The 288358-nt window shown below is 48.0% G+C and overlaps 6 protein-coding genes across 6 annotated transcripts; 3 read left to right on the forward strand and 3 right to left on the reverse strand.

The window, feature by feature from the left end:
* Positions 1-23979: 23979 nt before the first annotated feature.
* LOC128299027 (uncharacterized) lies at positions 23980-93654 on the forward strand. The gene is made up of 20 exons (XM_053034860.1): positions 23980-24043; positions 24157-24719; positions 27331-27512; positions 29035-29173; positions 30955-31106; positions 35778-36055; positions 36831-36966; positions 37029-37213; positions 37326-37497; positions 37604-37720; positions 38471-38509; positions 81870-81970; positions 82339-82591; positions 83843-83911; positions 84583-84588; positions 85364-85444; positions 87569-87670; positions 89303-89494; positions 89565-89657; positions 90066-93654. The coding sequence occupies exons 2-20, from the start codon at positions 24167-24169 to the stop codon at positions 90192-90194; spliced, it is 2979 nt and encodes a 992-aa protein (XP_052890820.1). The 5' UTR covers positions 23980-24043; positions 24157-24166; the 3' UTR covers positions 90195-93654.
* LOC128299028 (protein hunchback) lies at positions 69301-71528 on the reverse strand. Its single transcript, XM_053034861.1, has one exon. It carries the CDS (start codon positions 71524-71526, stop codon positions 69301-69303), a length of 2226 nt encoding a protein of 741 aa, XP_052890821.1. The 5' UTR covers positions 71527-71528.
* Positions 93655-99117: 5463 nt separating the features above from the next.
* Positions 99118-101407, reverse strand: LOC128297115 (tubulin-specific chaperone E). Its single transcript, XM_053032685.1, has 5 exons — positions 101263-101407; positions 101069-101169; positions 100563-100937; positions 99778-100484; positions 99118-99696 (listed from the first exon to the last, which is right to left on the reverse strand). The coding sequence occupies exons 1-5, from the start codon at positions 101341-101343 to the stop codon at positions 99401-99403; spliced, it is 1560 nt and encodes a 519-aa protein (XP_052888645.1). The 5' UTR covers positions 101344-101407; the 3' UTR covers positions 99118-99400.
* Positions 101408-101948: 541 nt separating this feature from the next.
* LOC128297861 (PSME3-interacting protein) lies at positions 101949-103137 on the forward strand. Its single transcript, XM_053033572.1, has 4 exons — positions 101949-102157; positions 102224-102322; positions 102401-102561; positions 102625-103137. Exons 1-4 carry the CDS (start codon positions 102061-102063, stop codon positions 103012-103014), a joined length of 747 nt encoding a protein of 248 aa, XP_052889532.1. The 5' UTR covers positions 101949-102060; the 3' UTR covers positions 103015-103137.
* Positions 103138-103610: 473 nt separating this feature from the next.
* LOC128298263 (uncharacterized) lies at positions 103611-181229 on the forward strand. The gene is made up of 25 exons (XM_053034008.1): positions 103611-103742; positions 110745-111377; positions 132742-133081; positions 133596-133653; positions 135037-135170; positions 136739-136915; positions 139586-140737; positions 142291-143423; positions 143517-143815; positions 143894-144025; positions 144110-144163; positions 151922-152084; positions 152155-152274; positions 158734-159167; positions 159239-159471; positions 159687-160045; positions 160118-160184; positions 160277-160396; positions 160475-160683; positions 169649-170325; positions 171293-171836; positions 171903-172104; positions 172183-172338; positions 172431-172538; positions 176758-181229. The coding sequence occupies exons 2-25, from the start codon at positions 111337-111339 to the stop codon at positions 176953-176955; spliced, it is 7110 nt and encodes a 2369-aa protein (XP_052889968.1). The 5' UTR covers positions 103611-103742; positions 110745-111336; the 3' UTR covers positions 176956-181229.
* On the reverse strand, positions 172523-174440 carry LOC128298264 (uncharacterized). The gene has a single exon (XM_053034009.1). The coding sequence runs from the start codon at positions 174438-174440 to the stop codon at positions 173154-173156; it is 1287 nt and encodes a 428-aa protein (XP_052889969.1). The 3' UTR covers positions 172523-173153.
* Positions 181230-288358: the final 107129 nt, after the last annotated feature.

Consider the following 288358-nt stretch of genomic DNA (forward strand, 5'->3'; position numbering starts at 1 on the left):
TTGTTGTTCACGAAAACTTCGGAAGCTTTCTCCTGTCAATCAATTTTCCTCGTTCTATCTCTTTCCAAGTTCGCTCACCCGATGCCATTTGACGTTTCCTCTCTTCGGCAGCAAGCGTTTTCCGCTCCGTAAGATTACCATTTTCTTTTCATTTTTACGGAACCACACTTTTCCCTGTATGCCATTCACAAGCCAACAGTCGGCTGGGAAAGCTTTTCGCTTTCAATTCTCTCCCATCCTGTTCACTAGCGCTCTCTTTCTCGCTCTCGTTCGCTAAAATGAGCAAAACTCTCACATTACTCCACGCCAGTAGCCATGATGAATTTCAGTTCGAGGTGAAACGTTCAAAGTAAAGCATACGACGGTACGGTTCGCACTACATTCGCCCTTAGCTTCTGGAGCCAGAGGATAAAATCAATTCCCTTCCCTTTTGGGCTCAGCTGAAATGGTGGACCGACTCACAACGGATCAATCGGTGGCTGTGCGGCTGGACGTGAAAAAGTGATCCAGTGCAGGCGAGAACAATTCGGGACATAAACATGGTATTGGCCACTCCACTTAACAGGCTGTTTTGCCTGCCGAGTGAACCGTGAATGAGGTGGCAATAACCTTCCATTCCTTCGTTCTTCCCCACATCGTCTTAGTGCGCACACATTCACACAAACACTCACCCACACAACAGGGAATTCGCAAGGTTGGGGTTTTCTTTTACAACGCTGGTCACCTCCAGCCGTCCTGTTTCACATTCCGATAGTGGAGTGGTCAGCTTGCTTTCGCCACCCGTAATTGGTGTGGGTAATTGGGTGGATGTGGAGTGATGAGGTGGAAAAACCAGCCCAATAAAGCAAGGAGCTAATCTAAAGTGTCTACAATCAGTACTGCTTCTTCGGCTGTGTTGCAGCTACGGTGCTGTGTAAAGTGTCAGGCAGAAAGTAGTAAACCCTGTACGAGGTTACCAAAGGTGTGATGCGCGTCTGTGTATGTGATGAATGTAACTGCTGGAACGAGAAGGCGAGCTGAGAGCGAGAGAACGGAAGGGTGGATGGCCATTTCCACGAAAGGTTACTTCAAATCGGTTTGAGATAAGGCGACACAACGACCGTACGAATCGATCCAGGATGCCGTTGCGATAACGGTGCGAAGACGCCATTCCAGTTCAGAAACAGATTAGCAGCACGAAAGGAAAAAAAGGCTGGCCCGGAAAATGGTTGAGGAACATAACAAATGTTCTTTACACTGTGCTGCACCCCCATTGCATCCTCTCGCCCGCCCGCAGTAACCCAGCGAGATGGTTTGACTTTGAAAGCAGTGTCCCTTCACTGCCTGCACAAAGGAAACGTACGCCCCCTTTGCTGCCACCTTACCGCACCCCCAAAAGGCATCTTCCCGCATCATCCGATGCGCTGCTTAAAGGGCGCCAGCTTACAGACTTCGCTCGCTGTCAAACGTGAGTGTGTGTGTGTGTGTGTGTGTATGTGAATGTGCGCTGAAAAATGTGGGTGTGAGCAGCAACCATTCTTCGGCAGCCGTGACTTTGTCCATCCAGCATAAACATCGGCCGCGCACGAATGAGGTGGAACAAAAAACCCTTGTCCCGATGTGAAAATATGCCTTGGGCCGCGCGGTGTTCCATCGACTGGAAATTGGCAGCCCGAAAAAAAGGAAAAGTGAAAAATGTGCTTTCACCCATTTGTGTGCGCGAGAACGGAATTAGGGCAAGGTGGCGAACAGCAGCAGCAGTAGCAGCAGTGCAGGAGTGTACAGCTAGTACACACAGGGTGTTCCAGGGGTGCGCGACTCCATCCATTCGTCTGTGGGTGTGTGTTTGTGTGTTTGACGTTGTAAGGGCGTACGAATGTGTTTGGTTGTGTGCGTGTGTTTTGAGGGGAGGAACATGCGATGAGCATGTGTGTGCGTGCAGAAGTGCGTGCTGTACGCTTTCTGGTGTGTGTGTGTGAGTGAATGTGTTTATGGAATAGTCTGCCGAGGAGCGTACGACGATACGTGCAGGATCTACTAAAGCATCGCCTACTACTGTGAACGGTACCGGTGGTGGTGTGTGTTGGCGCCTCCATGTCAATAGCTGCGTTGCGTTGGTGTGCGTTGTGCATTTGTTTTTTTCCTTCCGCTGTGTGTGCAATGGAATGAAGACGATCTGGCGCGCGCTGTGTGATGTGTGTTCCCGTGGAGTCTCGACACACCGACGACGTTGTCTGGTGCCGTGGGAAGGTCCCCTATTGAATAGTCGAATGTCCTGACGTGAGCGGTACCAAACAGAGCTGTGGTCTTACTATACGCTCGTGTGTGTATGTGTGTTTTGCGTGACGTACAAGCTGGTTGTGTGAGGCTCTGTCTCCGCGCTAGAGTAAATAGCGACACACCACTGTGTGAGCGCACTACCAATGCACAAAACTAAGTAACCTTTAGTAAACCAACAACAACACATCACACACACACACGCTCGCCTGCGGTAGCGCATGTTACGCAGGAGTCTCGTTTCGTGCATGATTTAATTTCTCGCTGCGACAATTAGTGCGACGGTGGATGGTGTTGGACACACGTGGCCCACGGATCCCGTGCTTCTTCCCGTTTTTCGTCGGCAAAAGAAGGCTTGTGGTAATCGAAGGAAACCCCCATTCTTCCACCAGCGGGTTTTGTTTTCTTTTTTTTTTGTTGTTCGATCTAGCACCAGGATTGGTAGTCTTGGCGTGAAAAGCCGATCACCGTGGGTGGGTGAACGATTATGGGAATGTCGTCACTCTTTCTCTTTCTTGCCCAACGGCTTTAGTTTTTCTTTTTTCGCTCCAGGTTGTTGGCCGTTTGATTGTGTGAACCATTCGTGTGTGCCGATTGTTGTGCGGGGATTTTGCGTGCGCCGAAGGAAACCCGTTTTGACGTTACTTGTGTGTCTTTCTTTTTTTTTGGAGTCTTCGAGAAATCGATTTTGTTTCGCGGTGCTTTATGAAACAGTTTGGTCTTTTTGTTCTTCGTTGGGAGGGTTTGGGTTTCTTTTGGTCAAGCTGATTGATAAGCTTTGAGAGGGTGGATTTTAGTGGGATAGTGTGGGGAAGACATTTTCGCAGGTCTTAATTGACATTGCTAATAAGCTATTTCGTTTCAAACGTTTCCACGTGCCAGAGCGTTGGTCTGGAATGGGTTCGCATTAACAGAAGGTGAACTAACTGGACACCAAGCCCTTTGTGGTTTTGGAAGTACCTTTTAGTGCTTGAATAAAGTGGAAATTGAGTTTTGAATTTGTATTTGCATCACTGAGGGAAATGTGACACGAATTGTTACTAATTTCATCAATGCCTCAGTTGAAATTTTAAAACGAGTTGTAGAGGTTTTTATCAAGCATCATAAACCGGGTAGTCTGGCATCGTTCTCGTGACGTTATCAACCCACAGAAGTATCTTCAATATGCACAGTAGTGAGATGAGATTAGTTTGTTACTTCCTGGTTGTATCCAAGAATTCTAGGGATCCATAATTTAAATATTCTGATATCATAGACGAAGATACCTCTGTATGACATAAGGTTGACTTAGAATAGAATTCCTTAAATTCTATGGAAAAGTTGCTATAGTTTCGTCATTTTTTTTATCAGATATTGAACATCTTAGAGTGTTGATTAAATATTAAACTCTACATCAACTTTAGGTACAATAAATAGCGGTTAGTTACCTGTGACATCAAGTACTTACAGGACTTTCATATGGACAATATTGTACAGTTTAATCAAAATTTGAACCTAAACCTACGTGTTTTTGACAGATACTCTACTGACTCTACAACTGGTCTTAGGGCCGCTATGACCTCTTATTTCGTACTAATATTTAGACATACAAGATTCTTTTGTAAACGCAACTAGTTAGATTTACTTGAGATCTAAATGTTTAGGAAGCATACTCTGACATTATTTGTAATTTTTCGTGTAAGTCTTTACTTATTGCATTATCAACATACTAAGGTTAAAAAAATAGAGTAAGCACCGTACTATTTGCAAAGAAGAACCCGAGCAGCAGTTTATCTGGAACACCTAAACCAATTCATAAACAAGTGTTGAGAACAACCTTGATAAATGTATAACCTCTAAAATATAAATGCCTATCATTCTGAGAGTATTAATGGTAATGTGAAAAATCTTAAACTTAGCATTCCAGACAGTTAATACTTCTTAGGACCTACTTTGGATATGAACTTGCAAGCAAACCTCAGTTGTACAGTTGGGAGTAATTCAATTAATAAATAGTCAGACGCTAAAGCAATATTGTCATTAATCAACCCTTCGATGGAATGCGAGCTCAATCCAATTCACTATGCATATATGAACAACTAAAATCACATCATCTGAAAAGCTCCCTCCTTCACACTCGCTCAATAGTCGGCGAAAAACCAATAAAATTAGCTAAAAGCTCCAAACCACCAGTACTACTTGCCAATTTCCCGAACCAGCTCCCAGAAGTGTTCCACTGCCCAAAATCGAAACCTATTTCAAAAGGAAGGCCCACCAACTGCAGTGAGACCCTTTTTGGCCCTCATACCAATACCACAAGACCTCTGTCCTCAATGATCGTAGACATGTCTCGGAACAATCAGAAACATACGACCGGAAAAAAAGGGAAATAAATTAGAAACCACGAGAGAGCTAAAAGCCCCCCAAGATGGAGCATATAAATTAGCTCTTCTTACGCGGTTTTATGCCTATCCTCAACTTCCCCAAACTCATTCGTTCAGGGGGCGAAAAAAAAAGCCATCAGAAAGTCGACGATATTGTTCGGAACTGAACGGCCCCTGAACGGGCAGATTCGATCGATTCCTGTAGCACTAGCAAATTTTGGCGCACACTACAGACCCCCTCCCTGGAAACCTTCCGATTGTTCAATGCATCTTCGAGTTGGTTTTTTTTTGGTTTCACCCAACTCGGCTACATCTATCAGCAAACGAATATTCTGACGTTCATTTTTCCGTTCTACATTAATGTTGTCGTCTTCGGTGGCGTTATTTCCGGCAACGCGTGCGGCGACGAGAATTTGCTCGGGCAAGGTCGCAACTGGAAGGAAACCGATCGTTTTTCAGTGCCCTAAAAAATATAAAACCAGCAGTCGGAGTGCCGGGATGGTGTGAGCTTGCAACGGAACGTTGAGAGCCTACTAAAGTTCAACATCATAGCCGTGCCCTGCATACGAATATTCATTTTCAGTACGACGATCCTATCTCGGTGTGTATGTCTTGGATGTTTTATTTTTCGTATGAGTACCTCTATTGCAATCCTTTTTTTTCTTCTTGGGCCTTTCCACCCAATCAACCCAATGGTGGTGGTGGTGGTTATGGGCAGCTACAACCGTATCTGTTCGCCAGAGCAACATCGCCGGCAACGAAGCAAAAGGAAACAAAACAAGAAACGGGGGCAAAATTAGGACACACAATTTTCCACCTCCCCCTTCCCAAAAAAAAAGGTTCTCTGCTGCATCCGCACAGGGCCGTCGTATGGGAGTCAACTCCCTCGGAGGTGCCGTTCTAACGCTTTCGGTTGTATATTTTTCCGCCCAAAAACCGACCCAGACTGGCCCTGAAAACAAGCCGAATGTCCGTCCGTGTGGTAGGACACCGTGCACCATTATGGAAAATGGTGCACCGCTTTCCATATGGTGCTCCCCCTGGTGCTCGAGTGCTCCGTAATGGTAGCAAAATGATGGGAACGTCGGAAAATGACTACCCATACTCGAGCATCGTTGTTCTGCCGGATGAACGTGCGTCACCGTACGTTGGACGTTACGATGTACGGTGATGATTGATCATGCGAGAGCGGAACATCCGACTGTAACGCGCAACAACAACGCCCCAAATGAGCCATCATTTTGGAAGGATTAATTCGTCCTTGTTCCCGCTTTCCGGTCGCTTTCCGACGCGGCCACCGCCACACTCACGCTAGAACGTGATGAAATTTAATCAAGGATGTGCGCTTCTCAACCGTATTCATCGTCCGCGGTTCGCTTTCTTGTTATCTTTCGGTCGGGCCGGAAATCAGCGAGCCGTGATGAACGGTTTTCGCGCCGTATTTGCATGAATTCGGATTTATTTATTCGATCGATCGGCGATGATTGGAAGATATTTTGTCTGGACATCGCGTGATGGAGCGATGGTGCAGCGGAACGTGTGGATGTGGGTGATTTCGTCGCCTCTTGACTTATCAGCGCGTAAATTGATTAGTTTCGTGCTAAGGAAATTTATGTTTGCGTATTGATCGACTTCGGGATTGAATGATTGTAGTAACGAAAAAGAGAGTGTTTACATTTCGCTATGTATACAGTAGAAATTTAATTTTTAGAATGAGCATATTGACTAAGTTGCAAGCAAATCAACTATCGAACGCATTTCGAACTTTCATGCTTTCTATCAGGTTCTGCTCAGTCTTTGTTGACTGCCGCAGGAGCACTTTAAAGCATTTTTGACCCATCACTCTATGCGCTTTATGGATGGTCAATTAAAAATGTACCACCTGGATTTTCCGTTGTTATACACGTGACATCGGCAAGCGCACCACAGCCTATCCCAATCCGGAGAACGATGGTGAGGTACAGCTCACAGAGCTTGCATTTTTAGCTGCTGTTTCATATATTTGTAGACAGCAAAAAGTTACAGACCATAGAAGAGCTAAACATATCAAAATTATATGATGGAGGCGCCTAGTACTTTTGAGCTGTGCAGTGACATGGACTAGCAAATTTTTAGTTCATAAGTAGGGAAGTCAAAAATCCCGCTGTGGATGTTCTTCTTGAACTTTAGTACGACGTATTTAGACAGCATTGAACAGGGTCCAAGTATCACAGACGAAAGGTGATGTGTCTTACCTTTTGCTACTAAGTCTATGGAGCCGCCTAGTACTTATGGAACATGCGATTTGTTAGATAATTATGCAATCCATTTCTCTGTCCTCACATGAGAGATTATTCCTTTTAAACGTAACTGCAACGCAACAGTAGTCTGCTTTGAGTACATTCCATAGCTTAAAGACGAGGTATATCAACATACCTAATTCCCTGCTAGCAACTCAATGGAGACGCCTAGTACTTATGGATCATGTAGTAAGCTGAAGAAAGTATTGATCAAATCAAGGAGAAATAACTACTCAGAAACTAACAGCAACTTTGTCAAGGAAATTTTTATAGCCATTACCTGAGCTACGTGATATCCACGGATATTTAAATTACATAGAGTTTTGCAAATAAGGGGAAAATACTAACTTTATTCGACACTGCAAATAAGGTGTGCGATCCCTGAGTAAGAAAAGCTAAAGAATATTCGTGTCAGATGGATTTCTCTGAAACCTCTCTTCCGAGTAACTCGAAAAAAGTCTGTTTTTGTTACAGCACTCACTATTTTATCGTTTCTTTGAAGAGGTCGTTAATAGTACTAGTTATTTTTAAGTACTACTTTCATATATTCAATTAATTAAGGAGTTGGCTATCTAAAATAATATTGATAAGTCGTGGAGTCGTGAATAGATGCTTTCATGTCGAACTGTTTGGTAATATTATTAACTTTGATTGCTAATTTTGCCTATGAAATATGTACAAATATTATTGAATTAATGAAACGATGTGTGCCCATTCAAAAGACTAACTTTTGTATCATATTTAAGTTCAATGTCTCAGGATTTTATTGACAAATATGTCAGGATGATTAGAAGGCTTTCTCGAAAGCATATCGATATAGCATACTGTTTTGGATAAAACATTTTTTTTTGTCTTTGCATACCGAAGTCTGCAAACTGTCAAAAAAAGTTCAAACCCTAGTTTCAGGGTTGAAACCTTTCCACCATTAGCCACCAAGACTGGATCCAGTGGGATTCATGCATCACCTATTGCTTTAATCAGCTTTAATGCGAAGAAACCTTCCGCTCGAGCATAAAGATTGGACAGGTTGCAAAAGGTTTGATTCGGTCCGTTACACCGTCCGCGTAACCGTGTATATTCCGCGATCTATCGCACCATACGACGAACGAGTAGCTTCACACGCAGATTGGTACGAGCCTTCCAGGGAGTGCGAGAGATAGTGAAAGAGAGCGGGAGCTGCACACATGCTCTGAGCAAAAGCACACTGGTCCAAGAGCACCGTGGGAAACCTGGGGATTTCCAGCACAGAGGGCACCGAGGGTGGCTGAGCATCCGAACAGGGCGCAGGCGTTCGTCGGAACAGAACGAATTTTTTGACAGTTCTCCCGACAGGGTTTGTGTTTTTTTTTTTTGTTTTGTTTCGGAAGAAAGGGAATCCTTCCAACACACGGATGACACAGTCCAAAGATACGTCCACGGTACAATGAGTGGGAGCAGATTAAGTGAGCAACAGAGAGAGTGAGAGAGAGAGAGAGCTTTGCCGTTTGGAGTAAAAGCAACTGGAAAAGTGACATGTTTAGTGTGGAAAGTTGAACGTCAGCACACGGTTGTGGATAATTCCGGACGCACCACGAGAATGACGTTGTGTTTTAGGGCACGATGATGCTGATGACGTACGCAGCTTCGCACAGCTTCGCACACACGCCACCATGAATATTTGTTCTGGCCCGACCCGAGTGAGGCAGCACCAATCCAACCGTGAACGGTCCGCGTACGTTCGGAAGTGTCCCTCGAAGGATGGTCAACATCCTTTCCGCCTTGCTAGTGATCGACTCGTTTGATGTGTTCGCTTTGATCTCCCGTTAACACCTGTGCCAGTGCTGGAACGTATAATTGGAGCAACCGGACGCACCGCACGCACTCACCTCTGGGCCCACACACACATTTGCTCACCTTGCTAAGGTCACGGGAAGTGGTCGTGGGAAGCGAGCGAGCGAAAGAATGGGGGTGTCAGGGTACCAGGAAGCACTGCGCTCAGGGTCGCTCTACCGGAAGCGAGAGATGTGCGCGGGATGATACGGTTTCCACTCTCGGACGGTGCATCTCAAGGCCAGGAAGAGCATCTCGTTCGAAACGTTTCACACGTGCAGCGGGCAGAAAGTCTTGCTGTGTATCGGTGTTCCGCGACGCGAGGAACAGCCAGTGTACGTGTGCAGTGCAGCAACTTTGTCTTGCATTTCGATTCTGTGGTGGAGGTAGCCTCATCTTTTACGCCGTATATCTGCTGAGTTCGGTGCTTTGTGTTTTTTTTGTGCGTCCAAACAAGAGGTTAGAGGACACAACACGACCGAATCTTGCAGACGACGGCAAAATCCCGGGCACCGAAAACTGTGTCAATGAGCCAGAAAGTGAAACAAACTCAACATGGTGGGGCGAGCACGATTGGCCACAAGAGAGAGAGAGAGGGAAAAAATAGAAAGGAATAGAAGGAAGGAAGTACTGATAAGGGATGGCGTTTCAACCCGCCTCTTCCTGCTACTCCTACGCTTCCGATGCATTCCATTGTACTGTTGCTATTCACCACTTCCTTTGTGCGCCAATCAGGTGATCGTCTTATTGCGCTTACCCTATCGTCACATACGTCACACGCTGGGCGATGCGCATCGTCGTGCCGGTGATAAGCACGGCAGAAACAGGATGCACACTTTATCTTCCTATCGCTTTCGCCTTCGGCATCGTTGATGCAAGTGTACCGTGGGCTAGCAACAAAAAAAAAGGCTTCCTAACTCCTTTCGCTCCTTACTCACCACCAAACACACGTAAACATGGTGGTGAAATTCTTCCAATAACTGCCTGCAGCTTCCAGGGATTTAGTTTTTCCTTCTCCCAACGGTGAAGCACTATTTTACGTCAGTTGTTACCTTTCGAGAGAGATCCTTCCTTCGCTTCGCTTTGGCATTCGTTTTAACTATTCAACCACCGTTTTGCAATCATGCTGGCGGGCGCATGTCAACTCTTCTATCGCGATTGATATTAAATCGTGAGGGTGTCCTCCGTTGCGCCGCCTCAAAACCACCCACAATGCACGCTGTAATCAACCGCTGATAAATCTCCGCTTCTGCCTTACTTCCAGTGCTGATACCGATGCCTGACGGTGGAGCGTTGAGTGTCCCAATGTGCAGATAATATAGCAAATTGCAATATTGCAAAACTAAACAAGTGGCACGCGCGCGTGAATAATTCCACGCGGAAAATGGTACCCATGGTGGGGCCGGTGGTGTAAGCGGTGGTACGGTGTGAAAATCGATGCCGTGTGTCGAAGCCAGCCAGCGGGCGGTTAATCGTGCAGTGTTGTGAATAAAATAATGTGATTCCGTGAACCCCATGCCGTCGTGCATGTAGCGGTCAGTAATGAACGTAGCAAAAGCGATCGTATAAAAGCGCCAAAAGTGTGATCTGTGTGTATCGGTTGTAAGGGCGTGCAAAACAGGTGGTGCAAAAGAGGTGCCGGTGCCGGCGAGTAAAAAATAAATATGAAGTGTCGTATCGTACGTTGTTAATTAGTTTGCTAATATGTCAGAACCTTCATAGTGCCACGGCATGGCCTGATGCGGTGAAGCGATGGATTATTCTCTACTCAGCTGTTGTGCTTCATATTTCGGATAACGTTAACAGAAAAGGTAATTATCGAAGGAAGTCAATCGATTTATAATGTAGAAATAAGGGCAATCCACCAGCAAGTATAAAACAAGCGGAATATGAAATATCGTTCCTGGCTTTACAGAAAATAAAATCTACCGTTGAGCGCTATTCGCGTTATGCATTCATCCATTACACGGGAAGAAAATTACCTGTAAAATCCCTTTTTTTTGAGCGTACAAAAGGGCATAATGAAAAATGGACGCTTCGGTTGTAATGTGCATTGTGTTCAGTTTTCCCCTTTTTATATTGTTCAATCCATTTTTAGCTCTTCAAGTTACGATCGGATCATTTGAACGTGGGTAATAACAAGCGTGTGAATAGCGCGTATTATAAGCTATAAAAATGGGGACGTTAAATATTACATCATGATGAAAAAACTCCTAAGAGATAATAAGGATTTTTCATCTCTTAAAAAGAAATGCGATTCTTAAATTCTCTCTTTTTGAATAAGCAAATCCCGAAACTTTTACGACAACCCAACAATAAACGATACATTTTCTAAACAGAGCTTTCAATCTTCAAACAAAGATACAATTCTGAAAGATACTATTTAACATTCAAAGCGTTGGAAAGACTCAACATGACTGATAACTAATATGTAAAGAATCATAAATACCAAATTAAATGGGCACTCTTTTGTAATTATTGCTCAAAAAAATATATATCGCTTCGACTTGACCTAATTGTTATTTTACTAAAAAGCACTGAATTATTGTCACTCTTTCTTAAACTCTTTCACTTCTTCGCTTTGATTACTGATGAGAAGACTACTCAATTCGAAACGAGACTCTTAAGGAGTTTTTAAAGAGGTTGAAAAGTATTTATAGGAATCCTATGTATCTTGTGCCGATAGTCTCCTCCATCTGTGGCACATCTTCAAAATTAATATGCTATTGCACCGAATATGGCTAATACGACAAGTTCTTTCACATTCCACTCATCCACATCCAGAGCCATGGATAAGAAAATCTTTCACCACTCATACTATGGGGTTCAACCCTCCAAAATTTCATTTAACAACAATATCTGGTCAAAACTTGTTCCACGAGGAGATTAGGACCCTAGTTTTAGTATTTAACCAGACCTGAACTATAATTCTTAGACACATCACGATGTTCTTTCCAAAACTATCAAAAGAAGTGGTAGTTGATTACTGATATCGAGGTTCCAATGTACTTTCCAGGCTCTAAAATACTTTAGAACAATTTTTTGACAGGTAGCATAATTTAAATCTTTTACTAGACATGATCAGTAACTATAATTTCGTATTTTCTCTTTGCACTTATTTTTTTAGCATGAACATGGAGCAAATATTGAGCAAGAAATTACAGTAAAATGGCGACCTATGCAATAAATCTGCTTTACCTACCCTTAAAATCTCAATTACAAATCCTAATGGTCGTATAATTATGGTACGCACTGTATACGAATTTGTTCGTAATCATTAATATAGCAGCAAATTAAAAAACCTTTCTCTTCCCCTTACTACAAAACTTTAAATTATTTTTCGTTTACTCTCCGTCACTTCGCTTGTTGCTTAGCACTCCTCATTAATATAACAGTTAAAGTAGTTTTAGTTTTACATATTGATTTCTGTTTTCTTTTGTAGTTTGTAAGCTGGTTTTGCTTACAAACTTTTTTTTCTAATATGTGTCTAACTTTACTACAGTTTACTATACTGTGAGCCGTTGTCGTGGCAGTTCCTTAATACAGCTTAAACTATTTTTTTAAATAACTTGGTTAACAAATTCACCACCTCTCGGTGGCCCACTGGAACTTGCGTGAACACACTTTCAAACGCATGCACGATGGGATCTGGTCACGCGTTCAGTACCGGCATCAGAAAAGCGCACGAAAAGAAGAAAAACAAACCCATCCCCGGTGCTGGAAAACGGACCCTTTACCGCACCAGCCATATTATTATCGCCCACGGTGAAATTGACGGTGACATCTGACTCGGAAACGCAAACGCCAAAATCCACCAAAACCGGTGGAAGCAACAAAAGACCATCAGCCAGCAGGCACGCTAGCGAAAGGATCACCAGTGCCTTACGCACGTCAGCGCCACCTACTGTCGGGTGCTGGGTTTTGGGTTCTCTCTCGTGCCGCTAGCGCTCTATCTTCCCACTGCTTGCGTAATGGTACGGGTTGTAATTTGCCGTCCAAAACTTCTTTGTTGATGTTGAATCAGAAGCGCACACCGTGCGGGGAACTACTAGTCGCATCGATTTTTCCATAAATATTTCGTAACACATATTCTCGCGTCTAAATTCTGTGTGTACGTTCCCTCCATTCCGCTTCCTTCCTTTCTTACTTCTATTTAGATTTTTTTTCTGTTAGTTCTATGTCGTGGCGCCACTCTCCTTTGTTGTTGGGGTAGCGATAGATGGGTGTCCTTTTTTTCCAGTGCGGTGTCGGAAACGATGGACCAAACAAGGCCCAGCTAGCAACTGGGCCGCAGTACGTTCGACACCTTTTCCAGTGCTCGTTCGCAAATAGAGGTGTTCTAATGCCATATGTCACACACGAGCGTTTGCTTTAGTTGCGTTGGGCTCACGCACGCAGCTGTGTATCACCAAATGGGGGGGGACGAGCCTTTTTTTTTTCCTCCACCCTTTATATATATGTGTGTTTTGCTCCTTTTGGGTCAACTGAAGATTCATCGGTTATGGTCGGTATGGCTTCCATAAAGGTACCACCGCCCAAAAGGGGGTACAATTAGAACCCACAATGCAATTTACGGTGCACGTAGTGATATGGCCATATACTGCAGCACATGCTGCACTGGTATGGCCATAGAAATGTATCACATGCTGATCTTGCTAAGGCCTGAAACATTGAAGAAGATGTCCCAAATTTTATAATTTTTAAATTATTTTTTATTACAATATGAAGGGATGTAATTTTAGGAACATTTTCTTAAATTAATTTATAATTATAATTGTGAGTTGAATATAATTGAAATGAAATTAATTAAAACTAGAACTATCAAGCAATTTAATAGTTTTTTCACTTTATAAATAATTTCAAACATCAAACATCTTTATTGCGTTTTAATAATTGTATGGAATTCGTACTATAAATAGAAATGTCAAAGACATACCTCAACCACAGTTCAAATTCTTAACCTCCAAAAATAATGAAACTTCATTTGTTGCAGTTAAAATGACTGGTCCGGGAGTTCTAGTATTGATGTTTACAATGATATTCATCTCAATCGCAATTAAAGTGCTACTTCAATACCACTTTTAATATCTCTAATTCTTAATTTCCTTAAAACAATAAAGTTACATAGTTGCTTTACGCAAGAAAAATGTTCAAAACTTCGAAATAATTACGAAATGTATGAACCAGTTTTGAACCAGCCGCGGTATATAATGAGTCACCGCTACCCTGCGTTCAATAGATTGCCCGGTCGATACCGGACAAACCACGGTTGACACAGATCCATCCAATGTCTGCAAATTATCTGTGCTAGATAATGTTCGGGCCCGCTGCGTCCACAAAACCCCCCAACCCAACTACACTGATTTCTCCTCTCTCATCCCCGCACGATGCATTGATGTTAGGTCATGTCATTTGGCCGACGTGTACCATAGAGTCAGCGGCGAATCCTGGCGAGTATACATTAAAATTATAAACAAAAAAAAACAAGAAAAACATAAAAATACACTCCACTGACAGGTGTGTCAACACGAGTGTCTGCAAACCGGGCATCGAACGCCACCAACAAATTTATCAAAACCCCACGGCCCCCACACCGTGTCGCGCCCGGCAAAAGTGGTGCCAAAACTGGACCGAACGAAACCACCGACAGACGCGAACGGATCGTGCTTCGGTTCCATGTTTGTGGAGCGTACGCGTGGGTATGTCGATGCACCTAAGCCACCATCGTTGAAATGACTCTTTTTTTTCGTATTGGGTGTCTCATTTTGGGTAACAGCCCACGTGAATCAGCCAAATGTTCACGTCACTAGAATGTAGACTTTAAATTTAACACGTAAAGCCGTTGCTGTTGATATTATTCCCTGTTCTTCGAATAGAAGTACATTGCAAAATGGGGTTTTTTATTTGGTTGTTGCATGGAATGAGCCCAGTTTATATTTTGTCCCTGCATAATTATAGGCAATCAAATAAAGAACAAAATATTGATCAATCCTGCTCGCAACTGTGTCGCACCGAAAGGGTTCATAAATAATCAATAGCGACTTAATTTACGATTTAAAGTTCGGATGGCAATGTGGAGCATATTTGAGTGACACAGTGCCAGGTATTAATAAATTGTATATTATAGATTTTTTTCGCTCTTGTTTCAACCATCATTATTGAAGACAGTTTGCAGAACAAACGTTTTAATTATTTTGAACATTTATGCATAAAAAAAGTATAAACAGTCTGTGTTGCTCAACGAAGAAGTCCTCCACATGTTTACTTTTCGATGTTTAAATTACAATAACACTGCAAAACTATTAAAAATTAACCACTTAACAATATTATCCTAACACTAAACTAAACACGAACGTAAGGTGTTATTCCTTTGAAATGTGTATAAAGTTTCCAAATGCCTAAAAATATGCAATCTTAATGTGTGATTCGTTTTGATTGGTCCACAGGATATTAACCTTCAAGTAGGCAACAGAAAACCCGGGTATTTTTTTAAACTTTAAACTACCAGTTTCCGAACGTATAGTACCAGGAGAGCATCCACGGAAGAGGTAGCACCTAGTACAGCAATTTTGCTCGAAAACCGCCAAAAGGTATGCAATGTTTAAACACTAACTTTCCATACAAACCAGCTGTTTTCAGATTGCCGATACCAGGAGAGCATGTTTTTCAAGAGGTAACACCTGGTACCAGGATGTTGCACAACACATGTTGCACAACACATGTTGCGCAACATATGTTGCACAGCATCTGGCATGCAACAAATGTCGCGCAACATATGTTGCGCAACACATGTTGTGCAACATCTGGCATGCAACATCTTACATGCAACAACTTGGGATTGCAACTACCGGGAAGCGCGTGATTTGTGCTTACTCGGCTGGTACCAGGTGTTACCTCTTGAAAAACATGCTCTCCTGGTATCGGCAATCTGAAAACAGCTGGTTTGTATGGAAAGTTAGTGTATAAACATTGCATACCTTTCGGCGTTTTTTGAGCAAAATTGCTGTACTAGGTGCTACCTCTTCCGTGGATGCTTTCCTGGTATCGGCAATCTGAAAACAGCTGGTTTGTACGAAATTTCGTACCAGCCGACGGAAAGTTTGAGCGAGATAAAGACTAGCGATCGCTCTCACGAGTTTGATAGTATTTGTCAGCATTTTGTGTGATATAAAAAAATGTGTATGATTTTGCTTTATAGTTCTGTATTCATTTAACATTCCGATTTATAAAGATTTGCAAGAATATGAATAGATAGAAAGCATTGTTTAGCTACGAAAACTGTTAATTCCATACGTCAAAACGAATGGAATGGCGTTTGCAGGCGTTAGCCCTCGGGACGGTTCAATATATTGTTACGCGTTGTAAAATTATTAATAAATTTGATGAATAACGTGTTACTTGTATGCCATATGTCATTTTCTAATAACAGTAATATGCATATTGCTTCAAAGCAATTCATCAGTATCCTGTCACCTGTCACATATATCAGATAGAAACCATATTCCTGTACCTTAGTTGAACCAATAGAAAAAAACATTCGCATTCGTAAAAAAATATTTAGTCATCATTAAGACGTGGCAATCGTTGAAGGTAATTTGGACGCGTTCAGTACAGTCCCATTCACACCCGTTACTGTAAGTGCCATTGAAACGCTACTACAATTTATTTACATCCACAACATGAAATTGATTGAAAGCCTCCACTACTACTTCTTCGAGTGCGAATTCAAAGCTCCAGAGCGGTCACATTCTTCGGTACAGTTCGTTGGCGCATTTCGGAGAGTTTTTGTCTGCCCCAAAACAGTGTTCAATCTTCCAACTTGGCACGATCTCAAGCCTTTTTCCTGTCAACGATCCGCCTGCCCGTTTCGTGTCGAACTCCATTTTGTTCAAATGCGAAAAAGTTATGCTTTTCACTTCATCTTCTACTTGTTTTTCTCACCCAACCGTGCGCACGGACGAAACACACCGACAAGCGTGTAGCGTGTAACGAGCTTCTCCAACTTACATGCCACAAATGAAGGACTTTCCTTCGCCCGGTGATTAGTCCATTGGAACAACGCCCCAAAACGCCAGCAGCACCTGCGGGAAAAAACAACGATGAACGCCCTCCTTGTGCGAGTGTGGGTCAACGATGTTGCGGCAAAATGTGCTGCCCTATGCAGACGCTATTAATTGAAATTTATGATGTGTGGAAATTGAAAAGGAAATTCAATAACACGCGTCCACAGGGCACTCGAGAGCGGCGTGTAGGTAGCGAAACCGCTCACTGCTGCTTCGGTACACTTGCTGTCCCGGTCCCGGTTCGGTGCTGTTACGCTGCGGTACGCAAAACGAATGCGCTGCAGTAGAAAATGGAGTGCCGCATCCCGAGCCACATCCATCCATCCGTCCAGGGGAAGAATATATGAGCACCGGCAGAAGTTGGCCAACAAGAAAGGCACCAAATAGCACATCGCTTACACGCCACGCACCCGCAAACTAATGATGGGTCCTTCTCCGGCGACTCCTTTCATGGGGCAAGTAGTAAAAATAAAATCCCTCAGCTCCCAGCACTCACAGGACGATGATTTGAAACATTCGCAAAACTGCAGCAGTACGTGGCCGGTACGGTGAAGCGTTCGGTGGCATCCAGTGGGCGGGACGTTTAGTCGATTCCATTCGCGGGAATCAAACGAAACTGCAACATCACTGCCTTTCGATAACCTGTTGTTAGCTGGGTGTGTGTGCTGGAGGCGCGTTTGGTGCCTTTTTCCAGCATTGGGTGGTGGAGATTGTTTCATTTCCGACATGAATTTCCCCCACACGTGGGAGGCGGTTTCTCTTGCTGCGTTCGGCTGTATAATTGCGTGTTCCGATGACCGGTAAAATTTGACGGCCTGCATGTCGTGCTTCGATGCGTAAGTTAATTTCTGAAATGAAACTGACACCCCTGACAGTTGAAATGTCAGGCTGGTTCGAATTGTACGCACCAAGAAACATTTCATACGTTTTTAACGTTGTTTCAACATGGTGTTTTATTTAGATTCGTTGACAAATTGTTGATTTTTGAGCGATAGACAATGTAGGATTTGTAATAGGAAGCCTCAGGTGTACCTAAAAACAAAATTTCTATAGCAGCATGAAATTGCATACATTTAGGCGTGCGCATCTTATTCTAGTGATCATATAACCAGTTTACAACAGTATATCAAATATTTTAAACAGACTAAATTTGTTATTTAGAACAATTTTCCCATAACAGCAACATTTACTTTTCTCGGGATAATGTCAAGCTTTGTATCATTCTAAAGAGTGCAAACGCCTGTTGGTAGGCAATATTTTTTCCATCTTCTGTTTTTCGATTGCTTTAGGAATATTTTCGTGGGCCAAAAATTAGGTCAAATTAAAAACTCTTATAATATTTTGCAGTAGATTAAAAGTGTCGTTGTACGAAATGCATAATTCGAAAACAATATCAAAGTATGTATTATTGTCTTACGTCTGCTGGACGAGCAGGATTTACACAAAATTGAATTTATGAAAAAAGGTGGTGGACGTTTGAAGCTACAATAAAGTAAACTTTAACTGATAGTTTGTACTAATAAACGTGAATAAATCAATTATATAAAATAATTCTGTAGTATATCAGCTTAATCAGGTTTCTTAATAAATGTCTTATTTTTTTTTGAGGAAAATTCGTTACAATATTGAACAAATCCGTTTTTACAACAAATTCATAGACTGTGACTACTCCATTCGTTGGTATATTTATTTGATGTTTTTGCTAGATATTTTTAAGAGATCTTGATTTAACTTCCGGGCGTGTTCAATCGATAATATAATGAACCATTCTATCGGCAAAATGAATACTACAAATGTAAAAAAAATACCTTTCGGGAATAGCACATGTGATTATTGACTTTAAATCATTTAATTAATGGCAGGAGATGCACGCGACCATCAGGAACTCGATTGCAGCTTGAAGCTTTAAACGAAATCCCGAACTTAAGCTTAAAGTCGTTGCAATAAAACACACACACACACAGTATCGTTTTCCCACGATCGATTGCCGCCTGAAAGCACGGAAGAATTGCTTGCATTGATCACGGAAATAAAGAAAAACCCAATAATAACCGCCTCCACGAACGGTGCAACCAATGTAATGCTCGATTTGGTCGATTCCGTCATCCATTCAGCAACGAACGCCCGGAGGAGTTGTGCTTATCGCGGCATAATCAGTTGCCCGCTTCCATTAAGGAAGCCCATCAACTCTTCCCCTCCCGGTATTTGGTTGGCCCACTACGTCCCACCTACTCCCTCTTGCAATAACTTCAAACGAAAGCCTTGTTAATGAAGGAAATGGACCGGTACAGGCAAATGCAGCATGCAGGTGAATCGGAACAAACGTTCGCTACCCACATTCGTTGGCTCGATGTCAAACGTTACCACCGCTCCGCATACGAGGGAGCGCTAATGGTTCCACTCCCGCTCTGTCGAGGAAGAAACGGAATCAGTTTCGCAACGGGCGTCAAAGTTGGTCCGGCGGGGGAAGGGAAAGTTTAAGGCACAAAAAGTGGCTCCGATATTGTGCGGCTTGATAAGCATGCACCACCACAACGGATGCAGGCGAGATGGATTGAAGATTAGCACGGTTCAGTGGGGAGGCCGAGCAGTACGGAGCAGAGCTGGGGAAAAGAGCAAATAAATTGATTTCGTTCAGGCAGAAAATTTCCACACTCATTTCCGCCATGGCTTACCATCATTTCCGGTGAAAAGTTCCCGTTTTCTTGCTGCTTTTTGTTCGGTACGCTCGATCAACGTCTACAGATTTGAAGGGTAAATGGTAGAAATTTGAATAAATGATACCAGTTGGAAGATGATTGATAAACGGGAGTGTTTTTTTTTTTCTCTCCCCTATTTGCTTATTGACTTGTTTGCTTTGATGGATGCAAAATGAATTTCGTTCCCCATTACTGAAGGTATGTTATTGACGCATGCATTACATTTTGCGCAGTCGTTTTTTGAAATCATGTTGGCAATGTTAAATGTACGTAAAAATTAGTAAATCTTGATTAAATCCTATTTTTATAGCTTTTTATGGAAGTTTAACAGCTCCAAGCAAAGTAATTGTGGCAACTTCAAAATCGCATACATCCACACACAAATTAATCCGACGCTTAACGGAGCTGGATATTGAAATGCAAAATTTAAAGAGTTTACACATAAACTGGTCTGAACTGTTTAAACTTGAAAGCCTTTAAGACCCTTGTTATGAACCCTGCTCCTGCCCTATCGTGAAATGCCTACAATCCCAAAAAGCAACAGATCTCACGATTCACCATCCCGTGCCGGAAGGACAAAAGCTTGTACGAAATGCCTCTCAGGACAGTTAAAGCTCTAGAAGGGCACTTGAGAGCGAAACGGCCGCATCTGCATGTAATTTAGTCGTCAAGCACGCGTACACTCAAACCAAAACGGTTGGTTGTTGTGAATGTGCACATTTCGACAGCAGCGAGTACGGATACTTAGCTTCCGGTCCTTTGCAAAACTCCCCTTTTCTTTTCATTGTGTTGCCAGCGTGTTGCTCTGAGCTGCTTGCTGCTTCACTAAAACCTGTTGGTCACAGCTGTGTTGTGGCCAAATTTTTGCTATATGCGTTTGTGCACTGAACACACTGAGGGAGAGACAGCAATGGTGGATGATTTCTTTATCTGTGCACAGTACTTGACGCTTAGTACAGCGGTAGCATCGCTGTATGGGTAATTTCTTTGATATTCTTGCTGTCTTTTACATAGCAATTGCGCAAACGCATGTCACCAAAATTAGCTAAATTGAGTGTGTAACATGAAAAAGGCAAGTATGCAATCCGTGTGATAAAATACGTTGGTGGTAAACTATTGCATACGTTTAGGCGTTTCAAAATTAATACACTGTTCGAGAAGAATGCAATCCTTCAAAGCCATAATGTAACAAAATTCATTATTATTATTCATTCCCGCTTAGATTAACTAATGTTCTTTTTTGTTACTATTAACGATTCGAGTCTCGCCTGGAAACTTACTATCACAATGGAAAACAAACCCATCCTAGGAACTGGCACGCTATGACAACACTTTGTATCAATGGTTAAAGCGTTTAAAGCTTCCAATATGCTAGCAGCTGATTAGATAAGATATGATAGTTTTCCTCGTCCATTCATGAACCTTAAATTCCCCAACAGGAGCTTCACCAGTGACTGCTGTGCCACTGGACCGTGTACTAGGCTTCATCGTTCCCTAGCGTACATGAATGTTCCATCGGGACCAACCCCATTGATTATGCGTGCATACATGTCATGTGCCAATTTCACATCACCGACATCAGGATCCCCGAAATTCAAACCTCCGTGGCGGGACAGTGCCATAGCAGGGACAGCGACGAAACTAGTCTTTTTTCAGCGTACGTGCCATGGATGGATGGGTACGATGAAAAATTAATTACATTCACTGTACGACATTTGGCACCCGCTCAACTGTCCGACCGGAAATGAAGCAAGGTATATTGTGTTCAATCCGTTTTAAACGAGGTGCATAGTACAGCTGATTGCTTACATGTTTGCTTATTATGGTGTTGTGTGCATTAGATACGCACCGTGCTCTGCTCTTTGTGAACAGGGTTGTCGCGACCGATGGGAAGGAAGATTTCCAGGTTAGCATAGTGAATCAATAAGTTGTAACATTATAGCATATTTTCGATCAACCCATTTTTCGATCCCAGAAGCCTTGATGGCTTACTATCTTTTAGTTACTTAAAATGCGATGTAAATTATGAGAAGAATTACTTATAATTTTATTCAGCCTGAAGGTATGCAATGCATATGTGCTGAATGTATGTATTGAAGCGTGCTTTACATCCGCCTAAATGTATGCAATGCATACGTGTTGTACAACAGCCTGAATGTATGCTATTGAAGTATACTTTACATCCGCCTGAATGTATGCAAAATTGATGAAAATTAAGGGATGCATTTGTTTTACCATTTGTAATGCTCTTGTAACGTTTAATACATACCTGTGGTCATCGAATATGAGATGTATTTGAATTCAATATTCGAACGGTGGTGTGCACTATTTACGAACCATAATTGAACTTGTTGAAAACAATGCTCAATATCGAGAAATGTTAATGAATTCGACAAACAACGAATCGACTTGTTTGTTTCTCTTCGCTGCCCCCGAACACTTGCAACATCACGCCGTGCACATAATGCATCGTGATTGTTCTACAAAATGGGATTTATTTGCGGTTGCGCGTTGGTTTACTTTTGCAAATGATTTATGAACTGTTCGGTCGCATGAAAGCTGCCGTTGCATCGTCGCTTGTTTACCCACACCGTGCGCGGAATGGTGGAATGCAGCTGGAGTGTTCAATTATATTACTCTCTTAAATGAAAGATAGCGCACATTATTGGTCCGCTTGTGCGCTGTGGTTTTCAGTGCATTTACCATTAATGAAGCGCATGAACCTGGTACGGTGGCGTCCAATTTCCCATGAAATTGCCCCGGCAGAGCTTCCTTACTAATCTAATTTCCCATTCTTCACGCAATGATTAATCGCTACGCCGATCGATTTTTACTCCGCTTGGCTCAATTTGATGCCGCTTCAATGTCGTGTACTTTTCACGTTACGCAAGAGACAACTCATTCTTCTCCCAAAAAAAAAAAGGGAAGCCACCGATTCCGTGCCAAGCGAATCACAATGTACCTCCACCGCAACAACTCACACGAAATGGGCGAAACGACACTGCAATACACACACAAAAAAAATCCCCCAATAATGTAATTGGCTTCGTTGTTCTAACTTCCGCAGCACGCATAAGGTTCATCCACTTCCTGTACCGTTTCGTACGAAGAAATTGGTCACGTTCGAGTAATCGCGAGCCATTCGCGATACGTTCTGCTGAAAAAAAAGCCACTACGTAGAATGCTGCCTTCACTGCTTTCCAAACGACTTTACGTTGACCGTGGTCGTAAAAGCGTTAGGTAATTTTAATAAAATTTCTCCACGCTTTACGCACTAGCCGTTTCTTGTACCGCGAAATGCTACTTTCTCGCTGGTGGTTGTATACAAGCTTTCCGCTCGCAATGGTATTGTGAGTGTGCTAAAGCCTAAAAAGAAACGTTACGTAAGGGCTTCTTTGACGCGCTGAAAAGACCAAATGAAGCAGCATTAGAAATATCAAGTTACAAAAAAGAAAACACAAACGATTTGTAGGTCGATATTGTATCGATGGCGTAGCGTCTTTGGTTGGAGTTGATTTTGTTGAATCAGGCTATACAAACACACTCAAACCTTCGGTAAAAGTTCAGCTCGCGAGCCCAACTGAAGAATTGTTGTTTCTTTGTTTCCAATATTTGAAGTCTCTTGCTGTCATTTGAATTAGGCCATAAATTATTATCATTAATGATTATCAATTAGTTGTTTGTTTATTATTTCGAATTACGGCTCCGTATTTCCCTATTATCGTATCATCAAGCAGTTGTTATAAGTATTAAAAATAAACTAATATTATATGACAAGACTTGAGCTGCTGAATAAATTGATATTATGAAGCGCCCTTAAGTATGCAATCAGAATAATTGCTATTAGTTTTAAGTTTAATAACTTGAAGCTTCAACTTCAACAGATTCCAGAATTGTCATAGATTGACATGCATAGAAGTTGCTATTTAGGAACCTAAATGTATCAAAAATCTATGTTTTTTGAAGGATAGAATTATCAATTTATGTTGCTTTTTGAATCTTTAAGAATTCATTAATCTTCAGCACAGAGATGCAGATTGATACATTCAATTCAACGATCTTTCACATTCCCGAATCAGAGTCAGTTCAATGTACTGTTCTAGATAGATTCGAACAGAAGATTCGGGCTTTATGAATCTCTAAGAATTCGCGAATCTTCAGGATGGAGAATCAGACACATTTATCCAATGCAAAGCATCAGGGAATTTAAACTAGATAAGCAGCCTTGCCGGTTGAACTATATAGAACCACACTAAAAGACGATATATTTTAAACAAAAAATAAGGAATGAAATAGATGAACGAATTTGCGGATTTATTTTGTTGGCTGGAATATTTACCGGAGTCGAGGTGTTGCGTAGAAAAAAGAGACCAATTTATTGTTTCGCACCAGTATTTATAACCTTCATTGAGTGCCCCTGGCACTCACTTTCCGACAGTTGACGAAACTTGACGAAACCGATCGTCAACTGTCAACTAGTCCTGTTGTGTTGTTGTTGTGCGTGAACAGTAGAATATACAAGAAAATTAAGAGTCTATCGCTATTTTTTACCATTTTTCAATAATTTGTGAAAGGTGTACCTTTTTTAATGATTTACTGAACTTTGTGGACCTTTATTGAATGATGTACTGCAACCTTATCTCATGCTCCGTCTCTCTCTCTCTCTTCTCACTATGTCCCATTGCAGGTGTTTGGAAATGCGGTTAGGGGGCGCCCCCGGTGGCGGAGACCCCCTAGCAATGGGTGCCGGGAACGACTACGCCGAGCTGTGCGATCTAGGCCCGTCCCGATGGAGCTCCCGGAGCGGCTACCAGCAAGTGGCCTCGCCGCCAGTCAACTCAATCTACCACCACACGACGGCCGGTGCGGTCGGTGGCGTGCCGAGCGTATCCGGCTCGGCGCTCGGCGTCGGGGCTGGCGTCGGTGCAACCGGCAGCGTCCACGGTGTCGGCCACGTCGGCCACGGTGGGCTGGTGGCCGGTGGGCACGTGCGCTCCAACAGCTTCGAGGCCGAGGACGTGATCGGTCCGTACGGCAGTACGCGCATCGGCAACAGCACAAGCTCGCTACGCGGACGTTCAGGTTTATATTATTCACCACCCGGTACTTCATATACAATAGTAGAAAGAGAAAGACCACACTCTCCTCATTATTATTATAACACGGCCGGTGTCCCTTCCAAAGGAGGTTCTTTGCCAAGTAGAAGTAGTTATTTAGAGTCAGCTAGCTTAGGTGTTTCAACTGGTGCAGGTAAAGCAACGTCTTCTACTTTAACACTACATCAACCCATTAATTTCCACCACGCCCTTTTGTCCACCCCGAGTACTGCCATTCCGCCCTCAAACAACCCCTTTACTATCGCTCGCCCCCTTGTCCTCAATAACTCCTCTCGTCACTATAGAGCTGTTTTTCTTACACTCGCCTGCTAGAGTTGTAGATCCGCCATTAGATGTCCTACCGCATAGTGTCCTATTAGTGCTCTAGAATGTCTCGTTTGTCTTCTGTTTGATCTGTTCCCGTATTGCAGGAAATGTCCAAGAATGTTATCCCTCTGTCTGATTTGTTCTACTCTGCTGTATCTCTTCTCTTTTTACGATATCTCTTATCAACTATCTAACATAGCTTAATACCCTGAATGTCCGAGAACTTCTCTACTTTGTTGTTGTTCACTAGCATAGGAACTTCATCTTTTTCTCTGAACTATGTCGGCATGATAAATAGAGCCATCAAGAACACGTTCTTTTAAAACATTTGTATGCTAAATCTTCAATTCCACAGCATTCTGTACTTGTATTTAACTGACATTTCTTTACTCACATTAACTGTCACAGCATGTACTCTCTTTGTATCCCTCTCTTTCTCTGCCACTCTTGTTTGTTTTCTGTCCTATAAACTATAAGACGTCTCACATCGACCATTATAGCGCTGCTCTTTTATTTAGTCTCTTTATCTACTAAGCTACTTTGTAGTGGTAGTCATTGAATCCCCGCTAGCAACATCACTTCCTCGTCCTAGTTTTCCCTGCTCGAAATGTCACAGAGTAGAGTAGTCCGAACCTCATCAACCAGTTGTTTGCCATCATCCACCTAGTCTAGTCGCTCTACTACTGCTAGCGAAGTGCTGCCTACAGCCATACCCGGTAGTAGTAACACATCTAGATAATTGTTTCACTCCCACCAAAAAAACAACAACTATATACGATGCAACTGGTCCTGGTTCTTCTGCTTGCCATTATGTCTATGAGTGAACCGGGAAGTGAAATGCGCGGAAAAAAGCATAAGCTGAGATAGCAGCGAATAATGAAAATGCGATTTCGATAATAATGGAACACATGGAACAAAATGCAAAAGAAAAGAAACGAAGTACACACTCAAACACACACTACTCTCTCTCTCTCTCTCTTCCCGGATCCACTATTTTCCCATCTGTGTTGGCAGCTTTCTACTATCTACTTGCTCATTCTCCATCTTCCTTTCTTCCTCCCCGCCCGTTCCCCCAAACGCCTGTCTGTTTCAGCTGTCATCTCTGTCTGTTCTACTGTCCATCGTCCATTTTTCGGGGCGATCGAAGGTGGTGGAAAATCGAACGTTACCTACCGGGAAACTTACAACAAAGGAACTCACAACATAACGAAGAAAAATAACAAATACACACACACACAGTCAACAATACTCATCCACACACACACACACACGGATCGTTCCGATCGTTCAACCGGTGGTGGTCTAGTGGTAGACTTTGTTGGCGTCGCCATTTCTTCGAATGTTTTCTAGCACGTTCTACACAATTCCCTCTATTTTCCCTGTGAAAATTGCACACACTTAGCGCGTTTCGATGGCTCTCGAGCAGCACGGAATCCTTCCCACTCACGTCTCGTTACTACGTTTGGTTTCTTTTTTCCCAGTTTCGGTGCGTGTATACTGTACGTTAGTCTTCCTGTGTATGCGTGTGTTAGCTGTGTTAGCCATTTTTCTAAATCGACCCGAAATGGGGAACCGTTTACTATTTCCGTTTGTCACAATGGAACCCACTCGGTGGGATAATGTTTCATGGTTGTTTTTCTTTCTACCCTCTCACCGTGGTAAATGTTTTCCGAAATTTCCATTTTCCATTTGCGTTTGAAATTATTTTCGTTCACTCCACTTCTAGTGCTCTCTAGTGAACCTTTTACATGTGATCGATTTTATCCTCAAATGTCTATTGTCATATTCGTTATTTCTAGCTCTTAATGTTGAAAAAGTGTCTGCGTATGTGTGTGTGTGTTTGTAAAAATTATGGTTTGTATTTTCCTACCTTTTTTCCCCATTTTTCTTACCATTGTCCAATTAAGTGCACATATTGTGCCATAAGTAAATATTCCAAAACCCCACTACAACCATGCAACCTTTTCTACCAGCAGCCTGACAAAATCTTCCGTCCATCCTTCTATCCTTTTTATTGAGGCGCGCATTTTGCTTACATTCGGCAAGGCGGAATGGCTGCCGTGGAAACTTTTCCAATTTCCCGCGCTAGCCGCGCTTTGCCGCGCTGGTATGCGTTCCGGTCTTTTTTTTGCCCCCGAATAGGGCATTTGGCTAATTTGGCAGCCTTGAACTCTCCCATTCATGCCACCCTGTAAGGACCGCACGCCCTTCACACTGTGCGCTTCTGCTCTCCTTGTTTCCAATGGGTTGTACCTTGTGCAAAAAAAGGAAACCACTCCCCGTCCCATTCTTTCTGTCCATACTGTCTCTCTCTCTCTCTCTCTCGCTCTCTCTTTCTTTCTTTCTACCGTCCTGGGACCTTCGCGTCCTGGTGTTATCCTTTCTCCCGTATTCTGTACTGTATGCTTGAAAACTTCCACTTCTCCTTACAAAATTAGGCACAGTTCCAAATTCTACCAGACATAATGGTAAGAAGCGGCCTATATCACCAGAGCAGGTCATAAGAATGTTTAATACAACTAGTTCGTCTTCTTCAGTTCCTACTAGTTATCATAGTAACGGTACACGTGACCGAGGCCGTCGAAGTCCCGCCAGCAGTCCGCCTTCCACCACCCATCAAGTAAGTAAACCTGTAAACCACCGTCGAAAGCTGTTCGTTGCAAAAGGGTTCTAAGCTAAAATTCGAATGGCATAACGAATTATGATAGCGGCGAGTCATGTTTCACCAGAAATGAAACATTTAATTGAAGTTAGATTACTGAGTGTGTCTGGCAGCTTGTTTATGGTAGTGTTTGTGAAACAATTTTCAACTGGAACACTGAAACTTCTATCGATTTTCTTTATTCTCAAGTGAATAATGTCTTTCAAAACGTACCCATATTTAAACTATTTTTAAAATAAGTTTTACTACTATTTAATAAAATTATGGTTGGTTGTGCATTCATTCCTACCAACGTGAGTCGGGTTTCTAACTGAAATGAGAGCGCTGGGACTATTTTTTGTGTATTTTTAAATTGAAGTAGGATATGTTCAGGTAGATATCGAATACTATTTCCTACTTTTTCAACTTCAACTTGAAAAGTATGCAGGAATGTTTTTAACATTCATTTCCTATTGAAGTTCAAGACCCTATGATGGTTTGGATATTAACTTTAACTCATGTGGAGATTCCAAGCAATTATGATGAATCTTTGATGGTCTAGAATACTACAAGTTGTGGTTTCAAATCAAACAGCAAAGTATATAACATTGAGGTTCATAGTAGATAGTGACTGTGCTCCTAGATTAACGGAAAGAAATCAGACAAACAGGACATTTTTCGGAAGTTATTAGTTGTGCATCATTAAGCATGGTCTCCACGGGAGTATTCCTTGTTCGAGACCTTTTTCTCTCTCATGCCGGTTTAGATATTAGAGTAAAATTCGCTATCTACTCCGGATTTGACTCTGGATTAATCTGAAATAATCTTCGGAATGTTCCAGAGTTCCTGATTCAACTTAAACATTTATCCACTCCGGAGTTCCCATCACTAATCCCTTTCCAGATATTAAATATCATTTCTCAAAATGTTCCTTAACTTACAACGGGTGAGGAAAATTCCACACAGGGAAATATCTCATCAATGTTTATTTGGACGATACGTCTATTACGATACGGATCATACCTTACGTGTTTGTTGTTTTGATCTATGGTTCATTGAGTGCTCAAAACATTTACTAATAAATTAAAATGGATTTTCAGTAAAAGTTTCCCTTTGATATTGTTGCTTGTATTCATGGTTTGAAACAATTTACACATTAGACAACAAAAATTTGTTGGAACCCACGTAACTTAATGATGTTTTGTCCTATGATTTATCTGTGTTCTTTTATGTATAGCAAAGAAAAGAGACGTATTTGTCAATTTCTCTTTGTATTTTAGTATACAGGTACTTTACCCTAAAATCTAGGCTTCTTGGTAACACTAATGGTTAGTGCTAACCACACAACAGAGCAACCATTTATTTGTATTGAAATTGAGGTGTTTTTCTAATTAGGAACACTCGCAACAGTATTTTCCACTTCAGCGTGAAATTAATTATTAAATTAGCCAAAATACTACGCTACCATTAAAAAGCTCTGATGCAAATTTTCCTTCCACAGATTTACCGCGATCGCGACCGAGATCGTAGCATACCGAACATACATCAGCTAACAACCCGAACCGTGAGCATGTCACGTGATCAACAATCCGACAGCAGTCATGGGTTCGGGATATGCGTCAAGGGTGGTAAAGATTCCGGTAAGTAGCCAGTACCAAACCCCAACCCCTTTCCGAGGGCGGTAAATGGGACCGAGCAGGAAGGGTAAAGTGTGGGCACCTGGGGCAAGGGAAACTACAATGAAAAATCTATCACACGGTTTTGGTATACCATTGGCACCGGTCCAAACCTGGTCCACCGCCAGACTGCACCAGTGCCTGTGTGTGCATCGTGCCATTGTTGTGGCAGCGATTTTTTCCAATTACGTGGCATGTGTTTCTTGTGGTGTAGATTTTTTTTTCATTCTGTTTTTTTGCTATGCTACCACAGTCCATCAGGAAGCATGTTTTGTGAATCTAATTTCAATTTGTCCGCATCGCACACCGGTGCGCTCGGATGAACAGCCGTGGAGAATGTGTGAAAATGATTGACAATTTAATACAGATTTGAAACTCTGCCGGTCCCCCACTGCATTGTGTGGTGGAATAAAGAGAGAATAATAACAAAAAAAAAGCTAACACCCATTGCATAAACCACTCTCCACCTCGGCCGACAGCTTCACTTGGTTAAGTGAGATGGAAAATGTCCGGTGTTTGAACAGGCAAATGGAAATCAAACAACAACGCTTTAACAAGTGCAAGATGTATTTTTTTTTTCCTTAACAGCTGCATGTTCCTCGGCACTCGAAATGTGCTTAAAACAATATTGCATACATTAAACAATTCAAATATAATATTACAATATCTATAAAATTGTTCCATTGGGCTATAAAACGTAACATCCCCAGCAACAGGCTTTTCCGAACAGGAATTACGTACATGCATCTTTGGCACGTACGGCACAAAAACAACGGACGAAGAAGTGGAACAGGTACTGCGGCACAGATCATCTTGGCAACCTTCAAACCACCGGCATCGGTACACCTTCTTTCTGCTGCCACCACTACCCCACGGCATTACCACACATGCCTGCATAATACCGCAACGGATCGTTGTTCGGATGGTCAGGGTGAATCGATAATGTGGGGTGGATAGACAAAATGCTTCCAGTCACGAAACGGTCGCAATCGCCACGACAATGCCCATTTTACTGTACAATGTCTTCGCTTGGAACCAAAAAAAATGCTTGGGTAGGAGAAAACTGGCCCGGCGGGGTTAGTTAGCCGAGCGACTGCAACGGCTCTCAAGCGTTCCCCTTTGCTTGATCAACTTGAATTCACTGACCTCGGGGCGGAAAAAAAACCCGCTCTTGTGTTTTTATTTTTTGGAGGTCACATGATTAAATTTCAGTTTCATTTGAATGTCAGCACCTGGAGACCGTAATTATCCAGGGACCCCAGTTGGGCCGGCGGTGGATTACTAGTACCGAAACACTAAAAACCCATCACAAAAAAGGGGCACGTACTACGATATCGCCATCGGGCTTCCAAACCCATCGCTAAACGTCGTGCCGGAACATTCCGGATTGCAATTGCATTTTCACGGCGCACTAGCCCGGTACGTCCATCTTTGTTTATAAGCGAAATTGGGCTGTCGTAAAATTAGTTTCTCTCCCCCCCGGGTTTGATGCCGGAGCCTGCCACGAAGACACGAACCCTCGATCACTGAACCAACCCCATTGGACTGCCCATTGAATAGCTATAAAAAGAAAAACACATGGGAGGCAGGGCACGTACACACGCCCGTACGTCCAAAGTATGGGAAATATTTTTTATTGCCTTCCGGTTCCTCCTCTCCAAACCCCCGCCCCATTGCCGCAAACCTCCGTGACTCCATCGTAACCAGCTGGCACACATGACATTCGCGAGTACCCACGTTCTCAGCTGCTCTGCTTCCTTCCGCAGGAGTTGGTGTTTACATTTCCCGAATCGAGGAAGGATCGGTCGCGGAACGTGCTGGACTGAGGCCTGGTGACACGATACTCGAGGTGAACGGTACACCGTTCACCTCCATCAACCATGAAGAAGCGCTTAAGGTAAGCAGCGGGCTTGTGTCCACCGGGGGGGTTTTTTTTTCGTTTTTCGTTCGATTTCGTTTCGTTTCGCTCTCTCACTCGCACTTCAGTTCCGCCCTACACGAACACACCATACACCTGGCTTTTATTCGGTTCCGCATTGATTGGTTTTTACTATTGGCAAAAAAAATCATGGGGGAAAGGGGGCTTCGGTCGCCTCCTTCGATTCGAACCCCATCTGGCATCTGGCATGCTGAAGCGCTGATCTTGTTAGGCAAATAGAGTACGAAACAAATCCGGGCAGAAAAAAAAGCAAGTCGAAAGCGAGTTAGAGCAAAAGGACCAATACGAACACGGTATTGAATTATGTTTAGATTGCATATGAATAGAAAAAGACTTCTTGCAAAAACCGGGCAAACTAGGCACGAGTTACATCACAGCGCTTCTGCTTTCGACTACTTACCAATGCTCCAAAGCTCACGTCGTTTCTATGTGCCTGGCATACGAGATACGCCGAAATAACAAACAAGCTAAAATTACTCAACCCATTAAAATGCAACCAAATTAACCATCAAATCCATTCACAAACCATACCACTAAATACAATGATAAAGATTTATTTAAAGAAGAAAAAAAGATTGGCAATAGAATATCTGTCACTGTCACCTGTTCTGTCACTTTCTTGCTGCCCGCTTCAATACTGCTTGTGTGCCGATTACTGTAACGCTGTACCATTAGTTGTATATGTCTTTAACTATTGTTTGTTAGAATAAGTTTATATTTTTATAGGTTTAGTAAAATAAAATAGTAAAGGAATAGTAAAGATATTTGTGTAACGTTGTATGTAGCGATGAGAATAGTAAGTCACTTGAAATCATCATCTGTAGTAGATTTTCTTTATTCTGAAGAGACGGTTAGGTCATATTGCTTAATACTAGTGGAAGCTTATAACTAGAGGGTTAATCTAATGTACGATTAATTTTTGTTAGATTTTTGAGGTATTTCCTTCTCCAAACAGTGAAATGTCAGCTTATCCCGGGTGTATACGGCCGGTGGTAGAATTTTTTTCATCAAAACATAAGTTCATGGAATTTAAGTGATCCAGTTAAAATGTATGATAAAGTAGTTCCCATGTAAAATCTCACTATTTATGAACATCTCATGTGATATATTACGTCACAAAAGTGAGATGGTTTTCACTATTAAAGTGAGATCAAAGTCACTATGCGATTTACTTATTTCTCATACTAACTCGTTCATACTGCTGTACTACTACAACGAGCTGCTAGCCAGTATGTCCATTACATAATTTTCTAACTTTAAAAAGTTCTATAAAGTAAATAAACTATTTTAGATTAGTATAGAAATTGAATTATCCCTCTCAAACAACGCTACCATTTAGTATTTTGTTGTTAAGTTTTCTTTAGTAAATGTAGTACAGGTAATTCATCAGCCATTAAACATTTTTTAGGTTCGTCACAAAAAAACAACAAGATTTATGTTACTCACGAGTGATAAAGATACACAACGCTAAATCCCAATCTAAATAATGTTCTCACTAATCTTCTCACTCATGAGATCTATCACTCACGAGCGAGTCACTTCGAGTGAGTTTCTAGTCACTACGGAGCGTTGAATTTATTAGGAATATTGAAATAATTCGTGATTTTAATAACTGACAATGAGTTAAATCCTAAAGAATTGAATTGATTCACAACGATTTTAAGTCATTCAGCCAAATTTTTATGAAGTTTACACTTCCATAGTTGTACCGAATCCTACAGTTTTTAAATAATTGGTCACTTCATTATTTTCACCTTTTTTTATGATGCTTCAGTTGCATCAACTCGAATGAGACACAAAAACTATATCCTTTATCCTGCTACAGCGAACTATTTGACCAGTAGTTTATCTGAAAAAGTGTGAACACTTGAAGCGCCTAAAGCATCTAAAGAGCAAAGCCTTTTTCATAAAGAACGGCCAAAAGTTTTAATCCTCTGCATTTCTGCAGCGCACTCGGCGATAGCCCATCCGGCAGTGTTTTCCTTTCTTTACGCTTGGTAACTTATTAGCTAACTTCGTTTGCATGACCGCAAAGTTGAATCTTCTCCACCATCGTTTGGTAACCCCGAAAAAGAGCGCATAAACCATCCGTTTTTTGCGCTAAACTACCCAACCGGCACGGAGTAGGATTTCACACCCATCAACAAAACGCCCGACTATCGCCGGCCTTCTGGATGGACGGTGGATTATTGTTTTGCATCGGGAGTGGAAAAGATAAACAGTTGCACAAAGGGCGGCCCACATTCACCCGGTTGGCCGAAGATACCGGTACACCATGGGAACGATCCGTGAAGAAGTCCACGCTGAAAAATGAGCTTGTCGAGGCTTGGCGTAAAGCTGCACTGGCAGTGTTGCCTCTCACCAGCGGATGGTTCGGTCGCGATACGCTAAGAAACCTTAAAAATATGACAAGAGCACAAACAAACCGTTCGTGTGTCTCCGCGTGCGAACCGACCACTGAAACACCTCCCGCCGTTGCGGTGTGTCATACAAATCTGTAATATTAGAGGCGGCAGTAATGACTACGGCTCAACAACAAAAAAAACCCTCCCCGTTGAGCGTAAAATACGGCAGGAAGCGATGAGTTTGCTGCATAAATTACAGCAACTTTTCTCTGTTTTGCTACACACTGTGACTAAGCGAATTATCCCATGGGATGATGGGCGATCTCTTTGCCCGCACAGGGACAAAAGGACGATAAGCGCGGAACAAAGAGTAAAAGAGTTCCCCCGAGTCTCCGTGCGCCTTCGGGACGCGGGTGGTATCGGCTGTGGTTTGTTTCGTGGGATAAGTTTGACAAATAAAACTATACCATAGTGTGAATATAAAATTCAAATCAGTGGCTTGGTAAGTTTTCATTCAGGGGCCTACACCAATCGCTCCTTCGCCCAAAGCCCTTCTGCAAAACCGTGTCGATAGACGATTGGTTTCAGCGTCACACGCCCATCGTAGATTAATGGAAGTACGTATTTTGCATTGTCTCCCTCAAAAACTGTCTCATTGCAATGGAAGAGATTTATAAAGAAGCAAGAATGCGAATTTACATAATAAGCGCATGGCAGAAACAATGCATGGTGTGACGGAATTTCATTAACAGTTTTCGAATTATTTTTGAATATGATACATGTCTTAGATAGAAGTCGCTTTTAAGTTTTAAGTTATTCCGCATATAATATTACCAGGCGAATACAATTTGTTATAAACTACTTTGCAAATCTCATCGGCAGGAGGTCATTCCAAACGTGCCGCTGTAATCTTCATATTGCATTATTCATGGAGGCGCATGGTCGATCACTCAAACGAGAATAATATAATAGAGTATTACCTTTTTTGTTTTGTTTTGAATCTTCCAGTAATTCAAGATTGTTAATAGATAGCACAAATTTGCTCTGAAATATATACGCTGAGTTGGGTTATTCTTTCGTACTTATCTAAAGCTCAAGGACGATAATGGTATTTATTGGTAATAGCCAGTAGTAGTTTAAATTTAATTAATTCACTAATTAAAAGCGTGTAAAATATTTGAAATACAACCTTTTAAGTAGCAGATAATAGCAATTGTTTTCGTAAAACATTTTAAAATTGTTTACTATTGTAACTTTTGTTGTTTTGGTTTACAAACACTTTAAAACACGAATTTACGCGTTTTCCAAGATAATTTAAATCCATTTGGAAGTGTATCTTTTTTTGAAATTTTTCACGCAAAATATTCAGGAAGCTTTTTATTAAAAAGCCTTATAAATTACTTATTTATGGAGTCTATATCTTCCGTTTAAATAGCCGTTAATATTTTAATAAGGCAATGTAGCATAAAACACTGGGCGCCTCCATTCCGTTTATAAACACCAAACAATTCTTTTATTAAAGTTCGCAGAATAGTTAGTAAATGGAGTACAATATATTGCAAAATATATTAATTTAGGGTACTTTATTTATAACTTATAATAAATGTAGAATAGCAATACTAATGCCATTCTTAAGCTATAACTTTCTATAATTTCAAAAGGTATCCTAAACCTAATTATCTTAGAACGAAGTTTTAAAAAATTCACGATATCAAGCATTCAAATACCTCCAGATTAATAATTTTGGAGTATTAAAACTGTTGCTGGTGTCCTATATATCAGGAACAAAGTTCTTTCTCTACAGTATGACTCCACTGATGCGTGTGTAATGCGCAGCATCATGCTCTTCCACTTTCCTTGTAAACCACATACAAAACTTATCGATAACCGGTGTTTTGCGTTAGGCAAATGGATTACGCCTGTCGCACAGCATGAATGCCAGACAGATTTATGATCCCGAAAGGGGTAGCTATGCAAAGCGATGGTGTTGCGTGTATTACATAAATGTTTTGCCACCGACGCTCTCGAGACGCTTGCAAAGCATCATCGGTGCACTCGGTTCCGGATGCTTCGTGTTTGTGTTGCTAACCGTTCGCACCATATCGCTAGCTTATCGATGCTTTGCCGCTTTCATTTCCCGTACACTTCCGTTTTCTTTCTTCCTACTTTCCGTGCTATGGTTTCGCTTGGTGTCCACTGTCCCCTTATCTTCCCACCCCACCCCCCCTCTAAACTAGACGTCTGTCTCTCTCCTATTGCCATACTTTTTTTCTCACCAAACCAGAGATGTGTGCAGATTCTGAAATCGTCGCGGCAAATCAGCATGACGGTACGGGCACCGCCGTCCGCCGCCTCGATGCTCAACTCGTCGGCGCCGCTGCACGGGTTTGGGCCACCCCCGGGTGTGCCCGGTAGCCGGGTGGCTGGCGATCTTGTTCCACCGCCGCCCGGCATCTATCCGCCGCCGCCGAACCGCCAAACCTGCTCCTGGATGGACCGCCAAGGACGGCCCGCCTCACCACCGTACGAGTACGGTGGTCGACGACCTGAACGACGTGATAGGTGAGTGGGGACCACACCGGCGGGGGGGGATGATCGGTGACCTACCTAGAGACAAAACATCAAATATGAATTATGATTTGGGAGAGTGCGCTTGGTGGCATGGTCTAATTGTGGGTCGTCGGTTTTGCTTAGACCGAGCCGTACCGGTGGTCGTAGAGCTGGCAAGGGATACGGTTTGAGAAGCTCCTGCTATGCATTGAGTGCGAATTTTTAATTCATGAAGCTAATCCACCAAAAAATATACGCCCTCGTTCCAATAACTAACCACAGCTAGACAAAAAAAACGATCGTTCTCCTTTATGAATTCATTCCATAAATTATCTAGCAGCAAAAATATTACATAATTTAAGCCGTTTTTATTAGGAGACTTTTTTGCCCCACAGGAAACGCTCGAGAAATTCCATAAAAAAAATACTATATTACATAAAAAAAGATTACCCATTACATAAATGCCAGCAGGAAACGATTTATTTCAGCCACGTATATGTGGGTCATGCACCAACGCCTCCCAGCCTTCGAATTATGCACAAGAAGTAATTTGCTATTCACACAGCAACACCATCCCCATGAGGTGTTGCATCGCGTCTACTGCAATCGCACCGGAATTAAAATTTATTGCTCTATCTTCTCTCTATCTTTCCCTCTCATCTCCATCCCACTATCCCCCATTGGGATGGACGGTACGATCGTAAAATAATGGTATTAATGAAAATAAAACCTGGTGCCAAAAAAAACAACAAAATCTTCCCCGAATTCCCCCGAACCTACCGTGCAGGGTGCGAAGAGTCGACCTACTGATAGAACCCGGCCAGTCCTTAGGGCTGATGATACGTGGTGGGGTAGAGTACGGGTTAGGAATTTTTATTACCGGTGTCGACAAGGACAGTGTTGCAGATCGGGCAGGACTGATGGTAGGTTTTCATGTTTGCTTCGGTGCGCAGAAAATACAAAATCCTCTTCCTCTTCGTCACAGGTCGGCGATCAAATCTTAGAAGTGAATGGTCAATCATTCATGGAGGTTACCCATGACGAGGCTGTTAGTCAATTTAAGTTCCACAAACGAATGTCGCTGCTGGTCCGTGACGTCGGGAAAGTGCCACACTCGTGTACCACCGTTGAGCCGGAACCGTGGGACGCCTACAGCCCGACCGGCGTAAGGTAAGGTCGCTCGTAATATTGGCCCCAACGGAGGTCGGTAGTTTTTGTTTTGTTTGTAGAGATAACCTAATGGCTAACGGGTAACGCACGCATCTTCGTATCATTACCACAGAACGCGCAGAAAATGTCCGGTGTCAGCGATGGTGGAAGAAAAAGCCAGATCCTTATTACCTCGTCATCATTTTGCTAACCTATCATATTATATAGCGGAATATGGTGCTAGAGGAATGACCATAGAGGCCTTCGTATCTGTTTTATTAGAAATGTTAGATACACCCGAAAAGGTAAGCGACGGGGTAGCTCCCGGTGGAGCGTGCTGTGGTGTGGGGATACAATTTTCCATCCGCTAATTGCGCCATTGTGCCATTGTTTATTGAACTCATTTCGCAGCATACGTTAGTGACAGAAATAAGGGAATTAATTTTCCCCGAGGACAGAACGCGTTACGATGAACTTGTATATAGGAGAGGTAGAGACGTCTACGGTGATCCACTAGATAGGCATAGGGTAAGTTACTATTTTTAATATTTACTATAGTAAATTTATTTTATTTATTTATTGTTTTGTTTTATTGCCTATTTATTGTTTTAACGAGTACTAAATCATTCGAATCATGAGGCAATTCTTAAATACTTAATGAAGTTTAGAATCTTTGAGGAACCCTGAATACCTGAATGAATAAAATTCTAAAGATTCATGAAACACTGAAGATCCACAAATGCTGAAAACTTATAGCAATCAAAATACTCATAAATCTTTGAAGTTGTAAGAAATTTTCTATAATCTCTGTAGGTATATGAACTTCTGAAACACGATAAATTAATAAATAAATCTTTAAAGATTCTTTATGAATCATTTCTTCGCTCTTTTAAACAATTTTTAAATTTAAAGTTTATACATCTTCATATATTAGCTAATATGTGAAAGATTGGATCTCAGAAGTTCTATGATTCTATCAGTAGTTTATAAATATAAGATTATTTTAAATCCTTAAAGATTCTTCAGTGGTTATTTCATCTTCACACATTATTTATTTGTAGAGATTCTTCTCGGCATGCAAAGAGAGATTCATGCCTCTTAATCCTTAAAAACATTGGAAATGAATCTTTATAGTTTGAATCTCATAATAGTTGAATCTTCATAATTAAGATCCAAAGCATTAGCTGCAATTAAAATCTTCGTTAGTTTGCATCAGAATTATCAACCTGTCTAATATTCCGTTTACTTCCATTTCGTCTTTCTATTTGGTTTTTGCAGAGAAAAGGAGATCATTTACCTCATTCACACGATATACCGGTAAGTCTGTACGGTGCACCAACCATCTACCTGTTAGTACTTTGGTTTCCTTCTATTTTCATCTACCTTTTTACGATCAATAATCGCGCCTCACTAAGATTTTACTGTTTCACTAATTATGCAACTTAAGCTGTGAATCGGCTTCCAAAAAAAAAACACCCTCTCATTGCTCTCGGCTCTGTCTCTCGCTTGTCTCGCCATACATGTATGAACACTGGTGCTGTTGATGAATGTATCATCCGCTTTGGAGCGTTTAGAAAAACAGATCAAAGCTGTCCAACGCGCACATTATGCTCACGTGTGATAATTGCTGAAACAGTAAAGCATATCTCTAGTACATTAAGTCACACACCCACACCCCCACACACACACACACACCCACACACACATTCCGTTTTTATAAAATTTATATAAGTATAACTACCTTTCTCTCTCTCGCTCTCGCTATTCACACGTATGTTTTGTCACAACACTTGTTCACCTTTTTCACTTTCGGCTACATCTAAACTTTTATACTCGTTACTCGAAACGGCTTGTGTCTGTATTACTTATACACTCTAACGAACCGCTAGCAAACATTTATACAACTCGTTCCCCCCGCCCAACTCGCGGAAGCGGATGCTTTCTTTCACCTTCTTTCACCATACTTGTTGCCGTGGTGGAATTTCGAGATTTTAATCGCATGCGATTACCGGGAAGGGTTGTCGAGACAAATTCCAAAATTAAATCCATGCCGCTCTCCCGCCCGGTCACACTGGGAAAAGATAAATGGTCGGTGGTGGTGCCGGAATCAACAGCATTGTTCGAAGCACGAACAGTCTAATTCCTTGCGGCGAACAGTGGCAACCCGACGGCAGCACGATTGTAAATATTCGTTTCGGCTTCCGGGGTTTGAGCGACAAATTTTGTACTATATTTGTTTTGGCCTTAATCCTTGCCTCCCCGCACACTCACTGGCCCGTTTCGCACTCCACCCAGCCGTGTCCTCGGGCTGCGAGTGAACGTCGTACCAACACGCTGGGCGGGGAGAAGGATTCAAATTCAATCCTGGTCGTTCATTAGCATTGCGATTATTTCGGCGAATTCCACACAACACACACGCTCACGGAACACACGGCCCATATCACACGAACTGCACAGTGTACACACACTCACACACACTTATACACGTAAACACCTGCAAGGAGTAATGTCACTTATGTTGGTTTTCTATTCAACTACTAGACTGGTTTGAAAGTACACGCAACACACACCTAGAAGTCGCCACACACAAACACCTAGGATAACACGCACATGATCATACTCTACGCAAGTTTAGAGACGTAACGCACTTTAACTTTGTAATATGTAGTATAATGATACAAGTTAGCTGCAGTATTTGTAGAGCCTATAGATATTTTCTTAAAATTCCTCTAATGTTTTAAGTGTCGCTTTTATGAAACTATTCACAGTATCTATCTTAAATTTTATCTCGGAATTCTATGCGACAATTCAAACGAACGTTTACGTTTTAAAAATCGTCGTAAATATTTTACATATTAAATTAATGAACTATTTTTTAAAAGCTTATCGAAGGAATCATACTGATGTTACTCATTGTCCAAAAATGGCCGTAAAATTATGTGTTAAGAAGATGTGTTCAACAATCTCTTGAACATTTGAGAGCTATTGAGTCTCATCACTGCAGCTCCTCTGATAAAAATAAAGACTTCTATAAGAGTCCAACACTGCTCTGCGACATTACCTCTGTTTCAAACTGTAGGTAATATCCTCGTAACTTCGTTTTGGACAAAGATATCCTGAAGGTAACGATGAATTCAGTTTCGTGCCATGGATTAGAATCGCCAGCCTCTAATGAGCTGATCATGTCGTTAAAATGATACCGGACGACCTTGTCCGTAAAGCCATTTTTGATGGATAGAGGACGAGATGGATAGAGTTGGATTCAAAGGACTCCTGTATTGGTAACTCGGTCGAAAAGAATGCAAGGATGACGTCATGCGAATGTCACTGAATGTAAAATCCTTTCAGATCGTCCATTAAGGTAATTGAGAGAGTGCATAGACTGGGGAATAGAACCAAGATGAAGATGTGTCACTTAGACTCTCAACCTTAAGCATATTACTGATGTTACAAGCCTACTAAAATGATTATTTCTATAATGCTAGCAATATTTTCTTCTTGATCTTAGTATCTCAACATCCTTGTTCACTCTTGGCCTTTTAAAGCGTCCTCTAAAAGATTTTCTGATGTTCTGTCAAATGCTATCAAGGATGAAATTCAAAGCAATCTTATTTCCCACGTTACACAATACCAAAATGTTATCATTATTAATTAACGTTTTAAATTAGCTTATCTTTTCTTTTGAGGTTTTCCTGACGTGACTGAAAAGCTCAGCTCACTGTTACAAGCATGTGATCATTTGTCAACATTCTAAAACCCTATTAAAGTGTCTTATTTCTGAAACATTCAGAAGACACCGATGGCAGATACACCTACAGATTAGCATCGGAATAAATCTATATCGCTCTTTAAAAGATCCTAAACACGGAAGCTGCTCTAAAATAGCATTATGCTACAATTCCCCCGGAGCAGTGTCGCAACGTCACAGCCACAGCAGGCCACCAGCCAGCAGAATGGTGCTACTTAGAGAGGTATCCTAATCTAATTATCTCGTATCGTAATAAGATTCCGGTTAGCCCCGGTACGGGCTGCTACTGATCGCATCTTGATAGCTTTTGTGGTGCAGCACCCGGAAGTGACCTGGCCCTGCGTATGGTTCTAGCTGTTCTTTAAGTAACGATGTGAGATAAAGTTTTTCCTTCGGTACTGCGCAATGCTTGTACCGTGGTGTGTCCCTGTAACTAACTACTACGATTCACGGATTCATTCTTCTCGGCAAGCTAATAATGCGGGAAGATGCTGTCCTCTTGGTTTGGAAAATCCTCTTTCCTAGCGCTGGTTTTCTTTTGCGTATTTTCTTCGCCCCACCCAGCAATATTACCTTCAGTTTTAAAACCCATCACAAATTACTCGTTTGCACGGTTTCGTGGTGTGGTAAGTGCAGCAGAAACAGAACAGCTAAATGGGGCTCCAATCGGCACAACATATCGCAAGAAACTACACGGAGGAGAGAGAGAAAAAAACGTCCTTTGGCGGTAATTGGTTTTCTTATAATCCACTCCGGTATGTTGCCACTGGCGTGTGATAGTGGTCCAGCATTTCCATTCGAAAGCGAGCTACAAAAAATTGTCTCTCTGCTCACTTTGAATAGATTAAAACCGGTACCGTGGCGCGCGGAACTGGATGGGAAGAAAAAGTTTATTGCTACGCTACGGTTCCCGTGTATGGCTTAAGTTGTTTTCGAGCAGGAAAATTCGCTTCGCCTAACTTTTTGTATGTGTGCAATGTGCAGGCCACATTTCCATGTGCATGGGGTCTATTTGTATGGTGTTAAAGACAAAATGAAGAAATCTTGAATGAAGTAGATATTTTTCTTCTCCATACCCTTTTTTTGTGAGAATGAATACTGCTGTGGAAGCTTCTGTAAATGTAAACAGCTTATTTTGGATAGCATCGCTTGGATGCAGTCGTTACGTCATATGGCTTCGAAGATTAGCCATAGATCCTTTTTTTTTGGTACTCCTCTCTTGTGTTGGGAAGTCATTTTAATGGGTTGATTTATTTGCTCCCAAACATTCACTTCGCCATGACAACTTCTTTTCACGTACAGTGTAAGCCGCACTTATCACTGCACACGGGAAGAGCATTGTAATCGGGTTTCCTCCTTCACAACACACACACTATTCAGCGCTCCAGGACACAGGCTCGCCATTGAAATACTTTAACGTTCACGAATGAAATTTCCGGCCAAAAAAAGGCGAATTGACAACATTTCCTTTCTTTTCCTTTCGCCTCCATTATGCCGAACGGTTTGAAGGAAGGGTACATTCTTTTGAGCCGGATGAAAAGAGGGCCGGGGAAAAAAATGTAGTCGGAACAACGGCATCTTTCCGACGAGTCGCAACTTTGATCAAACTTTACCGTAACTCCGTAAACCGTTCCCCGCACAACACCGCACGTTGCGCACAATCCTATTATGGTTCTTCCCTGCACGCAAGCGGGGCCATGCATCGAGCCGAAAGTTTCTCAACTTCCTGGTGCAGGAGAGTGCATTTGGCAACAGAAACGACATGCGGGTGTTTCCTCCTGTACACTGTGGGGGGAGGGAGGGAAAGCGAAACGATTTTGGGCGAAGCTTTTCTCTGTTATTCCCTTGCGCCTGCCACACACCCATTCACCGAAGAAGGCCGGGACGGTCTTCGAGATGCATAGTTGTCCCACACTGGCGGAGACAACTTGCTCGAGAAGTATTTCATTAAGCACTTGCACCGACAAGTTAGGCCGGGTTTTGGAGCGATTGCCTCTTTTTAAAATGCCATCGGAAGGTATTTTTCACGACACGCTGCTCCATGCCGGTTGCCCACGGTGGAAAGGGGGTTTGTTTAATGCACGATAATGGGTGCCGCACGTCCGTCGTAAGGTTTTGTTGTAGGAAATCCAGGTAAAACTATGAAAAACTTTCTACAAAAGCTATCACACGCTACGGCTAAGTAATGAAAAGGTTTTTAAAATGTGTTTTATGTTGCTTAAATTCCTTTGGATTTTGTTATTTCGGTAAAAAACTAGTATAGCTCCCGGTGAAATTTCATTCACCCGCATTTTCACATTGCATACATGTAGGGGCACAATTTTTTCGTCGGCAACAGTGTGAATTCCACATGACTGTAATGGTCAAATTATTTTTTTCGAATTGCGAATAAAGTTGACCGTTGGTGGGTTTATTAATTTTGGATAATTGTTTTTTTCAGCACGCAAGTGTTTCATCGTTTAATGTTTTATTACATTCCAATAATTGTATAAGGGTCTAATAAATATTCAAACGGTACATATTTATTAATTCTGCGTACAAATAATAGGAAAATCACCACAAATGGTTACAACGTGCTTTTCAAAAAAGGAAAACAATTGTAGCATTTTATGATAACAATGGAATATAAATAAATCATAAAGGTAACTGTAACTATCTACGGGCAATTCATGATCAGTTCTCTATTTACTAATCTTTATCCTTTGGAACGGTTAAAAAAATCTAGTTTCTTTATTATGCACATTTTCTTTTCGCTTTCCTGTAATGCTCGGCCAATGTAATGCAGCTTAATAGGCACAATGAAGATAGTGTGTGCGATCATGTCGCTAAACGCTTCAATAGGGAAATGAAGCAACACCATTCTTTTTTATCCAACGAATCAACACCATTTGGTTGGTAGGTAGAAAAGTCAAACAGTGGAGTTTTGTCTCCGGTTTTTGCGTTCCGGTAATAACATAAACTTGTAGCCAATACGTTTAAAATGGGAATGATTTTTTTTAATGTCTAAAAACTCTAAACAGGTTGTCGTTCTTAATAATAAACTATATACTTTTTAATAGGAACAAATTCAATACACACACAGATAGCAGATGATTGCGAGATATCTAGTGAAGAAAGTGCATATTTGTCCCACATTCCAACCAACCAGTGTGTAACATTAGAAGGTATTGTCTTGCAAGAACAAGAAACTAACAAGATGGAACACTTCACAGCCCAAATGAACGCCATGGCAAGCATGCTGGAAGCTATGCAAGTTCAACAGGATAAGCACCAAGAAACATTGAACACACTAGTGCAACGTGACACTCGCATTACGGGTCACTAATTGCCTGCACCTGCAATAGCAAGTGCGGAAGCGTTTTTCAGAATTCCTGATCCCATAAAGTCGATTCCGAATTATGACGGAAACAAGAAACAATTGTCAGCGTGGCCGAGCATAGCCAAAAATACGCCACACATTTTTAGGGATTTAGTACCAGAATCGCAATTTAATATTTTTCTAACAGCAGTTGTTAATAAAATAGAGGGAAAAGCTAAGGATATAATATGCTTAGCAGGAAACCCCCAAAATTTTGACGAAATCTAAGTAATATTAACAAACGCCTTAGGAGATCGTCAAGAAATGACTTATTACAAAAGTCGACTCTGGCAAACAAAGATGACTGAGAACATGTCCATTCATAAATATTACAGTAACATTAACGAAATACTCCAAAATATTAAATTCCAGGCGAAGCAGAAAGAAAAGGTTCGCAATAATTGGTATGCGATAAACAAATTTAGTGACGAAGATGGGCTAGCTGCCTTTTTATCCGGCTTGAAAAGCCATACTTTGGGTATGCGCATGCCGCTTGTCCAGGGGATTTGGAGGCAGCATACGCCTTCATACGCTTCCAGTTTTCGAAAAAATAAGAAACAAAACCGAAAGATAAATATCTTTGGAATTATCGTTCTAACGATAAAAATGAAAACAAACAATCGTTTCCACAACCAATGGTAGTGGAATCTACATGAAGTAAATTAACATTAAATAGAAAGCAGCTTCATAATAAAGAAGGGTGTTGCGAACGCAACAGGGCAACAAACACGCGACACGAGAAAATTCACTTTTCTTAATACGTTTATTTAATACCTTAATAGTAGGCTCACGGGGACGAATTAAAAAATCAAGCGTGTTCTTTAGCGCGGTTGGCTTGTTACTGGGGCCCAGTTCGCCTGATTGCACGCGTGTCCTCCGGTCATCGCCTTTGCCAACAGGTCATCCCTTTTCCTTCGTGTGTGAGTGAGCGCGCCGGACTTTCTCCACTCAGGGCTAGATTCACTCACGCCCGCGCTTTCTGTCAAACCGGCTGTCATCGACGTTGATGTTTGTCAACAAAGGGTGTCCCAGAAAGTGTAAGCACGATTTAAAAGTTAGATAAAAAACTCAACTCAATCGGTCTGGCTTCAGGGCAATTCGGGGGATTCATTTCCTTCGGCACGTACCTTACCTCATGTTCTTCATACTATGCGATCGTGTCTTTGGCATAGTGGACAGAGGCCAAATCTGGCCAAAACAACACTGGACCAGTATGTTTTCGTATCATGAGCAGCAAACGTCGATTCAAACACTCCCGGATGTCGGGATCGGTCCTCATCGTCTCCGTTGTCACTAAACAGTTCGGACATCATACCGCATTCGCAAATGGTTTGCCACACCATCGCCTATTTTCCGCAATTTTCGGGAAAAATAGATTTGTCGGCTTCTTCGACGTTCTGGCTTTCAGGCACGATGTAATATTGACTACCCGGAAGAGTTTTGTAGTCAAAATTTACGCACGACTCATCGTCCATCACAATGCATGAGGATTGGCGACACAGCAGTTTGTCGTACAGCTTCCGAGCCCGATATTTAACGCATGTGGCCTGTTTTGTACTCCGTTTCGGTTTCTTTTGTTTTTTATACGTTTTTAAATTCAATCTTGCCTTAGCACGTTGGATGTTACTTTTAGATATACCCAGTTTTTGAGCCGCATCGCCAATGGAATTTTCCTTTCTTTGCTTGAACGCTTTTGCTATATCCCGGTCCAACCGCTGATCGACAGTACCAGGATTTCGGCCACTTTTCGGCGTATTCTCGAAGCTGGACTCCTCCCGAAACTTTTGGATGGCGGTTTGTACGGATCCGATACTCATACCTTCCGATTTCGCTAATTGACTTAGCGAAATGTTAGGTGTCGAGCACCATCTGTGCAGAATGCTTTTGCGCTTTTCGACGGAAATGCCTCGCATTTCAACAGACGCTATTGAAAAAAATAGTGTTAATGCACTAGCTAGCAGCTCTGAATGTAAACAATCAAACATATTAAGAATCAGCTGTTTTACGCCCTCCGTTTACTAGATACGTCATTTAGAAATCGTGCTTATACTTTCGGGGACACCCTTTAACGAAGTGCATCACACTGATTAAACGTGGAAATCATAAGGAAATCGTGGAAACGTGGATTAAAATTTTCGTTGGGTACAAGAGATACACAGAATAACTTAGATTATTTGCCCTACATAAGTAACACAAATACAAAAACGAATAAGACTAATAATGTACTAATCGATTCCGGGGCAAATAAAACATAATTTCTGCAGGTATTATAGAAAATTGTATCCCTATGAGAAACAGAAGCATTAGAAATGTTTCTGGAACTTACACAGAAAAGGGAAAAGCTAACCTTATCGGGTTCAATCTTCCAGCATAAACTTATTACGTGTTAAAGTTTCACATTTTTTTCGATGGCCTAATAAGATCGGAAGAATTGGCAAAGAACCGATCAAAAATAAATTACGATACCGAAGGAATTAAAATAAGAGGTCATAAATTGCCATTCAAAAAATATTTCCCTCAGATTCTCAGAAAACAGATTATGTAAGGATGACCAGAATAAACGCATACGAATCACTTGTCAGAATTTGAGAAAGACAATCTTTTCAAAACAATTATTGTTACACGCCGAGCTTCTTCGGCAGACCACGTGAAGGACCGATCCTTTTGCTGAAGACTCAGTGCGACGGTAACGGAGTTTTCTCGGTGAAGCAGAGGTGGTGATTCGTCCCGCTTACCAGACCTTCCCGCTAGTTGCTCCTTATCCAATGCTTGAGGAGCCTATTCAGACAGAAGGGGGTAAGGTGCCGAAAACCAGAGCTCTGATACATGAAACCTTCACTGTTTGCTGTTTCTACCTCTACCGATTTACACAAACTGCTTTACAGAACAATTGCTCCCGCTTATATAGCCATTTAAAAACAAAAATCATAGCTTCCTTAAACTATTTTACTACAGTTTACAATGTTACATTTTCGAATGGTTACTTCGATTCATAATTCCAAAACGCAACAATTATGGAAAATCATATGGTTATTTTGAAAGCAGGAGAAAAATTATCAGCCGCACCAGAAATTTAACACAAAATTCCTACAATGGTATCTAAAGCCATTCAGTTAGCCCATATTCTTTTCTGATTTAGGTAGTCCCCAAGAAAGGTGACGAGTCAGACAAACGGAATATTAGGGTAGTAATAGATTATAGAAAATTGAATGTGAAAACGGTTAGAGAAAAATTTCCGATCCCACAGATCGAGGAAATATTAGTTACATTCCAGCGCGAAATGAATAACATTCTACGAGATTACATTGGAACCATCGCCTTTGTTTACCTAGATGACATCATTGTGATAGGTAACGACATGAAATTGCATTTGGACAATTTGTCAAAAATTCTCAAAAGGCTTGCCGATTTTAATCCTAAAATACAGTTAGACAAATGTGAGTTTATGAAAAGGGTAGCCGAATTTCTCGGACATGTCATCACACAAGACGGAATGAAACAAGACTCGGAAAAACTACAAAAAATATTAGATTGAAAATTAGCTAAAAATACTAAACAAATAAAGCAATTTCTTAGATTTCAGGATATTATAGGCGATTTATTAAAGATTATTCTAAGATTGTAAAACCAATAACAAAATATCTCAAGAAAAATCAAGCTGTAGACGTAACAAACGAAGAATATGAGCAAGCGTTCTCAACAAACAAGCAAATCATATCATGGGATCAAATACTAGCCTATCTAGATTTTGCTTTACCATTTATTTTAACCACAGATGCACCAGGTCAAATTATAATGGACCATGAGACAACTTTCCGATCACTTCAATTAAAACATTTTCTAAGCTAGTTAGGTACTTTTTTAGAGTACGCATCTTCATTGGAGTCCAACAGTCAAATAGAAAGAACACATTCAACAATTATAGAATTGTATAACACTAAGCACAAATTTCCACGTGCAGGAACAAAACAGCTAGTAAAAATCGCTGTAACACTGTACATCGAAACGATACATTCTGCAACTAAATTTACACCTAATGAAATAGTATTCAACCAAAATAGTGAACTAAACCGAGAACAGATCAGAAGCAATGCGCGGAAGATTTTAGAGGTCAAAAACAACTTCCTTAGGGCACCTAATAGAGTAATTAAATCTAACTCAACAAAGGCAAATCCGCCTAAGATTGATGATAATCAGGACGTATTGTACTACCAAATATAAGATCCAAAACCCAACCGAGAGCTTATAAAACTACAGCACATCAAATAACTGATAAAACATTAAAAAATATTAGAGACATAAAACAAAACAAAAGCAAGATAAAAAGCTTAAAAAAATAGCCAAAAAACGTCACTTCGAGAGAGTCATTTTACTGTGTATTATTACAGATGATTATAGTTCTAATTTCAACAATCGTGCTTTTAACTGCAAATGCAACCCCAAGCAAGCTGGATATACGTATACGTAACTTAGGAAATGATCCCTTACTTTTGATCAAAAGGAAAGAATGTAAAATTGTAACTGGAGTTATAAAAGTAGTTCATCCCATTAATCTGACAGTAATAGCAGAAAGCATAAAAAAATTCTACAATACCGCCAGAAGCTTGGATAAAACATTACCATTGACCATGATAGCTACTCGCCGAGTCGAAACATTAATGTACAATTTTTATGAAAACAAGTCACTAGAGTGAAATAAGAAATAAAACGTTGGGACACCTTGGGAGCAGCATGGAAATGGCTAGCAGGTTCACCAAACACAGGCGACCTTCGGTTAATCAATACATCAATGAATGAACTCATTGCTCCTGTGGCGAACCGGCCACAACTCCTAAACACATCAGAGCGTCTCCACAGAAACACAACAATAGTCGACAGTAGCACATAGAGAACAGTCGCAATCCCCAACAACGACTCCAATTCCTTGAATACAGTTCCCCGTCCTTGCAAGCGCAACTGCGCAAGCAGTTGCACTGAAAACAATGCAAGGGATTGTATTCACGGATACAACACACACACGCACATACACACACGTGCAGCGGAGTCTGGAACCAACAGCCAACGTGGAAAGGTCTGCTCCTTCGGCTACGAGGATTTATAAAGTTCCATAATAAAGATCAAGAAATCATTTGTCGGCCACAGCATTGGCTACAACATTTTAGCGTAGTTCCAATCCGACGCCACTAAAATGGCGCGTCTTTATTAAATCGCGTCGAGACGATTTTAACCTACATGTGAAGAGATTGCGTAAATTGGATAAACCTATCGAGCACTGGCACATTTCTTGAAGACAAACAAACTGCCTATTGTTGGTTGGCTAGCAGTGGGTGCAAAGCGAGATGAATATAACGAGCTGGTCAAGTTCGTCGAAGAGCAAGTGCCAATGTTAAAAAATGGGCAATATTGCTGAAGGTGCAGTCAGCTAACAGCATCCTCAAGGTGGCCAGCACTGAAAGTATTAGTGTCGTCTATAATCCATCTCATGATTCATCCAAGAACATGCCTCGTGCATGTTCGTGGGATTGTCCTCTCTCGTGTACCTTTCGCCATGTAAACAAATATGAGGTTTTTTACATTATAAAATGTTAAAAAGCGGCAGGAGCTAAGAAGAACAGAAGCTTTGTTGGAACTGTTTGTGTGCAGAGCATACGGTGAAAAAATGTTGGTCGCAATATCCGCCCATGGCAGGTATGTCCATCATCGGTTGTTCGACTGTGTCGGGAAATCGTACCAGTAAAACATATTTGAATAAATCGGTTAGACGATATTTTGATTGGTGCAGATAAAGTAATATCTGCAAAAATACAAAGGAATCAATCACAGCAGATGCTTAATGGAACATACAAGGAAAGGGACAAAAGGAGGCTAGACACATCAATTTCGCTAAGCAGGATCGAGGTGATAAAATTGACTTGAGCAAGAGAGCGTCTCTTTTGAAGGGTTTCAAGGCCAGGCCTGGCCTGGCCTGATTATATCTTTTGGAATGTAAAACGACTAAATGCTTTTTGCACTTGCTCAAGTCTCAGGATATGATTAGGAGAAGACGGCGACCATACAACACTAGAAAACTCTACAATTGGCCTAATAAGACTGCAATATAGCTAATATAAAGACTAAAACATATATAGACTCCAATATGCTTCAAACAGAGAGGATTGAAAAATAATACAATACGAGGCAATACGACGGAATAAGGAAAGGGAACGGTAGGATTTTTTCGAGGAGCATTGAAAAGCTAAGTCTGCGATCAAGACACCTAAATCTTTTACAAACGACACCTGATCAAGAGGAACGCAGTGACACAATAAACAAAATCAGTGCGGTTCGGGAAGCGACAAAATAAGATAACATTACATTTAGTAAGATATAAAATAAGATCATTAGCAGCACACCAGGTTGAAGAAGAGTTAAAATGGTCTTGAAGTAATAAACAATCCCTGATATTGCGAGAAGATAGGAAGAAACAGTTTGAGATCGTCAGCAAACATGATTGAGGAAGGTGAAGCATACACTGCCTTGCGGAACACCAGAAGGATAAAAGAGAATAAAGAGGGAATAAAGGACACAATCGAATGCGGCCCTAAAGTCGGTGTATACAACATCGACTTAGCGATCAGCATCCAAATGGGAAAACAACATTGCAACAGAGTACATAAGGTTAGACAAAACTGATTTTTTGGGCATAAATCCGTGGTGGTTGCGGGAAACATTATTATGCACGCAGGGACCTTACTTCGAGTGGACAATGTAATCGAGTATTGTAGATGACGCACATTGCTTTGTAATTCCTTTATAATTAAATACATTACTACGACTGCCCTTCTTCTAGGTTTTGATTAACGCCACAACGCTTAACACATACATAGGTAGCCCATCAGGACCAGACGAAAAGTACTAGTCCTATGTGAAACTAAAAGTAATAAGCCACGCACTCACATTCTCATTATCAACAGGTTCAAACAGCTTCCTTGCGGTACTGAGAATGTGAAACTGTTTGCCGTTTGTAATCGTTTATGATGTTGTAGGTTGTTAATGTACAGTGTATTTTGGTTACCCACCGATCAACATTAATGTTGATGGACAATCCGTTGAAAAATTAACACGACTTGGGAAACATGATCGCACACACTATCTTTATTGTGCCTATTAAGCTGCATTACATTGGCCGAGCATTACAGGAAAGCGAAAAGAAAATGTGCATAATAAAGAAACTAGATTTTTTTAACCGTTCCAAAGGATAAAGATTAGTAAATAGAGAACTGATCATGAATTGCCCGTAGATAGTTACAGTTACCTTTATGATTTATTTATATTCCATTGTTATCATAAAATGCTACAATTGTTTTCCTTTTTTGAAAAGCACGTTGTAACCATTTGTGGTGATTTTCCTATTATTTGTACGCAGAATTAATAAATATGTACCGTTTGAATATTTATTAGACCCTTATACAATTATTGGAATGTAATAAAACATTAAACGATGAAACACTTGCGTGCTGAAAAAAACAATTATCCAAAATTAATAAACCCACCAACGGTCAACTTTATTCGCAATTCGAAAAAAATAATTTGACCATTACAGTCATGTGGAATTCACACTGTTGCCGACGAAAAAATTGTGCCCCTACATGTATGCAATGTGAAAATGCGGGTGAATGAAATTTCACCGGGAGCTATACTAGTTTTTTACCGGTTTTTCAACGCAGTAAAGAAAGCTTAACATTAACTAAAATTTAGAATTTAATAATTTGGGATTACCATTTTGGGATATAAAAATATATTTAATATTGTTTCATCCCGTTACACTATTTAACAATAAATATAAAAAGTTATATTTAAATCGCTGAATATTTTACACCATTTCGGGTTTTGTCCTGTACCGATTCACTGTGCACATGAAATATTTCATTCGTCTAGTTTCAGTAGGCACCGCCAGGGTGCGCTCACTATCATGAAATGTTTCATCCTTTGGAAGTGGAAAATGGAAAATTCGTAACCATTTTCCGTTTCAAAACAATTTTTACAAAAAAAATCATAGTTTCTAAAGCATTAATTCATGGCTTTAGAGAACTCACAATTAAAGTGAGATTTGGGATTGTTTTTCAATTGGAAAATTGAGCGTGTTTTAAATACATAATATGATTTTGTACTAGCATAGTTCAGACATAGAGAATAAAATATTAAAGTATTTTAAAAATACGGTCAAATTCTGGCTGTAATAAAACCATAGCCTTGCGACATATTTCTCACATTCCAAAAATTAACGTCCGTCATTTTTCACTCGTCCATTTTGTCCATTGCCTATGTTTCGGCGCCAAACGAGAGCAAGACGAGGAAAACATTGCAAACGATCCAATTAAAACCAATTGCAAATATAAATTCACCATTCCGTGCATCATAAATCGTCCCGTCTTCCTCCGCCAGCCCGCCATGGCCTCTTTCCCTCGGTGTGTTTTCCAGTGTTTTCCCATCCTCTTAACTCTCCGCTTCCTCAGGGGTCAGCAATAGCCGAAAAAAAAGGTCACCAAATCCTTCGAAAGGTTGCAACCGGATTCGTCACAATTACGTACACGATCTTGCGAAACCGTTCTGCGCCCGGGGTCGGGGTTGCGCGCGCGAAAACTCACGAGGGGTCAAGCGCATTCGCTCGCCTGCCCTCGTTGACCGTTAAAAGCCTTTTTTCGGCCGGTTTTTAGAGCAGCAGCCGAAAGGGAAAAGATATCCCCCAGTGAAACCATGGGAAATGATGCAGCACAGACAAAACAGGGCTTGGTTTTAAAGTTTTTCATCCGGAGCTTGGGCGAAAGGGGCCGGAAAGAAGGGGGCAGTAAGGTCACCCAGCCGGTCACCACGCCGGCACCACGAAGGGTCGTTAGGTCAGGCCCGAAAACAATAGGCCCCGTACCGACTCGGACCATTAAACGTGTCGACCCCGGGGGAAAGGGATGCGCGTCGCTTGATCGGCCGAAGATCGGGGTGACCGAGTTCGCAATGAAAACATGCAAATAAATAACCTTTCGATGACAGTTTTGGTTTCCCTTTGAGCGGGGAAATCGGTTTGAAAAATCGGTTCAAATAATATTCGAATTTTTACAATCCGGTGCGAGCCGGAACAAAGGAAAAACCCCCCCGTCCCGGAAGGGAATCATCGGGGCAAGGTAATTGCGAAACGGGGTTACGGACATTGGAAAAACTGTGTGGAAAAGTATGTTTTCTTCGCAAAGCATTGGCTCAATGGTACCATTTATCAAACGACTGTCCATTGAATTCTGCCATTTCCGAACGGCGCGCTTTCGGTTACATCATTCGGTCCAGCGGTCGTTCCACGAAAAACGAGGGCACAGGCGAGGTTCCTTTCTGGCCCCGTAAACTGAGAGTAAAATCGTCTTGAAAAATTTTATTATTACAATTGCAATCATTCACACACGGGGTAGGACGGGATTAAAGAACCCATACCGAGCGCTAGAGCGCACAGAAAACTGTTGGTCAACTCGCATTATGGGTGCGTGTGAAATGCGATTGATTGGTCAGCGGTCCGTAACGGTTAAGGCAATGGAACGATTTCGGCGACGTGGCCGGTTCGTCGAATGGCGCCAAATGAAACGTGTGTAATGGCGCTTCCGATCGCCGAACACAATCGAAGGGTCACCTAATCCTGCACGTTAGCCGCTGTGTAATCTGATTTCGGACTCGATTTCTTTCGTAAGCTTTGTAATTACGATTGTATTCATCCGGTGGCGCGATTTGTTGTTACGCTTGTGCATTGGACGGTGCTTTCATATGGCGAGGTTGTATCGAACGGATTTTTTTTGTACGAGTAGAGTCAAAGTAGATGAAAAAGAACCGAATTTATTGAGCGATTAAAACATTTAATAAATCAACTAACATTGCTTAAAACGTGTTAAAGTCTGTATGTAACCCTATGACCATTAAAAATTATTAAAATAATTCATCTAAGGACATCTAAGGAAAAACCCCCGAATGTATGCAATTAAGCTAAATTAGTCATTTTAAGAGATTACTCGAACATTTTTTAAAATGTAATTGAGAGATAATTGTTGCGTTAAATTTTAAGTTTAGTTTTAGCTTAAATTACAGTTGTAATTATTAATTGTAATTATTGAAAAAGCATCGTGCCATAAAGGTATCTAACCAGATATATTAAATAATCTTTAAAACAATTTGAAGAGTTGCAGTAGAAACAGAATATTTCACATTCGGACAATATATGTTACCAAAACTGAAAGTTTGTGGAAAAAACTTGTAAGAAAAGTCATATCATAACATCAACCAACATTGAAATTCGGCCCAAAAAGTAATCTCAATAATTCCGTACCCGGGATTGCACGAAGATTTGTGATTAAAATATTAAAATTTGCTAATTTATATTTACACAATTTACATGAAATTGTCAAGAACTATTTTATAGATTGATCAATGAGCTGATTTTTGCAAACATAATTTACGCTGCTATGTAAGTTAAACCAATGTAATTAAATGTTAAATCCGCCATTTGTAAAATCAACTGTAGATTGTTAAATCCAGCTTTACAAGAGCTAGGTTCAAGTAACTTTTTTAAAAAAATATTTTTACTGTTTTGATGTTGAATTTAGATTTTCGTCGCATAGAATTAAAACTCGCTTTTTTTTATTCAAGCTCCTGAGAGTTTATTTCCCTTAAAATTTAATTAGTTTTAATATGTCTTTAACAGAGATATTATTCCGAAGAATATATTGTTTTAAAGCGTAAGTTCTGACCAGAAACCCCTTTGTCGCCATAGTGATAGCATATGCCCTTCGCTGAAAACGCATTTAAACACTATTTAAAAGGACTAAACCTATCCAGTTGGCCCGTACCGCAGGAACTTTTTCGGCGAGTCATTCGCTGCAAGTCATGGTTTCGATTCGCTCACCTTCGCCACGCATGACAAATATGCAACAAATAGCCGCTGTTGATTGTGGGCAACGCAGTGAACAAATGGTTCCTTTCAACCAAACAAGCCGGTCATGGATTTTCACTCTTCGAGTGCATGAAAACCGCACAAAATTCATAGTTTCAATTAGCTAAATAGAAGATGGAGTGTTATGAGAGAAGAAAAAACACGCAACTTTCTGGAAAGGAAACCGACTCCGCCTGTCTATTCATTCAACAAAACAAACACACAAACCAGCCGGCAACGATCGCGATCATTAATCATAAACGGTGGCGGCAACCGTACCTAAACAGCTCTCGAGCATAACTGAACACTATGGAAACAGGAAAAAAACTCAAAACATTACGGCAACATCGGATCGGCTATCAAAAAGTCAGCCACGAGCCACTCGCTCGATAAATTAGATCGCTATTGTGCGGCACACATTGCTCGATCAAGATCGGGAAACCGATCTCGGCTCCTCTCGGTGGCCTTGGTGGCGTTTTAAGGACGAAACCATCCATTCTTCCATCCGCAAAGGTGGGCTTTTGCGCAAAAAAAAAAACGCCAACATTACTGGCAAGATGTTTTAGGGTGACTCGTGCGCAGAATGTTTGGAAGCGGAATATAAGGAACGTTTGCGCAATTCCCTTTTCCACGTCCGAAGAGTAATGATCTTTTCGCCCATTCCCCCTGGGTGAAAGGTGACCGGGGTCATAATGTCTTTGAAATTGAGCATCTTCGGTTACTAAGCTGACCCAAACTCCTCTCCGGGTCGCTGCGGGTTGCCCGTTTGTGTTGGCTGTCTTTGCCGTTTCGTGTGTGTTTGGCTCGTGTGTTGTCCTTACGGTAAAGGTGAAGGACTCTCGTTTTTCGGAGCGTTCGGGGGCTTGCAAGACGAAATCCGACCGGAATTCTTCTTTTTTTTGTGCTATGCAAGAAGCATGAACGTCATAATAATGTACATTGTTGCATTAAAGCGCAGGCGAATGGAAGGTGAACAATTGGGGGAAAAAGACGCACAAAATTGCATGTCTGGTACAATCGTTCTTTACACTGCTTTGACGATTATTTCCGTTTTTTTTTTCGTGCCTCAAATCAATGAATTGGCATTGAAAGACGAATACTCTTGAGAGGGAGGCACCAGAACGGGAAGACATCGTAACACCGGGGATATAACAAAACCATCCATCCGTCATTATTTTGCTGGCAGCACAATTTTCCCTATCCACGCACGCAAACGTAGCAAAACAATTCTTTCCTTGCGGAAGTAAGGCAACGGAAGAGAAAATCGAAGAAAGGTTAGAAAACACCCTCGCCCGTACAGCAATGCTTTATGCATGAATGTAAAATTAAAGCCCAAAAGAAGTAAAAGCTGCAGCAGCCTGAGGTGCAGGCGCGGGCGCTCGCTCTACATTCGATGCATATTCGGCTCAAATTACGCTTCCATTTGCTACTTGAAGATGATTTCTTAGCACACGCTCACTGTCAGGAGTGGGCATGAAACCTTTCAGCCGTTTCGGTAATGTGGTGGAAAATGGTTTTGGGCCCATCTTTCAAGGAGGACGGCACAGCGGAAAACTGCTCTCCAACGCGCAACGTTGCAGTGTCCAAACAGAGGACGCGTGCTTGATCGTACAGAGTCCGTTTGGCTGCGACATGAGGTGAGTGGCTGTGGAACGGGTTGCAATCGGAGAAAGGACCGTGAAAGGATACATAAACACAGCTGGATGCGATCACATGTGTCCTTCCCGTGTTCCGGAACGGTGATGCGTTGGTGGTGGTCCAGTGGAAGTAATATTTGCTGTTGGTTGCTTTCTTTCATTCGATGGCAACACAAATGGAGGGTGATGAGTTAGAATGCAAGGGAAGATTTTTATTTTGTAAACTGTAACATTAATGACAGCAAATTCAGAGGATACTAAACGATTGGGATTGCAACTATTGAAGGATATTTTTTTAGATGATTTGATGATTTTAGATTAGATGATGATAAGAGTGAATTAGATGAGATGGTTGTTGTTTCGATTTTTTTTACATTTTCCAAACTAAATTTTACCTTAACTACTGTTACAGTGCCAGCCCATAAAATAAGACTACCCTGTATTTCAGCATTTTATGATAGGATACAAGTAGAAATATAATTGTCTACAGATTTTTGATAAACTCAATGGTTAAATTCAAATTGATCATATGAAATTAGAAAGTTTCACTAACAGTTGTCCAAAATAACTGCAACTGCTTTATTTAACTCTGAGAAATTCTTCAAAATTCAAAACTCTAGAAATTCTTTTAGAAAATTTCAATTAACAAAAAAACAATAAAGCGAAGTATGAAGACCCAAAACTTATGGAAACTTTTGCCAAGTTGTATTTTGGAAAAATTTGTATGATTTTTTCGGGATCTTTTCCAGTCATTTATTAAATCATTTAAATGAACTTGAAGTTACGCGAATAATGCGTGAACATTAAACATTAAACATTACGCGTAACTCGAATTCCGTTTATAATATCGTTAATATTCAGTATTCAGGGATCGATTTCTGCTTTCTACGTTACGAAGTACATAGATCATTGATATTTTCACAATTATTTCGAAAATTGGAGTAAATTTTTTATATTGAAATTTATGTTTATAATATTAAAATGTAGTGTTATTTTTGGAAAATTTCGTGTTGAAATTTGGCAATAAGATCTAATGAATATGATCCAATGAATTCTTATGGTCCGATTGTCAGAAATATTTGAAAAAGTAAGCTAATTACACGATTGTTTTGTTTCATTTGTCACCACTGTAATTTAGAAGATTTAATTAAGGGATTTAATAGATTTACATTATTTTTTTCACAAACTACTGAGGATGTACGAAACATGCTCTTCAATGTAGTAAATATAATTTAAAATATTACAAATAAACTGCTCTAAAGTGATGCTTTTAAAAATTAAGTACATATGACATAAATCCCCAACACAACTGTCCTCACGCAGCATTGAAGTCTTTCTCCCCGTATTGCAGCGTCCCACACGTATCCAAACCGGGCGCTAATAAACATTCAACTACACATTCAATGGAAACCTATTAGGGGCAGCTTTCCTTTCATGGTGCACTCCTTGCGCTGTACCCTGCCGTGAAACAAACTCTTTTATTTTTTGCACCCTTAAAGTCATAGTCAACGTTTTCTAAAAGTCAACAACTGGTGCAATAAAACGATGTAGCCAAGTTCAGTACCGGCCCAAAAGTCATCGCACTGTGGAGGAGTTACCACAGTTAGCACAGAATTTGCAGGTATCCGGGTTACCGTCAGTCTCAATTTTACCATTTTCCCAATAATTCGGCCAATTGATTTGATGGACATGCTCATTGCAAAAAAAAAAAACAATAGGTAGAGATCGTTTTTGGTACCCAGATTGGGAAGGGTGCCAAACGTTATTGCATACCCATAGGTAAATTTTTTTACTGCCTTCACATATTCATTACCTACAGGTTAGGTTTTGTTTGTTTTCCGACGGTGTGGAGACACCTTAACCATTCCACCGTTAACGAAGCCCGGGTGAAGCCTTCCCTACTACCGGATTCCCAACGCACAATCTGGTCAGCCCCGTAACGGCATTAGCATGCATGAAAGGAATGGCAAAAAAGAGACGTTTAATGTCGACTTTCAATGTGACACTGACGCCCACTTCGGTTAAACGAGACGGCACTGCAACCAGGAATTAACTGTTTTATTTTATTTATTTATTTTTTCTGTTTTACACCCAACCGAATTCACGTGGGTTTGGGTGTGTGTGGGGGTGATTCCGATCGGGATGAACCAGCATCCTTTTTGGATCGAGGTAAAACGAGGTGATTAGATGGGATTAGGTGGACGGAAAGGATTGGTGTGTCTCAAGGTAAGGGATCGTAAAAATCGAACATCCCCTAGGGGTAGTCCAACCAAGGGTCTCCCTTTTTTCCAGCTTCTTGCAGCAGTGGCCTTCGGTGCCGTTGTGGGTGAATATCTGAATATAATTTTTAACACACATTACGTTCCGTTTTTCCAGTAGCATCGTCGCCGTTGTCACGCGGTGACCTTGGTACGATGAAAATTACGCCCATCTGCCTGTCATGATCCTGTCGGTGCAAGGATAAAACTGTCTGCGGGAAAGGATTAGCACTGTCTGATGATTTGTTTTTTGTCTTTCACTTTCGGGATGGAACGGAAATTAGTGACACCGATCGCAGTGGCAGGCCGGAGAAAAAGCGAAAGGGGTTTTGGTTACGTTTGAGAAAGAAAGTGTAACTGTAACTGTAAAGTTTAACAGAACATGAGCTGTGCTTTGCGCAGGATTGTCCGTTTGAACTCATGCAATTGGTTGGTTTTGTCGTCCTTGTCGTGTAGACAAACAACACAAAACAGCATCCGCGCGCCAACAGTGCCAGCTGAAAAATGTGCAGTTGTGCGTTTCGTTTCGGTCCAGCTTTGGTGCGCATTGATCGATCGAAAAAGCCGGACGGTTCGGGTCCCTTTAAACGCCGTTGACAATCAATGACCGGGCGCGTGTATGATCGAGGAACGGTGTCCCGATGTCCTGTTGTGTTCTGCCGGCGGCCCATGATGATACCCGGTGCAACTGCACAGCACAACCCGGTACGAGCTCATGCGTATCTTGTCCCGTCCATGCACGAGTCCATGTTTGGATGAGCAGAAAAACCCGGATCTTCAGGGAGCGAAAACAAAACAAAAAACACAAAACTAGACAGTTGATTCAGCTTGCCATTCTGCGCAACTGCTGACCAGACGTCCAAGGACGGCTGTGGGGTCAAGCTTGTAAGCGTTGAAGATGGTCGATTATTTATAGATCATCTTTCCAGCTTACTTCCACCTAATTGTGGATTTTTTTTTCGATTCTCTTTTGCCGCTTTATTTATTGCTAAAACTGGTTTTTTGAAGAAGACACACATGCAGTGAAAAGAGTTCCGAAACAATGTCCAAACGCTTGTGCGAACAATAGGCGTAGGAGAATAGGGGGAAGAAAACATACAAAATGTGTGCCACAATCAGACCCATAATTGTTCCCGGGTGAAAGGGAAAAAAACTGCAAACCAAACACCTTCGTGTCCGTTTTTTTTGCTTACTAAAAAGCATAACAAAAGAGCAATTTTTTTTACGACACCTTTTTTTACCGGCACAAACAACCGGAATGGTAATAAAACTTATAGTTGCAACAGGATGAAATTTTTAGAGTCCTTTTCCTCGATACAAACAAATCTGTAAATGGCACGTCCTGCGAGATCGTGGAAATGGATACCGGAAATTAACACGAGAAATCCTTCGTTTTATGATCGTGATCGCGTTAAATGGGTATGGTTGTTGATACGAAATTTACAGTGATTTGAGCAGGAAAAGGTTCCCTTAATCCGCTTGTAACTGTCATTGAACAATATTTATTTGCTTAGTGTCAGAAGATATCCTAACCTATCAGCAAACCTTTTAATCAGCAGCAGACGAACAACTTTGGAGGTTAGTCGATTTGTCAACACAAACAATCGCTTTCTTGGGGAGGTACTAGACAATACTACTACTGCTTTACTACACATAACTTCAAATGATTCCCAACTTCAAGTTTCTTGATTTTTCTGGCGTATGACGTGGACCCATCATCATTGCTGGTCTCTTCAATAGTCTCAATCCTATGAACCTACGCTTCAAAAAGGGGGTTTCAAAGACGATCTTCAATGGCAACCTCCTTGTTGGTCTGATATCGGCGTCGGGTTCTTGAAAGTCTTTCGACAAACTTGGGTTTAGACACAGTCAACTATCGTGAAGATCTACTCGTAGAGTTCTGGAATAATGGGCGTGCTACGGCTTCCAGAAAGGTTCAAATTAGAATTGCTCCTTGGATTCAATTAGACCACACTTCTCCAAACAGGCCTTAAATGGTTTGATGATACTGATCTCCAGTGATTGAAGAACACTAGAAATGACTTCAAACCCACGTTGAATATTTGCACTTTGTTTTTAAAAGCAAGCTTATTAATACTAGGATTTCACAACAGGTCCTCTGTGTGATCGTAATGTGTTAGATCGTTGGATCGTTAAATCGTAATATGTAGCATCGTAAGGTAATCAAACCATCTGTAAAGACTACTCTCATTTTTGGACTCATACTTGCACTAAAAAGAGTTCTTGTAACCAGCCTGGGGTAGAATTTAACTGCTCTTCATGAAGAATCAAAATGCAATAGTTTTATTAGAAGAAAAGATGTCAGAATTATTATTTTCAATGCAGAAGTATAAGGTATCTCACACATTTCCCTAGAAGAAGACCTCAAGAATTCCCAAGAATATGCTTCTTTCTAGAATGCGCAAAAAATGGAATGCCTTAGTTTGCAAAAGAGCACCACTTGCGCAGGTTCCATTCCACCTCATTAGTGCACCTTTCCGTTGCACATGTGCATCTCAATTTTCAACCACGGTTCCAACAATTCATTTCCTCGCCACATTCCCTTTGAATAGCGATGAAGGAAAAAAAAGAGATATAACAAAGAGCATCGAGCACCCCACATAAGTTCTCATTCATAAAAAAAAACGATCCAATTTCTTCCTATAAGTTTTCAATGCTGAACATTGCAAACCACATGAAGGAGAAATACCTCTACGCGATGAAAATCCCAAACCAAAAAAAAAAATGCACGCCTATATCCGTAATCGTGAGGCGTGTGCATGTGCATCGGAAGTAAAGCGAAAAAAAGGGAACACAAAAAAAGCGACCATAACTACAACAACAACAAAAAAAACATAATCCCCTAGTTTTTAGAGCGAAAAGATCCCTCGGGCTTAACCTCAAAAACCTCATCTCGATACGCCTCGTTCGACCCCAGCGCTGTGAATACGCGTGGAGGGCTGAAAACGATGATTTGTATATAATTTTTTTCTTAAGTAAATTTTCATGCAGCACGTAGCAAGTAGTTTAAAAAAATCAACCATCTATAGGAGTGATTTTGTTGCTCCCGGTGTCATTTTACCACGTGACGTATGATCGTTCGATCAAATAGAAAGTAAAAAAAAACGTATCCAAACCCTCTATCGCACGAGCCACAGATCAAGCTGACGCAAGCACCAGATCAAGCCCAAAGTTCAAATGAGGGTTAATAAGTTCCCAGCGTACAGTTTTTTTTCTAGTTTAAGCAACCTTTTATTGGCCACGGATTGTTTGAAATGCATCCATAGAGGGGTTCGTGAGAGGGAGGTTTTTTATATATACATACACCACACCCTTCACGTGCCGAGCATAAAAAAGGGGATCGTAATTTGAGCTAACATATTGAGCAAGGGAAAAAAAAACTCCGGCTAAGTGCAGCAAGTGCAACACAGTGTGTGTTTATTTGTTATTGATTATTTAAGGTTTTTTTTATACAAGGGTAGTCTTTTTTTTTTGGAGGTCTTCCCCTAGTTTAACGAGGAGCTGACGCGTTAATTTGTTTGACTTTTGATGCTCAGTATTTGTGACGTGAGGTTTTTATTAACTTCTCGTGCCCCTGGTGTGTTTTTTTCGTGTTTTCCTATTTCTTTGGGAAAAGGGGCGTTACGGAGCACAGAAATCAACAAGTTAAATCGTGTTTTATTGTTGCACAGGGGTGTGCGAGTAGAACCTCGAGCCTGTTTACAGGTAACCCTTTCGCGTTGAAAATACGAACCCTTCCCGCAGTGGGTAAAGTTTGCAAAATGGCCACCAAAATATGATGGCGACACATTAACTTTAGCAGGAATGTTCCCGTGAGGTAGCCGTGCAGTTTAAATGATTGTGTGCAGCCTGGAGAGAACGAGTCCAAGTCCATTTCCAAGCATCCATAAAACCATAAAACCATTATGCTGCTCGCCAGACGACAGAAATCAATGTAAACAGCAAATGGGAGCATTTCAGCGATCGACTCGTGTCGATGATCGATGATATAAAAATCCAGTTTCGCTGCGCAGGGCTGAACATACGCACAAGACCGTTGGTAATTCAATCCACCGTTTGGTCCATCTGGCGTTTGGACGATCTTTCGACAAATCCTTACACTTCACCTCATTAGCCAAAGACATTCATTTTACCAGGCACCCAGCCCATACACCGGAGCTAGACGGCGACGATCTTCCACACGCGCACGTTCTAAACGAACGGAAAAAAGGGCCACAGATGAACAAATACCTCGGATACCGAAAGGATCGCGCCGGAACGGGGTTTTCTTAGAAGTGGGAAAAAAATAATAAGGAAATGTCGAAACTAATTTCACACCCACTCGCTCTCGCATGCCGCCTCGTCGCGATCGGGATCCTTTGCGCCCCTACGTCGTAGCCTGTGTCGGAACTCAAGCACCAAACGGCGCATCCTCATTGACTCCCGCTTATTGGGTTTAATGAGCGAAACAGTAGTAGCCTTCGGCATCCTGATGGCGAGGATGGTTCTTTTACCGCGCGGGCCCGGAAAAACTCCGCACCGTAAAGGGAAGCACAAGGAAGGAGATTCTTCAATTCCTTCCTTCCTTGTGCCTTGTGGCGTTCCCCGCAGTTTTCCTCCGCAGTGTTTTTCTATAAATAAAACCGATGGCACGCGGCACCACACTATTGACGGGTGCGGATCGCGATGAGCGGTGGCACATGTGCGCCGAAAACAAACACACACACACGCAGCCGTGGCAGTCATGCGATGTGTGATGTGCATACAACAAAACGGCATAAAATATGTCACCCGAGGTTTGGAGAAAACCGGGAACGACCTTTTTTTTTCGACCGTTCGGTCGAGTTTCCAGCGCAGCTTCCCGGTCCCTTGAGGGTGCGTGCGCCCCTGCATTGGTACCAGGGTGTGTGCTGGTTCGACACAAAAAAGAAGGCACTATTAACGCGCGAGTAAGATGGAAGACGCATGATCGGAAATTGAACCTTTAAAAAAAAGAGAATATATAAATTCAACCGGCTGCACTAGCGGCCGATTCTTGCCCGCCTGTGCAGAATGTGTTCGCCCCCGGTTGTTGCGGTTGTTGTTCCGTCCCCGGTTCTCCCGCGGGTGATCCTTACAACCGCTTGGCAAGACATAAAACCGTCCGGTACGGCAAGGATCATTTAGAGCGAAAAAGAGAGAGTGAGAGAGAGAGAGAAAAAAAACGATCCTGGTCACAGCCACCAGCAGCAACAACAACGACACATCCGATCGGGTGTCCGATTTTTGGTTTTCATCTTCCGTGTTATTTCTCCCTTTCTAGCCTCCCTTCTCGCATCCCCTAGCCACGGTCGGCACGGTCCTGGATCGTTCGGACAGCTGGCGGTTGGTTGGGATTTTTATAACGGCGCGCCTCGTTTGCGTCGCAAACAAACGCAAAGCCGTTTTCTGTCGCTTTTTTTTTTGCTTCTTCGCTCTCAAAATTGCTTTGACAGGGCTGTAAAATGGACACGGGAGGGAATGCACAAAGGTTGCAGAACGGATTGTGGATTGTAGGGACTGCATGGTTGACCATCGTAGTTGCATACTGTGTTTTGGACATGGTTTTGGATGTTAATTGAGTTAAAATCGAAAACGAGGTTAATTCTATCAAGAATATTTGAAAAAACATGTTTATGATAAATAATAAACAGTACTAGTTGCTATTATTGCAAGACTTATTTCAAAACTAAAAAAATAGACAAAATTAAAATAATCTTTAAAATACAAAAAACGAGGAATGCAATTGAATATACAACTGCAGTTTTTAACGATCAGAGCTTTAATTTGCACTTTAAACCACAAAATTCAAATTCAAAGACTTCTAAAAGGGATCATAAATAAAGAAGACTATACAAAACATTGAAAATCTATTCGAATATTATCTTGGTGTAAAATTATTGACTGAAAATAATATTTTTTCGATGCATTTTTTCTTTTCGGTAATGGAAAAGGACTATTTTTCATGTTGGTTATAACAACAACTACTAATCTCCACTATTCGATCAATGAATCAAAAAATATACTTCAATAAAATATATACAAAAAGTATATTTTAAAGTACTTGCTGTACTTAAAAATAAGATGGAAGTAAGCCTAAAGTATTGCGACGCACTGTAATATAACAAAGTCACTGGTTGGTTTTAACAACGTATTAAACATCTTTAAAAGTGTGAAGTTTATTTAAATACGGAGTTGTTAATAATTGTTCTTCATTAGAACGGAGTTGTTTGGGTCTTCATTAAAACAATCAAATATGTTACTATTAAGTAACTAGTCCAGGGAAAGCAATTTGTCATAAATCCCAAATTATTACCATATGCGCTTCGTTTTGTTAATTGCTACAATCAATCCTTTTCGATCGATACTCCTTATGTCCTCGCATTCAACCAGACGGAACACCTTTTTTCTGTAAATCAATATTGAAAAGAATTATTTAAGCACCAACATGACACAGAATTTTAACTGTTGCAGATGCGAACAAAAAAAAACCACGACAAAACTCCCTATTTGAACCAGAATCGAAAGGTGCAAAAACGATAGCCATTGCTCGAGTGCAATCACTTCAATCCCTTCATAAACTGCACCTTGTGTATGTGGGTTGAAACGGTTGTTCCTTTCGTTTCCTTTCTGCTCGATTTCTTACAAAACCATGAAACCTCGTTTCACGGCACCCAAAATGGTGCGATTCGTGTTGAGCAAACAGACAAAACACAACCCTTTTTCCGAACGGCCACGGCCCATGAAAGGTGTTGATTGGTTGGACCACACTCTCGACTCGCAATTCGTTCTGTCCCTTGGACAAAACATCATCATCATCCTCATCGATCATCGATCATATTTATTTATTCATGCTGGTGAGGTCACTTCAGCAGAGTTTTCCCTTGAGCAGAACGACTGACTCATACAGAAGCAGCCTAGGCTGTACAGTAAATTGTTCGTTAAAACGTGTGCAGCAGCCCACAAGCAAAGGGAAAGAGTGCAAATCGTCCTCCAGAATGGGTCCTCAACAGATGGATCGTTCGAATCGTTTCTCATTCGAGCCACGGGAATAAATGAAGCAAAGAAAAGGGGAGAAAAAAAACATCAAAAACAGAACAAAATATTCACTCACCCACGATGCAATGGTGCTGGTGCTGCACGATCCGTGTGGTGCTGGTTTTTAGGCTCTCCGTTTTCTGCACTCCGCAACCCTGCCAAGCTGCAATCCAGCGACGCATCCCGAAATTACCGCAGAAAGGTAAAGGTTCGGACCAAAGCGAAATTGATTCATTACCGAAAAAAAAGGTGGAAAGCGCCACCAAGTGTGTCAGCTGTGCGGCCTTCGGCTGTGCCGTTTTTGATCGATTTGCCCATAATGTGGTGCCACCGATCATCGGCGTTGGTCTGACTCAAGTTCCTACAAAGGGAAAATATGTTTTCTTAAAAACAAAACATTAAAACACGCGCGACGCGATAATGAATTAGTTCACGATCGACCAAAACCGGGAAAACCATTTAGCGCGAACTCGTTTGGCAAATGTAGCCAGTTCCTTTAGCTGCGTCTATTTATACGCAACGCTCACGGTTTTAATAGGATTAGGCGCACGTGTTACGTCCTTACCACGGGGCCCACGGAAAAACGCGCGAGGTAAAGATTTATCGCTCATCCAACACATTGGGTCCTTCTGCCGAAGGTCCTCCAGAGCTTCTTGTTGCTTTGCGGTGTGTTTTTGTGTGCTCTACTACCGACACACAACATAATCTTTGGGTCTCAGTGTCTTCGGACCTCATTATCCTTCCGATACGCTCGTTACATTCGGCGCAGCAAATGTGGCCCGGTAGTGTTGATCGTTGTTTTAGAGCCTTTTTTTTTTTGTTCCATTGCTACAAGACTCCGGTTCAAGGTTCAATATGCCATTCCCCACTCACCGTCAAGGGTCAGTTGCGTTGCGAGATATTGTGACCTCGCAAGGCAGACCTCAAGAACTTCGGGACCGTTTTACGCAACGATCCGGGCTGGTCGCGAAGGGCAAATCCTGCTGTTGGGTAAAGAGGGAAAAAGAGCCAAAGAGCGGCTTTCGGATCAACGGACGTGCCACCGTGGACCGGGCTGGGCTTAATCCCATTCGCAGCACTCGGCGTTAATCGTATTAGGCGTCGTTCTGCGTCACCATTTTGCACCTATTGTTGCCGTAGTCCTTAGGATTGGAGTTCCGAAATTGAGCCATACTCTTTGTTTAGGAGTTTTGACACACTTCTCGTGCCACGGACCAGCAGTGAGGGCGAAAATTTTAAATCTCAACAGCGATTCGTTACGTGTCCTTGTGGGGATCGGTAAATGAGATGTCGTCAAACTCGTCCCGGCACTTCCATCAGAAGTGGATAAGTAATGAGCGAGAAATTAAAATTTCCCTTTTTCTGTCTTGTTAGGAGAAATTTCTTTAATGAATCATTTTCAACAGTCTACGTATGCGGGGCGATATTTTCCCTTTGTAGAACATTCCAGTGAATATTAACGGCTCTCGGCTACCGGGAACTGACACAGCGCACGCGCTATAATTTACAGTTCAATTTGAATATCCCCAATATTACACGAAGAAACGAACGTTAAGGGACACACACACACACAAATCGATTGATCAATCATCCGCGTGTCGTGACCCTCGTTAGCCCGGCTGTTTGCGACCGCTCTACGCCATCATTGAAGCTAATCTACAGCCAAGGAAAACTATTTCTATCGCATATGGTTTGCTGCACCCTTAGAGACCAGGACGAAGGATACATCGCGATGTGCAGATTGGCATTTAAATTTACGGAAAAATTTCAATTAACTGCCACCAACGGGAGGGAAGCTTCTACAAAATTCCATCGCACGTGCCACGTGAACCTTGGAAGGGAGAGCAATCTCAAACGAAGAATGCTTCCGGTGCTTGTGAGACCCCGTAGCAAAGTAAGGCACCCTTCCTTCTTGGGATTTCAGAGCCTCCGAAGTCTTCACCCCTCTGAAGTCTTCAGGTTCTACGGAACCCCTAGATAATATCTTGCGGTAATATCGGGCACGTGTCGACCTTCTCAAGAGGTGCCTTAAACTGACGATATCGATTCTCCAGGAGGTCTTGAAAGGTCTTTTTTTTTTTTTTTTGTTAACGGGGAGGGAACCTTCAAAAGGTACCCACCTAGAGGGGCATATCGCGGCTAGACACCGCCCCTCGAGATGGGTTATGTGGGATTCATCATGAAGCTTGACCCGTGAAGCGAGTCAAGCAACCGATGCGACCGCACTAAACCACTCCTCGACCTGATCCGAACCCTGCCGATGCGCTGATGTGCGTAGTACTCCATGCGGGGTCGTGTGTGGGGTCTTGAAAGGTCTTGGAAGGATGAGAAGAAGATAAATAGGGAATAAAGATCCCTATCGCTTATAACGACAAAATTGACACCAAAGCCTACTACGGATGATGATCAGTAAACGCGATAATTAACTGTAAACTTCAATCACTGAAAGATCCTGGGATGTATACTAAGATCATCAACTGAAATAACTAAGCAATAGATCGTTGTATTTAATATGGTTTGCTTTATTATGTGCACCGTCAACCAGTATAAATAATCCTAATGTACTACCCTAAAGAAGTTCGTAACAATCTCTTATGTACTAGCTCCAAAAAAAAAATGCCTTACTAAACTACTCTCGCTACTACGAATATCTTTGATTCTTTGCTCATGCTGTCTGTTACCTTACCCACTATAGCAACTTTCTATCTTCTGCCCTAGTTTTTCCCCCTATTACTTCGTGCTCGTTTCGTACTCTACATCTTTTCTACTTCTGTGCTCAGTCTTTGGATTGTTTGGGCAGCTTGTTGGAACGGTAAAACATCTTACCGGAATCTTGGAATCTTACCCATCTTGCACTCTTCTACCAACGTTCTACAGCGTTCGCCGACTAGCTTCTGCCATTGCGCAACAAAAAAATATTAAAACATACACCAAAGAATTGGGATGAATCTCAAACGTCCTCCACACTTTTGCATGCATGCCCGACCATCCAATAGGCAAACGAATAAATAAATACTTATCAGGTAGAGTGTCCCGCATGGACAACGCGTCTTTGCCCTTCGACGCCACAATTCGGTACGCCACCATCGCACGATACGCTGCCCCTATTACATCAGTGAGCCTTGCGGGCAATGTGCAGGAAGAACCCGATGCGATCCTCACTCTTCTCGCCGCACATATTACATTTGAACACGTCGTCATACCCGTGGTAGCCCATGTGGATCGTGTACAGCACATCGTCCCGGAACGCAATGTCGCAGTACTTGCACTCGAGCGATCGTTCCTTTGGCGGGGCCGATGAATCTCGTACGGGTGCAACAGCGGTAGTACCCGCGGGTACCGTCACGGTCGGTTCCTCCTCGTAGTGCGTATCCATATCGGTCGAACCAGCGGAGGACGTTGCCGGTTCGCTGAGACGTTCCAGCTTGAAGGCACGACCCTTCCGGCGACTTCGCTCACCCTTACCGGTGGTCGAAGGTGTACGGGGGTTATTAGACGATACCGTAGGTGGGAAGGACTCATCGAACGAAGGTTGCAGCAGTGCGGAAGTCGTTTCCGACTCACTGTCCTCGTGGGAGGCAATGTTCCGTCCCGCAGCAGAGGCCGAACTGTCCGCGGCCGCGGCCGTGATCTGCTTGAGCAGTTCCTCCCCAAGCGAGCCACCGCTCGAGGTCGTCTTCACGGAGAGATCGTTGTCGTGGTCGGAACCACTGCTGGCACTACCGTTCAGCTTCTCCCCGGTCAGCTGGTTCATCAGGTTCTGCTGGAAGCTTCTCGGCGAAAGCTGGGACAAACCGGCCTGCTGGTCGGCAAACATCTGGAAGTTGAGGTTCAGGTACGGGAACAGTGGCAAGTTGCCGTTGGCCGCGGCACTCTTGAACATGTGCGCCAGCGGGCTCGGGAATAGCTGGTGTGGGAAGAGGTTCCGCATCAGCCCATTCGTCTGACCACCTCCGGGAGGTGTGAAAGGAGTCGTCGGGGCAGTGCTCAAACCCTGGTGGTTGAGCGGCGTTAGAGGGGCGGACTGATCACCAGCATTCCCCAAGCCACTCAACGATTCTTGCTGCTTGATTGACTGCTGATGTGACTGTTGCTGTTGATGGGTCTGGTCCTGCTTCTGGAGGAACTTATCGACATTCTTCTGAGGCTTCGCCTTTGGACCACGTCTCGTACCATAAACATCGATGATCGGCAGTGGGTTCGGCGTTCCATCCAGATTGAGCACCACGTCCGGCTTGTGGGCGTACTTCCGAAGATGCAACTTCAGCGAATGGCAGTACTTGGTGGCGTAGTTACAATCAGCACACCGGTACTGGAACACATTCGAGTGCGATTTCATGTGCGAATTCAGCATCGACTTATTGACGCAGCTGTAGCTACACTTCGGACACTGGAACGGCTTCGAGCGCTGGTGGTTCCGCAGATGGTACTCCAGATGATGCTTGTACTCCGTCACAAACGGACACTTCGGGCAGGTGAGCATCTTTTCCGGCTTAATGTGGGACCGGGTGTGCTCCCAAAAGCTCAGCTTCGTCACGGCGATGAAGTCACACTGCTTGCAACGGAACTTCTTGACCTGCCCGTGCGAGTTCACCTTGGGTTTGCGGATGCCCTCCTCATCTTCGCTGCCATCGTACGACACATCCTCACAGTCCGAGCCCGGTTCTTCCTCCTTGGTGGGTGTTTCCAGAGGTTCCTTGGGCGATTTCGGTGGCGTCACGTCCATTGGTGGGGTGTGCGTAGGTGTCAGTGAGGCAAGATCTACCTTGATCGCACTGCCATTACCTCCGTACATGCGGTTCGGTGTTGCCAGACGCTGTTGGTGCTGTTGCTGCGATGGTAGCTGATGTTGCGCTGAGTTTGGCGGTGGAATCAGCAGTCCCGAATATCCCGGAGGTGTTAGCGGGTTAAAACCGAGCGGATTGTATCCCCCGGCCATGATGCCTGGCGTTCCTTTGCCCTCGAAGAAACCACTCTTGCCGCTCAGCGAGTCCATACTGTCCACGCTCTGCGGTGACGTTGGGTTCGAGTGTGGATCACTCGATAGAAGCGTTGTGTCTTGTTGCGCCTGGTGCGGCTGCTGATGATGATGCAGGTGATGATGATGGTGGTGATGCTGCAGCGAATGATGATGCGAATGGTAGTCGAGTGGTTCCGATTTAATCGTTAAATCAAACCAACCACCGTTCGGCGTTACTGTCTGCTGCTGTTGCTGCTGTTCTGCCGATTGCTGTGGTTGCTGCGTCGCCGTCATTACGGAATCGAAGTTCTGCATTCTGTATGGAACGGAGGGAAAAAAAGCACACACAAAAAAGAAACCATCAATAAAACATGCCATGCTGTTTTGTTGTTTTCGTTTTCTTCCCCTTTCGCATAAAAGGGTGCCGAATGTGTTTGTGTGTATGTGGTACGTCTGTTAGTCAGCAATCCACCCTAGTAGCCATAGGACGATTTCGTTCACTTTCTCCCTTCGCTACAGCGTTTGACTCACTCACACATAGTGAAAAAGGGCCCCTTTTTTTTGGTACACGCACACAAACATGCGAGAAAAACCAAACGGCAGTTGCGAGGGAGAAAAATCCCCCAAAATTAAATGTCCCTCTTCCCATAGAGGGAAAACAGTAGAAAAAAAAACCATACACGCTGCTTGGTCCACCCACAGCATCTCCTTCTCCCATCATGGGTGATTATTTTTATTTTCATCATGCTTTTTATTTGCTGCTGTTTTGTTGTTTGTCATGAAGGAAGGGGTGGGGGGTAGGGGGTAGGGAAGGGCATACCCCTTCTTTCCCCCTCTCATCCAACTACACCCCCACCGATAATTGGACAGTTTTGTGTACTGTGTTTTATTTTCCGGTTTCATTCACGGTACGTGTGTGTGAGTAGGAATATTGTTCCAGTGGTAAATGTGTGTGTGTGTGTGTGTGCGTTTACTACGTGAGTAAAGTAAGGTCGAATGCTATTTTTTTTTCTTCTTTTTCCCTTCTCCTCTCTAATGGAAAACGAAACCAAAACACACGCTTGCCGCATTCTTGTGGCGTTTGAGGGAGGTGGGGGAGTTGGCATGGGTGGAAAAATGGAGGAAAATGCGTACGTCGTCCTCCTGTCCTGGATGCTTTGTCTTCTCTTTTAGCACAAACGTGGTGTGGATTGTTGCGGATTCTTATTTTTTTGCAGCATTTCGCTAACTTCTTATGTACGAGGGAGGGTTTGGGAAAATCGATACCCCCCCGGCTAGCGTTGAAAGGAAAGTTGCGTTTTGTGTGTGTGTGTGTTCTTCCCGTTCTTGGTGGTGTGGGCCAAAAAGTGTTTCCCCTTGCTTTTTGCTACTAATCCAGAATATTTCCCTCGGTGGAGTATGTTTTTTACTCCTCCCTATCCCAGCGCCATTGTTATCCGGTATGTTTCACGGGGGATGTTTATTATGTACTGCGGTAGTGAGGCACCACACATAACGATTGTGTGATTAAACAGAAGGGAAGGCATCATTTCTCTTCTTCAGCTAAAAAAAGGAAGCAATTCGGAAGATTGTACCAAAAATGTCTAACGATGTAAAAGTAATTTAATCAAGAACACAATAACACATTCCGTGTGTTGGAAGAAAAATGGCAATGGAAATAGCATTAAATAATTGTTTTCTCATATCATCCTTTGTGTTGTGAAAAGGTTCTTCCAAAGTGTCAGCTACAACAATTATTCCCAACACGTATAATTACTGCATGTTTTTCACATTAAAATTTCAACTTCACTCCTGCAAGCGAGCCCTTTTCGGTAAAAGACCCTCATTTGAGACCTTATTGTCATATGCACGCATAAGACGAAGTACGGTTTGAAAAAGGGAAGCAGTTTCATATCATAACACTCCCGGAAAAACTAAACACTTTCCTCACGGCTCGTAAATAAACATTCGACTTTACGACCCCGATCGCCGACCGAAGATCTTATGCGACGACCCTTTACCCCATCGTACACGGTTCACCATCGTGTAGGGACTCCGTAAAGGGGGTAAGCAGAGTTCCCAACGTCCCAACAGCAGTGAAACAATAGAAATGTGCGCACTTTTCTCAGCTAAATCTGTTCCCTGTTTTCGATCGGTATGTTTTTATTTTTTTATAGCTTTTTCCCTACTTTCAATCGGGTTTTCGATTTGCCGAGCTACGTACCCGGATCACACACAAGAAGGAGGCTTGACTGGTTATGCTGCCTGGCTCTTGCGCTAGGATAACTCAAAACAAGAAAAAACTTAACCCCAGAATTTGACTTTCCCACTCCATTTCCCCCAATACGCGCCAATGGTACGGTCCAATTTTGAGACCATTTTTGGAGAGTTCGCTTTGCTACCCATCAAACCGATCGAACGGGTAGCACCAGAGCGAGATCCTTTTTTTTGCCGAATTTGGCAAAGAAAGCCATAGAAAAGTCAAACTTTCTGGCCAGTTGTAAAAATTTCGGTCCAATAATTGCACCCAAGGCTGCTGTAAACATGGTCAAAATCGGGACCCCTAAATTGCCCGGTAAATCTTAAGGACAAAAGAGTTGTCCTTCGGCCAAAGGATAGGAGTAGCGTTTGGAAGAAAGGGGCGTAACTGGGTCAATCAACTTTCGGCCGTGTACTGGTACGCGTTGTAAAAGTGAAATTTTACCCACGGTGCGTAAAATTGCTTTGCTTACCTGAACGTTTTCGATGCAAATGTGTAGTTCTTGGGATTCTCGAGGTCTAAGATGTTGATGAGGGCACCCTGGTGCACGCACTACAACATTCCGGACAACCGACGGGGTTGCTGAAGCAGCAATTTGTTTCACACTTTCAGTTTCCAAATTTGTGTTTCTGGAGCACTTTTAACTAAAATCCTCAAACTTCCTGCAGGTTGTTTAGATTTGCACAAAACGCCAAAACTCACTAGCAACTGTTCACAACATCACGCGTGTCTAAGTCACCTCAGTTTCTTTATTCCATTCTTCGGAGAAAATGCACGATTCATTAGCGAATAGTTCACTTATTTGCGGTTTTTGGTTCACTTCAGCTTCGTAGCAGTGAAAACAATACCTACAACACAAAACAACGTTTACTTTTCCAAGAGAGAGCGTCTGTTTCCGGTAGGACCACACCGCACACTGGCGATTTAAAAACTGATCTGAGATTTTTTGGGACCTGCCGTTACCACCAATGTCCCTAGGGGTAGTTCCACAGCAGTGCGCGTGAGGGTGAAACGAGATGGAAGCAATAGAAAAAAGCCACCTTTTTCCAGTCTTGCTGTTTTCCGTCTCTCTTTCTCTCTGTTTGTTTCTTCCCTATTCTTGGTGTTGTTTGTGTCTCCTTTACGATCGCTCTCTCGCTCTATGATCTATTCATCTCTCGCTTCCATTACTCTCTGCGTGTCCATAGTAACCGCCGGAGCGAAACTATTAAAAGGGAAAAACGTTCGCGTAAGGTAAAGATTCGGAAAGGTAAAGTGAGACGCATCTAGAGACGAAGTGAGATGGAAGACGGGACCGAACAACGCATTCGTCTTACTCGGAAGGTCAGAAGGAAAATTGATTTTTCCTCCTTGCAAGCAGTGCGTTTGAAACTGAAAGTGAGTGCGTCTGGGCAAAGGAGTGCATTTTGGCCACCGTTACCGTTTTGTCTTTCTTCTTTTTTTCTTCTTTTTCTACGTGCTAATGTGTACCCCGTACCCTTTCGCACGCCGCAGCTAATCACCTACCACAATCGCAGTCAAGGTTCTGTTGTTCCCGCCGGCTGTGGCAAGTGGCAACTTTCTCCATCGGCAGCGGTGTGAATCGTTTCGGTGGTTTATCCGGTTCGGTTTCGTAAGAAAAATCGACGGATGAATGCGTTCAAATATGTTGAGCCGTGTAGAACATAAGCATGTTTATGCTTTTTGACCATGGACTTATGCTGCTAATGTACTTAAAAGTAAAACTATTTTATCCATAAACGTCACTATTGCACCTAACTATTCCCATTGTCTTATAACTACGGAAATCTTACTACGGAAATGCAATCTTTAAAAAACTGGTTGGCTTCTAATAACTCGTAGGAATTGTATTGAAATCAAATGGAAAAGTTTTAATTGACCGATAATGTATTCTTCACCCTCATGAATATTATTTTCTAACAGGGCAATGCCTTCAAATCATCATTTAGAGACTTTTCTTACACTCGGAAAATCAATCATCAACAGGAATTGGCGTTTTTCAAGTTTCAATTTTGATTACTTCGTAAATTTCACGATGCACTCGCGATCGTAATTACGATGTGCCTTATGTGTTCCAAGGGGACCAATTTTAAAATTGTCTTTATATTGGAAAGCGAATGGAAGATGTCTTTATCTGCAATTCAAAATTAAAACAAATACTGTTTACTATTGCATAACAATTCTATAGCAATTTAGCAATATTAACACTTTGAAAACCAAAACAAGATCAATTAAGTTGGTAACGCCATTAATTAAAAAAAATCGGTGTCGTTTCCAGGATTCAAATATTCAAATAATATTTCAAATCATTACTCAGTCTTTCGTGTATTTAAAATAATACTGTCGTTATAAGTGAGTTCATTGACAATAGGAATGTTAAGGCGCTATACAGAAATGTTCACTACCAGTTTGATTAAACAGAAAAACACAATAAAGCACTTAATTGAAACATTTTCTTATTATGTCTAGTCTTGACCTTCAATTTAACTTTCGTCTTTAACTATCATTCAAAAAAAATCTGATTTTATATGCGTGCGATCGTTAGTACGATGTCAGATTTTATCATTTTCATACAAGGTTAATTTATATTATCAGATTTTATCGTTTAATAAATGTTTTAAATGTATGAAAGCAAATTAAGATTAAAAATAGAAGGGAAATACTGCTGTAATTACAACCCAATTCAAAAGAAGTGCAATGTTTTTTTGGCTGCGTTGACTAATTTTGCATAAAATGACATAACCGGTGCCGTGACCAGGATAAAACTAAAACTCTGCAAATTAAAATACTTTCACAACTATTAAGTGAACTCATTCACAACAGGAATGTTTACGAGCTGCAGAACAATGTCCACTACCAGTTGGCTGCCAATTACCAGCAACACAATGAAGCATAATTATTAGCTAGAAAACAATTTCTCATTTCTTCTAGTCTCGCCCAAGCGCACAAATGAATCGCCAAATCGCCCAATATCACCGTCATCGAGTGCCGCGGCGCAGTGTCGGGGTCAGTTTGTTGTTTTCTCACCCAGCTGTCCACCCAGAAGTGCCTGCGGCTACCGCTTTAATTGCTTTTAAAATGCACTTTAACGACACGGCCCACTAGACCCGGATGGATTTTTAAGGCTACGGCGTGTGTGTACGTGTGTTGGTGTGGCGTAACGTAAGCGGTGTGTTGTGCATCCGCATGGCCGAAAGTCGGGGAGACAAATTGATGAAAATAAATATATTTTGTCAGCGTGGTAAAATCAACACCCCGCCATGGGTGTGTAGCCGGTAATGTAAAAATGGCCTCCATGGCGACCCGGATGGCAGGAGGGCGCGTGGCACGGTGGACCACTTTGCTGCTGAGTTCGAGTGACCGATGCTGCTTGTTCTCATGATTTCGATTGCAAGCGGGAAAGATGTATTATTTACACTCATAATTTCTACCCCTTAGCCAGTAATAGTGTTAGTGTTTCGGTGGTCAGTTTCATACTCCGTAATCAAACCCGATTAAACAACGTAGATAGCACATTGCACTGGTGGAAGGCCGTGTGGAAGCGTGTGTCGGAAAATGGTAGAAATAGGGAAAAAGCAAAGTCAAAGAAATGGATAACAAAAGTAAACAACTTTCACTTCCATTCGCACGCATGCACATATCCCTATCATCATCGGAAAATCGGAAGAAAAATTGTTGAACAAAAAAAAAAAGAAAGAACGAAAGAACCGGGTAGGTTTCGTTCCACTCCGTTTCCCGTTTGTCGTCCCCTTTTGCATCCAAAAATGGGCAGACATTTTCTTACTACGCTCCAGGGCCCATCGTTTCCATCCGGCCGAGCCGACGAATACTCCCTCGGGGCTTTTTATTTTCTTCGCACATTGTACAGCGTACGGGCGTTAAAGGGAAAAACACATGCACGTCCAATGGGTGGAAAAAGAAGTAGGAAAAAACGGAAATCTTCTCACTAAAAGCAATCAGTAAAATTAGATGGGGGAGATGAGGGGGTAAGAATATAGATTTTTTCCTCCCCCATTGTTAGATTGGTGCAAAAATGATACAAGTAAACCAAAATGTTACATTTAGCATGAAAATTTCCCTCAAATTGGAGATGTAAGCCAATAAAGCGTAATAACTTTTTGTCTAATTTTCTTCAAACTTATGAAATTCTCCATTTTGTTTTTAAAATTGTATCATTTTCATTATACTTTGGAAAATTAATTATCGTTCTACCATTAACAACTATATATTTTATTGTTATCATAAACTTTTTTATTTTATTTTTAATTTAAGTTATTAATTTTAAATTTAATTTTCAACAATTAGAAACTCTTTTCTTTATAACCTTTAACATTTATAACTTTTATTTCATATTAATTTGTTATATCATTTGTTATGTTATATTTGTAATATCTGTAATAAATCAAAGAACCATGATTCACACAACATCACAGATAGTAATATAACAAAAGTAATAAAATGCTACAACAGCCTAAAAAAATCCCCACCACACGAAACATACTAACAAAAACAGAACCAAAAACCTTTGTTCACTTCCGGTACGCAATTTTGGCTCCCCTATTTTTATGATGGAATCCTCCATGCTTTATTTATCGTGTGACGGCGCCATTTGCTATTTTCGGAGTGGGGTGCTTTCGGTGGTTCGCCCAGAAAAAAAGCTCCCCCTGTCTCTGCGGGCGGCTCGTGTACAGCCGCCATTAACGAATGGGGAGAATGCGCACGCTGGAGGGGATTGGGAATAGGAGGGGGGATGGGGGAGTTGTACAAACACACACACACGCATACTTATGTGCGAAACATTCAGGAAATGAAAGGAAATGGCGCTCGGGAATGGAAGGAGGAATAAATAAGAAGCGAACAATAAAGAAACCACAGCGCATACAACGAATGGAATGGATGAAGGCAGCAGCAGCAGCAACCAAAAAAAGAAAACCACCGTACTTCAACAACCGGCTTTCGAACGGGAAAACTCCCTACCGTGTTTTTATTCGAAGCTTCGCACTCGGCTCTCGACTTCGCTTCGATTCCCAACCGCTGGCTACGGCCCCGTATACGCACACGCCGACAGCGGTGGGTTTTGATGGGTTTTTCGGGCACAACCACCCTCCTCCTGGGAGCGGCCGGCAAAGGGAGTGAAAGAAAATCCGACAAACAGTCGAACAGTACGAACGGACAAAAAAATCCCCCAGCCCAACCGTACGAACGAATCCACATTTATTTATGGTCGCGCATTATCCCTCGATTCGTGCCGACGTGTGTGCGTGCGTTCGTTGCGTGCGAGGGTCGAACGGTCTTTTTTTACTTTTACATAGCAGGCGAATAGGAAAGGGCTCACGGTTGGAACGAAAAACGTTCCCATGGTAACCGGCAATCACCGGGCACGCGGCACGACGAAGAAGAAGTTGAGCAGTTTTTTTTTTTGCTGTAGCTTGCTGTTTACTGACGCTTTGGAAAACCGAACGGAGCGCACGCATTGGTTGATTGCGTAAGCGTAAACATAAAAAATCAACTCAACAAACACAAAAACGCTCTCCCCTCCGGAGCGGAGCACGTGCGAGGGAACAAAAAAGTCTTCCGCTCTCAACGCGGATTGGAGAAAGTTCCATCGAATGAGACGTTCCGGTGGCCCTTTTTTGGGTTCGTTTCCCCTCGGTTGTGTGTGTGTGGAAAACAAGGTTTTTCTCGTTGCGTTTTTTATACAACATGAGATGTTGTGGTTTTGGGAGAGGGTATGCTTGATATATAAAATGGCGGCATTTGAAAACTGTTTTTTTTACTCTGCGAGGGATTTTGATTTCGTTTAATGTTCAAAAAGATATTTTTTTATCGAAAAAATGCATTTTTTAAATTAATATCCTTCCATATTGGTAAACAGGATTTTTTTCATTATTTATTCCTTGCCGTCAATGATTACTTATTCAGCATTATCAAATAAAAACATTTACACATTACTGTAAAACAACAGCCATTACATTTCACATCAATACTCTGGTAAATTACTCTGAAGTAACTGAAATATCAGATGTTTCAATCAATTTATCTTTGTGATGTTTCAACATGTAACATTTAACATTTGTGATGGTTTAACATTAATTTAATAGTAAAATAAAGTGAAAAATTAGCTATTTGTTTCATATAACTCATTCACTTTGGAGTCATTTACTCTTAAAGCTACAGCAACTTTTAAATAATCAATATTATTCCATTGTTGTCAATTCTAATTTTATATAATTATTGTACTCCTCGATGTTATTGTATTTCTGAACTATTGACTAACATCTCCAAAAAAAATCACGGCTTAAATCAAATGTTGATGTACCAGAGCAGCTTCTGAAAATTCCACATCAGTTCATAGTTCCTTAATTGTTTCGAATTGTTCACTGAGCGTGAAAAACAGTACCAGGAACTTAAGTGAAATGTTTCAAAAAATCTAATAGTTAATGTAGCATTGTTGGAAGTAAAACAAAAGGTATTGAAATGATCAGAATATTATAAATTTGATGATAAAAGCGAAAGCTGCTATAAAATGTTCATCAATCCCTTACTCTTCAGCAACAGCTTAACGAACAATCCATTTCTTTTGGGCATGAATATGAGTATTAAAAACAACAGCCCCGAGGCACACTCATCATCGGACCGCTCTGATAATGCTCATCAATAACCAAACATGCGAAGGCGTGTTCCCTTTGTGGGCCATAAATTACACCAAGCCCTGGCTCGCGGCATGCACTCATCAACTGTGTGCAGCGCGCCGGTGGCTGGACTTTATTTGCTGAGCGATTATTTATGGAAGGATTACTTGTAATCTTCCCACTGCAGGCGGTTTGCAGCCAATGTCATTGTGGGTTATGGCGCCAGCAGGGAAGGCCAACCGTGTCCGGCCCGGTGTGTACCGGACGTTGTTGCAAACACGCAAACACCGTACAAACAGCATCAGAGCAGCGCGATGCACACAGGCTCGAACAAGTTGTACAAGGGTGTGCTGTGCTCAAACGGGCCCAAATGCAGCATTTTGGACTTATCAGTCGAGCTGTGACGATGCACCAGGCCGTACAAAGCGATCGCTTATCACAGTGCGACGCAACGAAACAAAGCAAATGGCGTCGGGGAAAAAACACTGTTCAACAGAATCCTACACAACACGGTCAGAGAGTTCGGAAGGAAATCTCCCCGAAGCGACCAACGAGGCTGATGACACCATCGGGTGGGGTTGATTTTTTGATAATGTTTTCTTGATAATGAGGTCTCACTGTTCAATGGGGCGCAATATGCTTGATGATTAATTTCGTTGCGCATTGTTTCTCAGCGCTTGGAAACGAATTTAAAATGTTGATGAAGGAACATTTCATCGAGGGTATTGACATGTGTTAAAGCAAACAAAAGAATTAATTTCCGCTTAGGCGGAAGCAAATTAGCTTCAACTTTAAATAATTGAAAAGTTGGGTAATTGATTAAGTTGGACTAATGTTAGAAAATATTTATTGGAAAAAAAACTTCTTATAAACCTACATAATTGTGATTGTTAACGAACTAGTATTTAGTTCAATTTTCTTATCCTTCTGCATAAATTTACGTTTTCTTTGTTCAATGAATTTAAACCAAAAACAAGCAACAGAAGACGAACGTCCCGTGTGAAATATTTCAATGAAAAGTTTCCGGTACTCGCCGCTAGAGGGCCAGACGGTTCGGTTGTGTTTTTGTTAGACAAACAATAGAAATTCTTCTTCAAGTACACCCATTTCTTACTGCAACACACCAGTTTTTCCTTCACTTTCACCTTTCGTAATCGTGTGTTTTATGCCGAACCACCGTTTCACCGCTCTCAAAACGCGCGGAGCTTGCTGTAGCGCTACTAGGTAGCGATTTGTATGGAGTCCAAATGCAGATGCCATTTTTGTACACAGTTTTACTCTCATTTAGAGCCTTGCTGCCTGTTCTCTTTGATTTTTTTTCTACTTCTCATTCGCAAAACCTTTCGTAAATATCTCGTAGTTAGTTGTTCTACATTTACTTGCCCGCCATTTTGCATTACTACTGTTTGCCGATAAATAACCGCTACTAGCTGCAGAGATTCGGGCTGCTTTGCTGTTTAGTTTTAATTACTTTAACGATTTAGTTTGTTCTACCAACGATACCCAGTCACTTCCAAAAAAAAAAGAAGCCCCTGTAGACGTACACAGCCACAACACATTATCTCTCTCTCTGTTTCTCTCTCTTTCTCTCTCTCTCTCGCTAGTACACAGATATTATTAACACAATTGTGCGCCTATTTTTAAGTAGCCTGTACCAAGTAGTTGTGCTCTCACCTTTTGCTATCTTTTTTTTTTATTGAGCAACCCACGGCCAAACAGGGCCCGGGGTCGCTAGTAGCGAATTCATTACTCAAAGCAACCTTCAAAAACCCTTCACCAAAGCTCTGTAAGATACAAAGAAACAAACCAAGTCAACGATTGCTCCCCTCCATCCATCGCCACTTTTCCAGGTGTCTGAAACGGATCTGGAAGTTATAGAAGCGACCGGTCGCAGTCCCGCGGAAGATTCTGGCCTCGGATTGGCCGCGACGATGCCGGACATTCGCAATCGGTACGCGGTCACTAAACGAGCCGGTGGACGTGGCGCACGGTGGGCTCACCGGTCTCCCTCCAGCTAATTTTAATCATTCTTTTCTTTCCTTTTTCTCTTTCTTCTCCCATTCTTTTACTTTTCTATCAATGTTTTACCCAACTTTTTTTTGTTTCGTGTGGTGTGGTAATTGGATATATGATCGATTGATGATGAATGTGTTGGTGTGTTTGTTCGTGTGTGTTTTATTTTCGATTCTTTTTTGTTTTTTATTCTTCTTCATTTGACCCCTTACCCTTCTATCATTCAACGTTTTGGCCGCCATCCGCGATGTGTCCTATTTTGCTTCCTTGCGTGTGGGGATGATTTGGGTGATCGCGGTAACGCAGGCCGCCAGCACCGCTACCGTATCGGCCTATGTCGGCAGGACCAATCCTACACCATCACGCCTCGTCCCGTCACTTGAACGCATCGTTGGCCGATATTCCGCATAATCCTCTCACGGTTACGCCCAACCGCCTAAACTTTGCGGGCGGCCCATCCGCAGCCCACGGCATTGGCGCCATCGGTGGCTTGCATCACCTGAACCGCCACAAAATATCCTCCTCGTCTAGCGACGTCGTTAAACAGTTGAAGAACAAGGTGATTGTGTTTCGTTTTTAATTGCAATTTTACTTTTCTTTACCTTTCGCTTATTCGTTACCGTATCGTCGTGTTGTTTGTTTGTTTGTTTGTTTGTTTGATTTTGTTTGGTTTTGCGTTCCATCTAAGTTTTTGTTTTGTTTTTGTATTATTTTTGTGAGCACTCTGTTGGGAAGCAGGATCTTCTTTTGTTTGTCCGTGTAATGGAAGGTTGAGAAAGTGTTTTACATTGTTTACCTTACAACACATTCCGTTGTTTGTTTATTGCATTACTTACACAACACCGTGTTGAAGTTTTCTTTTCCTCCTCCTGTTTATCCACTGTTTTAACGCTTTTATTAAACGAACCGTGCGTCTCATTTGTAGCAACTTCACGAAATACGACTTATCGGCCAAATTTCGGTCCACTTGGTGTGCAATTCAATTTGTTCAATCTCGTTCAACATAACCTCAATTTTTTCCACAACTTTACTACTGACATTTAGCATTTCTTTCCCACACCATACATAATTGCTGTTTGTAATCATGTTATGCCATTTACGATCTGTCTGTTCCCTGTTCCAAAGCTCACCAATGACAGAGGTGCTATAGGATACATTTACCATTTATCTACCTTAACTGTAATACTAGTTTATAGAAAAGAAAACTTGTCTAAGAGAAATAATCAATTCTAACCATAGTGTAGCGACTAAGCGTGTCTGTAGAAATTCGTTTATTTAACCAAAACTCCACAAGAACAACAAAACTTTCCAACCAGTAAAACACTAAAACCCAAACATGCAAACACACTTCAAACCACAGCGTCTCCTTTCACTCATTCATTCTCGCCCGTCTCGACCAACGATATTCGTCACTCCACCGTGTGACGGCGAGTGGTATTGCGTGTCGTTCGTGAATCATTGTTTGTTGCGTAGCTGAAACGTGTTATTTTGGCCCGTTCGACGACACCCGTCAACTACACCAAAAACCACAGCAAATTTTCTTATCTTTGCATACTGAACAGTGAACCCTTCAAACCGATGTCTCACACTCAAATTTCACCACTCACTTGTTGGTTTTGTTGGTTTTTTTTTCTCGATCTTACTTTATCATGCGCTTCACTGCGGGACGGTGTCTTGCAGTAATGATTCTGCATCCAAGCGATTGTACCTGCTGCAACCATTTATCAACCCCATTAACGCGCTTCCCTTTCTTTATCTTCGTGTCTTTCTTTGTGCTATTGCGTGTTGCTCCGCGTTTGATAACCGCCAGGACTACAATGATCCTACACGACCCAGGAGAGGAAGCGAGACTCAGCTATCTAGGGCAGATTACGACTCGGTAAGTTGTGTGATACGCATGAAAAAATAAGGAAATTGTGTAGAATTTTGATAAACTTACCTATTCAAGAAAAAGTTTCTCATAGAAATCCTTGGTGAATTAGTCACCTGAATCATAAAAATTGACTCTCAATACAATCATGACATGAACATTTTTATTTGAAAAATGATGTATTTTTTTTAAATTCATGAATTTTCAAGAAATAAACACTCTCCAAGGATTTATAATTTCAATAACATTCTGCTGATGCGGATGAGATAACACAAATACAAGAACTTGCTAAGCATCTCACTGAGCACACATCTCATTAAGGACAACTCACTAAGATGAATCTATTCATAGTGAGTGAGTTACATTTTTGAGCCAGTTCTCATAGTGACTCTTTGCAAAAAAATATTCTTGGCTTCAATTCAAATAAAATATATTCAATGGCAGTTTGTTAATCGCTACAAGAAATCAAAATTCGTGAGTTCAATAATTCATTCATGATTTTAATCTCTATGAGTAGGCAACTCTTTGTCGTGATTCAAGCCAACTCACAATGCTCATACGTATTTTGTTCTTTCTGAATTCTTTCATTTTTCATAATTGTTAATGTACTATTATTATTAAAACGAATTGACATTGTTTGTTTTTAAACTATTTCCATTGTCTGAAATGCACCGCAAAAGGATCAGGTAAGTTTGCTCATTTTAGAATAAATTGTGTTTTCTTTTCTTCATTTTTTGTCGTTCGTTGTATGCATTGGTGCCATCTTCTATCTCATTGACAAAATGTCGTTAATAATAACACAAACAGTAAGCCCTCTCTTGCCATCGAAAGCAGTCTAGTGAGCTCATTTGTAGTAGATCGACAATTACATTTAGTCCTTTTTCCAAATTTAATACGTTGTTAAATAATTAGGCTTACAATTAAATTTGTTTTATGAAGAAAAACACCTTATATTAAGCGCTAGCAAAACCAACATAGGTTCGTGTTCAAAGAATCCGACGCATTGATGTCACAGGTAGTACGTTCAATATTCAATCATAGCATCATTATGTTGTTGAGGTAAAACTAGTTCCTTCAATTTAGCTCGAACTCTCTAGCGAACATATATTCACAGATGATCGTTCCAAATTCTTTCCCTAGAACATAATAGAATACATAAGTTTTCCAAGTAGTTTTTAAAAACTTTTGTACAGATTTCAACCAAAACGGGTTTATGTTTCATCTACTTATTTGCCATTAAACATTATTTTTTGTGTCTCACAATTCTTAACACTACTACCAAACAACCAACCAAAAGATCTCTCTAGTGATCGTGATTGAGTGAGGTAAAAATGGGGCTTAAAGATCGTTCGGTTTTAAGTACAGTGCACTTTACCATCGTCACCGCCCACACCCGTTGTGGTAGATTTTGTTTTTGTGGTCCACGGTTTCTTTTTAATGAATTCGCCCGCCAACTTACAGGGAAGCTACTTAGATGGAATACGATCACATTTAGGTGGTTTAACGCAACGAGTCAAATCTTGGTACTGGGGAAGACCTCTCGTAAGTGCAAACCTCTAACATACTTAAAACTTCTAAATCTTTTACCGTTTTTTCTTTCTTCTGTTACTTTTCTCTTCGGTTTCCTCTCCGGAGCTGGTTGTGTTTCTCTCTTCTGTTTTGATTACATCTCTTTTTCACTCTCTAAATTCATCAATTCGTGCTATTTCGATCAGATGTTTATTTTATTAATTGAAGTTGTTTTGTTTTTAATGATATGCATTTATTCGATGCTATGTTCGTTGCATACTCTGTTTTATTAGTTTTTATACATCTTTCGATTTGTTGAATATCCTTTCAAGACATGTTACTAACTGTTACTAAAAGTATTTTGATTGTTCTATTTTATTTTTACATAATTTGGCCATTTAAAGTTTTACTTTTCAAATTTTAATTAAATTTTCTTATTTTACATAATGATCGAAATAATAGCACTTTGCAAGTCTCCATTTCTGCAAAAAACAAAAAATACACTAAATTTTTGATCCCATTTTCTTTGTACTGTTTGTGTATTTATTCTTGCGTTAAATTTGCGCCTTGACGGTTGCATTTCTTAGATGCACCCCGTAAATCAGTATTATGAAGCACGAATTGTGTCCATTTTTATAAGTATGTATGACAGTTTTCTATGTTTTTAAACAGGTCTGCATATCGTTTGTGTCACTCCTTATTTGTTGTTTCAATTTTCAAATGGTATATAATCTGATAATTAAATGACAAATTTTAAAAAGGACTATTTACTCTTGTTTTTATCATAACGAATGTATTACGTTTACCTGATCTGTTATTCTCTTCTGTTCGAGCATTCTTTTATTTATCTTATTAATTCGCTGTAGGAATGAAATGGGCACTCTCTTTCGACCAATCGATTTCAATGTGTAGTTAGATAGAACGTAGATTTTTATTGAATATTTTTTGTATCGCACACTGCATGAGTTTCGTAACATTATTTTTGGGAATACTTTCGCTCTGCGTAGAATGTTGCAAACCTGTACTCGGTACTTTGCCATCTTCACGTCAACACGAGCGCGACCTATTTAAACCAGTGAGCGAAATGATATTTATATAAATGGACACTTTCATGACCAAAATCGATCAAACACACCCTTTATTAACCACCTTCTGTTCTGTAAAACCTCTCCAATTCGGATTTCCAATATGGCCATTCTCACTTGCAAACTCCCCACCCTCTTGTACTAAAGTGTTCTTTTCGCACTACTTTCGCAAGCATGGGGCACCTTTCTCATAGTATCAAGGATTGAAACGAACTAAGCAAAGAGCAAAAAACCGTTCACAATATTTTACTACGAAGCATTATTGCCTATTGCTGGTAGTGTACATTATGTAGCAAAACACTATAAACATTACCAACACAATTGCTACTTCTGCAGTGCACAATAAACTTCATTGAATCGGTGAGCAGTTTAAAGCACAAAAAAAATACAAAACTCAAATAATAACATGAAAGTAGACCTCGATGAATGAAATGACCTTGATGAACAGAACAATAACAAGGCATAGTAAAGTTGATAAAACTCGTAAACAAACAAGTGCACATGTTTGGCCTCTTGATAACTCGTAACTTTGCGTAGTTTGCTTTATGTTTGTTTGGTTAGTATTACAATTAATTTTGTTTTTATTTTGATTAATTTGCTTTAATATTGTGTTTCAATTATTTATGTTTTTATTTCGACGTTTTTTGTGAGTTCTGCTCTCTGCTTACGTTACTGTCCATTGCCAGTTCATTGTTTTGTTTTGTATTTTGATGTATGTTATTCGTATTACAATATTTGTTTGTTAACATTGCTTCTAGTTTTCCTACGCTATCAGTTTAATGAGAGCAGATTTTGTATTGTTTATTCGTTTATTCATTATTTTGTAAACTTCGTTAAATTTGTAAACGTGCTGCAAAACCAAACGCCATTGCTTCGTTTTGCGTTTACAGTCGTAATATACTTCTTTTCATTTTTGTGCAATTCTTTTCTTTTTTCCAACTTTTCTTCTTCTTTCCCCTGAAACTCGCAAATAAAAATGAAAAAAAAACAACAACAACAACAAAACGCATACAAAACAAAACCAATCGTCCGGCGGTTAACAATACACAACAATACATACACGACGCTCTAGGAACTGTCGATAAAGTTGTCTAGAAGTTTTGATTTGAATGATGAGGACGGAGCAGGAACAGGAACACTGTTAGGAACCGATCCAGGTGTCAGACGACATCAGGTAAATGATCCATGTGCTGTGCCGTGTACCGTATTATGTGCCACAAACAAAAAACCGTGTCTTCTTCGTCGGTTCGTAGCCAAGCTGCTAAGAGGCGTGAAGAGATTAGCTTCCGGCTGTTAGCAGTTTGGCTAGCAAATTTCACTCACCTTAACGCTGATACGTTGATAATTGGTAGCTGAAACAAAACAAAAAAATGCCAGTCAACAAATCCATAATGTTCGCACATTGTTGTTCGTTTGTTTTTGTTACCGTTTCTCGTTTGAACGAATCATTTAGGCATAAGTGTGCTGCTGCCCACGATGCAGTTCGATTGGTTATGTGTTTTAAATGCAAAGCGCCAGAAGGTATGCAATCGCAGCACCAGACCAACGGGTCCATTGGCTACTACGGGGCGGGGAAAAAATATATTGCATACCTTTAGGCGCAAACACTTGAAGCACGCATCAAACGGTAACCTGCCATGGGCAGCAGTACACCTTATAGCAAACAATGTACGTGTAATTCAGTGGTTTTAGAGAAAACATAAATAAAAAGCGTTCTTGTTTCAAGTCTTGTGTGTGGCTGTATGTCAGTGTGTGTTTGTCAGTTATGCTAGGTTAGTGAAATGTATTTACTCGATTCGCTAGTTGATCCCGTGCTAAGGAAGTGATCGATAGCAGCATCTGTTGCAACGCGCTAAGCCGAGGGCAACGATCATACGCAATACTGCAACACCCAAAGCAACACTAAACATGCATACAAACACACACACACAAACACGTACTTACACGTCCAGTGACAGACACCAATACTGACACCAGATATGGCTTTCAGTAGTTTCGTAGTAGCTTTACCGGAGTGTGTATCAGTAGCTTTCATACGAAGTTACGCTTCACAGCGTTGAACCGTAGATTGAATAACCTATCAACATAAATTCCGTAGCACATCAAACATTGCCATAGGAGCACCTTCTGTTATACGCTTTAAAATAATATTCGGAACACAAACGAATTGTGTCATACAGTATTTCCAAATCTTCCATCAGTACCATCTTCTGGTAAACTTCACACTAAGCATATTTTAAGTACACAGCTTTTAGATCTACCATTTAATATGTAGTGATGCGTAATAGTAGTATTCAGAAGCTATCGTAGTCTGTTATACAGAACCTAACAACTGTAATAAACTTTATCTGTTTAACAACAGTTCATGCTAAACATTCTTAATCAAATACGTAATAAATTGTTTGTTATAATAGTGTTTAAATTAAGTACTTTACAGTATAATTCTATCACACCCTGTCTGTTTTATTAAAGTGTAGTAACGCACGATACACATATCATCGTACCAGTATAAAGTTTGTTTCTAAATATAGTTTCGTTTCAAACATTTCACGTATCTGTAACATTTTAAGTATATAATCGTATTTCTACAAATATAATGTGGTTACCTTACAATGATGCAGGAAACCTTCCTGTGTCATACGAACCCTTTACGTTGCTTATCCGTTTCGATGCAATTTTGGCACTGATGAATGTGTTTTTTGCCGTATCATTGACCAAACGTACTGCTTAGCTAACGATTTAATCTATCTGTTCGCTCATTTCCATCTGCACCTCAACGCACATTCTCCCAACCCGAACGTCACAGTCAATGCAACGGCTGCCTTTGGACCAGAACGGATCGTCGCTGGAACAGAATCAAGATCAACCACCACATATAGTACCTGATCATAGAGGAAATCTTCATATAACCGTTAAAAAATCGAAGCCAATCCTCGGTATCGCCATCGAGGGCGGTGCAAATACTAAGCATCCGCTGCCACGCATCATCAACATCCACGTACGTGCAGGCGGCGACTTGGCAAGCCCTTGAACACTGCTGTAAATGATGTGTAATTTTGATGTTTTAGGAACATGGAGCAGCGTACGATGCCGGTGGACTGGAGGTAGGCCAGCTGATACTGGAGGTCGACGGGAATAAGGTGGAGGGAATGCACCATCAGGTGAGTTGAAGAGGAAGCGAATCTCTTAATATTTTCAATATTTCGTTGCGTTGATTTAAAAATTAGACAATTGTTTCTCTTAGGTTAATAGGAAATTTTGCGAATTAATTAAATGCGATTGGTCAGGTGGCCACGTATCATTTCATTTCATACAGTCTTCATATACTGATAATCGGTAAACACTTCTCATGGCAATTTTCCGTTAAATAGTTTTACGTAATTAACCGCCTAAAAGTATGCAATATCAAGTACTCAATAGCGTCTTACCGAAACGAAACTTGTAATTGCATACTTTTTGGGGGCAAAAGACCTCAACATGAGAAGCTATATGCTAATAATATGTTCTATAGAATAGCAAACACCCATTTTAATAACGAATTCTTCTCTATCTCTCTTCCTTACCCACAGGACGTCGCTCGACTGATAGCGGAGTGTTTTGCGGCCCGCGACAAAAACGACATCACCTTTCTAGTAGTGGAAGCAAAGAAATCAAACCTAGAGCCGAAACCAACAGCATTAATATTTTTAGAAGCATAGCATTTGCTTTCCCTGCCGGCTAGCGATCCGGATAATTCTGAAGTACCAGAAAAAGGGATCGACCTTACCGCTGATAAGCTGAAGTGAACGATCTCGATAATCGTACGTTTTCGTTTCTTCCGTTTCCAATTGGATTGTCTCCTTTTTGAACGATCTCTTCACACCATGCCCAACGTCCCCAGGGACATCACCCGCAAATGCACGCTGGTTCCGCCTTTGGCTTTGTCATTTGTCCCTGCCTGTTTGCTTTTCTGTTTGTAAGACACGGATTCTGCGAGCAGCTCTACTCCCGCATACGACGCTCGGCAAATGATACCCGCAATTTATTCGTTCGTTACGTTGCATTATTGTTCTGTTAACTATGCATGTTGTTTTGCGTTACCTTCACAATGTACTGCGCTTTGATGACAATTCGACTGATGCGTGAATCCATAGCGTTTCAGATCAGATACAAACACTACGCTAGCCAACGCAACTTTGTCAGGGCTTTCATATCTCTTCCGGAAAGATTTCCAGGCACACCCACAGACACCATCTTCCTGCCAACAGCTTTGACAACTCCACAGTACAAGTAGCTTTGGTCCTGTTATAGGTTTACGAACAGTTCACTGCCGTTAAATTAATTCTGTACATAGATCAGTGTGCAATTGGTCGCAATTGCAAGCCAATGCCTCAAACCTTACACGCAATAATTACGCTAGGAAGGACTAGGAACGAACTGACTAATTTTACGCTCGCATGATAAGATATTTTATGTCCTGTGTTATAATTTTCTTGCAGCTGCTTAAGACCATTCCCCAGTATCATTAGCGTTAAACTCTTCCATTTTTTACGTTTGTTCTGCTACCGCACGCACACCCAACACCTGTTCCACTCGCGAACAGCGTGAAGCTGGCTTATGTTTTAATGTTTTGTTAGCATCTTCAATGTCCACCAAAAAACCAAACAAGCTTTCGAAGTGAAACCTTCTTCACGCAACTTTTATAGCACACTTGTTCACACAAACACACAAATGCATTTACCAAAAAAAAGGAGAATCTAATCAGCAGGGAAAGGAGAAAGTAAAACAACGTTCTTTATTCGCGGTAATTCAGAGATATTCTAGCCGTCAGGGATGTAATCAATGATGAAGTTGATCAATAATAATGCAAGCATCATTACTGGAAAGGAAACATAATATGTTCACAACAGTGAACACAAACTCGAACGCAAAACTTTTCGGACAAGGAGAAGAATTGCGCTGTTGCACAACAGTGTTGTGCAGTTCCATAGACATACAAACACACAACCAACTGAAAAAAAACCCCCCCGATCGCACACACAGAGAAAGAAGTGTTAATAGCCGGTTTTATCGTAACCGATGCTCGACGTGTAAACACTTGCTATAAAGTAATCAACCAACACAATATAAACGCAAAGGGTGACTTACATACTACGCCACATCTTAGTGCAACGGAACTGTCGCTCCGAAAGCTCCGAATGCAAATGTTTCTAACTAAAACTAAAACAAGTAACAAACAGTTTTAATTTAGACTAACAATTAGTTTGCTTTCTGTTGGATGTTTTGTTCTTTGCAAACGACCCCCGGTTTAAGTCGCCGGGCTCCGGTCGGTAGTCCCCACAACAGAGAGAGAGCCCACGGTGCAAACAAAGGGAAACCATTGTGACCCTAGTGCCAAAGTTTACTGAATTGAGCAGGTACCAGACACACACACACACCTAACATCTCAATTGTCCCCAATTTTCCGTATATGCCCCGCTCGTGCCATTATAAGTACAGCCGGACGGAGGCTGTCAACTGAACTGCTAGGCGTCTATGTTGTTTAAAGCTTGCTTGAATCGGGCTCTCGAATCGTATCGAGGATGTGCCACCCAATCCCATAACAAAAAGGGGACATTGGTGCTTGTTTGTACAATCAGCAAATGCGCAATAGATTTGTTTGTCGCTAATGTGTGTGTGTAGATGCGGTGTCGCATGCAGCAAATCGATAGGAGAACGCTAACAAATCGCTCCACACTGTTTGCTATAAATGTCACCTTATAATGCTTTTCCCACAGTACACACGAACACAAACCACACACCGAAGTCACAAAAATCTGCACACGTACGTGAACGTCAATGAAGAAAAGTAATACACAACAATTGTTTAATTCACAAACACAAAAAAAAACACACACACACATACACAAACCACACATACAAAAACTGAATGTCATTGTTGTTCTTTCGACGAAAAACAGAAAATGGTATGGGTCTAAAAAACATTAATGCTGAAAGGTACCACAAACACACAACGATGTGTGTGTTTGGAAAAAAACAAAAGAAGTATAAAATTATAAGACAGAAAAGGTACTATAAAAACAAAGTACTAGCAATAAGGTATAAAGCGCTATAAAAAAAATCCCAAAGACAACTCGGAGAAACACAAACGCGAAAATGCCATAAAACTTTACACATCATGCATACCTTTGTCAAGTTTGTCATTTCATTCGTAACACACAAAAACAAAACAAAAATTGAACAAAAACGGGCTGTTAAAACTGTTACATCATTAGAAGCTAAATTTTACCACAAGCAAAACCAAAAAAAGCAAAAATGAAACTACATCTTAGTTAACAATTGGCAAGTGGATCGTGCCGGCAAATCGTTACAAAAAGCGAAAGGTAGAAAGCAACAAAAGAAGTTGATAATGTGTGTTGCGCAGGGTTGGCACGGTGCAGGGTTTGCAAATTATAGCAAATCCCGATGCAAAACCCGAGCAATTATAGCAAAACAATTGTCGTTAGAGTTTGTTTTTTTGTTGTCTGGGGAGATTGGTTTTAGGCTCAACTGTGAAGCTGGAAAGTAGTGGATAGAGTCGGCGTGGTACAGCAACCTCTGTCCATCGAATGTGGCTATTGTTTTGTAGTGCGTTTAGAGTGCATCGCTCAACGATTGATTGCTAGAGTCTGTCGTGGTCGATCACCGTTGATTGGAGTGAGCTATTTCGACGTTTTTAAGTGTACATTTGTGTGAAAAAAATATGACAAAAACTCTTTCACGAACGTGAGTAGGCAAGCGATAGGGAAAGCGTTGTTGGTAGTAAGTAGCGTTTCGCATACCGTTCATACACACACCATCAGCGTTTCGAGTCGTGCGCAATCATTTGACAGCATTTACATCGGGCGTGTAGTATCCGTTATGTGCGCAGTAGTGAGCGCAAGTGCGAGAAACCCCGGCTAGCTAATTCGACTGATGAGTGATAAGATTAGTAGAACTCTCCTGAGCGCTCACTGAGAGCACTCGCCGCAACTAGATCAAACGTTCGAGGTGGAAGCGCAATCGGATTAACACATGCTAGTGTTAAATCGTAAAGTTAATCGTTTACGTGGTTAAAGCAAAAAAAAAAAAGATTGCCTCAGAAATTGTGTTGCTTGAACATGGGTGATGTTTTTTTGTTTTGTTTTCAGTGGTGAACAGCTCGTGAAACAATGGAGGAGACAAACATTCCTCAATAAAAGTTCCCAGTAGGGTCGCTTGACAGACGAACAAGGGTGTCCAAACGGAAGATCGCTTTTTTCCCAGCAGTTACACTAAATCGTACGGACGTTACCTTTATTGCAATAAAAAAAAACACCTTACTCTCTGACGGGTCGTAAATTAGATGTCTTCAGCGTCGCGTTTTGGGGCAGCACGGCCAAAAGACAGCCAAAGTGACGGTCAAAATGTGCGTCTTGATTGCTTCATCGCATCGTTTAGCGTGAATAGAAACGAGAGCTTCGCTTTTTTGCTATGGGGAAACTAGGATCGGGTGATAATGATAATAATTTTTCCAATCATTTGCCACTATTCGTTCACTATTGTTTCGACCGGCTACCGGTAGGCATGTGCACGGAAATAAAGAAATAAAAAAAACGCTCACGCTCCTTACACAACATACGCGCACTCTAACTGTGAACACACAATAGAACTAATCAACTTTAAACACGACAAAAAGTTAAGAATGGCAAAGAATGATGTGTGCTTAATATGAGCGCTAGGGCGCCACGTCAGCGTTTAGCCAATGTAATGAAGGCATGAGTGTAGAAACGCTCGACCCAACACACCGACTGTTATTTGATATACTGTATACTCGGTTGTAAGTTGTTTCCCTGCTATTTGCAAGCTGGTTTCCCTGCGGTGACTGCTAACATAACTAATATATCGAACGAACGAATTGATGGCAGAAGAATGCCGGAAGTAATATTATCGCAAAAACAAACACAGAAAGTGACGTGAGTGTGTACGCTCTCCACGCATGTATGCAAAAGGAAGCAATTCTGCAACAAATAAAACAAAAAAAACTGCACGCAACATGCAATGAAAGTCTTATGAGGACAAACAGAAGAGGGAATGAAAAACAAAACAAAACAGATTATATACTTATACATATATTTAAGAGACGATAGAAAACAAGCTGCTTGATAGGTGTAAGAACGTAGAAAACAAAACAAAAAACCGAAAGCGTCAAGCAACTGAGCAAAACGAGAAACTAAAACTAAAATAGGAAAACTAACTAACAAAACAAAGCAAAGGGAACGCAATGCTTACCGGGGTTTTGCAAACCAGAATGGCTAGCAAGAAAAAGGGGAACGATGTACATAATCGTTGATAATTATTTATACCACATACCGATTAATCACTGTAAACGAATCAACTACTATAAAACGAAGAGGTAGAGGCGCATGCAAGCATGGTACAACCATGGCACTAGCAGCTAAACGCAATCAGTGGCGAACACAGGAGTACTCATATTTTCAAACAGAACTCAAAAAACACTCACCAAAAAAGCAAAAAAAAAATACAAGAGACAGAAAGAGTGTAAAACACAACAAATCCTGCTAAACTATGTATACACACTTTCTCACACATCTACATATGTTCATCGATCGTGACCGACTACAGAGGACAAGAGGAACACATATTCAAAATGAGATGAACCTAAAACCACTACCAACTTATATTTGTAGCAAAAATTTCTTCAAAACTCCCCCGAGTGCCCAGTGTGGATGTGGTTTTTGTTTTTAGTTTTGTTGGTGGTTGGAGCGCCAAAACAGAACATCACGGAAATAGGAAACCAAGCTACCCAGAGGTAGTATTAATCAATCACACCTGAATTTCCACACCATTACCATCACAAATTTTCGATATGCGGCTGGCTGCGGCTGTGGCGCGTAAAAATCATTGCAAGCATAAGTAATATTACCAAAAACCAAATGAATCTTAATCCTTAAGTCACCTGGGTGGGTTGAGCGGTTGTGGCACCGAGCAGGAAGGAAGTGTATGTTCTTATGTATAGACGAGAAGCAAAAACAAAAAGAAGCAAGCATCTATGTATTATAACAAAAAAACACACACATTCTTACGACAAAGCTATCTATCTTATATAGGGACAGCAGTAGGAAACAGAACGAATGATATGAGGGCAAAAGGCAAGCGGGATACACACGGAATCATTTGCAAAACTACACGCAATGAACTAAAGGCAGAATCACTCACGCATCGCAAACCACAAGGCATTAAACACACAAAACCACCTAGAAACCGAGCTGTCACCATAACTATATAACTAAAGAAGAAAAAAAACAAGCAAACAAACACATCAAACTAAACAAAAACGTAAAGAGCGAAAGCATCCTGGGGTTTGCTTGCGGTCGTAAAGGATATTACTTATAAGAAATCATACAAAACAAACAACCACAAAACGAAAAGACAAAACACAAAGAAAACATAACAAAGTGCAAGTACATGCTTCACCCCTTTCCCAGTCTCCCTCCTCCACTTTCACACATATACATACTAAACACATATATAAATATATGCATACTCATGTAAAACTATTGATATTAAAAAAACGGGATACGGTATGAGGAAACGACAAAAGAGAGAGAAAAAAAACAAAAGCTAAAAGCTACTAATGCCCGGAAACAAAAACCGATATACAAAGCGCTTTCATATGGGAAAAAAACTGGTGAAGCAAAAGCAAATATTAAATTGAATTCATTTATTTTATTGTTTTTTTATAATGTTTTTTCATATATTTTGTTTTGTCGTTAAAGTCTTTAGTTATAAGTTTTTTAAATTTTTTTGTCAATTGTACAAGCAATTCATTTCTTTTTATTTGTTTTCGATGTTTTGTATAACCGTTTTTCCTATTTTTTTATTTTAAAAACAATTTAAATATGTTTGTAAAAATAAAGGAAAAGATAAACGCAAGAGCTTCACGAGAAATGGTAAAAACAAAACAGAAACACAGACACACACACACAGAAAAACATAACTAATAAAAGCCAGTCCCGTAGGCAAGGCAAGATAAACTAAATGAGCTATCGGTATAGAAAGCTTCGTAATATGTTGTATGAGCCAGTAAAGTAATATTAAACGTATAATGCAAAAGACAAAAACAAACAGGTCGAAATCGAGTCCATTTCTACTGCGAAACGGACAGAAAGACGGAAACACTCGCTTGAAGGCAGCTGCGTGTGTGTGTGTGTTTGTTGAAGAATGAAGAAAAACGTGTAGAGAAATAGAAACAGCCATACTGTGTATAGATGATGGATGGAGATGACTTTGCTTTAAGGCCAAAGCATACGAGGTACGATGCGCCGCACGGGTGGCGATCGTACGGTGTTTGTTAAGTTTTTCCTTCTGATGCTGGTGACGGGCAGCAGTGCTAAAATATGTGTAGCTAAGCTAAGGGCACCGTAAAGGTGATTATGTTCATTCCTGCATGAACCATCAAGCCTGGTTCATGAGCAATTCCTACGGTTGCGCTGGATTATATATCGTTCGGATCCGGATCCGCAGGAAAGTGTTACATTTTTATTAGAAGTATCGTTTCGCACACCGAAGAAGACGAAAACCCGGGTGAACGATGCTTCCGCGCGTAAGTGGAGTCAAATTGATGTGCATTTTAAGCGTGCAGAGCCCGTGTTACTCGCAAAACACACTGTATAAGCCGTGCGATGCAAACGGAACCGAACTCCACATACAAACGAAACGTCTCGTTCCGGAGAGACACGGAGCAAAAGCAAACGGACACAATGATATTAAAACCCACTTCAGAAACCAAAAAAAAAACCAACAACAACAAAACCAGAAACGAAACTGCGCGACAAAGATGCAACATAAAGGAAGCAAACCATGAAGCGAACAAACAAGAAATACTGTTATTAGTTAACAAGGTATATGCGATAATATGAAAAAAGTATTAAACCGAGAACATTATGAAGCAGTGAGGGATTGAGCCGGGAGAGAAAAAAATGCTGAAATAAAATTCACAATGATAAACGAACGTGTGCGTGTGGCGATGTGACGCAGTTTCGGTGTCTGCGATCCGAAATGAACCATGCGACTAAGCAGGTTTTAATCAGCTTTGGACAAAGTCCATTATCTCAGACGTCAAATGTGGCAAGATTGTGACCTCAAAAAGTAATCAACCTTAATTTTGGTTTCACCAGCGATTGTACATTTCGAAGCACCCCGCCTTATATGGGGATACGCTTTGACACCCCTGCTTTGAGCTTTCGACACGGCGCAATGGAGGCGCCCAGTCTCCATTGACACCGCATTCTCCGTGATCGACTACCTGTCCCGTATTCAACTTTGCGTTTTTTCCGAGAACCCCGCTACAAATTCTAATTTGTCCCCGCCTGTCTTACAATGATCATTGGAATTTTGACATTAGAGAAAAGTGCTAATGCATGTACAGGCAATCCCCGAGATACGCAGTTTTTGGAAATTGGACAGATGTGCAGGTTTATATGCACACAATCTAAACACAAAGGTAAACATTTGGTGGAACTAACCTGTTTTTGTCATATAAAACAGTTCTTTATAACTTATTTTAATGTAATCTTTCTAAAAATCACCTGATTTACTGAATAAATGAAGTACAGAGGAGGAATTCGACTCTGCGACTGTGAAGTATAAACAAAATTGCACCAAGATTTGACTTACTCGGATATTCGAGTTACGCAGATTTTTCTCGGGTTATAGCGGTCCGCTATAATAGCGTATCTCGGGGACTGCCTGTACGCGGATTTTTCCCGGGTTATAGCGGTCCGCTATAATAGCGTATCTTGGGGACTGTCTGTACTGATCAGATCTATAAAACTATTTTATTTTGGGATATTCCCTGTGTACTATAAGGTTATTGGAAGAAATATAGATACAATTGAGCAGATGCACCTGGAATTCCAAAGCTGATTTCCCTAAAGTGTTAGTTACTCACTATTCTTTAAGGAATGTGCAATAGGAATGTCATGTTCTTCGATAATTCTCTATGTTACTATGTATTAATGATGTAAAAATGTAATCCGTCATTTTTTGCGGAGTAGTCTTATGTGATCTCCTATACATGCAACTGTCAATATGTCATCACGATCTGGTCATGAAGCGAATAAACGAACGAGACAACATAGCTTTGAGACATGTGTACGTCCGTTATAATGTAGCCTGGATAGGTGACTGTGTCCTTTGATATTTTTATGTCGCTAGCCTCCACATTAGGTTTTGCCGTCTGAGTTTTGATGTTTCATGCGCATCCGTTCCATCCAATGTATGCTTAAAGTTGGTCGATGATCACCAAATCGGAGTTGGACCAGTTGGAAGACCAGTTAAACTCACACTAGTGATCTAGATACTGCAATTGTGGAATGGAATAATCACTGTGAGGAATTCAGCAAGTTTCTTAAAGTTTTCTGTAAAGCAACTTATTTTGCATGCAGTTTTAGATGAAAGAAAACCCCTCCAGAGTATATTAACCCCTTAAAAGCGATTAAAACCCCTTAAGACTACAGATCTCTTTCTTTCTTAACACCCCTTAAGACTACAGATCTCTTTCTTTCTTTTTAGCACTGACAAAAATCATTTTTTTTAAGATAACAGACACATCGCACCGCGTGTGTGCTGTTGTGTGTTTTTTTTATTAGAGTTAAATAATCAATTGTTTCAATAGAAAAACACTTGCATTGCGATCTAGGGTAAAAGTAATGGCATCCTCGCAAAACGTGCAAGAATGCATGCGTGAGTGAGTAAGTTTAACGAACAGGATTAAACGTGACGATATACGCATATATAGAAAAAACACAGATAAAAAACAGGACTACACAAGGAGTGTTGTAACGTCACGCAGCTTCACGCAACATACTGCTCTGATAGCCGGCAAAACGCCATCGAACCGTCCTCATTCGAACACGATCGTATCATTATCCTCAACCGAATAAAAGTCCAAACTTTTGCCATGGTTTTCGAGCGGTATTCGCACCTTACGCTTCCTGTCCAACAGGTACAACCGTAGCGAGGACGTACAGTCCGGCAAGCCGAACAGCTTCACTATCAGATTCTGGAGCGTGTGCAAATTGATCCGTTTCGGTACTTTCTTTTCCCGTAGTTCGACCGTCTTTTCGTTCAGCAGCTGTAGATGGATCATGTTCGTTACCTTGCGCGTATCGGGCAGAAATTGCTCCGGACTGCCCAGCCCTGAAAAACAAAAGAGAATGGCAATTTTTTTTGATAAAATCGATCGCACGATCGAATGCGGGTGGGATGCTTTTCACTTACGCTCCATCACACGCGGATACATGCGATGCGCTTTGAAGAACGCCTTCAATCGCTGTGCATCGTTGCGTACTTCCGCCCACTGGTTCGCGTACAGTTTCCACATGTCGCACTCGGAATCGCGGCGTAACTTTTCGCTGATCGTCGAACGATTGAACATACGTAAACCTCCGATTGATCCAACGATTCTTGCAACCGTTTCCTCATAGCTTACGGCAGGATCCGGATCGAGTGTGACGTGCTCCAGGCGGGCCAACTTGTCCAGTTCGTTAAAGGTACTGCACTGATCCTGCAGTGGGTTGTCCCGCAAATAGATTGTGCGCAGCTGCCGGAACAGTTCCACCTTCTCGTTGTGTGGACAGTCCGTGAACCGTACCTCGCGGATACCGTTCCCATTCAGTAGCAGCTCTTCGAGACCTGGCAGCTTACCAAGATTGCGTACCGATTCCACATCCCGTACCAAGTTGTTTTGCAGATCGAGATGCTTCAGACGACTTAGTGCCACGATGTAGGGCGCTTCGTCCTCGATGTACCCGATTTCGTTTTGCTCCAAGGAAAGGTATTCAATTGCGGGCCACATTCGTGCCAAGCGGACCAATTCACTCCACGACCTTAGCGCACAGTTTCTGAGAATGATTTTGCGAATGTTTTGACATTTCTGCGCCAACATACTGATCTGTTCTTCGTATGGGTCAACGAAACGGTTATTCCTACATTTGAGACAAGCGGAATTGGTTACAATGAATACAAAATTCTCGTAAAGTTCCACATAACTGAAAGATACTCACGATAAATTCAGCTCCTGCAGTGTCGGTATCTGCTCGGCTATATTCGCAGCGACGGTCCAGTTCCACAGGAGCGTCGAGGACACGTCCAGCATTTGCAGATTAACGAAACTGCTCAGATCTCCGGCCACATTTACCGGACAGTAGCGCACGGAAACGTCCACAAGCTGCTGCAAATTGCTTTGTTTTCCTCCCACCTTCTCCATGCCAACGATCTCAAACAGCGGTGCGTGGAGTTGCTTCTGTACCGCACGGATCATCTCCGAATCGAGCCGTAGCGTATCTTCCGTCATGGTGTACTTCTCTGTGATGGCTTGCTCGAGTGTTTGGAATTTGGTGAGCTTCTCACTGCGTATCATCGAACCTGCTGTCGGTGCGCTGGAACCGAACATAGAAGGGACACACATATCAATTGCCAACAGTGTTTACGCTTGATCGAACCGTCGTCAATGGTTACGGCTCGATGGGTTGACGGGTGATGAGTCATACGCATCGTAACGATTATTTACCTTGTCTGGAAGTACTGCACACCGTTGACCGTGCCCGAGTGTTTACCCCGTTCAGGATCATCCCATTCGATGCCAATCCATTCGCCTTCCGTGTTTGGGACCTAGGCACGCAGGAAGAAACACACAAATCGGACCATTTTTGTACACAGCTGCGAATAAAGTTGCTTCATCGTGTCTAACTCTAGTTGCGTTACCTCGCCCACGTAGCGAACCGTCCCAAAGTGGTGGCCCACTTTAACGCGGACCCCATGTTCGAGATGGTTTTGGAGTATCATGATGAGGAATTTGTACTTCACAACCGCGACCAGCCACGCAGTGCACGTTTGGGGAAATTTTCGTTGCAGGTGTGGTACGCTGCAGAAACACACGAAATCACCGTTTCACTTCTCTCCAGCACAGAGATGATGATTTTAATGTTGTGTGGAGCAATCAACAATGACGGAACGGAATAGACAGCTGGTTGTGGGTGATAGGGGTGAAAATTGCGTGAAGGGTGGAATTGTTTTCGTTGCAGTCAAGGCAAGCAACCCCACGAGCGAGAGCGAGATCGTTAGATTGAGCGAGCGATTCAAAGAATGAGACAAAGAGTGTGCTGTCAGGTTGACATTGGGTAATCAACGCCCAAGTAGCCTTAATCAGGTAAATATTGATTTACGCATAATTTTTTCGAACTGTTCTTCAACTTGGTTATACTAGATCAAAATATAAGAAAAATACACAAAATAAAAATATTATAAGTCGAATTTTTGATCCGAAATTAGCATACAAACAGCAGTTTTATTACTCTTCTTTTGTCAAGGATGCATGGCAGTGCATTTGGCAGCTGTCACACCCGCCAGCTATTTGTTGCATGGGGAAAAATATAAACAAATCGATTTAATTCCTGCATCTTTCCTGTGTTGTTTCATTCTGTACACTATTTTCTACATTATTTACACAAATTCCCTTTAAGTACCCGATCCGCTATCCGATTCTCTTTTGGCCTATTCAACATGGCAAGTGGATTTGTGTCGGAAACGGAAATTGCTGAAGCCCGTCGCAAAAGACAAGAGGAATGGGAAAAAGTTAGAACCGCAGATCAGCCAATAGGTAAAGTGTGGTAGAAAAATTCTGTTACGATAAATTTAACTGTGTTGCGGTTTCTTTCCCAAACAGAGGCTCCAGAAGATGAATATGACCCACGGTCACTGTACGACAGGTTGCAAGAGCAGAAACAGAAGAAAGACAGCGAGTTTGAAGAAGCGCATAAACTAAGTACGTATTGTTTTGCACTATGAGACCCGCCTACGATTCTAGTTGATTTGTATGCTTTGAACCGATTCTTCAAAACAGAAAACATGATCAAAGGTTTGGACGATGATGAAGTAGAATTTCTAGATTTGGTTGACAAAAATCGAATGCAAGCAGAAAGACAAGCGCACCTGGAAGAACAGAAAGAATTGAACGAGTTTCGTGCGAAGGTCGCCACATTACACGAGAAACGGTTAGATGAGGTATGACCCCGCTTTTTCCTGTACTATTACGGCAGAACAACTAAATTATGCTTCAACTTTTAGCAAATCCAACATCAAGTTTCCAAACCAAAGCCTACGAAAACACCCATCACAAGTACACGGCTAAGCCAGAAGCAAATTCTTGCCGGTGTTGTGCGTAAGCGTAAATTGGAACCTGAAGGTGAGACTAATGACTCAAACAAAACACCTGAGAAGGTTGCTCCCACGGCGACCAATCCTGCTAATGAAACCGATAGCAAAGCGAATGCAACAGCCAAGAGCAGTGCGGCAATGCGGGTCATCGGAATACTGCCTGGTATGGGATCGTACAATTATAATGATGATGATTCCGATTCGGACAACAGTTCAGAAGATTCGGAGCTCGATGACAGTCATGAGTACGATTGGATAGGACGGAAGATCCGCAAAACGTGTGAGGGTGATAACAAATGAATTTGGCAGCGGGATCTAGGGTTCAATGGTAAAGCGTTACATTATGAGTCGAAATATGAGTGAGCCCCTTCTAAGTTCCAGTTCGAGTTGGCTAAATAAATGTTCAATTGCATTCAGGTTCTTTTCAATACCTTCAAGCGTAATCAACAAGATAAAGTCTTTAAATGAAAGGATAATTGAAAATTCCTCATTTGACGTTATTATCCATAAAACAAAATCAAAACCATTACATTTTGACAGAGAAAAATGGCTTACAATACGTGCTGTAAACAGCCATTTTTTTTGCGCTACTCAATTTCAACTCTACTCTAGTAAACAGTTGAAAACAAATCATTTTTATACTCCAACCTTCTCAAGATTGAATAATTTTTATTTTCCACTTTTGACAGCTTAAAAATTATCGCACAGTGGGCTTGTGGGGAAATTTGTTCAATTGGGTATTTAACGAAAATCCCCTCGTACGCAGCATGCTGTCACTAACACTATGCCGCAAAACACACGCGAGCTGTTCGGCCTGCGTTATTTTTCTTGAACCACGCGAGCGGTAGGACGTACGCAGGGTTTAACGCATATTTCTTTCGTGCAGAGTTGTGATAGCAGGTTCTCCTCCAGTTGCATTCGAATGCATTCGGGGACGCGATAAAGTACGGGCACTGTTCTATTGCCACTCTGGCCGCGGGGGTTTTGTTTTATTCCCGAGTTCGTGCATCGTGAGCGCAATATAAGAGGTAAAATTCACTGTTTGACATCATCCCATTTCCGTCTCGTGTTGGGCGTGTTGTGTGTGAGTGCGCGTGTGTGTTTGAACAGTTTGTTGGTGTGTTTCTCGCTAGAGCATCACTTTAGTCGGCAATATACGCAACCTCAAACGGCAGAAAAGGGTCAAGCAGGAACCAGAACGGGCTGGAGAAACTTTGCAGAAGCAAAGCCACCCGGATGGTGAACTTTTCCAGGGTACCGTATTTGCAGCTGTGTGAGTTAAGATGTAGATTGCGAACGTTTTATTTCGGGTGTTTTTTTTGTCTTAATTGTACGTGCCAATCGTGTGCAGTATCTCTCCATCCGTATCCCGTCATGTGTTGTGTTGGGCCCCCGCATAAGTGTGTGTGTAGTTGTGTGCGTATTGCAATTCGTCGTGAAATCCCGTGAATTCCGGCGGCAGTAGCAGCAGCAGTAGCAGGGAGTTGCAAGGCAACGCCTACCAACCGATCCAAGCAACATCAGCCAAGTCAATGCCATTGCGGCCAGCGAATTGAATGTTTGCTCACGAAAGTGTATGTGTGTAGAATTTCTCCGCCATCATTAACTTACAGCACCGATGATGATGCTGCTGCACTCATGGAAAGTATGCTGGCCCAGCACACTTAGCACCCGATGACGATGATGGCTCCATTCTTTGCTTTTGTGCGTTGGTTGTGTGTGGTGTCGTGTACGTGTGTGTGTGTGTGTGCGGGAGTGATGGAGACGAGTGAAGAAAGTTTTTTTGGCGTTGGAAGAAATTCGAAGAAATAGTGCAAATAATTGTGTACTACACTCATTTCCATCCTGAGTTGGGCAATGTTTTACGCAATAAGTCCCCAAAAGGGTAATACCGCCGTTCCGTGTTGGTAAACGGACCGTTTCGACGTAGTGTGTCTGATCCTCGTGTGTGAGAGTGTGTGAGGATCGTGTTCACTGGAGTGAGAAAACGTGGAAATGTGAGAACACCCTTTTCAAGTAGTGCGTTCAGTTTCTCACCGCAATAATCCTTTTATTTCAACAATTGTTCTCTATTATTTTGAGTTAAAAACATAGAAAACAAAACGTTCGGCTGATGTTCGTGTGAAATGTGTTTTTGGGCAATTCTGGTGACTTGGGAAGTGAATCGAAAAGTGCCTTCCAAAAACGGACGACCAAAATGTCTCCGATCGTAGCAGCAGCAGCGTAGAAAGCGCTTGAGATTCGCTCCGTGCGAGTGAACGAGATGGAAAACGATAAAACAACGGAACGGCATGTGCAAGAACGAGAGGCTCTCCCGAAGTCGATGACGATGGAACGTTGTTTGGTGCATGTGTGTGTGTATGTGAGTAACTATGGCACTATCCGCCATCGATTGTGGAACGGTGCAGATGTGTGTGCGTGCTTGGTGGTGTCATCTCGTGCGTTGTGTGCGTGTGTGAGGGAAACGGGAACGTGTGGGAATGCTGCAGGTATTGCGTTCTCTTTCCAAGGCACAACCACAGCCAGTCCGATTGTTTTGCTTTCTCGCTCTCGCTCTTTCCCGCACACTATCCAAATAGACACCGACGCGGTGTGACTGTGTGCAAGTCACATTGCCCATCAGCAACTATAAGCGACTGTGGAGGAGTTGGTGCTCCCATGCATCCCCATACACACATACACACACTCACCGCATTGTACAAACACAAATGCACGCGCACACATACTGGAGCCGTTGACAATGGTGGAGAAACGCGTCTGGTTCTTATTACAAATGAACGTTTGTCCCTATTTGCCAACGATTTCCGATCATGAACCGATCGTCAACTTAAGTTTGACAGATTGACTAGATTAACGGAAATTTGATAATCTTTTGGCACGTTTGATTGTACTGCCCAGACGAGTACAAACGTGTGTTGGGGCCCGTGTAATGAACTCACCCCCACATACACACACACGCGTGCGTTCATTGACGTTTTTTATGTTTAAGATTCCGCCAGCGTAATGCTGTTATGTTCCAGAAATGTTTAGATCATCGTACGAGCGATCGAAAGACACTTCCTGTCAAAGAAGTCAAATCGTACACGATCGTACGTACTATAAATGCTTTCTGTTAGTCTTTTTCTATCCTTTGATGTGGGTCTAATGTATCGATGTGAGCATGTGTTGTCTACAGTGAATCATCATGTCAGCAGACCAGAAGAGAATCTTCAACTTCATGTTATCGTTCCCCACTTAAAACATTGGAAAGATCTGGCAATGCCACGTTTAGTTATTTGAAATTCTTTACCAAAGAAATCTATTTGATCCTGCCTTGTGTAAGACATTTGTTTTTCCATCTTTTCATCTTTGGTTTTAGCTGTTAAGTTTGCTGTTGTTTCATGTTCATGTGTAACACGCGATCGTCATGCCATGAAAATGGCTTGTGTTAGTTAAAACGGGTAGTCTGGTCCTCGGTACGCATACGTGCATCCATCCGCTGGCTTCCGCTCTGTTGCCTTCTTTACCAGCGACAGAAGAATGCAATTTAGCGCGCAGTTCTATTCTGGCCTTTAAGCCCTCCCTGCTTACTGCAAACACAGGGAAAAAAGGGCTATACAAAGAGTACAAACTGGACGATTGCGTGTGTATGTGAGTGTGCGTGTGCCCTGCGTGCTAACGCTGGTTTTTTGTTGTTATTTTTTCGCCCCCCACACAAACACACATACACACGAGCTGCTGTAATTCTTAACTATTAATTGAAATTCAATCAAATGTATGTAGATGGAAAAGAGTTGGCCTTGATCTCATTTTCGCGCCCGGGAAAAATGAACTCAAAGTTTCAATGATCGATCCTCAACAGCACGGTTTTCATTGCGACGATGCTCAGAGACAATGTAAACGTCAAAGCCATCACATACACACACACACACTAAGTTCTATAGCAGTCCTATAGCAACATCGCCTACGAGGTACCATTTGTTCCGGACAACGGCAGCGTAAAGATCGTATGCAAATTGAATGAATTTAGCACGAACCGGAAGAGCAGTGAACATGGGAAAGACATATGCTGCAGATAGGGTCTGCGGGTGTGCTATCTGTGTCCCTGGATCAGCGGGTGGTTGGAATGGATATGGCATCTGCCAAAGAAAAATCTTACATACATTTACATTTTTTTCGTTTCTAGAAGCCTTAAATGCCAACAAAGAAGAGAAAAACGGGGTTTTTTTCTGTTACGATCGAGTAGAAGCATTGACATGGGAGCTAAACTCCCAATTCGTTTTGAAGGTTTTGTGGCCGATATGGCATTTCCAATCACTAGAAACACGTGACAGAGTACGAAATTTGCAAATTCGTTACAATAATCATGACAAAGAGAGAGTGTTTGCGTCAACCCGACGTCATGCAACATCCCTTCATAATTGTCATGTCATTTCAAACTTCTGCAGCTGGAATTGCTTCTTAGTCATCAGTAACTCCACAAGATCTTTGGGTAATTCAGGGAGTTCTTTCTAATATATGCCCAAAGAAGCTCCACGATGTTATTGTTTTTGCATCTCAATCTTAGTGCATTAACAGTTGATTCTTCGGTGGAATTGGGTGGCTCTGAACATTTTATATCTTACCAAAGTTTCTTGAATATTGCGACTTTGGCACCGAGCAGCATTGAAAGAGTCCTAGCATCTCAAAGAATCTTAATGTGAGATTTAGGTTGTGAATTTCTAGATGTGCTCGTCGAGCGGTATTACGTACCAGTTAATAATAAGAATCCTTAGTAAAATGTTATTAGAATCATCAGATGATTCTCAACGGAATTGCCAAAGCTACTGTAATATGTATGTAATATGTGTACTGTAGCATTCTGAATATACACTTCTGCTAGTGAGCTCTGTGTCGCCACAGTTACAAAACAAAAATAAATATATCTTAAAGAATTTCAATCAAAACAAAAAAAATCATCAAATCCTGGTACCTCCGTTCGTTCAGCTGCACGCCAGGATGATTTGGCTTGGGGCAGTTCAGCTTCGAGATATTAGAAGTGGTGAGCAGTACAAAAAGTAAATCTTTGCTGTCTTGTTGATCGTTGGAGATTAATTGATTTTAATATCTTTTAAGGCTTTGATCGTGAATAAATCTTTGATCATTTATGAATATTTGAGGATTTTTGAATCGTTGAAATAGAGACTCAGTATAATTCAATCAGATCAGATTCACCCAACATTAGTTTTTCACTAGTCAGGGTGATTTTAAACTAGATTGTTAGATGCTAAGTTAAGGTTTGGCTTGAATTGACCCCAAAGATGCGTTTCATTTGCTGGATATTTACGATACTGATTTCGATCACTTACCTGTGACCTGGAAGGTGTTGCGATTTTGTATTTGAAGGATTACCCGTATGATGTGGTTGTTTTCTAGCCGGATAATGTCTTACTACATACATCAAACCAATCAAAGGCATGGTTTCAATCACAAAAGAAATCACAGTTTATGAATGGCCAGTGTACAGTTTGGATTGTAACCCTATCGAGAGTCTTTGGAGAGTAACGGCATCAATGTTTTACGCAAGATCACTCTAAAGGAGCTCAAAGTGTGCATAAGGAAATGATGAGAGAAAATTAGTCTCACACACAGCCAAAAACCTTGGTTAATTCAATGTTTTTTTTAAACATCCTTAAATAAATCCTTAAAGTAATTAAAATCAAAAGACTAAATATTGAGAAAAATAGTTTCAAATCAGTTTGACCTATTTCTTAGACTTTTTTGGCGGTGCTGCTAAACGAACGCCCTTTTAACGGGTTTTGTTATTAACACTTGCTAAAGCAAACTTTTGTTGATGATTTTTGTTTATAATTCGAGTTAGAAAAGATAAAGAAACGTTTAATTGAATTGGACTTCGTTTCACTGAGAATCATAGTAGTATGAGGGTGCGGTTAAACGAATGCATCGCACTGTATATCAACTTCAAATATACTAAATAAACTGTCGATACAGTGTCCACAGTTTAGTTATTCTGATTCACCCATTTTGAAGGTTAGGATACAAAAATAAAGATTCAGGAATCTTCATAATAGAGGTCTCACATTTAGTCAGATTTTAATAAAAATCCATCCAAAACTAGTGGAAACCCTTCTAAATAAACTGGTTGATGGTATGGTGGATTCCACAATCGAAATAGGTCCTGTACTAAATACTAGATTTTTTTGCTGCGTACTGGACGTTGCAGGGGGAAATTATCATAATCTCACCAAACGCTTGGTGTGTGTGTATGTGTGTGTGTATTATATGTAAATTTTACTATTGAATCATTACAACATCAAACGCGTTAATTTAATTCCCCCCTTGATGGGTCCGCAACTAATGCAAATGAAGATTTCATTCACACATTTTTTTGTTGCGTTCACCTTCACTACTTCAATAATTGCGCGCGCTCCGTGTTGCGTATAGGAAAATTTCGGAAAAGTCGAAAATTAATAGGCACACCCACCACCACACCAAATGAGTGTTGCGATAAAATTATCAAAAGAAAGAAAGAAAAAAAAAACCCCAAGACGGGTAGTTCTTCTTCGCCCAGCCCTGAGCGATCGCGTAGATTTGCTGAAGATCAGTAATGTAGGGGAGCGTGGTGCCTCAAGCAGCCACAGGGGGAGCCGGGGTGGGTGGCAATTAATCCCCCCCCCCCCCCCCCCCCCCCTTCTTGGGTTCACTCCACTGATAGTGTGCGGTACAGTGGAAACCTTGAGCGAAACGGGAGTTAAAAAACATTAAATTAGATTAGATGACCCCTTCGTTCGTATCGGCACCAGCGGTCAGGGGGGTCATCGTCTCGGGTCCATTTGTGAAAATAATTGCTTCTTCTAATCTGCTCCTTCTTGCCGCCTTCTTGCCCCTCCGACCGGTGGGTTTTCATGCGTTTGTGAAAGAGTCTCACCAACTATTCCCCTCACTACGGGGCATATCGGGTGCCCCAAACCACTATCAATGCCAATTGTTGATTGTTGATGACGATAATGCCCAATGACGCCAAAGGTGAAAGTAGTGGTAGGCTTAAGATAAAGCAGACAGCGACATAAGACAGCAAAAAAAAAAACTGCACAAAATAGTGGCAGAGAAAAGAAATAATATTCACCCTCCCCTTGGTGGCTCACCCTTCCCCGATCAATCCACCCCTCTTTTCACCTTCTTCCGTCAACAGTAGTGTGTATATGAGTTAAAGGTTGAGCCGAGTTGGGGGGGAGCTGCTTTAGGTGCAAATAGTGCATGGTTGGACGTTAATGCTGTGCGCATATTTGCAACACTACTTCAACTCCCGAAAGGGAGAAAGAGAACGAAGTACATGGGGTTAGTAAAAGTGCGTGCGTGCGTGCTTTAGGCAAACGTTTCCTCCTTACCTCCCACCCGCCTTTTACCCGCCGTCTAACCAAAGGAAAGTGATATCGGCAGTGCACACACCACACCACCATCAAATTGTAGTGTTGTATGTTTTCGCCTCCCGAGTACGTGAGTGTGTGGCTGTGTAGTGAAAAAAAGAAACAGATCTTTTTTTTTCTCTCTTCCGCTTGGAAATGGAAGGAGACGTCAGTGTGAAAAGTTAAATGTGAAAATTTAGATGAAAATCTGTCGATGGATATGGTTGAGAAATCGAAAGTTTGACCGTATCGTTCCGTGATGTGAAATTAGACAGATCGCGTATACTTCGGCTGTGTAAATGTGCGTGCGTTCCATTTTTTTTCTAAGTGTGTGTGTGTGTGTGCGTGAGCGCATTTAGTGTATGGAGAAGCTTAGTAGGCGCGCCTGTGTGTGGAGGCGACGTTTTGTGTGCCATGGAATGTCAAATGTGACAGTTGGTTACTGTCATTAATACACGAAGACAGAATCGATGCCGGAAATTTTGAAGCTACGAAATGTTGAATTAAAACAGTGAAAAGATAGTGTAACAACCTTAAAATGCGTGTGTGCGTGTGTGTGTGTGTGTGTGGTAATAATTTAATGCAATATAATGATTACTTCTAATTTGTTGTTTCTTTTTCGTTTTCTTTCCTTGTGCATAATAGTAAGGTCCAGGTGAAGGTCTCAGCACCTTTACGGGACACCATATAGACGTGAACCTATAGTGTACTTTTAGCTTGTTGTGTGTGTCTCTCTCTCTCAGTGTATGTCAATGTGAAACGTGTGTGAATTTCTGCCGTGGAGGACGTGTCTCCTGGTTCACCCGGAGATTCAGATTGTGTCCAGAAACTGAAACCGTACCCTTAGTGGCTGCCCTGGTCCGGTAGCTGAAAGGGGTTCTCCAAACGAATGCGGAACAGTACCGGGCGGAACAACGGTGCGTTATCGTGCGGGGAACGGTGCAAAGCGCAGCGCGGCGAACACCTTCCGAACGCCGCATGAGAACCTAAGGTACCGTCGCCACTCCCCTCCCGGGGACGTCCGTGCCTGCTGAATCCCCATCCCTCCCGTCCGTCGGTGTGTCCGTGGGAAGGGAAGGATACGCAATTCCGGCCGAACCTTCCCAAGGAACGTAACGCCAACGGAGGAACAACACGCAGCAACCCTCGTAACCCATAACCAACGTAAACAGCCGAAAAGGACACACACAATCCGGTGCGGGGATTGGTGCGGCTTCCGCAGAGCGCAGCAGGATACATGGAGAATAATCTGTCATCCAACGCTGGACCGCCTGAAAGGTAAATACCGTCAATTGTTTCAGAAGTAACTAACATTCCGGGACCCTTCAACCTTCTTTGATGTCCCTTACCTTCACCCACAACTGTAAGGCACTGAAGTAGCTAGCACACTGCTACGTTCGTAGTAGTTTTATTCTCTACACTGTTTGTTATTGTTAGTTTAATGTAAATAATGTATACAATGCAAATAACGCATGTTTTATTATAATGTCAACCACTTTTGCTAACTAATTTATTGTAAAATTGAGTTTTTTTTGTAGTACGATGTAATGATTTATTACGCATATGGATGCACGGTCTCCTAGGCAGGCTTCTCATGTACCAAAACGCACAAACTTATTTGCAAAACAGCACGATTCTGGATTTAAAAATGCGCGTTCCAGACTGATTAATAAATAATGCAGTATATCGTTTGTGATAAGATATCTTATGTAAAGATGTAACGCACGTCCTGGGTTGGCATACACCACACACATTAAATACACACGCGCGATGGCTTATCATCGGTGTGTATTTCTGCGAACTTTTATCGATGGCAACAATCGTCTGATAGCTGGCAATGGTGCTGACTAGCCCTTATGTCGTAACGCTTGCACAGATTAAGGCTCCTTTTGATGCTGATGGTGTTTACATCTTCTTGTTGGGTCGTAACAAACTTCAAAAGTATACACTTTATGGAAAGCTGAACAATTCCGCGCTGTAGATATGCGCATTCTGGACTGGTCAGTAAAAAATGCAGAACAACCTATATGATAAGCTATCTTATGTAAAGTCATTATCCATTTCCGGTGTTGCACACACGATGGCTTATCACCGGTGTGTATATTCTGTGAATTTTAATCCATTTCCATTGTTGCAATCGTCCGATTACTAGCCAATGAACTGACAAGCCCTTAAATCGTAACGACTGGACAGATTGAGGCTCTGCTGGAATGATGGTTAACGACCTGCGTATTTTTTGTTGTAAACTCAATTCTACTCTTACGTCAGCTGGTTGATTGCATACAAGCCATTATGAAGGGAGTATTTTTTGTCTGGCTCAAACGCCATATCCCAATAACAATATCCTCAGAAGGTCTTAGTCTGATCTGCCGTTGTGCTTTATGAACAGTTAAAAAAAAGTCATTCATATCTCTCTACTGTATAGTAGCAATACTGTTCCTGAAGAAATAAAAATGGCCGTTCCTGAAGAAATAAAAAAAATCTATAATGAAGAATCATCCAAATCAGGAATCGACTCCCAAAAGATTCATAAATTCTCAGAGTAGCGACGACCATTTTTACATTCTTTCAGTAAAAAGATGCATTCAGATTCACCCAAAATTAGTCTGTCCCAATTCTGTTTATTTAGTCTGTAACAAGATTTAGATGTAGGTACTTTTGAGACTGGTGCTGTCTCGCGAGAACCAGCGTCACTTGTTATGAGATTGGAATTATCAGGTCTAGAGAAAAATTGTTTCAAAATGTTCTCTATATTTGTACCGAAAAAGTCTAGTTTTGGTATGTTTAGTTGAAAATATTAGCATTAGTTCTATTTATGATCCAGCTAATACTATTTTTTTTAATTTCAAATAAAAAAATGCGTGTTAATTGTAACAATCTATTCGTAATTAGCAATAATTACGCAATTATGAACTCAATATGCTTAAAAATAGGGAAAACATATCGCTACATGGTGACAATCCTTCAAATGTGTTATGTAGATAAGAATGCCACAGTAATTACAATCTGCTGATAAATCAACAATTATCTTCTTGTTCCATAAACAACCCATAGCTCACCCTCCCAACCTTATTAAACAATTAACAAATCAATACCCAATAAAAATCGAAATCACTGCTTCTCCTTTCTTGGGTATAGATTTGCGGAAATGCCTTGGCACGGAAGGTGTACATTTAAAGAACGATGATATAATAAAGTGTGAGTGGTCGTTAGCTTACCCAGAGCCCTCACCGTATCTGAGATCATCTTTTTGTAATGGCCGATTGCTGGAAAGTTCGAAAAGCAAATACACCCCGGCCGGGGGCACTGCTTCTCCACCACCATGTCATCCAGTATGTCATCCGAAAGTCGCCAAGTTGTTGTTTGTAATCTTGACCCGATTTTTCCCTCCATGATGTGGGAGCTGCTTGTTTTGTTGTTGTTTTTTTAGTGGGAACTGTAGGGAAAACGCTCGCAAAGGGAAAGCAAGTTCATTGTGAGTGATGCTAAGAGAGTGGCATAAACAAATAACAATGGGGAAGAAACATTGCACCACTGCACGAAGCATTTTTCAAAGAAGCTGTGCCGACTAAAGGCGGATCAGGCGGTTGTTTTAGGTTAGAAATTGCTAAATTTTCATCAGAGAAGTTAGCAGAAATGTTCGTATTACAAGGAAGTTATTTGTTTTAAAGAAGATCTTCACCGATCAATTGCAATCGATATATTTTGCATCAAGTTGTGTGGATCGTTTCTTTTTTGTTTACAAATCTGTAACGAATAACACACCAGCCAACCACTTTTCGTAACAACTTTGCGCTTGAGTCATCACTTTATAGTCGTGCCGTGCTCACTTTATATCCTTCATACCGCGAGTCCACCACTTCGGAAAGACACACACAACGCGGTGCTGCTCTGCTGTTGGATTGTACGCTGCAGACCTCAATCTCCCCCGGTGATCTCATTGTACGTTTGGATTGAGCGCTGTGGAGAAGGACGATGCAACGCTGATGATGCTCGGATACTGTGGAAACTGGAGATCCGCGAACAACAGCACAACCAGGTTGACCATGGGGGAAACGATATGGTGTGAGACGACCACCGTATTTCACATGACAAATCCCGCGGTGGCAACGAATTATGTACGGCTGACAGTACAATTTCCATTCGATGACCGTTTTTAACCCGAAGGGGGTTTAACAAACAATTTCGCACCACCGTCGGTTCATTTTTTTTTGCACAAAACGTGAGCAAACGTTGAAGAAGAGGGAGGGAGGGAGGAAGCTAAGTGTCAAAGCGTACTTGCTACTTGCTCATGTGTTAATCGATTCTGTAGCTCCCGATGCGACATGGATGGGTGGTTGGAGGATCGCTTTGGAGGCTGACTGTTACATTGAAAGTTAATTAGCAATATGGTAATCAAGAAAGGGATTTCTGCGTAACTACGCCTGCAGTGGTAGTGGGAAAACAGCAGTCGGGAATTAAATCCAACAGAGAGAGAGAGAGAGAAAGAGAGAGGGAGAGTTAGTTTTATTAGGGAATCAACTCACTCTTTGTGATGTATGAGGGATTAGTTAAATCTCAATCTAATGCATCCATTCTTATATAACTCATTTATGTGTTGAGTAATTCTGATTAGTGTTGTGCCTATTGAATCTTTTTATAAAATTCATTAATAAGGATCTTTAGAGAAGAGTCATTCAAATCAGAACAGTGGTGGATCATGTCCCTTGTAAGTCTTAAGCGGCATAGAAGATGGGGAAGGCGAGCTTGTGCGAATCTTAATAGACATGGATTCATGACTCTTTGAATTCAAATTATTTCATTCATTTCAAAGATTCATTCAGATTCATCCAACACTGTAAGTGATCAGATTCAACTCGGAGAGAAAGATCTCAATCTAACTCACTCATCCTTATTTAGCTCATTCATGAGTTTTAACACTCCTTCCAAGGAAATTCCAAGCTTATTCCCTAAATCTTACAAACCCACTCGCGAGTTCTATAATTCGGGAGTTATTAAGATTCTTCGTTATGGATCAAAATTAACTCACTCATTCATTCTGATTCATTGTGGCACATTAGTAGTCTACCGTGACTCATATCTATGATTGTCGATGCTACTTTCTATCTCAGTGGGATAAATGAATTTTAAAGAAATTTTAACATATTTCTTCGGCACAATAATCGTACGTATCACTTCACTGTTTGCTGTAGTTGTGTTTCGCTGTCCAAAGCACAACGTTATCCGCTCCATCTAGAACGTGAAACTCCTGGCCCAGCAAGCTTGTTTTCCGCTGTCTTCGCTCACACACGTGCCTTATGATGCTTATGTGTTGTTATTGTTTTTTTTTTAATTTCCTTCAATCACAGCCCCCTCAGCTGCTTTTAACACCTCTATCATCCTACTCGCCGCATTATTGGCGTCGGCAGTCACAAAGAAGCTATGACAAAAACTTGAAAAAAAAAACAACACGAAGAATGCAAAGTAAGGCAATCGAATGTTGGAGGAATCATATTGTGGTGTGTCGGTAGTACGGTGCTGCTACTGGTGCTAGCATTTTTATTCCTGATCGTACTGTTGGTGTCAAATGGCAACGAATGAATTGTGCATTGCACGATGGTGGAATGCATTGTGGCCCTGCGTATATAATAGTGGTGGTTTGTATGAATCATCAAACTCTGCGATTGATATGGGTGCTCGTCAAGGTCTACACGAAGCATATTTGCACGACCACGCCATCGATCAAGTATGTCTAAGGACAATGATATTAATTATCCCGCGAGGGTAATGGATGTAGTAGCAGCGGTACAAAAATAGTAAAACAATTGACAAACACTTTCTCTTTCTCATGGCATTAAAGAGACCCCCGTTTCAGTTCAGTTTAATGCTCACACAAGGGTGGTGTCGGCTGAACAGATTCTGCTGCAATCTCATTTTGTTCTGTAAATTGGGAGAAAAAAAGCTGCTAACCCCTACTCTACCATGACCGACCGATAGGCCCAATTTTTGGGACGCGTAGCAGGTGTCCATCGGACCGTCCCAATATTGAGCCATCGGCGCCCCCCCCCCCCCCACCAAGCAGTCGATATCCGTGTCCGTCCGTCCCTTCGTTCTGACCAGCCGTTGTTTGCTGGTGGGTGACGGAAGGCAAACACAAACGAACAATAATGGCCAAAAAAATAGGAGGCCATTTCTAGAGTGACAAATGGGTGGTGATAGCGGTGCCCTATTCCAACTTCTCACAACAGGGAGAGAGAGAGAGGGTGCAGGGTAGTGTAACACTATGCTGCTAGTTCGCACGGTTCAGTGATGATCATATGGAGAGGAAGAACGCGGAAAAAAACAACCATAAACACAGACACCCCCACGTCGAAAAGGGAAGGAAGGAAGTTCGTTAGGTGTATCCGATAGAACGACGACGACGGACTGGGGCTTCTGGGAAACACGCGCACCATTATCGCACCGAACCACACCCAGTTCGGCGACCGGCAAGGTCCCGGATGGTGTGTTCCGTCCCTATCGCAAAAAGAAAATGCAAGACACGTGGGAGTTGGCTGGCACGAGAGGGCTCCCTCGTTGCCCCCTGAGGTAGTCGCGGGATATTTTATGCTTGCTTCCTTCCGCCTCGAATGAGGTTCATTATGGGTCAAATATCCCCCACATCAATTATTGCCTGTGGAGGGAGGGAAGCGAAGGAGAATCGATTTTTATTGGGTACGGGGAACATTCCAATTTTTGTGATGTTGTCTTCATTAAACCCAACTAAAACTGGCTGTTGTTCCATCTAATGTGATAGTGGATTGCTCATTTCTCTTAACATTTTGTTGAAGACCATGCCAGATAGACCACAAATTGGGTCGTTTTTGTTCTAGTTAGAACGGGAAATTAAATAGGGTATATTGAAGATGGTATAGCTCTATAATTATTTTTGTTGGACGTAGCGAAATTAGGTATTTTAAATACGTATGTATGATTCATAGTGTTGTGCCTAATGAATCTGTTGGTAAGAGTCATTCATATGAAGCCTTTGCTTCGAAGAGACCTTCAAACCATGAGGCAACTCTCTTAAGATTTCCGATCTCCAAGGACGATGACTCCAAGGATTTCTTATATTTACAGATATTACATATTTTGTTTAACGTAATTACTATTTCTCATTGAAGATAGATTCATTAGACAATTCTCATAAGTTTGACAAATGTCAGATGATTTCTGGGGCTTGGGGAAAGAGTCTTGATTCTCCAAGGATTTGTGATCTTATATTTTGTTTATCGCAATTGCTATTGTTCATTGGCACAGACATTCAATATTCACATTCAAATTTACATTCCGACATTCAAATTATTTTCTCAATTTTTTTACAATTAAATGTAGATTCCTGATACTTGGTAAAATTCTTAAATCTCCAAGGATTTATTCAGTTCCATGAATCTCATTCAGAGGCAAAACATAAACCACAATGAAATGTTGGAACGTGCGGTTGATTGTCTAATTCCACATGTAGCTCTAGATATTCCACTTCAACTTGGGAAGAACACGGCAATGGCTCCAACTTTAGCACTTGAAATCAAAAACTTTGCAAAAAACCGAAATATCTGTCATGTCCTTCAAATTTTTGCGATTGTCTTAATTATCTCTATCTCACCTTTGTAGTTACAAAGTAAAATGAAGAAACAAAATTCCCCTGTAATAAATATTTATAATCAGAATGTGGTGCACTTAAAATTCCTAGAAAACACTTGCTTAAGCACTCAATTTTCGGCTCAAAACTTTTCAACAAACCAAGAAGGTGCTCTATTCCTGGCTGAATAAAATAGGCAATTGGATACTCTTTGGCTTTTGCATCGGTGACATAATCTTCTCCAACATGACAGTCACCGCGCACCGTACCGTTACCATTTTACCAGCATTGTCGACGATGACGACGTCGTTGCTGGACCGTTTAATACTTCTCCCCCCCCAGATTGCACATCTGTATCGTCATTCATAGTACAATTCTTCTATTAATCCGCATGCCACCGGGGCCCCACCGGGGGGAGGGTGAACAAGGGGGAAAACAAGGAAAATCAGCGTTAGCATATTACACAGCCCGTTACTTGTCGTTACGCTTCGTGCAATTGTATCAAACCACGGCCAACTGTAAGTGCACTTGAGACGAATGAGAGATACTGGTATTTCTGTACACATTTATTATCTGAACCCCAGGGTTCGGCAATGTTAAAAAGAGTCACGAGAACCTCTTTTTAACTAGCAGAACCGATATGGCTTGGAAAAATTATAAGAAGTTTTTTTGAATGGTTTCACCTACTTCATATGTTTTACCAAAATTTGTTTGGAATGTCTGGCCCGCAACTTCAAAGTTGTTCCTACCATCTGGCCCTATTTGTGAAAGGTGTGCCGACCCCTGATCGGAATGATTACTAAAAGCATGAATGGAAAGACAGTCACCGAAGTGGATGTTAATCTGCGCTGTAAATCGATATCGCATGTCCGTGGAGTTGTTGCGATACGATAAGTAGTATAAGAAAGCAAATAAAGTCGCCATAAAAGTATTAAGACATCCTGCTTCCAATTGACCTACTACTGTCGATGATTATGAAAATGTACTGCGAACGTTACTGTCGATATCCAATCGGTTTAATTATTTGCTTTGTTGATGAAATGGCGTTTGGTGGATTTTCTCACTGCAAGCAAAGGTATAACTTTTCCATTCCCTTTTTTTAAAAGAATAAAAAAACCGCTCAACAATGGCACCACTGTACAGTGGGACTCAATTCGATCGTATTAAATTATGTACTGTTTATTGCTGCTACATTGCTGCTTTCACGGGTGGCAGATTATTATACAAAGAGTAGCTAAAGTTTGCAAATGGTCAATTGGTAATCTTTCCCTTTGATTAGGCCATGTACTCTGCGCTAATCACAGAAGCATGACAAATTAGATGTAAAGCTCCAAAAGAATTGATTGTTTGTTTAGGACAGAAATAAAAACCTCATTAGAATTACTTATTTACAAGAAAAGAAAAGGTGGAATGCACTTGACCTGCACACATCGCTGCAGAAGACGATTGTCCCGTGTGTGTGTTTCCATGTCGCCGATCGCGGATTAAGGTAGCGCTTTCAACGGTAACCGATGGCGTCATCCGTCAACCAACGTTTGGAACGATGGTCGAGTGAGAGAGAGAGCTAGTTGCGTCGAGAGAGCGCGAAACAGCGAGCGACAATGATTAAAGATTGACGCATACATTCGCGCGCGCGATCGGCTGCAATGATCGCGCAAAAGCCGCGAAGATCCCCGCTTAGGTGCAGCGTGAAAGAGCAAGAAGATGGCATTTCGTCCAACGCTATTTGATCTCTCGTCACACGTCGCGGAGGGATGCTGCGTTCCAAGTCATGTGTCATGTGCATTGTGACTCCCATTCGCCCTCAGTGCCTCACCACACCGCTCACCCCGCGTCAAGAGATTATGTTTTTCTGATGAGATGAAGAGATCCCAGCCTCGCGCCATGGATTGTTTTGTGTTTAATCTTTTTTAAAATAGGCAATCGACCCGAGGGAGTCGTTCCACAAGGGCGGGTCAGGCTGATGCTCGCACACATTTATCATCCGTGGCAGACTTTCAAATGGCGGAACTCGCCATGATGATGGGTCGTGGTGTGGAGTCCGCTGGCTTTTGTAACGCACAAACAATAAACGTGCCCCGTGCGAGTAGCGATCCCCCGACTGAGGAAAACAAAAGAAATTAACAAGCGATCCGCAATCCGGTCTTGGCGAGAACTCCGGTTTTCCTTTCCGTGTGATCGCCGGTGCAGAAGAGAGTGTTGTGTTCGGATTGTGCCTGCATTCGGGCTTTTACTGCTCGCTGCAATGAAGAAAGCAATTTTTCAGGGCAAAATATGTTGTCCTCTTTTCGTTTTTGTTTTCCTGTGTACATCTGCCAATATTCACCGATATATTACGGGTGTTGCATTGATGTTGCGGTATGCAACAACTGCGCGATCGCTTACTGCTTATAGCTACTGCTTGCCAAAACCACTTCTCTCCAGTTCACTCCATCTACGCGTTGGTATTTTTTATTGGAGCTCATCTCCAGGGTTTCTGAGAGATTTCCTTCATTGTGTTGCGTGGTCCCGTGAACACACACACAGTCTTCACACGGAAGGGCCAATCAAACAGAAGACATTCGCATGCACAGCGTGACATTCCAATAGAAGAAGCGCTATTCGCGTATGTTTGTGTGAGTGTGTGTGTGATTTGCACTGTTTGTGGTGCGCAGTGTTTTCGAATTCCAGCGTGGGGAGAAAATAATGGTAAACGAAATGTGCCGACTTGAAGTAACGACGAGCGATGAGTCTCGTGTGTCATGGTGAGGAAGTGGGCACTGGCAGGCAGAAGAGTAAGGGTGAATTTTGATAAGCCGGCAATGCGGAACAACCTTCCTTGCAGTAATGTAGTCATCCCGTATCAAATGCAGCCGGAAGTTATCAATTTCTCAGAATAGACTTTTTTGTGATATTGTATGATTCAAGCATTGTGACGGAGAAATATAACAGCGACGAGGGGGGAACAACGCACCGCCGTCATATCGGGTTATCGAGATTTTCGGATGTTACGACTTTTTGAGTTTTGCAGTGTTGTGCACTTGGTGTTCAAACCTGCGGAGTAACGAAGGTCTATACTGATCGTACGTTAAGGTCTACGAAGATCTGAATTTCCATGTCACGCAGGAGGATTAAGAATTAGTAGAGAATAACCAAAAGGAGCAGTCCCAGGTGAGATTGATTTTGAAATATTATATCAGCTTAGAGAATTTATGTATGTGTTAGTGAGTACGAGTGAGTGAGCGAGTGGAAACGTGAAACTCATTTCTGTATTACTCACTCATGAGTGTTTATTAGTGTTGTACTTAAATAATCTTTAGAAGAGTCACTCATATGAATCTTTAGTCATTCAAATCAGGAATCAATTCTCTAAAGATTCATGAATCCTACGAGCAGTGGTGGATCACTACCTAAAGCAGAATTCATAAAATTTTGAAATATTTGAGATTCAGATTCATTCATTCAATTAAAAGATTTATTGAGGTTCATTAATCTAGATCAGATTCACCTGGCACTAGTGTATACCTAGCCGCTACCTAGACGGTTCACGTTTGCAAAAAGAGTGAGTGTGAATCGAAAATGAGCGAATCGATCGCACGCGAGCTGAAATGGAATACTGTTGTATGACTCTCGCGAGAGTCGCTCAACGAGTTATTCCATTATAACGACTCATTGACTCTGAGTCAACTCACCAAATAAGAGTCATTATTCTCCTCTCTAGAAGTCGATCGAATTGGTTTCCAAAATCTTTGTTGATCAAATTGGAAAAATGAGCTTAAGTTTATGCTCCTTCCTTCCCCCTGCTGCATATTTTATGCCAACTGTATGAAAATCATTAATAACGACAGCCATAGTAGCAACTACAAACCAAACATAATAACGCAACATGCTTACCAGAGGGATAGAGAGAGAAAGTGACAAAGTTCGGTGTTCCGTATCGGACAATGTTTTTTCCCCCTCACCTTTTTTGCTCGCATTTGTTTCTTGTTTGAAACATTGTTTTCGCTTTTCGCATTGCTCTCGTCGTCGTTCCACGCTATGTGTTGTGTTTTCGTTTTCGAGACGGTTGCAAAATATGCAGCCACACACAGTACCCCTACAACTACTGCACCATTGTTGGTGCATGGTGTTTGAGGTGAACATGGTGAAACATTGGGGAGTTCGTCACCCAAGAAGGGGGGCTCACATCGTTTAATTGTGGTGTGTGGTTGGTGTGTGTGTTTTTTTATGTTCGCTTCGTGCAGGAAAATACAGGTGTACATACAACAGCACACCACCCGGTCGAAAGACATGTAGGAGGCGTGTATGCGTGCGCGTGTTGGTGGTGTCGCTTCCCGGAATGTGGCCTTAGTCATCGACCGTAAGCTGCCGTTTCCGAAGGAAAATCTAAAACACACAGATACAGGTCGAAACGGAGACGCCTGCCACACGCCAAAGACGGGCCAACGTGTTTTTCAGACACTATTGCTCTTTTTTTTGCGGCCTTTTTGTTTTGTTTTGTTGTTTTAATTTTGTTGCTTTGTCACCTTTCGTTGTTTTTGAGAGAGTTGTTAAGCTGATGTTGGCCGCGAAATGACACGAATTCCTTACACAGACACACACACGCACACACCCGATACACCGGTGTGGGGTTGTGTGTGGAGAGCTCTGGATTCCGATAGACATTGGCCACTGTTTGGCGATATGAAGGTTTGGCAACGCGTTTAATCATATTGTATCGTGGCAGTTTTTTTTCTTCTTCTGCTATACCTCAGAGTGTTTGTTGTGCGACCCACCGATGGGTGTGAACCAATTTTAGGGATAGAAAAGAGCTGTTATAGATGAGGGCACATCCAGCGACCCGTTAATCATCGTGTCGAATTTATGGCGACCATGTTTTGTTGCGTTACAAAAGAGATAATTATGTAAATAGCTCATTTTGCAAGGGCGTAGTCGAGGTGGAGGCAGTGATGATAGTTAAGACCTTTTTCTTATTTGACTCCATACATCTGTGCTCATCTTAACCTTCTTTGTTTAAGCCAGAAAGATGCTCTCTGTGATTTGAATTATCTATATATCCGTTTCGTGTAGAGTAGGATTTCGATTTCCCAAGAATTTGCCACCCGATTACACTCTGATTTATCTCAACTTCGGTGAAAAAAAAACAGCCCTTAGGGTTTTCATATCACAAGCTTTGATAATAAGAACATTCGAATATCGTTTCTGCTCAAAAATGGAAAAACAACACATATCTTTCACATTATTAGGAATACTCCTCGATGTTCAAATATTTCATCGAGTTTAACAAGTTGAGATCCACAGAAAAATGTTTACTAAGTGAAGATTACTAACAAGGAAAAGACCCATTTTCCAAATCATTCGTTTCGTTCGTTTCTCAAGTTCCACACGGTTATTGGGAGTTGTCTTTTAACTCTCCCAGATAATCACAGATCGCCCTGGTTCGTTAGTTTGTAGTCAAACAACCACGAATTGATCGACATTACACTGTAAAAAGTCCTGTGAACAAAAGTTCCAAATCTCGAGATTTGAACCCAGAACGGGTTGATACTGTTGATTCGCACTATACCGACGCTGCTATTTGAACAACCCGAGTATCCTTGCTCCAAATCTTGTACAGTATACCAGCACCATAGGCCATTTAATCACAGTCTCAACTTTAATCTCTTTAAATATTTATATTTGAGTACTGTATTGCACAACTTTCTAGGGCTTTATGAAATGTAATGATGCCATCTAGATCTGTTTGATGGAAGTAATGGTAATGGTTCATAATAATCGAAAATCTCTTCAACGCAAGTGAAACATGACACATCATTATTCAGCTAGTTTGTTATCACTTCTTTGTTCAATTGATTTTTGTTTTTTGCTTAGTGCTGATAGTCCAACGCGATTCTAACGCACATGATCGGCATTCTTTTCATTCACAACACTTCTAAATCTTCCATCCCTTACCTAGGGTCGGGTATGGTGTGTATGTGCGCGCGAGAAGATGTTAACGATTGACTTTGGCCCATTGACACAGTTACGTGTGAAGTCCGCGGGCGAATTGATTAGTTTTGCCGTTTTAATTTTTTAAGTGTACTTTTAGTTCACCACGCTTAAGCCAACTTTGCCCATTTAGCTTGCATTTAGCCGATTCCAGCTGTCGGCGGAAAAACACCCAACAGGGTAGCAATAAAAACCGACCCAACGGATGTACAAGCGGCGGTGTCGTGTGTGCCGCGTGGTGGCGGGCCCATTCGGTTCCGGTCAATGCAAAAGTCGCAATAAATATTTTAAAAGCAACGTCTCGACCTCTGAGGGTTGGTGGGTGCGTTTTTTGTGTGAGTGTGTGTGTTTGGTATGGAAAACATCCCCCAAATCAACCGGAGCGCACGATGAGCGCATGAATGGTGTGTGTGTGGTACGTATGCCCTTACACGAGCGCACACGGTGGTTTATTGGGGTGTGAAATATTTTTAGACCGTATCCAAGAACGTAAAATCAATTCCAAAATTATTCGCCTATTCCGTTAAAGTAAATGTTAACCCTCGGTGGCAGGTTTCACACACAAATACACGATCATTAATTGTATGCAACGAGATCACACTGCGATCGTCGTCTTGAAGCGAACGCCTCGCATTTAAGTCATGCGTTACAGTGCGAAGAAAATTAGAAAGTATCGGTGGTTTTTTTTTGCAGTTTCGTTCAGCGACAGGGTAGGGGGTTGTGTGTGTGTGTGTGTGTGTGTGTGTGTGTGGCTTTTGAGCCAGACACGTGGAGGAGGTGTGTATATTTGTCAACAATCGAAAATAAAAACCGGTTGTACAGCCCGATGTGTGTGCGTGTGGGAGCTGTGGGAGACTAGAGATGCGCGCATACAACCGGCAAGTGAGCGAGATGAAGCGATGTGCGATTTTACGCAAGGACTCTCGAAGGACCGGAATGCCGGCTAGGATGGGAAAAATCTTGCCGCAAATCGCATGACAACATTTCGGGGTGGCGAATGATGAACACCACACCCGTTCTGCTGGTGCGCATGCCTGCGGATCTGCACTCTCTAGCCGGCATATCTATCATACCGGGTGGAATTTGTGTCCCCCCCAGGGAGGGGCAGGACAGGGACACGCAAATCATTTCAATCATAATGTTAGTGTGTACACGTCCTCATGTGATGGGTGTGTGTGTGTGTGTGTGTTGTACTATGCTACACTACAATCTCCTCTCACAGCTATAAAATGGTCCATCATCTGTCACCGAATGTCATCATTGATGCTGCTTCCTATCTATCTCTCGTTTTTGCTCCTTCTTTGCTGGTACCATTTGTTGAAAGATGAGATACTTGCAAAACATAAATATCACTTTCGAAGGGGAAACGGAGCTGCTCCGTATTGTGTGTGTGTGCACAGACTCTCGAGAGTTTTGCTTTCCCAGCAGCAGCGACCGCCGGCTGTTTTCGCGCAGTTGCCATAAAATATTCAAAAGGAATGCATCCCCCCGAATCGGTACCATTTTTATGGAGTATCATGTTTGCAAGCGGGTTTGATAATTTTATTTATAAATGAATTTTGCTTGATGTTCTTCTCTGGCCGCCCCCCCGTTCTCAAGGGCGGTGAGATGTCACATGAAGTGACAACCGAAACGCAAACCGGTGCAGTGTCTAAATTTTATGGCAACGAAAGCGAAAGATGTTCAATTAGTTAGTCCTCTAGCGTTATAGCACTCACCTCACCCATCGCAAAACTCGATAACGATAAAAGGGACCATATGCCGTCTAATCAGCGATAGCTGTCCTTCTCTCTACCGGGCTTTTTCCGGCTCCACCATAAGCGGAGGGTGACATAAATGCCGCTCATAAAAAGCGATCCAGCTGTGTGCGTGATGTCGTCCTCGTTATCCTTGCGCGTTGCAAAGGCACAGTCCCGTAACTCTCGTTTGCTGCTCTGTTGAAATTGCTCCCTTCGGGGTAAGAAGGCAGCAAAAAGATAGCCGGCAAGCCAAAAACTAAGCAGAATGGAATCAGCATCAAGGGAAATGGTGAAAGTTCCCTGGGTAGCCCTTGTTTTCTGAACTCTGCTGTGTAAATTATTCGCTGTGATTCGTTAGTTTACAGCGTTAAAAGTGGTTCTTGTCCTTGGTGTGTTTTGGTAGGTTTTGTTTTTTGTGTTGGGGAGGAAGTTGGAGAATTTATACAGGGCAATAAATGGATACAGTCCTAAATTATGCTTTGCGCTGTACAACGGGATGTTTTTCATGCTTGGTTAGGACACAAGTGCGTGTGTCGAACACGTGTTCATTGAAGTTGTGTTTCTTTTTTTCGGTTTATGTATAGTACAGGGTTCTGCATATCATAACATTTAGTGTAGATTTTTTATATTAAACAATATTGTTAATAGAGATTGTGGCCCAATGTGATAGTAAGTGTGTTGGACACTAAAAAGGCGAAAGAAAAGAGTCATTATTTCATCACAATAATAATTATTTTGTGTCCACTTCATGCCATAAAAAACAGCTCCTACTACTTGCCAAAAAAAAAACCCTCTCTTCAAAAAGTGGCGTTCGATGCGAGATTGCCCAATGCTCACCATCAAACCAGACAATTATCCGATTTTCGTCCAACTTTATAGTTATTTGTTTGTGCAGTCACATTGCATTCGAACGTTTTTTTTTCTCTCTCTTTTTGTTGTTGTTATGTTTATGTCCCTCACCACCCCAGACCAGCTCGCTCGGGCGCTTGTGTGTTTTATATGGGCGATTTTGTCCGCTGATGTGATGTCACACTCGCGTTTAGATCGTGTCAGCCGCTAAATGGTGCGTATCAGACGCCCCGGCCGCCCCGAACAGTAGTGTGGTGGTGTGGTGATCGTCGTAAAGTAAAAACTAGGTACCAAAAACATGGCCCGTGTGTGAGCAAAACAGAGAGACGATAAAAAAAGGTGAAGGCACAGAGAAGACACACCGGACAACTCACCTCCCTTTTTTCCCCGTTGCTAAGACCACGATCTCGTCCACGGTACGAATCGTCGTAACTGGCGTGCGGGTTACGTAAACCAGTTAGCCCCGCAGTTCAAACAGAGCGATTGCACTTAATTAAATCATAATTATATCAGGCCGAGTACAATTCGACGAACAGAAAAATAGAAGAAAAACCACATCCCCCAACCGCGAGTGCCGGGGTCTCTTTAGCCTGTCGGGGCGAGAAGGTGGCACGGGATAGTAAATTTTGGGGCAGAAATATTGACCATAACGGACAGCTCGTTACGGAGCAATAGAAAACCAGCAGAAGCATAACGAAGTGACGCGGAGCGCGCAGATGAGATGGGCCGCGTGCGTGTTATCGTTGCGGGCAAATTGTTCGCTGCCATAAAACCGGCCCCGGTGGGTTAAGATTTATCACACCTTTGGAAGAGGATTGTGCAGGTATGAAATATTCTCAAACAATCACAGCGAGGCTAATAAGATTTGTAGGTTAGTGTGTTTTTTTATCTACCCTGTTTTGGGTTTGTTTTTGTAGAACTCTTACACGAAGGCAGACTCGGTGAAGAGTCTAAATGTGTGCAATAATAAATAAAATATAAATTAAATTAAATTAAATGTCTATTCGCAACACGAAGGTTCTAAATAATCACCTTGAATGGACGATTGCATAATTGCAGGCGTTTGTAGTGTAGTACAAAAACCCGGTTTACACAAAACATATACAGCGACATTGAAAAAGGATTAATTTAATGATGTTTTATTACAATCTATAATCAGTTTTATAGCGACTGCTTTGGTTCGTTCCCATAAATAAAACAATGTAAACGATTGCATACTTTTAGGCGCTTGAAACGCCGTACAATCGTGGAGTAGTCTGTTTGTTTGACGTTTAAGATATGTTTAAAATTTCAATTTCTTTAAAATATACAGTAATGTTAAAATACTTATTATTTGTACAATATTTGTAGACATAACAAAGGACAATTTACTGACAGTGTCATCTTAAAATCATCACCAACTCTCCAGCACTGTACATTCTCCGGTACGGAACGAAGCGGAAATATTCTGATGGTTATTCCCCCTGCTTGGTCCGCGTACTGTTTCGTACAGCACGTACTTCGGTGTGGTGGACAGTTGCTGCTGGTGAAAAATATGTTTGTAATCAATCACACACCAGCAGCAGCTTAAGCGCGGGCGGCAGTAATTATCGTTTTGCCCCGTGCTCGGCTAGCATAAACAAACACGACGATTTTGAGGCTGGTGTGTTGTGAGCGCAAACCCCCTGTTTAAAGTGGGTACGGTACGGCGCGTGGCCTGGCCGCGCGCGGTACACTCGAGTGAAACCGTATACGATACGGAGTTAGCCTGCCGGAACAAGAATGCAGTGCCAGAACTGGCACTTGATGAATTGCAGCAAGTCAATTGCGGAGGAAAGGAGGAACAAAAAAAACCGGGCAAGAGAAATGCATTCTAACCTAAAACCGGAGACGGTGTGTGGCGCACAGCTGTGTGTTGTTGCTGCAGTTTTGATCCTCTTTTTTTTGTCCTCTTTCCTGCACTGCATCTTCAATGCCGTTTGTGGTGGGGTACCGATTATTATTGTGGCGAGTGCCATGTGCATGAAATTACTAGCTGTGTGTGGGTTGCTCTGAAACTATGTCGAATGATGTGCCAGAGAGTGTGTTAGTGGTTTTTTTTTGTATGATTTAGAATGATTCTTTTCCATCCATCGCTTCGAAACGGTACGAAAATCAGAAGCATCAACCGTAAATACAGCAACATTTCAAATACAGATGCGTGGCTCCAACACGTGTAACTTCTTACACGGCCTGTGCGGCTACCATACGCACACACGTGGGTTTGATTTGTGTGAATTAATCTCTTTCGTCAATCATCAAGTCAATTAAATCAAGTTGCTGCTGTTTACCAGCGTAATTGGTAAGGGCGGCATCACCAAGAAATCTAGAGGAAATTTGATGTTCCTCCCCAAGACCAAGGAAAGGAGGAACAACCCCAACCCGCTATAGGCGAACCGATTTTGAAACAAATTTTAACAAGCTGTTTGTATTTTTTGGACGTAATTTGTGGAAATGGAAATTTTGGACGTAACAGAGGAGGGATTTCATTTTTAAACCATTTAATCTTTTTTTTTGTTGAAAAGCTAATTGCTGTTTTGTTTTGCTTATTTTATTGAACTCTTTGTCAGGTAAGCCAAGAAAGTTGGGGATCGCGCAAGAAAAAAAAAATATCGCCAAGTCTCATTTAATTGATTTTATTTGAGCACATCACATTCAATGCAATCACTACCGGCTGATTGGTCACTCCTTTCCATTGCGATCGGCTTACGAAACCGAACGGAACGCGTTAACTTCAAACGCTAAAGCATGTCGGCATCTCGGCCCGCGTCCATTCGTACGTTCATTAGTTTGATGTATGTGTGTGTGTGTTTTTTTTTTTGGTTTTCGGGGCGGGAAGAAGATCAATCGCATACTACCTACCGGTGTGTGGAGCTGGAAGGATGCCAACGTAGTTTTCCTTCCCTCCTTCCCCGTGACATTACACGATGGCCGGAGGATGGAGAAGAGGTCGTGTAAATTGTTACTGACAGATTTTATGGTCGGCAGCAGCAGCAGCAGCAGCAGCAGCAGCCAGCAAATACGAAATGGAATACAACACGTTGACAAATGAAGAAAACGATGTGTGATGGTGGCGCGTGTGCTTGTGTAGTGTGTTTTTTTTATGTGAAAATAGGAAAATTAGTCTCACCCCCAAAGTGCGTTTTGTGTGTTGTTTTTTAACTTAGTCCACCTTTCCTGCTTTTTTTATATTGCCATAAGTTGTGAAATTAGCAGACAAAAATTGTGATTTATGGCAAATTTGAATGTCAGCAAACGGCGTATCTCTCGCGTCGCCGCGTCTGTCGCTTTTGATGGGATCAATCTTTTGCAGGGGTTTCAATTCGTATTTTCTGGATTTTACTTATCAAGTTGAGGTGACAGATGTAGAGGTTGATCTGGAATCTTTCCCACTTTCTGGATGCTGTGCAAAATGACGCTGATTATATATAAAACGTTGTAATTTTACATAAAACAGACAGACAAATTTATAAATTTCAAAAGCTTTAGAGTTCTTAGCGATTTTACCAGTGTTCAATTTAATGAATCTCTTTGAATAATGAATGAAGATTCATTCAAGTTCCACGAGTTACTTTACTCATGAACCGACTCACAAAAGCTTCTTGAATTCTTCAAAATTCATTTATCTTTAGGAAGATGCATAAATTCTCAATTTAAAGATATGAATCCTCAAGCAGTGTTGAACCTCTAAGATGTAAAGGGTTTAGACATTTTTATGATGTTAGCTTTTGAAATGAGGAATTTCACGCAGTCACCTGTCGTGAAAATGAATTAGGGAAAATGAATTGTCGTGAATGAATGAACCTCTGATGAAAATAATGATTCCTTAACATTCCTGTATCGTTGACAATTCACGAATCTTACAGGATTGATGCAGATTTATTGGTTCTTGATAATTCCTGAACCTTTACCAATTTATATATTTTCATAATAAAGATTTGGGTTCATTTATTCAGTTGAATATTCATTCAGAGTAAGCACCATGAAGTTCCTAAGTCATGGATCTTTGATGATTCATAAATCTTTGAAATAGAGCTTCAGATTCATTAATTCCGATATTCGATCCTACGATCCTCGTATAATGGAGATCCGATTTTACAGTTTAAAAACTATCCAAAAATGGTTCCAATTTTGTCATTTCATCTTAAAAACCCTGTGCTTAATGGCAAAATATCCGGAAAATCGCATCGAATCGAGGGCAAAAACCAAACAGCGAGCGAGTATTGGCTTCGATGCTTTAATTTCTACCTCTCTTTTTTGCTTTCCAGTTTTGGAATTTTGTCACACTTTCGGCTCCCATGTCTACGGTCGATTGGCAATTTAGCCGTCATTAGCCACAACATCTCTTTATCTCGTTTGGGGGTTGCTCCATGAAGCAGAGCTCGTACGGTTTTAATCACATACAGAACGCTGGTTGCAAACAGAGAACCTGCGAATGACAGTCAATTAATAAGATTGCAGTTATCGAAAATTAAAATCGCACAAATAATTTCCAACAACACCCACAGAGATCTGCTGGTTTTGCACCGAACCGAGTGGGAAGTGTGTGTGTGTGTGGGTATGTGTGTGTGTCCGTAACAGATGGAGCAGCAGCAACACAACACCGGCGGCTGAGAAGCAATGGCTATAGAGCGAAAGTTTTTGTAGTCGTCTATCGATTATACAAACATCCATTAAGGAATCGGTTGGCCAGGGGGTTTACACTCGCCCAGTGAAGAAGACCCACAACACACAGCACAAGAAGACGCCGTGTGGACCGATCGTGGACGTATTTTTAGACCTTTAAATGTCCGATCGATTAGCCGATTGTATGACAACGTCAGCGTTCCTTCGGAAGGGGATGAGCAGAGAGAGAGAGAGAGAGAGAGAGAAGAAAAAAACATTTTTGCATAATGGAGAAACAAAAATAAGAAAATATGGATGATAAAGCAGCAGAACCTTCTAAGAATATGTGTGTATCAGGTTACCTATTGATCGGCATTCGACACGTGAACTTTCACCTTGTCTTTTACTGCACTGGCTTTGATTGAAAGCAAAACGAGCGAGCGCGAACAATAATGTGGCCCAGTGTGCACTTTTTACGATGCAAATCACTTCACCTTTACCTGCCCCACCCCTCCCCCGACGGGTGGAAATGATTCGCTTTACCACTCGTACGAAATTTTCCCATCCCACGGCCTTCGCGCGTCAGATGTTCGTCTTTTTAATAGGTCGCCTTCATATTTTATGGCGCGGAGATGCGAGCAACAACAGGGCGGCGATGGGAGGACAATGTTGTCGACAAAAAAAAGGGCGTGCAAAGGCGTTCGGTGAACGAGCTGTGCGGCCGTCCGCGAATGATTACCGAGCCGAGGGGGATGATGTGTTGTTGGCGAGAGAATGGCGAAGAATCCAGGCGTGCGTGCGTGTCTGTACGCGGTGTGTGTGTGCCAGTTATTAGCCGAGGCAGCACAAGTGCAAGTGCAAGTGCAAGGGCAAAACCGTCGTAATGCAAGGCGAACACGGCCGTTCCTCCTCGTGTGTATGTTGTTCTAAAGCGCGTTGTTGTACTGTGCGCGGTTCGCATTATTAATTGTGCATTTAATGCCGTGTTGCGCGATGCGTTTTCTCTCGCCCCCCTCATACATTCACGCGATTGCCTTTGTCTATTTTGTTGGGTTTATTCTTGTTTGCAACTTAAGCGAGCTGTTTTTTTTTTGTTACTGATTTCTATTACTGATTATTGTTGTTTTAGTAAATAATGTTTTTCTTTTGGATATTTTTATAGTTTTAGATATTTTAAGCAAAATATAGTGCATTTTAGATAATTTTGCTATTCGAAGATAAATTTAGTAGTCATTTACGTTTACTTAGATACGATTTTTATCGCTGTGGAGCGCCTCGTGGCATAATGGTAGCGTTTGTCTTGATCTTCACGCGACAGAACCCATCGTTAGGCAGTACTGAGTTATCCAAGTTTTTGTACCGTTTGAATAGTGCTGCAAGCCTAGTTATAATCTTGATATTTCCAGCAGATATTTTCTCAATAGCTTGTGAAGAAGTTGTATTGCGAAAAAGAAGACGAAGAAGAAGGTTAAAAAAGGATAAAACACCACATTCTGTTAATTAGGGTTAAAGGATTAAGTTTGCACCATTGCACACACCGCGACAAACTAATTTACTAAAAACAGCACAACACAAACGTTCCTGTACACAACACCTCCTCCTTTACCTGCTTTTCATTAACTTCCTTCTTTCCTCGCAAAGCCTCATCCATCCTTCGCTAACAGATGCTTGTTTTGTTTGTTTGTTTGTTTGTGTGTTTTGTTTGACGGTTGAACGGCGCTTCAATATTGGATATCCTTTTTATTTTATATTTCTTTCTTCCATTCGTTTTCCCATCCCCAACCTGTCGATTCATCCTCATCCCATTCCGTCCCATCATCCCCGTTGTTGCCTTTAAATCCACCCTGTTCTACCGGGGAAATAGGTCTCCCGTACACAATCAAAGCAGCCGCATCCCTACGAACCAGAATGGCAGTGCCGGATCCCCCCGACAACAGCAACAGCAGCAGCAACAGCAGCAACAGCAACAACAGCACAACGCACAGCAGCAGACACAGCAACCGAGGCCACAGACACTGACACCGACGCGGGAATCCGCCGCGAATGGGTCGATGGCCATGCAGACGCTCGTCCTGACGGTCAACAAGGATGCGACCGGGTACGGTATGAAAGTGTCCGGCGATAAGCCAGTGTTCGTCGAGAGTGTTAAACCGGGCGGTGCGGCACGACGGGCAGGGTTAATGCCGGATGATATGATACTGAAGGTAAAGCGTTGTCGAATAAGGTTAGGGCGTTGAGATCAGATGTTACAGGGGTTTCCAGTTTAATTGGTTAAGTTGGCGCTATTTCTGGAACGTTTTCATGTTGCACTGGAATGTGTTGCATTTGATTTGTAGATCAAAACAAACTTTGTTATTATATGTGAAGCACACTTGTTTCAGCACCTCTAAATGATCCACTTCAGCCTGAAAAGAATCCAGAAACGACATAAACTTTATCATTTCATCTCGAAACCCCTGTACGCACACGTTAGCCTTTGCTAGTTTCACATTTTCAAAATATGACTTTAAAAATTCCCCAAAAATTCAATTATTTCGGATAAAACATGTTTTGATTTGTGAACAGAAACATTCTGTTTGTTTATTTTATTTTATAATATGTTTTCTTGCATTCCTTTCCCGGGTACTTACTCATCATCGAATTTGATTCCAATGCAAAAACCCCGGTCGGTGCCAATCATCATCATCATCCCCGAATCAACAATCACCCGTTCCGTAGGTCAATGGAACATCCGTGCGAGCGTTAACCCACACAAACGTCGTGGAACTCATCAAAGGTAATCACAAGTGGTACCGGTACAAGGTACAGGAAAATGGCGAAATAATAAACAAAACCTAAGCACACACTAACGCCGGGGCACACTGGTTGCAGTTTCGCGCGTCATTGTTGCAGAACCGCAGAATGCACCGCTATAATCATTCTCTTACAAAAAAAAAATCCCTCCTTTTCGAACCTTTCCCTTTTCCACAGCTTCACTTTCCTTCCCACGAGTACACTCTCACACACCATTGCGCTCTATACATTATCGTACGCTTAGAAGTAGAAGTTGTTAGCTCGTTAGTTACTTCAAGAATGTTGCCTGCGTGGAACAATATTTATTAGTTATCATGAAATGAAATTAGTGTTCTTTTAAAATAAGAGAATCAGAACGTCCATAGTGTCACTAGATGATAAGTATATTGCGGAAAACATAGTAATTTAGTGTCTGAATAGCTTTTACCTTTATTTAGAAATGTAATATGGTGAATCCTAATACAGGGTTTTTGAAAGATAAGGGTTATGATCAACATAAGAAAAAAAAAATCAAGAAAGATCGACAGATTCTACATCTATATCAACATTTTATAGTTCGAAATTTTAAAAGAATCTCGAAATAGATTCCACTGTACAATTTGAACACCACATCCCCTGTTATGCACGTTGTTATATATATTTTCTAGATGCATTCATCTTTTACTATTACAATGTGTCGTTGTGGTTTTGCGTTTAATTAATTTTCTCACTCCCGATAAAACTTAAATCACTGCTGCTCGATCAAACTGAACGATTTTTTCACAGATTCAACCTCAGTTCCGATTTCCATTCCCTTGTGTTTTTTTTCTTCTCACTTTTAACGAGCGGGAAAAGTCGAACATCTTCCCCGTGGAATATGGGACCAATGAGAATGTGGGGAGGGAAAACATGTAAACAATCGATCGGGGGCAACTTTACTACATCTCTCTTTGCTGCCACTGCTCTGGTTGCGGTACTAACTGCACATTTCACTCACCACCCGCCGTACAGTGGGTGAGTGTGGATCTGGTTTGTGCAAAGCCCTCTTGTCAGCGGGTAAACCAGTTCCCGTTCCACTGCTCGGGGTGAGGTAGTTTCAATTTGTACGCTTTTGCAGTCGATAAACACTTTATCAAGTTATGTATTTCAATAAAATGAAAATTGTCTCTGCCGCCTTCACACATAATATATACCCGCCCTATTGGAGTCCTCCGCGATTGGAGTTGTTGGGCGAGCGTAACGTTCAATGCATCCCGTTTTGTGGCTCAAAGTTAGTTCAAACTCTTTCCACTTCTTTCCATTCCCATTACGCGCACCCATTTTCATTGATCAGTTGTGTGGTGTACCGCAAATAGTAAAAACTTGTTATTTTGGTTCTTTCTTGCAGCATCGGACGTCGTTGAGCTAACCGTACAGCGTGGCAGCAACAGAATGCAGCGACCATCGCCATCGACCAACTCCATCGCGCCGATGACGCCGGTTGCGCAACGGAACAGCATCACCGCTCCACAGCCCGTTGATGTAAGTAAACGCTGCAGCAGGCGTTTCCATTGAGCATTGCAGCAAGAAAGAGAACGAGAACGCAAACGAATTGCGGCGTTACCAGTAGCGCGAGGGTTGAATGGGTTAAACTTAATTAAATGCAAAGACACAAGAATGAAGTTTGCAACATTTCACAAGTAATTAATTTGATTCAAGTCTTGCTGCTGCTGCTGCCCATATTTTGTCTAGGGTGTGTATTTTTTTTTTGTTGCTCTCCTTCCGTTTATTTTATGCGAACCACAAACGATTCCCGCAATTCCCGGTCATTTATTCCACACCGGCTCACACCGGGGCTGGGATCGTTTATTTTTCCACGAATTTACTCCATCATCGATCGAAAAATGTCAAGATCATCGGGAAGGAAAGCATCTTTTGGACGGGGGGGGAGGGCCGCCGCCGCTCGCCACGGTGGTAGCGTTTTCCTTACGATCGGTCTAAAAATATTCCCAATCTTCTTCCACACCCACCACCACCGGTATGCTTTTTTGTCTGCTTTTGTCACCCCGTGCTTCTGCTCCGCCCCGGTCGTTGGCTGCGGGCGAACTAGCACGGTAGGAAACGGTTTTGGCCAGCATGTGTTACCATCCCGCGTGTCCTGCTCACGGTACAAATACACCTCCCGAACACGTTGGTGGGAGAGAGAGAGAGATTCAGATGTGGTTTGCATTCGATGGTGGAAATGCTAATTTCTTCATCACATTATTTCTGGTCGCTTCCAAAAACGGATCCATCACAACTACCACCACCACCCTCTTCCATACTATTCGTGGCGATGGTCTAAACGCTCTCTGGGGTGCGAGTGTGCGAGTCGCGGCTATTGAATTGCGTTATTTCGGGATTTTCCTCCCAATTTTCCCAGCCATGGAATTTTTGGTGAACAACACGTTGGACATAGTAAAGCTTCCATCTTTTTTTTGCCATATCTGAAATGGGAAGTAAAAATAAAAGGGGCCAAATGACTAGACAGAAGGATTAAAAAGGGTTGTCTACATTATTGATCCTTTTAGCAGAAGGAAGCGATACCGGAATGTCTAATGGAAATACAAGCTTAAATGTTGATAAGCTGGCAGTGCAGTTAATATTCTAAAAGTAAATGCAGACATCCGGCTCGAATTCTAAAAAAAAACCAACAATTCATGTGTTTTATTTATTCTATTTTTGTTCCCTGCAAACAATTAACCTTACAATCACAATACATATTAGACTATTTTACTTAGTTAATCTTTTGAAAACAGTCATTCAGTAAATTTAGAATTCCATTTTACAATGAAAGAATTACAAGAATAGATATTGCTTTAAAATATGAAAATTCGGCTGGATTATCAAATAGAATCTTTCTGATACAGAAATCTTCAGAATTCAAAGAACATTTATGGCTTCATGAATCTTTTGGACAATTTTTGGCTACTTAAGAACGTTCAATGATTGATATATCTGTAAAGACTCTGCAATTTTCACAGTAGAGATTAAGAATCATTGATCGGTTTAAAGATGCTTTTAGATTAATGGATTTTAACAACCGTTTTCCTGTCTTTTTTCCTTTTTAGTGTGCAAAGCAACGGGAGATGGAAGTGCACAAGATGAACACGCTGCAATTAATGCTCGATCAGGTGAAGAAAAACCGTGATAATCTAATCGCAAGCAACAAACCGCGCGTGGAAGTTGCCCGGGTCGATGCTACGATCCAGAAGCTGGAAAAGGAACTGCAGCAAATGCTTGGCGAGGTAACCCTTTTTTCTAGTATCAACCTTTACCCACTGTGTAAGGAGGAGGTGTTCAATCGGTCACATTCTTTTCGGTCCGTTTATGGTTTAATAATTTCATCCTATCGTCCACGAACAAAACAACTCGGGGATCATCACTACGGGAAAATTCACACGCGGGTGTGGTGGAGCGTTTTTCGTTTTATTCGCACAATCATGACATTTTTTTTCTTGAATATTTGCACTATTCATTTGCGGTTGAAGGAGATGTGTTTTTGGTAGTACGGTAAAGTTTTCCAATGCGCGGAAATGGTTCTAGATAATGTTTGTAAAGCTCCCCTTCTTTATAACACAGTTTTGCACCAATAGATGGGGGGTTTTCCACCGAATGCAGTATGCATTTGTGGCGAAGGTGTTCTTCTTTCTCTTTCTCTGTGTGTTTCTTTTGTATTTTCTTCACAAAAAGGTGTTATTTCCAACAGTTTGTAAAGCTGTGCGGGCCAAATGAAATTTGTTTGTATGTTGTTTCCAAAAATGATTCCATGCAAAGTTTTCCAGATACGATCACTTCTTCGTCGTTTATCAAGATGCGATTTGATTGGAAAATAACTATTCAAACGCGTTGATGTTTATGTGTTAGTTTATGTGTTGTCTCGATGTTCAATATGTCTTACATGGTGCATTTATATACGTTTATTACGAGCGTCACGTAAATTATGAGCAAAAGTGCCACTGCAATAATCAATCACCGCAAATTAACTCCAACCATTTATGGGTGACATTACCACATGGAAAGGCTTTTGGTTATTTTTTGAAAAGTTAACAATTCATCCTGCACAATTGGTGTACTGTTTTGTGTGTGTGTGTGTAGTTCAAATCGGAATCGTTTTCCATTCCCAGTGGCGCAACACGTTTGGTTTGCAAACATAAAACAAAAACAATTAAGCTCATACACACGCAAACTCTGTTGCAGTTTTTAATGCTCTCATCTCAATTAACACCACCACGGTTCATCAAAATGCATGATGGCAGTTTACAATACATCATACGCACAACAACCGTCCCGTACCCTAGAAGCGTAAAATGAAAAACAATATCACTCACATGACACTCCGCATAAAAGTGCATCGTGCAAAATGCATCAATTTCTTGCGGATGCCCCTCTACCCTGTACGTTTTAAAGCGCGTTCCTTGAAAGGTCAACCGTGCCATTTTCTCTCTCTCTCTCATAGTGACAAGATTGATAAATACTCAACACCCCCACACAGGGGAACTACACGTTTATGTTTGCTTTGCTTTTGATTTTTTTTCTGTGCTCGCCCCCCTATGTTTATCGCCTCTCTTCGCTGCGAATTTTGTATCAGTCATTATGTGCATTTTATCATATTATTGTGCGACCGAATGTTTACCGTGTTTGCAGTTTTGTTTGTTTTGCTGCTCCTCGTTTCGGAACTGGTTTTTTCTTTACATTTACGTATGTTAGTAGAATTTTTATCAATTGTTTGGTTTATCATGTAGAAAAAGAGTTACGAATGAAGTCGATTATGCTACTGACTTTTTTTTCTGTTATTTTTTTTCGGAATGTTTGTTTATCTCTTATATTTGTTTTTAAAAAAAATTGTGCATTTGTTACAAACAATAGTAATTTAGACGTTTTTGCAATAGCATATTGTTCTTAAATTTCATCTATCTCAGGTTGATTAGATATTCAGTGATTAGATTTGTATTATTCGAATCAAATGTTAACAGAACATATTGTGAACCATTATTTTACAAAGCATAACTGTTTTTCTTCCACTTCCTAACTATCCTTAACTTAGCTGGAGGTCCTGAAAGTGGAACTCATTTCCTTTCTTCGACAATGGCTTGTCCACTGCTGTACATGTTAATCTTGTTAGAAGCATATACAGCGAATGTTCTTTTTATTGTTTTGACCATAAATTATCTTTCGTGAACCCGATGATAACATGTTCGTTCAGACGTTTGTCATAACGTTTAGACTGGTAATTGTCGTGTTTTGTCATTTTAATAATAATGTACTCAAGGATGTTTCTAACAGCTACGAATATGTATGTTAGATTGAATATATGATCCAATCGCACTGAGATCCCATCGATACTTTATGCATTTAGTATCTCATTTTTCAAATCAGTGCTAATGCACAAGTTTAGAAAAATATACTCTGTTTTGATTACTATTTTCTGCAACGAAAAAAGGATGGTAATTGCAATTTCTTCTACCTTAACAAAATGCTATCCATGGTGTTTTCTGTTATCATTGGTTACTGGCACGACAGGTTTTGTCCCTACACTTAGTTCCCTCGCAACAAACTTTGCGCTCACCTCTTTTTGCCTATCACTATCACCATCCCGATTGCCTCATTTGGTTGTGCGGAATTCTAATACAAAATATTTAATTTCCTTCTTTTTTTGGGTCGCTATACTGAACTGAATGAATGAATTACAACAAACAAACAAACAAACAAAAAAAAAACACATCGTCCAACAAACACCTCGTTCTATCCACAATCCTTCGTGATCCTTATTTCTTGCTCGCTTTCCCACTCATTCGCTCATTCATTCACGTTAATGTGCGCGCGCGCGCGCGCCGGTGCTCCGGATCGGATGCATCGATTCCCCGTTCTTTCGGTGTGTGATGCAACGCGCCTGTTCCTGTTCCTCTCAACCACAGCCCGGCTCGTATCCGGCGTTCAGCCCCTCGTCGCTCAGCTCACCGCCCTTGTTTCCGCAGCCGCAGCTCCCAAACAGTGGGACCACCACCACCTCTACCACGCCCGCCTTTCTGTCGCGCTTTCCGCGCTCGCTGTCCTCGCTGAGCCTGGGCACGAAGAAGAAATCGTCCGACTCCAAAGAGATAACCTCCCCGACGGCGGCGACCCTGTTCGGTTCACCCGAGTGCCTCAGCCCGACCGATGGTGGCGGTGGTCCGTTCGGTGGCGGTGTACTAACCACTTCCGGCAGTTCGGGTGGAACGCCTACCAAGACGAAGAAGTACAGCGCCAGCAGCGCAGCCGATCACCATCACCATCACCATCTGCACGGTAACCATCATGGGCATCACATCAATCGGAGTGGTCACTTTGGCGGTAGTGGCAAACAGCAGCAAAACTCGTCGGACATACCGCCACCGCTGCCACAGCGCAACAACATTCCAAAAAAGTCCGAAGATATGGTGGACATGATGCAGGTTGGATCGCGCCGCAATATCCTCGTATCGGATCTGGACCATCAGCTCGTCGCGCAGGACACCGCCAGTCTCCATTCGGCAGGTTCGTCCGGTTCGGCCAGCTCGAAAGCTAGCGGGGGCGGCGGTAAATCGTCCCGGAGCAAGAAGAAGAATGGCGGTGCTAGCGGTGGTGGTGGCACTCACAATAGCAACAGCAAAAACAATAACACTAACAACAACATAACGATGGAGCCACCGGCAGTAGGGGATGGAAATGTGTCCTCGGGTATTATGGCCACTGCAACCAGCACGACAGAGTTGCAGGCGGAACCACCACCCTTACCGCCGCGCCAACCCGGCATGCTGGAGGTGGTGAACCAGAATCTCATTATGAACAGCGACAACAACGCGGGTAGCAATTGCGCCAACAGCAGTACGGGCGCCGGCACACCCAACGGAAATAACAACGGCAGCAGCAGCAGTGTTGGTGGCCGGGGCAACATCGAGATGCGCCCACCACCGAACAGTATCAATACGCTGATGAACTATCCGCTCATAACGACCTGTACGCCGGTGCGGGACAATATGACCGCCGCCTTTCCGCTTTCCTACCGCCCGAACATAGTGCACCAGATGCAGCAGCATCAGCAAACCACCGTAAGTAGTAGACACAGAGTGCAAGTGAAGAGCAGAAGAAGCGCAATAAGAGTAACGCAGAAGAGAGTGCGGTGTGTGGAGGAATCGAATATATGGGTTTAAGGAACATTGTTCTCGCAAAAGGATGACACGACTCGCTAGATACTAAACCAAACCCTATGTACAGTGATCAAACACGATCCTCACTAAACATGATCCCCTCATTTTGCTCTCGGTCCCTTTTGTCTATACGCTGGCACTAAGCACCCCCCGCCTACCACACACTTACATGTTGAGTCTCAGTCTGTACCTCCTCTATATCTGTGTACACACTTTTAGCACCTTTTGTTGTCGAGTAGTGAAACGTTATAATACGCAGTCGAAAAAAAACAATCAAATCAAACAGATGTGTACAATCTCTCTCGTTGCGTTTGATTACACCATAACCACCCCTAGTAGCCGGTACCGATGTGACCATTTAGAAACTATTCCATTCCGCTTTACATACATTTACGGCTTACGGGAGGGAGGATGAGTATTTCTGCTTTAACACTACTACGAAACGTTCCTACGAGTTTCGTGATGCTGTTCTGTCTAATTGTATGATCTGTCTATCTGTCCGACCTGTCCTTGACTGTTCTTTATCATTCTGTCGTAATGAAAATCCCCTGCAATCTTCCTGGTGCTGCACTTTGAGCCCATCCTGCTCAAGTGGTGTCCCTTTTCAGTGTTCGTTTTTTTCCCTATTGTATATAGTTTTCCGCTTCGTGTTTTGGTTTTGTATTTATTTATTTTCTTCCTGATTTCTTTTTGCTACAAAACTCTATTTTATATGTGTGGGTTTTATTTATTTATTTATTTATTTCGTTAATTTTAAGTTTGTTTCTTTGTTATGATTTTGTCTATAGGTTTTATTCTTACCGTATGCGATTGTGTGATGTGTGCGTGTGCGTATTTTTAGAATCGTCATAAAGCTTGGACAATTTATGCGTGTTGATACTGTCGGACATCAGCCATTCAGGATTGTGGTCAATACAATAAGAATTATTATTTTAGTTTCTGCGTTGGTTAAACTTTATAGAATGGAAATATGTTCTATGGTTTTAATTATTTTTAGAGCTTGTAGGAAAGTAGTTAGTTGTGTGTAAATAATAAAAAAAGCATGCCGTTCATATGATTGATGTTTCATCGTTTAGTGTACGAACTAACGCTGCACGTTTCACTTACTTTCATCAAGAACAGTTGCATGGTTTGTTAAATAACAGTAAAGTATAACTAACAGAATCGACAATTTCCCAAATTATGAGTAGATTAAGCTTTTTTTTACGTTTATATTGTTTTGAGTGTTGTATTTTCCATAATGGAATGTTATTCCATGCTCTTCGCTTCTTGTATAAAGCAGCTGTGGGTTACCGTGGGTTTAAATCCGGGTTTAAATAAATTAGTGTGAAACCCCGTTACCCTTTTCAATGCTTTCTTGTAAAGGAATCAATAGATCCCACTATGCCGACGTCGGAATGCAATAGTGTACCCCCTTGCTAATAATAATATTTTATTTCATCGTGTTCCGTCAGGCGATGAATCAAGCGGCAGCAGCTGGCGTGAACCAATCGATCAACAAGAAGCATCGACGGATCGTGTCGTCTCCGGAAAATATCGGTTCGAAGGATTTCGGCATGGTGGGTGACCACCATCATCACGGCTATCGGCATCACAAAACATCGTCCGACTCATGGGACAAGCGATCGGAGATAACGCCACCGGGCACACCACCTCCACCGTACCTGAGCACATCGATGACCGGCAGTGGTAGTCCGGGGGGCGTCGGTGGGCATCATCACCATCAGCACCCGCATCATCAGCATGGTGGTCATCTGCATCACCATGAGCATACCACTGCCGGTGATCTGGCAATTGCGAACCCTCTCAGTAGCATTAATAACAACCACCACAGCACAGCGGGAAACAATGGCACCACCACCAACGCGAGTGGTAACAACAATTTCAACAACATTAACAACAACAATGGAGGAAGTCATATGGCGTCCTCCTACCATGCGCACCACCATGCACAGTCACCGGTCGGTGGGACGAATGCGGGTATCGGCGGTACGGTGCCGGGAAGCATCGTTGCAGCGCAGGCAAACGTCGCCCAAAAACCGATCATCTCGATGGAGGACGATGACATCTCGGACCAGGAAAGTTTTATCGAGGAAAACAGTCCGTTCCGTTCGCTGACGCAACTGCTCGAGGCGGAAAAGTCCGTTTATCTGGCGGTGTTCCTGAACTTTGTGCTCACCAATTCTGACCCAGCAGCGTTGCTGTTCTATCTGATTACGATGCTGTACAAGGAGGGCAGCGTTAAGGATATGCGCAAGTGGGCGTACGAGATTCATTCGACATTCCTGGTACCGGGAGCGCCGCTACTGTGCGCGAACGTGGACGAAGCGCTGGCACGCGACATCGACGACGTGCTGCAGAAGGAGAATGACAAGGCGGAAATACTGCGAATGGTGTTCTTGCGCAGCCGGCTGAAAGCGAAGGAAACCATCAACCAGCAGCTGCAGCAATTCCAGATGAAGCGCACCGCCGGGCTCGGTACGATGTTTGGACCGAATGATCAGCAGTTGCAAATGGCCAAAGGTGACAAGGTGAAGGAGCAGCGAATCATTGACGAAACACTGCTGCCTAAGCTGCAACAGTATCTGTAAGTATGCTCGAAAATCGTCCACAAATACGACTGTACTTGATCGATTGTTTTTTGTTTTCTAAATCTATTTTTCGGTTTTCGCACGTGTAGTGATGACCTCGAGCGTGAATCTCCCAAGGAGGATCCGAAGAAGTCGGCCTTATGTTCGGCTCTGTCTACTGTACTGATGCGGTTCTTCGTATCCCGCTGCAATCCCGGCGGACCGATCGACAAGGTACACCACTTCGTTAGCCGCGAGAAAAGCTTCAAAAGTCGGCTCATGACCAAGAATCGGAAGCAAACGATCCTAGGCCACAACCTGCACCTGCAACCGTACTACGAAGTGACCCGTTGCAATCACTGTCAAAACATTCTCTGGGGTGTTAGCCCACAAGGCTACCATTGCACTAGTACGTACTCAGAAGGATTGGAGAGACGTGTGTGAGGGCTGTATGCTTAACTGAGATTTCTTTCGTTTATCGTTTTAGACTGCGAGTTGAACATTCACCGGGCTTGTGCAAAAGATCTGACCGAGTGCTGTCCTGGACCGGCGATACAGAAGAACGACAGCAAAATCACCAAACTCATGGAGAAAATCTCAAGTCGGAATCATCATCAAGGTAAGGGCTGACAAAACAATCCATTCGATTGTGTGAAAAATTGGGATGTTTAATAAAGTTTCGTTTTTCTTATCGCATTTGTAGATAAATCTCGCCGACATGATGATGATGCGACTGCAGACGACACAACTATTAGTGGTGAGTACCGTTATTGTAGGATACTTATCACATTACGCTTACATGTGTAACAGCGTATCAACATTCGTCAAGTTCTAGTAAAATATTTATGGAGGCTTATAGTATACAACAGTATACTTTTGATTTCGATTTAAAAATGGCTATTACGTTCATACCAACACATTAATGCTGTTCTGTCAAATACTGGAATTGTTTAATTGTTATACCAATGTCGTTATATTAATGTTATCTAATGGGTTGTCATGAAAAATTTAAGGGTATTGTTCATTACAAATATTAAAATATAATAAGTGGAGCGTTGATTTTATCCATTACATGTCAACATATGAAATTGCGTACTAAAAAGCCCTGTTTAATTCTGTTATTTATCACACTGAAGTGTCGTGCTTGTTTTAAAGCCCTCCAGATGATAATTCAAAAGTGCTTTGTGTGCCAAAGTTAGTTCAAGTGTCAATTATTGTTTTGTAGTTTGCAAAGCTCTCATAAAAAGAGTAGAAAATAGCTGCTGAAAATAGCAGAATTGGTAATTTCAAAAATTAGTCTTTTAAATGGCACTACATTGGTTTAATCTGTGAGAAAAAGTAATGCGTGAAATTGTTGTTCCAAAAATTTCTCATTCAGAAAATCTCAATTTCTAAAAAATGGGTAAATTAAAATAATGCACTTGTTCCCCATTTTGGGACATTCCTAGATGGTCTAGAAATTTTAATGCAATTTAGGCTAAAATCTCTTTCCCCTGGACTGTAATGGGCTTAAAAAATTGTTTAGTTAATTGCTGAGGTCGTTTATGCTAACATTATCATCGAAATTCGACAGTAATTTGAGTACTCTGTAATAAGCGCAAACAAAAATTAAACGACTATTTACTTACTTCAAGAGAACTGGTGCTGAAGCTCCATGCTTCCATTCACATGTTACATGCTACATTCAAGCACATGTTACATAGAAAAGGATAAAAATCAAAACTAAATTTGTTTTATAGCACAGCTTGAACACGTCAGGGAATATTGATCGAAATGGTCAGTTTCTTTGAAACGTAACGCATAATAATAATCTCAATTGACTTGCCCCAGACTCAAAGCCCAAAGATGGTACCCATTTTGGCTCGTTCCTATTTCAGGCGCGTTGTGCATGTGTGTCCGGTGTTTTGACCGTTTTTTAAGGGAAAAGCTACTTCCATTTCCACAGGATTGACGCCAACAGCATATAACGGAATAGATTTTCACCACCAGTGTACGTGCAACCGGTTCGTAAGCCTGCGATCAAGCAGAGCATCCACCAGTTTAATTACCTACACTACTTTGGGCACAAAGCTCTTTAATGCGCCTCAATGGCGGTAGGGTGGTGTTATGGACAAAACCCCTTAGAAGGGTTTTACGTCATTTTCATGTTTCCGAAGAAGGCACGATCGCGGGGAACTTGTTTTCCTCCCTTCCCTTGTGCTGTGATCGTGCAATCTGCGTTTGTTTCACCAACTTTCTTAGTGTTAGCAAACAGAAATCGAATTTGTCACGCCGTATGAAGTGTAGTTTTCGATAATAGGGATGATCGTCATCGGTACGAAAACACGCCCCGTCCAACCTCTGATACCTTGAGGCCTTTTGATGACTAACCGAACAAAAAGTGTTCAGCACGTGCGTGTAACGAAGCTCACCTTTTCTATGTCTCTATTTTACCTCCACACCGTTGATCGATGTTGTTTCTAAAGAGCTTTCAACGAGACATTCCAACATCCTCAGCTAGTGGAATGATAGTGAAAAGATGTGTACACACAGCAGCGGGCGCGAGACTAATCGCTAGCGTGCTATTTACAACGCGCGTCAAACGATTTGCTTCGTGTGGGTTCAATTGTTTTTTCTTCTGCCCTTTTGTTCACCAGCGTGTACAGCTGAATGAATACCGTTCAACAATTGATGTCTTGCTCGAAGCAATTAATTAGCAGCAAGAAACTCAAGTGCATTATTAATTTAATATTTGCACAATGCAACGAACCTTTATCAGCTGGCCTTTGAGTTTTGCTTCTGATTATGGTATCAGTACGATGAAACATTACAGCAGCTTCTTCTTTTTTTTGCGCTATGTATACAAAAAGGGATTTTTTTCCTTTACATCGCCCTTTACGCGTGGTGTGTAGCGCACATTTCCTGCGATTCCACGCAATCTCATGCAACTCTCAATGTCTCGCGATCGCGAAACCAACCGTTGTTGTATGCGCGATGTCAAAGAGCATACTCTCCCTCACACACTCACGCAAAGCACGACCCATACTCACCGTCATCATTTCGAGCCAGCACGATTCACAATTTTCTCACCCGTGATCACTATTCTCTCGAAGCATGGACCCGCTGCAGAACAACTGCCCGGCCTAAGGGCGGTGAGAATTCACCCCTATTGGCAGGCGTGGAAAGACAGAACAACAACAACAGCAGCAACCAATTCCACCCTTGTGACTGCTGACTTCATCTCCCACCCATCGCGCTTTATCGTAATCCCACGGCAAGAACACGACGATGATGATGATGATGATGATGGCAGCGGGCGTCTCCATTGTAAAAATGTGCGCGTTCGGTGTAAAATGTGCGCCAACGAATGCGCGACATCTTGCGTGTGGACAGCCGCACGGTCGACACATTCAAACAGTCGAATGGTAACGCGGATGATGAACGGACATCGCGCTACGTCGCATCGTGTGTCGCGTTATATATTCGTGCGGATTTGTTCGTTTTTCCGATGAATGAAACTGTTCCGTGGATCGTTTCTATTTTTTTTTCTTCACTTGAAATATACACAATGTTCACATTAGTATCAGAATAGTGGTAATGAGGTGACATCAAAGTTGAAGGTTAATTTCTACTTAACACTTAACCTTTAAACCTTTACTGAGAAATTTGTAAAAAAGAGTGTTTACTGTGGTTAGTGTGTGTAGTGAAATATTGATGGCATAAAATGTAGTGCAATAAAACGTTGATCAACTAAACGATATGGTGCGCGCTATAGTTGTATGTGCGGCGTTCACGTGTAAAAGCAAAAGTTTTTTTGTGATGGTTTCTGCAATTAAGCAACGCTAGTAATATACTTGTATACTCAAGGCCGTTCGTTGATCAAACAATATGTCGACCCCGACCTTCGCAAAGTAGAAGGTGGTAGAGATCGACAGGATTTCGTGAAATACAGAATGAATGTGTGGTATCTTGCCCCCCAGAGTCTCCACGCCATCATCCAAGTTCGTAGAATTATCGCGACATTTCGTTGTCGCGTAGGTGCTTCGAACCGATGTCATCACCGTGTGTGTATGTTTGTGTTTCGAACAGATGTGGTTCTTTTTTCCTTATTGCTACCGCATGAGAAGTTAATGGTTCTTAGTTATTGTACGTGACAAACACAGCTGACAAGCTCAAAAATGTGATATGTCTAAGGCGTTGTTATGTTTAGACTGCTATGTTGAGGGACTTCGAAATTATTATGATCTAGGATCGGTGTCATTCTCATGACATGATCAACTCCTCATGAATCTGCGTTAATGTAGAAATGATAGTGCTAGGAGTACTATCAAGTAGGCTAGAGAAACTATCGCCTGGTTTGTTCCCATAAACGCCTGGAAGCAATAGAAAATAGACTAGTTCACCAGCGGTTTTAACGATATCTTTATTAAGCACAATGCCATGCGCCACGTTAATGAATCGTTTGATCTTCATTATGAAAGCAAAGAACACCAGCTGATATGTAAGCTATGTAACCCGGTCTGTGCCACCCACGGCTCGTGTACTGCGGCGTAACTTTAACCAGAACTTCATGCGCGCCGAGAATGCAACAATTTGCCGACATTGTGTGCAGTTTTACGGGGCCTTGTGGTGGGTTGTTTTTCAGCGTGTGTGCGTTACTGTTGTGGAATGATGTGTTCGGTGATTGCTTTGGCAGCGTCACAAGGAAAAACGTAGCTTTATTTAAGACCATCTCGTCATATTGCGGGTTTTTGGGGTGGCTGGTGTGCTCTCGTTTTGCGAATGATTAATTGCGATGAAGCTAGCGCTAGCGCGGGACCCTTCCCCCCGTATTATCTGGGTCGTTTTAGTTGATGAAGTTCTCGATCAGTTGCAATTAGTTGTAACGAGAACTTCCCAGCGTTCCCATTGCAAGAGTTAGAAGATAAAGCAAGTGCTCATCCGTGAAGTTAGTTAATGAAAGAGAGTGTCCTATATGAAGAGAATGTTTCATTAAGCTTCAAACACAGTGATAACACGGTTGGAGGACAGTTTTCGGTTCTGAATCGTTAATTCAAATTTGAAAACATTTAAATATCGTCACCAAATGGCGTCGCCGCATGAATAATTCATTCAAAAGAACAAGCAAACACGAGACGACGATGTACGGCTGTCGATTTTTAGTAGTTTTGTTTTTAATCTTTCACTTCTCCTCACTTTTTTTTTGAGTGGGGCGATATTTGGCCCTGCCTGTGCAACATTCCTTTACAGTGAGGCGGGGTAAGGAAGGAGGGAGCATCTCACCCCGTACTCCCCGTACCACACTCCCTTTCGCTTTCTGATATCCTGTCAAACGTCTTACCGTGACGAAGAATCATTTTCTTCGCGGTTTGAGAAGTCTTTTTTTCTGTATGTTTCTGAACGAATCGTTGCCCACCCCACACCATCACCGGACGCGTTGAGTAGAGACGGTTTGACGGTTTATTTTTAAAATTTCCGTTCCGTTCCATCAGCTGAAACAGCAAAACGGGGAGAAGCAAACGGGGGGAAGTAAAAATCCCCATGAATGCTGTGCGCCCGTACACTTTCGAGCATGTTTGAGAACTGTGGACACAAACACGCACATGCATATTTGAACCTTGTGTAGAAAACTAGCAACCGAAAAACCGCCCTCAATCCGTACCAAGATAAACACAGTCGGAACGAAACGAAACGGTGTTCGGTTGCCCTTCTTTTTCGGTTGCTTGATTTTTTGTTTTCGTGTTTGTTTCGTTTCATACAGTTTCCACAGTACGCAGTGGTTTATGCGTGAAAAATCCATCTTGCTCAGTGAAAAACGGGAACGGTTTCGCTCGTTGTTTTATCCACCCGTTGCCCACCACACTCGTGAAACAATACAGCGTCCGGTAGTGTTTATGTGGTTTCGTGATAGTGAAACACGAAGGATACAACACAGTGTTTCAGTGCCGCGACCTTCTGGTATTGTGAGGTAGAGATTTCTTAGCAAAAAAACAAACAACACTCACACATATCGCAGAGTAAATCTTAGGGTTTGGCTGAGTTTGTACGTCGTGTGCCGCGAGTGATCGTTTTGAATGCATGCCAGTAAAAGGACGTCAAGCCAGTCAGCATCAAACAGTGTGCCATGATGTGGTTCCGCACGGGAAGCTTTCCAGATGATCGGTTCAGTGTGTCGACGCTGAAGAAGCGCATGCGGCGCAAGAATAAGAGCGGCGATGATGGCCAAAAGCAAGCGGACGGTGAGCCGCCTGCTAGCGGTAGCGCAACCACCAAGTCGGATAGTGTGCGGCGGGAGAAGAGCAAAGATCGGAAGGGTTCTTCCGATCGGGCCGGTTCGCCCAGCGCTACGGCAGCGAGTGGTGGTCCGGTGACGATAGGGCTAATGGTAATACGGCCACCACCGCGGACATACAAAAAAAGTTCCTCAAAGTCGCGTCTCGATGGAGCAAAGAAAACAATCACGATGCCCATCACGGACACGCGCACGACGACCGGTTCGGCCACGATCAAGAGTTCCAAATCGAACACGAACCTGAACATTAACACGCTGATCAAGAATAAGCTAAACCACAACAAGCATTCGCCGGCAAAGTTTCTGGCGAAGTGGGTCGATCATCATGATGGTGCGGCCGATGGGAAAACTTCAATCAATGGACCATATCCGTTGTCGCCCAGTAAATCCGTAAGCAAACAAGTTGGTTTTGCAAGCAGAAAAAAAGGAAAAGTGGAACTCCATTTATCTGAGGTTCATCAGAACTTAACATAAGTGCATACTTTGATTTCAGATTGTAATTTATTGTTTTAAAGTTATTTGGTTAATTTTGTTTAAATTTGATTATTCCATATCATGAAAAAACCACAAAATAACTCTAAATGATCGCTAGAATTGAAGTCGTTACTATCACCCATTTTGAATTTAATCTGTCAAATCATGTTGTTAGCTGTCATTTCTAAGTTGTACGGATAATCAAACAACCCGGATAAACGGTGTTCCACCATCACTAGTGCACAGCAGTTAGACGTCAGATTGAAGAGGTGCGAATAATACTATTGAAACAATCTAGAAAACAATTCCCTTATCTTCAGTTTTAACTTTTTTTTTTACATAACAGCAACAGTGAGGAATAATTCTTTTCTGATAAATTCATTCGCCCTTTTGCTCTCTGCTTTAACTGCTGTGCAGAGACAGTAAAAAAACTGGCCACTTACAACAGGGCACACATTCAAACCCAGATGTTTTAACATGTTTCATCTGTTTCCGTACGTTTCGTTTCCGTTTTCCACACGATCAAACGTTCTTGTACTAACAATGCAAATACGATGTCACGGTGACAACATGTGGGCCCACTAAATTTTAAACGGGGTGACGTTGGATTTTCCCAAAAACGCACACACGATCGCACGCGTCTACTTGAACCGCGGACGTACGTAAACAAACAACGATCGCACGCAGATAAGCAGCTCTCGTTCACATCTGTTGCATCTCAGCAGCAGCAATCTCGCACCAGGCCACCACAAAAAGTACAAATTGCAGAAGTCCAAGTCACGGAAGACTCTACAGCAGCAGCAGCAGAAGCGTTCCTCGATCCCTTCGTCTTCTGGTGCGACAGAAAGCTTTACAAAAACGCCAGAACCTTCATCGATAGAGAGTGAAGCAGGAGCGAAAGGAGCAGAGGGAGAACAGGAAGTCGATGAAGTGGCTGATTCGAGTGACACCACCGGAAATGGTAAATATTTCGCATGCCCAACCGTTCTGAGAGGTGAAACGGATGGAAGGTTTTGATAAGATTACTGTCAACGCTGTGTTTCAAGTGGTGTATTTCAAATGCACTGATCGCTTCACTTCACAGCAAACAAAATGTCGAACAATATGTGTCCACGTTGTTGTGCTTTATGATTAAATATTTGTTTTTTGTTTCTTATTTTGTTGCTGGCGACATACGCGGGGTTAAGCAATTCGTGAGTGAATAAATTACCAATGTAAATGTTCGCGTATGACCGTCATGGCTTTAGCAGTCAAAGATCATTCCAGCAATGACCTCTTGGTGGCCCAATATTTCACTCGGAAGAGATCAATTTTCGGCTAAGCATAAGACAACATACACCGGTAGTGTGAGAAAGCATGACGCATGGGCAGACACGTCCGGAACCGGTTGGGTAGCCTTCAGTTTGCATAGACAATGTCGCGCCAAAGACCAACAGAGCCGTTTGTTGACATATGCTTGAAGAAAACGGTTTCAGTTTTTGTTTCGTTAGGTCAATCAAACATCCTAAATGACATCATCTTCCTGCCCGGGTGTTCACAATGAAATCCAGTCGAAATCGTTAATTTCGTCATTCACCGTTCGTTAAGTTTTCAAAAGCTCCTTGAAGTTGATGACGAAACTTCTGGAAACATGAAGTAATAAAATTAAGAAACTCCATAAATATAACTCCATTAGTGTTTTACCACAAGCTTGACAAATTTTGATACAGAAACTTTTTTCTTACACAATTGTTTTGCTCATCCTTCAACTAATATTATTGGCTTTTACAGAGCGAGGAGGCAACACATCATTAGCACGTCAGCCATCGGACCGCCGACAGGACCTGAGTGGACAGCTAGCTAACACTAGTGGCACCTCCGACCATCTCAACAGCTCATCGTCCGATGCCTACGGTTATAAGCAGTCCGCGGACGATGATCAGTTCCGTGAGAAGTAAGTTACCGTCGGCTTGCTGCTTGTGTTACTGCACAGAACAAATGTTAATATCTCACCTTTCCCGCAGTGTCAAATCCAAATCTGCCCCGGTATCGGTAAACCGATCGGAATCGTACAAGGAAAGATCGCAGAAGAAAACACGCACCACGCGACGGAAAACGTCCGATCCGAGTCTGACAAAAACGGCGTAAGTAATTGTATTTTTTGGGACACACTTTCCCCGTGAACATGCTTTTCCAGTGACCACAGATTCCATAATTTGCGAACAAACGGCTCGCTTGTAGCGGCTCACAATCTTCTCAATCAAGCACACTGGAAGTGTTTAATATTTATTTTTAAACTATGATTGGTTGAATCTGAATGACGCTTTCGGCGGGATACTACGGTCGGCAGGAAGCTACTTAAGTTATGGATGGGACAATATTTTCCTTGGCATTTATGTAAAACAAAAAAAAAATGCACACTTTGCTTTGCGCTTAGACGAAGATCTCTCTAGGTTGGCGGCGTGTTTTGACGCGTGCAGAACATAAAGCACAAGAAAACGTGAAGCCGTGCCACACAAATATGACCCAAGCGTCAAGGGTGAAGAATGTGATGAGCAACACACTTCTCATTCCTTCTCTGCGCTGGCAGTTGATAGTGTCGGCGAGGTGTTTAGTTACGTGTGGATTCTTAAGATGGGCAGCAAAAACACGTACCCGGTCGCGATTATCATGACGTCACGGCGCTGTATGTGTGGGAGTGTAAAGCGGTGGAAGCGCAATGATTGACTACGATCGATTAATGAACCAAACCACCATCATCATCACCTGGACTGCCATCCGTTCCGCTAGCTCTAGCCGGAGTGTAGGACGCAAATCGTAAACCAATCGGTAAAGATAAATAGCTGACGTAAGCCGAAAATAGAACGTTTTTTTTTTTGCTCCACACCGTCGGGATGGTGATGATGACGGTGACGACAACCCACCGATGATTATGGTTGGATGCTATGATGGTGTGTTTGCCGTTGACCTGCTTCTAGGCATGCGAGGGAATATTTTCTCTTGTTTTTCGCGTTTCGTTTCGTTTTTTTTGTGTTGTACAATGTTACCGGGGAAAACATCACTACGTAAACATCATCATCAACACTGGCGGCGGCAAAATGGTCGCAGATCGGCAGAGGGCGATATTGTCGTCGGTTTGTTTTCCCCCCCTCCCTCGGACACGCGGTTAGTGCCCGGTCCCAGGATTAGTATGACCGGGAAATGATGCAAAAGCCCCTGCCCATTACGATCATAAAACGGAGTAGCGCTCGGGATGTTGTCGCGTCTGACGATGGTATTTTAATCACTCTTTTGTAGCAAGCAGAAGGTTGAAGGAAAGGAAGAAAAACCCCCGGCTAGAATCAGTATTAAGGATGTAACATAGTGCCCCAGTGAAACGTGAAGCTTATCCTGATCAAGAAATGGAAGTGGTACAATTAAGTCCCGATAGCGCATCAGCTCCACTTATGTCCCTTTTATTTTCGCGGACGCAAATGACAAAAGCTCTGGCGTCTCTATCTGGGCGCTACTAAATTGGAGCGATTATATACACAATTCGTATGACTACATTAGGGAGATGCACTTTTTGTCCTCACATCGTGAATGAAGCTTCGAAATGCGCGCGTGTGTATCGTTGCACAACGGTGGGATCGCACATTGCGCACATTGCGTTGGACATTTCCGACTTCGCAAGCCGGTACGGAATTTTCCTCGCAAATGAATTAGCCAGGCCCAACTTCTTTCCCCCTCTCTCTCTCATCTGCGTCCTTTTTATCGCGACAAACGGCAACTAGGTTGAATAGGACGGTGCTTCCGTCACCTCGACCATGGTACGAACCGCCGGAGTAGATGACAGTTGCGTTACGGTTTATCGTTTCCAGCCAGCAGTGACAGACGCCCGTGTGTTGTTCGATGGGGGTTCGACCCAATGGTGTAGTGTGTGCGCACGATCCGAGCAGCGTTTGCCTCGCGGGTGTATCCCTACCCTGCGCTCGCTCGGTCCAGTTACGCGATGATCCCGGTTCGTTCGGCTGCCTGGCCTGGCACACGCGGTGGTGGTAGATTGGCAATATCGGTGCGCACCGATGAGGGCAGGAAAATACTGTTTTTCCCTCGCACCATCCACCTACACGCTGTTGGGTTTTGTTGGGAGGTGTTTTTTTTTCCTTCCTTCCTTCTTTCCATGTACACACTGCTCCAGATGGATCTATCCGACTACTTCTCTCGGCGATATGGCGGTCCCGGAGAGAGCAGGAACTCATCGCAGCAGTAGTAGTCGCGTCGACCGGGCCCGTTGGTTTGCGTCGTACGCCAGTAGCACACCGGCCGATAGTAGTAACGCCTGGTAGTGGTAGCAACAGTCGCACCAGAGACACAGCTAACCCGTACCCATCCGACTGAGGCAGAATAGAACGCGCGCGCCGTCCGTGAAGCGTGTGTGTGTGTGTGCGCGATTCCGAGTTTATTAGATCCCGCGAGATACGGCGTGCAAAGTTTGGTGATTTGGTGCACCACCCGCTTTTTTGTTTTTGTTAATAAACCACCCCTCGCCCCGGCTGTGAATAGTTGCTGAATGCCAGGAATGCGTCGACGGTCCATCCGTTTGGCGCGGGTCAAATCTGCTTCCTTCTCCACCGGCGGACCAAGTTCACCGTGCCTGTGAGTGTGTGTATTTGTATCGAGCGACTGATAGTGTAAATTAAAGATCAGCCCTGAAGTGAGTGGCGGACGAAGATCGCAAATTACTTTCATTTTGCCACAAGAGTAACACCCCCTTTCAATGGTACGAATGGAGTGAGATATGGCACAACTTTCGAACCGCTTGACTCTCTCCCGGTGGACGATTAGGGGTTGCAGTTTTAAGTGGATTTATTCATTTCTCGCTGCTGGTAAAGTGGGCAAACGATAGCGATCTCTGTGTAACGCGCGATAGTACATAACCTTGGGAAATTCTACACCACCTACTCCGCACTAGCATGTAACAGCCAGTAATCCAGTTCCTCCTATGGCCTCCAGTGTGTGTGTGCGGGTGTATGTGAACAAGGTGTTTGAAGTTGATGCTACAAAATATAAAGAAAAATAAAACCTACCTCACACCACAACGGCTGGATGATACATCCAAGGCACCGAGAACACACGAAGAAAACACCACCACCAAACATTCGATGTTCTCTCCGTGAAGGAACAGGGAGAAGGTGGTTTGGTTCGTTGTGGTGGTGGTTGGGAGTATTTTTCCAATTGGATTTCCATCGGGGTTTAACCTAATGTAAACAGAACAGTGCGTTTTGTAACTACACACCAAGCAAGAAGCAACACAAAAAAACAGCAACGCTCCCAAATACCTGTTTTCCACCTCGGAAGGTTTTTCTTTCGGAGGGAGATGTGTTTGTCCGTGCCTAGGAATGTTTACGACCGCCGTCAGGATATCACGAAAGAGAGAGAGGAAGAGGGAGAGAGAAACCGGGTAGACGGTGTGTGTGTCTTTCACTGAAATACTACCCTACTGTACGTTGGGGGGGTGTAGTTATCATTTTTAATGTCTTTATCGAGTTTTCCAATATAACGCGGCTACGTAAAAGAACAGTTCCTGTGTAACCCCACAAGACTAAGGGCGTGGAAAGTTCGAACTGTGTTGTGGGGTTTTCTTCGTGTGATGATGGGTTGATCCTGTAGGAAACCAATTATCAAGCGCGTTCCATTTCCTGCGAGCTGTCAGCAATGGGTCTGGTTTTCCTTTTTTTTTTCCCCTTCTGGACTTCTCGTCTAATTCCTTTTACCACCTGACCACCTGCCTATCGTGGTTGTTTTGTGTCCCCTTACGGAAACTTTCTCTCTTTCTCTCTCTCGCTCTTGACTCGATGATAAATGAGGCGTCCCAAAATGGTGGCTACGACGACGACGACGACGACGACCGGGGATTCTTTAAAGCGGGAGATCTCGAATCCCCCCCCGCATGCGAGTGTGTGCGGTATATAGAACAACCTTCAAAAGGACACAACACACGGTTACGTCGTACACAAATGTCAACAAAGTGGTGGATGTGTCGGTAGAAGTAGGGAAAACACGGAAGAAAGCGTGGCTACTCGGGTGGAAAGCCTGGGTAAGGGAAAAGCGGCCAGCAATGGGAGAATATGGGGGAGGTTTTGGGTGTTGGTGATCGTCCGTTTTTTTTTGTTTGTTGTCCTTCCAAGGGAGCTGGAATAGAACAGCCATTGGACAAAAATGGGTAGAAGGGCAGGAAGGGATAACCACGTAAAATGCCCGTTTTAATGAAGTTTCCTTCCTTTTCACTATCAACATCGCTTTATTGCCGCCATCCTTTTGCAGGAAATGGATTTTATTGTCTCTCCTTGTTGTTGGCGTACAGTGCGGGTCCCCCGAATTGGTGTGGTGTGTACGCTTTTGCACCGTTGTTAAATAGCCAATTATCTAAATACGATAAATATTAGACCTATTTTGCAACAACATAAACACATTTAAATAATTAAGGATTTTATAGAGCTTACCATCTATTTTAAAAACATCAATGATAGAGTTGTAGAATTATGCACAGCACTGTACCCAAATAGGAAACGAGTAGGTGTGGATCATTGATTTTGTTCATCGAGAATAACTTTAACAAGCAAAAGATGCAGAGGGTGCTGATGATGATGATGATGCCGGTGGTTGCAGAAGCGAAAGCACTGGCTTCGTGTTGTTGTATTTTAGTGGGTCTATTTCAAAGTGTTTTACAATTAATTTAAAAGGTTTCATAGTCTTTCTTAGTCCTGTTTGAATTGTGCTCTGCGTGTGGTCTTTCCACTAACAATTAATGAATAATTGTAAGTTAAAGGTGAAACAAATTCGCCCATGTAGAGTCGTCAGAAATAGTTCCATACGATCGTCATAACTCGCTGACCTGGTGTATTCCCGTTCCACACAGGAGGGACATGTGTGGTTCATTCCTATATACTATGATGCAGTTCCGATGGTGTCATTGCTATTGCCTTCTAACGAATATTTGTTCTTTTTTCTTGTAGCTTCCGTTTTCATTATTTGCTCAATTCCGTCATCAACCCATCCTCGGTGGGTGGGCAATACCGTTCGGTGACAAACTTTGCCTTATTCTCGGTCGCAAAAAAAACCCTTCCAAAAGCACGTAGAAGCCAGCACATGATGTGTGCCGCATTCGTAGGATTTAAAATGGTTGCGCGGTGTGGAGCGGTTGTGGAACAGTGTGGTGTGGAGGAGCGGAAGAAGAATTGCTTTTCCTCCTCGCCTCCACCCCTCCCCAGCCACTGGCTGTGCTCCTAATTGACTGAGCGCTGTGCTGATTAGTATGAGAACAAGGGATTAGACTGCAAACCACAGGAATAATGACAAACAAGTATGCGGTTGCACCTGCATGTATAAGAGGGATGGGGAAGACTACGGGTGGAAACACCTGGATGTGTGGGAGAACCATTGACGGTCCGGGAGGGGGGTTGGACGGTGGAAAATGGAAAAAATGGAAAAATGGCAAGAAGAGAGCAATGTACAAAAGAAACCAGCAGGAGGAAGCAACCGGACCGAGTGCGGAGAGCGAGTTTGATATTTATAAGAACGCTGTGCAGTGATGTAGTATGGTCCGATCCGGGGGTCAGTTGTACGGCTTGTTGGTGTAGATAACCATGCACCTCCATTTGGTTCCACCATATGTGTGTGTGTTTTTTTTTGTTCTCCCTCCAACGTACAGGGCCCGTACAGAAGGCAATACATATCCACACCAACTGAGTCAGATATCCGTACGGAACACGACGTGTGCAGACGACGGCATTAGGTAGAAGCGCTATACCACCCTGCATGGTTCCGTCCATCTCAGGAGGATTTGGAGGAGGGTGGTGCACATGGATGGGGAGATGCGGAGGGAGGTGTAGTGCAAGATGTGGGTTATGACACTCTAACAGTAGCACACGAACACATTCGCACCGCAGCAATAACCTCATTTTTCCCAGCATTTGCAAATTGGTTAAGGTGAAGGTGATGAATTTGCATTTAAAATCATCATGCTGTGTAGCACGGGTAAAGTTGCAAAATGTTGCATTATGTGTACCAAAACTGGTACGTTTAACAGTACGCTGAAGATTAGGGCAAAAATTTCCTGTTCATCCCTGAAGATATTCGTTGTACGGGAGAGGACTTTGGGAATCGCATGGTTTTTGCTTAAAGGGTGTGACGTCCATGTCTAAAGCTTCACGATTCGTACTATCCAGACTGTTCCGTCAAATTATAAGGGCTATAAGCCATTGATACGCACACGGCACGTGCTTTTCGATTGTGAAACCAACATGAACGCCGGTGCTATGAGAGCCTCTGATGGAATTAGCATACATAATTGTGAAGACAACATTTGCTTTACTGTATTTGTCATTCTGTTATATGATGCTCAGTGGCCTACAATCTACTGCGCTGTTTGGTAGTTCAGAGATATACCAAGGAGTGCGGAAGCTGTCAGTATAAGATGTTAAAGAACTTTCTTGGAAATTATTGTTGACTTTTTAGTAATTATTTAAAACTTTCTTCATTCTTCTTGATTGTTTCTAAACATTTTACACTGCCGTTAAAAGTACTTCGATAAATAACTATCATTCTTTTCCACTTCACAGTGATGAACAAAATGAAGCGTCCTCGTTGGCCAATAACAACTATTCCAGCAGTTCCACATCTAGTCTTCCATTGGCACTGGACAGTCGATCGACCTCACTGGAGGCGGTCAGTGGTGGTGGTACCGGTGCAACGACTGCGGTCTCCTCGGCTGGTCCAGCAGGAACCGTCAGTGGTATAAACCCGACCCATTCACCGGGCGGTGTCCTTCCCGCGAGTGCATCGACCGTAAGCGGCACGAGCGTTGTGCATGGCATCGGCAGCGGCTCTGGCAGTGGTCCCGGTGGTTTTCACGTCGTTCCAACCGCCCGCGAATGGATCGACAGCGATGACGAGGGTACGGTCGAACCGGAAGCCGACTGGAGCTCGAACATCCCGCACGAAATTCTCTCCACGCTCGGTGATCTGGAAAAGAAGCGCCAGGAGGTGATCAACGGTACGCTGCTGGTTGCTTCAAACGAAATCCTTCAACGCACGTCACTAACCGGGCCTTTGTTACATTTGCAGAGATCTACCAGACTGAACGCAATCACGTCCGCACGCTGAGGCTGCTGGAGGGCATCTTCATGCGGCCGCTCCAGGAATCTGGTGCGTTACCGCACGAGCTGCTAAACCTATTGTTTCCACACTCGCTGATCCACCTGAAAGATCTCCATACCGCGTTCGAGTTGAAGCTCAAACAACGACGCAACGAGCACGCGAACGTCGTACGTGAGATTGGTGATCTGTTGTTGACCATGGTAAGTAAGGGTGAATGCACAATAGCTTTTGCTTACTCTGAACTGAGTCAGTCGACAATAATAAGAGTAGACAATTTAACTCACCTTGAATTTCGAATATAGACGTTAAGTTGTTTTGATTTGTTTAATTTAGTTTTATTTGGCTGACTTCACACTAAAAATTCCGGACCACGCCTAAAACCTTCTAAAATAACGTATTTATTTAATGTCCTTAGTTCGACGGACAAACCGGCGATGAGCTGAAGGAACATGCGGCCCATTTCTGCGCCCGGCAACAGATCGCCCTGGAGGCGTTAAAGGAGCGTCGGAAAAAGGATGAACAGTTGCAACGACTCCTGACAAAGGCCGAATCTCACAAAGCTTGCCGACGTCTGCAGCTGAAGGATCTGCTACCAACGGCACTACAACGGCTGACCAAGTATCCGCTACTGTTTGACAATTTGTACAACTTTACCGTGCGCAGCTCGCCGAAAAATGAGAGCGAAGCACTCGCCATCCGCAAGTCACACGAGTCCGCCAAACGGATACTGGATCACGTCAATCAGGCGGTGCGAACGGAGGAGGATATGCATAAGTACGTAACATTAGCATACGTAGATGGGATTGGTGTTTTAACGAACATCGTATTTTTTTTTTTTTTTTGCAGGTTATTAACAATTCAACGCAAACTCGACAAGAGTGGGCTTGATAAGGATGCTTCTATTGAATTTAGGGTATGTATTCATACTACATTTTGGTGTACGATGAATCATGTTCGCGTACTGTGAGTCGTGTACTAATGTCTTTACTCTCTGTTTCACAACAGCATATTGATCTTACCGTACGTAAGCTAATCCACGATGGGCCTTTAACGATGAAGAAGAATCCAGGTGTACAACTGCATGGACTGCTGTTTGAAGATATAATGGTGTTGCTGCAGAAGCAGGTTAGTGTAAGCGTTTGTTTTACCGAAGACGTTCCATAATAATGTTTATTTTGTTGCTCTTCTTCCCTTCTTTTACAGGACGACAAGTATCTTGTCAAGTATCACTCTAGTCCCGGGCTCGGCGGAAGCGAAAGCAAGTACGCCGAGGGCCGCTTTAATCCGATCACCAAAATCCATCTCATTCTGGTGCGACAAAGCGCCGTCGACAAAAATACGTTCTTCCTAATCAACACCAACGTCTCGCAGATGCTGGAACTGACCGCGCCGAGCAGCACCGAGTGCAAAACGTGAGTAAATGTACAACAATACCACATGAGGGGGAATTTTAAATCAATAATATATATATACACGAAACAGTTATGAAATCATTTGCTGTGTCCGTATGACGAGTTCGTTGACTCACGTTGACAACCGGAAAGCTCTCAAGCTTTCCAAGCACAAATAGGTCCAAATTACAATAAGAATAGCTGGTTCAAAAGTAACATTTTCAGTTAATGTATTCCACAGTACAATACAATAGCAAGGTTCAAATATACAGTTTTGGGAAATAGAAGGTCACAATACGTTTTTGAAGAGGGTTAAATATGCTAGATCGAAGATCATTGGCATACTATTGTGTGGTGTAGTGCAACTACCTGATGTATAATCGTCAGGAAGTCACCATTATTATCTTTCATTGAAAAACGCGCTGTCAACAATGATTCAAAACTGATTATTACATTACAGATTCTTTCTTTCTTTTTGAGGTCTACATCTAATAATATCTTCATCTATTTATGTGTGTAACTTATTTAGTTTGCGTTTACAAAGTAACACACAATAATAACTCATAATAACTCGCAGTTATTATACAGTGTCGGACAAAACAATAAGACCACTTCTCCATTTTAACTTCAAACTGTGTATTCCAAAGCCTAGAGGTTTTTGCGCTCCCTTGAGAAGCCGTGGAAGATTGAGAAGGCAATCGCACAACTAATACATCTAGCACCAAATGCAATTTTTAGGAACATCAGTATCTTGTACTGAATCCAATTACCGAATCTTCTTCCAAGTCAATTTAGCTAAAAATTTACTCAGATGATAACAAATCCTGATGTTATCTTTCAAGATTTCTAAATGTTTCTTCAGAGCGGTGTAACGTGTGTGTGTTACTGGACGGTAAAGAAACCACTGAAAAGATTCGCTAACCTGTGCTTAACCCACAAAGCCCTCCGCCCAACTAGTTATGACATCAAAGAAGCATAGTTTTGTGCAAACACCTACAACCTACGCAGCAGTAGTTTCGAAGAAGCCGGGTTAAGAAGACTTTTGGAAGCCTTAGTTACGACTACGAATTAAACGGTGGGCAGTAAATAAAAGTCTCTCGCAGCTTCCTGACTCCCGACGGCGTGGCATTAGGCGTAACAATGTATGCCCAGTTAATATGTTCCGTGCTCCAATACCTTCCATTTTACAACCGAATGAACACACTCATTAGACGCAAATGGGCATGTCGCGACAATGGGTGAGCAACCATCACGTGCGCTATATTTAGTTGCCAATTTTTCCTTCACTCCTGGTGAGGACCTACCTCCTCCGTCCCGCGATACGCATGAATCACTTGCTGCGTTTAACCCGTGGTGCTGGGCTGGATGGGTGGATATTTTTAGGAAAAGGTCGCCTTTTTGGTTCTTTGAAGTTAGAGAAGACACATGAAAAGTTTTTTTTGTCTTCGAAAAAGTTCGAAAGGGTAACGTAATAATTATTTCCCTTTTACGTGCTTGTTTTTTTGTATTACTCATCAATGTCAGCGCAGAGCAAATGAGTAATATTTGAGCTCTTTTGTGCGGTAAGTGTTTTTCTTCAGTTTTCAAGGTGTTGTAAGCGATGGAAAAGCGTTACGCGTGTTGTTGCTACTTCTGATTGGAGATGCTGCTGCTGTTGCCGTACAACACTTTCTCTTCGGGGTTGCAGCAACAACACGATGCGGCGGGGGAACAAGTTTTCCACCGTGTGTGTTTGCGCTGTTCAATGAGCTGATGTGGCGACACCGGCTGCGTATGTCTGTCGCCCTTCATTACCTGACTGGTTATTGTTTCACATCTCCCGTGTGTGTATGATGTAAAAGATCGCAAGGCTATTGCATCGATCCAAATGAGAGTTTGGCGCGGAACTCGTTCCAAACCTCTCGTCGTCCACACGTCATGTCCCGTATGTGATAAACGGGAGCAACACATTGCACATACGCGACAGATATATTGAAACACGCGTAATTAAGCAATGAACGGAGAAAACGACTAGACGAGCTAGCCGCTGCTTCAATGTCAACGATTATGTGTCCATTACGGCTGCTACATTTATTAAAGCGACGATTATGTGCAACTTTTCCAAATGAATTCGAGACATTTCAGTTTGAATGATGTTGCATTGTGTTAGCTCAAAACTTTATTCGGAATGGTAAGGAGAGGTTGCTTTTACAACGGTTTGTTTTCCCTCAGTCTGATTTCTTTTAGGACATTTTCACAAACCTTGTTGATTTTGTTTGCCTCTCAAGAGGAAAACAGGCACTGGAAAAGAAGGGATTAACAAATAAACTTGAATGTGAAGACATGATACACCTTCCAGCGGCAAGCAGCGGGGGAAAACCTTCCAACCCTGGTAAGCGGTCCTTCTGCGAAGTGAATTTTTGCGAGCCTTTACAAACAATGCAGCACTGTTTTGAGAGGACCAGCCGTGGAAAGGTTAGCAGATGCCTCAAGCCTTGTTTTGATGTTCCTGTTGTGTTGTGTGTGCTAGAAACATCCATTTAATTGGTATAAGCTGCTTTTGCAACGTAAAGCAACGAGTCTTACATGTTTTGAGGTTATGTTGAATTTATGAGGATATTCGAACAGTTCCCGTAACATATCTGTACTGCAAATAGAACTCTGACAAGTGAGTGAGTGGAAGACCGCGAACTACTACGCAAACCCCCGATCACGATGGTCACGATGAAACAGATTCTCCGAGGCACACCGAAGAAACCGAATCGAAAAGTGTGAAAAGACATTAACCAGGCTGACGCGCTGCCCCGGATTGCGTCGTTGTTTCCGATGCGTTGGGAACACCAGATACTACAGCGCGGGTAGTAGACGTCTTTGAATCAACACGCTTCGAATCCACACCCACTGTTCGCCAGCCAGCATCTGTTGCACCAGCAACACAGAGCCAGGTCAAGTACGCACCGCTCACCGGGTGTTTGGCCAAAGGAGCACGAAGCGGTGGGGTGTGTCCTGATTTCCGCCGCTGTTTGCCATTCATCCTCAGTCAGTCTGCTTTTACCCCCGCAAGCGCGCTCGCCAGGGTGTGATATGGTGTGTGGCTCCATATACCATCAACGCAAACGTGGCGTTTGTTGATGCACGATCCAGAAGACGTTTAAAATTCGCGCTAAGGCAAATTTTCCACCGGCCGCGTGTTCTTTTTAAACGCGTGATCGAACACCATCCACCCACACGGGACAGCACACATACACATACACACACAGAGACCCTCGGGGGTGGGGGGGAGACTAGTCAAAATAATTTGTTGCCAAAAAGGAAACGATGGAAAACCAGCGTATGCGTGTGAGTTCGTGCCCTTCGCCTATATTTGAGGGGGAAGTTTGTATTCCTTGATCATCGGTGGTGTGTGGGTGTGTGTGGAGAGTTGTTTTTTTTCTTTTGGTTCTTATTTTTGCTTGGAATCAATTTTCCAGCTCTACCCACAGAGGGGCGGGAAACGGAAATCGAACCAAAACAAAATTATCACAACACTGGTGAAAAGTTAATACAGCTTTATTACCAGGAAGCGGAACATTTTACACCATTTAATGGGGGGGAGGATGTGCAATGCAAAATTGTACTTTTTTGGTTTTGGTTGTAGAAACTTTTGGCGTACCTTTCTACCTTTTTGCGTATCGAATTTTCCTTTGCTGGCAAATAAAAAAATAAAGGGTACGAAGTTTTCGCTTCATTTCGTGAAACGTACATCAAAAATTCAGAAACGAAGAGCGGAACGTCATGAATTTTATATAAAGAAGGTGGCAGCAGACTTCTTGCTTTTTCAGTCAGGATTCTCTCTCAAGGCTTTTATTTGGGACGCAATTGACGCTCAACTCGAACATGTTTTATTTGGGTTTTGCTTGTGGAGAATTATGTGTCGTTTTTTTACTCTTTTTGCTACTTTTAGAATATTTACTGTAATAGTGTAATAATTACCTTGAGTTAGCAGTCCTCATTCTCATTTCTTTAGGTTCTCGAACCATTGTTACAAATTGTGTATTTGTTTTTTTTTACGTTTAAAGTACTGCAAATTTATTCTTCTTAATGTTCCCGCTTAACCAAACAAAAATAATCAAAGATCAAATCATTCGGCGCGATATATAATAATAAACATATATTGTAAGTCCCTCCAGCAAATGACAAACTTCCCTCTTTCTCTCGCTCTCCTGCCTATCGCAACGATCGGTCATACTAAGTAAACTCCCTTCCTGCTGCACGTGAAAAGGGCGATCCCCGATACAAGAGCACTTGGAACAAACGGAACCTACACAAGGGAGAGAGAGTGAGAGAGCGAGATAAACTGCGCAGGGTTCGGTTCGGTTCTCCGAACCTTTCCCGGACCCGTTCGAGTCACCCAACCACACAACCTCCCTCCATTCACGTGCCCTTTTGCAGGCGCGCGTCGTGATACACGCCGCCGTCATGCAAGTGGCGGCGAAGACAAAACCTTATAAGACAGTCCGCAAAACCGGCACTCCGGCTCAGTTTTCCCCGAGAGCGTGTGAAAACCGGACGCATCCGTTCAAGTTCCGACCCGGGGCGCGCGCTCGCGTGTGTGTATGGGGCTTCTTCCCGCAAAGGAAGGAAGTGAAGTTTTTCAAAAAGCAGTACGGGGGGGTTAGTTTAGTGTTTTTTTTCTACAACTGGTAAAAATGAAATATTTATTAGACAAAACATGTTTTGTGAAGCAGCTTTATTTGGTGTGCAGATGGTGCAAAACTCGCGATCATCTCATGACGTCGTGACTCGTGTGTGGAGGAAAACATTTCTCTCGTGTTTGTCGTGTTTTGTGTGTCTTCCCTATTAATAAGCCATGTGAACAAGGTTTCAATTTTACATTATTCATTGCGCTTGTTTCGGTGCCGCCAAACAACCGACCTTCTTCCCTTTCCCCGGTCAGAGTGCGTGTGTAGTGTTAATGTGACCGACCAGTACCACTATATTTTTGAAAGCTGTCGAATTAACCAAGCCTCCCCCCATTACGACGAATCTCGTCATCTGCTAATCCTGGTTTGGGTGGGGTGTGGAAATGTGTTTTTTTTTCCTAAAAAACACCCCCCGCTCGGTTTGGGTCAACGAGGTTGTCCGCACACATCCAACGGGGTCCAAACGCAACGTTTTCCCTGGCCCGTTGTTTGTTTACATATCATTCAACATTATTTAGAGATCGATTAGGAAGGCAGCGGGAAAGGCCGGTAGTGCAAAACGGAACCAGAGGGATCAAGAGGTGTAAGACAAAGTGATGAACACTGGTTGCTGCCGCCGGGACAGTGATTTTCCCGGGATGGGTTAAGGTTGACTGAAGGAGGTGTAGGCGAATGGCGCATATTATTAGTGCCGTGAACCGGATTGTGCGTGTTATGAGTTATCTTTTAACTTTCTTCCAACAAATGTAGATTTTTTTTTGCGGGTGCCCCGCAAAACGAATCATTTGTTTACCGACAGCACAAGGACTGTGTTCGGTTCGGTGTTGTTTGCTTCGTGCAGTGTGTGAAAGAGTTATTTCCCTGGACAAATAGAGCCATTTGCTTGTTCAAGGATTTCGTCTAAATGCTATTCTTGGATACAACATTTTAAGTTGCATCAAATGCTAGATAGCTATACCTTCTCCGAGTTATTTTCCTGGACAAATAGAGCCATTTGCTTGTTCAAGGATTTCGTCTAAATGCTATTCCTCGATACAACATTTTAAAATGGCATCAAATGCTAGATAGCAATACCTTCGCCGAAGTAGATGTGCCTTCGTTCGAGCATAAAGCGCGTATTGTTTATTCAACCCACCGGTCCCTTTCACTTTAATTGAGGTGTCTCATGTGTGTGTCCTACACACAACTAACCTTTAAATTAAATTGCAATGTAAACCATACCCGCGCATACATCTTCCGAGTGATTGAATGTTGTATGGATCGAAAGTCGAAATTGCCTATGGTTGATATTTGATATCAACAGTTCACTCGTCGGTTCGGACAAACCACATGCACACACACACAATGCTATCGTTATTGACATGTCAACAGGCACCTGGGGGGCACGTGCAAGCCACACGATGACAATGTGGAGCAGAATCAACATATAATGTGCGCGATCCGCCAACGACTCAAACCGCTCCGTCGGTTGTCAACGGTGGACAATTAGAATGCCAGTCCCCTAAACGCCTGTTGCAATACGATAAAACATTCAATTACCCCTCAAGTTCTGTGTGGTGAATGTGGTGGAGACATAGAATGCCCGCTAGTATCGGGTCCCACACACCACAGGGAGCAGTTCCGTCGGGGACACGATGAGAGCAGAATCGCATATCGATTCGCGCTACATTCCGAACCGTACCTGATACGGTCAACTGTCAACATCCGAATGCTGTGAATGTTCTTATCGTTCGCGTGCGCTTTACTTCTCTCGACAGCTTAATGATGCCCGGCTGGCGGAAGTCTCACATTCTTCGTTACACTGTGAGGCACAGTAACGTGAGCGCGCATACGATCGACGACACCGAAGATCGCGGATGTTCATTGAACACCGTTTTGTTCTTCGCCCGTCGCGTCCCGGTTAGGGCTCCACCAAAACCACCAAGCTTCCGATCGGATTTCGCTACGGAGATCCAATCAAGCGTGAAAGAGTGTGTGGGCGCGGGTTTTTGTGGAACCCAAACCACCCCCAAACCGCAATTGATTAATATCGTTTCAAATGTCACTTTCGTTTTGCGGTTGTCTGCCGAACCCGGAGCAAGAGCCCTTAGTTTTTAGTTGTAGGCCCTTTTGTCCCGCCGCCAGCTAAAAAGGCATCCATATCTCAGCTGTGAACGTGTTTGCTTTCATCCTCCTCCTGTCAGACAAGGGTAAGATATTTCGCAAATGCTATTGTGAAACGCAAACAGCAAACTGGCCTTTCTTTCTTTTTTGCTTGTGGAGTAGAATTTGGTTGGTGTAAGATTTAGATCTTACTCTCAAACGCTTGTTTCACTGCCCATTTCGAAAACCCCCTCCCCCTCTAGCTGTTTTGTTAGGAATTGGAGATGTTTGTGCAAGGTTATCAGTTACACAAAAATGTCCAGAATTTCATGGTCCAAGCGCGCGCGCGTCCGCATTCGCTCGGGGAAAGATCACGTTACAACCATCAGAATTTCGTCACAGTCACTTGGCTGCGAAAAGAGACTTCTTTTCCACCCGAATGACGCCGCGAACTCTAGTACCACCCTCCCTCCTAGTCCCCCTAGTAGACATGATACCTCTTTGGATCTTTTGGAGGTAGTGTAATGATTAAATTACCGACCGTTCGCGATGGCTTTTGTTCTAGTGTGGAATTTATCTTTGAGAGGGCAGTACGCACTGACTTACAGATCGTCAGTGAATTTAGGGATGTTTGTTTTTTTTAAAGACAACTATAAACATTTTACTAATGTGTAATGTACTAAAATTCGTTTTTGTCCTTTATTAGGCAACTCTTTCGATCCAAACGCCAGATGTAGTGTGGCAGCTCTTGATGATCCTGCCCAATCTGATATCTCTGGCACAGAATCGTTTTTTTCTCCAAATAAATTAATATTTTTTGTACGATTTCTAGGGAGGAGAACCGTTTTTGAGTTGATGGTGTCTGCCGACTTGGACTTGGAAACATGATTGCGAGATAATCGCGTTAGAAGATATATAATCACCGCTTGGAGCTCTGCATACAATTTGGGAACTTCAGATGAAGTTTACAACACGCGGTGGTCACTGCAAACAATTTTCGAGGCCAAAGTTTTGGCGGTTTTGAAATTTCTGAATAGAAAATGTGTGTCGTTGGACTTGAACTTCCTTATTTTAGGTTTATTGCTTTAAAAGTTCTACCGGACATTGTTTGAGGAAATGTAAAATATCCCTAACCAAAATTCGTATTGGGTCTCCCACCATCGTTATCCACCTGGCGGACATTGCATTGCGGACTCATACAATGTGTGTCGCGTTTATTACATCGTTTTGCCATTTGTAATCACGTTACACAACATGCAAAGAGGGCGCTGGATAAGCAATACTCGTTGTCCGATAACGACATAACGCTTTGGAGGTGGTGGTGGTGAATCATCAAAGAATAATTCTATCGCTACGACTCGTTTATACATCTTCCCGGATGTACCTCGCCCCCCCCGGATATGATACCGGAGTAGGTTGCCTAACGTTTGGTAGGTGTGTTTGTGATTACAGCACAAATTCCTTGCAGGAAGAGCAATGTTGCGATGGCGCCGGGGAAGAAGTGTTGCAAATTTTAATTGGCACGAGTTATCGCTCTCCTGATGATAAGTAAAGCTTCACAACGGTGTGGATAAATGGGCATGATGATGTGTGACATATACATTTTTCATTCGTTCTTCCTACGGACAGGACGTGCGAAGGTGTATTTCAATAATTGCAATGGTGATGTGATGTGTGAAAATGTTTCAAAAACTGTAAAAAGCAACCAATTTCCACATCCACCAACGCGCGCCGCTGTGTGGAACAAGTGTGTGAAAGTGAAGAAATTAATTATTTACAACATCAGTGCCGTCGTGACAGTTGGAAGGATTTGGAACATTAAATCACAACAGCTTAGAAGGTTGTTCCGTTCCGAACACCAAAATGATTCGATAGGAACCAGGAGTGTGAGGGTGAGGGGGGGGTGTTCATTAGTGTGAATAGAAAATGATGAACTTAACAGTGCCGGCCGTAACTGGACGGTTACGTCGGAAGAGCATAGCAGCTGAGGTGGCTCACTGTTTGCCGGAGCTTCGGTTCGATGGTGAGCATGACGGTCCAGGAGGCACCACCGGTACAACGAAACATCATGCGAAGCGTCGCGGTAGCCTTGGAGGTGAACCCATTCGACGGCCATCACTCGTTTCCAGGTCCAGGCAATTCCTTCTTGTTAAGATTAAATGGGGAGATATATATACGTATACGAGTGTTTGTTAGCAGGTTGGTCTAATCGCCTTTTGTTTTTCTCCCTCTCCCGCGGACAGATGGTTTAAGCATATTTCCGATGCCGCCGATGCGTACAAAGCACGTACCAAAGGAACGCAGGAGTACGGTGACGAGAGTGCCGGTGGTGCTGGTCATCCACCGAAGGACAGCTTCGAAACCGTTACCGAGACGCAGAAGATCGAACAAACCTCGACCCCGATCGAGCGGTTAGAGCGCAAGGATACGCAGTGTCGGGCGGTGAGCAGTAGTGCCGGCGGCCATCAGCAGCAACCATCGACAGGCCCGGCCGGTCCGGCTGGTAGTGCTTCCCACGGTGGTCCCGGTACGGTCGGTCATCATGCGCACCCGGGCCCCGGCGGACCCGGTGGCCGGGCGGTGGATGAATCCCGTCTATCGAGCGGTCCCGGTGGTGGCGGTACGGCCGGTGCTAACGCCAACGAAACGGACGACAATCTGGAGAACGAAGAGAAGGAAAAGTACAAGCGCACGCAGCGGCACGGTTCGCAGGAGTGTAATGGTGGCGCGGCAACCGATGATGACGACGAGCCCGACGATGAGCAGTATGCGCGCGGTCAGCATCCGGGTGGTGGTGGTGGTGGCCGTGGATCAAACAACACACGAACGATCACGCAGCAGTGTTCGCTGGTCGCACCTAGTGAGATTCATGTTAGTGTGAGTGCCACCCTAACGGCGGAACCGATCCTAACACCGGCGGGTAAGTTGGACAAGATTGTTGTTGGCGACGTGTTACAGCTTAAGTAGGGATAGGTGCTTAAAATCGTGTTGTAGCGTGCGATGCTCGAGACGCTGTGTAGTGTGTATTTAGTGTGTTCATCTCCACTAGAATAGCGACACGCAGTAGAGACCGCGCAAGACACAGCAAAATGCATAACTAGCTAAAAATATATAAACACTAACGAATAATGCCAATGTTCGCCAATTAACTGCCATCTCACGGTCGATCGACATTTTGCTCTAGCAACAAAAGAAAAAAAAACCGCGCTCCCACAGAAGATCGTGTTGATCAAAAATGTATTTATTTTGTTTTGACTCCATGGCTGTTCTCGGCTGTGTCCTGTAAACAATCTCATGTTTGCACAAAAAAAAAGAAAAGTGATTCGCGAAACTTTCAACTGTCGAGTCCGGTGAATGAGAAGTTGATCATAATTAATTTTCTTCCCTCAGAGTGTTTGTTTTGGGGGGCGTCGTAAATGTTTATTTGCCATTCTCTACAGAGTTCGGGATAGATTATTTAGTTTGGGACAGAGGAAAACATTCGAATATTTCCATTATTTCAAAGATTGTTCAATTTTTAAAAGCTTCTTGCTGATAAAGTGCGTAAATGTATTGTAACTTCCTTAAGAATCGTTTTCAGATCGGAATAGAATAGCATTAGACTACCCCAGTAGATGCGACCGATTAGCTATCAGGAGAACTATTTCTTAAGTTGCTTTTATGGTGTACAGTTGTTGTGTTGCTTTGTAGTTTAGTGGCTTTTGTTAACGCTTTAACTAATTGTTTCTGCTTTCTCTCTCTCACTTTCTGTGGTGTGTGTGTATTAAATAAAAACTAAATAAACCGCTTAAACATGCTTTTTTCGACATTGCATGCAAATAATACTAACACATTTCTTACCTTCCTTTAAAAAAAAAATGCCCCGTGTCCCCCATTCATCGCCGCAGAGCAACTGCGCCGGTACGATCAGCTGATCCAGAAAACGCTCGCCAGCAAACAGCGTGTCGTGTGCGATATGTTCAAGGTGCCGGATGAACATTTCCAGGCGATCGCCGACATCGCCGCCCAGCCGGAAGCGCCAAAGGAACCGACCGACATTGTGCTGGCTGCGTTCGCCTACGGTCAAACGCTGATGGAAATCCTGAGCGAGTGTATGCGCGTGACGGAGAGCCAACAGATCAGTGCCGTTTCCACCTCGATCTGTGATGAGTGTAGCGTGCGCGGTCACAGCAAGAACCACATTCCGTCGATTACCACTAATGCCGCCGCCAAAGAATCAATCGAACCGACCGTACCGACGATAGGTGGAGGTGGAGTTGGTCCGCCCATGCCTTCCGCACCCGGTAGTACACCGGCAGTGGTGGCCGGTGCCGTGGCTGCTACAACCACCTCCCAGCAAGCAGCGTTGCAACCGATCGGTATAGTTTCGCAAGATCCGGCCGTCAACATCACGGAGGATGAGGATGGATACTGCGAAATCGATGAAGTTCGGTAAGTATAAACGAAACACTTCCCCCCAATTAACTCCTGTAACGACAAATTCTTTTATTTTTTTAGTGCCGCCGCTGTACTATTGGCCGAAAATGAAAAGGCGAGAAAGCTGACAGAAGCATCCAAACTTGCTGCTGCCGCTGCGGCATCGGGAGCTACTGGTGTAGATACCTTAGACGACGGTGTTGCTGGGAGTGGTGATGTTGGTCGCGCACCGAAATCACCCGAGTCTCACATAGAGATCAACGAGAACTATGACTCAACGATGGTAAGATGATCGATCAGCGCCTTTCCAATAATGTTACCTATTCTTCAAACACTCTTCAAATTGTTTTACCTCCCGCAGAGTCCATCCATGACGCAAAAATACTCTGGAAGTCTGGGAGGGGAACTATGCGGCAAGAATCGATTACTTCACGCTTCGACCCTTGCCCCAACCGTACCGTGCCATCTGATAGCGAACTACGTAACTGGCTTGAATGCCCAAATTTCGCAGCTCTTGGTAAGTAAAATAGAGAGTAGAGAGGGATTGGTTATCATTTGATTATCACAGCTACGGTATTAAAACAACTGCAATTTCTTTCACCACCACAGCATAAAATCAATGAAAAGGATTTAGAACGGGAACATCTGCGACGGGAAAATCAACATTTGCGGGAGCTGCTGAATGCAATGCATCAGGAGCGTGTTTTAGAATCACAGGTAATAATTGGCTCCATTACTTTATTTTATCATGTCTATCACCAGGTGAATGCTTCAATAAGCCGAATTCATGGGAATATTTTTAATAATGCATATATATTACAAGTATTTTATACTTAAATGTCTTTACATCAAACCACTTCCATCAGACACAATTTTACGGACTGATTCCCACGTGATTGGGTGCGTGGAAGATAATTTGTAGGTTATTTAAGGACATTTTATTGGCTCTTGCAATTATCTGTGAAATATTCACGTATTAATAATAGTGTCTTTACACTTAACGCGTTTGAAACACAATCTGCACGTTCGTATATTTTTTATTTTATTTCATTAGAACGACCAGGTCGTATCGACTTATTTTTATCACGTAGTCGGATAGTCGGTCCTTACTACGGGGGTTTGGTTCGGATGGGATTATTCCTCGGACATGACGTGTGACGATCTACGCCGCTACCAAAACACCACCGGACCGCGCCGCCTTCTTTCATCTTAACTTCCGATCAATTCCTTTCTATGCACTGTATTAATAACAAGTTGTGTATACTGGTATCACTTTGACTTGACATGCGCGCTTATCAATCGGCACACCGCAAAGAGCCACCGTCCCATTGTCTAAACGTCAAGCAACTTACGCTGATTGAACTCAAACAGCATCGGGCGCACGATCCGTTGATAATTTTTTCCATTGTACTGGATTTGGCGTGCCTTTTCGGCATCTTCACCCTCGAGGAGATTTTCAAAATTCGCTACCAGCTCGTCCGTCTGGTCCATCAGCACAATCGGCAACACGGTAAGGACGGACATAAGCGCAAAAAATTCCATCCGTCTTATCTCATGCCGCACGTCTTCCAGCGTTGGTATGGGTCTAGCATCGTACTCAAGATACTCTAAAGTGGCCTTGAACGACGCATGGTACACCTCGACCAGTTCGTCTAGCCGAGGGCGCGTCTCAAAGTTCGGGCAGTTGGCCAACGCATAGTTGAGATCCACACCCGGGCTCGAGTAGAAACTGAGCTGCAAATCAACGAACGCTACATCTTGCACGATCGACAGATCATTTGGGTCGTAGCGAAACATCATATTGTTAGACCATAGATCACCATGATTGAGCACACGATAGCCACCGTCCGATTCGCAGTCCTGTTCGAGACACTCGCGCAATCGCTCCACGTACACCGGTGTCAGCTTTTCCATTTTGGCCACGATCGTTTGATCGAAATTGTCCCACTGCGTTTTCGCAACGGCAATCAACGCTTCCAATCCCTTCTCGAAGATGATGCGCATCTGTTCCGACGGTTCGCTGTAGTCCGGGTTGAACATGTTGAAATGAAACTTGCGCCGCAACAGGTCCAACTCCTTCTCAGCAAACCGCATCGAGGCGGCATGGAACTGACCGATCTTTTTCATCACCAACACACAGTGCGCGAAATCGAGTCCCGCTTGTCGATTTGCCGTCACGTAACCGAGCGCTTTTAAATCTTCAAACACCAGCAAACGCTCCGGAAGATCGGATGCATAAAAGCAGCGCGCGGCAAAGAACGTATCGTTGGCCATCGTTGATAGTTGCGGCACGATATCCCGAAACATGGAGGCCTCCTTCTCGTACGCTTGCATTTCCTCAATGATTGGACCACGTTGACCGGTGTTCGGAAGGCTTTTCACCACAAGCGAAACACGCCGGGGTTCAGGGCTGTGGTCAGATGCATCTTCATCGATGTAGCTGGCCACGATACGAAACACATCACTCATGTAGTTATCACCATTGGCCGTGGCGCGTGTTATGTTACTGTTGAGAATTCGCGGCTTTCGCACGCCGAATCCATTCGCGATCGACTTTACAATCAGTCGCTCGTTGATGTACTCCGGTACGGGTATGTCCAGTCCGTCTGTGCCGTCCATTAGGTATCCCGTGTCTTCCAGAACACTTATCAGTCCAAACGCTGACTGTGGACTGCTCGGTGGTCCAGTGGTTGTGATTTAAATATACAGCTAGATGAATGTCCGCATATTTATTTACACACTCACCCCAAGGTTAGAAACATTTGTGATGAGACGCGGACTATCATACGCATATATAGCAAGTCATTCCGCATCACGCAGCGAACCATGTGTTTGTGTCTGTAGTTTACCACCGTCCCACTGGACATAGAGAGTGAGAGAGGCATTTGTCTACGCGAATCTTCTCAAAACGTAGCTCAATCTTGCAGATAAATCAATCATGCTTGTCAAACAAAATGTTTCCGACGAAAATTTGTCATAAGAAACGGAAGAAAATTTAGTATCATGCTTCACTGCCTGATTAATCGATGAACACTACGAAGATTCAGAGCACGAAAAGGTTCAATTAAAACTATACCATCGTGTATTGTGAGCGAAAGTCAGGCCTAGTTTTCATTTGCAAATTAATAACACTTAGGCATGTCAAACGGAATGTCGAATATGCTCTCCGTGACGCAAGAAAAAACATTCTTCAACATTCAAGTTTCTTCGTGGATGTGGGTAGCAATGACAGTTAACTTGTGGAAAAATGTTTGTCTATGTCTACGTCTACCCTGTTAGTTTAGTTTGTTGCTGTCCATCTTCTAGATTAGATTAGCTCTACCTAACTGATTTCAATTACCATCGGGAGAATGTTATGCTAGATAGTCTATCTGATGCTCTGCACGCGCCATGACACTAGAGCACGGATAGATAGGGTTAAGTGACCCAATTATGGTTATATTATGAAGACGTATATGGCGTAACGATCACAAATCGCGTTAAGTTCGCACTGCGTAACCAAAAACAGATCAGAGGAACCAAAACGACTACAACACTCACATCTATGTCAAGTATCGCTCTAGCAGTACGGAACGATCTCGCTGCGATTTATAAATTGAGTCCAGCGAGTCGATCCAATAGTGAAGTAGTCCAGCGACAAACAATCTCTGCGCGTTACTGTTCCGTTGTTTCGACACTCCAAGGTCAATAACGCGCAGACTCCATTATAATTCACTTAGGCGCTTTTCAGGAACGCGTAAATTTGCACTGGTTGCACTGCCAGACATGCCAGGGGACGTGGGTCACCACACCAAAGATGCATTACAGAAGTGAATGAATGTAAATGTGAATTGAATTTAAAGTAAATAAGCATTGTTGTATCAACAATTCATGTTATAACCACCATTGGGTCTTTTCTTCTTTAGCGGCACAACAACCACAAGAGCTCTAGGACTGCCATTGGGTCTCTTACCCTATATAATAATAATGTAAATGTATCTTTTGTTTACTGTTAATGTAGCTAGATGAAGAAGGAAATATATTCACAGAACTAAGGTTTAAAAAAATTGTTATTAATCCATAAGTAGTGAATTTAAAAAAACCTTACAAACATTCCAAAACTCCAAACATTAATTTTCTTACTATCGTTCTACTGTTACGCCTCTCCTGTCCATGTAGATAGCCCCGAATACACCTGAACACGATCAAGAACCTTCGTCAGTTATGGACAAATTGCCATGCCTCAGAGACATGGAAAAAGATGTTTAATTGCTGACATTTGGCCCAAGATGGTTGGAATCTTGGATGATTTGCAATGGGCGAATACGTATCTATATATCAACGCCTGTGTAAGTCAGCACTTGTTTGCATGACCCCTGATGTTGCCACATTTTTAATTTGGCTTAGTCAAACCCGAGATCTTCAGTAGCCTCGAATCTTAGACAAGCTTGGTAACTTTAGTCACTGTCCTTATACTGTAACTTTAGTCACTGTCAAGTCTGATAAGCTTGTCTGAAATTCCAGAGTATCTCGTTGCAACATGCTATAGTATGCTGACTTAAAATTTATGAAGAGAGATGGCAAGCGCGGAGTTGCGGCTCACGATCCCACATTGCTTTGTAGATGACAACAACAGGTAGATCTTCAGACAACACAAACAACGAACACCAAATTCTGATATGTCTGATGCTTGAACCTTTCACTGTATAAACTTTGGTTGATAGAATACAATTTGAACAGGGCCAGATCGTAGAGCAGTCAGAGTTGAAATCTAAGAGAAACAACAAGAAATCAATTGATGAAGATGTTAAGAATATTGTGGGAATTATGACAGTACTCTGATAAAGCGGCCCTACTAGCAAGGTTACCAATGTGCTTGAAATGAATAATATTTAGAAAAAAAAAAAGCATTAATTCAATTCGTATTCTCTCTCTCTCTCTTCGTATATTATTCTAGGAAACTAATCAAGATCAGCAGCAACTCGCAACTGGCGATGAACAACCGGCGTCTACTTCCTTTTCCACGCTAGGCTCAGAAGCGGCGGCAAACAATCAGCCACTGCAGCAGCAGCAACACCGGCAAACGTCTCCATTACCGGAGGATCTTACAACCGGGCCAACCGGTAGCAGTGCACCAACAGTGCCTACGGACTGAAGCAATACTAAAAATCGGCCGCAAACATAGAGAGAGGGAGAGAGAGAGAGCAGCAACAGCAGCGCGTTATTTTAACCACCACAATTACAACCCTACGTCATCCCGCTGGTACGTCGTGATCCCGGTTGTGCTAGTAGTGTGTATAGTGCTTAAAGCAGTTATATAGCACAAAATGATTGTTGGTCCGTTTTCACTCTGATCGCACGATCGAGTGAATTACACCGCTGTAAAAGCATACATTGGCGCAGTAAGGCCGTAGGAAAACAGGAAAGGATTAGCATAATAAACGAAAGCAGCAGGCCCCCGAATCCATCTCCTACACCATTCAACAAAACCGTTCCGTTTCGTATCCTTCAAAGAGGGAGATGCTGGTAGATGATGCGTAATGTCGTAAAATGCTGTACTAATTTTTGACAGAAAAGGTGAACATTTTATGTTGAAAAAACGGTTAGTCTAATTTTAGTATTCGCTTGAAGTTTGCGCATCTTTTAGTAGGGTCCCCTTTTGCGTGTACGTGGTAGACGACGACGGTCGAGAGGCAGGGTTGTAGCAAAACAGGCGGAAATGAAATGAGGAACAGAGAACCATATTATTTTAAAAGCTGCAAAGAATGTACTAGTTCTAAGCGTGCGTAATGCTTTTTTTTTGTACAGAATCTGATCGATTTCCTTTTCACCCTTCCTTCCCTTACTAACTGCGAGCAGTTGATCACCCGAGGGGTGGGCAACTCTTGCAAGTAAACGCAGCTGTTCTTCCTCCCGCTAGTGTACATTACCAAACCATTTCAATCCTTCGCGACTGCGTTCTGTTAGAAAAAAAACGGCACTATTGCGCTGTTGTAAGTTTAAGCATCGTAAGCGATGGACAAAAAAAAGGAAACGATCACAGGCAATATATACATATATTACGCATAACACGCGTGTGCATGTTGTGTTGCATCGGTTCTTTTATTCCCTGTGCCACTCTCTCCTTTCCTGTTTGCGTGCGCACCACGTGCCCTTTATACTCTCGCCGTGTGTGTGTGTGTAGTATTTTAGTTGTTATTTTAACAAAACAAAAAGTCAGGCATCGTACACGCGCGCGGGCATGATGTTTCGATTCTCGTTCCTTCTTCATCCGTGTGGCGCGCTATATAATGCGGGCAGTTCATGTTCTCTCAACCATACGCCCACACAGCTTACAGCTTATTATTAGTGCTTAATGCCGCCCTTGTATAAGCACCGTGCAGAGGACAGGCAAATCATATTCTCACACACAAAGTGCGTAATGATATAGAGGGCCTAATGGATTCGTTCCTCACAAACACAACACTGCTTTGTTTTTCGCATGATCATTCGATTGTTGCCGCGACAGAACGTGTGTGCAAAATCACGCAAAAACACGGCCAACAGCATAAGAGCATTATTTTATTATAATATTATTATCATCATTAGTAGTGTAATATTATTATTATTCGATTGTCTATTATTAATATTATAAAACCACACCCTCCCATCCCCCAACACACACACACAAACATCATCTGCTATTGCTACCGCAACCGCTATTTACTGTAATGTGTAAATCATACCCACCCCCCGGGGGGATCCTGGGGCCCAAAAATCCACACGGATTCCGAAGCAATTCCGCCAAATTTGGAATGGCGCTGAATAAAATGGTTAAAAACTAAACGTAACGCATCACTGCTGCAACACCCCATGGCGGCCACTAACTTGCTGCGGGTGTTTCTTTTTTGTTTCTGGCTATATCTTTTCGTTTATTGCTTCTTCTGTTTGGGTTTCTCGTGTTTAGAAGTATTGGAACGTGTATGTGGTTGAGGGATGTGTAAGAAAAGGGGACAATTAAATGAATTGAGAAAAGAAACAAACCCCCCAAACTTGTGACGCATCCCATACCCGGATAGCAAAGGAATTGAGGTAAAAATTTAACAAAGTCCGTACTGTACAGGAGAGAAGGTGTCGCAGTGCATGTATAGTATATTATCAAATTGAAACGTAACGCAATCATATTGATCACTACCCCGGATGCACCAAAAAAAGGCAACCATTTTCCTCTCCCTTCATATAATATAATACTATACACATACTCTCGAGTGGTTTTTACTAGCGACATAAGCAATCAATCTACGTACATGATCCGAATATCTGGAGACGTACAGTAACGGGGTTAATACAGTGTAAAACAGACGGAAGCAAAGTAGAAGCGAGATGTGATATTTATTGGAATTGGATCACATTCAAACTGATTACTGAGGGCGTTTTAAAATATTAGGCTTTTCTCTTTCTCGCTCTAAATGGTTTGGGTTGGTTTGTGTCTCGGGTTAGGTGCGCCTGAAGGTGTGCAATCGTAAGATTTAAGAGATTTTTTTTATTATTGTCGGATCATTAGTAGATGTTTATGACTCTGCAAGGGGTCTTTCTAAAGTGGTCACCATTTTTTCGCGTATATTTGCATGCGATTGTATTACCGAAGAGAAACCCCAGAGGAGAGCGAACGTTCGAGCGAGGTAGTATACTTACTCCCTATTTGTTTCTGTTAGTATATGTTCCTTGTTAGCATTCATTTTTGCTCTTATATGACTTGGAATGCTTTTTTCCTGTTTTTATTACTTAATTCTATTATTTTTGTTCATCTTCCAATGACTGATCCTGTGTAAACTTCATTAGGTATCGACAAACGCTCGTGAACAAGCAATTTTGACACGCAAATTGCATAACTTTAGGCGGTTTCCTACACATATGGCTTATAAAAAAATTGAAATTGATAGCAAATTCCAAACAAAAATTAGGAAAGCGTTAAGGAATTCACTTTGAAAAAAAAAACAACAAAAAAACACAATGAAATTATCGTCGTACGCACATACAATTGAACAAGAACAACAACAAAAATTACATTTAAAGAAAAGTATTAGTGAGAGTGAATGCCTTATTTTGAAGACATTTTTGTGGGCGATTGTGGCCGAGGGAGAAGAGCAGAAACCTAAGAACAGTGTGCCGTTTGCATGCTTCTCGAGAGTTATCACCCCGCGTGATGGGGCCTTTTTGGTCAAAATGGATTATTGCTCTAAGAAAAATGGAAAGCCTGTGCCCACCACCGTGGCAAACAACAAAACCATCCCTAAACACACACGGCGGTAGCCTTTGGTAGGGAAACTTTACTTCCGTTACTTAGCAACACTGGTGTGCGCATCTTCGCATCCTTAGGACACTTACCAACACAACGGACACATCTCTTCCTCGCGCATGGTTACTACGATTTCTCGTGCGCCCTAAAGCTTCTTTTGTACAATGGATCGCGAACTGACTGAGTGCTTCAATGTTCCCAACACACACAGACTCACGCACACAACTTTATGCTCATAATTCATAAACAGCAAAGAAAAAAGGGCTTTTCTAAAAATTCCAAAACCAAACTACCTATTCGATTTTAAAGGGAGGAAAACTATGAGCGCTGGTGTAATTTCGTTGTAATTTAAAACATGTACTACTAAACGAGAAAGGTTGAAAAGCAAGGAGAGAGAGAGAGAGAGAGAGAGAGAGAGAGAGAGAGAGAGAGAGAGAGAGATAAATGCACTACCATTGTGGTGTCATGCAACAACTAGCCCACACTATCTATGCAAATGATTGGGAATGCAAACAAATAAATTTAGAGCACTTACACACTATCGGTGCGCATTTTGTACAATGGCTGCATTTGCATTTTATCACCATTTTGTTTATCATTTGTCAGGCTATATGGGGGGGTGAGGAAAATGAGTTCACGCATCCCCTCTACACATCTCTTCTTTTTATTTAGAATTCTCGATTTCCCCTCTCTTTCTCTCTCCAAATTGATATTCACACCAATAGACACTGTTGGATAGAATCAATTGCGTATCGAAAATGGGTTCGTACGCCCTAAGCACACTAAGCGGCGTGTGTGTAGTTTGACACGACACCCGCCATTCATTAGTGATTTGTAACGTTTGCAGGACAACGTTACGTTCACGTTGGACGGTTGGAGAATGAAAAATTGTAATAAATTACTAACAATACTCTTCGATGAAAGAATGTACAATCAATGCTGGTTTTCTTGCGTAAAAACATCCAAAATGTTCTTCTCCTGTCAGGGAATTATGCTGTATGAGGCTACGCGGAAATAATCCCTCCATGTATATCAAGCGCCGGATCAACCGGTAGGCGGAGCAGGCGGTCGCCTAGGGCCTCGCCGTGTTAGGGGTCTCAAAAAATTTGTGCCGATTGTGCGATTTTTGGAAATTTAACAGCAGAGTTAATTTATAGCAAAAAAATTAATTCAAAAAGGTAAAAAACTTATCAAAAATAACTTCCTTGGTTAAATAAAACATTTGTTTGATAAATTAAATGTAAAGAAAAAGAATATCGACTTTGTGACTTTAAAGTATAAACGAAATTGCGCCAGAATTTCCGACTGTATAGTACCAGGAGAGCATCTACGGAAGAGGTAGCACCTAGTACAGCAATTTCGCTCGAAAACCACCGAAAAATTGCTTCAAAAACTACGAGTTTCCGACTGTAAAGTACCAGGAGAGCATCTACGGAAGAGGTAGCACCTAGTACAGCAATTTCGCTCGAAAACCACCGAGAAACTGCTTCAAAAACTACGAGTTTCCGACTGTAAAGTACCAGGAGGGCATCTACGGAAGAGGTAGCACCTAGTACAGCAATTTCGCTCGAAAACTACCGAGAAACTGCTTCAAAAACTACGAGTTTCCGACTGTAAAGTACCAGGAGGGCATCTACGGAAGAGGTAGCACCTAGTACAGCAATTTTGCTTGAAACCCACCGAGAAACTGCTTCAAAAACTACCAGTTTCTGACTGTAAAGTACCAGGAGAGCATCCACGGAAGAGGTAGCACCTAGTACAGCAATTTCGCTCGAAAACCACCGAAAAACTGCTTCAAAAACTACGAGTTTCCGAATGTTTAGTAAAAGGAGAACATACCACGGAAGAGGTAGCACCTAGTACAGCAATTTCGCTCGAAAACCACCGAAAAATTGCTTCAAAAACTACGAGTTTCCGACTGTAAAGTACCAGGAGAGCATCTACGGAAGAGGTAGCACCTAGTACAGCAATTTCGCTCGAAAACCACCGAGAAACTGCTTCAAAAACTACGAGTTTCCGACTGTAAAGTACCAGGAGGGCATCTACGGAAGAGGTAGCACCTAGTACAGCAATTTCGCTCGAAAACTACCGAGAAACTGCTTCAAAAACTACCAGTTCCCGACTGTAAAGTACCAGGAGGGCATCCACGGAAGAGGTAGCACCTAGTACAGCAATTTTGCTTGAAACCCACCGAGAAACTGCTTCAAAAACTACCAGTTTCTGACTGTAAAGTACCAGGAGAGCATCCACGGAAGAGGTAGCACCTAGTACAGCAATTTTGCTTGAAACGCACCGAGAAATTGCTTCAAGAACTACCAGTTTCCGACTGTAAAGTACCAGGAGAGCATCCACGGAAGAGGTAGCACCTAGTACAGCAATTTCGCTCGAAAACCACCGAAAAATTGCTTCAAAAACTACCAGTTTCCGACTGTAAAGTACCAGGAGAGCATCCACGGAAGAGGTAGCACCTAGTACAGCAATTTCGCTCGAAAACCACCGAGAAACTGCTTCAAAAACTACGAGTTTCCGACTGTAAAGTACCAGGAGGGCATCCACGGAAGAGGTAGCACCTAGTACAGCAATTTTGCTTGAAACCCACCGAGAAACTGCTTCAAAAACTACCAGTTTCCGACTGTAAAGTACCAGGAGGGCATCTACGGAAGAGGTAGCACCTAGTACAGCAATTTCGCTCGAAAACTACCGAGAAACTGCTTCAAAAACTACCAGTTCCCGACTGTAAAGTACCAGGAGGGCATCCACGGAAGAGGTAGCACCTAGTACAGCAATTTTGCTTGAAACCCACCGAGAAACTGCTTCAAAAACTACCAGTTTCTGACTGTAAAGTACCAGGAGAGCATCCACGGAAGAGGTAGCACCAAGTAGCAATTTTGCTTGAAACCCACCGCAAAACTGCTTCAAAAACTACCAGTTTCTGACTGTAAAGTACCAGGAGAGCATCCACGGAAGAGGTAGCACCTAGTACAGCAATTTCGCTCGAAAACCACCGAAAAACTGCTTCAAAAACTACCAGTTTCCGAATGTTTGGTAAAAGGTGAACATACCACGGAAGAGGTAGCACCTAGTACAGCAATTTCGCTCGAAAACCACCAAAAAACTGATTCAAAAACTACCAGTTTCCGACTTTAAAGTACCAGGAGAGCATCCACGGAAGAGGTCTTGTCCGCCATCTTGTCCGCCATCTTGGTCGCCATCTTGTCCACCATCTTGTCCGCCAACTTGTCCGCCATCTTGTCCGCCATCTTGTCCGCCATCTTGGCCGCCATCTTGGCCGCCATCTTGTCCGCCATCTTGTCCGCAATCTTGTCCGCCATCTTGGCCGGCATCTTGTCCGCCATCTTGGCCACCATCTTGGCCGCCATCTTGTCCGCCATCTTGTCCACCATCTTGTCCGCCATCTTGTCCGCCATCTTGGCCGCCATCTTGTCCGCCATCTTGTCCGCCATCTTTTCCGCTATCTTGTCCGCCATCTTGTCCGCCATCTTGTCCGCCATCTTGTCCGCCATCTTGTCCGCCATCTTGTCCTCCATCTTGTCCGCCATCTTGTCCTCCATCTTGTCCGCCATCTTGTCCGCCATCTTGTCCGCCATCTTGTCCGCCATCTTGTCCACCATCTTGTCCGCCAACTTGTCCGCCATCTTGGCCGCCATCTTGTCCGCCATCTTATACACCATCTTGTCCGCCATCTTGGTCGCCATCTTATACACCATCTTAGCCGCCATCTTGTCCGCCATCTTGTCCGCCATCTTGTCCGCCATCTTGTCCGCCATCTTGTCCGCCATCTTGTCCACCATCTTGTCCGCCAACTTGTCCGCCATCTTGGCCGCCATCTTGTCCGCCATCTTGTCCGCCATCTTTGCCGCCATCTTGTGTCCGCCATCTTGTCCGCCATCTTGTCCGCCATCTTGTCCTCCATCTTGTCCACCATCTTGTCCTCCATCTCTTCCGCCATCTTGTCCACCATCTTGTCCGCCATCTTGTCCACCATCTTGTCCGCCATCTTGTCCGCCATCTTGTCCGCCATCTTGTCCGCCATCTTGTCCGCCATCTTGTCCGCCATCTTGTCCGCCATCTTGTCCGCCATCTTGTCCGCCATCTTATACACCATCTTAGCCGCCATCTTGTCCGCCATCTTGGCCGCCATCTTGTCCGCCATCTTGTCCGCCATCTTGTCCGCCATCTTGTACGCCATTTTGGCCGCCATCTTGTCAACCATCATGGCAACCATCTTGTCTGCCATCCTGGCCGCCATCTTGTCCGCCATCTTGTCCGCCATCTTGTGTCCACCATCTTGTCCGCCATCTTTTCCGCCATCTTGTCCGCCATCTTGTCCTCCATCTTGTCCGCCATCTTGTCCACCATCTTGTCCACCATCTTGTCCGCCATCTTGTCCGCCATCTTGTACGCCATCTTGTCCGCCATCTTGTCCGCCATCTTGTCCGCCATCTTGACCGCCATCTTGTCCGCCATCTTATACACCATCTTGTCCGCCATCTTGTCCGCCATCTTGGTCGCCATCTTGTCCACCATCTTGTCCGCCAACTTGTCCGCCATCTTGGCCGCCATCTTGGTCGCCATCTTATCCACCATCTTGTCCGCCAACTTGTCCGCCATCTTGGCCGCCATCTTGTCCGCCATCTTGTCCGCCATCTTGTCCGCCATCTTGGCCGCCATCTTGGCCGCCATCTTGTCCACCATCTTGTCCGCCATCTTGTCCACCATCTTGTCTGCCATCTTGTCCGCCATCTTGGCCGCCATCTTGTCCGCCATCTTGTCCACCATCTTGTGCGCCATCTTGTCCGCCATCTTGTCCGCCATCGTGTCCGCCATCTTGTCCGCCATCTTTGCCGCCATCTTGTCCGCCATATTGGCCGCCATCTTGGTCGCCATCTTGTCCGCCATCTTGTCCGCCATCTTGTCCGCCACCTTGTTCGCCATCTTGTACGCCATCTTGTCCGCCATCTTGGCCGCCATCTTGTCAACCATCTTGTCCGCCATCTTGTCCGCCATCTTGTCCGCCATCTTGTCCGCCATCTTGTCCGCCATCTTTTCCGCCATCTTGTCCGCCATCTTGGCCGCCATCTTGTCCGCCATCTTGGCCGCCATCTTGGCCGCCATCTTGTCAACCATCATGGCAACCATCTTGTCCGTCATCTTGTCCGCCATCTTGTCCGCCATCTTGTCCTCCATCTTGTCCACCATCTTGGCCGCCATCTTGTCCGCCATCTTGTCCGCCATCTTGGTCACCATCTTGTGCGCCATCTTGTCCGCCATCTTGTCCGCCATCTTGTCTGCCATCTTGGCCGCCATCTTGTCCGCCATCTTGTCCGCCATCTTGGCCACCATCTTGTCCACCATCTTGGCCGCCATCTTGTACGCCATCTTGTCCGCCATCTTGTCCGCCATCTTGGCCGCCATCTTGTCCGCCATATTGTCCACCATCTTGGCCGCCATCTTATCCGCCATCTTGGCCGCCATCTTGTCCGCCATCTTGTCCGCCATCCTGGCCGCCATCTTGTCCGCCATCTTGTGTCCGCAATCTTGTCCGCCATCTTGTCCGCCATCTTGGCCGCCATCTGGTCCTCCATCTTGTCCGCCATCTTGTCCACCATCTTGGCCGCCATCTTGTCCGCCATCTTGTCCGCCATCTTGTCCACCATCTTGTCCGCCATCTTGTCCACCATCTTGTGCGCCATCTTGTCCGCCATCTTGTCAACCATCTTGGCCGCCATCTTGTTCGCCATCTTGTCCGCCATCTTGGCCGCCATCTTGTCTGCCATCTTGTCCGCAATCTTGTGTCCGCCATCTTGTCCGCCATCTTGTCCGCCATCTTGTCCGCCATCTTGGCTCCCATCTTGTCCACCATCTTGTGCGCCATCTTGTCCGCCATCTTGTCAAACATCTTGGCCGCCATCTTGTTCGCCATCTTGTCCGCCATCTTGTCCGCCATCTTGTCCACCATCTTGTCCGCCATCTTGTCCGCCATCTTGGCCGCCATCTTGTCCGCCATCTTGTCCGCCATCTTGGTCGCCATCTTGGCCACCATCTTGTCCGCCAACTTGTCCGCCATCTTGTCCGCCATCTTGTCCGCCATCTTGGCCGCCATCTTAACCGCCATCTTGGCCGCCATCTTGTCCGCTATCTTGGCCGTCATCTTGGCCAACATGTTGTCCGCCATGTTGTCCGCCATCTTGGCCGGCATCTTGTCCGCCATCTTGGCCGCCATCTTGTCCGCCATCTTGTCCACCATCTTGTCCGCCATCTTATCCACCATCTTGTCCGCCATCTTTTCCGCCATCTTGTCCGCCATCTTGGCCGCCATCTTGTCCGCCATCTTGGCCGCCATCTTGGCCACCATCTTGGCCGCCATCTTGTCAACCATCATGGCAACCATCTTGTCCGCCATGCTGGCCGCCATCTTGTCCGCCATCTTGGCCGCCATCTTGTGACCGCAATCTTGTCCGCCATCTTGTCCGCCATCTTGTCCGCCATCTTGTCCGCCATCTTGTCCGCCATCTTGTCCGCCATCTTGTCCGCCATCTTGTACGCCAACTTGTCCGCCATCTTGGCCGCCATCTTGTCCACCATCATGGCAACCATCTTGTCCGCCATCCTGGCCGCCATCTTGTCCGCCATCTTGGCCGCCATCTTGTGACCGCCATCTTGTCCGCCATCTTGTCCGCCATCTTGTCCGCCATCTTGGCCGCCATCATGTCCGCTATCTTGTCCGCCATCTTGTACGCCATCTTGGCCGCCATCTTGGCCGCCATCTTGTCAACTATCATGGCAACCATCTTGTCCGCCATCCTGGCCGCCATCTTGTCCGCCATCTTGTGTCCGCCATCTTGTCCGCCATTTTGTCCGCCATCTTTGCCGCCATCTTGTCCGCCATCTTGTCCGAAATCTTTTCCGCCATCGTGTCCGCCATCTTGGCCGCCATCTTGTCCGCCATCTTGTCCGCCATCTTGTCCGCCATCTTGTACGCCATCTTGGCCGCCATCTTGTCAACCATCATGGCAACCATCTTGTCCGCCATCCTGGCCGCCATCTTGTCCGCCATCTTGTCCGCCATCTTGTGTCCGCCATCTTGTCCGCCATCTTGTCCGCCATCTTATCCACCATCTTGTCCTCCATCTTGTCCGCCATCTTGTCCACCATCTTGTCCGCCATCTTGTCCTCCATCTTGTCCGCCATCTTGTCCGCCATCTTGTCCGCCATCTTGGCCGCCATCTTGGCCGCCATCTTGTCCGCCATCTTGTACGCCATCTTGTCCGCCATCTTGGCCGCCATCTTGTCCGCCATCTTGTCCGCCATCTTGTCCGCCATCTTGTCCGCCATCTTATACACCATCTTGTCCGCCATCTTGTCCGCCATCTTGGTCGCCATCTTGTCCACCATCTTGTCCGCCAACTTGTCCGCCATCTTGGTCACCATCTTGTCCGCCATCTTGTCCGCCATCTTTGCCGCCATCTTGGCCGCCATCTTGTCCACTATCTTGTCCGCCATCTTGTCCACCATCTTTTCCGCCATCTTGTCCGCCATCTTGGCCGCCATCTTGTCCGCCATCTTGTCCGCCATCTTGTCCGCCATCTTGGCAGCCATCTTGTGTCCGCCATCTTGTCCGCCATCTTGGCCGCCATCATGTCCGCCATCTTGTCCGCCATCTTGGCCGCCATCTTGTCCGCCATCTTGTCTACCATCTTGTGCGCCATCTTGTCCGCCATCTTGTCCGCCATCGTGTCCGCCATCTTTGCCGCCATCTTGTCCGCCATATTGGCCGCCATCTTGGTCGCCATCTTGGCCGCCATCTTGTCCGCCATCTTGTCCGCCATCTTGTCCGCCATCTTGTCCGCCATCTTGTCCGCCATCTTGTCCGCCATCTTGTCCACCATCTTGGCCGCCATCTTGTACGCCATCTTGTCCGCCATCTTGTCCACCATCTTGGCCGCCATCTTGTCCGCCATCTTGTCCACCATCTTGGCCGCCATCTTATCCGCCATCTTGGCCGCCATCTTGTCCGCCATCTTGTCCGCCATCCTGGCCGCCATCTTGTCCACCATCTTGTCCGCCATCTTGTCCGCCATCTTGTCCACCATCTTGGCCGCCATCTTGTCCGCCATCTTGTGTCCGCCATCTTGTCCGCCATCTTGTCCGCCATCTTTGCCGCCATCTTGGCCGCCATCTTGTCCACCATCTTGTCCGCCATCTTGTCCGCCATCTTGTCCGCCATCTTGTCCGCCATCTTGTCCGCCATCTTGGCCGCCATCTTGTCCGCCATCTTGTCCGCCATCTTGTCCGCCATCTTGTCCGCCATCTTGTCCTCCATCTTGTCCGCCATCTTGTCCACCATCTTGTCCACCATCTTGGCCGCCATCTTGTCCGCCATCTTGTGTCCGCCATCTTGTCCGCCATTTTGTCCGCCATCTTTGCCGCCATCTTGGCCGCCATCTTGTCCACCATCTTGTCCGCCATCTTGTCCGCCATCTTGTCCACCATCTTGTCCGCCATCTTGTCCGCCATCTTGTCCGCCATCTTGTCCGCCATCTTGTCCGCCATCTTGTCCGCCATCTTGTCCACCATCTTGTGCGCCATCTTGTCCGCCATCTTGTCCGCCATCGTGTCCGCCATCTTGTCCGCCATCTTTGCCGCCATCTTGTCCGCCATATTGGCCGCCATCTTGGTCGCCATCTTGGCCGCCATCTTGTCCGCCATCTTGTCCGCCATCTTTGCCTCCATCTTGGCCGCCATTTTGTCCACCATCTTGTCCGCCATCTTGTCCACCATCTTGTCCGCCATCTTGTCCGCCATCTTGTCCGCCATCTTGTCCGCCATCTTGTCCGCCATCTTGGCCGCCATCATGTCCGCTATCTTGTCCGCCATCTTGGCCGCCATCTTGTCCGCCATCTTGTCCACCATCTTGTGCGCCATCTTGTCCGCCATCTTGTCCGCCATCGTGTCCGCCATCTTGTCCGCCATCTTTGCCGCCATCTTGTCCGCCATATTGGCCGCCATCTTGGTCGCCATCTTGGCCGCCATCTTGTCCACCATCTTGTCCGCCATCTTGTACGCCATCTTGTCCACCATCTTTTCCGCCATCTTGTCCGCCATCTTGGCCGCCATCTTGTCCGCCATCTTGTCCGCCATCTTGTCCGCCATCTTGGCAGCCATCTTGTGTCCGCCATCTTGTCCGCCATCTTGGCCGCCATCATGTCCGCCATCTTGTCCGCCATCTTGGCCGCCATCTTGTCCGCCATCTTGTGTCTGCCATCTTGTCCGCCATCTTGTCCTCCATCTTGTCCGACATCTTGTCCGCCATCTTGTCCGAAATCTTTTCCGCCATCTTGTCCACCATCTTGTCCGCCATCTTGTCCGCCATCTTGTCCGCCATCTTGTCCGCCATCTTGTCCGCCATCTTGTCCGCCATCTTGTCCGCCATCTTGGCCGCCATCTTGTCCACCATCTTGTCCGCCATCTTGTCCACCATCTTGTCCACCATCTTGTCCGCCATCTTGTCCGCCATCTTGTCCGCCATCTTGTCCGCCATCTTGTCCGCCATCTTGGCCGCCATCATGTCCGCCATCTTGTCCGCCATCTTGGCCGCCATCTTGTCCGCCATCTTGTCCGCCATCGTGTCCGCCATCTTTGCCGCCATCTTGTCCGCCATATTGGCCGCCATCTTGGTCGCCATCTTGGCCGCCATCTTGTCCGCCATCTTGTCCGCCATCTTGTCCGCCATCTTGTCCGCCATCTTGTACGCCATCTTGTCCGCCATCTTGTCCGCCATCTTGTCCACCATCTTGGCCGCCATCTTGTACGCCATCTTGTCCGCCATCTTGTCCACCATCTTGGCCGCCATCTTGTCCGCCATCTTGTCCACCATCTTGGCCGCCATCTTGTACGCCATCTTGTCCGCCATCTTGTCCACCATCTTGTCCGCCAACTTGTCCGCCATCTTGGCCGCCATCTTGTCCGCCATCTTGTCCGCCATCTTTGCCTCCATCTTGGCCGCCATCTTGTCCACCATCTTGTCCGCCATCTTGTCCACCATCTTGTCCGCCATCTTGTCCGCCATCTTGGCCGCCATCTTGTCCGCCATCTTGTCCGCCATCTTGGCCGCCATCATGTCCGCCATCTTGTCCGCCATCTTGGCCGCCATCTTGTCCGCCATCTTGTCCACCATCTTGTGCGCCATCTTGTCCACCATCTTGGCCGCCATCTTGTCCGCCATCTTGTCCGCCATCTTGGTCGCCATCTTGTCCACCATCTTGTCCGCCAACTTGTCCGCCATCTTGGCCGCCATCTTGTCCGCCATCTTGTCCGCCATCTTGTCCGCCATCTTGTCCGCCATCTTGTGTCCGCCATCTTGTCCGCCATCTTGGCCGCCATCATGTCCGCCATCTTGTCCGCCATCTTGTCCACCATCTTGTCCGCCATCTTGTCCGCCATCTTGTCCGCCATCTTGTCCGCCATCTTGTCCGCCAACTTGTCCGCCATCTTGGCCGCCATCTTGGTCGCCATCTTATCCACCATCTTGTCCGCCAACTTGTCCGCCATCTTGGCCGCCATCTTGTCCGCCATCTTGTCCGCCATCTTGTCAGCCATCTTGGCCGCCATCTTGTCCGCCATCTTGTCCGCCATCTTGGTCGCCATCTTGTCCACCATCTTGTCCGCCAACTTGTCCGCCATCTTGGCCGCCATCTTGTCCGCCATCTTGTCCGCCATCTTGTCCGCTATCTTGGCCGCCATCTTGTCCACCATCTTGTCCGCCATCTTGTCCGCCATCTTGTCCGCCATCTTGGCCGCCATCTTGTCCGCCATCTTGGCAGCCATCTTGTCCGCCATCTTGTCCGCCATCTTTTCCGCCATCTTGTCCGCCATCTTGGCCGCCATCTTGGCCGCCATCTTGTCCGCCATCTTGTCCGCCATCTTGTCCGCCATCTTGGCCGCCATCTTGTCCACCATCTTGGCCGCCATCTTGTACGCCATCTTGTCCGCCATCTTGTCCGCCATCTTGGCCGCCATCTTGTCCGCCATCTTGTCCACCATCTTGGCCGCCATCTTATCCGCCGTCTTGTCCGCCATCTTGGCCGCCATCTTGTCCTTCATCTTTTCCGCCATCTTGTCCGCCATCTTGTGTCCGCAATCTTGTCCGCCATCTTGTCCGCCATCTTGTCCGCCATCTTGTCCGCCATCTTGTCCGCCATCTTGGCCGCCATCTTGTCCACCATCTTGTCCGCCATCTTGTCCACCATCTTGTCCGCCATCTTGTCCGCCATCTTTTCCGCCATCTTGTCCGCCATCTTGGCCGCCATCTTGGCCGCCATCTTGTCCGCCATCTTTGCCGCCATCTTGGCCGCCATCTTGTCCACCATCTTGGCCGCCATCTTGTCCACCATCTTGTCCGCCATCTTGGCCGCCATCTTGTCCGCCATCTTGTCCGCCATCTTGTCCGCCATCTTATACACCATCTTGGCCACCATCTTGTCCGCCATCTTGGTCGCCATCTTGTCCACCATCTTGTCCGCCATCTTGTCCGCCATTTTGGCCGCAATCTTATCCGCCATCTTGTCCGCCATCTTGGTAGCCATCTTGTCCGCCATCTTGGCCGCCATCTTTGCCGCCATTTTGTGTCCGCCATCTTGTCCGCCATCTTGTCCTCCATCTTGTGTCCGCCATCTTGTCCGCCATCTTGTCCGTCATCTTGGCCGCCATCTTATCCGCCATCTTGGCCGCCATCTTGTCCGCCATCTTGTCCGCCATCTTGTCCGCCATCTTATACACCATCTTGGCCACCATCTTGTCCGCCATCTTGGTCGCCATCTTGTCCACCATCTTGTCCGCCAACTTGTCCGCCATCTTGGCCGCCATCTTGTCCGCCATCTTGTCCGCCATCTTTGCCGCCATCTTGGCCGCCATCTTGTCCACCATCTTGGCCGCCATCTTGTCCACCATCTTGTCCGCCATCTTGTCCGCCATCTTGGCCGCCATCTTGTCCGCCATCTTGTCCGCCATCTTGGCAGCCATCTTGTGTCCGCCATCTTGTCCGCCATCTTGGCCGCCATCATGTCCGCCATCTTGTCCGCCATCTTGGCCGCCATCTTGTCCGCCATCTTGTCCACCATCTTGTGCGCCATCTTGTCCGCCATCTTGTCCGCCATCGTGTCCGCCATCTTGTCCGCCATCTTTGCCGCCATCTTGTCCGCCATATTGGCCGCCATCTTGGTCGCCATCTTGGCCGCCATCTTGTCCGCCATCTTGTCCGCCATCTTGGCCGCCATCTTGTCCGCCATCTTGTACGCCATCTTGTCCGCTATCTTGGCCGCCATCTTGTCCACCATCTTGGCCGCCATCTTGTACGCCATCTTGTCCGCCATCTTGTCCACCATCTTGGCCGCCATCTTGTCCGCCATCTTGTCCACCATCTTGGCCGCCATCTTATCCGCCATCTTGGCCGCCATCTTGTCCACCATCTTGTCCGCCATCTTGGCCGCCATCTTGTCCACCATCTTGTCCGCCATCTTGGCCGCCATCTTGTCCACCATCTTGGCCGCCATCTTGTCCGCCATCTTGTCCGCCATCTTGGTCGCCATCTTGTCCACCATCTATTCCGCCAACTTGTCCGCCATATTGGCCGCCATCTTGTCCGCCATCTTGTCCGCCATCTTGTCCGCCATCTTGTCCGCCATCTTGTGTCCGCCATCTTGTCCGCCATCTTGGTCGCCATCATGTCCGCCATCTTGTCCGCCATCTTGGCCGCCATCTTGTCCACCATCTTGTACGTCATCTTGTCCGCCATCTTGTCCACCATCTTGGCCGCCATCTTGTCCGCCATCTTGTCCGCCATCTTGGCCGCCATCTTATCCGCCATCTTGTCCGCCATCTTGTCCGCCATCTTGTCCGCCATCCTGGCCGCCATCTTGGCCGCCATCTTGTCCGCCATCTTGTCCGCCATCTTGTCCGCCATCTTGGCCGCCATCTTGTCCGCCATCTTGTCCGCCATCTTGGTCGCCATCTTGTCCACCATCTTGTCCGCCAACTTGTCCGCCATCTTGGCCGCCATCTTGGCCGCCATCTTGTCCGCCATCTTGTCCGCCATCTTGGCCGCCATCTTGTCCACCATCTTGTCCGCCATCTTGTCCGCCATCTTGTCCGCCATCTTGGCCGCCATCTTGTCCGCCATCTTGGCAGCCATCTTGTCCGCCATCTTGTCCGCCATCTTTTCCGCCATCTTGTCCGCCATCGTGGCCGCCATCTTGGCCGCCATCTTGTCCGCCATCTTGTCCGCCATCTTGGCCGCCATCTTGTCCACCATCTTGGCCGCCATCTTGTACGCCATCTTGTCCGCCATCTTGTCCGCCATCTTGGCCGCCATCTTGTCCGCCATCTTGTCCACCATCTTGGCCGCCATCTTATCCGCCGTCTTGTCCGCCATCTTGGCCGCCATCTTGTCCTTCATCTTTTCCGCCATCTTGTCCGCCATCTTGTGTCCGCAATCTTGTCCGCCATCTTGTCCGCCATCTTGTCCGCCATCTTGTCCGCCATCTTGGCCGCCATCTTGTCCACCATCTTGTCCGCCATCTTGTCCACCATCTTGTCCGCCATCTTGTCCGCCATCTTTTCCGCCATCTTGTCCGCCATCTTGGCCGCCATCTTGGCCGCCATCTTTTCCGCCATCTTGTCCGCCATCTTGTCCATCATCTTGTCCGCCATCTTGGCCGCCATCTTGTCCGCCATCTTGTCCGCCATCTTGTCCGCCATCTTGGCCGCCATCTTGTCCGCCATCTTGTCCGCCATCTTGGCCGCCATCTTGGTCGCCATCTTGTGTCCGCCATCTTGTGTCCGCCATCTTGTCCGCCATCTTGTCCGCCATCTTGGTCGCCATCTTGGCCACCATCTTGTCCGCCAACTTGTCCGCCATCTTGTCCGCCATTTTGGCCGCCATCTTGTCCGCCATCTTGGCCGCCATCTTGGCCGCCATCTTGTCCGCCATCTTGGCCGCCATCTTGACCGCCATCTTGTCCGCCATCTTGTCCGCCATCTTGGCCACCATCTTGTCCGCCATCTTGTGTCCGCCATCTTGTGTCCGCCATCTTGTCCGCCATCTTGGCCGCCATCTTTGCCGCCATCTTGTGTCCGCCATCTTGGCTGCCATCTTGTGTCCGCCATCTTGTCCGCCATCTTGGCCGCCATCTTGGCCGCCATCTTGGCCACCATCTTGTCCGCCATCTTGTGTCCGCCATCTCGGCCGCCATCTTGTCCGCCATCTTGGCCGCCATCTTGGTCGCCATCTTGTCCACCATCTTGGCCGCCATCCTGTTAGCCATCTTGGCCGCCATCTTGTCCGCCATCTTGTCCGCCATCTTGGCCGCCATCTTGTCTACCATCTTGTCCGCCATCTTGTCCGCCATCTTGGCCTTCATTTTGGCCTCCATCTTGTCCGCCATCTTGTCCGCCATCTTGTCAGCCATCTTGGCCGCCATCTTATACGCCATCTTGTCCGCCATCTTGTCCTCCATCTTGTCCGCCATCTTGTCCACCATCTTGTCCGCCATCTTGTCCTCCATCTTGTCCGCCATCTTGTCCGCCATCTTGTCCGCCATCTTGTCCTTTATCTTGATCGCCATCTTGTCCGCCATCTTGTCCGCCATCTTGGCCGCCATCTTGTCCGCCATCTTGTCCGCCATCTTGTGTCTGCCATCTTGGCCGCCATCTTGGCAGCCTTCTTGTGTCCACCATCTTGTCCGCCATCTTGTTCGCCATCTTGTCCGCCATCTTGTCCGCCATCTTGGCCGCCATCTTGGCCGCCATCTTGTCCGCAATCTTGTCCGCCATCTTTTCCGCCATCTTGTCCGCCATCTTGGTCGCCATCTTGTGTCCGCCATCTTGTCCGCCATCTTGGCCGCCATCTTGGCCGCCATCTTGTCCGCCATCTTGGCCGCCATCTTGACCGCCATCTTGTCCGCCATCTTGTCCGCCATCTTGGCCACCATCTTGGCCGCCATCTTGTGTCCGCCATCTTGTGTCCGCCATCTTGTCCGCCATCTTGGCCGCCATCTTTGCCGCCATCTTGGGTCCGCCATCTTGGCTGCCATCTTGTGTCCGCCATCTTGTCCGCCATCTTGTCTGCCATCTTGTGTCCGCCGTCTTGTGTCCGCCATCTTGTCCGCCATCTTGTCCACCAACTTGTCCGCCATCTTGTGTCCGCCATCTTGGCCGCCATCTTGTCCGCCATTTTGGCCGCAATCTTATCCGCCATCTTGTCCGCCATCTTGGTAGCCATCTTGTCCGCCATCTTGGCCGCCATCTTTGCCGCCATTTTGTGTCCGCCATCTTGTCCGCCATCTTGTCCTCCATCTTGTGTCCGCCATCTTGTCCGCCATCTTGTCCGTCATCTTGGCCGCCATCTTATCCGCCATCTTGGCCGCCATCTTGTCCGCCATCTTGTCCGCCATCTTGTCCGCCATCTTATACACCATCTTGGCCACCATCTTGTCCGCCATCTTGGTCGCCATCTTGTCCACCATCTTGTCCGCCAACTTGTCCGCCATCTTGGCCGCCATCTTGTCCGCCATCTTGTCCGCCATCTTTGCCGCCATCTTGGCCGCCATCTTGTCCACCATCTTGGCCGCCATCTTGTCCACCATCTTGTCCGCCATCTTGTCCGCCATCTTGGCCGCCATCTTGTCCGCCATCTTGTCCGCCATCTTGGCAGCCATCTTGTGTCCGCCATCTTGTCCGCCATCTTGTCCGCCATCTTGGCCGCCATCATGTCCGCCATCTTGTCCGCCATCTTGGCCGCCATCTTGTCCGCCATCTTGTCCGCCATCGTGTCCGCCATCTTTGCCGCCATCTTGTCCGCCATATTGGCCGCCATCTTGGTCGCCATCTTGGCCGCCATCTTGTCCGCCATCTTGTCCGCCATCTTGTCCGCCATCTTGTCCGCCATCTTGTCCGCCATCTTGTCCGCCATCTTGTCCGCCATCTTGTCCGCCATCTTGTCCGCCATCTTGTCCGCCATCTTGTCCGCCATCTTGTCCGCCATCTTGTCCGCCATCTTGTCCGCCATCTTGTCCGCCATCTTGTCCGCCAACTTGTCCGCCATCTTGGCCGCCATCTTGGTCGCCATCTTATCCACCATCTTGTCCGCCAACTTGTCCGCCATCTTGGCCGCCATCTTGTCCGCCATCTTGTCCGCCATCTTGTCCGCCATCTTGGCCGCCATCTTGTCCGCCATCTTGTCCGCCATCTTGGTCGCCATCTTGTCCACCATCTTGTCCGCCAACTTGTCCGCCATCTTGGCCGCCATCTTGTCCGCCATCTTGTCCGCCATCTTGTCCGCCATCTTGGCCGCCATCTTGGTCGCCATCTTGGCCGCCATCTTGTCCGCCATCTTGTCCGCCATCTTGTCCGCCATCTTGTCCGCCATCTTGTCCGCCATCTTGGCCGCCATCTTGTCCACCATCTTGTCCGCCATCTTGTCCGCCATCTTGTCCGCCATCTTGTCCGCCATCTTGTCCGCCATCTTGTCCGCCATCTTGTCCGCCAACTTGTCCGCCATCTTTGTCGCCATCTTATCCACCATCTTGTCCGCCAACTTGTCCGCCATCTTGGCCGCCATCTTGTCCGCCATCTTGTCCGCCATCTTGTCCGCCATCTTGGCCGCCATCTTGTCCGCCATCTTGTCCGCCATCTTGGTCGCCATCTTGTCCACCATCTTGTCCGCCAACTTGTCCGCCATCTTGGCCGCCATCTTGTCCGCCATCTTGTCCGCCATCTTGTCCGCCATCTTGGCCGCCATCTTGTCCACCATCTTGTCCGCCATCTTGTCCGCCATCTTGTCCGCCATCTTGGCCGCCATCTTGTCCGCCATCTTGGCCGCCATCTTGTCCGCCATCTTGTCCGCCATCTTTTCCGCCATCTTGTCCGCCATCTTGGCCGCCATCTTGGCCGCCATCTTGTCCGCCATCTTGTCCGCCATCTTGTCCGCCATCTTGGCCGCCATCTTGTCCACCATCTTGGCCGCCAACTTGTACGCCATCTTGTCCGCCATCTTGTCCGCCATCTTGGCCGCCATCTTGTCCGCCATCTTGTCCACCATCTTGGCCGCCATCTTATCCGCCGTCTTGTCCGCCATCTTGGCCGCCATCTTGTCCTTCATCTTTTCCGCCATCTTGTCCGCCATCTTGTGTCCGCAATCTTGTCCGCCATCTTGTCCGCCATCTTGTCCGCCATCTTGTCCGCCATCTTGTCCGCCATCTTGGCCGCCATCTTGTCCACCATCTTGTCCGCCATCTTGTCCACCATCTTGTCCGCCATCTTGTCCGCCATCTTTTCCGCCATCTTGTCCGCCATCTTGGCCGCCATCTTGGCCGCCATCTTGTCCGCCATCTTTGCCGCCATCTTGGCCGCCATCTTGTCCACCATCTTGGCCGCCATCTTGTCCACCATCTTGTCCGCCATCTTGTCCGCCATCTTGGCCGCCATCTTGTCCGCCATCTTGTCCGCCATCTTGTCCGCCATCTTATACACCATCTTGGCCACCATCTTGTCCGCCATCTTGGTAGCCATCTTGTCCGCCATCTTGGCCGCCATCTTTGCCGCCATTTTGTGTCCGCCATCTTGTCCGCCATCTTGTCCTCCATCTTGTGTCCGCCATATTGTCCGCCATCTTGTCCGTCATCTTGGCCGCCATCTTGTCCGCCATCTTGTCCGCCATCTTGTCCGCCATCTTGTCCGCCATCTTGGCCGCCATCTTGTCCACCATCTTGTCCGCCATCTTGTCCACCATCTTGTCCGCCATCTTGTCCGCCATCTTGTCCGCCATCTTGTCCGCCATCTTGTCCGCCATCTTGGCCGCCATCATGTCCGCCATCTTGTCCGCCATCTTGGCCGCCGTCTTGTCCGCCATCTTGTCCGCCATCGTGTCCGCCATCTTTGCCGCCATCTTGTCCGCCATATTGGCCGCCATCTTGGTCGCCATCTTGGCCGCCATCTTGTCCGCCATCTTGTCCGCCATCTTGTCCGCCATCTTGTCCGCCATCTTGTACGCCATCTTGTCCGCCATCTTGTCCGCCATCTTGTCCACCATCTTGGCCGCCATCTTGTACGCCATCTTGTCCGCCATCTTGTCCACCATCTTGGCCGCCATCTTGTCCGCCATCTTGTCCACCATCTTGGCCGCCATCTTGTACGCCATCTTGTCCGCCATCTTGTCCACCATCTTGTCCGCCAACTTGTCCGCCATCTTGGCCGCCATCTTGTCCGCCATCTTGTCCGCCATCTTTGCCTCCATCTTGGCCGCCATCTTGTCCACCATCTTGTCCGCCATCTTGTCCACCATCTTGTCCGCCATCTTGTCCGCCATCTTGGCCGCCATCTTGTCCGCCATCTTGTCCGCCATCTTGGCCGCCATCATGTCCGCCATCTTGTCCGCCATCTTGGCCGCCATCTTGTCCGCCATCTTGTCCACCATCTTGTGCGCCATCTTGTCCACCATCTTGGCCGCCATCTTGTCCGCCATCTTGTCCGCCATCTTGGTCGCCATCTTGTCCACCATCTTGTCCGCCAACTTGTCCGCCATCTTGGCCGCCATCTTGTCCGCCATCTTGTCCGCCATCTTGTCCGCCATCTTGTCCGCCATCTTGTGTCCGCCATCTTGTCCGCCATCTTGGCCGCCATCATGTCCGCCATCTTGTCCGCCATCTTGGCCGCCATCTTGTCCACCATCTTGTCCGCCATCTTGTCCGCCATCTTGTCCGCCATCTTGTCCGCCATCTTGTCCGCCATCTTGTCCGCCATCTTGTCCGCCAACTTGTCCGCCATCTTGGCCGCCATCTTGGTCGCCATCTTATCCACCATCTTGTCCGCCAACTTGTCCGCCATCTTGGCCGCCATCTTGTCCGCCATCTTGTCCGCCATCTTGTCCGCCATCTTGGCCGCCATCTTGTCCGCCATCTTGTCCGCCATCTTGGTCGCCATCTTGTCCACCATCTTGTCCGCCAACTTGTCCGCCATCTTGGCCGCCATCTTGTCCGCCATCTTGTCCGCCATCTTGTCCGCCATCTTGGCCGCCATCTTGTCCACCATCTTGTCCGCCATCTTGTCCGCCATCTTGTCCGCCATCTTGGCCGCCATCTTGTCCGCCATCTTGGCAGCCATCTTGTCCGCCATCTTGTCCGCCATCTTTTCCGCCATCTTGTCCGCCATCTTGGCCGCCATCTTGGCCGCCATCTTGTCCGCCATCTTGTCCGCCATCTTGTCCGCCATCTTGTCCGCCATCTTGTCCACCATCTTGGCCGCCATCTTGTACGCCATCTTGTCCGCCATCTTGTCCGCCATCTTGGCCGCCATCTTGTCCGCCATCTTGTCCACCATCTTGGCCGCCATCTTATCCGCCGTCTTGTCCGCCATCTTGGCCGCCATCTTGTCCTTCATCTTTTCCGCCATCTTGTCCGCCATCTTGTGTCCGCAATCTTGTCCGCCATCTTGTCCGCCATCTTGTCCGCCATCTTGTCCGCCATCTTGTCCGCCATCTTGGCCGCCATCTTGTCCACCATCTTGTCCGCCATCTTGTCCACCATCTTGTCCGCCATCTTGTCCGCCATCTTTTCCGCCATCTTGTCCGCCATCTTGGCCGCCATCTTGGCCGCCATCTTGTCCGCCATCTTTGCCGCCATCTTGGCCGCCATCTTGTCCACCATCTTGGCCGCCATCTTGTCCACCATCTTGTCCGCCATCTTGTCCGCCATCTTGGCCGCCATCTTGTCCGCCATCTTGTCCGCCATCTTGTCCGCCATCTTATACACCATCTTGGCCACCATCTTGTCCGCCATCTTGGTCGCCATCTTGTCCACCATCTTGTCCGCCATCTTGTCCGCCATTTTGGCCGCAATCTTATCCGCCATCTTGTCCGCCATCTTGGTAGCCATCTTGTCCGCCATCTTGGCCGCCAGCTTTGCCGCCATTTTGTGTCCGCCATCTTGTCCGCCATCTTGTCCTCCACCTTGTGTCCGCCATCTTGTCCGCCATCTTGTCCGTCATCTTGGCCGCCATCTTATCCGCCATCTTGGCCGCCATCTTGTCCGCCATCTTGTCCGCCATCTTGTCCGCCATCTTATACACCATCTTGGCCACCATCTTGTCCGCCATCTTGGTCGCCATCTTGTCCACCATCTTGTCCGCCAATTTGTCCGCCATCTTGGCCGCCATCTTGTCCGCCATCTTGTCCGCCATCTTTGCCGCCATCTTGGCCGCCATCTTGTCCACCATCTTGGCCGCCATCTTGTCCACCATCTTGTCCGCCATCTTGTCCGCCATCTTGGCCGCCATCTTGTCCGCCATCTTGTCCGCCATCTTGGCAGCCATCTTGTGTCCGCCATCTTGTCCGCCATCTTGGCCGCCATCATGTCCGCCATCTTGTCCGCCATCTTGGCCGCCATCTTTTCCGCCATCTTGTCCACCATCTTGTGCGCCATCTTGTCCGCCATCTTGTCCGCCATCGTGTCCGCCATCTTGTCCGCCATCTTTGCCGCCATCTTGTCCGCCATATTGGCCGCCATCTTGGTCGCCATCTTGGCCGCCATCTTGTCCGCCATCTTGTCCGCCATCTTGGCCGCCATCTTGTCCGCCATCTTGTCCGCCATCTTGTCCGCCATCTTGGCCGCCATCTTGTCCGCCATCTTGGCAGCCATCTTGTCCGCCATCTTGTCCGCCATCTTTTCCGCCATCTTGTCCGCCATCGTGGCCGCCATCTTGGCCGCCATCTTGTCCGCCATCTTGTCCGCCATCTTGTCCGCCATCTTGTCCACCATCTTGGCCGCCATCTTGTACGCCATCTTGTCCGCCATCTTGTCCGCCATCTTGGCCGCCATCTTGTCCACCATCTTGGCCGCCATCTTGTCCGCCATCTTGTCCGCCATCTTGGTCGCCATCTTGTCCACCATCTATTCCGCCAACTTGTCCGCCATATTGGCCGCCATCTTGTCCGCCATCTTGTCCGCCATCTTGTCCGCCATCTTGTCCGCCATCTTGTGTCCGCCATCTTGTCCGCCATCTTGGTCGCCATCATGTCCGCCATCTTGTCCGCCATCTTGTCCGCCATCTTGGCCGCCATCTTGTCCACCATCTTGTACGTCATCTTGTCCGCCATCTTGTCCACCATCTTGGCCGCCATCTTGTCCGCCATCTTGTCCGCCATCTTGGCCGCCATCTTATCCGCCATCTTGTCCGCCATCTTGTCCGCCATCTTGTCCGCCATCCTGGCCGCCATCTTGGCCGCCATCTTGTCCGCCATCTTGTCCGCCATCTTGTCCGCCATCTTGGCCGCCATCTTGTCCGCCATCTTGTCCGCCATCTTGGTCGCCATCTTGTCCACCATCTTGTCCGCCAACTTGTCCGCCATCTTGGCCGCCATCTTGGCCGCCATCTTGTCCGCCATCTTGTCCGCCATCTTGGCCGCCATCTTGTCCACCATCTTGTCCGCCATCTTGTCCGCCATCTTGTCCGCCATCTTGGCCGCCATCTTGTCCGCCATCTTGGCAGCCATCTTGTCCGCCATCTTGTCCGCCATCTTTTCCGCCATCTTGTCCGCCATCGTGGCCGCCATCTTGGCCGCCATCTTGTCCGCCATCTTGTCCGCCATCTTGGCCGCCATCTTGTCCACCATCTTGGCCGCCATCTTGTACGCCATCTTGTCCGCCATCTTGTCCGCCATCTTGGCCGCCATCTTGTCCGCCATCTTGTCCACCATCTTGGCCGCCATCTTATCCGCCGTCTTGTCCGCCATCTTGGCCGCCATCTTGTCCTTCATCTTTTCCGCCATCTTGTCCGCCATCTTGTGTCCGCAATCTTGTCCGCCATCTTGTCCGCCATCTTGTCCGCCATCTTGTCCGCCATCTTGGCCGCCATCTTGTCCACCATCTTGTCCGCCATCTTGTCCGCCATCTTGTCCGCCATCTTGTCCGCCATCTTTTCCGCCATCTTGTCCGCCATCTTGGCCGCCATCTTGGCCGCCATCTTGTCCGCCATCTTGTCCGCCATCTTGTCCATCATCTTGTCCGCCATCTTGGCCGCCATCTTGTCCGCCATCTTGTCCGCCATCTTGTCCGCCATCTTGGCCGCCATCTTGTCCGCCATCTTGTCCGCCATCTTGGCCGCCATCTTGGTCGCCATCTTGTGTCCGCCATCTTGTGTCCGCCATCTTGTCCGCCATCTTGTCCGCCATCTTGGTCGCCATCTTGGCCACCATCTTGTCCGCCAACTTGTCCGCCATCTTGGCCGCCATCTTGGCCGCCATCTTGTCCGCCATCTTGGCCGCCATCTTGACCGCCATCTTGTCCGCCATCTTGTCCGCCATCTTGGCCACCATCTTGTCCGCCATCTTGTGTCCGCCATCTTGTGTCCGCCATCTTGTCCGCCATCTTGGCCGCCATCTTTGCCGCCATCTTGTGTCCGCCATCTTGGCTGCCATCTTGTGTCCGCCATCTTGTCCGCCATCTTGGCCGCCATCTTGGCCGCCATCTTGGCCACCATCTTGTCCGCCATCTTGTGTCCGCCATCTCGGCCGCCATCTTGTCCGCCATCTTGGTCGCCATCTTGTCCACCATCTTGGCCGCCATCCTGTTAGCCATCTTGGCCGCCATCTTGTCCGCCATCTTGTCCGCCATCTTGGCCGCCATCTTGTCTACCATCTTGTCCGCCATCTTGTCCGCCATCTTGGCCTTCATTTTGGCCTCCATCTTGTCCGCCATCTTGTCCGCCATCTTGTCAGCCATCTTGGCCGCCATCTTATACGCCATCTTGTCCGCCATCTTGTCCTCCATCTTGTCCGCCATCTTGTCCACCATCTTGTCCGCCATCTTGTCCTCCATCTTGTCCGCCATCTTGTCCACCATCTTGTCCGCCATCTTGTCCTTTATCTTGTTCGCCATCTTGTCCGCCATCTTGTCCGCCATCTTGGCCGCCATCTTGTCCGCCATCTTGTCCGCCATCTTGTGTCTGCCATCTTGGCCGCCATCTTGGCAGCCTTCTTGTGTCCACCATCTTGTCCGCCATCTTGTTTACCATCTTGTCCGCCATCTTGTCCGCCATCTTGGCCGCCATCTTGGCCGCCATCTTGTCCGCAATCTTGTCCGCCATCTTTTCCGCCATCTTGTCCGCCATCTTGGTCGCCATCTTGTGTCCGCCATCTTGTCCGCCATCTTGGCCGCCATCTTGGCCGCCATCTTGTCCGCCATCTTGGCCGCCATCTTGACCGCCATCTTGTCCGCCATCTTGTCCGCCATCTTGGCCACCATCTTGGCCGCCATCTTGTGTCCGCCATCTTGTGTCCGCCATCTTGTCCGCCATCTTGGCCGCCATCTTTGCCGCCATCTTGGGTCCGCCATCTTGGCTGCCATCTTGTGTCCGCCATCTTGTCCGCCATCTTGTCTGCCATCTTGTGTCCGCCGTCTTGTGTCCGCCATCTTGTCCGCCATCTTGTCCACCAACTTGTCCGCCATCTTGTGTCCGCCATCTTGGCCGCCATCTTGTCCGCCATTTTGGCCGCAATCTTATCCGCCATCTTGTCCGCCATCTTGGTAGCCATCTTGTCCGCCATCTTGGCCGCCATCTTTGCCGCCATTTTGTGTCCGCCATCTTGTCCGCCATCTTGTCCTCCATCTTGTGTCCGCCATCTTGTCCGCCATCTTGTCCGTCATCTTGGCCGCCATCTTATCCGCCATCTTGGCCGCCATCTTGTCCGCCATCTTGTCCGCCATCTTGTCCGCCATCTTATACACCATCTTGGCCACCATCTTGTCCGCCATCTTGGTCGCCATCTTGTCCACCATCTTGTCCGCCAACTTGTCCGCCATCTTGGCCGCCATCTTGTCCGCCATCTTGTCCGCCATCTTTGCCGCCATCTTGGCCGCCATCTTGTCCACCATCTTGGCCGCCATCTTGTCCACCATCTTGTCCGCCATCTTGTCCGCCATCTTGGCCGCCATCTTGTCCGCCATCTTGTCCGCCATCTTGGCAGCCATCTTGTGTCCGCCATCTTGTCCGCCATCTTGGCCGCCATCATGTCCGCCATCTTGTCCGCCATCTTGGCTGCCATCTTGTCCGCCATCTTGTCCACCATCTTGTGCGCCATCTTGTCCGCCATCTTGTCCGCCATCGTGTCCGCCATCTTGTCCGCCATCTTTGCCGCCATCTTGTCCGCCATATTGGCCGCCATCTTGGTCGCCATCTTGGCCGCCATCTTGTCCGCCATCTTGTCCGCCATCTTGGCCGCCATCTTGTCCGCCATCTTGTACGCCATCTTGTCCGCTATCTTGGCCGCCATCTTGTCCACCATCTTGGCCGCCATCTTGTACGCCATCTTGTCCGCCATCTTGTCCACCATCTTGGCCGCCATCTTGTCCGCCATCTTGTCCACCATCTTGGCCGCCATCTTATCCGCCATCTTGGCCGCCATCTTGTCCACCATCTTGTCCGCCATCTTGGCCGCCATCTTGTCCACCATCTTGTCCGCCATCTTGGCCGCCATCTTGTCCACCATCTTGGCCGCCATCATGTCCGCCATCTTGTCCGCCATCTTGGTCGCCATCTTGTCCACCATCTTGTCCGCCAACTTGTCCGCCATCTTGGCCGCCATCTTGTCCGCCATCTTGTCCGCCATCTTGTCCGCCATCTTGTGTCCGCCATCTTGTCCGCCATCTTGGCCGCCATCATGTCCGCCATCTTGTCCGCCATCTTGTCCGCCATCTTGGCCGCCATCTTGTCCACCATCTTGTCCGCCATCTTGTCCGCCATCTTGTCCACCATCTTGGCCGCCATCTTGTCCGCCATCTTGTCCGCCATCTTGGCCGCCATCTTATCCGCCATCTTGTCCGCCATCTTGTCCGCCATCTTGTCCGCCATCCTGGCCGCCATCTTGGCCGCCATCTTGTCCGCCATCTTGTCCGCCATCTTGGCCGCCATCTTGTCCGCCATCTTGTCCGCCATCTTGGTCGCCATCTTGTCCACCATCTTGTCCGCCAACTTGTCCGCCATCTTGGCCGCCATCTTGTCCGCCATCTTGTCCGCCATCTTGTCCGCCATCTTGGCCGCCATCTTGTCCACCATCTTGTCCGCCATCTTGTCCGCCATCTTGTCCGCCATCTTGGCCGCCATCTTGTCCGCCATCTTGGCAGCCATCTTGTCCGCCATCTTGTCCGCCATCTTTTCCGCCATCTTGTCCGCCATCTTGGCCGCCATCTTGTCCGCCATCTTGTCCGCCATCTTGTCCGCCATCTTGGCCGCCATCTTGTCCACCATCTTGGCCGCCATCTTGTACGCCATCTTGTCCGCCATCTTGTCCGCCATCTTGGCCGCCATCTTGTCCACCATCTTGTCCACCATCTTGGCCGCCATCTTATCCGCCGTCTTGTCCGCCATCTTGGCCGCCATCTTGTCCTTCATCTTTTCCGCCATCTTGTCCGCCATCTTGTGTCCGCAATCTTGTCCGCCATCTTGTCCGCCATCTTGTCCGCCATCTTGTCCGCCATCTTGTCCGCCATCTTGGCCGCCATCTTGTCCACCATCTTGTCCGCCATCTTGTCCACCATCTTGTCCGCCATCTTGTCCGCCATCTTTTCCGCCATCTTGTTCGCCATCTTGGCCGCCATCTTGGCCGCCATCTTGTCCGCCATCTTGTCCGCCATCTTGTCCATCATCTTGTCCGCCATCTTGGCCGCCATCTTGTCCGCCATCTTGTCCGCCATCTTGTCCGCCATCTTGGCCGCCATCTTGGTCGCCATCTTGTGTCCGCCATCTTGTCCACCATCTTGTACGCCATCTTGTCCGCCATCTTGTCCTCCAATCTTGTGTCCGCCATCTTGTCCGCCATCTTGTTCACCATCTAGTGCGCCATCTTGTCCGCCATCTTGTGTCCGCCATCTTGTCCACCATCTTGTACGCCATCTTGTCCGCCATCTTGTCCACCATCTTGTCCGCCATCTTGTCCGCCATCTTGTGTCCGCCATCTTGTCCGCCATCTTGGCCGCCATCTTGTCCGCCATCTTGTCCGCCATCTTGTGTCCGCCATCTTGTCCGCCATCTTGGCCGCCATCTTGTCCGCCATCTTGTGTCCGCCATCTTGTCCACCATCTTGTACGCCATCTTGTCCGCCATCTTGTCAACCATCTTGGCCGCCATCTTGTCCGCCATCTTGGCCGCCATCTTGTCCGCCATCTTGTCCTCCAATCTTGTGTCCGCCATCTTGTCCGCCATCTTGTCCACCATCTAGTGCGCCATCTTGTCCGCCATCTTGTTCGCCATCTTGTCCGCCATCTTGTCCGCCATCTTGGCCGCCATCTTGGCCGCCATCTTGTCCGCCATCTTGTGTCCGCCATCTTGTCCACCATCTTGTACGCCATCTTGTCCGCCATCTTGTCCACCATCTTGTCCGCCATCTTGTCCGCCATCTTGTGTCCGCCATCTTGTCCGCCATCTTGGCCGCCATCTTGTCCGCCATCTTGTCCGCCATCTTGTGTCCGCCATCTTGTCCGCCATCTTGGCCGCCATCTTGTCCGCCATCTTGTGTCCGCCATCTTGTCCACCATCTTGTACGCCATCTTGTCCGCCATCTTGTCAACCATCTTGGCCGCCATCTTGTCCGCCATCTTGGCCGCCATCTTGTCCGCCATCTTGTCCTCCAATCTTGTGTCCGCCATCTTGTCCGCCATCTTGTCCACCATCTAGTGCGCCATCTTGTCCGCCATCTTGTCAACCATCTTGTCCACCATCTTGTGCGCCATCTTGTCCGCCATCTTGTCCGCCATCTTGTCCGCCATCTTGTGTCCGCCATCTTGTCCACCATCTTGTACGCCATCTTGTCCGCCATCTTGTCCACCATCTTGTCCGCCATCTTGTCCGCCATCTTGTCCGCCATCTTGGCCGCCATCTTGGCCGCCATCTTGTCCGCCATCTTGTGTCCGCCATCTTGTCCACCATCTTGTACGCCATCTTGTCCGCCATCTTGTTCTCCAATCTTGTGTCCGCCATCTTGTCCGCCATCTTGTCCACCATCTAGTGCGCCATCTTGTCCGCCATCTTGTCAACCATCTTGGCCGCCATCTTGTCCGCCATCTTGGCCGCCATCTTGTCCGCCATCTTGTCCACCATCTTTGCCGCCATCTTGTCCGCCATCTTGTCAACCATCTTGGCCGCCATCTTGTACGCCATCTTGGCCGCCATCTTGTCCGCCATCTTGTCCACCAACTTGTCCGCCATCTTGTGTCCGCCATCATGGCCGCCATCTTGTCCGCCATTTTGGCCGCAATCTTGTCCGCCATCTTGTCCGCCATCTTGTCCGCCATCTTGGCCGCCATCTTTGCCGCCATTTTGTGTCCGCCATCTTGTCCGCCATCTTGTCCTCCATCTTGTGTCCGCCATCTTGTCCGCCATCTTGTCCGTCATCTTGTCCGCCATCTTATCCGCCATCTTGGCCGCCATCTTGTCCGCCATCTTGTCCGCCATCTTGTCCGCCATCTTATACACCATCTTGGCCACCATCTTGTCCGCCATCTTGTCCGCCATCTTGTCCGCCATCTTGTCCGCCATCTTGGCCGCCATCTTTGCCGCCATTTTGTGTCCGCCATCTTGTCCGCCATCTTGTCCTCCATCTTGTGTCCGCCATCTTGTCCGCCATCTTGTCCGTCATCTTGGCCGCCATCTTATCCGCCATCTTGGCCGCCATCTTGTCCGCCATCTTGTCCGCCATCTTGTCCGCCATCTTGTCCGCCATCTTATACACCATCTTGGCCACCATCTTGTCCGCCATCTTGGTCGCCATCTTGTCCACCATCTTGTCCGCCAACTTGTCCGCCATCTTGGCCGCCATCTTGTCCGCCATCTTGTCCGCCATCTTTGCCGCCATCTTGGCCGCCATCTTGTCCACCATCTTGGCCGCCATCTTGTCCACCATCTTGTTCGCCATCTTGTCCGCCATCTTGGCCGCCATCTTGTCCGCCATCTTGTCCGCCATCTTGGCAGCCATCTTGTGTCCGCCATCTTGTCCACCATCTTGTCCGCCATCTTGGCCGCCATCTTGTCCGCCATCTTGTCCACCATCTTGTGCGCCATCTTGTCCGCCATCTTGTCCGCCATCATGTCCGCCATCTTGTCCGCCATCTTGTTCGCCATCTTGTCCGCCATCTTGGTCGCCATCTTGGCCGCCATCTTGTCCGCCATCTTGGCCGCCATCTTGTCCGCCATCTTGGCAGCCATCTTGTGTCCGCCATCTTGTCCGCCATCTTGGCCGCCATCATGTCCGCCATCTTGTCCGCCATCTTGTCCGCCATCTTGGCCGCCATCTTGTCCACCATCTTGTACGCCATCTTGTCCGCCATCTTGTCCACCATCTTGGCCGCCATCTTGTCCGCCATCTTGTCCGCCATCTTGGCCGCCATCTTATCCGCCATCTTGTCCGCCATCTTGTCCGCCATCTTGTCCACCATCCTGGCCGCCATCTTGGCCGCCATCTTGTCCGCCATCTTGTCCGCCATCTTGTCCGCCATCTTGGCCGCCATCTTGTCCGCCATCTTGTCCGCCATCTTGGTCGCCATCTTGTCCACCATCTTGTCCGCCAATTTGTCCGCCATCTTGGCCGCCATCTTGTCCGCCATCTTGTCCGCCATCTTGGCCGCCATCTTGTCCACCATCTTGTCCGCCATCTTGTCCGCCATCTTGTCCGCCATCTTGTCCGCCATCTTGGCAGCCATCTTGTGTCCGCCATCTTGTCCGCCATCTTTTCCGCCATCTTGTCCGCCATCTTGGCCGCCATCTTGGCCGCCATCTTGTCCTCCATCTTGTCCGCCATCTTGTCCGCCATCTTGGCCGCCATCTTGTCCACCATCTTGGCCGCCATCTTGTACGCCATCTTGTCCGCCATCTTGTCCGCCATCTTGGCCGCCATCTTGTCCGCCATCTTGTCCGCCATCTTGGCCGCCATCTTATCCGCCGTCTTGTCCGCCATCTTGGCCGCCATCTTGTCCTTCATCTTTTCCGCCATCTTGTCCGCCATCTTGTGTCCGCAATCTTGTCCGCCATCTTGTCCGCCATCTTGTCCGCCATCTTGTTCGCCATCTTGGCCGCCATCTTGTCCACCATCTTGTCAGCCATCTTGTCCACCATCTTGTCCGCCATCTTGTCCGCCATCTTGGCCGCCATCTTGTCCGCCATCTTGTCCGCCATCTTGTTCGCCATCTTGTCCGCCATCTTGTCCGCCATCTTGTCCGCCATCTTGTCCTTTATCTTGTTCGCCATCTTGTCCGCCATCTTGTCCGCCATCTTGGCCGCCATCTTGTCCGCCATCTTGTCCGCCATCTTGTGTCTGCCATCTTGGCCGCCATCTTGGCAGCCTTCTTGTGTCCACCATCTTGTCCGCCATCTTGTTTACCATCTTGTCCGCCATCTTGTCCGCCATCTTGGCCGCCATCTTGGCCGCCATCTTGTCCGCAATCTTGTCCGCCATCTTTTCCGCCATCTTGTCCGCCATCTTGGCAGCCATCTTGTGTCCGCCATCTTGTCCACCATCTTGTCCGCCATCTTGGCCGCCATCTTGGCCGCCATCTTGTCCGCAATCTTGTCCGCCATCTTTTCCGCCATCTTGTCCGCCATCTTGGCAGCCATCTTGTGTCCGCCATCTTGTCCACCATCTTGTCCGCCATCTTGGCCGCCATCCTGTCCGCCATCGTGTCCGCCATCTTGTCCACCATCTTGTCCGCCATCTTGTCCGCCATCTTGTTCGCCATCTTGTCCGCCATCTTGTCCACCATCTTGGCCGCCATCTTGTCCGCCATCTTGTCCACCATCTTGGCCGCCATCTTGTCCGCCATCTTGTCCACCATCTTGTCCGCCATCTTGTCCTCCATCTTGTCCGCCATCTTGTCCGCCATCTTGTCCGCCATCTTGTCCTTTATCTTGTTCGCCATCTTGTCCGCCATCTTGTCCGCCATCTTGGCCGCCATCTTGTCCACCATCTTGTCCGCCATCTTGTCCGCCATCTTGTCCGCCATCTTGGTCGCCATCTTGTCCACCATCTTGTCCGCCAATTTGTCCGCCATCTTGGCCGCCATCTTGGCCGCCATCTTGTCCACCATCTTGTCCGCCATCTTGTCCACCATCTTGTCCGCCATCTTGTCCGCCATCTTGGCCGCCATCTTGTCCGCCATCTTGTCCGCCATCTTGGCCGCCATCATGTCCGCCATCTTGTCCGCCATCTTGGCCGCCATCTTGTCCGCCATCTTGTCCACCATCTTGTGCGCCATCTTGTCCACCATCTTGGCCGCCATCTTGTCCGCCATCTTGTCCGCCATCTTGGTCGCCATCTTGTCCACCATCTTGTCCGCCAACTTGTCCGCCATCTTGGCCGCCATCTTGTCCGCCATCTTGTCCGCCATCTTGTCCGCCATCTTGTCCGCCATCTTGTGTCCGCCATCTTGTCCGCCATCTTGGCCGCCATCATGTCCGCCATCTTGTCCGCCATCTTGGCCGCCATCTTGTCCACCATCTTGTCCGCCATCTTGTCCGCCATCTTGTCCGCCATCTTGTCCGCCATCTTGTCCGCCATCTTGTCCGCCATCTTGTCCGCCAACTTGTCCGCCATCTTGGCCGCCATCTTGGTCGCCATCTTATCCACCATCTTGTCCGCCAACTTGTCCGCCATCTTGGCCGCCATCTTGTCCGCCATCTTGTCCGCCATCTTGTCCGCCATCTTGGCCGCCATCTTGTCCGCCATCTTGTCCGCCATCTTGGTCGCCATCTTGTCCACCATCTTGTCCGCCAACTTGTCCGCCATCTTGGCCGCCATCTTGTCCGCCATCTTGTCCGCCATCTTGTCCGCCATCTTGGCCGCCATCTTGTCCACCATCTTGTCCGCCATCTTGTCCGCCATCTTGTCCGCCATCTTGGCCGCCATCTTGTCCGCCATCTTGGCAGCCATCTTGTCCGCCATCTTGTCCGCCATCTTTTCCGCCATCTTGTCCGCCATCTTGGCCGCCATCTTGGCCGCCATCTTGTCCGCCATCTTGTCCGCCATCTTGTCCGCCATCTTGTCCGCCATCTTGTCCACCATCTTGGCCGCCATCTTGTACGCCATCTTGTCCGCCATCTTGTCCGCCATCTTGGCCGCCATCTTGTCCGCCATCTTGTCCACCATCTTGGCCGCCATCTTATCCGCCGTCTTGTCCGCCATCTTGGCCGCCATCTTGTCCTTCATCTTTTCCGCCATCTTGTCCGCCATCTTGTGTCCGCAATCTTGTCCGCCATCTTGTCCGCCATCTTGTCCGCCATCTTGTCCGCCATCTTGTCCGCCATCTTGGCCGCCATCTTGTCCACCATCTTGTCCGCCATCTTGTCCACCATCTTGTCCGCCATCTTGTCCGCCATCTTTTCCGCCATCTTGTCCGCCATCTTGGCCGCCATCTTGGCCGCCATCTTGTCCGCCATCTTTGCCGCCATCTTGGCCGCCATCTTGTCCACCATCTTGGCCGCCATCTTGTCCACCATCTTGTCCGCCATCTTGTCCGCCATCTTGGCCGCCATCTTGTCCGCCATCTTGTCCGCCATCTTGTCCGCCATCTTATACACCATCTTGGCCACCATCTTGTCCGCCATCTTGGTCGCCATCTTGTCCACCATCTTGTCCGCCATCTTGTCCGCCATTTTGGCCGCAATCTTATCCGCCATCTTGTCCGCCATCTTGGTAGCCATCTTGTCCGCCATCTTGGCCGCCAGCTTTGCCGCCATTTTGTGTCCGCCATCTTGTCCGCCATCTTGTCCTCCACCTTGTGTCCGCCATCTTGTCCGCCATCTTGTCCGTCATCTTGGCCGCCATCTTATCCGCCATCTTGGCCGCCATCTTGTCCGCCATCTTGTCCGCCATCTTGTCCGCCATCTTATACACCATCTTGGCCACCATCTTGTCCGCCATCTTGGTCGCCATCTTGTCCACCATCTTGTCCGCCAATTTGTCCGCCATCTTGGCCGCCATCTTGTCCGCCATCTTGTCCGCCATCTTTGCCGCCATCTTGGCCGCCATCTTGTCCACCATCTTGGCCGCCATCTTGTCCACCATCTTGTCCGCCATCTTGTCCGCCATCTTGGCCGCCATCTTGTCCGCCATCTTGTCCGCCATCTTGGCAGCCATCTTGTGTCCGCCATCTTGTCCGCCATCTTGGCCGCCATCATGTCCGCCATCTTGTCCGCCATCTTGGCCGCCATCTTTTCCGCCATCTTGTCCACCATCTTGTGCGCCATCTTGTCCGCCATCTTGTCCGCCATCGTGTCCGCCATCTTGTCCGCCATCTTTGCCGCCATCTTGTCCGCCATATTGGCCGCCATCTTGGTCGCCATCTTGGCCGCCATCTTGTCCGCCATCTTGTCCGCCATCTTGGCCGCCATCTTGTCCGCCATCTTGTCCGCCATCTTGTCCGCCATCTTGGCCGCCATCTTGTCCGCCATCTTGGCAGCCATCTTGTCCGCCATCTTGTCCGCCATCTTTTCCGCCATCTTGTCCGCCATCGTGGCCGCCATCTTGGCCGCCATCTTGTCCGCCATCTTGTCCGCCATCTTGTCCGCCATCTTGTCCACCATCTTGGCCGCCATCTTGTACGCCATCTTGTCCGCCATCTTGTCCGCCATCTTGGCCGCCATCTTGTCCACCATCTTGGCCGCCATCTTGTCCGCCATCTTGTCCGCCATCTTGGTCGCCATCTTGTCCACCATCTATTCCGCCAACTTGTCCGCCATATTGGCCGCCATCTTGTCCGCCATCTTGTCCGCCATCTTGTCCGCCATCTTGTCCGCCATCTTGTGTCCGCCATCTTGTCCGCCATCTTGGTCGCCATCATGTCCGCCATCTTGTCCGCCATCTTGTCCGCCATCTTGGCCGCCATCTTGTCCACCATCTTGTACGTCATCTTGTCCGCCATCTTGTCCACCATCTTGGCCGCCATCTTGTCCGCCATCTTGTCCGCCATCTTGGCCGCCATCTTATCCGCCATCTTGTCCGCCATCTTGTCCGCCATCTTGTCCGCCATCCTGGCCGCCATCTTGGCCGCCATCTTGTCCGCCATCTTGTCCGCCATCTTGTCCGCCATCTTGGCCGCCATCTTGTCCGCCATCTTGTCCGCCATCTTGGTCGCCATCTTGTCCACCATCTTGTCCGCCAACTTGTCCGCCATCTTGGCCGCCATCTTGGCCGCCATCTTGTCCGCCATCTTGTCCGCCATCTTGGCCGCCATCTTGTCCACCATCTTGTCCGCCATCTTGTCCGCCATCTTGTCCGCCATCTTGGCCGCCATCTTGTCCGCCATCTTGGCAGCCATCTTGTCCGCCATCTTGTCCGCCATCTTTTCCGCCATCTTGTCCGCCATCGTGGCCGCCATCTTGGCCGCCATCTTGTCCGCCATCTTGTCCGCCATCTTGGCCGCCATCTTGTCCACCATCTTGGCCGCCATCTTGTACGCCATCTTGTCCGCCATCTTGTCCGCCATCTTGGCCGCCATCTTGTCCGCCATCTTGTCCACCATCTTGGCCGCCATCTTATCCGCCGTCTTGTCCGCCATCTTGGCCGCCATCTTGTCCTTCATCTTTTCCGCCATCTTGTCCGCCATCTTGTGTCCGCAATCTTGTCCGCCATCTTGTCCGCCATCTTGTCCGCCATCTTGTCCGCCATCTTGGCCGCCATCTTGTCCACCATCTTGTCCGCCATCTTGTCCGCCATCTTGTCCGCCATCTTGTCCGCCATCTTTTCCGCCATCTTGTCCGCCATCTTGGCCGCCATCTTGGCCGCCATCTTGTCCGCCATCTTGTCCGCCATCTTGTCCATCATCTTGTCCGCCATCTTGGCCGCCATCTTGTCCGCCATCTTGTCCGCCATCTTGTCCGCCATCTTGGCCGCCATCTTGTCCGCCATCTTGTCCGCCATCTTGGCCGCCATCTTGGTCGCCATCTTGTGTCCGCCATCTTGTGTCCGCCATCTTGTCCGCCATCTTGTCCGCCATCTTGGTCGCCATCTTGGCCACCATCTTGTCCGCCAACTTGTCCGCCATCTTGGCCGCCATCTTGGCCGCCATCTTGTCCGCCATCTTGGCCGCCATCTTGACCGCCATCTTGTCCGCCATCTTGTCCGCCATCTTGGCCACCATCTTGTCCGCCATCTTGTGTCCGCCATCTTGTGTCCGCCATCTTGTCCGCCATCTTGGCCGCCATCTTTGCCGCCATCTTGTGTCCGCCATCTTGGCTGCCATCTTGTGTCCGCCATCTTGTCCGCCATCTTGGCCGCCATCTTGGCCGCCATCTTGGCCACCATCTTGTCCGCCATCTTGTGTCCGCCATCTCGGCCGCCATCTTGTCCGCCATCTTGGTCGCCATCTTGTCCACCATCTTGGCCGCCATCCTGTTAGCCATCTTGGCCGCCATCTTGTCCGCCATCTTGTCCGCCATCTTGGCCGCCATCTTGTCTACCATCTTGTCCGCCATCTTGTCCGCCATCTTGGCCTTCATTTTGGCCTCCATCTTGTCCGCCATCTTGTCCGCCATCTTGTCAGCCATCTTGGCCGCCATCTTATACGCCATCTTGTCCGCCATCTTGTCCTCCATCTTGTCCGCCATCTTGTCCACCATCTTGTCCGCCATCTTGTCCTCCATCTTGTCCGCCATCTTGTCCACCATCTTGTCCGCCATCTTGTCCTTTATCTTGTTCGCCATCTTGTCCGCCATCTTGTCCGCCATCTTGGCCGCCATCTTGTCCGCCATCTTGTCCGCCATCTTGTGTCTGCCATCTTGGCCGCCATCTTGGCAGCCTTCTTGTGTCCACCATCTTGTCCGCCATCTTGTTTACCATCTTGTCCGCCATCTTGTCCGCCATCTTGGCCGCCATCTTGGCCGCCATCTTGTCCGCAATCTTGTCCGCCATCTTTTCCGCCATCTTGTCCGCCATCTTGGTCGCCATCTTGTGTCCGCCATCTTGTCCGCCATCTTGGCCGCCATCTTGGCCGCCATCTTGTCCGCCATCTTGGCCGCCATCTTGACCGCCATCTTGTCCGCCATCTTGTCCGCCATCTTGGCCACCATCTTGGCCGCCATCTTGTGTCCGCCATCTTGTGTCCGCCATCTTGTCCGCCATCTTGGCCGCCATCTTTGCCGCCATCTTGGGTCCGCCATCTTGGCTGCCATCTTGTGTCCGCCATCTTGTCCGCCATCTTGTCTGCCATCTTGTGTCCGCCGTCTTGTGTCCGCCATCTTGTCCGCCATCTTGTCCACCAACTTGTCCGCCATCTTGTGTCCGCCATCTTGGCCGCCATCTTGTCCGCCATTTTGGCCGCAATCTTATCCGCCATCTTGTCCGCCATCTTGGTAGCCATCTTGTCCGCCATCTTGGCCGCCATCTTTGCCGCCATTTTGTGTCCGCCATCTTGTCCGCCATCTTGTCCTCCATCTTGTGTCCGCCATCTTGTCCGCCATCTTGTCCGTCATCTTGGCCGCCATCTTATCCGCCATCTTGGCCGCCATCTTGTCCGCCATCTTGTCCGCCATCTTGTCCGCCATCTTATACACCATCTTGGCCACCATCTTGTCCGCCATCTTGGTCGCCATCTTGTCCACCATCTTGTCCGCCAACTTGTCCGCCATCTTGGCCGCCATCTTGTCCGCCATCTTGTCCGCCATCTTTGCCGCCATCTTGGCCGCCATCTTGTCCACCATCTTGGCCGCCATCTTGTCCACCATCTTGTCCGCCATCTTGTCCGCCATCTTGGCCGCCATCTTGTCCGCCATCTTGTCCGCCATCTTGGCAGCCATCTTGTGTCCGCCATCTTGTCCGCCATCTTGGCCGCCATCATGTCCGCCATCTTGTCCGCCATCTTGGCTGCCATCTTGTCCGCCATCTTGTCCACCATCTTGTGCGCCATCTTGTCCGCCATCTTGTCCGCCATCGTGTCCGCCATCTTGTCCGCCATCTTTGCCGCCATCTTGTCCGCCATATTGGCCGCCATCTTGGTCGCCATCTTGGCCGCCATCTTGTCCGCCATCTTGTCCGCCATCTTGGCCGCCATCTTGTCCGCCATCTTGTACGCCATCTTGTCCGCTATCTTGGCCGCCATCTTGTCCACCATCTTGGCCGCCATCTTGTACGCCATCTTGTCCGCCATCTTGTCCACCATCTTGGCCGCCATCTTGTCCGCCATCTTGTCCACCATCTTGGCCGCCATCTTATCCGCCATCTTGGCCGCCATCTTGTCCACCATCTTGTCCGCCATCTTGGCCGCCATCTTGTCCACCATCTTGTCCGCCATCTTGGCCGCCATCTTGTCCACCATCTTGGCCGCCATCATGTCCGCCATCTTGTCCGCCATCTTGGTCGCCATCTTGTCCACCATCTTGTCCGCCAACTTGTCCGCCATCTTGGCCGCCATCTTGTCCGCCATCTTGTCCGCCATCTTGTCCGCCATCTTGTGTCCGCCATCTTGTCCGCCATCTTGGCCGCCATCATGTCCGCCATCTTGTCCGCCATCTTGTCCGCCATCTTGGCCGCCATCTTGTCCACCATCTTGTCCGCCATCTTGTCCGCCATCTTGTCCACCATCTTGGCCGCCATCTTGTCCGCCATCTTGTCCGCCATCTTGGCCGCCATCTTATCCGCCATCTTGTCCGCCATCTTGTCCGCCATCTTGTCCGCCATCCTGGCCGCCATCTTGGCCGCCATCTTGTCCGCCATCTTGTCCGCCATCTTGGCCGCCATCTTGTCCGCCATCTTGTCCGCCATCTTGGTCGCCATCTTGTCCACCATCTTGTCCGCCAACTTGTCCGCCATCTTGGCCGCCATCTTGTCCGCCATCTTGTCCGCCATCTTGTCCGCCATCTTGGCCGCCATCTTGTCCACCATCTTGTCCGCCATCTTGTCCGCCATCTTGTCCGCCATCTTGGCCGCCATCTTGTCCGCCATCTTGGCAGCCATCTTGTCCGCCATCTTGTCCGCCATCTTTTCCGCCATCTTGTCCGCCATCTTGGCCGCCATCTTGTCCGCCATCTTGTCCGCCATCTTGTCCGCCATCTTGGCCGCCATCTTGTCCACCATCTTGGCCGCCATCTTGTACGCCATCTTGTCCGCCATCTTGTCCGCCATCTTGGCCGCCATCTTGTCCACCATCTTGTCCACCATCTTGGCCGCCATCTTATCCGCCGTCTTGTCCGCCATCTTGGCCGCCATCTTGTCCTTCATCTTTTCCGCCATCTTGTCCGCCATCTTGTGTCCGCAATCTTGTCCGCCATCTTGTCCGCCATCTTGTCCGCCATCTTGTCCGCCATCTTGTCCGCCATCTTGGCCGCCATCTTGTCCACCATCTTGTCCGCCATCTTGTCCACCATCTTGTCCGCCATCTTGTCCGCCATCTTTTCCGCCATCTTGTTCGCCATCTTGGCCGCCATCTTGGCCGCCATCTTGTCCGCCATCTTGTCCGCCATCTTGTCCATCATCTTGTCCGCCATCTTGGCCGCCATCTTGTCCGCCATCTTGTCCGCCATCTTGTCCGCCATCTTGGCCGCCATCTTGGTCGCCATCTTGTGTCCGCCATCTTGTCCACCATCTTGTACGCCATCTTGTCCGCCATCTTGTCCTCCAATCTTGTGTCCGCCATCTTGTCCGCCATCTTGTTCACCATCTAGTGCGCCATCTTGTCCGCCATCTTGTGTCCGCCATCTTGTCCACCATCTTGTACGCCATCTTGTCCGCCATCTTGTCCACCATCTTGTCCGCCATCTTGTCCGCCATCTTGTGTCCGCCATCTTGTCCGCCATCTTGGCCGCCATCTTGTCCGCCATCTTGTCCGCCATCTTGTGTCCGCCATCTTGTCCGCCATCTTGGCCGCCATCTTGTCCGCCATCTTGTGTCCGCCATCTTGTCCACCATCTTGTACGCCATCTTGTCCGCCATCTTGTCAACCATCTTGGCCGCCATCTTGTCCGCCATCTTGGCCGCCATCTTGTCCGCCATCTTGTCCTCCAATCTTGTGTCCGCCATCTTGTCCGCCATCTTGTCCACCATCTAGTGCGCCATCTTGTCCGCCATCTTGTTCGCCATCTTGTCCGCCATCTTGTCCGCCATCTTGGCCGCCATCTTGGCCGCCATCTTGTCCGCCATCTTGTGTCCGCCATCTTGTCCACCATCTTGTACGCCATCTTGTCCGCCATCTTGTCCACCATCTTGTCCGCCATCTTGTCCGCCATCTTGTGTCCGCCATCTTGTCCGCCATCTTGGCCGCCATCTTGTCCGCCATCTTGTCCGCCATCTTGTGTCCGCCATCTTGTCCGCCATCTTGGCCGCCATCTTGTCCGCCATCTTGTGTCCGCCATCTTGTCCACCATCTTGTACGCCATCTTGTCCGCCATCTTGTCAACCATCTTGGCCGCCATCTTGTCCGCCATCTTGGCCGCCATCTTGTCCGCCATCTTGTCCTCCAATCTTGTGTCCGCCATCTTGTCCGCCATCTTGTCCACCATCTAGTGCGCCATCTTGTCCGCCATCTTGTCAACCATCTTGTCCACCATCTTGTGCGCCATCTTGTCCGCCATCTTGTCCGCCATCTTGTCCGCCATCTTGTGTCCGCCATCTTGTCCACCATCTTGTACGCCATCTTGTCCGCCATCTTGTCCACCATCTTGTCCGCCATCTTGTCCGCCATCTTGTCCGCCATCTTGGCCGCCATCTTGGCCGCCATCTTGTCCGCCATCTTGTGTCCGCCATCTTGTCCACCATCTTGTACGCCATCTTGTCCGCCATCTTGTTCTCCAATCTTGTGTCCGCCATCTTGTCCGCCATCTTGTCCACCATCTAGTGCGCCATCTTGTCCGCCATCTTGTCAACCATCTTGGCCGCCATCTTGTCCGCCATCTTGGCCGCCATCTTGTCCGCCATCTTGTCCACCATCTTTGCCGCCATCTTGTCCGCCATCTTGTCAACCATCTTGGCCGCCATCTTGTACGCCATCTTGGCCGCCATCTTGTCCGCCATCTTGTCCACCAACTTGTCCGCCATCTTGTGTCCGCCATCATGGCCGCCATCTTGTCCGCCATTTTGGCCGCAATCTTGTCCGCCATCTTGTCCGCCATCTTGTCCGCCATCTTGGCCGCCATCTTTGCCGCCATTTTGTGTCCGCCATCTTGTCCGCCATCTTGTCCTCCATCTTGTGTCCGCCATCTTGTCCGCCATCTTGTCCGTCATCTTGGCCGCCATCTTATCCGCCATCTTGGCCGCCATCTTGTCCGCCATCTTGTCCGCCATCTTGTCCGCCATCTTATACACCATCTTGGCCACCATCTTGTCCGCCATCTTGTCCGCCATCTTGTCCGCCATCTTGTCCGCCATCTTGGCCGCCATCTTTGCCGCCATTTTGTGTCCGCCATCTTGTCCGCCATCTTGTCCTCCATCTTGTGTCCGCCATCTTGTCCGCCATCTTGTCCGTCATCTTGGCCGCCATCTTATCCGCCATCTTGGCCGCCATCTTGTCCGCCATCTTGTCCGCCATCTTGTCCGCCATCTTGTCCGCCATCTTATACACCATCTTGGCCACCATCTTGTCCGCCATCTTGGTCGCCATCTTGTCCACCATCTTGTCCGCCAACTTGTCCGCCATCTTGGCCGCCATCTTGTCCGCCATCTTGTCCGCCATCTTTGCCGCCATCTTGGCCGCCATCTTGTCCACCATCTTGGCCGCCATCTTGTCCACCATCTTGTTCGCCATCTTGTCCGCCATCTTGGCCGCCATCTTGTCCGCCATCTTGTCCGCCATCTTGGCAGCCATCTTGTGTCCGCCATCTTGTCCACCATCTTGTCCGCCATCTTGGCCGCCATCTTGTCCGCCATCTTGTCCACCATCTTGTGCGCCATCTTGTCCGCCATCTTGTCCGCCATCATGTCCGCCATCTTGTCCGCCATCTTGTTCGCCATCTTGTCCGCCATCTTGGTCGCCATCTTGGCCGCCATCTTGTCCGCCATCTTGGCCGCCATCTTGTCCGCCATCTTGGCAGCCATCTTGTGTCCGCCATCTTGTCCGCCATCTTGGCCGCCATCATGTCCGCCATCTTGTCCGCCATCTTGTCCGCCATCTTGGCCGCCATCTTGTCCACCATCTTGTACGCCATCTTGTCCGCCATCTTGTCCACCATCTTGGCCGCCATCTTGTCCGCCATCTTGTCCGCCATCTTGGCCGCCATCTTATCCGCCATCTTGTCCGCCATCTTGTCCGCCATCTTGTCCACCATCCTGGCCGCCATCTTGGCCGCCATCTTGTCCGCCATCTTGTCCGCCATCTTGTCCGCCATCTTGGCCGCCATCTTGTCCGCCATCTTGTCCGCCATCTTGGTCGCCATCTTGTCCACCATCTTGTCCGCCAATTTGTCCGCCATCTTGGCCGCCATCTTGTCCGCCATCTTGTCCGCCATCTTGGCCGCCATCTTGTCCACCATCTTGTCCGCCATCTTGTCCGCCATCTTGTCCGCCATCTTGTCCGCCATCTTGGCAGCCATCTTGTGTCCGCCATCTTGTCCGCCATCTTTTCCGCCATCTTGTCCGCCATCTTGGCCGCCATCTTGGCCGCCATCTTGTCCTCCATCTTGTCCGCCATCTTGTCCGCCATCTTGGCCGCCATCTTGTCCACCATCTTGGCCGCCATCTTGTACGCCATCTTGTCCGCCATCTTGTCCGCCATCTTGGCCGCCATCTTGTCCGCCATCTTGTCCGCCATCTTGGCCGCCATCTTATCCGCCGTCTTGTCCGCCATCTTGGCCGCCATCTTGTCCTTCATCTTTTCCGCCATCTTGTCCGCCATCTTGTGTCCGCAATCTTGTCCGCCATCTTGTCCGCCATCTTGTCCGCCATCTTGTTCGCCATCTTGGCCGCCATCTTGTCCACCATCTTGTCAGCCATCTTGTCCACCATCTTGTCCGCCATCTTGTCCGCCATCTTGGCCGCCATCTTGTCCGCCATCTTGTCCGCCATCTTGTTCGCCATCTTGTCCGCCATCTTGTCCGCCATCTTGTCCGCCATCTTGTCCTTTATCTTGTTCGCCATCTTGTCCGCCATCTTGTCCGCCATCTTGGCCGCCATCTTGTCCGCCATCTTGTCCGCCATCTTGTGTCTGCCATCTTGGCCGCCATCTTGGCAGCCTTCTTGTGTCCACCATCTTGTCCGCCATCTTGTTTACCATCTTGTCCGCCATCTTGTCCGCCATCTTGGCCGCCATCTTGGCCGCCATCTTGTCCGCAATCTTGTCCGCCATCTTTTCCGCCATCTTGTCCGCCATCTTGGCAGCCATCTTGTGTCCGCCATCTTGTCCACCATCTTGTCCGCCATCTTGGCCGCCATCTTGGCCGCCATCTTGTCCGCAATCTTGTCCGCCATCTTTTCCGCCATCTTGTCCGCCATCTTGGCAGCCATCTTGTGTCCGCCATCTTGTCCACCATCTTGTCCGCCATCTTGGCCGCCATCCTGTCCGCCATCGTGTCCGCCATCTTGTCCACCATCTTGTCCGCCATCTTGTCCGCCATCTTGTTCGCCATCTTGTCCGCCATCTTGTCCACCATCTTGGCCGCCATCTTGTCCGCCATCTTGTCCACCATCTTGGCCGCCATCTTGTCCGCCATCTTGTCCACCATCTTGTCCGCCATCTTGTCCTCCATCTTGTCCGCCATCTTGTCCGCCATCTTGTCCGCCATCTTGTCCTTTATCTTGTTCGCCATCTTGTCCGCCATCTTGTCCGCCATCTTGGCCGCCATCTTGTCCGCCATCTTGTCCGCCATCTTGTGTCTGCCATCTTGGCCGCCATCTTGGCAGCCTTCTTGTGTCCACCATCTTGTCCGCCATCTTGTTTACCATCTTGTCCGCCATCTTGTCCGCCATCTTGGCCGCCATCTTGGCCGCCATCTTGTCCGCAATCTTGTCCGCCATCTTTTCCGCCATCTTGTCCGCCATCTTGGCAGCCATCTTGTGTCCGCCATCTTGTCCACCATCTTGTCCGCCATCTTGGCCGCCATCTTGGCCGCCATCTTGTCCGCAATCTTGTCCGCCATCTTTTCCGCCATCTTGTCCGCCATCTTGGCAGCCATCTTGTGTCCGCCATCTTGTCCACCATCTTGTCCGCCATCTTGGCCGCCATCCTGTCCGCCATCGTGTCCGCCATCTTGTCCACCATCTTGTCCGCCATCTTGTCCTCCATCTTGTCCGCCATCTTGTCCGCCATCTTGTCCGCCATCTTGTCCTTTATCTTGTTCGCCATCTTGTCCGCCATCTTGTCCGCCATCTTGGCCGCCATCTTGTCCGCCATCTTGTCCGCCATCTTGTGTCTGCCATCTTGGCCGCCATCTTGGCAGCCTTCTTGTGTCCACCATCTTGTCCGCCATCTTGTTTACCATCTTGTCCGCCATCTTGGCCGCCATCTTGTCCACCATCTTGTTCGCCATCTTGTCCGCCATCTTGGCCGCCATCTTGTGTCTGCCATCTTGTCCGCCATCTTGTACGCCATCTTGTGTCCGCCATCTTGTCCGCCATCTTGTCCGCCATCTTGGCAGCCATCTTGTGTCCGCCATCTTGTCCACCATCTTGTCCGCCATCTTGGCCGCCATCCTGTCCGCCATCTTGTCCACCATCTTGTGCGCCATCTTGTCCGCCATCTTGTCCGCCATCGTGTCCGCCATCTTGTCCGCCATCTTGTTCGCCATCTTGTCCGCCATCTTGGTCGCCATCTTGGCCGCCATCTTGTCCGCCATCTTGGCCGCCATCTTGTCCGCCATCTTGTACGCCATCTTGTCCGCTATCTTGGCCGCCATCTTGTCCACCATCTTGGCCGCCATCTTGTACGCCATCTTGTCCGCCATCTTGTCCACCATCTTGGCCGCCATCTTGTCCGCCATCTTGTCCACCATCTTGGCCGCCATCTTGTCCGCCATCTTGTCCACCATCTTGTCCGCCATCTTGTCCTCCATCTTGTCCGCCATCTTGTCCGCCATCTTGTCCGCCATCTTGTCCTTTATCTTGTTCGCCATCTTGTCCGCCATCTTGTCCGCCATCTTGGCCGCCATCTTGTCCGCCATCTTGTCCGCCATCTTGTGTCTGCCATCTTGGCCGCCATCTTGGCAGCCTTCTTGTGTCCACCATCTTGTCCGCCATCTTGTTTACCATCTTGTCCGCCATCTTGTCCGCCATCTTGTCCGCCATCTTGTCCGCCATCTTGGCCGCCATCTTGGCCGCCATCTTGTGTCTGCCATCTTGTCCGCCATCTTGTACGCCATCTTGTGTCCGCCATCTTGTCCGCCATCTTGTCCGCCATCTTGTGTCCGCCATCTTGTGTCCGCCATCTTGTCCGCCATCTTGTCCGCCATCTTGTCCTCCACCTTGTCCGCCATCTTGGCCGCCATCTTGTCCACCATCTTGTCCGCCATGTTGGCCGCCATCTTGTCCGCCATCTTGGCCGCAATCTTGGCCGCCATCTTGTCCGCCATCTTGGCCGCCATCTTGACCGCCATCTTGTCCGCCATCTTGTCCGCCATCTTGGCCACCATCTTGTCCGCCATCTTGTGTCCGCCATCTTGTGTCCGCCACCTTGTCCGCCATCTTGGCCGCCATCTTTGCCGCCATCTTGTGTCCGCCATCTTGGCTGCCATCTTGTGTCCGCCATCTTGTCCGCGATCTTGGCCGCCATCTTGGCCGCCATCTTGTCCACCATCTTGTCCGCCATCTTGTGTCCGCCATCTCGGCCGCCATCTTGTCCGCCATCTTGTCTGCCATCTTGTCCGCCATCTTGTCCGCCATCTTGTGTCCGCCATCTTGTCCGCCATCTTGGCCGCCATCTTGTTCGCCATCTTGTGTCCGCCATCTTGTCCGCCATCTTGGCCGCCATCTTGTCCGCCATCTTGTGTCCGCCATCTTGTCCGCCATCTTGGCCGCCATCTTGTCCGCCATCTTGTCCACCATCTTGGCCGCCATCTTGTCCGCCATCTTGGCCGCCATCTTGTCCGCCATCTTGTCCACCATCTTGTCCTTTATCTTGTTCGCCATCTTGTCCGCCATCTTGTCCGCCATCTTGGCCGCCATCTTGTCCGCCATCTTGTCCGCCATCTTGTGTCTGCCATCTTGGCCGCCATCTTGGCAGCCTTCTTGTGTCCACCATCTTGTCCGCCATCTTGTTTACCATCTTGTCCGCCATCTTGTCCGCCATCTTGGCCGCCATCTTGGCCGCCATCTTGTCCGCAATCTTGTCCGCCATCTTTTCCGCCATCTTGTCCGCCATCTTGGCAGCCATCTTGTGTCCGCCATCTTGTCCACCATCTTGTCCGCCATCTTGGCCGCCATCTTGGCCGCCATCTTGTCCGCAATCTTGTCCGCCATCTTTTCCGCCATCTTGTCCGCCATCTTGGCAGCCATCTTGTGTCCGCCATCTTGTCCACCATCTTGTCCGCCATCTTGGCCGCCATCCTGTCCGCCATCGTGTCCGCCATCTTGTCCACCATCTTGTCCGCCATCTTGTCCTCCATCTTGTCCGCCATCTTGTCCGCCATCTTGTCCGCCATCTTGTCCTTTATCTTGTTCGCCATCTTGTCCGCCATCTTGTCCGCCATCTTGGCCGCCATCTTGTCCGCCATCTTGTCCGCCATCTTGTGTCTGCCATCTTGGCCGCCATCTTGGCAGCCTTCTTGTGTCCACCATCTTGTCCGCCATCTTGTTTACCATCTTGTCCGCCATCTTGGCCGCCATCTTGTCCACCATCTTGTTCGCCATCTTGTCCGCCATCTTGGCCGCCATCTTGTGTCTGCCATCTTGTCCGCCATCTTGGCCGCCATCTTGTGTCCGCCATCTTGTCCGCCATCTTGTCCGCCATCTTGGCAGCCATCTTGTGTCCGCCATCTTGTCCACCATCTTGTCCGCCATCTTGGCCGCCATCCTGTCCGCCATCTTGTCCACCATCTTGTGCGCCATCTTGTCCGCCATCTTGTCCGCCATCGTGTCCGCCATCTTGTCCGCCATCTTGTTCGCCATCTTGTCCGCCATCTTGGTCGCCATCTTGGCCGCCATCTTGTCCGCCATCTTGGCCGCCATCTTGTCCGCCATCTTGTACGCCATCTTGTCCGCTATCTTGGCCGCCATCTTGTCCACCATCTTGGCCGCCATCTTGTACGCCATCTTGTCCGCCATCTTGTCCACCATCTTGGCCGCCATCTTGTCCGCCATCTTGTCCACCATCTTGGCCGCCATCTTGTCCGCCATCTTGTCCACCATCTTGTCCGCCATCTTGTCCTCCATCTTGTCCGCCATCTTGTCCGCCATCTTGTCCGCCATCTTGTCCTTTATCTTGTTCGCCATCTTGTCCGCCATCTTGTCCGCCATCTTGGCCGCCATCTTGTCCGCCATCTTGTCCGCCATCTTGTGTCTGCCATCTTGGCCGCCATCTTGGCAGCCTTCTTGTGTCCACCATCTTGTCCGCCATCTTGTTTACCATCTTGTCCGCCATCTTGTCCGCCATCTTGTCCGCCATCTTGTCCGCCATCTTGGCCGCCATCTTGGCCGCCATCTTGTGTCTGCCATCTTGTCCGCCATCTTGTACGCCATCTTGTGTCCGCCATCTTGTCCGCCATCTTGTTCGCCATCTTGTGTCCGCCATCTTGTGTCCGCCATCTTGTCCGCCATCTTGTCCGCCATCTTGTCCTCCACCTTGTCCGCCATCTTGGCCGCCATCTTGTCCACCATCTTGTCCGCCATGTTGGCCGCCATCTTGTCCGCCATCTTGGCCGCAATCTTGGCCGCCATCTTGTCCGCCATCTTGGCCGCCATCTTGACCGCCATCTTGTCCGCCATCTTGTCCGCCATCTTGGCCACCATCTTGTCCGCCATCTTGTGTCCGCCATCTTGTGTCCGCCACCTTGTCCGCCATCTTGGCCGCCATCTTTGCCGCCATCTTGTGTCCGCCATCTTGGCTGCCATCTTGTGTCCGCCATCTTGTCCGCGATCTTGGCCGCCATCTTGGCCGCCATCTTGTCCACCATCTTGTCCGCCATCTTGTGTCCGCCATCTCGGCCGCCATCTTGTCCGCCATCTTGTCTGCCATCTTGTCCGCCATCTTGTCCGCCATCTTGTGTCCGCCATCTTGTCCGCCATCTTGGCCGCCATCTTGTTCGCCATCTTGTGTCCGCCATCTTGTCCGCCATCTTGGCCGCCATCTTGTCCGCCATCTTGTATCCGCCATCTTGTCCGCCATCTTGGCCGCCATCTTGTCCGCCATCTTGTCCACCATCTTGGCCGCCATCTTGTCCGCCATCTTGGCCGCCATCTTGTCCGCCATCTTGTCCACCATCTTGTGCGCCATCTTGTCCGCCATCTTGTCAACCATCTTGGCCGCCATCTTGTACGCCATCTTGTCCGCCATCTTGTCCGCCATCTTGACCGCCATTTTGTCCGCCATCTTGTCCGCCATCTTGTCCGCCATCTTGGCCGCCATCTTGGCCTCCATCTTGTCCGCCATCTTGTCCATCATCTTGTGCGCCATCTTGTCCGCCATCTTGTCAACCATCTTGGCCGCCATCTTGTCCGCCATCTTGGCCGCCATCTTGTCCGCCATCTTGTCCTCCAATCTTGTGTCCGCCATCTTGTCCGCCATCTTGTCCACCATCTAGTGCGCCATCTTGCCCGCCATCTTGTCAACCATCTTGTCCACCATCTTGTGCGCCATCTTGTCCGCCATCTTGTCCGCCATCCTTGCCGTCATCTTGTTCGCCATCTTGTCCGCCATCTTGTCCGCCATCTTGGCCGCCATCTTATCCGCCATCTTGTCCGCCATCTTGTCCGCCATCTTGGTCGCCATCTTGTCCACCATCTTGGCCGCCATCCTGTTAGCCATCTTGGCCGCCATCTTGTCCGCCATCTTGTCCGCCATCTTGGCCGCCATCTTGTCTACCATCTTGTCCGCCATCTTGTCCGCCATCTTGGCCTTCATCTTGGCCTCCATCTTGTCCGCCATCTTGTTCGCCATCTTGTCAGCCATCTTGGCCGCCATCTTGGCCGCCATCTTGTCCGCCATCTTTTCCGCCATCTTGTGTCCGCCATCTTGTACGCCATCTTGTCCGCTATCTTGGCCGCCATCTTGTCCACCATCTTGGCCGCCATCTTGTACGCCATCTTGTCCGCCATCTTGTCCACCATCTTGGCCGCCATCTTGTCCGCCATCTTGTCCACCATCTTGGCCGCCATCTTGTCCGCCATCTTGTCCACCATCTTGTCCGCCATCTTGTCCTCCATCTTGTCCGCCATCTTGTCCGCCATCTTGTCCGCCATCTTGTCCTTTATCTTGTTCGCCATCTTGTCCGCCATCTTGTCCGCCATCTTGGCCGCCATCTTGTCCGCCATCTTGTCCGCCATCTTGTGTCTGCCATCTTGGCCGCCATCTTGGCAGCCTTCTTGTGTCCACCATCTTGTCCGCCATCTTGTTTACCATCTTGTCCGCCATCTTGTCCGCCATCTTGGCCGCCATCTTGGCCGCCATCTTGTCCGCAATCTTGTCCGCCATCTTTTCCGCCATCTTGTCCGCCATCTTGGTCGCCATCTTGTGTCCGCCATCTTGTCCGCCATCTTGGCCGCCATCTTGGCCGCCATCTTGTCCGCCATCTTGGCCGCCATCTTGACCGCCATCTTGTCCGCCATCTTGTCCGCCATCTTGGCCACCATCTTGTCCGCCATCTTGTGTCCGCCATCTTGTGTCCGCCATCTTGTCCGCCATCTTGGCCGCCATCTTTGCCGCCATCTTGGGTCCGCCATCTTGGCTGCCATCTTGTGTCCGCCATCTTGTCCGCCATCTTGTCTGCCATCTTGTGTCCGCCGTCTTGTGTCCGCCATCTTGTCCGCCATCTTGTCCACCAACTTGTCCGCCATCTTGTGTCCGCCATCTTGGCCGCCATCTTGTCCGCCATTTTGGCCGCAATCTTATCCGCCATCTTGTCCGCCATCTTGGTAGCCATCTTGTCCGCCATCTTGGCCGCCATCTTTGCCGCCATTTTGTGTCCGCCATCTTGTCCGCCATCTTGTCCTCCATCTTGTGTCCGCCATCTTGTCCGCCATCTTGTCCGTCATCTTGGCCGCCATCTTATCCGCCATCTTGGCCGCCATCTTGTGCGCCATCTTGTCCGCCATCTTGTCAACCATCTTGGCCGCCATCTTGTACGCCATCTTGTCCGCCATCTTGTCCGCCATCTTGGCCGCCATCTTGTCCGCCATCTTGGCCGTCATCTTGGCCGCCATCTTGTCCGCCATCTTGTCCACCATCTTGGCCGCCATCTTGTCCGCCATCTTGGCCGCCATCTTGTCCGCCATCGTGGCCGCCATCTTGTGTCCGCCATCTTGTCCGCCATTTTGTGTCCGCCATCTTGTCAGCCATCTTTGCCGCCATCTTATACGCCATCTTGTCCGCCATCTTTTCCGCCATCTTGTGTCCGCCATTTTGTCCGCCATCTTGGCCGCCATCTTGGCCGCCATCTTGGCCACCATCTTGTCCGCCATCTTGTGTCCGCCATCTTGGCCGCCATCTTGTGTCCGCCATCTTGTCCGCCATCTTGTCCGCCACCTTGTGTCCGCCATCTTGTCCGTCGTCTTGGCCGCCATCTTGTCCGCCGTCTTGTGTCCGCCATCTTGTCCGCCATCTTGTCCACAAACTTGTCCGCCATCTTGTGTCCGCCATCTTGGCCGCCATCTTGGCCGCCAATTTGGCCGCCATCTTGTCCGCCATCTTGTCCGCCATCTTGGTAGCCATCTTGTCCGCCATCTTGGCCGCTATCTTTGCCGCCATTTTGTGTCCGCCATCGTGTCCGCCATCTTGTCCGCCATCTTGTCCTCCATCTTGTGTCCGCCATCTTGTCCGCCATCTTGTCCGTCATCTTGGCCGCCATCTTATCCGCCATCTTGGCCGCCATCTTGTCCGCCATCTTGTGTCCGCCATCTTGTCCGCCATCTTGGCTGCCATCTTGCGTCCGCCAACTTGTCCGCCATCTTGTCCGCCATCTTGGCCGCCATCTTGTGTCCACCATCTTGTCCACCATTTTGTCCGCCATCTTGGCCGCCATCTTGTCCGCCATCTTGGCCGCCATCTTGTCCGCCATCTTGTTAACGCCATCTTGTACGCCATCTTGTCCGCCATCTTGTCCGCCATTTCGGCCGCCATCTTGGCCGCCATCTTGTCCGCCATCTTGTTCGCTATCTTTTCTGCCATCTTGTGTCCGCCATCTTGTCCGCCATCTTGTCCGCCATCTTGGCCGCCATCTTGTGTCCGTCATCTTGTCCGCCATCTTGGCTGCCATCTTGCGTCCGCCATCTTGTCCGCCATCTTGGCCGCCATCTTGTCCGCCATCTTGGCCGCCATCTTGTGTCCACCATCTTGTCCGCCATCTTGGCCGCCATCTTGGCCACCATCTTGTCCGCCATCTTGTGTCCGCCATCTTGTCCGCCATCTTGTCCGCTATCTTGTGTCCGCTATCTTGTCCTTTATCTTGTCCGCCATCTTGTCCGCCATCTTGGCCGCCATCTTGTCCGCCATCTTGTCCGCCATCTTGTGTCTGCCATCTTGGCCGCCATCTTGGCAGCCTTCTTGTGTCCACCATCTTGTCCGCCATCCTGTTAGCCATCTTGTCCGCCATCTTGTCCGCCATCTTGGCCGCCATCTTGCCCGCCATCTTGTCCGCCATCTTGTCCGCCATCTTTTCCGCCATCTTGTCCACCATCTTGGCCGCCATCCTGTTAGCCATCTTAGCCCCCATCTTGTCCGCCATCTTGTCCGCCATCTTGTCCGCCATCTTGTCCGCCATCTTGTCCTCCATCTTGTCCGCCATCTTGTCCACCATCTTGTCCACCATCTTGGCCGCCATCTTGTCCGCCATCTTGTGTCCGCCATCTTGTCCGCCATCTTGTCCGCCATCTTGTCCGCCATCTTGTCCGCCATCTTGTGTCCGCCATCTTGGCCGCCATCTTGTCCGCCATCTTGGCCGCCATCTTGTCCGCCATCTTGGCCGCCATCTTGTGTCCACCATCTTGTCCGCCATCTTGTCCGCCATCTTGTCCGCCATCTTGTGTCCGCCATCTTGGCCGCCATCTTGGCCGCCATCTTGTCCGCCATCTTGTCCGCCATCTTGGACGCCATCTTGTCCACCATCTTGTCCGCCAACTTGTCCGCCATCTTGGCCGCCATTTTGTCCGCCATCTTGTCCGCCATCTTGTCCGCCATCTTGGCCGCCATCTTGTCCACCATCTTGTCCGCCATCTTGTCCACCATCTTGTCCGCCATCTTGTCCGCCATCTTGGCCGCCATCTTGTCCGCCATCTTGTCCGCCATCTTGGCAGCCATCTTGTCCGCCATCTTGGCCGCCATCTTGTCCGCCATCATGTCCGCCATCTTGTCCGCCATCTTGTCCGCCATCTTGTCCTTTATCTTGTTCGCCATCTTGTCCGCCATCTTGTCCGCCATCTTGGCCGCCATCTTGTCCGCCATCTTGTCCGCCATCTTGTGTCTGCCATCTTGGCCGCCATCTTGGCAGCCTTCTTGTGTCCACCATCTTGTCCGCCATCTTGGCCGCCATCTTGTCCGCCATCTTGTCCGCCATCTTGGCAGCCATCTTGTCCGCCATCTTGGCCGCCATCTTGTCCGCCATCATGTCCGCCATCTTGTCCGCCATCTTGGCCGCCATCTTGTCCGCCATCTTGTCCACCATCTTGTGCGCCATCTTGTCCGCCATCTAGTCCGCCATCGTGTCCGCCATCTTGTCCGCCATCTTTGCCGCCATCTTTGCCGCCATCTTGTCCGCCATATTGGCCGCCATCTTGGTCGCCATCTTGGCCGCCATCTTGTCCGCCATATTGGCCGCCATCTTGTCCGCCATCTTGTACGCCATCTTGTCCGCTATCTTGGCCGCCATCTTGTCCACCATCTTGGCCGCCATCTTGTCCGCCATCTTGTCCGCCTTCTTGGTCGCCATCTTGTCCACCATCTTGTCCGCCAACTTGTCCGCCATCTTGGCCGCCATCTTGTCCTTCATCTTTTCCGCCATCTTGTCCGCCATCATGTCCACCATCTTGTCCGCCATCTTGTCCGCCATCTTGTCCGCCATCTTGTCCGCCATCTTGGCCGCCATCTTGTCAACCATCTTGTCCGCCATCTTGTCCACCATCTTGTCCGCCATCTTGTCCGCCATCTTGGCCGCCATCTTGTCCGCCATCTTGTCCGCCATCTTGCCCGCCATCTTGTCCGCCATCTTGTCCGCCATCTTGTCCACCATCTTGTCCGCCATCTTGTCCACCATCTTGGCCGCTATCTTGTCCGCTATCTTGGCCGCCATCTTGTCCGCCATCTTTTCCGACATCTTTTCCGCCATCTTGTCCGCCATCTTGTCCGCCATCTTGTTCGCCATCTTGTCCGCCATCTTGGCCGCCATCTTGTCCGCCATCTTGTGTCCGCCATCTTGTCCGCCATCTTGGCAGCCATCTTGTGTCCGCCATCTTGTCCACCATCTTGGCCGCTATCTTGTCCGCTATCTTGGCCGCCATCTTGTCCGCCATCTTGTCCGCCATCTTGGCCGCCATCTTGTCCGCCATCTTGTCCGCCATCTTGTCCACCATCTTGTCCGCCATCTTGTCCACCATCTTGGCCGCTATCTTGTCCGCTATCTTGGCCGCCATCTTGTCCGCCATCTTTTCCGCCATCTTTTCCGCCATCTTGTCCGCCATCTTGTCCGCCATCTTGTCCGCCATCTTGTCCGCCATCTTGTCCGCCATCTTGTCCGCCATCTTGGTCGCCATCTTGTCCACCATCTTGGCCGCCATCCTGTTAGCCATCTTGGCCATCATCTTGTCCGCCATCTTGTCCGCCATCTTGTGCGCCATCTTGTCCGTCATCTTGTCCGCCATCTTGTCCGCCATCTTGGCCTTCATCTTGGCCTCCATCTTGTCCGCCATCTTGTCCGCCATCTTGTCAACCATCTTGGCCGCCATCTTGTACGCCATCTTGTCCGCCATCTTTTCCGCCATCTTGTGTCCGCCATTTTGTCCGCCATCTTGTCCGCCATCTTGGCCGCCATCTTGTCCGCCATCTTGTGTCCGCTATCTTGTCCTTTATCTTGTCCGCCATCTTGTCCGCCATCTTGGCCGCCATCTTGTCCGCCATCTTGTCCGCCATCTTGTCCGCCATCTTTGCCGCCATCTTGGCCGCCATCTTGTGTCTGCCATCTTGTCCGCCATCTTGTACGCCATCTTGTGTCCGCCATCTTGTCCGCCATCTTGTCCGCCATCTTGTCCGCCATCTTGTCCGCCATCTTGTCCGCCATCTTGTGTCCGCCATCGTGTGTCCGCCATCTTGTCCGCCATCTTGTCCGCCATCTTGTCCTCCACCTTGTCCGCCATCTTGGCCGCCATCTTGTCCACCATCTTGTCCGCCATTTTGGCCGCCATCTTGTCCGCCATCTTGGCCGCCATCTTGTCCGCCATCTTGGCCGCCATCTTGACCGCCATCTTGTCCGCCATCTTGTCCGCCATCTTGGCCACCATCTTGTCCGCCATCTTGTGTCCGCCATCTTGTGTCCGCCATCTTGTCCGCCATCTTGGCCGCCATCTTTGCCGCCATCTTGTGTCCGCCATCTTGGCTGCCATCTTGTCCGCCATCTTGTCAACCATCTTGTCCACCATCTTGTGCGCCATCTTGTCCGCCATCTTGGCCGCCATCTTGTGTCCGCCATCTTGTCCGCCATCTTGTGTCCGCCATCTTGTCCGCCATCTTGGCCGCCATCTTGTGTCCGCCATCTTGTCCGCCATCTTGTCCGCCATCTTAGCCGCCATCTTGTCCGCCATCTTGTCCACCATCTTGGCCGCCATCTTGTCCGCCATCTTGGCCGCCATCTTGTCCGCCATCTTGTCCACCATCTTGTGCGCCATCTTGTCCGCCATCTTGTCAACCATCTTGGCCGCCATCTTGTACGCCATCTTGTCCGCCATCTTGTCCACCATCTTGTGCGCCATCTTGTCCGCCATCTTGTACGCCATCTTGTCCGCCATCCTGGCCGCCATCTTGTCCGCCATTTTGTGTCCGCCATCTCGGCCGCCATCTTGTGTCCGCCATCTTGTCCGCCATCTTGGCCGCCATCTTGTGTCCGCCATCTTGTCCGCCATCTTGGCCGCCATCTTGTGTCCGCCATCTTGTCCGCCATCTTGTCCGCCATCTTGGCCGCCATCTTGTCCGCCATCTTGTCCACCATCTTGGCCGCCATCTTGTCCTCCATCTTGGCCGCCATCTTGTCCGCCATCTTGTCCACCATCCTGGCCGCCATCTTGTCCGCCATCTTGTGTCCGCCATCTTGTGTCCGCCATCTTGTCCGCCATCTTGGCCGCCATCTTGTCCGCCATCTTGTCCACCATCTTGGCCGCCATCTTGTCCTCCATCTTGGCCGCCATCTTGTCCGCCATCTTGTCCGCCATCCTGGCCGCCATCTTGTCCGCCATCTTGTGTCCGCCATCTTGTCCGCCATCTTATCCGCCATCTTGTCCGCCATCTTGTCCTCCATCTTGTCCGCCATCTTGTCCACCATCTTGTCCGCCATCTTGTCCTCCATCTTGTCCGCCATCTTGTCCGCCATCTTGTCCGCCATCTTGGCCGCCATCTTGTCCGCCATCTTGTCCGCCATCTTGTACGCCATCTTGTCCGCCATCTTGGCCGCCATCTTGTCCGCCATCTTGACCGCCATCTTGTCCGCCATCTTATACACCATCTTGGCCACCATCTTGTCCGCCATCTTGGACGCCATCTTGTCCACCATCTTGTCCGCCAACTTGTCCGCCATCTTGGCCGCCATTTTGTCCGCCATCTTGTCCGCCATCTTGTCCGCCATCTTGGCCGCCATCTTGTCCACCATCTTGTCCGCCATCTTGTCCACCATCTTGTCCGCCATCTTGTCCGCCATCTTGGCCGCCATCTTGTCCGCCATCTTGTCCGCCATCTTGGCAGCCATCTTGTCCGCCATCTTGGCCGCCATCTTGTCCGCCATCATGTCCGCCATCTTGTCCGCCATCTTGGCCGCCATCTTGTCCGCCATCTTGTCCACCATCTTGTGCGCCATCTTGTCCGCCATCTAGTCCGCCATCGTGTCCGCCATCTTGTCCGCCATCTTTGCCGCCATCTTTGCCGCCATCTTGTCCGCCATATTGGCCGCCATCTTGGTCGCCATCTTGGCCGCCATCTTGTCCGCCATCTTGTCCGCCATATTGGCCGCCATCTTGTCCGCCATCTTGTACGCCATCTTGTCCGCTATCTTGGCCGCCATCTTGTCCACCATCTTGGCCGCCATCTTGTACGCCATCTTGTCCGCCATCTTGTCCGCCATCTTGTCCGCCATCTTGTCCGCCATCTTGTCCACCATCTTGGCCGCCATCTTATCCGCCATCTTGGCCGCCATCTTGTCCACCATCTTGTCCGCCATCTTGGCCGCCATCTTGTCCACCATCTTGTCCGCCATCTTGGCCGCCATCTTGTCCACCATCTTGGCCGCCATCTTGTCCGCCATCTTGTCCGCCATCTTGGTCGCCATCTTGTCCACCATCTTGTCCGCCAACTTGTCCGCCATCTTGGCCACCATCTTGTCCGCCATCTTGTCCGCCATCTTGTCCGCCATCTTGGCAGCCATCTTGTGTCCGCCATCTTGTCCGCCATCTTGGCCGCCATCATGTCCGCCATCTTGTCCGCCATCTTGTCCGCCATCTTGGCCGCCATCTTGTCCACCATCTTGTCCGCCATCTTGTCCACCAACTTGTCCGCCATCTTGTCCGCCATCTTGTCCGCCATCTTGGCCGCCATCTTATCCGCCATCTTGTCCGCCATCTTGTCCGCCATCTTGTCCGCCATCCTGGCCGCCATCTTGGCCGCCATCTTGTCCGCCATCTTGGTCGCCATCTTGTCCGCAATCTTGGCCGCCATCTTGTCCGCCATCTTGTCCGCCATCTTGGTCGCCATCTTGGCCGCCATCTTGTCCGCCATCTTGTCCGCCATCTTGGCCGCCATCTTGTCCGCCATCTTGTACGCCATCTTGTCCGCTATCTTGGCCGCCATCTTGTCCACCATCTTGGCCGCCATCTTGTACGCCATCTTGTCCGCCATCTTGTCCACCATCTTGTCCGCCATCTTGTCCGCCATCTTTTCCACCATCTTGGCCGCCATCTTGGCCGCCATCTTGTCCGCCATCTTGTCCACCATCTTGTCCGCCATCTTGGCCGCCATCTTGGCCGCCATCTTGTCCACCATCTTGTCCGCCATCTTGGCCGCCATCTTGTCCACCATCTTGGCCGCCATCTTGTCCGCCATCTTGTCCGCCATCTTGGTCGCCATCTTGTCCACCATCTTGTCCGCCAACTTGTCCGCCATCTTGGCCGCCATCTTGTCCTTCATCTTTTCCGCCATCTTGTCCGCCATCATGTCCACCATCTTGTCCGCCATCTTGTCCGCCATCTTGTCCGCCATCTTGTCCGCCATCTTGGCCGCCATCTTGTCAACCATCTTGTCCGCCATCTTGTCCACCATCTTGTCCGCCATCTTGTCCGCCATCTTGGCCGCCATCTTGTCCGCCATCTTGTCCGCCATCTTGCCCGCCATCTTGTCCGCCATCTTGTCCGCCATCTTGTCCACCATCTTGTCCGCCATCTTGTCCACCATCTTGGCCGCTATCTTGTCCGCTATCTTGGCCGCCATCTTGTCCGCCATCTTTTCCGACATCTTTTCCGCCATCTTGTCCGCCATCTTGTCCGCCATCTTGTTCGCCATCTTGTCCGCCATCTTGGCCGCCATCTTGTCCGCCATCTTGTGTCCGCCATCTTGTCCGCCATCTTGGCAGCCATCTTGTGTCCGCCATCTTGTCCACCATCTTGGCCGCTATCTTGTCCGCTATCTTGGCCGCCATCTTGTCCGCCATCTTGTCCGCCATCTTGGCCGCCATCTTGTCCGCCATCTTGTCCGCCATCTTGTCCACCATCTTGTCCGCCATCTTGTCCACCATCTTGGCCGCTATCTTGTCCGCTATCTTGGCCGCCATCTTGTCCGCCATCTTTTCCGCCATCTTTTCCGCCATCTTGTCCGCCATCTTGTCCGCCATCTTGTCCGCCATCTTGTCCGCCATCTTGTCCGCCATCTTGTCCGCCATCTTGGTCGCCATCTTGTCCACCATCTTGGCCGCCATCCTGTTAGCCATCTTGGCCATCATCTTGTCCGCCATCTTGTCCGCCATCTTGTGCGCCATCTTGTCCGTCATCTTGTCCGCCATCTTGTCCGCCATCTTGGCCTTCATCTTGGCCTCCATCTTGTCCGCCATCTTGTCCGCCATCTTGTCAACCATCTTGGCCGCCATCTTGTACGCCATCTTGTCCGCCATCTTTTCCGCCATCTTGTGTCCGCCATTTTGTCCGCCATCTTGTCCGCCATCTTGGCCGCCATCTTGTCCGCCATCTTGTGTCCGCTATCTTGTCCTTTATCTTGTCCGCCATCTTGTCCGCCATCTTGGCCGCCATCTTGTCCGCCATCTTGTCCGCCATCTTGTCCGCCATCTTGGCCGCCATCTTGGCCGCCATCTTGTGTCTGCCATCTTGTCCGCCATCTTGTACGCCATCTTGTGTCCGCCATCTTGTCCGCCATCTTGTCCGCCATCTTGTCCGCCATCTTGTCCGCCATCTTGTCCGCCATCTTGTGTCCGCCATCGTGTGTCCGCCATCTTGTCCGCCATCTTGTCCGCCATCTTGTCCTCCACCTTGTCCGCCATCTTGGCCGCCATCTTGTCCACCATCTTGTCCGCCATTTTGGCCGCCATCTTGTCCGCCATCTTGGCCGCCATCTTGTCCGCCATCTTGGCCGCCATCTTGACCGCCATCTTGTCCGCCATCTTGTCCGCCATCTTGGCCACCATCTTGTCCGCCATCTTGTGTCCGCCATCTTGTGTCCGCCATCTTGTCCGCCATCTTGGCCGCCATCTTTGCCGCCATCTTGTGTCCGCCATCTTGGCTGCCATCTTGTCCGCCATCTTGTCAACCATCTTGTCCACCATCTTGTGCGCCATCTTGTCCGCCATCTTGGCCGCCATCTTGTGTCCGCCATCTTGTCCGCCATCTTGTGTCCGCCATCTTGTCCGCCATCTTGGCCGCCATCTTGTGTCCGCCATCTTGTCCGCCATCTTGTCCGCCATCTTAGCCGCCATCTTGTCCGCCATCTTGTCCACCATCTTGGCCGCCATCTTGTCCGCCATCTTGGCCGCCATCTTGTCCGCCATCTTGTCCACCATCTTGTGCGCCATCTTGTCCACCATCTTGTCAACCATCTTGGCCGCCATCTTGTACGCCATCTTGTCCGCCATCTTGTCCACCATCTTGTGCGCCATCTTGTCCGCCATCTTGTACGCCATCTTGTCCGCCATCCTGGCCGCCATCTTGTCCGCCATTTTGTGTCCGCCATCTCGGCCGCCATCTTGTGTCCGCCATCTTGTCCGCCATCTTGGCCGCCATCTTGTGTCCGCCATCTTGTCCGCCATCTTGGCCGCCATCTTGTGTCCGCCATCTTGTCCGCCATCTTGTCCGCCATCTTGGCCGCCATCTTGTCCGCCATCTTGTCCACCATCTTGGCCGCCATCTTGTCCTCCATCTTGGCCGCCATCTTGTCCGCCATCTTGTCCACCATCTTGTGCGCCATCTTGTCCGCCATCTTGTCAACCATCTTGGCCGCCATCTTGTACGCCATCTTGTCCGCCATCATTTCCACCATCTTGTGCGCCATCTTGTCCGCCATCTTGGCCGCCATCTTGTCCGCCATCTTGGCCGCCATCTTGGCCGCCATCTTGGCCACCATCTTGTCCGCCATTTTGTGTCCGCCATCTCGGCCGCCATCTTGTGTCCGCCATCTTGTCCGCCATCTTGGCCGCCATCTTGTCCGCCATCTTGTCCGCCATCTTGTGTCCGCCATCTTGTCCGCCATCTTGGCCGCCATCTTGTCCGCCATCTTGTCCGCCATCTTGTGTCCGCCATCTTGTTCGCCATCTTGTCCGCCATCTTGTCCGCCATCTTGGCCGCCATCTTGGCCGCCATCTTGTCCGCAATCTTGTGTCCGCCATCTTGTCCGCCATCTTGGCCGCCATCTTGTCCGCCATCTTGGCCGCCATCTTGTCCGCCATCTTGTCCACCATCTTGTGCGCCATCTTGTCCGCCATCTTGTCAACCATCTTGGCCGCCATCTTGTACGCCATCTTGTCCGCCATCTTGTCCGCCATCTTGGCCGCCATCTTGTCCGCCATCGTGTCCGCAATCTTGTGTCCGCCATCTTGTCCGCCATCTTGGCCGCCATCTTGGCCTCCATCTTGTCCGCCATCTTGTCCGCCATCTTGGCCGCCATCTTGTCCGCCATCTTGTCCTCCAATCTTGTGTCCGCCATCTTGTCCGCCATCTTGTCCACCATCTAGTGCGCCATCTTGTCCGCCATCTTGTCAACCATCTTGTCCACCATCTTGTGCGCCATCTTGTCCGCCATCTTGGCCGCCATCTTGTGTCCGCCATCTTGTCCGCCATCTTTTCCGCCATCTTGGTCGCCATCTTGTCCGCCATCTTGTCCACCATCTTGTGCGCCATCTTGTCCGCCATCTTGTCAACCATCTTGGCCGCCATCTTGTCCGCCATCTTGGCCGCCATCTTGTCCGCCATCTTGTCCTCCAATCTTGTGTCCGCCATCTTGTCCGCCATCTTGTCCACCATCTTGTCCGCCATCTTGTCCGCCATCTTGTCAACCATCTTGTCCACCATCTTGTGCGCCATCTTGTCCGCCATCTTGTCCGCCATCCTGGCCGCCATCTTGTTCGCCATCTTGTCCGCCATCTTGTCCGCCATCTTGGCCGCCATCTTGGCCGCCATCTTGTCCGCAATCTTGTGTCCGCCATCTTGTCCGCCATCTTGGCCGCCATCTTGTCCGCCATTTTGTGTCCGCCATCTCGGCCGCCATCTTGTGTCCGCCATCTTGTCCGCCATCTTGGCCGCCATCTTGTGTCCGCCATCTTGTCCGCCATCTTGGCCGCCATCTTGTGTCCGCCATCTTGTCCGCCATCTTGGCCGCCATCTTGTCCGCCATCTTGTCCACCATCTTGGCCGCCATCTTGTACGCCATCTTGGCCGCCATCTTGTCCGCCATCTTGTCCACCATCTTGTGCGCCATCTTGTCCGCCATCTTGTCAACCATCTTGGCCGCCATCTTGTACGCCATCTTGTCCGCCATCTTGTCCACCATCTTGTGCGCCATCTTGTCAGCCATCTTGTCAACCATCTTGGCCGCCATCTTGTCCGCCATCTTGGCCGCCATCTTGGCCGCCATCTTGGCCACCATCTTGTCCGCCATTTTGTGTCCGCCATCTCGGCCGCCATCTTGTGTCCGCCATCTTGTCCGCCATCTTGGCCGCCATCTTGTCCGCCATCTTGTCCGCCATCTTGTCCGCCATCTTGTGTCCGCCATCTTGGCCGCCATCTTGTCCGCCATCTTGTCCGCCATCTTGTGTCCGCCATCTTGTCCGCCATCTTGGCCGCCATCTTGTGTCCGCCATCTTGTCCGCCATCTTGTCCGCCATCTTGGCCGCCATCTTGTCCGCCATCTTGTCCACCATCTTGGCCGCCATCTTGTCCGCCATCTTGGCCGCCATCTTGTCCGCCATCTTGTCCACCATCTTGTGCGCCATCTTGTCCGCCATCTTGTCAACCATCTTGGCCGCCATCTTGTACGCCATCTTGTCCGCCATCTTGTCCGCCATCTTGGCCGCCATCTTGTCCGCCATCTTGTCCGCAATCTTGTGTCCGCCATCTTGTCCGCCATCTTGGCCGCCATCTTGGCCTCCATCTTGTCCGCCATCTTGTCCGCCATCTTGGCCGCCATCTTGTCCGCCATCTTGTCCTCCAATCTTGTGTCCGCCATCTTGTCCGCCATCTTGTCCACCATCTAGTGCGCCATCTTGTCCGCCATCTTGTCAACCATCTTGTCCACCATCTTGTGCGCCATCTTGTCCGCCATCTTGGCCGCCATCTTGTGTCCGCCATCTTGTCCGCCATCTTGTCCGCCATCTTGGTCGCCATCTTGTCCGCCATCTTGTCCACCATCTTGTGCGCCATCTTGTCCGCCATCTTGTCAACCATCTTGGCCGCCATCTTGTCCGCCATCTTGGCCGCCATCTTGTCCGCCATCTTGTCCTCCAATCTTGTGTCCGCCATCTTGTCCGCCATCTTGTCCACCATCTTGTCCGCCATCTTGTCCGCCATCTTGTCAACCATCTTGTCCACCATCTTGTGCGCCATCTTGTCCGCCATCTTGTCCGCCATCTTGGCCGCCATCTTGTTCGCCATCTTGTCCGCCATCTTGTCCGCCATCTTGGCCGCCATCTTGGCCGCCATCTTGTCCGCAATCTTGTGTCCGCCATCTTGTCCGCCATCTTGTCCGCCATCTTGTCCGCCATCTTGGTCGCCATCTTGTCCACCATCTTGGCCGCCATCCTGTTAGCCATCTTGGCCCCCATCTTGTCCGCCATCTTGTCCGCCATCTTGTCCGCCATCTTGTCTACCATCTTGTCCGCCATCTTGTCCGCCATCTTGGCCTTCATCTTGGCCTCCATCTTGTCCGCCATCTTGGCCGCCATCTTGTCCGCCATCTTGTGTCCGCTATCTTGTCCTTTATCTTGTCCGCCATCTTGTCCGCCATCTTGGCCGCCATCTTGTCCGCCATCTTGTCCGCCATCTTGTCCGCCATCTTGGCCGCCATCTTGGCCGCCATCTTGTGTCTGCCATCTTGTCCGCCATCTTGTACGCCATCTTGTGTCCGCCATCTTGTCCGCCATCTTGTCCGCCATCTTGTCCGCCATCTTGTCCGCCATCTTGTCCGCCATCTTGTGTCCGCCATCGTGTGTCCGCCATCTTGTCCGCCATCTTGTCCGCCATCTTGTCCTCCACCTTGTCCGCCATCTTGGCCGCCATCTTGTCCACCATCTTGTCCGCCATTTTGGCCGCCATCTTGTCCGCCATCTTGGCCGCCATCTTGTCCGCCATCTTGGCCGCCATCTTGACCGCCATCTTGTCCGCCATCTTGTCCGCCATCTTGGCCACCATCTTGTCCGCCATCTTGTGTCCGCCATCTTGTGTCCGCCATCTTGTCCGCCATCTTGGCCGCCATCTTTGCCGCCATCTTGTGTCCGCCATCTTGGCTGCCATCTTGTCCGCCATCTTGTCAACCATCTTGTCCACCATCTTGTGCGCCATCTTGTCCGCCATCTTGGCCGCCATCTTGTGTCCGCCATCTTGTCCGCCATCTTGTGTCCGCCATCTTGTCCGCCATCTTGGCCGCCATCTTGTGTCCGCCATCTTGTCCGCCATCTTGTCCGCCATCTTAGCCGCCATCTTGTCCGCCATCTTGTCCACCATCTTGGCCGCCATCTTGTCCGCCATCTTGGCCGCCATCTTGTCCGCCATCTTGTCCACCATCTTGTGCGCCATCTTGTCCGCCATCTTGTCAACCATCTTGGCCGCCATCTTGTACGCCATCTTGTCCGCCATCTTGTCCACCATCTTGTGCGCCATCTTGTCCGCCATCTTGTACGCCATCTTGTCCGCCATCCTGGCCGCCATCTTGTCCGCCATTTTGTGTCCGCCATCTCGGCCGCCATCTTGTGTCCGCCATCTTGTCCGCCATCTTGGCCGCCATCTTGTGTCCGCCATCTTGTCCGCCATCTTGGCCGCCATCTTGTGTCCGCCATCTTGTCCGCCATCTTGTCCGCCATCTTGGCCGCCATCTTGTCCGCCATCTTGTCCACCATCTTGGCCGCCATCTTGTCCTCCATCTTGGCCGCCATCTTGTCCGCCATCTTGTCCACCATCTTGTGCGCCATCTTGTCCGCCATCTTGTCAACCATCTTGGCCGCCATCTTGTACGCCATCTTGTCCGCCATCATTTCCACCATCTTGTGCGCCATCTTGTCCGCCATCTTGGCCGCCATCTTGTCCGCCATCTTGGCCGCCATCTTGGCCGCCATCTTGGCCACCATCTTGTCCGCCATTTTGTGTCCGCCATCTCGGCCGCCATCTTGTGTCCGCCATCTTGTCCGCCATCTTGGCCGCCATCTTGTCCGCCATCTTGTCCGCCATCTTGTGTCCGCCATCTTGTCCGCCATCTTGGCCGCCATCTTGTCCGCCATCTTGTCCGCCATCTTGTGTCCGCCATCTTGTTCGCCATCTTGTCCGCCATCTTGTCCGCCATCTTGGCCGCCATCTTGGCCGCCATCTTGTCCGCAATCTTGTGTCCGCCATCTTGTCCGCCATCTTGGCCGCCATCTTGTCCGCCATCTTGGCCGCCATCTTGTCCGCCATCTTGTCCACCATCTTGTGCGCCATCTTGTCCGCCATCTTGTCAACCATCTTGGCCGCCATCTTGTACGCCATCTTGTCCGCCATCTTGTCCGCCATCTTGGCCGCCATCTTGTCCGCCATCGTGTCCGCAATCTTGTGTCCGCCATCTTGTCCGCCATCTTGGCCGCCATCTTGGCCTCCATCTTGTCCGCCATCTTGTCCGCCATCTTGGCCGCCATCTTGTCCGCCATCTTGTCCTCCAATCTTGTGTCCGCCATCTTGTCCGCCATCTTGTCCACCATCTAGTGCGCCATCTTGTCCGCCATCTTGTCAACCATCTTGTCCACCATCTTGTGCGCCATCTTGTCCGCCATCTTGGCCGCCATCTTGTGTCCGCCATCTTGTCCGCCATCTTTTCCGCCATCTTGGTCGCCATCTTGTCCGCCATCTTGTCCACCATCTTGTGCGCCATCTTGTCCGCCATCTTGTCAACCATCTTGGCCGCCATCTTGTCCGCCATCTTGGCCGCCATCTTGTCCGCCATCTTGTCCTCCAATCTTGTGTCCGCCATCTTGTCCGCCATCTTGTCCACCATCTTGTCCGCCATCTTGTCCGCCATCTTGTCAACCATCTTGTCCACCATCTTGTGCGCCATCTTGTCCGCCATCTTGTCCGCCATCCTGGCCGCCATCTTGTTCGCCATCTTGTCCGCCATCTTGTCCGCCATCTTGGCCGCCATCTTGGCCGCCATCTTGTCCGCAATCTTGTGTCCGCCATCTTGTCCGCCATCTTGGCCGCCATCTTGTCCGCCATTTTGTGTCCGCCATCTCGGCCGCCATCTTGTGTCCGCCATCTTGTCCGCCATCTTGGCCGCCATCTTGTGTCCGCCATCTTGTCCGCCATCTTGGCCGCCATCTTGTGTCCGCCATCTTGTCCGCCATCTTGTCCGCCATCTTGTCCACCATCTTGGCCGCCATCTTGTACGCCATCTTGGCCGCCATCTTGTCCGCCATCTTGTCCACCATCTTGTGCGCCATCTTGTCCGCCATCTTGTCAACCATCTTGGCCGCCATCTTGTACGCCATCTTGTCCGCCATCTTGTCCACCATCTTGTGCGCCATCTTGTCGGCCATCTTGTCAACCATCTTGGCCGCCATCTTGTCCGCCATCTTGGCCGCCATCTTGGCCGCCATCTTGGCCACCATCTTGTCCGCCATTTTGTGTCCGCCATCTCGGCCGCCATCTTGTGTCCGCCATCTTGTCCGCCATCTTGGCCGCCATCTTGTCCGCCATCTTGTCCGCCATCTTGTCCGCCATCTTGTGTCCGCCATCTTGGCCGCCATCTTGTCCGCCATCTTGTCCGCCATCTTGTGTCCGCCATCTTGTCCGCCATCTTGGCCGCCATCTTGTGTCCGCCATCTTGTCCGCCATCTTGGCCGCCATCTTGTCCGCCATCTTGTCCACCATTTTGGCCGCCATCTTGTCCGCCATCTTGGCCGCCATCTTGTCCGCCATCTTGTCCACCATCTTGTGCGCCATCTTGTCCGCCATCTTGTCAACCATCTTGGCCGCCATCTTGTACGCCATCTTGTCCGCCATCTTGTCCGCCATCTTGGCCGCCATCTTGTCCGCCATCTTGTCCGCAATCTTGTGTCCGCCATCTTGTCCGCCATCTTGGCCGCCATCTTGGCCTCCATCTTGTCCGCCATCTTGTCCGCCATCTTGGCCGCCATCTTGTCCGCCATCTTGTCCTCCAATCTTGTGTCCGCCATCTTGTCCGCCATCTTGTCCACCATCTAGTGCGCCATCTTGTCCGCCATCTTGTCAACCATCTTGTCCACCATCTTGTGCGCCATCTTGTCCGCCATCTTGGCCGCCATCTTGTGTCCGCCATCTTGTCCGCCATCTTGTCCGCCATCTTGGTCGCCATCTTGTCCGCCATCTTGTCCACCATCTTGTGCGCCATCTTGTCCGCCATCTTGTCAACCATCTTGGCCGCCATCTTGTCCGCCATCTTGGCCGCCATCTTGTCCGCCATCTTGTCCTCCAATCTTGTGTCCGCCATCTTGTCCGCCATCTTGTCCACCATCTTGTCCGCCATCTTGTCCGCCATCTTGTCAACCATCTTGTCCACCATCTTGTGCGCCATCTTGTCCGCCATCTTGTCCGCCATCTTGGCCGCCATCTTGTTCGCCATCTTGTCCGCCATCTTGTCCGCCATCTTGGCCGCCATCTTGGCCGCCATCTTGTCCGCAATCTTGTGTCCGCCATCTTGTCCGCCATCTTGTCCGCCATCTTGTCCGCCATCTTGGTCGCCATCTTGTCCACCATCTTGGCCGCCATCCTGTTAGCCATCTTGGCCCCCATCTTGTCCGCCATCTTGTCCGCCATCTTGTCCGCCATCTTGTCTACCATCTTGTCCGCCATCTTGTCCGCCATCTTGGCCTTCATCTTGGCCTCCATCTTGTCCGCCATCTTGTCCGCCATCTTGTCAGCCATCTTGTGTCCGCTATCTTGGCCGCCATCTTGTCCGCCATCTTTTCCGCCATCTTTTCCGCCATCTTGTGTCCGCCATTTTGTCCGCCATCTTGTCCGCCATCTTGGCCGCCATCTTGTCCGCCATCTTGTGTCCGCTATCTTGTTCTTTATCTTGTCCGCCATCTTGTCCGCCATCTTGGCCGCCATCTTGTCCGCCATCTTGTCCGCCATCTTGTCCGCCATCTTGGCCGCCATCTTGGCCGCCATCTTGGCCGCCATCTTGTGTCTGCCATCTTGTCCGCCATCTTGTACGCCATCTTGTGTCCGCCATCTTGTCCGCCATCTTGTCCGCCATCTTGTGTCCGCCATCTTGTGTCCGCCATCTTGTCCGCCATCTTGTCCGCCATCTTGTCCTCCATCTTGTCCGCCATCTTGGCCGCCATCTTGTCCACCATCTTGTCCGCCATTTTGGCCGCCATCTTGTCCGCCATCTTGGCCGCCATCTTGGCCGCCATCTTGTCCGCCATCTTGGCCGCCATCTTGGCCGCCATCTTGACCGCCATCTTGTCCGCCATCTTGTCCGCCATCTTGGCCACCATCTTGTCCGCCATCTTGTGTCCGCCATCTTGTGTCCGCCATCTTGTCCGCCATCTTGGCCGCCATCTTTGCCGCCATCTTGTGTCCGCCATCTTGGCTGCCATCTTGTGTCCGCCATCTTGTCCGCCATCTTGGCCGCCATCTTGGCCGCCATCTTGGCCACCATCTTGTCCGCCGTCTTGTGTCCGCCATCTTGGCCGCCATCTTGTGTCCGCCATCTTGTCCGCCATCTTGGCCGCCATCTTGTGTCCGCCATCTTTTGCCGCCATCTTGGCCGCCATCTTGGCCGCCATCTTGGCCGCCATCTTGGCCGCCATTTTGTCCGCCATCTTGGCCGCCATCTTGTCCGCCATCTTGTCCACCATCTTGTGCGCCATCTTGTCCGCCATCTTGTCAACCATCTTGGCCGCCATCTTGTACGCCATCTTGTCCGCCATCTTGTCCACCATCTTGTGCGCCATCTTGTCCGCCATCTTGTCAACCATCTTGTCCGCCATCTTGTCCGCCATCTTGGCCGCCATCTTGTCCGCCATTTTGTGTCCGCCATCTCGGCCGCCATCTTTTCCGCCATCTTGGCCGCCATCTTGTGTCCGCCATCTTGTCCGCCATCTTGGCCGCCATCTTGTGTCCGCCATCTTGTCCGCCATCTTGTCCGCCATCTTGGCCGCCATCTTGTCCGCCATCTTGTCCACCATCTTGGCCGCCATCTTGTCCGCCATCTTGTCCGCCATCTTGTCCGCCATCTTGGCCGCCATCTTGTCCGCCATCTTGTCCACCATCTTGGCCGCCATCTTGTCCGCCATCTTGGCCGCCATCTTGTCCGCCATCTTGTCCACCATCTTGTGCGCCATCTTGTCCGCCATCTTGTCAACCATCTTGGCCGCCATCTTGTACGCCATCTTGTCCGCCATCTTGTCCACCATCTTGTGCGCCATCTTGTCCGCCATCTTGTCAACCATCTTGGCCGCCATCTTGTCCGCCATCTTGTCCGCCATCTTGGCCGCCATCTTGGCCACCATCTTGTCCGCCATCTTGGCCTTCATCTTGGCCTCCATCTTGTCCGCCATCTTGTCCGCCATCTTTGCCGCCATCTTATACGCCATCTTGTCCGCCATCTTTTCCGCCATCTTGTGTCCGCCATTTTGTCCGCCATCTTGTCCGCCATCTTGTGTCCGCCATCTTGGCCGCCATCTTGTCCGCTATCATGTGTCCGCTATCTTGTCCTTTATCTTGTCCGCCATCTTGTCCGCCATCTTGTCCGCCATCTTGGCCGCCATCTTGTCCGCCATTTTGTCCGCCATCTTGTGTCTGCCATCTTGGCCGCCATCTTGGCAGCCTTCTTGTGTCCACCATCTTGTCCGCCATCTTGTCTACCATCTTGTCCGCCATCTTGTCCGCCATCTTGGCCGCCATCTTGGCCGCCATCTTGTCCGCAATCTTGTCCGCCATCTTTTCCGCCATCTTGTCCGCCATCTTGGTCGCCATCTTGTGTCCGTCATCTTGTCCGCCATCTTGGCCGCCATCTTGGCCGCCATCTTGGCCGCCATCTTGTCCGCCATCTTGGCCGCCATCTTGACCGCCATCTTGTCCGCCATCTTGTCCGCCATCTTGGCCACCATCTTGTCCGCCATCTTGTGTCCGCCATCTTGTGTCCGCCATCTTGTGTCCGCCATCTTGGCCGCCATCTTTGCCGCCATCTTGTGTCCGCCATCTTGGCTGCCATCTTGTGTCCGCCATCTTGTCCGCCATCTTGGCCGCCATCTTTCCCGTTGGTCGTGAAAAATTTCTTCGAAAACTACCAGTTTTTGAATTTATAATACCAGGAGAGCATCCACGAAAGAGGTAGCTCCTGGTACTGCGCCGTAAGGTATGCAATGTTTATACACTAACTATGCAACCAATTTTCCGCCGTAAGGTATGCAATGTTTATACACTAACTTAGCAATCAACTTTCCGCCGTAAGGTATGCAATGTTTATACACGAACTTTTCATACAAACCAGCTGTTTTCAGATTTTCGATACCAGGAGAGCATGTACTTCAAGAGGTGACATCTTCCTTCCCCCTCCCTCCCCTTCTTCGGCCATCTCTTCCCCATCAACCCCTTCCCCCACCCACCTTCCATTTACACCCCTTCCCCACAATGGCACGAAAGATGGCGGCCAAGATGGCGGAAAAGATGGAGGACAAGATGGCGGCCAAGATGGCGGCCAAGATGGCGGCCAAGATGGCGGCCAAGATGGCGGCAAAAGATGGCGGCCAAGATGGCGGACAAGATGGCGGAAAAGATGAAGGACAAGATGGCGGCCAAGATGGCGGACAAGACGGCGGCCAAGATGGCGGACAAGATGGCGGACATGATGGCGGACAAGATGGCGGCCAAGATGGCGGACAAGATGGCGGACAAGATGGCGGACAAGATGGCGGCCAAGATGGCGGCCAAGATGGCGGACAAGATGGCGGCCGAGATGGCGGACACAAGATGGCGGCCAAGATGGCGACCAAGATGGCGGACACAAGATGGCAGACAAGATGGCGGCCAAGATGGCGGACAAGATGGCAGACAAGATGGTGGCCAAAATGGCGGACAAGATGGCGGCCAAGATGGCGAACACAAGATGGCGGACAAGATGGCGGACACAAGATGGCGGACAAGATGGCGGACAAGATGGCGGACAAGATGGCGGCCAAGATGGCGGACACAAGATGGCGGACAAGATGGCGGACAAGATGGCGGACAAGATGGCGGACAAGATGGTGGACACAAGATGGCGGCCAAGATGGCGGACAAGATGGCGGCCAAGATGGCGGACAAGATGGCGGCCAAGATGGCGGACAAGATGGCGGCCAAGATGGCGGACAAGATGGCGGACGCAAGATGGCAGCCAAGATGGCGGACAAGAAGACGGACACAAGATGGCGGCCAAGATGGCGGACAAGATGGCGGACAAGATGGCGGACACAAGATGGCAGCCAAGATAGCGAACAAGATGGCGGACAAGATGGCGGCCAAGATGGCGGCCGAAATGGCGGACAAGATGGCGGACAAGATGGCGGACACAAGATGGCGGACAAGATGGCGGCCAAGATGGCGGATAAGATGGCGGCCAAGATGACGGACAAGATGGCGGACAAGATGGCGGACACAAGATGGAGGACAAGATGGCGGACAAGATGGTGGACACAAAATGGCGGCAAAGATGGCGGCCAAGATGGCGGACAAGATGGCTACCAAGATGGCGGACAAGATGGCGGACAAGATGGCGGCCAAAATGGCGGACAAGATGGCGGCCAAGATGGCGGACACAAGATGGCGGACAAGTTGGTGGACAAGATGGCGGACAAGATGGCGGACACAAGACGGCGGACACAAGATGGCAGACAAGATGGCGGCCAAGATGGCGGACAAGATGGCGGACAAGATGGTGGCCAAAATGGCGGACAAGATGGCGGACAAGATGGCGGACAAGATGGCGGACAAGATGGCGGACAAGATGGCGGACAAGATGGCGGCCTAGATGGCGGACACAAGATGGCGGACAAGATGGTGGCCAAGATGGCGGCCAAGATGGCGGACAAGATGGTGGACACAAGATGGCGGCCAAGATGGCGGACAAGATGGCGGCCAAGATGGCGGACAAGATGACGGACACAAGATGGCGGCCAAGATGGCGGACAAGATGGCGGACAAGATGGCGGACACAAGATGGCAGAAAAGATAGCGAACAAGATGGCGGACAAGATGGCGGCCAAGATGGCGGCCGAAATGGCGGACAAGATGGCGGACAAGATGGCGTACAAGATGGCGTTAACAAGATGGCGGACAAGATGGCGGCCAAGATGGCGGACAAGATGGCGGCCAAGATGGCGGACACAAGATGGCGGACAAGATGGCGGCCAAGATGGCGGACAAAATGGTGGACAAGATGGTGGACACAAGATGGCGGCCAAGATGGCGGACAAGATGGCGGACAAGATGGCGGACGCAAGATGGCAGCCAAGATGGCGGACAAGATGGCGGACACAAGATGGCGGACAAGATGGCGGCCAAGATGGCGGATAAGATGGCGGCCAAGATGACGGACAAGATGGCGGACAAGATGGCGGACACAAGATGGAGGACAAGATGGCGGACAAGATGGCGGACACGATGGCGGATACAAAATGGCGGCAAAGATAGCGGCCAAGATGGCGGACAAGATGGCTACCAAGATGGCGGACAAGATGGTGGACAAGATGGCGGACAAGATGGCGGCCAAGATGGCGGCCAAGATGGCGGACACAAGATGGCGGACAAGTTTGTGGACAAGATGGCGGACAAGATGGCGGACACAAGACGGCGGACAAGATGGCGGCCAAGACGACGGACAAGATGGCGGACACAAGGTGGCGGACAAGATGGCGGACAAGATGGCGGACACAAGATGGCGGCCAAGATGGCGGACACAAGATGGCGGACAAGTTGGTGGACAAGATGGCGGACAAGATGGCGGACACAAGACGGCGGACAAGATGGCGGCCAAGACGACGGACAAGATGGCGGACACAAGGTGGCGGACAAGATGGCGGACAAGATGGCGGACACAAGATGGCGGACAGGATGGCGGACAAGATGGCGGCCAAGATGGCGGACAAGATGGCGGCCGAGATGGCGGACACAAGATGGCGGACAAGATGGTGGCCAAGATGGTGGCCAAGATGGCGGACAAGATGGCGGACAAGATGGCGGACAATTGCGGACAAGATGGCGGACAAGATGGCGGCCAAGATGGCGGCCAAGATGGCGGACAAATGGCGGACAAGATGGCGGCCAAGAAGGCGGACAAGATGGCGGACACAAGATGGCGGACAAGATGGCGGACATGATGGCGGACAAGATGGCGGACACAAGATGGCGGACACAAGATGGCGGCCAAGATGGCGGACAAGATGGCGGCCAAGATGGCGGACACAAGATGGCGGACAAGATGGCGGACAAGATGGCGGACAAGATGGCGGACCAGATGGAGGACACAAGATGGCGGACAAGATGGCTGCCAAGATGGTGGACACAAGATGGCGGCCAAGATGGCGGACAAGATGGCGAACAAGATGGCGGACAAGATGGCGGACAAGATGGCGGCCAAGATGGCGGACAAGATGGCGGTCAAGATGGCGGACAAGATGGCGGCCAAGATGGCGGCCAAGATGGCGACCAAGATGGCGGACACAAGATGGCAGACAAGATGGCGGACAAGATGGCGGACAAGATGGCAGACAAGATGGTGGCCAAAATGGCGGACAAGATGGCGGCCAAGATGGCGCACACAAGATGGCGGCCAAGATGGCGGACAAGATGGCGGACACAAGATGGCGGACAAGATGGCGGACAAGATGGCGGACAAGATGGCGGCCAAGATGGCGGACACAAGATGGCGGACAAAATGGCGGACAAGATGGCGGACAAGATGGCGGACAAGATGGTGGACACAAGATGGCGGCCAAGATGGCGGACAAGATGGCGGCCAAGATGGCGGACAAGATGGCGGCCAAGATGGCGGACAAGATGGCGGACGCAAGATGGCAGCCAAGATGGCGGACACAAGATGGCGGCCAAGATGGCGACCAAGATGGCGGACACAAGATGGCAGACAAGATGGCGGCCAAGATGGCGGACAAGATGGCAGACAAGATGGTGGCCAAAATGGCGGACAAGATGGCGGCCAAGATGGCGAACACAAGATGGCGGCCAAGATGGCGGACAAGATGGCGGACACAAGATGGCGGACAAGATGGCGAACAAGATGACGGACAAGATGGCGGCCAAGATGGCGGACACAAGATGGCGGACAAGATGGCGGACAAGATGGCGGACAAGATGGCGGACAAGATGGCGGACAAGATGGCGGACACAAGATGGCAGCCAAGATAGCGAACAAGATGGCGGACAAGATGGCGGCCAAGATGGCGGCCGAAATGGCGGACAAGATGGCGGCCAAGATGGCGGACACAAGATGGCGGACAAGATGGCGGCCAAGATGGCGGATAAGATGGCGGCCAAGATGACGGACAAGATGGCGGACAAGATGGCGGACACAAGATGGAGGACAAGATGGCGGACAAGATGGCGGACACAAAATGGCGGCAAAGATGGCGGCCAAGATGGCGGACAAGATGGCTACCAAGATGGCGGCCAAGATGGCGGCCAAAATGGCGGACAAGATGGCGGCCAAGATGGCGGACACAAGATGGCGGACAAGTTGGTGGACAAGATGGCGGACAAGATGGCGGACACAAGATGGCAGACAAGATGGCGGCCAAGATGGCGGACAAGATGGCGGACAAGATGGTGGCCAAAATGGCGGACAAGATGGCGAACACAAGATGGCGGCCAAGATGGCGGACAAGATGGCGGACACAAGATGGTGGACAAGATGGCGGACAAGATGGCGGACACAACATGGCGGACGAGATGGCGGCCGAGATGGCGGACACAACATGGCGGACACAAGATGGCGGACAAGATGGTGGCCAAGATGGCGGCCAAGATGGCGGACAAGATGGTGGACACAAGATGGCGTCCAAGATGGCGGACAAGATGGCGGCCAAGATGGCGGACAAGATGGCGGACAAGATGGCGGACGCAAGATGGCAGCCAAGATGGCGGACAAGATGACGGACACAAGATGGCTGCCAAGATGGCGGACAAGATGGCGGACAAGATGGCGGACACAAGATGGCAGCCAAGATAGCGAACAAGATGGCGGACAAGATGGCGGCCAAGATGGCGGCCGAAATGGCGGACAAGATGGCGGACAAGATGGCGTACAAGATGGCGTTAACAAGATGGCGGACAAGATGGCGGCCAAGATGGCGGACAAGATGGCGGCCAAGATGGCGGACACAAGATGGCGGACAAGATGGCGGCCAAGATGGCGGACAAAATGGTGGACAAGATGGTGGACACAAGATGGCGGCCAAGATGGCGGACAAGATGGCGGCCAAGATGGCGGACAAGATGGCGACAAGATGGCGGACGCAAGATGGCAGCCAGGATGGCGGACAAGATGACGGACACAAGATGGCGGACAAGATGGCGGACAAGATGGCGGATAAGATGGCGGCCAAGATGACGGACAAGATGGCGGACAAGATGGCGGACACAAGATGGAGGACAAGATGGCGGACAAGATGGCGGACACGATGGCGGACACAAAATGGCGGCAAAGATGGCGGCCAAGATGGCGGACAAGATGACTACCAAGATGGCGGACAAGATGGCGGACAAGATGGCGGCCAAATTGGCGGACAAGATGGCGGCCAAGATGGCGGACACAAGATGGTGGACAAGTTGGTGGACAAGATGGCGGACAAGATGGCGGACACAAGACGGCGGACAAGATGGCGGCCAAGACGACGGACAAGATGGCGGACACAAGGTGGCGGACAAGATGGCGGACAAGATGGCGGACACAAGATGGCGGACAAGATGGCGGACAAGATGGCGGACAAGATGGCGGCCGAGATGGCGGACACAAGATGGCGGACAAGATGGTGCCAAGATGGTGGCCAAGATGGCGGCCAAGATGGCGGACAAGATGGCGGACACAAGACGGCGGACAAGATGACGGACACAAAATGGCGGACAAGATGGCTGCCAAGATGGCGGACAAGATGGCGGCCAAAATGGCGGACAAGATGGCGGACAAGATGGCGGACAAGATGGCGGACAAGATGGCGGCCAAGATGGCGGACAAGATGGCGGACAAATGGCGGACAAGATGGCGGACAAGATGGCGGACAAGATGGCGGACAAGATGGCGGCCAAGATGGCGGACAAGATGGCGGACAAATGGCGGACAAGATGGCGGCCAAGATGGCGGACAAGATGGCGGCCAAGATGGCGGACAAGATGGCGGACACAAGATGGCGGACAAGATGGCGGACACAAGATGGCGGACAAGATGGCGGACACAAGATGGCGGCCAAGATGGCGGACACAAGATGGCGGACAAGATGGCGGACATGATGGCGGACAAGATGGCGGACACAAGATGGCGGACAAGATGGCGGACACAAGATGGCGGCCAAGATGGCGGACAAGATGGCGGCCAAGATGGCGGACACAAGATGGCGGACAAGTTGGCGGACAAGATGGCGGACAAGATGGCGGACCAGATGGAGGACACAAGATGGCGGACAAGATGGCTGCCAAGATGGCGGACACAAGATGGCGGCCAAGATGGCGGACAAGATGGCGAACAAGATGGCGGACAAGATGGCGGACAAGATGGCGGCCAAGATGGCGAACAAGATGGCGGACACAAGATGGCGGACAAGATGGCGGACAAGATGGCGGCCAAGATGGCGGCCAAGATGGCGACCAAGATGGCGGACACAAGATGGCAGACAAGATGGCGGCCAAGATGGCGGACAAGATGGCAGACAAGATGGTGGCCAAAATGGCGGACAAGATGGCGGCCAAGATGGCGAACACAAGATGGCGGCCAAGATGGCGGACACAAGATGGCGGACAAGATGGCGGACAAGATGGCGGACAAGATGGTGGCCAAGATGGCGGACACAAGATGGCGGACAAGATGGCGGACAAGATGGCGGACAAGATGGCGGACAAGATGGTGGACACAAGATGGCGGCCAAGATGGCGGACAAGATGGCGGCCAAGATGGCGGCCAGGATGGCGGACAAGATGGCGGCCAAGATGGCGGCCAAGATGGCGGACAAGATGGCGGACGCAAGATGGCAGCCAAGATGGCGGACAAGATGACGGACAAGATGGCGGCCAAGATGGCGGACAAGATGGCGGACACAAGATGGCAGCCAAGATAGCAAACAAGATGGCGGACAAGATGGCGGCCAAGATGGCGGCCGAAATGGCGGACAAGATGGCGGCCAAGATGGCGGACACAAGATGGCGGACAAGATGGCGGCCAAGATGGCGGATAAGATGGCGGCCAAGATGACGGACAAGATGGCGGACAAGATGGCGGACACAAGATGGAGGACAAGATGGCGGACAAGATGGCGGACACAAAATGGCGGCAAAGATGGCGGCCAAGATGGCGGACAAGATGGCTACCAAGATGGCGGACAAGATGGCGGACAAGATGGCGGTCAAAATGGCGGACAAGATGGCGGCCAAGATGGCGGACACAAGATGGCGGACAAGTTTGTGGACAAGATGGCGGCCAAATTGGCGGACAAGATGGCGGCCAAGATGGCGGACAAAAGATGGCGGACAAGTTGGTGGACAAGATGGCGGACAAGATGGCGGACACAAGACGGCGGACAAGATGGCGGCCAAGACGACGGACAAGATGGCGGACACAAGGTGGCGGACAAGATGGCGGACAAGATGGCGGACACAAGATGGCGGACAAGATGGCGGACAAGATGGCGGACAAGATGGCGGACAAGATGGCAGACAAGATGGCGGACAAGATGGCGGACAAGATGGCGGCCTAGATGGCGGACACAAGATGGCGGACAAGATGGTGGCCAAGATGGCGGCCAAGATGGCGGACAAGATGGTGGACACAAGATGGCGGCCAAGATGGCGGACAAGATGGCGGCCAAGATGGCGGACAAGATGGCGGCCAAGATGGTGGACAAGATGGCGGACGCAAGATGGCAGCCAAGATGGCGGACAAGATGACGGACACAAGAGGGCGGCCAAGATGGCGGACAAGATGGCGGACAAGATGGCGGACACAAGATGGCAGCCAAGATAGCGAACAAGATGGCGGACAAGATGGCGGCCAAGATGGCGGCCGAAATGGCGGACAAGATGGCGGCCAAGATGGCGGACAAGATGGCGGCCAAGATGGCGGACACAAGATGGCGGACAAGATGGCGGCCAAGATGGCGGACAAAATGGCGGACAAATGGCGGACAAGATGGCGGACAAGATGGCGGACAAGATGGCGGACAAGATGGCGGCCAAGATGGCGGACAAGATGGCGGACAAATGGCGGACAAGATGGCGGACACAAGATGGCGGACAAGATGGCGGACACAAGATGGCGGCCAAGATGGCGGACAAGATGGCGGCCAAGATGGCGGACACAAGATGGCGGACAAGTTGGCGGACAAGATGGCGGACAAGATGGCGGACCAGATGGAGGACACAAGATGGCGGACAAGATGACTGCCAAGATGGCGGACACAAGATGGCGGCCAAGATGGCGGACAAGATGGCGAACAAGATGGCGGACAAGATGGCGGACAAGATGGCGGACAAGATGGCTGCCAAGATGGCGGACAAGATGGCGGACACAAGATGGCGGACAAGAAGGCGGACAAGATGGCGGCCGAGAAGGCGGACAAGATGGCGGACAAGATGGCGGACACAAGATGGCGGCCAAGATGGCGGACAAGATGGCGAACAAGATGGCGGACAAGATGGCGGACAAGATGGCGGACAAGATGGCAGCCAAGATGGCGGACAAGATGGCGGACACAAGATGGCGGACAAGAAGGCGGACAAGATGGCGGCCGAGAAGGCGGACAAGATGGCGGACAAGATGGCGGACACAAGATGGCGGACAAGATGGCGGACATGATGGCGGACAAGATGGCGGACACAAGATGGTGGACAAGATGGCGGACACAAGATGGCGGCCAAGATGGCGGACAAGATGGCGGCCAAGATGGTGGACAAGATGGCGGCCAAGATAGCGGACAAGATGGCGGACAAGATGGCGGACCAGATGGAGGACACAAGATGGCGGACACAAGGTGGCGGACAAGATGGCGGACAAGATGGCGGACACAAGATGGCGGACAAGATGGCGGACAAGATGGCTGCCAAGATGGCGGACACAAGATGGCGGCCAAGATGGCGGACAAGATGGCGAACAAGATGGCGGACAAGATGGCGGACAAGATGGCGGCCAAGATGGCGGACAAGATGGCGGACATGATGGCGGACAAGATGGCGGCCAAGATGGCGGACAAGATGGCTGCCAAGATGGCGGACAAGATGGCGGACAAGATGGCGGCCAAGATGGCGGACAAGATGGCGGACAAGATGGTGGACAAGATGGCGGACAAGATGGTGGACAAGATGGCGGCCAAGATGGCGGACAAGATGGCGGACAAGATGGCGGACAAGATGGCGGCCAAGATGGCGGACAAGTTGGCGGACAAGATGGTGGACAAGATGGCGACCAAGATGGCGGACAAGATGGAGGCCAAGATGGTGTATAAGATGGCGGCCAAGATGGCGGACACAAGATGGCGGACAAGATGGCGGACAAGATGGCGGACAAGATGGTGGACACAAGATGGCGGCCAAGATGGCGGACAAGATGGCGGCCAAGATGGCGGACAAGATGGCGGCCAAGATGGCGGACAAGATGGCGGCCAAGATGGCGGCCAAGATGGCGGACGCAAGATGGCAGCCAAGATGGCGGACAAGATGACGGACAAGATGGCGGACAAGATGGCGGACACAAGATGGCAGCCAAGATAGCGAACAAGATGGCGGACAAGATGGCGGCCAAGATGGCGGCCGAAATGGCGGACAAGATGGCGGACAAGATGGCGGACAAGATGGCGGACACAAGATGGCGGACAAGATGGCGGCCATTTCGGCCGCCATCTTGGCCGCCATCTTGTCCGCCATCTTGTCCGCCATCTTGTCCGCCATCTTGGTAGCCATCTTGTCCGCCATCTTGGCCGCCATCTTTGCCGCCATTTTGTGTCCGCCATCTTGTCCGCCATCTTGTCCTCCATCTTGTGTCCGCCATCTTGTCCGCCATCTTGTCCGTCATCTTGGCCGCCATCTTATCCGCCATCTTGGCCGCCATCTTGTCCGCCATCTTGTGTCCGCCATCTTGTCCGCCATCTTGTCCGCCATTTCGGCCGCCATCTTGGCCGCCATCTTGTCCGCCATCTTGTTCGCTATCTTGGCTGCCATCTTGTGTCCGCCATCTTGTCCGCCATCTTGTCCGTCATCTTGTCCGCCATCTTGGCCGCCATCTTGTCCGCCATCTTATACACCATCTTGGCCACCATCTTGTCCGCCATCTTGGTCGCCATCTTGTCCACCATCTTGTCCGCCAACTTGTCCGCCATCTTGGCCGCCATCTTGTCCGCCATCTTGTCCGCCATCTTGTCCGCCATCTTGGCCGCCATCTTGTCCACCATCTTGTCCGCCAACTTGTCCACCATCTTGTCCGCCATCTTGTCCGCCATCTTGGCCGCCATCTTGTCCGCCATCTTGTCCGCCATCTTGGCAGCCATCTTGTCCGCCATCTTGGCCGCCATCTTGTCCGCCATCATGTCCGCCATCTTGTCCGCCATCTTGGCCGCCATCTTGTCCGCCATCTTGGCCGCCATCTTGTCCGCCATCTTGTCCGCCATCTTGTCCGCCATCTTGTCCTCCATCTTGTCCGCCATCTTGTCCACCATCTTGTCCGCCATCTTGTCCTCCATCTTGTCCGCCATCTTGTCCGCCATCTTGTCCGCCATCTTGGCCGCCATCTTGTCCGCCATCTTGTCCGCCATCTTGTACGCCATCTTGTCCGCCATCTTGGCCGCCATCTTGTCCGCCATCTTGTCCGCCATCTTGTCCGCCATCTTATACACCATCTTGGCCACCATCTTGTCCGCCATCTTGGTCGCCATCTTGTCCACCATCTTGTCCGCCATCTTGTCCGCCATCTTGGCCGCCATCTTGTCCGCCATCTTGTCCGCCATCTTGTCCGCCATCTTGGCCGCCATCTTGTCCACCATCTTGTCCGCCATCTTGTCCACCATCTTGTCCGCCATCTTGTCCGCCATCTTGGCCGCCATCTTGTCCGCCATCTTGTCCGCCATCTTGGCAGCCATCTTGTCCGCCATCTTGGCCGCCATCTTGTCCGCCATCATGTCCGCCATCTTGTCCGCCATCTTGGCCGCCATCTTGTCCGCCATCTTGTCCACCATCTTGTGCGCCATCTTGTCCGCCATCTTGTCCGCCATCGTGTCCGCCATCTTGTCCGCCATCTTTGCAGCCATCTTGTCCGCCATATTGGCCGCCATCTTGGTCGCCATCTTGGCCGCCATCTTGTCCGCCATCTTGTCCGCCATCTTGGCCGCCATCTTGTCCGCCATCTTGTACGCCATCTTGTCCGCTATCTTGGCCGCCATCTTGTCCACCATCTTGGCCGCCATCTTGTACGCCATCTTGTCCGCCATCTTGTCCGCCATCTTGTCCGCCATCTTGTCCGCCATCTTGTCCACCATCTTGTCCGCCAACTTATCCGCCATCTTGGCCGCCATCTTGTCCACCATCTTGTCCACCATCTTGGCCGCCATCTTGTCCACCATCTTGTCCGCCATCTTGGCCGCCATCTTGTCCACCATCTTGGCCGCCATCTTGTCCGCCATCTTGTCCGCCATCTTGGTCGCCATCTTGTCCACCATCTTGTCCGCCAACTTGTCCGCCATCTTGGCCGCCATCTTGTCCGCCATCTTGTCCGCCATCTTGTCCGCCATCTTGGCAGCCATCTTGTGTCCGCCATCTTGTCCGCCATCTTGGCCGCCATCATGTCCGCCATCTTGTCCGCCATCTTGTCCGCCATCTTGGCCGCCATCTTGTCCACCATCTTGTACGCCATCTTGTCCGCCATCTTGTCCACCATCTTGGCCGCCATCTTGTCCGCCATCTTGTCCGCCATCTTGGCCGCCATCTTATCCGCCATCTTGTCCGCCATCTTGTCCGCCATCTTGTCCGCCATCCTGGCCGCCATCTTGGCCGCCATCTTGTCCGCCATCTTGTCCGCCATCTTGTCCGCCATCTTGGCCGCCATCTTGTCCGCCATCTTGTCCGCCATCTTGGTCACCATCTTGTCCACCATCTTGTCCGCCATCTTGTCCGCCATCTTGTCCGCCATCTTGGCCGCCATCTTGTCCGCCATCTTGTACGCCATCTTGTCCGATATCTTGGCCGCCATCTTGTCCACCATCTTGGCCGCCATCTTGTACGCCATCTTGTCCGCCATCTTGTCCACCATCTTGTCCGCCATCTTGTCCGCCATCTTGGCCGCCATCTTGTCCGCCATCTTGTGTCCGCCATCTTGGCCGCCATCTTGTCCACCATCTTGTCCGCCATCTTGGCCGCCATCTTGTCCACCATCTTGTCCGCCATCTTGGCCGCCATCTTGTCCACCATCTTGGCCGCCATCTTGTCCGCCATCTTGTCCGCCATCTTGGTCGCCATCTTGTCCACCATCTTGTCCGCCAACTTGTCCGCCATCTTGGCCGCCATCTTGGCCGCCATCTTGGCCGCCATCTTGGCCGCCATCTTGTCCTTCATCTTTTCCGCCATCTTGTCCGCCATCTTGTGTCCGCAATCTTGTCCGCCATCTTGTCCGCCATCTTGTCCGCCATCTTGTCCGCCATCTTGGCCGCCATCTTGTCCACCATCTTGTCCGCCATCTTGTCCACCATCTTGTCCGCCATCTTGTCCGCCATCTTGGCCGCCATCTTGTCCGCCATCTTGTCCGCCATCTTGGCCGCCATCTTGTCCGCCATCTTGTCCGCCATCTTGTCCACCATCTTGTCCGCCATCTTGTCCACCATCTTGGCCGCCATCTTGTCCGCTATCTTGGCCGCCATCTTGTCCGCCATCTTTTCCGCCATCTTTTCCGCCATCTTGTTCGCCATCTTGTCCGCCATCTTGGTCGCCATCTTGTCCGCCATCTTGGCCGCCATCTTGTCCGCCATCTTGTCCGCCATCTTGTCCGCCATCTTGGCAGCCATCTTGTGTCCGCCATCTTGTCCGCCATCTTGGCCGCCATCATGTCCGCCATCTTGGCCGCCATCTTGTCCGCCATCTTGTCCACCATCTTGTGCGCCATCTTGTCCGCCATCTTGTCAACCATCTTGGCCGCCATCTTGTACGCCATCTTGTCCGCCATCTTGTCCGCCATCTTGGCCGCCATCTTGTCCGCCATCTTGTCCGCAATCTTGTGTCCGCCATCTTCTCCGCCATCTTGTCCGCCATCTTGGTCGCCATCTTGTCCGCTATCTTGGCCGCCATCTTGTCCGCCATCTTTTCCGCCATCTTTTCCGCCATCTTGTCCGCCATCTTGTCCGCCATCTTGGCCGCCATCTTGTCCGCCATCTTGTCCTTCAATCTTGTGTCCGCCATCTTGTCCGCCATCTTGTCCACCATCTTGTCCGCCATCTTGTCCGCCATCTTGTCAACCATCTTGTCCACCATCTTGTGCGCCATCTTGTCCGCCATCTTGTCCGCCATCCTGGCCGCCATCTTGTTCGCCATCTTGTCCGCCATCTTGTCCGCCATCTTGGCCGCCATCTTGGCCGCCATCTTGGCCGCCATCTTGTCCGCAATCTTGTGTCCGCCATCTTGTCCGCCATCTTGTCCGCCATCTTGTCCGCCATCTTGGTCGCCATCTTGTCCACCATCTTGGCCGCCATCCTGTTAGCCATCTTGGCCGCCATCTTGTCCGCCATCTTGTCCGCCATCTTGTCCGCCATCTTGTCTACCATCTTGTCCGCCATCTTGTCCGCCATCTTGGCCTTCATCTTGGCCTCCATCTTGTCCGCCATCTTGTCCGCCATCTTGTCAACCATCTTGGCCGCCATCTTGTACGCCATCTTGTCCGCCATCTTTTCCGCCATCTTTTCCGCCATCTTGTGTCCGCCATTTTGTCCGCCATCTTGTCCGCCATCTTGGCCGCCATCTTGTCCGCCATCTTGTGTCCGCTATCTTGTCCTTTATCTTGTCCGCCATCTTGTCCGCCATCTTGGCCGCCATCTTGTCCGCCATCTTGTCCGCCATCTTGTCCGCCATCTTGGCCGCCATCTTGGCCGCCATCTTGTGTCTGCCATCTTGTCCGCCATCTTGTACGCCATCTTGTGTCCGCCATCTTGTCCGCCATCTTGTCCGCCATCTTGTGTCCGCCATCTTGTGTCCGCCATCTTGTCCGCCATCTTGTCCGCCATCTTGTCCTCCACCTTGTCCGCCATCTTGGCCGCCATCTTGTCCACCATCTTGTCCGCCATTTTGGCCGCCATCTTGTCCGCCATCTTGGCCGCCATCTTGGCCGCCATCTTGTCCGCCATCTTGGCCGCCATCTTGACCGCCATCTTGTCCGCCATCTTGTCCGCCATCTTGGCCACCATCTTGTCCGCCATCTTGTGTCCGCCATCTTGTGTCCGCCATCTTGTCCGCCATCTTGGCCGACATCTTTGCCGCCATCTTGTGTCCGCCATCTTGGCTGCCATCTTGTGTCCGCCATCTTGTCCGCCATCTTGGCCGCCATCTTGTCCGCCATTTTGTGTCCGCCATCTCGGCCGCCATCTTGTGTCCGCCATCTTGTGTCCGCCATCTTGTCCGCCATCTTGGCCGCCATCTTGTGTCCGCCATCTTGTCCGCCATCTTGTCCGCCATCTTGGCCGCCATCTTGTCCGCCATCTTGTCCACCATCTTGGCCGCCATCTTGTCCGCCATCTTGGCCGCCATCTTGTCCGCCATCTTGTCCACCATCTTGTGCGCCATCTTGTCCGCCATCTTGGCCGCCATCATGTCCGCCATCTTGTCCGCCATCTTGTCCGCCATCTTGGCCGCCATCTTGTCCACCATCTTGTACGCCATCTTGTCCGCCATCTTGTCCACCATCTTGGCCGCCATCTTGTCCGCCATCTTGTCCGCCATCTTGGCCGCCATCTCATCCGCCATCTTGTCCGCCATCTTGTCCGCCATCTTGTCCGCCATCCTGGCCGCCATCTTGGCCGCCATCTTGTCCGCCATCTTGTCCGCCATCTTGGCCGCCATCTTGTCCGCCATCTTGTCCGCCATCTTGGTCGCCATCTTGTCCGCCATCTTGTCCGCCATCTTGTCCGCCATCTTGTCCGCCATCTTGGTAGCCATCTTGTCCGCCATCTTGGCCGCCATCTTTGCCGCCATTTTGTGTCCGCCATCTTGCCCGCCATCTTGTCCTCCATCTTGTGTCCGCCATCTTGTCCGCCATCTTGTCCGTCATCTTGGCCGCCATCTTAACCGCCATCTTGGCCGCCATCTTGTCCGCCATCTTGTGTCCGCCATCTTGTCCACCATCTTGTCCGCCATTTCGGCCGCCATCTTGGCCGCCATCTTGTCCGCCATCTTGTTCGCTATCTTGGCCGCCATCTTGTCCGCCATCTTGTCCGCCATCTTGGCCGCCATCTTGTCCACCATCTTGTCCGCCATCTTGTCCACCATCTTGTCCGCCATCTTGTCCGCCATCTTGGCCGCCATCTTGTCCGCCATCTTGTCCGCCATCTTGGCAGCCATCTTGTCCGCCATCTTGGCCGCCATCTTGTCCGCCATCATGTCCGCCATCTTGTCCGCCATCTTGGCCGCCATCTTGTCCGCCATCTTGGCCGCCATCTTGTCCGCCATCTTGGCCGCCATCTTGTGTCCACCATCTTGTCCGCCATCTTGTCCGCCATCTTGTCTGCCATCTTGTCCTCCATCTTGTCCGCCATCTTGTCCACCATCTTGTCCGCCATCTTGTCCTCCATCTTGTCCGCCATCTTGTCCGCCATCTTGTCCGCCATCTTGGCCGCCATCTTGTCCGCCATCTTGTCCGCCATCTTGTACGCCATCTTGTCCGCCATCTTGGCAGCCATCTTGTCCGCCATCTTGTCCGCCATCTTGTCCGCCATCTTATACACCATCTTGGCCACCATCTTGTCCGCCATCTTGTCCGCCATCTTGGCCGCCATCTTGTACGCCATCTTGTCCGCCATCTTGTCCACCATCTTGTCCGCCATCTTGTCCGCCATCTTGTCCGCCATCTTGTCCGCCATCTTGTCCGCCATCTTGTCCGCCATCTTGGCAGCCATCTTGTCCGCCATCTTGGCCGCCATCTTGTCCGCCATCATGTCCGCCATCTTGTCCGCCATCTTGGCCGCCATCTTGTCCGCCATCTTGTCCACCATCTTGTGCGCCATCTTGTCCGCCATCTTGTCCGCCATCGTGTCCGCCATCTTGTCCGCCATCTTTGCCGCCATCTTGTCCGCCATATTGGCCGCCATCTTGGTCGCCATCTTGGCCGCCATCTTGTCCGCCATCTTGTCCGCCATCTTGGCCGCCATCTTGTCCGCCATCTTGTACGCCATCTTGTCCGCTATCTTGGCCGCCATCTTGTCCACCATCTTGGCCGCCATCTTGTACGCCATCTTGTCCGCCATCTTGTCCGCCATCTTGTCCGCCATCTTGTCCGCCATCTTGTCCACCATCTTGTCCGCCAACTTATCCGCCATCTTGGCCGCCATCTTGTCCACCATCTTGTCCGCCATCTTGGCCGCCATCTTGTTCACCATCTTGTCCGCCATCTTGGCCGCCATCTTGTCCACCATCTTGGCCGCCATCTTGTCCGCCATCTTGTCCGCCATCTTGGTCGCCATCTTGTCCACCATCTTGTCCGCCAACTTGTCCGCCATCTTGGCCGCCATCTTGTCCGCCATCTTGTCCGCCATCTTGTCCGCCATCTTGGCAGCCATCTTGTGTCCGCCATCTTGTCCGCCATCTTGGCCGCCATCATGTCCGCCATCTTGTCCGCCATCTTGTCCGCCATCTTGGCCGCCATCTTGTCCACCATCTTGTACGCCATCTTGTCCGCCATCTTGTCCACCATCTTGGCCGCCATCTTGTCCGCCATCTTGTCCGCCATCTTGGCCGCCATCTTATCCGCCATCTTGTCCGCCATCTTGTCCGCCATCTTGTTCGCCATCCTGGCCGCCATCTTGGCCGCCATCTTGTCCGCCTTCTTGTCCGCCATCTTGTCCGCCATCTTGGCCGCCATCTTGTCCGCCATCTTGGTCGCCATCTTGTCCGCCATCTTGGCCGCCATCTTGGCCGCCATCTTGTACGCCATCTTGTCCGCTATCTTGGCCGCCATCTTGTCCACCATCTTGGCCGCCATCTTGTACGCCATCTTGTCCGCCATCTTGTCCACCATCTTGTCCGCCATCTTGTCCGCCATCTTTTCCACCATCTTGTCCGCCATCTTATCCGCCATCTTGGCCGCCATCTTGTCCACCATCTTGTCCGCCATCTTGGCCGCCATCTTGTCCACCATCTTGTCCGCCATCTTGGCCGCCATCTTGTCCACCATCTTGGCCGCCATCTTGTCCGCCATCTTGTCCGCCATCTTGGTCGCCATCTTGTCCACCATCTTGTCCGCCAACTTGTCCGCCATCTTGGCCGCCATCTTGGCCGCCATCTTGTCCTTCATCTTTTCCGCCATCTTGTCCGCCATCTTGTGTCCGCAATCTTGTCCGCCATCTTGTCCGCCATCTTGTCCGCCATCTTGTCCGCCATCTTGTCCGCCATCTTGGCCGCCATCTTGTCCACCATCTTGTCCGCCATCTTGTCCACCATCTTGTCCGCCACCTTGTCCGCCATCTTGGCCGCCATCTTGTCCGCCATCTTGTCCGCCATCTTGGCCGCCATCTTGTCCGCCATCTTGTCCGCCATCTTGTCCACCATCTTGTCCGCCATCTTGTCCACCATCTTGGCCGCCATCTTGTCCGCTATCTTGGCCGCCATCTTGTGCGCCATCTTGTCCGCCATCTTGTCAACCATCTTGGCCGCCATCTTGTACGCCATCTTGTCCGCCATCTTGTCCGCCATCTTGGCCGCCATCTTGTCCGCCATCTTGTCCGCAATCTTGTGTCCGCCATCTTGTCCGCCATCTTGTCCGCCATCTTGGTCGCCATCTTGTCCGCCATCTTGTCCACCATCTTGTGCGCCATCTTGTCCGCCATCTTGTCAACCATCTTGGCCGCCATCTTGTCCGCCATCTTGGCCGCCATCTTGTCCGCCATCTTGTCCTTCAATCTTGTGTCCGCCATCTTGTCCGCCATCTTGTCCACCATCTTGTCCGCCATCTTGTCCGCCATCTTGTCAACCATCTTGTCCACCATCTTGTGCGCCATCTTGTCCGCCATCTTGGCCGCCATCTTGTCCGCCATCTTGTCCGCCATCTTGTCCGCCATCTTGTCCGCCATCTTGGCAGCCATCTTGTGTCCGCCATCTTGTCCGCCATCTTGGCCGCCATCATGTCCGCCATCTTGGCCGCCATCTTGGCCGCCATCTTGGCCGCCATCTTGGCCGCCATCTGGTCCGCCATCTTGTCCGCCATCTTGTCAACCATCTTGGCCGCCATCTTGTACGCCATCTTGTCCGCCATCTTGTCCGCCATCTTGGCCGCCATCTTGTCCGCCATCTTGTCCGCAATCTTGTGTCCGCCATCTTGTCCGCCATCTTGTCCGCCATCTTGGTCGCCATCTTGTCCGCCATCTTGTCCACCATCTTGTGCGCCATCTTGTCCGCCATCTTGTCAACCATCTTGGCCGCCATCTTGTCCGCCATCTTGGCCGCCATCTTGTCCGCCATCTTGTCCTTCAATCTTGTGTCCGCCATCTTGTCCGCCATCTTGTCCACCATCTTGTCCGCCATCTTGTCCGCCATCTTGTCAACCATCTTGTCCACCATCTTGTGCGCCATCTTGTCCGCCATCTTGTCCGCCATCCTGGCCGCCATCTTGTTCGCCATCTTGTCCGCCATCTTGTCCGCCATCTTGGCCGCCATCTTGGCCGCCATCTTGTCCGCAATCTTGTGTCCGCCATCTTGTCCGCCATCTTGTCCGCCATCTTGTCCGCCATCTTGTCCGCCATCTTGTCCACCATCTTGGCCGCCATCCTGTTAGCCATCTTGGCCGCCATCTTGTCCGCCATCTTGTCCGCCATCTTGTCCGCCATCTTGTCTACCATCTTGTCCGCCATCTTGTCCGCCATTCTGGCCTTCATCTTGGCCTCCATCTTGTCCGCCATCTTGTCCGCCATCTTGTCAACCATCTTGGCCGCCATCTTGTACGCCATCTTGTCCGCCATCTTTTCCGCCATCTTTTCCGCCATCTTGTGTCCGCCATTTTGTCCGCCATCTTGTCCGCCATCTTGGCCGCCATCTTGTCCGCCATCTTGTGTCCGCTATCTTGTCCTTTATCTTGTCCGCCATCTTGTCCGCCATCTTGGCCGCCATCTTGTCCGCCATCTTGTCCGCCATCTTGTCCGCCATCTTGGCCGCCATCTTGGCCGCCATCTTGTGTCTGCCATCTTGTCCGCCATCTTGTACGCCATCTTGTGTCCGCCATCTTGTCCGCCATCTTGTCCGCCATCTTGTGTCCGCCATCTTGTCCGCCATCTTGGCCGCCATCTTGGCCGCCATCTTGTGTCTGCCATCTTGTCCGCCATCTTGTACGCCATCTTGTTTCTGCCATCTTGTCCGCCATCTTGTACGCCATCTTGTGTCCGCCATCTTGTCCACCATCGTGTCCGCCATTTTGGCCGCCATCTTGTCCGCCATCTTGGCCGCCATCTTGGCCGCCATCTTGGCCGCCATCTTGGCCGCCATCTTGTCCGCCATCTTGGCCGCCATCTTGACCGCCATCTTGTCCGTCATCTTGTCCGCCATCTTGGCCACCATCTTGTCCGCCATCTTGTGTCCGCCATCTTGTGTCCGCCATCTTGTCCGCCATCTTGGCCGCCATCTTTGCCGCCATCTTGTGTCCGCCATCTTGGCTGCCATCTTGTGTCCGCCATCTTGTCCGCCATCTTGGCCGCCATCTTGTCCGCCATTTTGTGTCCGCCATCTCGGCCGCCATCTTGTGTCCGCCATCTTGTCCGCCATCTTGGCCGCCATCTTGTGTCCGCCATCTTGTCCGCCATCTTGTCCGCCATCTTGGCCGCCATCTTGTCCGCCATCTTGTCCACCATCTTGGCCGCCATCTTGTCCGCCATCTTGGCCGCCATCTTGTCCGCCATCTTGTCCACCATCTTGTCCGCCATCTTGTCCGCCATCTTGTCAACCATCTTGGCCGCCATCTTGTACGCCATCTTGTCCGCCATCTTGTCCACCATCTTGTGCGCCATCTTGTCCGCCATCTTGTCAACCATCTTGGCCGCCATCTTGTACGCCATCTTGTCCGCCATCTTGGCCGCCATCTTGTCCGCCATTTTGTGTCCGCCATCTCGGCCGCCATTTTGTGTCCGCCATCTTGGCCGCCATCTTGTGTCCGCCATCTTGTCCGCCATCTTGGCCGCCATCTTGTGTCCGCCATCTTGTCCGCCATCTTGTCCGCCATCTTGGCCGCCATCTTGTCCACCATCTTGGCCGCCATCTTGTCCGCCATTTTGTGTCCGCCATCTCGGCCGCCATTTTGTGTCCGCCATCTTGGCCGCCATCTTGTGTCCGCCATCTTGTCCGCCATCTTGGCCGCCATCTTGTACGCCATCTTGTCCGCCATCTTGTCCACCATCTTGTGCGCCATCTTGTCCGCCATCTTGTCAACCATCTTGGCCGCCATCTTGTCCGCCATCTTGTCCACCATCTTGTGCGCCATCTTGTCCGCCATCTTGTCAACCATCTTGGCCGCCATCTTGTACGCCATCTTGTCCGCCATCTTGGCCGCCATCTTGTCCGCCATTTTGTGTCCGCCATCTCGGCCGCCATTTTGTGTCCGCCATCTTGGCCGCCATCTTGTGTCCGCCATCTTGTCCGCCATCTTGGCCGCCATCTTGTGTCCGCCATCTTGTCCGCCATCTTGTCCGCCATCTTGGCCGCCATCTTGTCCACCATCTTGGCCGCCATCTTGGCCGCCATCTTGTCCGCCATCTTGTCCACCATCTTGTGCGCCATCTTGTCCGCCATCTTGTCAACCATCTTGGCCGCCATCTTGTACGCCATCTTGTCCGCCATCTTGTCCACCATCTTGTGCGCCATCTTGTCCGCCATCTTGTCAACCATCTTGGCCGCCATCTTGTACGCCATCTTGGCCGCCATCTTGTCCGCCATCTTGTCCGCCATCTTGTCCACCATCTTGTGCGCCATGTTGTCCGCCATCTTGTCAACCATCTTGGCCGCCATCTTGTCCGCCATCTTGGCCGCCATCTTGTCCGCCATCTTGTCCACCATCTTGTGCGCCATCTTGTCCGCCATCTTGTCAACCATCTTGGCCGCCATCTTGTACGCCATCTTGTCCGCCATCTTGTCCACCATCTTGTGCGCCATCTTGTCCGCCATCTTGTCAACCATCTTGGCCGCCATCTTGTACGCCATCTTGGCCGCCATCTTGTGCGCCATCTTGTCCGCCATCTTGTCAACCATCTTGGCCGCCATCTTGTACGCCATCTTGTCCGCCATCTTGGCCGCCATCTTGTCCGCCATTTTGTGTCCGCCATCTCGGCCGCCATTTTGTGTCCGCCATCTTGGCCGCCATCTTGTGTCCGCCATCTTGTCCGCCATCTTGGCCGCCATCTTGTGTCCGCCATCTTGTCCGCCATCTTGTCCGCCATCTTGGCCGCCATCTTGTCCGCCATCTTGTCCACCATCTTGGCCGCCATCTTGTCCGCCATCTTGGCCGCCATCTTGTCCGCCATCTTGTCCACCATCTTGTGCGCCATCTTGTCCGCCATCTTGTCAACTATCTTGGCCGCCATCTTGTACGCCATCTTGTCCGCCATCTTGTCCGCCATCTTGGCCGCCATCTTGTCCGCCATCTTGTCAACCATCTTGGCCGCCATCTTGTACGCCATCTTGTCCGCCATCTTGGCCGCCATCTTGTCCGCCATTTTGTGTCCGCCATCTCGGCCGCCATTTTGTGTCCGCCATCTTGGCCGCCATCTTGTGTCCGCCATCTTGTCCGCCATCTTGGCCGCCATCTTTGCCGCCATCTTGTGTCCGCCATCTTGGCTGCCATCTTGTGTCCGCCATCTTGTCCGCCATCTTGGCCGCCATCTTGTCCGCCATTTTGTGTCCGCCATCTCGGCCGCCATCTTGTGTCCGCCATCTTGGCCGCCATCTTGTGTCCGCCATCTTGTCCGCCATCTTGTCCGCCATCTTGTCCGCCATCTTGGCCGCCATCTTGTCCGCCATCTTGTCCACCATCTTGGCCGCCATCTTGTCCGCCATCTTGGCCGCCATCTTGTCCGCCATCTTGTCCACCATCTTGTCCGCCATCTTGTCCGCCATCTTGTCAACCATCTTGGCCGCCATCTTGTACGCCATCTTGTCCGCCATCTTGTCCACCATCTTGTGCGCCATCTTGTCCGCCATCTTGTCAACCATCTTGGCCGCCATCTTGTACGCCATCTTGTCCGCCATCTTGGCCGCCATCTTGTCCGCCATTTTGTGTCCGCCATCTCGGCCGCCATTTTGTGTCCGCCATCTTGGCCGCCATCTTGTGTCCGCCATCTTGTCCGCCATCTTGGCCGCCATCTTGTGTCCGCCATCTTGTCCGCCATCTTGTCCGCCATCTTGGCCGCCATCTTGTCCACCATCTTGGCCGCCATCTTGTCCGCCATTTTGTGTCCGCCATCTCGGCCGCCATTTTGTGTCCGCCATCTTGGCCGCCATCTTGTGTCCGCCATCTTGTCCGCCATCTTGGCCGCCATCTTGTACGCCATCTTGTCCGCCATCTTGTCCACCATCTTGTGCGCCATCTTGTCCGCCATCTTGTCAACCATCTTGGCCGCCATCTTGTACGCCATCTTGTCCGCCATCTTGTCCACCATCTTGTGCGCCATCTTGTCCGCCATCTTGTCAACCATCTTGGCCGCCATCTTGTACGCCATCTTGTCCGCCATCTTGGCCGCCATCTTGTCCGCCATTTTGTGTCCGCCATCTCGGCCGCCATTTTGTGTCCGCCATCTTGGCCGCCATCTTGTGTCCGCCATCTTGTCCGCCATCTTGGCCGCCATCTTGTGTCCGCCATCTTGTCCGCCATCTTGTCCGCCATCTTGGCCGCCATCTTGTCCACCATCTTGGCCGCCATCTTGTCCGCCATCTTGGCCGCCATCTTGTCCGCCATCTTGTCCACCATCTTGTGCGCCATCTTGTCCGCCATCTTGTCAACCATCTTGGCCGCCATCTTGTACGCCATCTTGTCCGCCATCTTGTCCACCATCTTGTCCGCCATCTTGTCCGCCATCTTGTCAACCATCTTGGCCGCCATCTTGTACGCCATCTTGGCCGCCATCTTGTCCGCCATCTTGTCCGCCATCTTGTCCACCATCTTGTGCGCCATCTTGTCCGCCATCTTGTCAACCATCTTGGCCACCATCTTGTACGCCATCTTGTCCGCCATCTTGGCCGCCATCTTGTCCGCCATTTTGTGTCCGCCATCTCGGCCGCCATTTTGTAACCGCCATCTTGGCCGCCATCTTGTGTCCGCCATCTTGTCCGCCATCTTGGCCGCCATCTTGTGTCCGCCATCTTGTCCGCCATCTTGTCCGCCATCTTGGCCGCCATCTTGTCCGCCATCTTGTCCACCATCTTGGCCGCCATCTTGTCCGCCATCTTGGCCGCCATCTTGTCCGCCATCTTGTCCACCATCTTGTGCGCCATCTTGTCCGCCATCTTGTCAACTATCTTGGCCGCCATCTTTTACGCCATCTTGTCCGCCATCTTGTCCGCCATCTTGGCCGCCATCTTGTCCGGCATCTTGTCCGCAATCTGTGTCCGCCATCTTGTCCGCCATCTTGTCCGCCATCTTGGCCTCCATCTTGTCCGCCATCTTGTCCACCATCTTGTGCGCCATCTTGTCCGCCATCTTGGCCACCATCTTGGCCGCCATCTTGTCCGCCATCTTGGCCGCCATCTTGTCCGCCATCTTGTCCTCCAATCTTGTGTCCGCCATCTTGTCCGCCATCTTGTCCACCATCTTGTCCGCCATCTTGTCCGCCATCTTGTCAACCATCTTGTCCACCATCTTGTGCGCCATCTTGTCCGCCATCTTGTCCGCCATCCTGGCCGCCATCTTGTTCGCCATCTTGTCCGCCATCTTGTACGCCATCTTGTCCGCCATCTTGTCCACCATCTTGTGCGCCATCTTGTCCGCCATCTTGTCCGCCATCTTGGCCGCCATCTTGTCCGCCATCTTGTCCGCAATCTTGTGTCCGCCATCTTGTCCGCCATCTTGTCCGCCATCTTGGTCGCCATCTTGTCCGCCATCTTGTCCACCATCTTGTGCGCCATCTTGTCCGCCATCTTGTCCGCCATCTTGGCCGCCATCTTGTCCGCCATCTTGGCCGCCATCTTGTCCGCCATCTTGTCCTTCAATCTTGTGTCCGCCATCTTGTCCGCCATCTTGTCCACCATCTTGTCCGCCATCTTGTCCGCCATCTTGTCAACCATCTTGTCCACCATCTTGTGCGCCATCTTGTCCGCCATCTTGGCCGCCATCTTGTCCGCCATCTTGTCCGCCATCTTGTCCGCCATCTTGGCAGCCATCTTGTGTCCGCCATCTTGTCCGCCATCTTGGCCGCCATCATGTCCGCCATCTTGGCCGCCATCTTGGCCGCCATCTTGGCCGCCATCTTGGCCGCCATCTTGGCCGCCATCTGGTCCGCCATCTTGTCCGCCATCTTGTCAACCATCTTGGCCGCCATCTTGTACGCCATCTTGTCCGCCATCTTGTCCGCCATCTTGGCCGCCATCTTGTCCGCCATCTTGTCCGCAATCTTGTGTCCGCCATCTTGTCCGCCATCTTGTCCGCCATCTTGGTCGCCATCTTGTCCGCCATCTTGTCCACCATCTTGTGCGCCATCTTGTCCGCCATCTTGTCAACCATCTTGGCCGCCATCTTGTCCGCCATCTTGGCCGCCATCTTGTCCGCCATCTTGTCCTTCAATCTTGTGTCCGCCATCTTGTCCGCCATCTTGTCCACCATCTTGTCCGCCATCTTGTCCGCCATCTTGTCAACCATCTTGTCCACCATCTTGTGCGCCATCTTGTCCGCCATCTTGTCCGCCATCCTGGCCGCCATCTGTTTCGCCATCTTGTCCGCCATCTTGTCCGCCATCTTGGCCGCCATCTTGGCCGCCATCTTGTCCGCAATCTTGTGTCCGCCATCTTGTCCGCCATCTTGTCCGCCATCTTGTCCGCCATCTTGTCCGCCATCTTGTCCACCATCTTGGCCGCCATCCTGTCAACTATCTTGGCCGCCATCTTGTCCGCCATCTTGTCCGCCATCTTGTCCGCCATCTTGTCTACCATCTTGTCCGCCATCTTGTCCGCCATTCTGGCCTTCATTTCGGCCTCCATCTTGTCCGCCATCTTGTCCGCCATCTTGTCAACCATCTTGGCCGCCATCTTGTACGCCATCTTGTCCGCCATCTTTTCCGCCATCTTTTCCGCCATCTTGTGTCCGCCATTTTGTCCGCCATCTTGTCCGCCATCTTGGCCGCCATCTTGTCCGCCATCTTGTGTCCGCTATCTTGTCCTTTATCTTGTCCGCCATCTTGTCCGCCATCTTGGCCGCCATCTTGTCCGCCATCTTGTCCGCCATCTTGTCCGCCATCTTGGCCGCCATCTTGGCCGCCATCTTGTGTCTGCCATCTTGTCCGCCATCTTGTACGCCATCTTGTGTCCGCCATCTTGTCCGCCATCTTGTCCGCCATCTTGTGTCCGCCATCTTGTGTCCGCCATCTTGTCCGCCATCTTGTCCGCCATCTTGTCCTCCACCTTGTCCGCCATCTTGGCCGCCATCTTGTCCACCATCGTGTCCGCCATTTTGGCCGCCATCTTGTCCGCCATCTTGGCCGCCATCTTGGCCGCCATCTTGGCCGCCATCTTGGCCGCCATCTTGTCCGCCATCTTGGCCGCCATCTTGACCGCCATCTTGTCCGCCATCTTGTCCGCCATCTTGGCCACCATCTTGTCCGCCATCTTGTGTCCGCCATCTTGTGTCCGCCATCTTGTCCGCCATCTTGGCCGCCATCTTTGCCGCCATCTTGTGTCCGCCATCTTGGCTGCCATCTTGTGTCCGCCATCTTGTCCGCCATCTTGGCCGCCATCTTGTCCGCCATTTTGTGTCCGCCATCTCGGCCGCCATCTTGTGTCCGCCATCTTGTCCGCCATCTTGGCCGCCATCTTGTGTCCGCCATCTTGTCCGCCATCTTGTCCGCCATCTTGGCCGCCATCTTGTCCGCCATCTTGTCCACCATCTTGGCCGCCATCTTGTCCGCCATCTTGGCCGCCATCTTGTCCGCCATCTTGTCCACCATCTTGTCCGCCATCTTGTCCGCCATCTTGTCAACCATCTTGGCCGCCATCTTGTACGCCATCTTGTCCGCCATCTTGTCCACCATCTTGTGCGCCATCTTGTCCGCCATCTTGTCAACCATCTTGGCCGCCATCTTGTACGCCATCTTGTCCGCCATCTTGGCCGCCATCTTGTCCGCCATTTTGTGTCCGCCATCTCGGCCGCCATTTTGTGTCCGCCATCTTGGCCGCCATCTTGTGTCCGCCATCTTGTCCGCCATCTTGGCCGCCATCTTGTGTCCGCCATCTTGTCCGCCATCTTGTCCGCCATCTTGTCCGCCATCTTGGCCGCCATCTTGTCCACCATCTTGGCCGCCATCTTGTCCGCCATTTTGTGTCCGCCATCTCGGCCGCCATTTTGTGTCCGCCATCTTGGCCGCCATCTTGTGTCCGCCATCTTGTCCGCCATCTTGGCCGCCATCTTGTACGCCATCTTGTCCGCCATCTTGTCCACCATCTTGTGCGCCATCTTGTCCGCCATCTTGTCAACCATCTTGGCCGCCATCTTGTCCGAAATCTTGTCCACCATCTTGTGCGCCATCTTGTCCGCCATCTTGTCAACCATCTTGGCCGCCATCTTGTACGCCATCTTGTCCGCCATCTTGGCCGCCATCTTGTCCGCCATTTTGTGTCCGCCATCTCGGCCGCCATTTTGTGTCCGCCATCTTGGCCGCCATCTTGTGTCCGCCATCTTGTCCGCCATCTTGGCCGCCATCTTGTGTCCGCCATCTTGTCCGCCATCTTGTCCGCCATCTTGGCCGCCATCTTGTCCACCATGTTGGCCGCCATCTTGTCCGCCATCTTGGCCGCCATCTTGTCCGCCATCTTGTCCACCATCTTGTGCGCCATCTTGTCCGCCATCTTGTCAACCATCTTGGCCGCCATCTTGTACGCCATCTTGTCCGCCATCTTGTCCACCATCTTGTGCGCCATCTTGTCCGCCATCTTGTCAACCATCTTGGCCGCCATCTTGTACGCCATCTTGGCCGCCATCTTGTCCGCCATCTTGTCCGCCATCTTGTCCACCATCTTGTGCGCCATCTTGTCCGCCATCTTGTCAACCATCTTGGCCGCCATCTTGTCCGCCATCTTGGCCGCCATCTTGTCCGCCATCTTGTCCACCATCTTGTGCGCCATCTTGTCCGCCATCTTGTCAACCATCTTGGCCGCCATCTTGTACGCCATCTTGTCCGCCATCTTGTCCACCATCTTGTGCGCCATCTTGTCCGCCATCTTGTCAACCATCTTGGCCGCCATCTTGTACGCCATCTTGGCCGCCATCTTGTGCGCCATCTTGTCCGCCATCTTGTCAACCATCTTGGCCGCCATCTTGTACGCCATCTTGTCCGCCATCTTGGCCGCCATCTTGTCCGCCATTTTGTGTCCGCCATCTCGGCCGCCATTTTGTGTCCGCCATCTTGGCCGCCATCTTGTGTCCGCCATCTTGTCCGCCATCTTGGCCGCCATCTTGTGTCCGCCATCTTGTCCGCCATCTTGTCCGCCATCTTGGCCGCCATCTTGTCCGCCATCTTGTCCACCATCTTGGCCGCCATCTTGTCCGCCATCTTGGCCGCCATCTTGTCCGCCATCTTGTCCACCATCTTGTGCGCCATCTTGTCCGCCATCTTGTCAACTATCTTGGCCGCCATCTTGTACGCCATCTTGTCCGCCATCTTGTCCGCCATCTTGGCCGCCATCTTGTCCGCCATCTTGTCAACCATCTTGGCCGCCATCTTGTACGCCATCTTGTCCGCCATCTTGGCCGCCATCTTGTCCGCCATTTTGTGTCCGCCATCTCGGCCGCCATTTTGTGTCCGCCATCTTGGCCGCCATCTTGTGTCCGCCATCTTGTCCGCCATCTTGGCAGCCATCTTTGCCGCCATCTTGTGTCCGCCATCTTGGCTGCCATCTTGTGTCCGCCATCTTGTCCGCCATCTTGGCCGCCATCTTGTCCGCCACTTTGTGTCCGCCATCTCGGCCGCCATCTTGTGTCCGCCATCTTGGCCGCCATCTTGTGTCCGCCATCTTGTCCGCCATCTTGTCCGCCATCTTGTCCGCCATCTTGGCCGCCATCTTGTCCGCCATCTTGTCCACCATCTTGGCCGCCATCTTGTCCGCCATCTTGGCCGCCATCTTGTCCGCCATCTTGTCCACCATCTTGTCCGCCATCTTGTCCGCCATCTTGTCAACCATCTTGGCCGCCATCTTGTACGCCATCTTGTCCGCCATCTTGTCCACCATCTTGTGCGCCATCTTGTCCGCCATCTTGTCAACCATCTTGGCCGCCATCTTGTACGCCATCTTGTCCGCCATCTTGGCCGCCATCTTGTCCGCCATTTTGTGTCCGCCATCTCGGCCGCCATTTTGTGTCCGCCATCTTGGCCGCCATCTTGTGTCCGCCATCTTGTCCGCCATCTTGGCCGCCATCTTGTGTCCGCCATCTTGTCCGCCATCTTGTCCGCCATCTTGGCCGCCATCTTGTCCACCATCTTGGCCGCCATCTTGTCCGCCATTTTGTGTCCGCCATCTCGGCCGCCATTTTGTGTCCGCCATCTTGGCCGCCATCTTGTGTCCGCCATCTTGTCCGCCATCTTGGCCGCCATCTTGTACGCCATCTTGTCCGCCATCTTGTCCACCATCTGGTGCGCCATCTTGTCCGCCATCTTGTCAACCATCTTGGCCGCCATCTTGTACGCCATCTTGTCCGCCATCTTGTCCACCATCTTGTGCGCCATCTTGTCCGCCATCTTGTCAACCATCTTGGCCGCCATCTTGTACGCCATCTTGTCCGCCATCTTGGCCGCCATCTTGTCCGCCATTTTGTGTCCGCCATCTCGGCCGCCATTTTGTGTCCGCCATCTTGGCCGCCATCTTGTGTCCGCCATCTTGTCCGCCATCTTGGCCGCCATCTTGTGTCCGCCATCTTGTCCGCCATCTTGTCCGCCATCTTGGCCGCCATCTTGTCCACCATCTTGGCCGCCATCTTGTCCGCCATCTTGGCCGCCATCTTGTCCGCCATCTTGTCCACCATCTTGTGCGCCATCTTGTCCGCCATCTTGTCAACCATCTTGGCCGCCATCTTGTACGCCATCTTGTCCGCCATCTTGTCCACCATCTTGTCCGCCATCTTGTCCGCCATCTTGTCAACCATCTTGGCCGCCATCTTGTACGCCATCTTGGCCGCCATCTTGTCCGCCATCTTGCCCGCCATCTTGTCCACCATCTTGTGCGCCATCTTGTCCGCCATCTTGTCAACCATCTTGGCCACCATCTTGTACGCCATCTTGTCCGCCATCTTGGCCGCCATCTTGTCCGCCATTTTGTGTCCGCCATCTCGGCCGCCATTTTGTGTCCGCCATCTTGGCCGCCATCTTGTGTCCGCCATCTTGTCCGCCATCTTGGCCGCCATCTTGTGTCCGCCATCTTGTCCGCCATCTTGTCCGCCATCTTGGCCGCCATCTTGTCCGCCATCTTGTCCACCATCTTGGCCGCCATCTTGTCCGCCATCTTGGCCGCCATCTTGTCCGCCATCTTGTCCACCATCTTGTGCGCCATCTTGTCCGCCATCTTGTCAACTATCTTGGCCGCCATCTTGTACGCCATCTTGTCCGCCATCTTGTCCGCCATCTTGGCCGCCATCTTGTCCGGCATCTTGTCCGCAATCTGTGTCCGCCATCTTGTCCGCCATCTTGTCCGCCATCTTGGCCTCCATCTTGTCCGCCATCTTGTCCACCATCTTGTGCGCCATCTTGTCCGCCATCTTGGCCACCATCTTGGCCGCCATCTTGTCCGCCATCTTGGCCGCCATCTTGTCCGCCATCTTGTCCTCCAATCTTGTGTCCGCCATCTTGTCCGCCATCTTGTCCACCATCTAGTGCGCCATCTTGTCCGCCATCTTGTCAACCATCTTGTCCACCATCTTGTGCGCCATCTTGTCCGCCATCTTGGCCGCCATCTTGTGTCCGCCATCTTGTCCGCCATCTTGTCCGCCATCGTGGTCGCCATCTTGTCCGCCATCTTGTCCACCATCTTGTGCGCCATCTTGTCCGCCATCTTGTCAACCATCTTGGCCGCCATCTTGTCCGCCATCTTGGCCGCCATCTTGTCCGCCATCTTGTCCTCCAATCTTGTGTCCGCCATCTTGTCCGCCATCTTGTCCACCATCTTGTCCGCCATCTTGTCCGCCATCTTGTCAACCATCTTGTCCACCATCTTGTGCGCCATCTTGTCCGCCATCTTGTCCGCCATCCTGGCCGCCATCTTGTTCGCCATCTTGTCCGCCATCTTGTCCGCCATCTTGGCCGCCATCTTGGCCGCCATCTTGTCCGCAATCTTGTGTCCGCCATCTTGTCCGCCATCTTGTCCGCCATCTTGTCCGCCATCTTGGTCGCCATCTTGTCCACCATCTTGGCCGCCATCCTGTTAGCCATCTTGGCCGCCATCTTGTCCGCCATCTTGTCCGCCATCTTGTCCGCAATCTTGTCTACCATCTTGTCCGCCATCTTGTCCGCCATCTTGGCCTTCATCTTGGCCTCCATCTTGTCCGCCATCTTGTCCGCCATCTTGTCAGCCATCTTGGCCGCCATCTTGTACGCCATCTTGTCCGCCATCTTTTCCGCCATCTTTTCCGCCATCTTGTGTCCGCCATTTTGTCCGCCATCTTGTCCGCCATCTTGGCCGCCATCTTGTCCGCCATCTTGTGTCCGCTATCTTGTTCTTTATCTTGTCCGCCATCTTGTCCGCCATCTTGGCCTCCATCTTGTCCGCCATCTTGTCCGACATCTTGTCCGCCATCTTGGCCGCCATCTTGGCCGCCATCTTGTGTCTGCCATCTTGTCCGCCATCTTGTACGCCATCTTGTGTCCGCCATCTTGTCCGCCATCTTGTCCGCCATCTTGTCCGCCATCTTGTCCGCCATCTTGGCCGCCATCTTGGCCGCCATCTTGTGTCTGCCATCTTGTCCGCCATCTTGTCCGCCATCTTGTCCGCCATCTTGGCCGCCATCTTGTCCGCCATCTTGTCCGCCATCTTGTCCACCATCTTGTCCGCCATCTTGTCCACCATCTTGGCCGCCATCTTGTCCGCTATCTTGGCCGCCATCTTGTGCGCCATCTTGTCCGCCATCTTGTCAACCATCTTGGCCACCATCTTGTACGCCATCTTGTCCGCCATCTTGTCCGCCATCTTGGCCGCCATCTTGTCCGCCATCTTGTCCGCCATCTTGTCCGCAATCTTGTGTCCGCCATCTTGTCCGCCATCTTGTCCGCCATCTTGTCCGCCATCTTGTCCACCATCTTGTGCGCCATCTTGTCAACCATCTTGGCCGCCATCTTGTCCGCCATCTTGGCCGCCATCTTGTCCGCCATCTTGTCCTTCAATCTTGTGTCCGCCATCTTGTCCGCCATCTTGTCCGCCATCTTGTCCACCATCTTGTCCGCCATCTTGTCCGCCATCTTGTCAACCATCTTGTCCACCATCTTGTGCGCCATCTTGTCCGCCATCTTGGCCGCCATCTTGTCCGCCATCTTGTCCGCCATCTTGTCCGCCATCTTGTCCGCCATCTTGGCCGCCATCTTGGCCGCCATCATGTCCGCCATCTTGGCCGCCATCTTGGCCGCCATCTTGGCCGCCATCTTGTCCGCCATCTTGTCCGCCATCTTGTCAACCATCTTGGCCGCCATCTTGTACGCCATCTTGTCCGCCATCTTGTCCGCCATCTTGGCCGCCATCTTGTCCGCGATCTTGTCCGCAATCTTGTGTCCGCCATCTTGTCCGCCATCTTGTCCGCCATCTTGGTCGCCATCTTGTCCGCCATCTTGTCCACCATCTTGTGCGCCATCTTGTCCGCCATCTTGTCAACCATCTTGGCCGCCATCTTGTCCGCCATCTTGGCCGCCATCTTGTCCGCCATCTTGTCCTTCAATCTTGTGTCCGCCATCTTGTCCGCCATCTTGTCCACCATCTTGTCCGCCATCTTGTCAACCATCTTGTCCACCATCTTGTGCGCCATCTTGTCCGCCATCTTGTCCGCCATCCTGGCCGCCATCTTGTTCGCCATCTTGTCCGCCATCTTGTCCGCCATCTTGGCCGCCATCTTGGCCGCCATCTTGTCCGCAATCTTGTGTCCGCCATCTTGTCCGCCATCTTGTCCGCCATCTTGTCCGCCATCTTGGTCGCCATCTTGTCCACCATCTTGGCCGCCATCCTGCTAGCCATCTTGGCCGCCATCTTGTCCGCCATCTTGTCCGCCATCTTGTCCGCCATCTTGTCTACCATCTTGTCCGCCATCTTGTCCGCCATTCTGGCCTTCATCTTGGCCTCCATCTTGTCCGCCATCTTGTCCGCCATCTTGTCAACCATCTTGGCCGCCATCTTGTCCGCCATCTTGGCCACCATCTTGTCCGCCATCTAGTGTCCGCTATCTTGTCCTTTATCTTGTCCGCCATCTTGTCCGCCATCTTGGCCGCCATCTTGTCCGCCATCTCGGCCGCCATCTTGTCCGCCATCTTGGCCGCCATCTTGGCCGCCATCTTGTGTCTGCCATCTTGTCCGCCATCTTGTACGCCATCTTGTGTCCGCCATCTTGTCCGCCATCTTGTCCGCCATCTTGTGTCCGCCATCTTGTGTCCGCCATCTTGTCCGCCATCTTGTCCGCCATCTTGTCCTCCACCTTGTCCGCCATTTTGTCCGCCATCTTGTCCGCCATCTTGGCCACCATCTTGTCCGCCATCTAGTGTCCGCTATCTTGTCCTTTATCTTGTCCGCCATCTTGTCCGCCATCTTGGCCGCCATCTTGTCCGCCATCTCGGCCGCCATCTTGTCCGCCATCTTGGCCGCCATCTTGGCCGCCATCTTGTGTCTGCCATCTTGTCCGCCATCTTGTACGCCATCTTGTGTCCGCCATCTTGTCCGCCATCTTGTCCGCCATCTTGTGTCCGCCATCTTGTGTCCGCCATCTTGTCCGCCATCTTGTCCGCCATCTTGTCCTCCACCTTGTCCGCCATCTTGGCCGCCATCTTGTCCACCATCTTGTCCGCCATTTTGGCCGCCATCTTGTCCGCCATCTTGGCCGCCATCTTGGCCGCCATCTTGGCCGCCATCTTGTCCGCCATCTTGGCCGCCATCTTGACCGCCATCTTGTCCGCCATCTTGTCCGCCATCTTGGCCACCATCTTGTCCGCCATCTTGTGTCCGCCATCTTGTGTCCGCTATCTTGTCCGACATCTTGGCCGCCATCTTTGCCGCCATCTTGTGTCCGCCATCTTGGCTGCCATCTTGTGTCCGCCATCTTGTCCGCCATCTTGGCCGCCATCTTGTCCGCCATTTTGTGTCCGCCATCTCGGCCGCCATCTTGTGTCCGCCATCTTGTCCGCCATCTTGGCCGCCATCTTGTGTCCGCCATCTTGTCCGCCATCTTGTCCGCCATCTTGGCCGCCATCTTGTCCGCCATCTTGTCCACCATCTTGGCCGCCATCTTGTCCGCCATCTTGGCCGCCATCTTGTCCGCCATCTTGTCCACCATCTTGTCCGCCATCTTGTCCGCCATCTTGTCAACCATCTTGGCCGCCATCTTGTACGCCATCTTGTCCGCCATCTTGTCCACCATCTTGTGCGCCATCTTGTCCGCCATCTTGTCAACCATCTTGGCCGCCATCTTGTTCGCCATCTTGTCCGCCATCTTGGCCGCCATCTTGTCCGCCATTTTGTGTCCGCCATCTCGGCCGCCATTTTGTGTCCGCCATCTTGGCCGCCATCTTGTGTCCGCCATCTTGTCCGCCATCTTGGCCGCCATCTTGTGTCCGCCATCTTGTCCGCCATCTTGTCCGCCATCTTGGCCGCCATCTTGTCCGCCATCTTGTCCACCATCTTGGCCGCCATCTTGTCCGCCATCTTGGCCGCCATCTTGTCCGCCATCTTGTCCACCATCTTGTGCGCCATCTTGTCCGCCATCTTGTCAACCATCTTGGCCGCCATCTTGTACGCCATCTTGTCCGCCATCTTGTCCACCATCTTGTGCGCCATCTTGTCCGCCATCTTGTCAACCATCTTGGCCGCCATCTTGTACGCCATCTTGGCCGCCATCTTGTCCGCCATCTTGTCCGCCATCTTGTCCACCATCTTGTGCGCCATCTTGTCCGCCATCTTGTCAACCATCTTGGCCGCCATCTTGTACGCCATCTTGTCCGCCATCTTGGCCGCCATCTTGTCCGCCATTTTGTGTCCGCCATCTCGGCCGCCATTTTGTGTCCGCCATCTTGGCCGCCATCTTGTGTCCGCCATCTTGGCCGCCATCTTGTGTCCGCCATCTTGTCCGCCATCTTGTCCGCCATCTTGGCCGCCATCTTGTCCGCCATCTTGTCCACCATCTTGTGCGCCATCTTGTCCGCCATCTTGTCAACTATCTTGGCCGCCATCTTGTACGCCATCTTGTCCGCCATCTTGTCCGCCATCTTGGCCGCCATCTTGTCCGCCATCTTGTCCGCAATCTGTGTCCGCCATCTTGTCCGCCATCTTGGCCGCCATCTTGGCCTCCATCTTGTCCGCCATCTTGTCCACCATCTTGTGCGCCATCTTGTCCGCCATCTTGTCCACCATCTTGGCCGCCATCTTGTCCGCCATCTTGGCCGCCATCTTGTCCGCCATCTTGTCCTCCAATCTTGTGTCCGCCATCTTGTCCGCCATCTTGTCCACCATCTAGTGCGCCATCTTGTCCGCCATCTTGTCAACCATCTTGTCCACCATCTTGTGCGCCATCTTGTCCGCCATCTTGGCCGCCATCTTGTGTCCGCCATCTTGTCCGCCATCTTGTCCGCCATCGTGGTCGCCATCTTGTCCGCCATCTTGTCCACCATCTTGTGCGCCATCTTGTCCGCCATCTTGTCAACCATCTTGGCCGCCATCTTGTCCGCCATCTTGGCCGCCATCTTGTCCGCCATCTTGTCCTCCAATCTTGTGTCCGCCATCTTGTCCGCCATCTTGTCCACCATCTTGTCCGCCATCTTGTCCGCCATCTTGTCAACCATCTTGTCCACCATCTTGTGCGCCATCTTGTCCGCCATCTTGTCCGCCATCCTGGCCGCCATCTTGTTCGCCATCTTGTCCGCCATCTTGTCAACCATCTTGGCCGCCATCTTGGCCGCCATCTTGTCCGCAATCTTGTGTCCGCCATCTTGTCCGCCATCTTGTCCGCCATCTTGTCCGCCATCTTGGTCGCCATCTTGTCCACCATCTTGGCCGCCATCCTGTTAGCCATCTTGGCCGCCATCTTGTCCGCCATCTTGTCCGCCATCTTGTCCGCAATCTTGTCTACCATCTTGTCCGCCATCTTGTCCGCCATCTTGGCCTTCATCTTGGCCTCCATCTTGTCCGCCATCTTGTCCGCCATTTTGTCAGCCATCTTGGCCGCCATCTTGTACGCCATCTTGTCCGCCATCTTTTCCGCCATCTTTTCCGCCATCTTGTGTCCGCCATTTTGTCCGCCATCTTGTCCGCCATCTTGGCCGCCATCTTGTCCGCCATCTTGTGTCCGCTATCTTGTTCTTTATCTTGTCCGCCATCTTGTCCGCCATCTTGGCCGCCATCTTGTCCGCCATCTTGTCCGCCATCTTGTCCGCCATCTTGGCCGCCATCTTGGCCGCCATCTTGTGTCTGCCATCTTGTCCGCCATCTTGTACGCCATCTTGTGTCCGCCATCTTGTCCGCCATCTTGTCCGCCATCTTGTGTCCGCCATCTTGTGTCCGCCATCTTGTCCGCCATCTTGTCCGCCATCTTGTCCTCCACCTTGTCCGCCATCTTGGCCGCCATCTTGTCCACCATCTTGTCCGCCATTTTGGCCGCCATCTTGTCCGCCATCTTGGCCGCCATCTTGGCCGCCATCTTGGCCGCCATCTTGTCCGCCATCTTGGCCGCCATCTTGACCGCCATCTTGTCCGCCATCTTGTCCGCCATCTTGGCCACCATCTTGTCCGCCATCTTGTGTCCGCCATCTTGTGTCCGCCATCTTGTCCGCCATCTTGGCCGCCATCTTTGCCGCCATCTTGTGTCCGCCATCTTGGCTGCCATCTTGTGTCCGCCATCTTGTCCGCCATCTTGGCCGCCATCTTGGCCACCATCTTGTCCGCCATTTTGTGTCCGCCATCTCGGCCGCCATCTTGTGTCCGCCATCTTGTCCGCCATCTTGGCCGCCATCTTGTGTCCGCCATCTTGTCCGCCATCTTGTCCGTCATTTTGGCCGCCATCTTGTCCGCCATCTTGTCCACCATCTTGGCCGCCATCTTGTCCGCCATCTTGGCCGCCATCTTGTCCGCCATCTTGTCCACCATCTTGTGCGCCATCTTGTCCGCCATCTTGTCAACCATCTTGGCCGCCATCTTGTACGCCATCTTGTCCGCCATCTTGTCCACCATCTTGTGCGCCATCTTGTCCGCCATCTTGTCAACCATCTTGGCCGCCATCTTGTACGCCATCTTGTCCGCCATCTTGTCCGCCATCTTGGCCGCCATCTTGTCCGCCATTTTGTGTCCGCCATCTCGGCCGCCATCTTGTGTCCGCCATCTTGTCCGCCATCTTGGCCGCCATCTTGTGTCCGCCATCTTGTCCGCCATCTTGGCCGCCATCTTGTGTCCGCCATCTTGTCCGCCATCTTGTCCGCCATCTTGTCCACCATCTTGGCCGCCATCTTGTCCGCCATCTTGGCCGCCATCTTGGCCGCCATCTTGTCCGCCATCTTGTCCACCATCTTGTGCGCCATCTTGTCCGCCATCTTGTCAACCATCTTGGCCGCCATCTTGTACGCCATCTTGTCCGCCATCTTGTCCACCATCTTGTGCGCCATCTTGTCCGCCATCTTGTCAACCATCTTGGCCACCATCTTGTCCGCCATCTTGGCCGCCATCTTGGCCACCATCTTGTCCACCATTTTGTGTCCGCCATCTCGGCCGCCATCTTGTGTCCGCCATCTTGTCCGCCATCTTGGCCGCCATCTTGTGTCCGCCATCTTGTCCGCCATCTTGTCCGCCATCTTGTGTCCGCCATCTTGTCCGCCATCTTGTCCGCCATCTTGTCCGCCATCTTGTCCGCCATCTTGTCCACCATCTTGGCCGCCATCTTGTCCGCCATCTTGGCCGCCATCTTGTCCGCCATCTTGGCCGCCATCTTGGCCACCATCTTGTCCGCCATCTTGTCAACCATCTTGTCCGCCATCTTGTACGCCATCTTGTCCGCCATCTTGTCCGCCATCTTGGCCGCCATCTTGTCCGCCATCTTGTCCGCAATCTTGTGTCCGCCATCTTGTCCGCCATCTTGGCCGCCATCTTGGCCTCCATCTTGTCCGCCATCTTGTGCGCCATCTTGTCCGCCATCTTGTCAACCATCTTGGCCGCCATCTTGTCCGCCATCTTGGCCGCCATCTTGTCCGCCATCTTGTCCTCCAATCTTGTGTCCGCCATCTTGTCCGCCATCTTGTCCACCATCTAGTGCGCCATCTTGTCCGCCATCTTGTCAACCATCTTGTCCACCATCTTGTGCGCCATCTTGTCCGCCATCTTGTCCGCCATCCTGGCCGCCATCTTGTTCGCCATCTTGTCCGCCATCTTGTCCGCCATCTTGGCCGCCATCTTATCCGCCATCTTGTCCGCCATCTTGTCCGCCATCGTGGTCGCCATCTTGTCCACCATCTTGGCCGCCATCCTGTTAGCCATCTTGGCCGCCATCTTGTCCGCCATCTTGTCCGCCATCTTGGCCGCCATCTTGTCTACCATCTTGTCCGCCATCTTGTCCGCCATCTTGGCCTTCATCTTGGCCTCCATCTTGTCCGCCATCTTGTCCGCCATCTTGTCAGCCATCTTGGCCGCCATCTTATACGCCATCTTGTCCGCCATCTTTTCCGCCATCTTGTGTCCGCCATTTTGTCCGCCATCTTGTCCGCCATCTTGTGTCCGCCATCTTGGCCGCCATCTTGTCCGCTATCTTGTGTCCGCTATCTTGTCCTTTATCTTGTCCGCCATCTTGTCCGCCATCTTGTCCGCCATCTTGGCCGCCATCTTGTCCGCCATCTTGTCCGCCATCTTGTGTCTGCCATCTTGGCCGCCATCTTGGCAGCCTTCTTGTGTCCACCATCTTGTCCGCCATCTTGTCTACCATCTTGTCCGCCATCTTGTCCGCCATCTTGGCCGCCATCTTGGCCGCCATCTTGTCCGCAATCTTGTCCGCCATCTTTTCCGCCATCTTGTCCGCCATCTTGGTCGCCATCTTGTGTCCGCCATCTTGTCCGCCATCTTGGCCGCCATCTTGGCCGCCATCTTGTCCGCCATCTTGGCCGCCATCTTGACCGCCATCTTGTCCGCCATCTTGTCCGCCATCTTGGCCACCATCTTGTCCGCCATCTTGTGTCCGCCATCTTGTGTCCGCCATCTTGGCCGCCATCTTTGCCGCCATCTTGTGTCCGCCTTCTTGGCTGCCATCTTGTGTCCGCCATCTTGTCCGCCATCTTGGCCGCCATCTTTCCCGTTGGTCGTGAAAAATTTCTTCGAAAACTACCAGTTTTTGAATTTATAATACCAGGAGAGCATCCACGAAAGAGGTAGCTCCTGGTACTGCGCCGTAAGGTATGCAATGTTTATACACTAACTATGCAACCAATTTTCCGCCGTAAGGTATGCAATGTTTATACACTAACTTAGCAATCAACTTTCCGCCGTAAGGTATGCAATGTTTATACACGAACTTTTCATACAAACCAGCTGTTTTCAGATTTTCGATACCAGGAGAGCATGTACTTCAAGAGGTGACATCTTCCTTCCCCCTCCCTCCCCTTCTTCGGCCCTCTCTTCCCCATCAACCCCTTCCCCCACCCACCTTCCATTTACACCCCTTCCCCACAATGGCACGAAAGATGGCGGCCAAGATGGCGGAAAAGATGGAGGACAAGATGGCGGCCAAGATGGCGGCCAAGATGGCGGCAAACGATGGCGGCCAAGATGGCGGACAAGATGGCGGAAAAGATGAAGGACAAGATGGCGGCCAAGATGGCGGACAAGACGGCGGCCAAGATGGCGGACAAGATGGCGGACATGATGGCGGACAAGATGGCGGCCAAGATGGCGGCCAAGATGGCGGCCAAGATGGCGGACAAGATGGCGGACAAGATGGCGGACAAGATGGCGGCCAAGATGGCGGACAAGATGGCGGCCGAGATGGCGGACACAAGATGGCGGCCAAGATGGCGACCAAGATGGCGGACACAAGATGGCAGACAAGATGGCGGCCAAGATGGCGGACAAGATGGCAGACAAGATGGTGGCCAAAATGGCGGACAAGATGGCGGCCAAGATGGCGAACACAAGATGGAGGACAAGATGGCGGACACAAGATGGCGGACAAGATGGCGGACAAGATGGCGGACAAGATGGCGGCCAAGATGGCGGACACAAGATGGCGGACAAGATGGCGGACAAGATGGCGGACAAGATGGCGGACAAGATGGTGGACACAAGATGGCGGCCAAGATGGCGGACAAGATGGCGGCCAAGATGGCGGACAAGATGGCGGCCAAGATGGCGGACAAGATGGCGGCCAAGATGGCGGACAAGATGGCGGACGCAAGATGGCAGCCAAGATGGCGGACAAGATGACGGACACAAGATGGCGGCCAAGATGGCGGGCAAGATGGCGGACAAGATGGCGGACACAAGATGGCAGCCAAGATAGCGAACAAGATGGCGGACAAGATGGCGGCCAAGATGGCGGCCGAAATGGCGGACAAGATGGCGGACAAGATGGCGGACACAAGATGGCGGACAAGATGGCGGCCAAGATGGCGGATAAGATGGCGGCCAAGATGACGGACAAGATGGCGGACAAGATGGCGGACACAAGATGGAGGACAAGATGGCGGACAAGATGGCGGACACAAAATGGCGGCAAAGATGGCGGCCAAGATGGCGGACAAGATGGCTACCAAGATGGCGGACAAGATGGCGGCCAAAATGGCGGACAAGATGGCGGCCAAGATGGCGGACACAAGATGGCGGACAAGTTGGTGGACAAGATGGCGGACAAGATGGCGGACACAAGACGGCGGACACAAGATGGCAGACAAGATGGCGGCCAAGATGGCGGACAAGATGGCGGACAAGATGGTGGCCAAAATGGCGGACAAGATGGCGGACAAGATGGCGGCCAAGATGGCGAACACAAGATGGCGGCCAAGATGGCGGACAAGATGGCGGACACAAGATGGCGGACAAGATGGCGGACAAGATGGCGGACAAGATGGCGGACAAGATGGCGGACAAGATGGCGGCCTAGATGGCGGACACAAGATGGCGGACAAGATGGTGGCCAAGATGGCGGCCAAGATGGCGGACAAGATGGTGGACACAAGATGGCGGCCAAGATGGCGGACAAGATGGCGGCCAAGATGGCGGACAAGATGGCGGCCAAGATGGCGGACAAGATGGCGGACGCAAGATGGCAGCCAAGATGGCGGACAAGATGACGGACACAAGATGGCGGCCAAGATGGCGGACAAGATGGCGGACAAGATGGCGGACACAAGATGGCAGCCAAGATAGCGAACAAGATGGCGGACAAGATGGCGGCCAAGATGGCGGCCGAAATGGCGGACAAGATGGCGGACAAGATGGCGTACAAGATGGCGTTAACAAGAT

The sequence above is a fragment of the Anopheles moucheti genome, chromosome 2, assembly GCF_943734755.1.
Source record: "Anopheles moucheti chromosome 2, idAnoMoucSN_F20_07, whole genome shotgun sequence".
NCBI classification, from domain to species: Eukaryota; Metazoa; Arthropoda; class Insecta; order Diptera; family Culicidae; genus Anopheles; species Anopheles moucheti.

Bases quoted from the DNA above. Each gene is read 5' to 3' on its own strand.
- LOC128298263 (XM_053034008.1), top strand. From the start codon at position 111,337: ATGGAGAATAATCTGTCATCCAACGCTGGACCGCCTGAAAG. The intron at 144,164-151,921 runs GTGAGTACCGTT...TGGCTTTTACAG, and splicing joins AGACGACACAACTATTAGTG to AGCGAGGAGGCAACACATCA. The intron at 170,326-171,292 runs GTAAGTTGGACA...TCATCGCCGCAG, and splicing joins ACCGATCCTAACACCGGCGG to AGCAACTGCGCCGGTACGAT.
- LOC128297115 (XM_053032685.1), bottom strand. From the start codon at position 101,343: ATGATACTCCAAAACCATCTCGAACATGGGGTCCGCGTTAAAGTGGGC. The intron at 100,485-100,562 runs GTGAGTATCTTT...TCTCAAATGTAG, and splicing joins CTGCAGGAGCTGAATTTATC to GAATAACCGTTTCGTTGACC. The intron at 99,697-99,777 runs GTAAGTGAAAAG...TTTGTTTTTCAG, and splicing joins GTATCCGCGTGTGATGGAGC to GGCTGGGCAGTCCGGAGCAA.
- LOC128299028 (XM_053034861.1), bottom strand. From the start codon at position 71,526: ATGGCATGTTTTATTGATGGTTTCTTTTTTGTGTGTGCTTTTTTTCCC.
- LOC128298264 (XM_053034009.1), bottom strand. From the start codon at position 174,440: ATGGACGGCACAGACGGACTGGACATACCCGTACCGGAGTACATCAAC.
- LOC128297861 (XM_053033572.1), top strand. From the start codon at position 102,061: ATGGCAAGTGGATTTGTGTCGGAAACGGAAATTGCTGAAGCCCGTCGC. The intron at 102,158-102,223 runs GTAAAGTGTGGT...TTTCCCAAACAG, and splicing joins AACCGCAGATCAGCCAATAG to AGGCTCCAGAAGATGAATAT. The intron at 102,562-102,624 runs GTATGACCCCGC...TTCAACTTTTAG, and splicing joins ACGAGAAACGGTTAGATGAG to CAAATCCAACATCAAGTTTC.
- LOC128299027 (XM_053034860.1), top strand. From the start codon at position 24,167: ATGCGGTTAGGGGGCGCCCCCGGTGGCGGAGACCCCCTAGCAATGGGT. The intron at 36,056-36,830 runs GTGAGTGGGGAC...CCTACCGTGCAG, and splicing joins CGACCTGAACGACGTGATAG to GGTGCGAAGAGTCGACCTAC. The intron at 82,592-83,842 runs GTGATTGTGTTT...GATAACCGCCAG, and splicing joins TTAAACAGTTGAAGAACAAG to GACTACAATGATCCTACACG.